This window comes from Ahaetulla prasina, chromosome 1 (genome assembly GCF_028640845.1).
Source record: "Ahaetulla prasina isolate Xishuangbanna chromosome 1, ASM2864084v1, whole genome shotgun sequence".
Taxonomy (NCBI): domain Eukaryota; kingdom Metazoa; phylum Chordata; class Lepidosauria; order Squamata; family Colubridae; genus Ahaetulla; species Ahaetulla prasina.
Window position 1 is genome coordinate 296,264,423 of NC_080539.1, and position 288,358 is coordinate 296,552,780.

Consider the following 288,358-nt stretch of genomic DNA (forward strand, 5'->3'; position numbering starts at 1 on the left):
TATTCCCCACTCCTGGCCTTTCCATATTCTGTATAGTCCCGGTACAATGAAACCTGCTTTTTTTTAAACATGCAAGCAAAGAACCATGAATTAGGTAATGTTCAGTCAAAGCGTGCTAGCACAAGGGAAATTGATCCTTGCTTGTTTTACAAGTGAGATTAGAAGAGTTGGTGCCATTCCTTCAGTTTCCTGCTATGCTGACACTGTTTTGGGTAAAATGGAAGAGAAGGGCAAAGGATTTTGAAGAAGCAGGTAAAGTATACAATCAGAACGTGCAACGGAAAGCACCTTTATCTATGAAAAAGGATTCACATGCAATTTAGTACATATAGCTGGGATGAAAACACTATTGATCTCTGGTGAAACTTTTTCTTTTAACTAAATTCCTATACTCAGAACCACACATCCCTCTTTATGTCAGAAGAATGGCTTAATATTTCACAATTTTTTAATCAAATGAAATGGCCTCAATATTACTATATTTACTGCTACAAAGCTGCATGCCTGACTGCAATTTGCTTTTCTCATTCCTCAAGTGTAAAGAAGTTTTAATGGCTACAAAGATTGGAACCAACTAAAAATAAATATAGTTAAGATCTAGTTTCCCCCTTCTGCATGTAGGAGAATAGATATGTATGTTTTCTGAGGTTTTCACGGGTGTTTGTATGTAGGTCTTTGGTTATTCGGGTTTTCTCCCGCGTAAAATTGGAAGTGTCTTGGCGACGTTTCAACAAAGTCTCATTCGTCATCTTCAGGCTTCAGCTTCGTGCTTCTGGGAGCAGAATTTGCTCCCAGAAGCACAAAGCTGAAGCCTGAAGATGACGAATGAGACTTCATCGAAACGTCGCCAAGACACTTCCAATTTTACGCTGGAGAAAACCCGAATAACCAAAGACCTACATAGATATGTATATGTATACAAATACAATATAGCTAGCTAGCATAACTTGTTTCTTATTGTCCAATGGAAAAAGTTTTTCCCCAAACTATATAGACAAAGCAGATAATATGGCTATAAATGAGGTATTTTCTCAAGTCAAATAACATATCAGTGAAAAAGTTTTCAGAAGAGGAAAAAAATCAACTGGAAATCATGAAAATCATCGAAAAATGAAGCTACTGCAACTCCCCAAATTTACTGCCAGCTTTGGATATGCAGGCTGGAATTTCTGGGAACTGCAGTGTCAACATCTTTGGAGGACATCAGATTAAAAAAAGCTGAATTAGACATAATAATGGCTTTCACTTTCATTATTTCTCTTGTAATATTAATGTATTTGCTAAGTAGAGATTTTACAGAAAATCAGTTCCTGTGGGCTTAAAATTATTCTCACTGCTTCCACATTTCAATCCATAACCAAGATCCAAAAAGTAAGACAAATGTGGACAAGAGAATCCTTGCAGAGGAGTATGAAAATACATGGCTTAAACACCTTGCCAACTTGTCTTTTGAAAGTGCAGCATCTATTTTTTCATCAGTTTATCTGACAATGGGGATATAACATGAACCTCCTAATTTTCATCTATATTTTTAAATGTGTATCTGCAAATAGCAAAGGAATAGATATACTTCCTCAGGGTTTTACAGATGCATTTGATGCTAGGAAAGTATGAGAGTTGAAATTCAGTATGTCTGAATTATTATTATTTTTTGTAAGAAAACTCTGCAAAGATTTAATTTAAGCAACCACAATTGAGACCACTAACTGAAATGATCACTATGTGAAAAATCACACAGTTGTGACTGTGCTTAGGATTTTATTTCAGCTTTACTTTGCTTTAGAAAAATATGACTCCTGCGAGTCCCTTGGACAGCAAGGCGAACAAACAAATCAGTCCTAGAGGAGATCAACCCTGACTGCTCTTTAGAAGGCCAGATCCTGAAGATGAAACTGAAATACTCTGGCCACCTAATGAGAAGGAAGGACTCACTGGAGAAGAGCCTAATGCTGGGAACGATTGAGGGCAAAAGAAGAAGGGGACGGCAGAGAATGAGGTGGCTGGATGGAGTCACTGAAGCAGTAGGCATGAGTTTAAATGGACTCCAGAGGATGGTAGAGGACAGGAAGGCCTGGAGGAATGTTGCCCATGGGGTCAAGATGGGTCGGACACAACAAAGTATCTGCCTCACTGGTTTGATCTGGCATGATTGGTGTGCTCTGGGTCCCATCAATTAAACAATGACATCTATTGGTGCCTTGGAAGTGTGACCTCCACAGCAGCGCCTGGCTTCTGGAATAAAGTTCCCCCTGAGATTTAAACAGCTGCCACCTTGTGGTGTTTCGAAGAGCCTTAAAGACTTGCCTATTTATATTAGACTTTGGAGAGGATGACTGATGACCATTTTAAAATTTCTGTTCCTTTCTTGGTTTATTCTCTTCGCCATTGAATTACTTCTGTTGTGCTAATTTTGTATAGACGGTCCCCCCACTTCTGCGTTTTTAAATGTACAGTTGTAAGCCACCCAGAATCATTAGGAGTCAGGCAGCATATAAATTTAATAAATTATTTATTATCCAAATGGGTGAGGCCAAACTTGAGGTGGTTTCCGGAACTTGATTCACAAGGAAGTTGGGAAATAGGGCAACTTTTGTATCCCTTTCTTCCCATTCCTCTGTCCTTTGGAATGCTCACCCCAAAGCTGAAATAATTAGCAAGAAGAATGGATTATTATATTTCCATTCATTGAAAAAGGAGAGATTACTAGAGAGTAGGCAGGCACACACTGGGGAACACACATTGAAAGCAATGCACTAACTAGTTGTTTGCCTTGCTTCTCCTGTCTATGGAGATTCTCAATCATCCAGGTCATGGCTGTCTCAGAGCTACTTTTTTCAAGAGGCAATTGGACTAGAGATGCAGAAGTTTCTTGGATGAGAAGCAAAATGTCTTCAAAGAAAAACAAGAAAGTCCAGTTGCCTCTTGGGGAAAAAAAAGCACCTTTGGGACTTCCTTCTTCTGAGAGCCAGAATCCTCTTAGAGCCCAACAAAAGGCTTTAGCGAGAAATTAAGATCTTGTCATTTTCAAGCAGCAGCTACCAGCTGGCTGGAAGATTCTAATCAACTAATTAAAGTCACAGTGCTGAGCTTGTTAAGTTGTGGTTAGTACTATTTAGAGACTTGGGACAAAAGCAGCTCAGGAAGAGCTAAGAAGCTATATCTCTGCTCTATGAGGGCGCAAAAGGAAAAAAATGGATCAGGCAAACAACAATATGCTACCATGCTGAACAACGGTAATGGCAAATGTGACAGAGTGGGAGAGGAGATGCTGCAAATACAGGCATTGGTCACAAATTTTCATCACATAACTGAATAGTCGCTCTTCGAAGCAGTCCTAAATGATTTCTACCGATATATGGCAGATTGCAAAAGTCTGGATTCCCTTTTAATTAGTACTTTCCAACATCTTTATAAAAGATATTGGAATGGTCTTCCCAGGGGTGTTACATGCAGGCCACACCCACCATAGCTCCATGAATGGGAAAAACATCTCAAAATGTCACGTGACAGCAACGTGACGCGGCGAGTCTGACACCCGTGATCTTCACAATCCCCAGTCTTTAATACAATTGAAAATCTGTTGGAAGATTTCAAATGTACAGTATATGTAAGATAATTCAAGAACATTTCTGTGCTAAGATTTCTGCAAGAAAGGGGAAAATTTGAAAACTGAAAATAGACTCTTAGCTGGCTATCAGAAATATGTGAAACTATTATTTCTGTCACAGAATTACATTATTAGATACAAAGTTTGAGACTAATATTAACCACAGGTCAATTAAATGAGATCAAATTTAGCTCTTTCTGACCTATCCACTCTTCTTTAGATTGTATTTTTTGTGTATCACTAGAATGCCAGTTGGCCTAGAAAAAGTTTCATAACTTGATTTACTTTATGAAATTAGAAAATAACCATGATACATTTTGTTTTCAAAAAAAGAACTGCAGAAGGAAGGTGTACTTATTATATTCCAATGTATACCTATTATACCACCAAACAGACTTTCAAATCTAGATTGAACTGATGTATAGCAGATACAGGTAGTCTTTGCTTAATAACCACAATTGGGAGTAGCAATTCTATTGCTAAGCCATGCGGTCATTAAGGGAACAGACTTATCCCGATAGGAGGACATTACCACCAATTGAAATTTGTGACTTTATGTCTTCATTGACTGCTTATTGGAAGCTGATTGTGAAGCATGCAAATAGTGATCATGTGACCATGGGATGGTGTGATGGCTGTAAATGCCTGGTTGTGAAGTGCTCAAATGGTGATCACAATAGATGCTGAAACAGTTGTAAGCATAAGAATTGATCATAAAGTTATGTTTTTCTAAAATCTGACTTTGCCATTGTAACTTCAAACAGTTGCCAAACCGGGCAGTAATTAAGCAAGGTCTACCTCTAGAGTGATAAATCTGGAAAGTATAGTTCAATACATTGAGACCTTTGATGAGATTACATAAATCAGTCAACTTTCTTTTTCAGAAAGATTGTAATACAAAAATAGAAGCAATGTTAACTGTTCTACACAATAATCCATATTTAAGTGCTAGTAGCCTCTTAATCCCGCAGTCTAGAGTTCAGGTGCTTATAAAAATTAAGTAAATGTTTGCTTATCTGACTTTTAGTAAGATCTCTTTCTGAAGAGAATAGTCTTAGATACTTATGGAAAATAATGTTTTAGGTTGGGCTATGTTTCCCCTTCTACTCCCTATGAAGTTCAGAATTCAAAGAGATGAAGGTACAGAGAATATGGCACTTATTAAGTATCAGCATAGGAAGAGTCAGTTATGGAAATATAGCATAAAATAGACAATGCATGTCCATCTATGGAACTCCATCTTTAGAGTTTAAACACTAATTTATCATACACTAAAGCAATGGTCAATAAACATTCAAATCTGAACAGATAAGAGCCTGAAACTGAAAAGACAGTTCAATTAAACAACTTTCCCCAATTTCATGCCGCCCAGAAATATTGGACTTCATAAACTCACATCTGATCTTGCTGCTTAGAACTGGAAAATAAAATGGAAGGAATATACTACTTAAAACAGCTGAATGCATACACAACAGCAACCATCCTTGCAGCCATTATACAGCTGCTATGACCAAGCTCTGTATTGAAAGGATCCCTTTGAACATGATCAGGGAAACATTTTTCTGCATGTAGTATTATTCTAGATGATTTATCCAATGCTCGAGTGTGCAGATTGTTAAGTCAACTTGCTGATAACAGTATATGTTTGGAAAAGAACAGAAAGCTATATTTCTTTCAGTGGAAGAAATGATGTAATAAAGTTACAACATGCTGATTTTGAACAGAGGTAAAAAATAAACTTGCAGTGGTCCATGAATCCATTTGAATTTTTCCTGCCTTCCTGCTTGAACAATACACAGACCAAGAAAGCAGATGGATGACTAGTTTGGGCACAGGAAATTTGTGCTCTTCATCAAGACTAATGTCACAGGGACACAACCATTGTCCACGCATCTTTCACTGACCATGGGGGAGCAGCTGCAGAACTAGAATGAGACAATCACATTTTCCCAGAGAATACCTCATATGGTTAATAGTTCTAGATAGGACTTCCGTAGAACTTCTGTGTTGTCAAATAAAGTTTGGACAATGTGCAAAACAGTATTCTTTGCTGTGTAAGTCATCACCCACAGTGCATATTGTGAAATGGCAGTTTCTCAGCTTTTGAGTTTTTGTTATAGCATAGAATGAGTAATAGCATCATTTTTGATGTAGTTAAAAAGGATTTTTTTATATAAGCAAATTATTTGTAGTGTGCCATCTGTCACCTTAACTGCATTATTCCCTGTCCACATACATTATTTTTCAATTGCACGCACCCACTTTTTGACACCACATTTTGTCTGCTCAACTAATACAGCAAATATGAGAAAAAAGGTGCAGTTAAATTATTCCTTCCAGGATTTCTAAAGAGAAAAGACTGGCAAAAAATAAGTTAGAAGAAGACCCCTATTTTTCAACAGAAAATTGGAACTGGATTTTTGCTACACCCAATTTGTTCCAGATACTTAAACCTAATACACTGCTTTTGTGTTCCACACATATTTCAGCAGCACAGTTTTTCAGCAGTTGGCCCTGTGAACCAGGTAATAAGAATGATTAAATAATGTTGCACCAGAACTTCCCTTGCAGGTCAAAATTAAATGGAAGCCCAGTGAAAATGGGGAAAAAAACAGTTTATCCGGGAAACAGATTTGTAAGTTCTATCTATATTTTAAAAATGGTATTATGATGGATATCACAGGACCAATGACTGTTGCCAGCAACAGACTAAGACTTTACCTTCTTAAATTCCTCACATCCTATATTAGATGCAGCATTGGTTCCCCAGTTTGTAAAAACGGTGGTGATATTTTATTGTCCCTTGCAATTAAGTTTCAGATGTATTTGCTCTCCCTGTACAGAACCTGTGAAAGTGACCTGTTGTTGTATTCCCTTGCTCATTTCAGGCAGTTCAATTGGCTCTAACCCTTTCCTCTTAAAACAGAAGGAGTACAGTGCAAAATCCAGTTAGTGCCAATACCCTCTGAGAAAAAGTGACAGGTATCAATTATGGCTAAGTTCATAAAACTGGCCACTGAAGATTTGGTATCTTTGACCAGCTTATGCACAAACCCAGATGAAATCTGTGTCAGATTCAATTGAAAAAGAAACTGCTACTAGATTCAACATCACAGCTTCTAGGATGAAAGGACGTATAAATAAACATGATCTAGCAGTGAGTGAAAAGGGTCCCTTAGCTGTGTTCCATCTGCCTCAAAGGCACAGTCCAGCTCAAATGCTTCTGCAAAGGAAGTCTCTGGACTCCAAACTTTTTCGTTGAATAGAAGGCAGGATCCTATTTCATCAATGTGAAGGATGACAGTAGGAGGGACAAGTCTCTGCATATTCTTTAGACTTCACTTTCTGTTGAGGGTTTGCGCTGGTGCTTCCAGCCTGTGTCTGGAAGGGAGCCATGACATTCAGGAGTAGTGGCTGCAGTGATGCTGCTACATTCTGACTGCTCCTCTTTCAACAATTGCTCAGTTTCAGTGTCACCGAGTGAGCCAGAGCTGGCTTGGATAGAGACTGTGTCAGTCTTCATGCATACATGGTCGCGGAGAATACATCCCCGAGAGCTTCTTATCTGTTTAAGATCATCCCATTCAGATTCATCATTGGATAGGAGGCATATTCCTTCAACAATCTTGATCTTGTCCTTGGTGTAACTATGATCAGGACCAGTCTGCAAACAAATAATACCAAGACAGATGTACAGTCAAATATAAAAAGCAGAGTACTTTTAAAAGACCAATTCTTGTCACATGATTAAAGAAACAATGAACTATAACCTCCAACTCATGGGGCAGATATTCTTCCCAACAAATCATCATAGTCCCATCTAAACCAGACATTCCCATCTTGGTGCCCTTCAAGTATGAAGACTAGTGGAGTCAAGAAATATAGTTCCAAATATTGAAGACCGATTTGAATTAATTCAGATTTAACAATGTACTACAAACAAAACAACATATAGGGGAAAGTTGGTCTAAAGATGGGATTCTAAACAATGGTAGTAGGTTTCCAGGTGCAATTCAAAGTAATAGTCACCACCTATAAAGCCCACCATAACATAGGACCAGGCTATTTGCAGGATTGCCTTTCTCCCATTGTTTCTGCTCACCCCACCACAACTAGTAGAGAAAACGTGTTCTGGACCCCTTCCATTAAACAATGTAAACTTGTTGGACCAAATTGTACCTTTTCAGTAGCAGCACATGTCCTATGGAACAGAATCCCCACCTCCCAGAAACTTGGAAAGTGTTAGCTTTCTGCAAGACTTGACTGTTCCCACAGACATCTGGGATAGACTGGACGTGCTTTGTTGGTGGTGATGAGTGGAATCAAAGTTCCTTGGGTAGATTATGTGTGTGTGTGAGGGGGGGGGGAATGAATTTTAATCCTGTAAGCCATACCTAGAATCACTTAGGTGAGATAAGCATGTCCAGCCTGTAGCCTATGGGCCACACATGCACCCTTGGACGGTTAATAATGCAGCCCCACAAGATATAATAACAGTTATTTTAAAATAGAGGAAGCTTGTTATTTATATATAAATATATATATATATATATATATATATTTAATTGTATTATATATTTTATATGCTACCCAAGACAACTGCTGTTCAGCTAAATATAGCCCAGGCAAGTCAAAAGCTTGGATACACCTGGATTAAATGCAAACAAACAGTCTCTTAATCAGATTAACTAGTGATAGAAAAACTTTCCTTTGACTCTTAAAATGTAAATGATGAAGAAGCAAAGAATGAAACAAACTTACAAAAGCAAAATGTTACTAAGTTATGCAAAATATTCTTAATTTACAAATCTGAAAAAAGGAAGCACACATCTGAGAATGATTTATGGAAGGCAAACAAGTTTTACAGCATTTTAGAACACTATCAAATAGTAATGCATTGTTGTGAATTTCTCTAATATGTCACATTATGCAAGTATGAAATACTATCTAGCCTACCAACTTCTGAGAAATGCCTTTGCAAATTCAGTTTACTTAAGTGTTAGTAAAAGAAGCAATAAATATATGAAGGACAATAGTAAAAAGTACAAGCAAAAATCTTGTAACTGAAAAATTAGAAGAAATGACAAATGAGGACCTACTAGAAACAATGATAATAGCAAAATCCTATTAATATAAGTAATTATTAAACTAGGAATCAATACCAAAATAACAAGTGCAGATGTTTCCCATTACATACATCTTATGGAGACCCCTCCCTGTCCACAGTTCTGAGATTTGCGTCTAATCTCCAGTAGGGGAAGTATAGTAAAAATTAGAAATATTGGCAATATCTGATTTATGCAATACTAAAAATGTCCAAGGGAAAATCTTTATTGAAAATGAGAAGTACAATCCATAATTAATTTTAATATAAAAACAAATGGCACAAGGTATTATGTCTCCAAATCGAGCAAGATGCATAGGAAAGGAGAGAACTATTCAAGGTAAAGTAATTTTTCTCTAAATCATGCTTCACCTCTTTCAAAAGGCCTCTTTTTGGCTGATCACTTTTTGATTATGTGCTAGATGCAAATGTAAAAATAAAATTCAGGCAGTATAAAATGACATAACTAGGGCAATTATAAAAGAATTTCCTGTACTTCTTTCTAAGAACAGAAACAACAACAGTAGTTCAACAGCACAAAGCAGAAAGTTAGCCAAGCAGAAGAGAGCATTAGGCCACTTAACATAACAGAAACAAGGGAGGTGGAAGTTGCACAAACACAGAGCTATGATACCTGATATGAGGCTGTGGATGGTCAAAAGAGGAATGGTGAAAGGCTATCAGAGGGGTGAGAAAGATGCTGAGGAAGAAACAGAGGAGACTTCAGGAGATTTCGAAAGAAATCATGGCTAAACTCTTAAAACTATTATTGGTTTCCTTCAACCATAATATTAATGGGTAGCAAAGCACCAATAGACACAGATCAGCTGGACCAACTCAAAGTGGAAGATACACATTATAAAGTCCTATGATTAAAGCAGCAAAGACTGTAATTAATATAACTAAAACAAGACTTTCCAATTTTCTGACTGCCTAAGGCAGCTAAGGATTCCAATAATGCAAATAAATTACCCTACTGCAATTTTGTTTTTAATGCCACAGCAGATTAATATCAAGTTCTGAAAAGAGCTCTTTACCTCCTTCTTAAAGCAGAGCTGATTATATATGGCTGGCTTGGGAATTGTTTCAATCTTCACTTCTTGGGTAGATGTCCGATAAGAGGGATTACTGTAGGTCAGATTACTTAGATTAGGATCTGTGAATTTGGATTTCTTATGCCTGCAGGAACAATATGATGAAGAGAAAACATTTGTCTATTTATTAGATTCTGATCTACACATTTACTACTACCATGGAGATCTCCCTTCCTTTCATTTCCATATCAACAACACAGTAGACAGTTCAGAGTGAGAAGGTGTGACTAGTCCAAGGCCACTCTGCATCTCAATGCATTTCCTTAAAAACATTAGCTTTTGCAAATTCCTACAGACAACCCCTCATCCCTACACCAAAAACCCCTAGTGAAATTCATGGCAAAATAATGTACACTTCATCAGAGCTCTTCAGTTAATTGTATAGTCATTGTTACATCTGTTTAAAGGGACAAAGTGTATTTTGTTTCATCCTGGCAAAGCAATAAACAATACCATTCACAAACAAGGTAAATATCCATTCAAAAATGAAAGATTTAAACCAAAGCATGTTTACTATTCCATTATAACATAACATAACATAACATAACATCAGAGTTGGAAGGGACCTTGGAGGCCTTCTAGTCCAACCCCCTGCCCAGGCAGGAAACCCTATACCATCTCAGTCAGATGGTTATCCAACATTTTCTTAAAAATTTCCAGTGTTGGAGCATTCACAACTTCTGAAGGCAAGTCGTTCCACTTATTAATTGTTCTAACTGTCAGGAAATTTCTCCTTATAGACCTACTTAAAATTATCAGGCAGCATACATAGATACTAGAAATCCAGTCTGTTGAATGTGAATTCTGTTACCACTTATCCTTTACAGAAATATATGAAAAGGAAGGTTTTCTTACAAATTAAATTATGTAAATAAACAAGCAGCTGACCTTTATTGTCTAGCATTATCTTGCTTCTAAACTCCAGTTATCCTGTAAGAATACTGCACTGTCGCATCTAATTAGTTTTGCAGGGTAAAATGATACATTTTCTTATAATTTAAAGTACTGAATTCAAAGAAATCCTGGCATGTGCTTAAAGTATTCTGATACATTAATTCAGAAAGACTGAAGGAAGATATAGAATTACCTGTATATAATCACAGCACCAATCAGCAGCAGAATACTCAGTATACTGAGAAGACCTCCAGTGATGTAACTGACATGTAGCCCTTCTCCTGAAAGAAGATTAACAGTCAGATTAAGGGTGATGTTGTCATTCTACGACTATATATTTGAGGTAGTAAAAACCTGTGTGCCCTAGATCACGGGTGTCAAATTCGATCGTGTCACATGATGTATCGCGAGAAATCATGAGGATTTTTTTCCTTTGCAGAGCCAGGGTGAGCGTGGGCTGCATGTGACATATCCAGCCCATGGGCTGCCAATTTGTCACCCTTGCCCCACATGATTAAGCATTTATTTACATTTTATTACCTATTAGATTATGATGAACAGAACCAGATTAATATATGTGTCTGAAATTACTAGGTGATCTGCAGTCGTTTCATTCACTATTAGCATCTTAGTGCCCACTAAGATTTATTGAGCAAAAGAAAAAAAGAAAAGTTGCAAAATTAAACAGCTGATGTGCAAGATAGTGAACAAAATGTTAGTCTTTTGTCAACCTACATAATTTCATTCAATGGCTCCAACTTAACAGTTGATCATTTCTATTGTTCTTGAATCCCTGAAATGATGTGAAGACGAACATGAAAAACTCACCTGCAGTTGCCAATATTGCTTCATTTGCTCGGTTGCACAAACCTTGACCAACTTTCTTGTCAGAGCAGCTATATAACAACAAGAAAAAGTAGATGCTGAACTTCAAATGAAGCCATCTTCCTATTAGAAACTGTGTTAAATTGAACCAAGATAAAGCATAAAACTAGGTAAAAAGAATAACCTTTATAGTTATTCTAACTCTAAGTTATTGCTGCTGTTATTATGAGAAAAACCTTTTTTTAATATAGCACAATGAACTGTCACTATAAGAATGCAGTGCTATATCTGAATGGTTAGAATTATCAGATTAGCTATGATTCCTTATCATCTGATAGAGATATACAACATTATGATGTCCAAAATCTGGCAGTTTAAAAAGAAAGATAGATAGAGGACCCTATTTAAAAAAGAGATTGCAGCCCACATTTTCCCCTCAATCACTTTCAATAAACAGAACCACTCACTTTCTTTCTATTGTTTCCACAGAAATATGGGGCTTGGTTGTTGGAGTTTTAAATCTGTCAGTAGAAGTCTGGCTCCTTTTGCTTACATGAGTTGTCTCAGGATTTGGAGGCCCCATGGTAGGAACTAGACAGAAGAGAAAGGAAAATAACCTGAGATAAAGGAGACGATGAAGCCTGACCTTTTTATTTATGGAAATATAAACTTTTTCATTATTTATAGCAGAAGCGTATAAGATTCTTCTCATAATGCAATCTGTAGTGTTGTACTATGAGAACAAAAATGAGAAATAAGCACTTGTAGTTTGCCAGGCATCTAGAAGTGCAATGGAAAGCATATATAAGAAGGGTCTTATTTTATCTACCAAAGAATGTTCCTAAATTACATCTAATATTATGTGTAGGAAAATGTTTGAAGTCACTACACACAAATTACTAGCAAAATATAACAAACTCTTCTGAATGATACCATATTCTAAGATTAAAGAACTGAAGAAGGTATACATGGAATATCTGAAAGATAGAAGAATCCTCTCAAGGAAAAAATACAACATTTTAAAATAAAACTGAAAAAAAGACAAATAGTACTCTCTTGTCCCTAGGCCAGGGGTCTGCAAACTTGGCTCTTTTAAGACTTGTGGACTTCAATTCCCAGAGCTTTTTTGGTTGAGGAACTCTGGGAGTTGAAGTCCACAAGTCTAAAAAGAGCCAAGTTTGCAGACCCCTACCCTAGGCATTTGAATGCTTTACCAAAGAGGTTCTTTATAGCTGTAGCTTAATTTAAGAGAATGAAGCCATTTTTCTAAAGCAGCTTTTAGTAAGAGAAAACATGGGCTATGATTCATGCTGGGAGGTGTAGTATACAAACAACTTACTATTAAAACAAGGCCGTCCATCTGGTTCATCGGGACATGCACAAACAAAGTCAGAAGCCCTGGCAAAGCAGAGATGGGTACAGCCTCCATTATTCACTCCACAAATGTTTGTGCCTAGAAGATACAGACCAGATGTTTCACAAAATATATAGTTTTTTCCTCCCCAGCATAAAACTTCCAGTATTTTGATTATTACAGCCCCCAAATTCTCCAGCCACCTCTCATGGCCATGTCAGATCAGTTGATGAGAGTTCTAATCCAACCATCTGGATTGCAGAAGACTGGTTTAGAGAATACATCACTTATTAATCCGATACAATGAATTAATGAAGAAACCCAGATGACTGCATATACCTGTTTGCCTTTGAGGAGAAACCACAATAATATCCATAAGACCTTCTACATTGGCTAACACAGTCTCCTTATTACGACCAGAGTATTTGTCCACACGCTGAATAGATTTTGTTTGCCAGTCTGTCCAATACAGCCACCTATCCTGCTGCTCAGAAAACAGAAAAACACATGATTAAAATACTATGTAATAAGCAGAGAGGAATTAAATGGGATTGTGAAAATTTAAAACTTGTTCTTTTCTATATTTTTTTCAACATATTATATTTTTCAAGTAATACCTGGGAACTACATTAATATAAATTATTTTATTTACTCTCATTTTTTGTCACTGTGTTAAAGTCTCTTCTGAAATTATTTTTGATTAATTAAATTAAAAGAAAAAGCTTTAATTAATTTTTAACATTGTCTCTTTTTAAGTTTTATGTACAGTTTTTATGTTGATAATATTTTATTGTACACCGTCCAGAGTCTTTCTGTAAGGGAGATGGGCAGTTTTAAAAAATTATAAATATTAAAGAAGATGAATAAATTATCATTGGGAAGCATTGAAATAAAAAGTTACACCTTGCAAGAATTTACCTCTTTACTGCTGCAATTCACCCTACAATACTGAAATGTTTTAAAGCCCAATTTTTCATTTTCTTACTTAATTTATTCCATTTTGGTATACAGTGTTTGTAAATATTGTGTTAATATTTTAATAATAGGCATACCTAAATATTATAAACTGTTATATACTACTGAATTCTCTAAAACTATGGAAATTTCCTTTTGAAGTTTTGGAAGAATATGAAAAATCAGATGTGATTTACAAAAATTAATTGATAATCCTGAAAGCTGTTCAGATTTGTCAAAATTGTAACGTCTGCAAATATCTCCCATTTTCATCCCACAAATCTGATTATTGCTTCTGAGTGCTATTGCCAATGCTTCTAGGGCTAGTTTAAATAATAAACTTGATAAAGGATGACCCTGCTTAGTATCTCTGAAAATCATAATACAATCTGAATAATAGCTGTTTAGTCTTATCTGAACTTTAGTTGATCCATCAATATGTTCAATCACCTTACAAAAACTGGTACCAAATTTAAATTTCATTAATATTTGTTTTAAAAATTGGATTTTCAGAGAATCAAAAGCCTTAAGTACATCTAAGGAATCAATATTATTCCTTGACTCTTCTGTCATGAAGACACTTGTTTCCAACCATCCGCACATTAGTTGAACTACACTGCATTACCTCTCTTTAAATAATTATAGCATCGCTTAACAGGCTGATATTCAGGAGAAAGAAAAAAGATCCCTGTACAAACTTTGTCCACTGTGCCCAAAGTAAACAAACTATTTGCTTAGAAGTTAAGTTTCATTTCAGCATTCATACACACACCCCACCTTCCTTTGTACCTGTGTCAAGGCAAAGGGATGTGATACTTGACTGATCAACACTTGGCGCAATTTCCCATTAAGATCAGCACTTTCTATGCGGTCTAGATGAGCATCTACCCAATAAATCCTAGAAGGAGAGAAAGAATGGAAGTTAAACTAATATCTACTCCTGAAATGTTCTTTCTCTCAGTTACAATTTCTGATTCGAGAGCAGCCTGGGGACCTGTCTTAAAAAAAAGGGGAAGTTTTTTTTAAAACCACAACAGTCCTGCAGTCAATAGTTTTGAAATGCAAGGTTGTACTGACCTTCTGATGTCATAATCCAAAGTCAGTCCATTGGGCCAGCCTAAATCAGTATTGATCAATATCTTTCGTTCAGAACCATCTAGGTTTGCCCGTTCAATTTTAGCAATATGTCCCCAGTCAGTCCAGAAGAGGTATCTGGAAGAAAATAAACCAAATGGAAAATGTTACATGTCAGTCAGCTCTAAAAGATGGCCTGTCCACCAAAGAAATCCATTTGCCTGATGTCTGAAGGCAGACTTCTACTTTAGCCAATCCTCTTCCTTTTTCTTTCCTACTCATTCTATCCCTTCCTCAACCTGGCATCCTCCAAGTGTAACAGCTCCCTCCTCATAACATAACATAACTAGTGATAACATAACAGCTCCTTCCTGATAACATAACTAGTGAGAACAGTCCAAAATACCTTGAAGGTACCAGGTTGGGAAAGTTACTTACCTTTTTGGCTGATGCACCAACAGAAGAGAATATTTGTACCTAATGCAATAAATTATTTAAATAAATATTTTTGCTAATGCTGACTTTTCAGTCACTTACCCTTTTCTAGGAAAAACAGCAATTGCCCGTGGTTCATCCAGACTGTTATTTATCAGCACTTTCCTGCAGCTTCCATCCAGTCTTGCAACTTCAATTGTGTTGCGGCCAGTGTCTGTCCAATATAGATTTCGAGCTACCCAGTCCACAGACAAACCATCTGTTCTTTTTAGTCCTTGGCCAATAATAGTTTCCATATTACTGCCATCTAAATCTGCTCGCCTGGAAGAAGATATCATAGAGAATAAGAAGAACATTCTACCTAAATATTTTTCCATAAGGCAGATCCCTTTGACAAAGAACAGTTTGGGGAAAAAAAGATATGATTATGTAGCTAATTAACATACAATGAGGAATTTAGAAGATACCTACCTGATGACATCTAATATGACATCTGTGTAGTAAACCTTGCCATCTACACTGTCATAATCCAAGGAGATAACATTGTTCAGCTCTGGGACAGGGACATAAACATCAATGTGATCACTAGTATCTAGTGAGATTCTCCTGATGGAGCCCCGGCTAGAGAAGAGCAGGTAGGTTTCAGGAGAAGGATCGCAAGATCTTTCATCAATCTTCAGTTGAATTCCAGTAGGGCAGGCACATGAGAAGCCTTCAGGGTTTGGAAGACAGAGATCGGAGCAACCTCCATTTTTCATGCCACATTTGTTAGTACCTTAGGAGAAATGGATCATATCTGAGATTACCATCAAAAAGGCTAATATTAATTAAGTATAGCTTTCCTCAGGCTGATGCCCTCCAGATATAATTGAGCTTTTGATTTCATAACTCCCAGGCAAACAAGGCCTATGGAATTATGCTTGAACAGTAGGAATAAATAATGGAGTAAAATCTACACAAAATGTCTGGAGGCCAGATAAACATGCTGGTTGCTTTTTTTAAAAAAAAATACATGAATGATTTTTCAAGAATTAAAGCATGCCCATAAAAATTCATGAAGTCTGGCTTAAAAAAAATACTAAAACTTACCAAGTGGTCTCCCTCTGTCAATGCCCTGGATGTCCATTAATCCTGGAAGATTTGTTCTCACCAAGATGACATTAGCACCAGTGTTCTTATCAGCTCGGTGAATGCTTCTTGTTTGCCAATCAGTCCAATAGATGTAAGAATCTAATAAAGTTAGGCCATAAGGGTGCTGCACTGGGGAGAGCAGGGTGTGGCGGTTTGCACCATTCAGATCTGAAGCCTCAATACGCTGAAAAGGACAGAATGTTGGAATGTCAAGGAACTTCTGATTACGGGTTCAGAGGCCTCCAATAGATAGCAACTCTTCCTAAGATCCATGAAGCCAAGAATAGTATATGTAATCTAGATGCTTATTTCTAGCATTCTGCTAAAGTGTATTTCAATCTCACCCATAAAACAAAAGAGAAAAGAGAGGCCTAACCCAGAAGAAATGAAGTCAGCAAAGCATATCTTGACTCCCCAACTATGCTATGCAGTGAATCAACAACCATTGATTGGCTGGATTTCCACAACACTCTGGACCAGGCTAAAATAGGAGTCTACCCAGTTGTTAGCATGTTGTGTTGATCAGTCCATCTTATGTGTTTGGATCAGCAGGTTAAGAGAACATACTTTGCTATTCTGGGATTAGGATTTAATTTACTGTGTGAATCTAGCGATCAATAATGCTGTCATTTGGGTGCCTCATCAGGGCATATGTTTAAGAAAACAGTGAATTTTAGGGCTCCATTTCAACTTTGAAAAGAAAACATCCATGCCTTGTGAGACAGATATGTGAGTGAACTCATCATCCTAAATTTTTTTTCCTCAGAGACAATGTACATATATAAAAGATTGAACCAAGTCACAGAAAGATTCTAAGCTACCATATCTAGATTCTAAAATCTGACTCTCTTTGCTTCTTATCTGTAACTCATCAGACAGCAATACAGGTAGTTCTCAATTTGCGATCATTAATTTAATGATTATCCGGAATTATGATAGTCTCAGAAAGGATGCTTTACACCCCATAAACTGATACCCTCACAATCTGGTTGCTTGGTAACCTGTTCACACATGACTGATTTCTAAGCACACTGCAGGCATGTGATTGCCATTTGCAATCTTTTCTACAGCTTCCCCAGAAAGTCAATAGGGAAGCTGGCAGAAAATATTGCAACCTGCTGCTGTCTGCCAAGAGGACTCCCTCGTGTCTCTGGAAGCTGACTGAAAGAAGCTGCATCCCAAAGAGAGGTGAAATTCTTCAGCAGGGTGCAGAAACAGCTGGAATCCTGAAGATGTTGGCTCTGTTCTTTGGCTCTGCCAAAGGTGTTCCCAGAGGATTTTGGCTCTGTTTCTAAACCCCAATGAAGGAGTTCCTTCCATGTGCAGAGGGGAGCTGAACTCCTTCGGCAGGCAGCTTTTATAATCAGCCCCAGAGACAAGGGAGCCAAAGTCCAACCAGAGATTAAATAGCCAGTGTGGTAAGATAAAGAGCAGGTGGTGGGAATGCCCTGGGAGACATAGCACAGATCATGCACAAGTGTCTCTTCACTCAGAGCTGAAAATCCTGCTTAGATTTTGACAGGGGCCATTTTTAGCTCTTGAAGGGAGCCTCCTGGGTCTCCCCTATCACCTGAAGCATCCCCCTTACCTAGGACTCCATCTGCCTAACTACCTGCCCAATCATTTAACAATCACAATTGGATTGTGGTCATTGAGCAAAGCGGATGTCACATGACATCTCATTAAACTACTACTTCGCTCAACAACCAAGGTTCTGATCCCAACTGTGGTCATAAGTCAAGGACTACCTGTATACCAATATATTCAAGTGAAACAGAAGTTGAGACAATGTCAACCAATATGATGTTTAACCAATGAAGTTTGATTGGTTATGGGTGTCTTAGACATGCAAGTCATCGAATGATGTTAGAATCCCAGAGTGATGAACACGCATATATGTACAAATTTACTCTTAATCCCTAAGATCTCATACTCATCTTTACATTCCATTGCTTCACTCTGAGGCAACTTTCTACACCAAACATTTAAAATTGTCATGTCATTCTAACCTCAGTATGTGCATCAGCCCAAAATAGTTGTGATCCAGCTTTATCCACAGCCAGACCATTAGGCCATCCCAGGTTGTTGCTAATAAGCACCATGCGGTTAGAGCCATCCATCCCTGCTCGCTCCAGTTTAGCATTTTCACCCCAGTCTGTCCAATACATATACCTAAAGGAAAAGAAGGGGCAAATAAACTATCCATTGAAAAGTCAATATATTACTTATTGTCATGTTCTATTGTCCTCTGCAGACTTTCCTTTGAAAACAAGATAATCCATTGTTAGCACTCACCCCATTTCATGATATAATGCAATTGCCCGTGGGCTGTCCAGATTTTCCCATATCAAAACTTTTCTCATTGTCCCATCCAGGTTAGCTACTTCAATTCTGTTTGTTCCCGTATCAGTCCAATACACTTTGCGGCCAATAGCATCCACAGCTAATCCATCTGTGGTTTGCAATCCTACATCAAAAGAAATATTGTTATAGTGTCAGTAACATACACTACATTGTACAGTATACTATATATATTGTATATACTATTCTGTCTCCTCAAAATATCACTGGATGTTTGAGGCAACCTTTATATTAGAGCTTTAGGAATTGCATCAGGTGAAGATAATGCCCCCCCAAAAAAGTTCACTTCATTGTAAAGAATCCATATCATTGAAAGAACCTGGAGCAGATGTCTAATATTTACCAAACCAACTATTTATTACCTGTAGTAATAATATCTTCATACTGAGACCCATCCAGTGAAGCTCTGCTGATCTTCCTCAGTGTGCTGTCTGACCAATAAACCTTTCCTGTTGAGAAAACATAACAACATTAGTTTCATTTATTGAAATTAAATTCCCTTGTTAGTCCATAAATACGTAGGATTATTTTGGTGAAAAACAACATTGTAAAGTGTGTCTTCAGGTGCTTTTATGTCTTCAGTCTGTTATTTGTACTATTATTGCTAGAAAAAGAATTTCCAAAGATGGAGGAAAGTAAAGGAGAAAGTACATATCTCTATATTCCTCTATCAAGAAAAGCAAAAACAGCAGCAAATTTACTCTGCCCTGAACAATTCCACAACTAAAATGGTTAAATTACATATTGCCAACCTTCTTCAGGATCGACTCCAATGGCGATGGTGTTTTTCATAGTGACGTTGACTGAGACAACTACATCAGCAAAATATGGAATATCAAGTGAAACCAGACGAATATCCGATCTTCTTGCAAAGATTAGGAAGGTAATCATTCCTGCAAAGTTGAAGATGGAGTTCAATGCATAATTACATGTTTAAATTAATGTTATTAAAATTAGTAAAACAAAATATCGCATAATATTGAAAAGCAGCAAGGATTCAAGAAATACAACTACTCCACTTTACCAAGATATCTGTTAATGCATTTATGTCTGATACTACAAAGCATAGTGCTTCCTCCAAATTCTATCTAGTAATTCTGTCTAGTAAGTGATCAGACCTAATTTTATATAGGAACATATTTTATGTAGACATTTCATCATCATCTAAGCTATTCCTACCTTTGGGTGAAAAGTAGTAATAGCTACTGCAACACACATAAAATTCTATCGAAGTAGAACAGGTATTTATGTAAGTAAAATACTCCTTGTAATTTGAGTATATAATTTTTCTAGGGTCGGAATGTGGAGTTTAGGAGACCTTACTCTTTTCCAGGGACTAATAGAACCAGAGGAGATAAGAGACCCACCAGATAAACATGTTCTGCCATCTGCTTGTAGGTTGATGCCAGTAGGGCAAGAACAGCTGTAGCCTTTAGGAAGTGGAGCCAAGAGACAAAGGTGACTGCATCCACCATTATTAATGTGGCACGGTGTATGCACTGAAAGAAACAATAGCGAAACCATGTATTAAAAAAGTGATTAGGAATAACTGTGGTTTACAAAATTCTATAGGCATAGAATATATATATTTGAATTGGGTAAGGGAATACTTTCCATAAAAAGAAACTGATGCACAAACTTATGCTTCAGGATTCCAAATCTTTCACCAAAATTCCCAGCTCATCAAAAGACTATACCAATTTATAGTTTTTAATCTAATAGAGTGATAATACTTAGAAATATGTGTCTTAGAATAACAGAGTTGGAAGGGACCTTGGAGGTCTTCTAATCCAACCTCCTGCTTAGGCAGGAAACCCTATACTGTTTCAGACAAATGGTTATCCAATCTCTTCCATTAAGTGAATTAAATTAATGTAATTACTGCTCTAATCTAGCTTAATGTGTAAACGAAATAAAATCTAGTATGGTTCCAGCTGCTTTTACATGTGGTCCTGTCTAATTTTTTAAAAAATAACATTTTTTTTTTGTTTACATTTATACCCTGCCCTTCTCCGAAGACTCAGGGCGGCTTACAGTGTATAAGGCAATAGTCTCATTCTATTTGTATATTTGCAAAGTCAACTTATTGCCCCCCCAACAATCTGGGTCCTCATTTTACCTACCTTATAAAGGATGGAAGGCTGAGTCAACCTTGGGCCGGGCTTGAACCTGCAGTAATTGCAGGCTTTGTGTTCTTAATAACAGGCCTTACCAGCCTGAGCTATCCGGCCCTTATGAACATTACAGGTAGTCCTTGATTTATGACCACTCATTTACCAAACATTCGAAGTTATGATTACATTGAAAAAGAGTAATTTACAACCAGTCCTTGCATTTATGGCATCCTCATAGTCATGTGATTTGGGCACTTGGCATCCTTCGAGCATTGACAGCAATTGCCGTGTCCTGCAGTCACATAACTGCCATTTGCAACCTTTCCAACCAGCTTCTGACAAGTAAAATCAATGGAGAAGCTGGCGGAGTCGCAGTCAAGTGATGTCTCACTTAATGTGGTGATTTCCTTAAAGACCACAGCAAAAAAAGATTGTAAAATTGGCGGTAGTCACATAATGCCTCACTTATGACCACACCATTGAAATAACTAATTTTCCAGTCCCTGTTGTGGTCATAACTTAAGAGCTGCCTGTAGAATCAAAAAAAAAAGGGGACTTCGTGGGTATCAATGGGTACCAGCTAGTGGTACCATAAACGTTATGCACCGGTATATCAGAGTATAATAAAAAACTTGAAACTCTTTCTATCTATAGCCCAAAGACGTGTAACTTCTTATCTTGATGCAGAAGACCTCCATACCTGCAGGTCTCTGCCGATGAAAGACATGGATGTCCATAAGGTTTTCTAGGTTGTCCTGTAGACTCTCACGATCCAACCCTGTCCTTTTGTCAGCACTCTGGATGCTTTTCGTCTGCCAGTCTGTCCAGTAAATCCGAGCGCCGTAAAGAGTGAGTCCAAATGGGTGAGGCAAATTGCTCCCGATCAATATCTGTCAATCCCAAAAGCAAATCAACCAACTGCCAGGAAAAGAGCAGTTTTTTTAAAAAAAAACTGCAATGCACAGCTGCCTTAGAAGCAGCGTTAGACTGTACAATCTATAGAATCCAGTCTGGGTCGGTCATCAGGACCAGAGGTTTAGTCTTCTGAGCTTTCGGGCTCATGCTGGAGCCCATCCTCAGGAAACATCAGAAGACTAAACCTCTGGTCTTGGTGACTGACCCAGATTGGATCCTGCAACATTATCCAATGTTGCAGGATCCAACATGCAACATGAAGGCAGATATATGGGACGCATATATCTGCCTTCATGTTTGACAAACCGTAGAGCAAGTTTCCCCAACCTGATCCCTTTCAAATGTGCTTGACCTTTAGGGACCTGACTGAGAATTACTATGGGCACCAGGCAGGGGTGCTATTTAGCAAGTATTGACAGGTTCTGGAGAACTGGTAGCGGAAATTTTGAGCAGCTTGGAGAACTGGCAAATACCACCTCTGGCTGGCCGCAGAGTGGGGTGGGAATGGAGATTTTGCAATATCCTTCCCCCAGGAATGGGGAGGGAATGGGGATTTTGCAGTATCCTTCCCCTGGAGTGGGGTGGGAGTGGAGAGTTTGCAGTATCCTTCCCCCAGGAGTGGGGAGGGAATGGGGATTTTGCAGTATCCTTCCCCTGGAGTGGGGTGGGAATGGAGAGTTTGCAGTATCCTTCCCCTGCCACATCTACCAAGCCACTCCCACAGAACCGGTAGTAAAAAACATTGAATTCCACCACTGGCACCAGGGGAAGTCTAAGCCTGTCTCAACAATCCAGCACAGTTTTCCATACATTTCATTGTCTTAGTCTTCACTCAAAAGTTATTCATTTTGTCCCGTTAGAGAGCAGCTGAACTCCTCTGAAGATCAGAATGGGGAATGTTGGATCAAAGAGAATACATGTATGTTTTTTTGTAAACAAACATTGTGTATCTCCTATTTACCCTTTCCCAGAAGTCAATTCAACTTGGCTATTTTACCTTCCTATCACTGCCATCCAGGCCAGCATACTCAATTGTCTTCATGCCAGCATCTGCCCAGTAGAGGCGCTGAGACTCATAGTCAATAGCCAGTCCATTGGGCCAGGTCAGGTTGGAAGAGATGATCACCAACCGATCAGAGGCATCCATTCCCGCCCGCTCAATCTTTGGGTTAGCTCCCCAGTCAGTCCAGTACATGAACCTGCATACAAATACCCAAAATGGTGTGTAACTGCTACACCTTATTAATCTGACAATTTTTATTTAACTGCGCTAGGAAAGAAAGAGAACAGAACAGAAAAGAAAACCCTAAACAAGGAAGGCTTTCCACTTTTGCCGTGGCTATTTAGGTATTTGCTTACATTTGCCAAATATGCCAGCATCTTTTCATATGGTATTGAATTATAAATTACAATAGCTCCAGCCAAGTTAGCCCAAAGGAAGGATTGCAGAGAGTTGTAATTTACAATATCTTACACATTAGTCAAAACGGCTACATTATTCATCCCTTTTCTGCAGATAACTTTAATATGGTCATCCTCCTTATTCTTTATGACATATTAATGTTTGTTTGTAAGAGTTAACTCATAAGCAGGCAGATCCGTACCCTGCAAAAGATTTTCATTCACCCCTATTAGCTGGAGCGATCATGATCAATGACCAGGTTTGGTGCAAAATTCAACACTGGATTGTCTATGGTTTATTCTCAACATTAGAGAATACTACATTGTCTATCCCTGAATTAATCTTTTAAGGGTATTGGTCATACAGGATATTAGGGCTGGGTCTTTGTTTTATGAAGACCATAAGTATCAGCACAGAAGAATGAACACTACAGACTTTTAAAAAATTATATATAAAATTATAACAGGAAACTTTCAGGGATATCACTGTCATGAGGAATCAAAATGTAATGACATACAGGAATTGCATCAATGCAGTCTTAAGAGAAAAGTTTTCACCTTCCAACAGGGTCCACCACAATATCTCTTGGTCTGTCTAGGTTTTCCCATATTAAAACAGTCCTCATGGTTCCATCTATGTTAGATGCCTCTATCCGGTCTGTTCCTGCATTTGATAGAAAAGGGAAAGGAAAAAACAACCAGCCCTCAGAACCAGGAAAAAAAAATCATAAAAGAAAATAATCCATACCAAAATTACATTCGCACACCATGGCAAAGAAAACCAACAGGTTATATCAGCAAAATGATTTCCTCAGCAGGCCTACAAAGTATCCTTAGTCTAGAACAGTGGTAGTCAACCTGGTCCCTACCGCCCACTAGTGGGCGTTCCAGCTTTCATGGTGGGTGGTAGGGGTTTTGTCCGATACTGAAGCACTTTCCTTTTTTTTAAATTTAATTGACTTTTAAAAAAAATTTCATAGCATTATTTAAAAACATTTTTATTAGGTTTTCATAAAATTCCCCGTGACAATTTAAATTTCTGAAAATATACTATTTGTATCGCCTGCGCATACGTTTAATTCACATTATGTAAGTGAAACTAAATGGCGCCATATTGTGACCGCAAACAAAAGACCCTCTGTGGAACCGGTGGGTAGTTAGAAAATTTTACTACTAACAGATATACAAAAGTGGGCAATAGGTATAAAAAGGTTGACTACCCCTGGTCTAGAATAATAACTCCTGACCTCTATAAACTTTTTTTCAATTAATTTGATCCTCATATCTAGCCATCCTGGACATAAACTGTTTCAACTCCTACCCTCAAAACGACGCTATAGAGCACTGCACACCAGAACAACTAGACACAAGAACAGTTTTTTCCCGAAGGCCATCACTCTGATAAACAAATAATTCCATCAACACTGTCAAACTATTTACTGAATCTGCACTACTATTAATCTTCTCATAGTTCCCATCACTAATCTCTTTCCATTTATGACTGTATGACTATAACTTGTTGCTGGCAATCCTTATGATTTATATTGATATATTGACCATCAATTGTGTTGTAAATGTTGTACCTTGATGAACGTATCTTTTCTTTTATGTACACTGAGAGCATATGCACCAAGACAAATTCCTTGTGTGTCCAATCACACTTGGCCAATAAAAATTCTATTCTATTCTATTCTATCGTTACTCAGAAACTATTGGTTCTATTAAAGCAAGTAAAACACAGGATAATTTTACCAAAAACTTTTCTTAATTATAGGTTTAAATACTGTTCCATGTTCTTTTTATCCATAAGAAAAACAAATTGATTCAGATTGGCTGAAAATTCTGTCTACTGGAATATTTCAATTTGGAATTTCATAAACACCATTTGAATTATTCCGTAATTTCAGTGTTACAATACAAAGCAAACTTCCACATTTGCATCTCCTGATAATATTGAAAAACCAAGTACATCAGTGTAAGATTAAAATGTGTAACTCAAACATTTCAAATAAAGTGCCATGCAGAGACATTTCTGCAGGAATAAATTGATATGCTATAGATTTTCCTATTTCAGAACACTCTTTTTAAAAATTACATAAAATTAGTTCTTACTCCCAGAATTTCTTTGCAACCTGTCCACTGTTTACAGGAAGGTACAATGTTATTAAAGTCATCATGATCATAGAGTTTGAAAGAGTCTCATTCATACAGTACATCTCAGTTGATGCATTGGGAATAATCCTGCTAAGAATTTGGAAGGCAATTTTTCGGTCAGTGGTTATGTTTCAGAGTAGCAAATGAACTCTTTTGCCAATATGGCAGTGGCTTTCAGTACCTGCATCTGTCCAGTACAACTTGTTTGTGACCCAATCAACAGCAAGACCAGCTGGGCTTTCAAGACTGCTCTCCACCACAATCTAGCAACAAAACAAACACAATGAAACTCTGAGGGCAATATTGCTGTAACCAGAAGCACGGACCTTTCTTGGACTATGAATGTTCAGTTGTTTAAACAGAGATCTGGAATCAGTCCAGTTTAAGATATATGCATGGAATATATACCTCAAAAAATATAATTTAAAGATTAGATAGTTATAATGAGCCAAAATGGGTGTAACAAAACAAACACCAAGAAGACAAGCAACTTATATGCTTCCACTGAGCTCCTGTAGGATATTACCTCCTGGCCTGTTCCATTCCATTTTGCCCGACTAATGGAATCAGTGCTAACATCTGTCCAGTAGACATAGTCACCCTGTGCATCCCAGTCCAGAGCCACAGCACTGCGCACATCTGCCAAGGGGATGACAACATCAGACAGGTCTTCTGTGTCGAAGCTGATACGACGGATGTCCATCCTTCGGGCAAAAAGCAGGAACTTGTCAAGACCTGATCAAAGGTCGAAAGGTCTTCTTTTAATATCTCTAACAGAAAATTATGGTAACAAACACAAAAAAGTGATCTTGGCACAACGAAGTTCTATTATATCCATGCTTTCTATATGGATATAAAAGTCCAATCTATAATGTAGGCCAGACATGAACTAGCACTAGCCCTTAGACTTATATACGACTTCATGGTGTTTTACAGCACTCACTAGGTAGCTTACAGAGTTAGCATATTGCCCCCAACAATCTAGGTCCTCACTTTACCGACCTTGGAAGGACGGAAGGCTGAGTCAACCTTGAGCCAGTTAGGATAGAAAGAATCGATACTAACTGGCTGGCAGTGAGACCAAAGCTAGCCTGCAAAAGGGCATTCTTACCACTGTGCCACCATGGCTCTTAACTAAGTAGCAAATAAGTACAGAGCAAATGGAAGTGAGTATATACTGTTGAAAGAGGGATTTTAGGATTAGAAGAAAAAAGAACATGTTCTTTTTTCTTCTTAAATAAAATGTCCCTGTATGTAAGGATATGACAGGGTGCATTAATTGGCGGTTCCATTATTCTAAATATTAGGAAGAAGAATATGAACTTGTTCGCTCAGGATCCATCAGTGCCACTGCTAGCATTAGCTAGTCAGGTGCCTTTAGAAAGCCCAGAAAGAAAAAACAACTCAAAAACCGCCCTTCATTAGCAAGTCTAGCAATTTACTTTCTACTGCCTCTGAGCCCATAGGTTCAATGTAATTTTTATAGCATTAAGAACTGACAAACCAATTTTCCATTAATAAACTAACTTTAAAAATTGGTCAAGCCACAGGCTGTCATTGCATCTAGAAGCAAACTATTCTACAAACTATGCATTGTGTGGAAGAGCAATTGGTTGTGAACTGACAAATTATTTCATTGAGTGAGTTGCAGTTCCTAATATTACCTCTGTTCAACTTCTCTCTACCATTACAGTCTCAGCATTTTATAAACTTCCATAGTCTTCCTACCCCAGCAGTCTTTTTAGTTGTTTGAGATATTTATACTATATTTTCCAATTAAGTGAAAAACGGTATCAAGTTAAGAAATATAAGTTATTATTTCCCAAGGCAAGAATTCCACCTTTCCTTGCAGATACCCCACATCTTTCATCATGCCACCAATGCTTTTCTGCAGCTGAACTTTTGATTTGTTCATTTTGTTTATAAAATTGGAAAAAAAATATTCTATATTTTATATGGAAAGTTGGAAAAACAGCAACCAAAAAATCCAAATGTCATCCTGCCATCAATTTCATAAACACGTTGTAATATTGACATTAAATTGTGAATGCTTTCTCCATGACCCCTTCACATGAAATTTACTGTATCATTTAAATGTAATTTTGTTAAAATTCTTTAATTTGTCTCATGTGTGTGCACACAGACATGTTATGAAGGTACATAAACTCCTTATCACACTTACTCTGGGCACAAGTATGGCCGCTAGTCTTCCGAAAACCTGTGGGACATGCGCAGGTATAGCCCTTGTTATTTGGCAAACAGAGATGAGTACAGCCACCATTGTTGGTTCCACAGCGATTTCTCCCTGCTCGAATAGCCAAACAGAGATATTTTATATATACACAGGTATACACACACACACACATACATAAACGCAAATACCATAATCTATACAGGGAAAAGAACCAGAGATACAATGAAGCCGGTTCTATTTTGGAACGGCTTAATTTATTGTGCATTTGTATCTGTCTAGTGTAATTCTAAAATAGAAATATTCACCCCTGATTTATAAAGGATATAGCCATATACTTTTCATACTTCAAAATTATTTTCGTGATACAACAAGGAAACATACTGATAAGCCACTAGTAATATTAGTCCAATGGTAATTTTTATTAAATTGTGGACTTTTATACTACAAGGAAAGTAAAGCATGAATAAAATTAATGAAGATATTTATTGCAATTCAACGGTTTTTTCCCAATAGTAGAGACAGCTTAATTAGGAAATCTTTTTCCAGGTACAGAGAAATATGCCAACAGCAATAGTAATATAACAACAACAATAATGAAAGATTATCATATTATACCATCATTTATGAATTTATGTGGAGAACTGTTTGGCCACTGCTTCTAAGAAAATGTTATAGCTGTTCACTTTTACCTGGGATTATGTCTTTGGAAATTCATGTTTTCTGAATGTACAGCACTGATCGAACAATTCAATTTGAATCACTAAGACAATTTTTATATTCTACAAAGAGTGTTAGATTGAGGAAGCATTTGCCTGTCAGTATTTGTTTGTGATAGAACACTTGTCTTTTAACGATAATATCTTGCCTTTTCTCTCTGCAGTTACCTGCTGGTTGGCGTTGAGGATGCAATGTATGGATATCCATGGGGAAATGAAGCTTGTTACGGATGATCTCTTGATTTTTTCCAGTAAATTTGTTGGCACTGTTTATACTCTTGGTATGCCAATCTGTCCAGTACAGGCTATCTTCAAATACAGTGATAGCAAATGGATGTGGAAGGCCTGCAGCAAGAATCCAATAAAAGCAGATGAAAAGGTTATGGTCACTCTTTACTCAAGGTTGCTTCCATCTCTGAGACAAAAAAGGTCTCTTTCTTTTAATAATACCTCCAAAACTAAGCAAACCTTCTGCTGGTTTCTGCTGCCTTAGTACTCTATATTTCCAGTTCTGGAGGTAAAGGCTAACATCACAGTGCAATTTGCTACTCATATTGTATGTCCCAGTCATTGAGATTTTATAACTTGTTTGTGAATTGGTAGATACCAACCATCAGCAGTTGAAAGGACTGCTGGCATTAGCGTGGTGAAAAATCAGATATGGGATGAAAGCAAATGACTGATGATCTCAAACTCCTGGGATCAATGATCTGATTTGCCACACAGTATTATCTGAGTTACTCAGGGCATCACTTAGTTGCTTATCTAGTAGATAACAATCCCAATTTCCTTATCTCACCTTGACTAATAACAGCCTTCCTGTTCTTTCCATCCAAATCAGCCCTCTCAATAACATGATGCTTGGCATCTACCCAGTACATCCGATGCCCTGCATAGTCGATAGTTAGCCCATTTGGCCAAAAGAGATGAGTGTCAGCAATAATGCGCCGATTGGAGCCATCCATGTTAGAGTATTCAATGCGAGGAGTGTTTCCCCAATCTGTCCAGTAGATGGTACTATTGGAAAAGAGAAAAAAAATGTGAACAGTGGAAATTCCTTGAAAGGACAACAGACATTGCTAACCAAAACAGCCACTAGTTTAGCAATCTAAAGCTAAAGACATAATACTACAACTGATTGTATTGAGCTGATGAAAGCAAATAAGGATAACAGATTAAGGCTATGAACCTTTGCCAATAAACTATTAACCAGAATCTTTTGGCTTCACAAATTAGCACCTACAGTGGCTTTCTTCAAACTGAGTACACTCCAGATGGACAAAGTTAACTTTCCAGAATTTTAGCATGGTAATTGCTCAGAATTCTAGCAGTTACTTCACACAACTGGAGGGTAATACATTTGAAGAAGAGTGATCTATCCTAACATAGCTTACATTACAGAACACAGGAGAACGTGTTCTTTTAATAAGGCTATCAAAAGAGTACATTAAGTTCCAGTAAATAGAATTATGTTACAGGATATTCCAAGTTGAAAATGTAGAGAAGGTGATTTTTACAGATTCCTTCTTCTATCTACAGATCTTCTAAAATATGGGGGATGAGGTGTTATCAGACGCAACAAGTAAAACATAATAAAAGTAATAACACATTTGTAAAAAAATCACCAACTCCGTTTTCTTCCTCTAGGGGAAGTTGTCATTAGTTTTCATGGCATTTTAGAATAGAATAGAATAGAATAGAATAGAATAGAATAGAATAGAATAGAATAGAATAGAATAGAATAGAATTCTTTATTGGCCAAGTGTGATTGGACAGACAAGGAATTTGTCTTGGTGCATACGCTCTCGGAGTACATAAAAGAAAAGATACATTTGTCAAGAATCATAAGGTACAACACTTAATGACAGTCATAGGGAACAAATAAGCAATCAAATCATATTACGAAACAGTCAATATAAATCTTAAGGATACCAGCAACGAGGTTACAGTCATACAGTCATGTCATATGGAAGGTCTTAATTCATTTGTAGACTGGCAAATCTAGATTTCGCTCCAGGCAGCTAAAGTGGAGTCTTCATTCAGCAAATTTCATCTGATAAATTAAGATGGCAAACAGTGAGTCTCTCATACTTACCCTTCCATAGGGTGAAGAGCAATTGCACGAGGTTTTTCTAGATTCTTCCAAAGAAGCACTTTCCGATGCATTCCATCCAAATTTGCCACTTCAATGCGAGATGTCCCAGAGTCTGTCCAGTACAACTTGTCATGGATCCAGTCAATGGCTAGCCCACCTAGGACCCAGAGGAAGGAAGAGTGTGATAAGTAATGGTTGTTCAAGAATAGTCCCATTGAGCCATGGCTAAGGCTGTCCTGATATATAAAAGGAAAATGGAAACAAGGGTCTTTTTCCTCTTGTCTTATAAATCACTAAAACATTTAGGTAACTATTTGAAATGTCCATTATGACCAAGATATAAATATAGATGTAGATATAAATTGAAATGTAGATATAGAGATAGCTACACACACACACACACACACAGAGAGAGAGAGAGAGAGAGAGAGAGAGAGAGAGAGAGAGAGAGAGAGACATAAGCCACACTTGATTTTTAATCGCATGGTGGTGCGCTCCAAAATCCAAGTGGAGATTGGAGAAAGTAACATAGGCCTGATTTACATTTAAATTTAATTATAAAGCAAGTTAAATACAATTCATTTTATTTTATCCTATCCTTCTAATAATGTCCCTCTTCTTCCCCAGTAAAACATATGATTGATGGTTACTATGAGGGAGCTCTGAGAGCTGCAGCAAGGTTTTAAGGGTTATATTCTATTCTGGAGACTCAGGTTATGCAATTTTAGAGTTGCTTCCATGAAGACAGGCAACATACAGTAGTGGCCAAAATTGTGGAAACCTTTTGGGAAAAGTATATTTTCTAAAACTAGCCAATAACACCATTTTTTTGGAGTAGTACCATAAAATTATATATCAATGTACAGATAATTTAATCAAGAAAGTAATGCAATAACTTTTATAAAGGATTTGCTATTAGCAGTTCTAAAGAAGAAAAGTGAAACATATAGAAAAAATGAGATATACAAAAATTGTCACCATAGAAAAAACAAGCTATTCAAAAATTATCACCATGTCAGTTAATACTTAGTTGGGTAGCCTTTAGCATGAATTACACCCTTACAACGTCTTCCCATGGAGTGAACCAAGTCTTTTAGTTCTGCAGCTGTTATAATGTGAAACCAAGATTGAATGATTGATTCTATTAACTGGGTTTTATTGCTGGGTCGCTTCTGACTAACAAGTTTCTTTAGTCGGCTCCATAGATTTTCAATTGGGTTACGGTCTGGGCTATTCCCAGGCCATTCCAGCCATGGAATATGATTATCTTGAAACTCCCCCCAAAAGTGGTGTTATTAGCCATCAAACCTCAAAAATACACTTTTCCCAAAAGGTTTCCACAATTTTGGCCACTACTGTAAAAGTTTGATAGATAAATATAAATAAATTTTGCTACATACAGAGCTGCCATTTTTACTTCTGAAACCACTAAAGGACTGGCCTAATAGTTTTTAATGGGGTTTAATAGTTTAATAGTTTTTAATGGGGTTTTTAATGGGGTTTTTATTAGTTTTTAGAATTTTCAGCCAATTTTGAATCAGTCTTTTAAATTTGTTTTTTTAATTTTTTTATCTGTGGTTTTATCAGGCTGTAAACCGCCCTGAGTCCTTTGGGAGAAGGGCGGTATAGAAATGCAAATAAAAATAAAAAATAAAGGTGTTGGACTATAACTCACATCAAATCTAGTAAACACATCCCAAAATGTATTGTCAAGGAATAATGGAAGCTATATTCCAGCCTGACTAGAGTCATCAGGCTGTGGAAAAATAGACTAGCCTCCTTACACAAGCAACAATTGAAAATTAAATACCGTGGAGAAACTGAAGCCGTGAACTAAGCCAGCAGTCATCCATCAGACACACGGATGGATTCTAAGCACTGAATGATCCCCAGTGCCTGGAGCCGAAGACTCTTTCTTACCCAGGGCTTTACAGCTGCGCTTGTCTGGGCGAAGTTCATAGCCTTGTTCACACCAGCACTGGAAACCACCCTCACTGTTGGTGCACCCCTGACTGCAATAACCTTCCTCTGCACATTCATTCACATCTGGAATAAGAAAACGATAAGGGGTATGAAGCTAAAGAGAAAAGAGTAAATAGTTTGCTTTTGGATTCCATACTTTGATGCTTATTTATTTATTTTAAATATTTATTGTAAGCTTAAGCTCTCTAGACCAGTTAAAGGAAATTAGCAAGAGTTAAGAATAGAAGGAAATCAAGGTAGGCTGACTTAGAATTCTTGTGGGTGTGAAGGGACTTGTGATTGATGATGCATTTGGTCCCTTTCTCAGGCTCAGCCTGGTCATCTCCTACAGAACCTTTATTCTCACATTTTCTATTTTCCAAAAGTGGCATCTAGCTGGGGATAGACCCTCCGCCCCCCAAAAAACACTAGTCCATCTTTTTCCAATCTAATATTGTCTAAATGCAAATAAAAAAAAACATATCTAGAGAGAACCTGTCAACACCCGGAAAATTAGGAAATCCAGGCAGTTTCAATGTGTATAAAGATTTATTGTAAGCTTAAGCTCTCTAGACCAGTTAAAGGAAATTAGCAAGAGTTAAGAATAGAAGGAAATCAAGGTAGGCTGACTTAGAATTCTTGTGGGTGTGAAGGGACTTGTGATTGATGATGCATTTGGTCCCTTTCTCAGGCTCAGCCTGGTCATCTCCTACAGAACCTTTATTCTCACATTTTTCTATTTTCCAAAAGTGGCATCTAGCTGGGGATAGACCCTCCGCCCCCCAAAAAACACTAGTCCATCTTTTTCCAACCTAATATTGTCTAAATGCAAATAAAAAAATAAAAAAATAAAGGTGTTGGACTATAACTCACATCAAATCTAGTAAACACATCCCAAAATGTATTGTCAAGGAATAATGGAAGCTATATTCCAGCCTGACTAGAGTCATCAGGCTGTGGAAAAATAGACTAGCCTCCTTACACAAGCAACAATTGAAAATTAAATACCGTGGAGAAACTGAAGCCGTGAACTAAGCCAGCAGTCATCCATCAGACACACGGATGGATTCTAAGCACTGAATGATCCCCAGTGCCTGGAGCCGAAGACTCTTTCTTACCCAGGGCTTTACAGCTGCGCTTGTCTGGGCGAAGTTCATAGCCTTGTTCACACCAGCACTGGAAACCACCCTCACTGTTGGTGCACCCCTGACTGCAATAACCTTCCTCTGCACATTCATTCACATCTGGAATAAGAAAACGATAAGGGGTATGAAGCTAAAGAGAAAAGAGTAAATAGTTTGGTTTTGGATTCCATACTTTGATGCTTATTTATTTATTTATTTTAAAGATTTATTGTAAGCTTAAGCTCTCTAGACCAGTTAAAGGAAATTAGCAAGAGTTAAGAATAGAAGGAAATCAAGGTAGGCTGACTTAGAATTCTTGTGGGTGTGAAGGACTTGTGATTGATGATGCATTTGGTCCCTTTCTCAGGCTCAGCCTGGTCATCTCCTACAGAACCTTTATTCTCACATTTTCTATTTTCCAAAAGTGGCATCTAGCTGGGGATAGACCCTCCGCCCCCCAAAAAACACTAGTCCATCTTTTTCCAATCTAATATTGTCTAAATGCAAATAAAAAATAAAGGTGTTGGACTATAATTCACATGAAATCTAGTAAACAATCCCAAAATGTTATTGTCAAGGAATAATGGAAGCTATATTCCAGCCTGACTAGAGTCATCAGGCTGTGGAAAAATAGACTAGCCTCCTTACAAGCAACAATTGAAAATTAAATACCGTGGAGAAACTGAAGCCGTGAACTAAGCCAGCAGTCATCCATCAGACACACGGATAGATTCTAAGCACTGAATGATCCCCAGTGCCTGGAGCGAAGACTCTTTCTTACCCAGGGCTTTACAGCTGCGCTTGTCTGGGCGAAGCTCATAGCCTTGTTCACACCAGCACTGGAAACCACCCTCACTGTTGGTGCACCCCTGACTGCAATAACCTTCCTCTGCACATTCATTCACATCTGGAATAAGAAAAGGATAAGGGGTATGAAGCTAAAGAGAAAAGAGTAAATAGTTTGCTTTTGGATTCCATACTTTGATGCTTATTTATTTATTTTAAAGATTTATTGTAAGCTTAAGCTCTCTAGACCAGTTAAAGGAAATTAGCAAGAGTTAAGAATAGAAGGAAATCAAGGTAGGCTGACTTAGAATTCTTGTGGGTGTGAAGGGACTTGTGATTGATGATGCATTTGGTCCCTTTCTCAGGCTCAGCCTGGTCATCTCCTACAGAACCTTTATTCTCACATTTTCTATTTTCCAAAAGTGGCATCTAGCTGGGGATAGACCCTCCGCCCCCCAAAAAACACTAGTCCATCTTTTTCCAATCTAATATTGTCTAAATGCAAATAAAAAATAAAAAAATAAAGGTGTTGGACTATAATTCACATGAAATCTAGTAAACAATCCCAAAATGTTATTGTCAAGGAATAATGGAAGCTATATTCCAGCCTGACTAGAGTCATCAGGCTGTGGAAAAATAGACTAGCCTCCTTACAAGCAACAATTGAAAATTAAATACCGTGGAGAAACTGAAGCCGTGAACTAAGCCAGCAGTCATCCATCAGACACACGGATAGATTCTAAGCACTGAATGATCCCCAGTGCCTGGAGACGAAGACTCTTTCTTACCCAGGGCTTTACAGCTGCGCTTGTCTGGGCGAAGCTCATAGCCTTGTTCACACCAGCACTGGAAACCACCCTCACTGTTGGTGCACCCCTGACTGCAATAACCTTCCTCTGCACATTCGTTCACATCTGGAATAAGAAAAGGATAAGGGGTATGAAGCTAAAGAGAAAAGAGTAAATAGTTTGGTTTTGGATTCCATACTTTGATGCTTATTTATTTATTTTAAAGATTTATATTGCTATTTTTTTTTTGTCTTTTAATGACCCCTTGCATCGGGGTGGAGTCGGGGCAAATGAATGGAGCTGAGTGTTTACTGGCTGGATTCCCTTCCTGTGCGCCAATGCAGAGTTCGCAGCAGATATTTTCTCATTGTGCCTAGAACGGGTGTCAGCAATCTGTGTCTCTGGAGCCGCATGCGGCTCTTTGGGCCCTCTGCTGTGGCTTCCTGTCAGGTGATCCCACCATTGGCTGGCCCCGCCCTCCCCTCCCAGTCACTCCTTGCCTGGCCTGAGAAGGTAAAGGCGACAGCGGTGGATGGAGAAGCGGCCAGGGCAGAGACAGAGGGGAGGGGAGAGAGAGAGAGAGAGAGAGAGAGAGAGACATAGAGAGATACAAAGAGAGGAGGGAGAGGAGAGAGAGAGAGATGTCAAAAGGGTTTTGTGGTTCCCGGTGTTTTTTAACAACCGGTTCTTTGGCCTAATGATCAGCTGGGTAGGTGTGGCTAGGGGGGGTCATGTGACTGGTGGAAGTGAGTGATATGGAGCTGGCTATGCTCCATATCACTCACCAGGTTTTGTGGCTCCCAGTGTTTTCTTTTCTGTGGGAAACAGGTCCAAATGGCTCTTTGAGTGTTTAAAGTTGCAGACCCCTGGCCTAGAGAAATATCTGCTGCTATTTAGGATTGAACTCACAGCCTCCTGATTGTGAGGTGAGAGCTCCATCTCTAGGCCACTGCACCACTCTAAGATTTATATTGCTATCTGTCTTATAAAACACAACTCTAGGCGACTCACAGCGATAATAAAAACAAAACAGTAAAAGATAATCCAGAATATCAAGCACTTAACTGATCATCTCCAGCCCATCAATGTACATAATTTGTAATCTATTCACATTACGAATGTAATAAAAAACTCTCCCTTTTTATGGCCCTGGACTTCTTTTTTTCTTTTCTTTGTCCTATTACCTTCATACTATGTACTAGGTAATAGAATAAAGAAAGAAAAAAGTCAGACTAGCAGATTTTCTACTTTAGGCACTTCGAAACAAGGCCATTATATGCAGCTATTGGTTTAAATCACATTTCTTTCTGAAATTCAGAAAATTCTCTTTCCATTGCAATCTTCCCCATTTTTCTATTGATTCTACTTTGCTTTGCTTTTTTTTAAATGACTATTAACTGAGGATTGATAAAATGTCTTTGATTGGTAGTGTTAGGATCAGTGGTTTGAAAGCACCAGTACAAATCAGAAAGGTCCATATAATTATCCAGTTGAAACTCGGTTAATGCCAGTGCCCGTCAGTGCTATGACTTTAGCAAGGACAATTTCATTCCTATTGATACCTACAGATGCACTTAAGTGTTCAGGCTGCTTACCCTGACACGATCTACCATCCTCCAGAAGCCTGTAACCTGTATGGCAGGTACACTGCACTATTCCACGAATCATCTGGCATTTCTGGGCACAGTCCCCATTGTTGACATTACAATTTTCCTCTCCAGTTCGAGGACCTGTGAAAAGATCAGAGGCAGAAAGTTATTGTAATGCAACCATTCTTTTAGAATTTTCCTCTTATCTAGGACAAATTATGAAAAATGCCTAAAGTAGTAGTCAGGAGAGAAAAGAAGAGTTTGCGTTCTTTTTTGTTGTTGTTTACATTTATACCCCGCCCTTCTCCGAAGACTCAGGGCGGCTTACAATGTATAAGGCAATAGTCTCATTCTATTTGTATATTTTTTACAAAGTCAACTTATTGCCCCCCCAACAATCTGGGTCCTCATTTTACCTACCTTATAAAGGGTGGAAGGCTGAGTCAACCTTGGGCCGGGCTCGAACCTGCAGTAATTGCAGGCTTTGTGTTCTAATAACAGGCTTCTCTATTGCCTGAGCTATCCCGGCCCTCTTTGGAAAAGAGACCCTATATTTCACACAAACAATTGCTCCTAAATTGTCAAGAAAGGAATGATTCCTATATCTTGCTGAGCTTAGCTTGGCTCTTCAGTATATACCTGGAATGCTATATTCTTCCACAAATAGCCCTGCATCCATAAAATCAACCAGAAAAGACAGACTAGGGTTTGATAAGATAATATAGTGAAAATGCCAGATTAGGTCATCACCCCAACATTCAGAATTACAGGTGGTCTACCAATTTACAACTGTTCACTTAACGGATCATTCAAATTATTCAAATTAATGATGGCCTTAGAAAGGGTGTTTTATGGCCTATAAAACACTCCTGGCCATTGCAAAATGTCAACACTCACACACTGCATTGGTGATGCAGTCACTATCTAGGTGCTTGGCAACCTGTTTGCAAAGTGCCCATGATCATGAGACTGCCATTTGCAAACTTCTCTGCCAGTTTCTCCAAAAAGCCAATGGGGAAATGAGCAAGGAAGGTTCCAAGTTGATGCTATCTGCTGAGAGGACTCCCTCTTATCTCTGGGGCTGGCTGAAACAGCTTCCAGCTGAAGAATTTCAGCTTCATGCTAACATGCACGGAGCGGAAGTCCATTGACAAATAGTTCCTTCAGCCAGTCCCCAGAAATGAAAGGAAGCCAAAATCCAAGCAAGATTTTCAGCCCCTGAACAGGCAGTGTGGGAAGCAGTAGTGGGTTGCTACTGGTTCGCCCCTGATCGGGTGAACCGGTAGCAGTGGCAACAGGAGGCTCAGCCCACCTGCCCGGACATCTCTGCGCATGTGTGTGTCGCGCGTGTAAGCACGAGTGCACCCATGAGCGAACCGGTAGTGATTGAAACTGAAACCCACTACTGATGGGAAGGTAAGGAGTGCAGAGTGCCTCAAGGTGTTGAGGGAGGTGTTGGGTGACCCAGTGTAGGCTGTGCACAATTGCTCACTCAGGGGCTGAAAATCCTTCTTGGATTTTGGCAGGGAGGATTGTCAGCTCCTGAGCAGAGAGACTCTCACATGTTGCCTGCTCTGCATCTCCCTGGTCTTCCTCATCCCCTTGAGGCACCTGTATGTCTTACCTGGCACTCCGTACCTAGAACTCCCTCTGCTTAACAACCCACAAGATCACTTAACAACCGCAAATCTTCGGAGTGATGAGACTGCCGATGTTGAGCGAAACAGTCACGTGACTTAATTAAGCTCAATGACTAAGATTCTAGTTGCAATTACGGTTGTAAGTCAAGGCCTATCAACTTACGGCAGTTTTGGGCAGGGTTCTCATCACTGCCATCTCCACAATCATTGGCACCATTACATAGCTTCCGTTGGCCAATGCAGCGCCCATTTCCACACAGAAATTGGTCAGGGGAACACTGTGGGATTCCTGAATGAAGAATTTTTGAAATTATAAAACTGACAGCTGAACTCAGCACAGATTCTAGCTCAAAAAAAGGCAGCCAATTGTCCGTGTTTACCCGAGTCCTCACAGTCTTCCTCATCACTGTAATCAGAGCAGTCTCCCTCCCCATCACAGCGCCAAGACAGCCGAACGCAGCGGCCAGATTTACATCGGAACTGGTCAGCTGTGCACATAGAGGTAGCTGAAGAAATAAACATGAGCAAGAATTTCAAAACGGTTTCATGACACGCTTTTTCTATGATCTTACTCGCTGCCCCTAGGCTGCATTTACAAGTCCCAGGATACTCACTGCAGTTTTTCTCATCCGACTGGTCATCGCAATCAAAATCACCATCACACCTCCAGCCAGCATTAATGCACAAGCCACTGTTGCACATGAATTCTCCCGAGCGGCAAGGCTGGTGAGAAGCTACGGAGATAAACAGTTTATGGTAATTCACACTCTAATTCAAGCCAAATTAAGCCCGAGAGATTCAGTTTGCTATCTGGAGGGAAAGCGGAAAAGCTTCTGTTTTGAATATTGGAATGACAGATGCCCCCTCACAAATTTTCTCTGTTATTCCTACCATGAAGCACATCTGAAAACAACACAGCAATGCCATTTGATCTGAGTCTGCAGGCCCTTGCTGCAAGTAACTTACAGCAGTCAGATTCATCGGACCAGTCCCCACAATCATCATCTCCATCACAGTGGTAAATGTCCAGGATACAACGCCCATAGGCACACTGGAATTCCTCCAGGTTACATGTTGCTGCTGGCACATCTGATGCTAAAAGGGGAATGAAAAAAAAAAGGAAAGAAAGAAAGAAAGAAAGGTTAACAAGAGATTCCTTAAACTGTTTTGTGATTCTGGTGATGCGCAAAATAGAAAGCAATAGCAATAGCAATTAGACTTATAAACTGCTCCGTAGTGCTTCACAGCACCCTCTGAGCAGTTTACAGAGTCAGCATATTGCCCCCAACCATCTGGGTCCTCCTGTTATTGACCTCAGAAGGATGAAAGGCGGAGTCAACCTTAAGCCAGTCAGAATCGAAATCCTGGCAGTGGGCAAAGTCGGCCTGCAATACTGCATTCTAACCATGCACCACCATGGCTCCTAGCAGATAGAGTAGCAAGTATCATGCAGAAGCTGTCATTACACTGAAAGTTATCCAACACTAGCGGTAATTGGCCTCCTGTCCCCCAAAATGCCTGTTTTGAACAGAGCGTTCGTTGCTTCATAAAAATCAACAAAAAGATCCACAGTAAGATCTTCCACCATTCTTTAAGATTATTTCATGTCACAGCCTAGAAAATATAAATTAGGAAACCCTTACATAGTTAAGCTGCTTATATTGAATAGCATAGATCTCATATCATATCATATCCTATCAAGATGTCATCATGCATAGAATTAGCACATTGAAAGTTGATGGAGACATACACAAGGTTCTCTCTACAAACTGAAGTGCAATAGGGATTGTGGCAACTGAAAAGCGGCATTTATGAATATGAAGCACACTTTATGAAGGTAGACAATAACAAAATCCACTAAGCAAATCCACATAGACTTTCCATCCACTTTCATAATAAACATAGAAATAGCATGTCAGTAGATTTACTACATATTCAATTCCACCACTGATTTTATCATACGTTGATTGCCATGATTATGTATGCACTCTAATGTGAAGACTCATTTGTGACTGACCACAAGCATTCCAATGGCTTTCCTTGTGTTCAAGAGAATGAGGGCATGGTGTTCTCCAAAAGCCTAAACAGCAAGTTAACCTCCAAGATAGCTTCCAGGCAATACAAAGCTATAATTTTCTGTATCTCTAGAGATGACTATGCAAAGGTTTGCAATTAGCCCAGCTGTATGATTGAACAGAGGAACTGTTCATTTGAGGATTTTGTTCAACCAATGCTCTTAAGCAGAAGTCACCATGAATTGCTGTGGCAAGCCTTTGAAGAGTACCATTTATCTCAAAATGATGCCAGGACAAACATCTCCATTTCTGTTTCGTAGAAGAATTCTTCTAGGCACATATAACATTGGGCCAGAACTCAGTTTAATTTAAGACAAAAGATGTACGATGCCGCCCCTTTCCCCAACGCAATTAAGCCCAGAGAACAGAATTCTTGGTGTTAGATAGACAAACATCAGCGGCCTGTAAAATTCAAGGTTTTGAAAAATCATTATTGCAACAGAAAGGAGGCTTTTGGAAGGATGTTCAAGCAGAATGACCCCAGCAAAAGCATTCAGGACTCTTAACAGCATCTGGGTCACACTGTCTGGCACAGCACCTGTTTTCAATTACAAATCGTAAGAAGCAGGGGACAGAAAGAAGCACAAGAGGTGGTAAATATATAATTGAAATTCGAGGCCCAGGAGTTCTTAGCTATCTTGAGTGCCCTCTGGTTAGAAATATGGAAATATACATCAAATTGACAATAATTATAATAATGGTTCAGCATAGGTTAGAGGGCACCATGTTGGGAAAGACTGGCTTAAATTGAGGGGAAATTTCTAGTTTGCTTCTGTGGGTTGTTGTTTTTTTAAATAAAGTATTAGACTTTTTAGTAATATACAGGAGAGTTTGTTAATATCACTAAACCCATACCTCTAACACAGTTAGGTTTCTGAAGAAAATACATATTTTAATAAGTAGCAGGAAAAGTACAGCCAATGGCAAGGAGGGAGAGTGAACTTGGCTTCCTCTTCAAGACTTTCCTAGCTCTGAAATCTTTACGGCCCTGGCTTTTTGCCAGCTCTCATTATCTCTGAAGATAAAAGACAAATCCCACCCCACAGCAGCACCACCCCCAGGATTCCCCACCCTTGCCCTTCAGGAGCTGGCTGGACGCTTTTATTGTCTTCTCCCTCCAAACCTTTTGAAGTTTCCTCCTATCTAGAACATATTATGAAAAATGGCCTTGAGGCAGCAGTGGGGGAGGAGACTCAGCCTCTCTGCTGAGAATCCAGTTAACTTCTGAGATATGGGAGGAAGGGCAGGAAGAGAAAACTGAATGAAAATGTGAGCTAATCTGGAAAGGGAGCAATTCACAAAGGCTGAAGCTGGTTTCCCGGATATTAATAAAAAGTAGGTAAAGGGACGTTTGAAATAGATGATCCAAGTCCACCTAGACTGGGAGAAAGGCAACAAAGAGTGCTGGAAATCATTCATCAAAATATTGGTTACTGTGCACCTGTTCACCTCCTCCCTTCATTGGTTGTTCATTACATCCTAAGGCCCACCAATTAAAAGTGACACTGTACTGATGGATTGTTAGGGCAAAACATTGCAAACTTCTTTCATCCTTGCCTCCTTGATTAGTTTTCACACATCTGGACTCTCCTATCAGTAACAAAGTTATAACATCCTCCAACTCCTCATTTTCTGTTTTGGATCCCACTCTATTCCTCCACTTAATAATTCTACATATAATTAAGCTGTAATTCTCACCTTAGTATCAAAAGTCTTATGTATACAGATAGTCCTTGACTTTCAATTATTCATTTAGTGACCATTCAAAGTTACGACAGGGCGGAAAAAAGCAATTTGCATTTGGTCCTATGACTGTTGCCACATCCCCATGGTCACATGACAAAAATTTGGGTACTTGGCAATCAGCATGTATTTAAGACAGTTGGAGTGTCCTGGAATCATATGACCTCCATTTGCACCTTCCCAAATGGCTTCTGACAAGCAAAGTCAGTGGGAGAAAATGGATTCACTTAATGACCATACAATTCACCTAATAACTACAGCAAAAAAGATTGTAAAATCTGGCATTACTCACAACAACTGCCTCACTTAACGCTGGGAGTTCCATTCCCAATTGTGGCTGAAAACCAAGGATTACTCATAGGCAAAATTTAGAAACAAAATAGTCTGTAATATACCATCAAAGCAAAATTAAATAATGTATCTCTCAGTTGATATACTTGTGTGTGTGTGTGTATTCTCATTGATATCCAGTAAAATTAAACAAATCATGCTAAAGCTCAAAGTTACTGGAGTCTTGTGTTAAAATACAATTTTATTTGCTTACCATTTCAAAATACTGCATCATAATCGAGTTTCATGAGAAAAGCATTGATTCCTCAACAATTATACAACATTAAATGTATTTAAATTCTAATGTAAATTGGAGTACATGATATATAATTTCTTTAAATAAAGAGGCAAGAAAAATCACAACTGAAAATGAGGTCAGTTTCTTTTAAAAATGGAATTTAAAATTCTTGAACTTTTTAGAGGGAAATCTTCAATTAAAAAATATGGCTTTTTCCATTTATCAGAATCAATTTTAAAAAGCATTATTGTGGGAGAAGATGTTATTCTTTCAAGACAGAAATAAAAGAGCAGCATTAACAGCTGTAGTAACTGATACCCATGATCATTTCAAAGCTTAGAAGCAGATGCTTTTATCAAATGAAGGAAGGGTGATGTCATTTCAAGTAGCTCTTTTGATGGCAAAATGCCTGCAGAGATTTGCACTACTAGTTTATATATTTTCAAACCTAAAAAGCAAGGCTAAGGCCAATAGGTGCTAAAATCGTGAAAGAAAAAACTGGCACCATATACCCAGAAGCAGAATGTGGGGCTTAAATGCCAGAAGCGAGAAGAAAGAGGGCACTTACGGCAGTTCTCTTCATCTGACCCATCCTTGCAGTCAGTATCACCATCACAGAACCAGTGCTCAGCTATGCAGCTACCATCAGTGCAGCGAAACTCTTTGTCTGAACACTTTCTCATATCTGCAGCAGAAAGAATAGCTTAGGGGAAAATAGCAATAGTACTTAGACTTACCGTATATACTCGAGTATAAGCCGAGTTTTTCAGCACATTTTTTGTGCTGAAAAACGTCCCCTCGGCTTATACTCGGGTCTATACGGCTTATACTCAAGTTTTTTTTTTAAGCCCCTCGGCTTATACTCGAGTATATACGGCTTATACTCAAGTTTTTTTTTTTCTTTTTTTCACATTTTACCGGACTGAAGCCCTGCCGGTGCAGTGAGAGGGCGGGGCGGGGGAGCCGCCAGCCTTCTCAGCTGAGGGAGGGAGGGTTTCCCCAACCGGTAGGTGCCTCATTTCCCACCCTCGGCTTATACTCGAGTCCCCAGTTTACCCCAGTTTTTGGGGTAAAATTGGGGACCTCGGCTTATACTCGGATCGGCTTATATTCGAGTATATACGGTATATACCGCTTCATAGTGCTTTACAACCCTCTCTAAGTGGTTTACAGGTTCAATGTCAGCATATTGCCCCCAACAATCAGGCTGTCCTCATTTTATCGATCTCGGAAAGATGGAAGGCTGAGTCAACCTTGAACCGGTCAAAATCGAACCTCTGACAGTGGGCAGAGTTAACTTGCAGTACTGCATTCTAACCACTGTGCTACCACCGCAGCTCTTCCCCTTCCCATTCCCTTCCCTTCCCTCACAGCTGCCAGTGAAAGTTTTTTTTTAAAAAAATCACATCCTCAAACCTTCCAATATTACAATTGCACAGAATAATGACTGCTTGCTGAGTGTAGATTTTTACAGAGATAAACTGAAGTTGTACTACAATACAGTTTGGTGTGGCATGGAAGAGACATAGCACAAACCCCAAACACCCCAATTTCTCAACCCGCCAAACAAACTATCTTAACTTTTTCCAAGGAGCCTGAGGTCTAGATGTATCCTAAACCCATTTTGCCCTCCACAGTCCTCAAAGCCTCAGAAGATGTAATGCCAAAGTGCAGTTGCAAATGGTCAAGAAATGGGGAAAATGGGCTTTCTTTAGGCGTATTAAAACAAATCTCTCCTCCTCAAATCTTGGCTACTACAGTGACATTATCATCTTGTTGCTTCAGCTGCAAATTGGGTTTTCATTTGGGAATGGCCATTTGCCATATGCACTGAAAACATCAAAGTCTTCATAAAGAACAAAATAGATGATCTTCAGCCCACCAATGTTAGGACTGAAACCTATGCAAAAACTCTGTTCCAATCATCTGTGCTACAATTATTATTTTTCTCTCTCATGTCATTTGGCACTCAAAAATGCTAGATTTTGGTCCTATCACAATCAGGTTACTAACCACACTGCTCATCACTGTTGTCTCCACAGTCGTTGTCGCCATCGCAGTGCCATAGGCTACGTATGCAGTATCCATTCTGACAGGAGAATTCATCTTCCTCACATTCCCGGGGAGCTGCAGGAACACAACCCACAAAAAAAGACACAGCACTGTGGTTTACTCAGCCAGCCGAAGCCCATACACACACACACACCAGACATTTTAGGAACATCTATTAATGTGATTCTTTATTATATATTTATTCTGTTCATTCAATTTCTCTGAACATATTATAAGACTATTTTAAAATAAAATGAAACAATAAAATACAACAATAGCCCATGTCATTGAGAATACAACTGTTGGTAAGCCTACTAAATAAATAGTCCAGGAAACATGTAATATTTATAAAAGCTTGATCTCAGTGTAATGCAAATTTCAAAGCAAAATTTGATAAGCAATACACATCTCTGGTTGGAATTCACCAACTAGGATTGAGGGAGCATAAGAAGACAACTTTCCAATGTTTGCACAAATGTGTCCACCTGCCAAAAGTCAAGTTTTGTGGTATATTAAGGAACACCACAAACCTAAATTACTGAGGTTAGAGCAAACCCATTGCACCTGCATGCCTACCGTCCCTGTCCTAATATTCCTTTTTACTTACTCTTCTCATGTATCCAAATTATGTTTATACTTTTACCTGTTATCTTATGTATGATTGACAAAAATAAATAAATAAATAAAATACACCATTTATTCTAACAGCTACTCTACTGCTTAACCATCTCCAAAAGCCGACTGCAGGTCCAACAGTGACATTCTGTTTGTTCTCACAAAGGGATTGTGTGTTTAACGTACGGCAGTCCTGCTCATCAGAATCATCCTCACAATCATTGTCCCCATCACAGACCCATGATCGACGGATACATTTGCCATTGTCACAGTGAAAATCCAGGGATGAGCAAGTAGGCAGCACTGAAAAGTAAGAAGGAGAAAAAGAAACAATGAAGAACATTCAGTAAGTTGTACTCTATTTACTTCTTAAATCATACCCGCGTGCCAAGGACATAACAGTACTACAGTAGTAATACTACTTCTAGTAGTACTAATTATATTTAGTACTAAGTAAAATATTCTAATAATTATAATTGTAATGAGAACCAGTTTGGTGTAATGGTTAAGGCACCAGGCTAGAAACCAGGAGACTTTGAGTTCTATTCCTGTCTTAGGCACAAAGCCAGCTGATCTTGGACTAGTCATTTTCTTTTAGACCCTTACGAAGGAGGCATTGGCAAACCCTTCCCAAAAATGTTGCCAAGAAAACTGCAAGGGACTTGTCTAGGCAGCCTCTAAGAATTGGACACAACTGAATGGAAGAAAATAATTATAATGTATAATTTAGTAATAATTATAATTAGTACATTATAATAATAGTAGTATTACTAATAAAAAGCACGAAGGGATGGGAAATGCTGCCATATTAACAGCTCCCCAAATTTAATATGCAGTTGAATTCTTTTTAAGATCGGTTTGTACTCTGAATAACAAGTAACAACTTGGTGATATCCCTAAAAGTGAGCTAAAATTCTGCTAAAAGAACAGCCAAGTTCCCTTTTCTGTGCCAGAGAATACTGTTGCAGAGGTTACGGAAAGTTATGCCAACTTTCAGCTGTACTGTAGTCAGATCAATTTTAGCTTATTAAATGGGGGAAGAAACAGTCAGTGTGTTCTCAATATGGTACTTATTTGAAATTGTAGTGAATTAAAAGAGACATGAATTTTCAAAGTACGAACATAAGCCCTGGCCAACATTCTACACTTACGTTTTATTTCGAACACTCATCCAGAGATACAAAAGAACAATTTCTCTGTATCTGTTAATTACTTCAGTCCTGAAAATCTGCCCTCTCTCTCATTCTGCCTTGAACACTAGTCCCCTTCTTCCAAAAAACTGAAAATACATTCATTTCTCCCTATCATGTTAGATTAAAACAACTTCTAAGTTCTTCACTGCCCGCCAAAGAGCACAAAGCAGAATTGTCAGATTTTCCATTGTACACTTCCAAACAATAGTGCTGCAGTATATTTGGGAACAGATAAATCCAGTTTCCAGTGATCTGCGCTCCCATACCCAGAATGAAAAAGGCCTTATATCTGAATTCTTAGAGTCTCCCCCCCCCACTCAAAGAGGATGAAAAATGTCAGCATAAAAATGTTGCCCCTTCCCATGCGATTCCATCCAATGACTTCCTCCATCAGTTAATACAGGTAGTCCTCAACATACAACAGTTCATTTAGTGACTGTTCAAAGTCACAATGGCACAGAAAAAAAATGACCTATGAACGTTTTTTCATAGTTACAACCTTTCCAGCATGCCCATGATCATGTGATCAAAATTCAGATGCTTGGCAAGTGGTTCATATTTATGACCATTGCTGTGTCCCAGGGTCATGTGATCCTCTTTTGTGACCTCCTGGCAAGCAAAGTCAATGGGGGAAGCCAGGTTTTATTAACAATCGGGTTACTAATTTATCAGCCGCAGTGGTACACTTAACAACTGAAGCAAGAAAGGTTGTAGACTAGGGCAAAATTCACTTAACAAATATCTCACTTAACATGTTGGACTCAATTGTGGTCGGGTGTCAAGGACAACCTGTAGCATTTGATGGTCACTGGATGTCTACAAGCCACACTGAGCTGTTTTGGAGGTTCCTCCCCCTTCCTTTTTTTAAAAAAAATGGAAATATATTTTATTCTTGCAGATCCTTTGAAAGTTCCCACTTTGCATGTGCAGTAGCACTCCCTTTTTCTCTGAAGACAATATGCAAAAGGAAAAACATACATAACCTTGACACATGGAAGTGACAAACAAAACAATAGCAATAGCACTTGGACTTATAAACCGCTTCGCAGTGTTTTGCAACTCTCTCTAAGCGGATTACAGAGTCAGCATATTGCCTCCAGCAATCTGGGTCCTTATTTTACCCACTTTGGAAGGATGGAAGGTTGAGTCAACCTTGAGCCTGGTGAAATCCAAACTGCCAAATTGCAGGCAGGTGGCAGTCAGCAGAAGTAGCCTGCAGTACCTGCATTTTAACCATTGCGCCACCACGGCTCAATGACACATTTATCAGGTGACATTCTCAAACCTCTTAATAATTTCAAATGCCTTTGACAAGACAAAAAAAAAACACTTTTCTGCTATCTTTCTGTTTATCCTAAATTTTGTTTGATAGCCAGTATCTTCTCCACCATTGCAAACCCCAAACATCCACACTGTGGCTTTTAATTCCCTACTATTTCCCAACTCTTACAGCCTATGCCAAACGAGGAGGCATCTCTTCTAAATGTTCATACAAGGCACCAAAGTTGGCTTCAGATTTTCTTTTTACGCCTTCTTCACAGCTGTTATTATTCCCATTCAATCAGGTAGTCCTTAACTTACAACCTGTTGCTTAGCAACTGGTCAAAGTTACGACAGAGCCCCCAAAAGTACTCATGACTCAGTTCCAAAGTTCTGATAGCCACACATCCCTAATCCCATGACAGCGTTTTGAGCACTTGGCAACCAGTCTGCATTTATGGCCATTTGAAGCATTCTATGGTCACATGACTGCACTTTTGCTTAAAGCTGGCCTTTACTTTAGTTTTTTAGCAAAAACACTCCAGAGCAAACAATGGGCTTGTTTTACACACCCGCACATGATATCCTACTTTACAACCATCATGACTTGTGATCATAATGGACAGTTTCTGATATAGCAATAAATTGAGGACTACTTGTATTAAACAAATCAAGATAATCAGTTCCTTACTGAAGACATGCTAGAATGATTTTTACATGACATCTCTCTCTCCTGCTCACTCATTCACTCTCAAAACTAGAAATGAATATCTTTCCGGTTGCTGCTGAACATTCCTTTTCAGCATTGTGGGAGAAAATACTGGAAGAAAAAGAAACATGCTGAATATACGGCTCAGCTACTTGAACATACAGGTCCTAATCCAGAAGTCTCTTCAGTGGAGTAGAGGATTTCATCTCATTTAATTTCTTCCTCTTCTTTAATAGCTATGTTTGGGCTCCCTGTGGAGCCGAGAAGGTAAAATAGGTCTAGGGAAAATCTACACAGTATATTTTATACAATTAATAGATAATCATTTTTCCTTTTGATTAAGCAAGAGAAGATGTATGCATATTACACAAGTATTGAGCAACATTTGTTGCTCTGTAAACTATTCATCTGAGAAGGCCTTCAATGTACCAGTAAATTTCTACAATGAGTATTGGAATTAGATTAGCCTCTCTCTCTCTCTCTCTCTCTCTCTCCCTCCCTCCCTCCCTCTCTCAGAATGCCATTCATAAAGGCTTCCTCTTTGGGTTGCAATTAATTCCTAACCTATGAGGACTGTGTTTTCAAGGCTGCCAACTATTCCTAGAAGAAAAAGAAAGGATTTTATACCTGGTAGCTGTGTTTTCCAAAGGAACAGGGTTTCCTTCAACTAAACAAGCAAGCACCAAAAAGAAACCCTTTCATCTCTGCCCAGTCTGCTGATGTTATCTTACAGCTGTCATCATCTGCAGCAGTAGCCCAATAAACAGGAAGAAAGGTAGTCTCTTTGCAAATAAATAGCCATTTGGATAGTTAATGTTTCTAGTTTTCCCCTGTCCTTACCCTGAAATTGCAGCCAGGAACTATCTTTGCAAATCAACTGGGATTTGTTTTAATTATGAAAAGCAGGTTTTAAAAGTTATAAATGAACACACTAACCATGGTTAACCTCACAGCCACATTTTAATCATACTGGTTGAAATTGTACAATACTTTGAGACACAAACTAGATAAGTACTAATCGACCAAATGCTTAGTATTTGTGGCAACTTATCTAGGAACTGTCAGCAGTAGTTCTCCCCAATACAGTGCCATCCAGGCTTATCTACAGTCTCTGCCATCTTCAGTCAACATGACCATTAGTGAGAATGGTTTAACCTTTAATTACCTATACAGATGCTCTCTTTTCCTTACATTTTTAGATTAAAACGTGTGAGACATCACAATTGGCCTTGACAGTAATCACAGATCTCCAGATACTTAATCCTTAATTCATCCTTTGGTTAAACTTGGCAGAAGACTCTCAGTTTGGCTAGTTTTGAATTTTTGTCGCAGACAGTGAGGAAGTCTTGAAGACAACAGATGATTTCACACTGCAGAGCAAAGAATTCAAGAGTGCATGTGCCCATATAATTATTGAATTAGATTACCTTCCCCCCCCCACCAGCCCCTCTCTATTGCAGAGCTTAACATTTTGGTTTCTTCCTCCTGCCTTTCTAAGTGAACAGATATTTGGTGATTCCCTTAGTGGCCTTGGATGGTTTATTATGTAACAGCTTTCTCTAGTCTGAGAACTACTGGTTCTTGCCTCACTATCATCGGCCCTCAAAGGAAAAAAAGGAACAAACACACCTCACTGGACCCAGCTAAATGGTAGAATATATACTGATAATGCAGTGTGGTTCTCAACTTGACAGATTCAAAAGGAATTGAACAGAACCAAGAAGAATAAGACGTGCAAAGGATAAGCTCAGAAATATAACCAGAACAACAGAAACAGCAGAGAAGCAGCAGTTTCTCTTAATTATATATAGCTTGCAGATTTCCAACAACACTAGGTTGTTTACTCTGAAAATCAGTTCAACGGACAGCATAGGCTATTTATCCAATCCAGCAGAATTAACAACAGCAACAAAATCCATCTTGTTCCATATGTTCCAAAGAGACTTCCACATAAATATGGAATTTTTGTGCACATAAATACGGAATAAAGTATTATTTTAAAATAAGGACTGCCAAATATTTCCATCTTTTTATATTGGATCTGGATATTTAACACCCATGTTCCTTAGAGGAGGAAGGCAATTTTTTTAGAACTCAATTTCAGTTATTGGAATTTTGTTTAGCACAAGGGCCATGAATTGCTAGAGTCCATATCATCGCTAACTTGTCAGCAATGCATATCCTTGCCTATAAATCCTACGGCAAAACCAAGTAGTACCAATATCAACTATTCTTTTTTTAAATGGATTGAAAAGCTAAGATATGGCATATATACAGGGGTAAAATCCAGCAGGTTCTGACAGGTTCTGGAGAACCGGTAGTGGAAATTTTTTTTTTTTTTTTTTTTTTTTATTCAAAAAGTTTTTATTAGTCAAAAAAGGTTTATACAAATACATATCAGGTATGGTAAATTTTCATTTTTCTTATCTAAAATAAAATTTTACTCAAATTTTTAACACATACAACAGCCATAAGGCAAGCAGGTGACACAGTAGCTAAGTTTGCAAATTTTAAATACGTAATAAAGAAGAGTCAAGAATAAACAGAATATCGTACAAAGAGAATAAGGAAAACCAACACAATCCCAAATATCTTTATCACTTCCTAGTTTTGGATCTCAGAACTCTGGGTTCAGCCTGACCCAACTCCAGGGCCGCAACAGCGGCAGCCGCTCAGCCCCATGATCTATAACCTCCCTTCTTCAATTCCTGGGTCATCTGATTCCAGGAGGGCTTTGTGTTCCTCCACATAGGCCGTAGCCTCCGCAATTGTACTGATTTTTTCGTAATGCCCTCCCGGAAAATCATCAATCCCTCTGGCATCAGCCATCTGAAGCCCACTCCCTTCTGGTACAATTTGCTTGACAAAAAATAATATTTCTTTCTTTTTTCACGTACCTGTCTGGGAATCTGCCTCAGAATGGCTATCTCCCTGCCCCTGTAAATCAGTGCCCCACTCCTATGTTTTCTAAGAATTTCATCTCGTCTCTCTTCTCACAAATTTGACATGAACCTCTCTGGGAACTGCATGCGTGCGTGCATATTGCGAATTAACTCTATAAACTCGATCCACATCCCAATTCATGAAATCAACACCTCTCCCAAGAAATTCTCCCAACAATTTAGTCACAACATCTCTCAAGTCTTCTTGGTCCACTTCTTCCAAATTTTGAAACCTAAGGAAATAAGACATTTTATCCATCTGTGGTCAAGCACAGCATTGCCTGTCGTCTCCTCTCTTTTCTGCACTGCCGCATCTCACCCTCCAAACCTTCCACTTTCTGCTTGTTTTCTGCTGAAACTTGTTGAGTATCCTTTAAATCCTTTTGGATAGTCACAATTTCTGCTCTTATTTCATCAATTTCTTGTCCATATTAGATAACTTTTCCAAAATTCTCTCCATCTCTCCAGCAGTTGGTCTCTGACCTTTTGCCATTAAGGAAAAAAATACAAAATCCTCAGGCAGGCACAGTATCCTTGTAATTTCCTCCGGATCCACCAGGGGCACTCACAGGAGCAACGAGTCCAGAGTACAGTTAGTCAACCAGGAAGCCGAAGGAAGTGATGTCATCAAAATTCTCATAGTGAAGGCGGAAGCTGGGCGCCACCACTGTTCCCCAGAAGGAGGGGCCTCAAACCTTCCCTCCTAAATTTCTCCATCACCTCTTCTCTCCAGAGCTCCACAAAACCGGTAATCTTCTTATTTTAAGTTCTCCTCTCTCCAGAATAACTCGTGCTCCTTCCAACCGCGGGGAGAAAAACCCCCGCACTCCGGGCAGTCCACTCACGTTTACCGATATTCCTTCCTTCTCCTCCTCAATTCTTCTCCGTGCCCTGTTCACCACCAGGCTGCTGCAGTTATAAATCAATGCCCGGTGTCACGGGCACAGCGGCAAGCGGCGACCAAAATAATGGCGCGGCCTGTGGCCTCGAACCCCGCCGAGCCTAGGGCCGCGCCAGCATCGGTCCCCACAGTCCTGTATGTCGGCTGGGAGACCCCTGGCGAGCCGTCCGTGCGGCAGGTGTCCTTTTCGGAACACCTGGCCCCTGAGGGCCCCGGCGGCGGCCGGATTCGGGCGCTGGAGGCAGGAGAAGCCTTCCAGACGTCCGTTGCCGCTGGATACCGGAAGTCGTCTCCCGGTAGTGGAAATTTTGAGTAGTTTGGAGAACCGGCAAATACCACCTCTGGCTGGCCCCAGAGTGGGGTGAGAATGGAGATTTTGCAATATCCTTCCCCTGCCATGCCCACCAAGCCACCACGCCCACCAAGCCACGCCCACAGAACCGGTAGTAAAAAAAATTGGATTTCACCACTGCATATAAACCTAAACACAATACCCATTCTAGTTAAAATAATTAAAAAAATTAAATGCAGTAAACCTTATTTCCAGAATGCACTTTTATTTTGACAGCCTTCTTCGTTTTGTCTTATATTATAAATCCTTCCTTTTATATGAATTGTTACCATATTTATATTCTCCCCTTCCACCTGGAGCTTTATAAAACATAGCACTCCTTCCTCTAATTTCCCCTCGCAAATCTGTGGGTGGGATGAGTAAAATAAAATAAAAAAAATTACGTCATTCCATCTCTTAACTTCTTGTTAAGAGATGGAATGTTGGTATGTTGATACCAACATAGTCTGAATTTGATGATTATTGCAAAGCTATCACCATGTAACCTAGTCTTCCTCAATCAGGATTGGGTAAGATATTTTCACCATATTCCCTGGTAGCTAACCATGCTGGTTTGGATTAATGGAAAATGTAGTCCAACACTCCAAAGAGATTCTAGGTGTGGGAAGGTAGATGCAGTTCAAGATCAACGTTTGCCCAATTGGATAATTTGGATCACAAGTTTTTTGAATATTATGTTCCCCAGTAAGAAATCTTAAATGTTTTTATACTCTTTCCTTTGCTGTCCCTCCATAGGGAGAAATGAATGGTCAACCCTGGGGTAATGCAGTAATGAATGCCTGCCCTTTGCTGCTGCCAGAAATTAAATTTACATCTGCAATTTAGGCAATATAATCATTATATGATGAAGATTCCACAAACCTAAGACTGACTTCCAAACTCTCATTGGAAAAGAAATTGCATTCATTCGTACCAACCACCTTGACAACTTGAGCCTTGGAAAAAAATGTAGATATAATTCATTTGTGTCTATTTTCCCCCCCAGCTCGGAGACAGCCAGGCAACCAAATCTGAAGCATTTTGAAAAGCTCAATAAAGACATGCACATATATCAACTGTTACTTTCTTGAGTCACAAAAAAGCCAAATTCAAATTCAACACATTTCTTCTTTAGGAAGGAAGTATGGTAAGCTATTTTAGCAGCCCAGCTAATACATCAACTTTCATTATTAATCATGCAAAACACAATGCCTTTAATTAGGGTACTAGTCCTTTAATTAGGAAAGTCTGAATAGATTATTTTTTCCTTAATAATAATCTGTTCTGGTTATTTAAAAAAAATGAAGGGAGGAAAATATGTCAGAAAAAAATGACACACGGACACGCACGCAAAGGTCTAGAAGTAAAAGCAAATTTCACACCAATTTCCTTCACCCCCTAGCCTGTCATCAAAATCACACTTATCTTTTGCAAATACCTTAGACAAAGGAATCTTGAAACAAAGATAATGGGTGTGAAAACATTGCTCTTACTCCCCGACCTCTGTTGATAAGCCCAAATGTGTTAGATTATATTTCCCATCCATTCCCATCCATTAACACATTTGGAAAGTGCATGCCAGCAAGAGTGGTCTAAACCAGGGTTCTCCAACCTTGGCAACTTTTAAGCCTGGTGGACTTCAACTTCCAGAATCCCTGGGAGTTCTGGGAGTAGAAGTCCACCAGGCTTAAAGTTGCCAAGGTTGGAGACCCCTGGTCTAAACAAAACTATCCATATTTTATATCAAGATCTTTATACAGAATTATCTTCCTGATAAACTGAGTTTGAGAATACACACTGGGAACGACACAATTTAGTCAACAGACAAGTACCGTAAATATTTGTTCCATGTGTTTGCTGACCACATAGTGATCTTCCTAGTTAATGGAGAGCATGTCTCAACTCAGCTATGTTCAGAAATTTTATCATAGTGCTAGGAAACTTGGCCATGTGCCTAAATAGCCATTATTCGGGAAAAACAGGCTTCCAAGACTTCTTCACTAAGATCAAGAGTCTCTTACAGCCTTTGCAAATGTTTTGGAACACCCATCTTTCTCCTCATATTTCTGGTCCCTTAAAAAAGCTTCACCAAATTTATAAACCTGCTGACCAACACTGAAAATTAAACACTGCACCCATGTACACTGTTAGATCCGGGCAATAATGAGGCAGGAGACCAGGATAGTGACAACAGCTCTTTACTATATGGTGAACCCAGCAGCAAACAACGGTAAAACCCCTCCTTATATACAGTTCAGCTGGAGGCTTCAGCCAATTAACGCAATGCTATTTCCGCTCTTATTTTCCCTCCAAAACCCTTAAAGATACATTACACTCCTCCCTCCCAGAAAACATTTTACCCTATTTACATAAAATTAACATTTACTTTTCTCGTAATCACGTAAATGGCGTCTCCTGACTCTTTCGGACCTCGCAGTTCATTATCTGGGAGTGAGTCGAGCTGGCGGAGGGACTGTTCGTTCCTCTCAGCTCCTCCTCCAGGCCATCCGGCCTTGGATTACTGCAGACTCGTTCCTGCTTTCCTCAGTGCTGCCATGTATACACTGATGGACTCGCCTTCTCGCTGCATGCGCTGCCTTAATTCGAACCGTTGCACAAACTTGGAAGGCGTTGGTGCATAATGGGCTTTCAACGCAGTCTGCAGAGTTTGCCACGGTACCGACTGTACCGGCGTTGGCTCCGACAGCGATTCTGCGGTGTCGAAGACCTCGGGACCGCAGTGACTCAGGAAATATGCCCGTTTCCTGTTGTCCGAGACTCCTTGGAGCTTGTTGGCTTCGAGGAAGCACTCGAAGCGAGCCATGTATGATCCCCATTTTTCCTTCGCTGGGTCGAATGGTGCTGGCGGTGTATAGCTAGACATCGCTATTCGTCGCCTCTTACTTGCTGGGTTCGTAAACTCCTGGCACCCTTCTTGCCTCAGATCCCACCTTCGTCGCCAGTGTTAGATCCGGGCAATAATGAGGCAGGAGACCAGGATAGTGACAACAGCTCTTTACTATATGGTGAACCCAGCAGCAAACAACGGTAAAACCCCTCCTTATATACAGTTCAGCTGGAGGCTTCAGCCAATTAGCAACGTGCTATTTCCCGCTCTTATTTTCCCTCCAAAACCCTTAAAGATACATTACATACACAATATGCACATGATCCTGGGAAGATTCAACTGTTATATGGCCCTATAGGATTCTACTGGATGAAAGTCATTTCCTCTGCACCGCCTCCCTGCTGATGTGAAGGACTACATATGGATCTCTCAATATGTAAAATCTTTTCCAATCTAACCAAATTACATCCCTATGTTGATAGCAATAGCACTTAGACTTACGTACCGCTTCATAGTGCTTTACAGACCTAAGCAGTTTACAGAGTCAGCATATTTCCCCAAACAAACTGGGTCCTCATTTTACCCACCTCGGAAGGATGGAAGGCTGAATCGACCTTGAGCCGGTGAGAATCGAACTGCTGAACTACAGGCAGCCGGCAGTCAGCAGAAGTAGCCTGAAGTACTGCATTTTAATCACTGCGCCACCACAGCTCTGATTAAAGCACTCATTTAATCAGAAATCTCCTGGGAGGGGGAGAGGGTTAGGGAAGAGATGAAGTTGGCATAATTTACCTGGCTTGCAAGAAATTGGATGACCCCTTGATAGGCTCAAAAAGTTTAAGTTATTTCTGTCTCTGTGCAGTCATCTAGTGCAGGGGTCTCCAACCAGGGCCTCTGGTGGCTCAACAGACTAATGCAGTCTGTTATTAACAGCAGCTGCTTGCAATTACTGCAGGTTCAAGTCCCACTAGGCCCAAGGTTGACTCAGCCTTCCATCCTTTATAAGGTAGGTAAAATGAGGACCCAGATTGTTGGGGGCAATAAGTTGACTTCGTATATAATATACAAATGGATGAAGACTATTGCTTGACATAGTGTCTGAGTCTTCGGAGAAGGGCGGGATATAAATGCAAATTAAAAAAAAAAAACAACCTTGGCAACTTTAAGCCTGGAGGACTGGAGTTGAAGTCCACCAGGCTTAAAGTTGCCAAGGTTGGGGACCTCTGATCTAGTGGCCATCCATATTTCAGCAGCCTTGATACGGCATTCCTAGATGAGACAAGGCTTTAACTGGGAATTCTAAAAAAAAGTGCTGTATACATTACCACTCTTGTCAGAATAGAAAATACAAATGAAATGCAAAAAACATAGGCATATGAAGTCTAGTACCACATCAGTGGGACATGAGTAGTGATTCTTTTGAATTATTAATGATGAGAAAAAAGGAGATTTAGGAGAAATATGAAAAATAAGGAGGCTTTTTTCTTGAAAGCAGAAGACAATTCAATTGAAGACAAGTCTCAAAGAGAGACTTAGGAGACAGACAAGCAACTGAGGTGCAGGCTGGTTCGGGTGTGAGATTGCCAAAACCTATCTGCACTGATAGGTCTCAGAAAGACTGTTAGAAATGCAATAATTGTGTTTGTAAAGTAATCAAAGCAGTTCACTGGGAAGTCAACCACAGAGAGCAAAGGCTACATTTGCTATCTACTGAAATATCCACTGTGAACAAATGAACCTATATTCTCACTTCAGTGATAAATATAACCCTCCTTCAAGGTATGAGGTGAAAGCAAGGAAATCCGATACTCTGAAGCAAAGAAGTTAAAGAAATGAGAACAAGACTTCAAGGAATTAAGTCTGTCAGAGAAAGATGCCAGGAGAAAATAAATGCTAAATTCAAAGACAAAGGACAAGGAAACCAGGGAACTGATCAGGACATTCAACAATCAAAAGCAACATCTAATAAACAAAATAAATACAAATCTTATACTTAAAATTCCTATTCAATGGGACTTGTTCTCAGATAATCTTTACATACTGTTAGTTGTTCATTCCAACATTTTTATTCTCTAACTTGAAAGCATTGCCATCCTGGACACTGAATTTCCATTTATATTGGGGCATGAATATAACGAATGCCTTCAATCAGCAAGAATCTGTTTTTAATAAACTATCTAGTGCTAATTCAAGTTTCTGGAAGATCTTGTCTTTCTAGTAGGCAAGGTTTCCTCATAATTTAGGCAACATCGATGCTTGAAATTCCATCAAAGACTTACTTGCAATTCCCATCATGCAAGACTGAGCTTGTTACATGTTTACTATGGTTCTTGCCTTCTTCTTTTGGGGAAACCCCAAAATAGTATTTACAAAATCTGCACTTATTAAAAGGAGTTTGAAGCAGTGGTGAAATCCGAACCAGTTTGCTACTGGTTCGCTGGCCATGCATGTGCAAACGCGCGCTGCGCATGCATGCACAGTGCATGCCAAACATGCACTGCATGTGTATGCGCACATGCGCAATACACATCAAAAGGAGGCTTGGGAAGGTAAGTAGAAGCGAGGGGGGATCAGCTGTGCTGCGTGATTTAGCTTCACTAAAAAGCAGGATTTATTGCTTTCTAGCAAAGCTAAACTTTGCTAGAAAGCACAGCTAATTCCCCCCCTTGATATTCTACTAACCTTCTCAAGCCTCCTTTTGGTGCATACTGCGCATGCACATGCATGCATCACACACCAAAAGGAAGCCTCGGAAGGTAAGTAGAACAGCGGGGGGGGGGATCAGCTGTGCTGCGCAGTTTAGCTTTGCTAGAAAGCAGGAAATCCTTGCTTTCTAGCAAAGCTAAACCCTGCAGCACAGCTGATCGTCAGAAATACTGGTTCGGAGGAACTGGTAGCTTTTTTAAACTACAGGTTCACCCGAACCGGTAGCTTTTTTTTACTACGGGTTCACCCGAACTGATAATTTTTATCACTACCGGTTCACCTGAACCAGACCAAACCGGTAGCATTTCACCCCTGGTTTCAAGCTAGTTCACTGACACTCCAGATATTTCGAGGATTGGTTGCTGAAAGGCTGCCAAGTATACCCATATTTCCTACCTCCTACTCTTGTACACCATATTTTTCAGAGTATAAGATGCTCTGGACTATAAGATGTACCTACCTTTTTCGGGGAGGAAAACAAGAAAAAAAATCTGCCTCTGGCTGCCAGCATTCATCTGGCCTGTTTGCCGCAGCCCATTTGCCTTGGCCTGTTTGCTGCCACCCATTCGCCACCACTGAGGTCTGTTGCTGCCGCCGCAGCCCGTTCACCAGTGGTGCAGCCCATTCGCCACAGCCCGTTTGCTGCAGCCCATTCAACACAGCAGATTCACCGCCGCTGTGGCCCATTCAGCACGGCCTGTTTGCAGCAGCCTGCTCACCGCTGCTGTGGCCCATTCGCCACCACCTCCGCAGCCCATTCTAGAACAGCTAATTGGCGCCACACCAACGCCCCTGCCGCAACATTCATTGTATAAGACACACCAAAATTTTCACTCACTTTTGGGGGAAGGGGGAAGTATGTCTTATATTCCAAAAAATACGGTACATACCTCTTGTTTCCTGGTTCACCTATGAATGCATCTAATTAATTGTTCTTTGTCATGCTATAATTTACACCTTTGAAGAGGTTATGCAAGGAGCTGTCACTACCATTAATCTATTATATAGCAATGATGAATCTTAATTTCTAAACCAAGAGTGGATGTCACCTCAATCAAAGACTCTACTTCCCACTACCTGCAGAAAAGCAGAAAGACCAAAACAGAGCAGTTTCCCTCTAATGCAGGGCTGTCAAACTCGTGGCTTGCAAGCCAGATGCATCACGCGCTGGCCACGCCCACACCCAGTTTAGCAATACATCACATGACGCCATCGTGATGATATAAGTTTGACACCCCTGCTCTAGTGGGAAATGCCATTTCTTAAGGAGACTGGCAAGAGGATCTAACCACAATCAAGCATAAATAAGGTGCTTGATTGTGGCTGAGATCAGTAAATAGCTACATATGGTTTTTTTTTAAAAATCACCAAAAGAAACAGAATGCAAGGTTCATTAAAGAAAGCACAGCTAGGTGGATCTTAAATAGCAACACTTAAAAAGACTCTACTACAACCACAGCAGGCAACTGGCTGGGAGCTGCCAAAGTCGAAAAATTAAGAGATCCCATCAAATCTATCACTCATATCCAGTAATATACTTCATTTCTTCATGCTGGGAACCTACTCACTCATTTACTTCTACATGGTCCTTCCATCAAGTTAGCTGTTGGAATACATAATCATGCATATTCCTTCCAATGAAATTCTTTACTGTCTTTTTGCTCCTCTAAGTTCAAAACGCTGTTTTCTCCTAACATCTTTAACATAGAAGAGTGGGCTTGTTTCTTTACTGACCCTCACTCACCCATCCCCTGTCTTAAAAAGCAGTCAGTAATTTGATCTATAACCTGAATCAGACCTGCAGAAGAAAACATCTCAAGAGAAAATCAAGCTGATACAGGAGTGGGAAGTATTGGCAAAACACAGAGGTATATTGTGAAGAAGACACAAGGAACCTGCTTAACTTTAATTTCTTCTTTCGGTTTCTTTCTTTCTTTTTCTTTTTTGCTTTGTATTCCTTCTGGGAAAAAGAATTCTGTTTTGCCCATGTACAATTGCTGTAATCTGATCTGCGCACAAGATTTCCCCTCAAGCTGTTTCTGTATCCTTTTCTATTATTTCATGCATAGTCTGCTCTGCAAAGCTTGTCTGCTTGTCTCCTCCGTTTGCATGGAGCGTCGCTGGAGCTCTGAAAACTGCCAGTCTAAATTTCCCAATTTTAAGCAATGGGTGCTTACGGAGGGGCATCCCAGGCAGACGCTGAAGGCACGGTGCTTTTGTTTTATTGTGTTACTGTTTTATGATTGTTTCCTGATTGCTTATTTGTACCCTATGACTATCATTAAGTGTTTACCTTATGATTCTTGATGAACGTATCTTTTCTTTTATGTATGCTGAGAGCATATGCACCAAGATAAATTCCTTCTGTATTCAATCACACTTGGCCAATAAAAAAAAATTCTATCCTATCCTATCCTATCCTATCCTATCCTATCCTATCCTATCCTATCCTATCCTATCCTATCCCATCCCATCCCATCCCATCCCATCCCATCCCATCCCATCCCATCCCATCCCATCCCATCCTATCCTATCCTATCCTATCCTATCCTATAGTTACTGGTTTTTATTATTGCTGTGAGCCACCCAGAGTTGTATAAGATAAGCAATCATATAAATCTTTAAAATAAATAAGTATATTAGCCTAATGGGAAAAGCTAGATTTTTTTTTGGAGGGGGTACATTCAGGGCTTTAAAGGAACCAAAACAGAAACCCTTTAAAGCTTAAACCCATTTTTCTCCCTTAATCCCTGCACCCCCAAAAATCCCTGGAAAAATCAGCTTAAATTTATGTGTGTCCACGTACAGGAGTGAAATAAATATCCCAGTGCTCTGAAAGTACCGCTAGCGACCATTCTGACGTCCCTCCTCCAATGCACTTTTAAAAAGCTAAAACGTTCAGCTAAGGCTAAGCCCATTCTGTAGGGCTTCCTTTGGAAGTTACATATGGGAGGCTGGAGAGCAGGGGTGAAATGTTCCTGGTTCGGACCGGATCACCTGATCTGGTAGCGATGGCAGCGGGTGGTTTGGAGAACTGGTAGCAAAAATCCCTGCCTGCCCCTCCCATGCCTAGCTGAGCCATGCAATCATCAGTTTTTTTTAACTTTTAAAAGCATTTTTCTTCAGCCGAAAAAATGCTTTTAAAAGTTAAAAAAAAGCCTCCGATGATCGCTCAGCTCAGTTGGGATCGTCAGAGCCTTTTAAAAGCATTTTTTCTACAACCTCTTTGGTCGAAGAGGTCGTAAAAATGCTTTTAAAAGGCTCTGACAATCCCAGCTGAGTTGCCTGATTGTCAGAAGCTTTTTTTTCTTTTAAAGGCAAAAAGAGGTTGTAGAAAAAATGCTTTTAAAAGTAAAAAAAAAAAGTTGACCATGCCCACCCAGTCACATTACCCTCACCACCACCAAGCCAGAACTGGTAGTAAAAAATTTTTACATTTCACCATTGCTGGAGAGCATGTAGAATTCACAATCTACCAATTTCTAGCTTGTGTGAACCTAGCCAATTGTGTCTAGTAAACAAAAGAGAGGCAAACAAGTCATAGCATAAAGCAATATAGATGAATAAAATCACCGAAACAGGTGGCGTTACAGCCCTCCTGCTTCAACTGTCCTTATTTCTTATCTAAGACCAAGACATGTTCAATTCTCCCAAACATTATATACAATTATTTCAATTTTTTTTAAAAAAGATCACAAAAACTGTCTATGGAGATTCTCAGTCATCCAGGTCATAGTTGTCCCAAAGGTGCTTTTTTTTCAAGAGGCAGCTGGACTTTCTGATTTTTCTTTGAAGACGTTTGGCTTCTCATCTAAGAAGCTTCTTGGATGAGAAGCGAAACGTCTTCAAGGAAAAACCAGAAAGTCCAGTTGCCTCTTGAAAAAAAAGCACTTTTGGGACATTAAACATTGTTTCAAAATGTAAATTATCCTCTTTTAGTTATCGGGGCCCTGCAATGGTTCGTATTTGATTCTAGGATGCAGCTTCCGAAAACATGTGGGTACAAACACTGCATTATTCTTCTGTCTCTAACAGCTGCCCTTGACATTCCTTTGAAATCAAATACGAAGCACTGCACACACAGACCCCCTCCGTCATTAAAAATAATTAGGCCAAAGAAAAAGATCACTGAAGAACGTGCAAAATACCTGAGGTTTACAGCTCTCTTCATTTACATCAGGTTTACAAACTACTGATAAGGAAAGGGATGGGAAGGGAAGGATACTCAACAGCGGTACAGGTAGACTTCGACTTACAACAGTTCACTTAGTGCCTGTTCAAAGTTTCAACAGCCCTGAAAAAAAGCGACTTATGGCCATTTTTCATACTTATGACCTATGGTCATGTGATCAAAATTCAGGCGCTTGGCAACTGACTCGTATTTGGCAACTGACTCGTGTTTATGAAGGTTGCAGTGATCCTTTTTTGCGACCTTCTTATAAACAAAGTCAATGGGGAAACCAGCTTCACTTAACAACTGTGTTATTAACTCAACAACTGCTGTGATCCGCTTAACAACTATGGCAAGAAAGGCCATGAAACGGGGCAAATTCACTTAACAAATGTTTTGCTCAGCATCAGTAATGTTGGGCTCAATTATGGTCCTAAGTCGGGGACTACCTGTATTTCACAAAGGGATGTTGCATAATTAAGAGAAGTAAAGAAACGGATCTCTGACATAATTTTAAAAAAATTATTAAGTTTTGCAAATCAGATATTTCAGTGACATAAACGTATGAGATCCACTTTCACTTCGGATTTCTATCCCTACAGTATATACTGCTATTGTACTAAAACCTATATGCAAACCGGATATCTCATTTTTCTCTGCATTCTTTGTAATGAAGATTCTTTTAATTTATTTGTAAGATGTCAGATCCGGAAGCTCTAATTACTCCGAAAGAATCTCTCTAAGGGAAGCACTTATTTATGTGCTTTCCTAAAATCCACTTAGAAACCTGGAAATCTCAAGGCTGTGATTTGGACTCAGGTTTTTTTTTTTTTTTAATCCTAACAAAGAGCAATAGCAAATAGTTTTTGCTAAGAAAGCAACCTAGGTAGCTATAGGGAACTGAGCAGTGCTGGGTTTCAATTGTTTTTACTACTGGTTCTGTGGGTGTGGCTTGGTAGGCGTGGCTTGGTGGGCGTAGCAGGGAAAGGATACTGTAAAATCTCCATTCCCACCCCACTCCAGGGGAAGGTTACTGCAAAATCTCCATTTCCACCCAATCAGCTGGGACTTGGGAGGCAGAGAATAGATGGGGGCGGGGCCAGTCAGAATTTTTACTACCGGTTCTCCGAACTACTCAAAATTTCCGCTACCGGTTTTCCAGAACTGATCAGAACCTGCTGAAACCCACCTCTGGAACTGAGCCTAACCTAAGAGTAACTTTGATTGAAATTCAAACTTTCTATTGTACAGCTAAGGATTTATATTGTACAGCATTATTGTACATAATGCTCCTCCCCCTACTTTAATAAGTTCTGTCTTTAAAGAACACACATTTGCATTTGCAAAGTATATATAAAATAAAAGAGTATTTGATTATTTTTAATATTAGCCACCTAGCTGTAATTTTTTAAATTTATTTATTTATTTATTTATTATTTTTATTAATTTAAAATTGGTAATGTAACTCCCATTTCAGCAATGACATTTAGTCAGTGCATTTGGGTTATGTGCAGTGGTGGGATTCAAATAATTTAACAACCGGTTCTCTGCCCTAATGACCATCTGGATAGGCGTGACTTGGTGGTCATGTGACCATGTGGGCGTGGCCAATTCAACGTCACTCACGTCGATGGGCGCTTCGCCTTAGCTGTTACAATGTAATAAGGGTTAAGCAGAGAGGCACTTTCTGTAAGCAGGGCAGTAAAGATTAGGCTAGAAACACCACCAGAATGTTTCCTTCCTGCCTTCCTTACAGGATTAGCCCTGTAAAGTGGGGGGAAAAAATAAGATTTCTTCCAACAACTGGTTCTCCGAATTGCTTAGAAAGTTAACAACCGGTTCTCCCGAATAGGTGCAAACTGGCTGAATCCCACCACTGGTTATGTGTCATTTTGTTTTGCAAAATAAAAATACATCTTTGGAGAAAGCATGGAAAAGGGGGTCCTTCTCAGTTTAATATGGTACAAGTTCTACCTTCACAGGTATATATAGTAGCTGACTCCCGTTTCAGTTTTTGAAGGAATTAAATTCATTCTCCCTCTCTCTCTCTTTCTCTTTCTCCCTCTCTCCTTCCCTCCCTCCCTCTGATAATCCTACAAAAATGACTTTAAAAACAGTTGCATAAATGGCCAAAAAAAAAATTAGCATCCAAGATCACTACTGGCTTCTGTCATAAGGCATCACAGTAGAAGAAGTACTGAATACTATATCCTTCCTGACTGTCCTGTGGCCATGTTTCTCTCTGCATCCGTCTTTTGTCCCCTGTCCACTTTCTCCCTGCAACTGCCAATCAGTGAGTGGTGATCTCAAATGCGTAAGAGTCCAGAGTTCAAATCACTATTTACACTTCTTTTATAATGATGTGATAGTGGAAGTTGAGCCTCTCTTAGGTCATAAAATAAACACAAAATGCAAAACGCAATTTTGCTATATCTGAGGAGCACAAAAGATAATGCAACAAAACCCTGCCTCCACTAGTTTCCCAGAAGGTCAAAGACAGTGGCTGGAGACTGATCAGGTTTCAGCATTTCATAGTTTACCAACATGCATTTGGTCTTCCGGACTCTAATAATAGAATCTTAAAGTGACCCTTTAGGAAAAATAAGCCATATGCCTATTTAAAAGAACCAAATACAAAAGCATAAAAGCACATGGAAGTCTTCTTCACCCTCAATCCCTCCCTCCTAATTTATGGATTATTTTCTTACTACAACCATCTTCATCACTATGGTCCCCACAGTCGTTGTCGCCATCACATTGCCATTGAGCAGGGATGCAAGTGCATTCACCAAAGGCACTAACCGCACAGGTGAAATGGTTGCGGCCACAGGAACATTCAGAGCTGCTGCTAGCTGCACCTGCGGGAAAGAAATAATCAGCATTATCTTAGAGAAGAGTCTAGAAAGATAAGGATACAAAAAAGCATTCATATAAGGTCACCTTGCAAAGTATTTTCCAATTTACGTCACACAATCTATTATTCTACAGCTAACTGGATACCACTACTAAAAGCAGCCAAACTGAGTCTATAACATGTGTTTGCATATTATCAGGAAATGCATCCACTGTACTGAATAAATAGCGTAATAATTTTCTACTTTCAGACGGATGAATGAATTAAAAATGAGTTAACCTATGAAAAGTATATTTTCTGACTATTTGTGGTGTTAATTCTCTGACAAGAATTACAAAGTGTGGAAAAAATATGTATATTCTTCAAAGTAAGCAAAAAGGCCTTTTTCAGAAAATACGCTGCAGAGATGGGAATAGTTGGCAAAATTATGTCCATAGATAGATATGGATGTTAAATAGAAATGTGTGTGCATTGGCACAGCAAACTTTTCTTCCAAAACAGTCTCAAAAGATGGAGACCAGAGATGAATTGTAGTTAAAATTGGGCAAATGAGAAATATACAAAAATCATAATGGATCCAAATGCTAATTTTAATTTATGAGGAATTTCAATACGATACCCTATATCATTTGGTTAACTTTACCATGTCAACGTGCACAAGAAAAAAATCCATCTTTAATTACGGTATGTTGCATAGCAATGTATGCAATATATGGTAATAATATGTGTTCTAACAAGACATTTTAAAAATATGTTTTAGATTATCCTTACAGCTTTGGGGCAGAAACAAAAATGCCAGTTAAATGAAGTTATTAATAACAATAGCTAAACCGAAAGAATGCGCAACAGTGAGACAGATGACAATGCCCCATTTTCAAATTCATTGTGTAATGTCACTTTAGTTCTATTTCATAAACAAATAGTGCTCGGTGTGTGTCATTTCCTTACATTTCTGGGTTGTTGTTTTTTTATAATCTCAAAGTGCTCACAAAAATATAATAATATTCTCTCTGTAGTAGTAGATAGCATGAAATAGCATTTCATGGTGATATTAGCCATAATATGGGAGAAAACAAGGGAGAAAGAAGATAGCAGATTTGAGGAAAGCCAAATTCTTTTCAAGTGAACCCTCCCTCTAAAAATGGGACATATGTTTTTGCACCATTCAAAGGGTTTCAGAAATCCAGAAGAGGAGTCATGTCTATGAATATGACTATCTCCACCTTGCATTCCAACCCCAGTCAGTCAAGAGATCCGGAAATGCTTTGGAAGTCAGGGCACCTGACTACTGGGCAAGCAAAGCAGTTACTTAGAGAATAAAATATACTCTTCTCGTTGTATCAGAAGGGTCCTGGTGCTATGAAGGATGCTTCAGGTTCTAAATCGGAAATAGCCACGGAATCTCTTCTTTTGCTGAGAAACTTGCAAATTGGTAAAAGGCAGGACAATAAGGAATGGCTATGAATCATTTCCCTTTCTAAGAGTAGCGGCTGGCACAAAACTTCAGGCTTTCAAGATGCACTTAGATGCCTTGCTAGCATGCATGAGAGAGAAAGAGCGAATCCCAAATTCTTCCAACCCCTTAGCAGGCTGCAAAACTAGCAGGTCAAATTGGTGGGACAAATGTTAAAGCATTAAAAATAAGGCGCTGCAAAAAAACAACACACACACACACACACACACACACACACACACACACACGCTCAGCCCAGAAATGTGTGATTTACCCCCAAAACCAATCTCACAAATCCTTTCACACACAAATACTGTATGTTCTTGGTTTTTCCCACAAGTATTCTTTTTCAGCAAAGCTGCTGAGTTGGTTCTACAATGAGATAATTAGGAAGCAAAAACACCTACAATATAATGCAAATACCGAGAAATCTGCTCTGACCAATCTTCTACTCACTCCTACTTTATTCCAAGCATTGTTTTATAGGAAGACCAAGGGCGGTTTTTTGGTTGTTTTTTTTTTTTTAACTTTCTCCCTCCCCTTGCCAGAGTCTCCAATTGCATGATTAATCAATTGCCCCTACAGTGAAGAAACATTGATTACAAAGCAGTGTAATCTTGCTTTGGAGAACTGCCAAATAGCAACTATTTCTCCACTTCTCTCTTAAGAAACTGATTCGATCCTCAAGTGGCAATTCTTCAGTGAAAGAAAGTACAGTTAATCCTGTTTTAATGGAGGGATTTGTTGACCCGTTGTTTAAATAGAGAATTCTTCAGGCAGAAACTGAGAAAGTCACTTTGCATTCATACATACTATTGTGGAAGAAACAACGCTCACTTACAGAGCCCATCCAGCAGAAGTGGCAGAATTCATTTCAGATTGAGTCCTTTGGCTGCAAGCAGAGTGAAAATTTTGCAGAGCAGCACAACACATACCGGTAGCTGGAACACAACACCTATATTGTGTTTCATAATAATAGCTCTGGGAAATTTCCTACAGAGGAAAGAGGGCTAAATATTTTAACTCACACTTTCTGAGATATTCCTTGACAAAATGAATATCAATCAATCAGAATAGAGCTGGAAGGGACCTTGGAGATCTTCTAGTCTAGTCCCCTGCTCAAGCAGGAGATCCATTTTCAGACAAGTGGGCTTGGAAAACTTGGAACTCCATCACCTTCGACAAGACCTAAGTTTAACTCATAGAATCATCTATTGTAATGTCCTTCCTGTCAAACACTACTTCAGCTTTAATTGCAATAATACAAGAGCAACCAATAGATTTAAACTTAATGTCAACCGTTTTAATCTAGATTGCAGAAAATATGACTTCTGTAACAGAATCATCAGTGCTTGGAATACTTTACCTGACTCTGTGGTCTCTTCTCATAATCCTAAAAGCTTTAACCAAAAACTTTCTACTATTGACCTCACCCCCATTCCTAAGAGGACCATAAGGGGCGTGTATAAGCGCACAAACGTGCCTACCGTTCCTGTCCTATTGTTTTTCTTTTCTTCTTCCCATATATATATATATATATATATGAGAAGAAGAAAAGAAAATATATATATATATGGGAAGAAGAAAAGAAAAACAATAGGACAATCTGAAAATATTGAGGCTTACACGGAAAATTCTGACATTGAAAAGTCTCCTTTTCATTCTCAAGAAGCCGTGAACAATGCAACAGACAAATACAGAAATGTGCCTTGAAAGCAAATATTGCAAATACTGAAATCATTTTTTTCCTGATTCTCCATTGAAAAATTCTGAAAGTTTTCAACAATGTGTCTTATTTGTTGTTATGTAGACAAGCAACTAAGAACCAAAACCATTGCTATTTATACTTCAAATTTTCAGAAGTGATCTATTTCCTGCCTACTTTTATTTTAGAAGCAAGAGAAAAGACCTTGCCTTTGATGACCTATTCTAGAGTGAAGTATTAAGTATTAAATTTATTTTGTTAAGGGAAACACTGCAGAGAATTCATACTGAAAATAATAGGTTTCACGCCTTATATATAAATAAACAAAGGACTATGAAACTGCAAAATAAGCAAAGTACTTAAGGTAAAGTTACAAGATTACTTCAAGAAAAACTGAGCTGCAGGATCCTGTATTAACTGATTTGCAGATACTTCTCCCAGAATAACTGCTAGTATCTCAAACTGACAACCGGCTGTTTACCTTCTCTATCAGATAGCAGATATTGTTCTTCTGTCTTCCAGAAATCCTAGTATTGTCGTTTTCTAGTTTTTAAATACCCATCCAAGCATCATTCTTTCCTATAAAGGTAAAGGTACAGGTTTCCCCTGTCCAGTCATGTCTAACATTTCTTGGTCGAGGCACCAGCATTGTCTGAAGACATTTCTGTGGTTGTGTGGCCAGCATGACTATACACCACAAGTGCATGGAATGCTGTTACTTTTCCGCCAAAGTGGTACCTATTTATCAATTTGCATTTGCACGCTTTTGAAACTGCTCGGTGGGTAGGAACTGGGATAAGTACCGTAGCTTGAGCTCACCTCGTTGCATGGTGCTGGGTCTCGAACCTGGGTTGTCAGCTTTTCAGTTTTTAACTGCTGAGCCATGGCACCTTCCTATTCTTTCCTATATTTATTGGTAAAACACTTCTTGATATTCTACTCATAATGTATTTGCAGCCCAGAACACAACAGTTCTGGGATGCATGAATAGAGGGATAGAATCAAGATCACATGAAGTGTTAATACCACTTTATAATGCCTTGGTTAGGCCACACTTGGAATATTGCATTCAGTTTTGGTCGCCACAATGTAAAAAAGATGTTGAGACTCTAGAAAGAGTGCAGAGAAGAGCAACAAAGATGATTAGGGGACTGGAGGCTAAAACATATGAAGAACGGTTGCAGGAACTCGGTATGTCTAGTTTAATGAACTAGGAGAGACATGATAGCAGTGTTCCAACATCTCAGGGGTTGCCACAAAGAAGAGGGAGTCAAACTATTCTCCAAAGCACCTGAGGGTAGAACAAGAAGCAATAGGTGGAAACTAATCAAGGAGAGAAGCAACTTAGAACTAAAAAAAAATTTCCTGACAGTTAGAACAATTAATAAGAGGAATAACTTGCCTGCAGAAGTTGTGAATGCTCGAACACTGGAAATTTTTAAGAAGATGTTGGATAACCATTTGTCTGAAGTGGTGGAGGATTGGACTAGAACAGGAATCTCCAACCTTGGCAACTTTAAGACTTGTGGATTTCAACTCCCAGAATCCCTCAGCCAGCAAATTTGGCTAAGGAATTCTGGGAGTTGAAGTCCACAAGTCTTAAAGTTGCCAAGATTGGAGACTCCTGGACTAGAAGACCTCCAAGGTCCCGTCCAACTCTGTTGTTGTTATTATTATTATTATTTAACCACTCCTATGTAGCATAATTGTACATATCTAGATCATGTTCCTGGATAAAAGGTTAATCTGTAATAGTGCCATGCTTTTAAACTATATTCACAATCAGGACATCTAAAGATAATTTAGGGAAAAATCCTAGTTTTGAGACCTAAATTACACATAGCCAACTGGTTTGTTGGATTATTCAGTATCAGAGTTTTGGCAGATTGTTGTGGCTTCAAGTAAGGAGAGACTGAATACCATCAAGTATTCAGTCTCTCCTTACTTTGGGAATGCACAAGATGCTCAGTAGCTGTTAATTGAAATTGACATGAAGGTGTTGCCTGTTCGGTCTTAAAATACAACATATGATCTCTTCTTCCCATATCCCTATCCGTTATCTATAAATATATTCATAAAGCATTGACATTTCAGTCCTGATGTCAGCCAAAGTGTTACCAGAGATAATAATATATCTATTTAAGCCAGGGTCAAATAAACCAACTTTATGTTCTTTTCTTTTACTTCTTACAATCTTAATCTTTAGTCCATTCAAAAAATATATTAGAATTTGATTTCTTTTCATTTTCTTTGTCCCTTTATATGAGATTCTCAATAAGCCTCTTTTGTTAATCTATTAAATCAATATTAAAAAGTTATCCACATCACTCTCTTAGTTCATAGTTTGTGTATCTCTTTTAAGAATTAAGACATCACTCAGGGAATATGGGTGAAAGCTTTTCTCCCTTTTTCAAAATATTCAGGATCATTGAAATAAAACAAATAGCAGGACACTAAGAACAGGAAAAAAAGTATTTGACTTGCACAGTCAATAATTGATCACTGAAATTTATTATTGGCTCAAGGTGACTTGGCTTTTAAATGTATTAGGCAAATACAAATATAGGGAAGTAGATGTCAACGAACTATAATAACTTGATATTGATTTTTATTTCATAGAATGTATGTTTCTGAGTGGCACTTGATGAGGAACATGCAGAATACATGGTGATATTTTATGTAAATATATATTTTAGCCTCTTGCTAAAAATTCCAGGAAACATGCAATGGTCTTTCCTTAAATTAACCAGAAATTATTGAAAAAGTACCCTTTTGCCTCCAACTGAATGAATGGACATGGTCCACATCACTGGCACTAGAATTAAGTCTGGGCCCCTTTATATAGAAGTTCTGCGGCTTAAAAACTGGAAACAAATTGAGCCAAAGATGTCCCTAGAACTGGGGCAAATGTCAAAAGCAGTGCTGTACCATAAGCTCCACCCCTTTTGTATATGCACCATGACATGCATAAATGTATGGGGCAGAGCTGCAGGCAAGGCAGCAACAATCCACCCAAGAGGAGACAGTTGATCAGAAATCAGCTATTTAAAGGAAAACCATTCACCCACTTTCATTTTTCCTGACCTGCATGAAATTGATGTTATGAACATTATGGGGTTTGTACAGAATTTTCAAAATCGGGGCCATTCAAAAACCCTCCAAAAGGCCAAGATTTGAAAACCGCCATCATCTCTCTGGGAATCTGCTCTAAACCAAGCAATTCACGACTGATCTCACTCACTCCTGTGCAGAGGTGGACGGCACATGAATTAACAACTGGTTCGCTAAGCATCAAAAATGCGAGTGTGCACCTTCTGCGCATGTGTGCGGCCTTCCATGCATGTGCTTTGCTCGTGAGTGTGGCTTGCATGCACGCACGTGGTTTAAAAAATGTGGCTAAGTAGGATGGTATAGCGCCGGGGCAGACCCACCCGCAGGTCACAACTACTGGTTTGCCCGAACTGGTCTGAACCAGCAACAGCAGCACCACTGCTCCTGTGCTTAGTAACATTCTATAAATTTTAGCCGTCTGTCTCTCATCATTAGTAACCAATTTCCTTAACACCCGATTAGCTCTGTCTAGAACTAATTAATGCTAAAGGATCTGGTCCCTGTTATATATCCAGAGGCCAATGAGTTTGCAGTATTAGCAATTTAGCAGAGTGGAATGCCCAACATTTCTTTCTCTCTCCACTTATGCTCGTAAACTACCATCCCACAATATGTTAAATATGTATTTATATCAACCCCTTTTCTGTGTTACTACGCTAAGAATTCAATTCACTAATAGGGATATAATTTTCCAGCCCTAGAGCATGGGAAGGAAATAAGAGCTTGTTTCTATATCAGATTTTTGAGGGCTGTAATCCGACTCTTTTCAGGACTGTGATTTGCAGAATTTCAACCACAACTCTTCTGTTAAAGCAGATTTCCCCAAAGTGACACATTCCAGATGTTGTGGACCACAACCCCATCATCTTCAGCTTCCTCAGCTAATGACTTGGGAGGGGAAGCAGTTGCAGCCCAAGGTATTATAATGGCACCAATATGAGAAACATTTTGTGAAAGGGTCAGCAGATGAGTTATTTTGGTATAATCTTTTCCTTGTTAATAGTGGAGCATCTATGCAACACAGCTTCCTTGTCATTATTTGATGTTCCACCAGAGGCTGGGAAATCAAGCCACAGCAGCTTAGTTTTTGCAAAAAAAGGTCTCTGGAGAAAAAGATGATGGTAAATGTGGCTTTGTGGCAAGAATGAGGTAGAAACCTCTATTCTGCAATGCCCAAACAGAGAAACTTCAAAAGCAGAACCACAAGATAAATGCAGCTATCTTGGGAGAAAGATGGTTTTTTTAAAAACATGTAACAAAAACACATATAGTATTAGGTTTCTCTCAAAGAATGAGCAAAATAGGAAAACTTACTAACTGCCAGACTGAACTGACTATGTCAGAACCAGCCCAAGCTCATCAAGTAAGGAGTACCACACAACCACAATGTCATCACGGATCCCCCACTGCTTACCAGAAAATTGAAAGAAATTCAGACTTGAAAGTAAAAGGAGCCTTGGTCATTATTTTACGGGATGAGGGGAAACCATTTGATAAATACTTTTTATGGGTTCATATGGGGCTAGACATTTCCAGTAGTGTTGCCAGAAGCAGAACAAGACATTCAGTGGCGAAGTTACAACAGCACAGCAATCCAAGCAGGAAAGTTTGACCCTACACAGCCCACCCGCATATTGCGTACTTCCAGAGAGGTTCGTGAACTTAAGTTTTAGCTCTTGCTATTCTTGTGCTTCAAGCCTTCTCTACTGAAAAGGAATTTCCTCAGTTTTTGAAGAACAAAAAACATCCCTAATTCTTCCCAAGATCTGGTTTTTGGATCTATTAATTCCCCTGCTTCAATGGTGGGTTGCCCCTGGTTCAGACCGGTTCTATATAACCGGCAGTAAAACCGGCGGAAGGCTCCACCCACTGACCCAAACATCATCAAAAGTGATCTGCGCATGCGGGCACGATGCGAACCGGTAGTAAAGGTAAGTAGAACCCACCCCAGCCCTGCTTGTAATCAATTCTGATATTTAATACTAAGATTTTATCTTTAAGTAGGAGTTAACAAGACAATGATCTTAACTGAAAGCCAAAATAAGAGACCAGGGAGAAAACAAATTACTTCGGCAACTCTCTACCAGAAATAATCCAGGTTTGTTTTGTGCTTTATTACTTCTGAGGCAATAAATCACCAATTGGCAGATACACATTAGTGAGTATTAGATATTCATTGCTTAACTTCAATGCATACACTTCACTTGTTGATGTGACTCCAGAACAGAGCTAGATACTAAAACAAGACATTTGTTCAGTTGGTTCCAAATGTGGCAATGTATTTTTTCTGTGTCTTTCTCCTTAAATCCATTCTCATCTGTCACTTGTCCAGCTTTGGCCAACAAACTGCTGACTGAATGTGTGGAAATTACAATTCCCAGAATTTCCAACCAGCATGGCCACTGACCAAGCTGACCGAGATGTGACAACTGAAATCTGTATCCTAAACACAATGCAGAGCAAACACAAGTTGGGGAAGGCTGCATTAGACACACCATTAAACAAACTCTACGGAAACCAATTTAGTGTTACGCTTATGTGCCAAGATTTCCGTTCTTCAACTCAGGAAGTAAAAACAAAGCCTTCTTCTCCACTTCAGAAATCAAAGAGCAGCCCTTCTCTCTCACTCCCCTGTCCACTTCTGCCCTGAGTGAAGGGCAATTGGTATTCCATATTATTGGAAAACCAAACTCGCTCAGACTCTTGGGACATTGATGTAGGTATTGTACTACTTTTAGATTCTCCAAAAATCTAATCTTAAGTAGGAAGAGCCAACTCCAAAGCAACTATTGACACAGGAATGAGATTGCCAGTCTCCTGGCAGAATCCCAAAACTTAAATGCTACTGTTATTCAGAGTTCTGAATTAGCTTTGGATGTGGGGAGTTTGTGTTGATCAACAGCCAAAAGTAACAAGAAGGCTGGAGAGAAATTTGTCAAATGTTGATAAAGCCATAGGAGGAAAAATTCAGGGATGCTACCAAGAAATACAAAGACATTTCAAATATGCACACTAGAAAAGAGAGAACTTTAGAAAAAACTTTGTTCTTTTATAGAGACAGCTTTGGGAGACCCACTCAGGACAATTTTCTCCAATCTGATCTTACGTCTACTCATACTGAACCATGTTGGCTTACAAGCTGCAAACTAACCTGCCTGCGAGGTTCAATTTGGGAAGGGTTGGCTGGGACAACTGAACCTCATTCAAATATGCACATTAGTGTCATCAGAGAACCTGGGAAACAATGGCTTTTGAGTAATTAAAAAAAAGTATCCGATACATCTCAGAATTCTGTATTGACCTCATTGCAACAATCAGCACTAGAATATGGTTCTCTGTGCAGAATACATCATTTTAAAAAATATTTGAGGGTGGGAGCAGGGAAATATGCAGAAAATTATACAATGCTGATTTTAGACCAGGGGTGTTAAATTGGATTTCTTTGAGGGGTGGATCAGTATTGTAGTTCTCCTCTGCGGGCCAGCTGCTGGGGGAGACGGGATGGCAAGTCTCCACCCACGCCCCATTTTGGCTTCCAGAGGCACCGCGGGCCAATCCTTTGTTATTTCCAAGCCGGCCCCGTGGGCCAGATTTAAGCACCCTTGAGTTTGAGACCCTGTTCTAGATGAACAGAATATGTAGAAGGAAAAGAATTCAAGATTTTGTGATCGGATTTCGAAACACTACCTTACATAATAATGTTTGTGAATTCAAAGACAGATTATACTCAGTACTGATATTTTTTTATTAGATGGATTGACCCAGACTTCAAAGAACCCCCTTATCCTTGAACTAATTTAATGAATGCACCAAGATGCAAAGAATTAGTGGCCATTATGTACGCACACTAACGTATGTAGGCCAAATTGCCACATCTCTGGGCACCTACGATTGTACAACATTCAGCTGATCTTTCAATACTGCTCACCTGCAGCTACATACGTTGCTTAGTTGGGGAAAACAATGAACAGAAAGAAACATCCTCCCAGGAGATCTTGAAATACATAGAGATGTTCTGTACTTCATTGTTCCCGGTGTCCTGCAGCAATCTAATTTTGCAACTGGTGAAATTTAGGAACAAAAAGCTACAGTGGCAACTGGGTAACAAGAATAATGAGAGACAGTAGGACGGCATGATGGTTGGATGATAGCACTTTCAAAGCTGTAATGCCAGGTGGTGAGCAAATAATTCATGATTCAGCCTACTGCAGTTTAACGACAGGGTCCTCTTTTTTGTACGTGTTCAGCACAAGCTGTTCGGCTTTCACGGGCAAAATTGGAGCAAAAAGATTCATTCCAGTAAAAATCAGCCTCAGTCAATCTGGGAAATCTTTAGATGTATGGACAGAATTCTCAGCAACAATCATGTTAATTGGGAACTCTTGGTATTGTTGAAGAAAGATGGAATAAACTATATTCTAGGAAACACAGATGAATAGCAACTATCGGATCCCACTGTTAAAAGATAGTTAAAACCTAAATATCACTAGCAATGCATGTTAATGTTTCCGAGATGTACATTATCATTATTTATTGAATTCTTCCAAAATTGCTCAAGGCCCTTTACATATCTTAATCTTCTCAAAAATTCATGAAGGCAGACTATTACTGCCATAAAATGATGGCAAAGACTAAAGACATGGAGGACTTTTAGTGGCTATCACATGTTCTTAACTTGCCTGCTAGAACCCTCCTATAGCTTTAATCAAATAGCATTATTTAGAGGACTTATTTGTTTAGTAGATTTATATGGCCTCTGATATAAATATACATGGCTCTGGGTGGCTAATAGTATTAAAATGATAAAAACATACGCAGAACTAAATAAAACCCATAGCATTTAGGAAAAAAATTAAAAAGTCACAACCGAACACTCAACCAAGCAAGAGGCTCTGTCTCACACCCAGAGCTCCAGACTTGTGCAGAAATTCACATCTGCAGAGCCAAACAGAAGGCCAACAGAGACAGGGTCATGTGATCTCTGAAGCAGGGTCTCAACCTTGGCAACTTTAAGACTTGTGGACTCCAACTCCCAGAATTCTGGGAGTTGAAGTCCACAAGTCTTCAAGTTTATTTATTTATTTATTTATTTATTTAGATTTTATACCGCCCTTCTCCCGAAGGACTCAGGCGTGTACAGCCAAATTATAAAACAATACAATATACAATTAAAACAAGACATTTGTTCAGTTGGTTCCAAATGTGGCAATGTATTTTTTCTGTGTCTTTCTCCTTAAATCCATTCTCATCTGTCACTTGTCCAGCTTTGGCCAACAAACTGCTGACTGAATGTGTGGAAATTACAATTCCCAGAATTTCCAACCAGCATGGCCACTGACCAAGCTGACCGAGATGTGACAACTGAAATCTGTATCCTAAACACAATGCAGAGCAAACACAAGTTGGGGAAGGCTGCATTAGACACACCATTAAACAAACTCTACGGAAACCAATTTAGTGTTACGCTTATGTGCCAAGATTTCCGTTCTTCAACTCAGGAAGTAAAAACAAAGCCTTCTTCTCCACTTCAGAAATCAAAGAGCAGCCCTTCTCTCTCACTCCCCTGTCCACTTCTGCCCTGAGTGAAGGGCAATTGGTATTCCATATTATTGGAAAACCAAACTCGCTCAGACTCTTGGGACATTGATGTAGGTATTGTACTACTTTTAGATTCTCCAAAAATCTAATCTTAAGTAGGAAGAGCCAACTCCAAAGCAACTATTGACACAGGAATGAGATTGCCAGTCTCCTGGCAGAATCCCAAAACTTAAATGCTACTGTTATTCAGAGTTCTGAATTAGCTTTGGATGTGGGGAGTTTGTGTTGATCAACAGCCAAAAGTAACAAGAAGGCTGGAGAGAAATTTGTCAAATGTTGATAAAGCCATAGGAGGAAAAATTCAGGGATGCTACCAAGAAATACAAAGACATTTCAAATATGCACACTAGAAAAGAGAGAACTTTAGAAAAAACTTTGTTCTTTTATAGAGACAGCTTTGGGAGACCCACTCAGGACAATTTTCTCCAATCTGATCTTACGTCTACTCATACTGAACCATGTTGGCTTACAAGCTGCAAACTAACCTGCCTGCGAGGTTCAATTTGGGAAGGGTTGGCTGGGACAACTGAACCTCATTCAAATATGCACATTAGTGTCATCAGAGAACCTGGGAAACAATGGCTTTTGAGTAATTAAAAAAAAGTATCCGATACATCTCAGAATTCTGTATTGACCTCATTGCAACAATCAGCACTAGAATATGGTTCTCTGTGCAGAATACATCATTTTAAAAAATATTTGAGGGTGGGAGCAGGGAAATATGCAGAAAATTATACAATGCTGATTTTAGACCAGGGGTGTTAAATTGGATTTCTTTGAGGGGTGGATCAGTATTGTAGTTCTCCTCTGCGGGCCAGCTGCTGGGGGAGACGGGATGGCAAGTCTCCACCCACGCCCATTTTGGCTTCCAGAGGCACCATGAGCCAATCCTTTGTTATTTCCAAGCCGGCCCCGTGGGCCAGATTTAAGCACCCTTGAGTTTGAGACCCTGTTCTAGATGAACAGAATATGTAGAAGGAAAAGAATTCAAGATTTTGTGATCGGATTTCGAAACACTACCTTACATAATAATGTTTGTGAATTCAAAGACAGATTATACTCAGTACTGATATTTTTTTATTAGATGGATTGACCCAGACTTCAAAGAACCCCCTTATCCTTGAACTAATTTAATGAATGCACCAAGATGCAAAGAATTAGTGGCCATTATGTACGCACACTAACGTATGTAGGCCAAATTGCCACATCTCTGGGCACCTACGATTGTACAACATTCAGCTGATCTTTCAATACTGCTCACCTCCCGCTACATACGTTGCTTAGTTGGGAAACAATGAACAGAAAGAAACATCCTCCCAGGAGATCTTGAAATACATAGAGATGTTCTGTACTTCATTGTTCCCGGTGTCCTGCAGCAATCTAATTTTGCAACTGGTGAAATTTAGGAACAAAAGGCTACAGTGGCAACTGGGTAACAAGAATAATGAGAGACAGTAGGACGGCATGATGGTTGGATGATAGCACTTTCAAAGCTGTAATGCCAGGTGGTGAGCAAATAATTCATGATTCAGCCTACTGCAGTTTAACGACAGGGTCCTCTTTTTTGTACGTGTTCAGCACAAGCTGTTCGGCTTTCACGGGCAAAATTGAGCAAAAAGATTCATTCCAGTAAAAATCAGCCTCAGTCAATCTGGGAAATCTTTAGATGTATGGACAGAATTCTCAGCAACAATCATGTTAATTGGGAACTCTTGGTATTGTTGAAGAAAGATGGAATAAACTATATTCTAGGAAACACAGATGAATAGCAACTATCGGATCCCACTGTTAAAAGATAGTTAAAACCTAAATATCACTAGCAATGCATGTTAATGTTTCCGAGATGTACATTATCATTATTTATTGAATTCTTCCAAAATTGCTCAAGGCCCTTTACATATCTTAATCTTCTCAAAAATTCATGAAGGCAGACTATTACTGCCATAAAATGATGGCAAAGACTAAAGACATGGAGGACTTTTAGTGGCTATCACATGTTCTTAACTTGCCTGCTAGAACCCTCCTATAGCTTTAATCAAATAGCATTATTTAGAGGACTTATTTGTTTAGTAGATTTATATGGCCTCTGATATAAATATACATGGCTCTGGGTGGCTAATAGTATTAAAATGATAAAAACATACGCAGAACTAAATAAAACCCATAGCATTTAGGAAAAAAATTAAAAAGTCACAACCGAACACTCAACCAAGCAAGAGGCTCTGTCTCACACCCAGAGCTCCAGACTTGTGCAGAAATTCACATCTGCAGAGCCAAACAGAAGGCCAACAGAGACAGGGTCATGTGATCTCTGAAGCAGGGGTCTCCAACCTTGGCAACTTGAAGACTTGTGGACTCCAACTCCCAGAATTCTGGGAGTTGAAGTCCACAAGTCTTCAAGTTTATTTATTTATTTATTTATTTATTTAGATTTTTATACCGCCCTTCTCCCGAAGGACTCAGGGCGGTGTACAGCCAAATTATAAAACAATACAATATACAATTAAAACAAAGACTTAAAACAAGCATATTCCATAAATGGCCGAAATTTAAAACAATCAAATTTAAAACCCTAAAAATTCATAAATAATAACCCCAATTAAAATTATTTAAGATTAGAAATTTAAGCCAGTCCCGCTTGAATAAACAAATGCGTTTTCAGCTCACGGCGAAAGGTCCGAAGGTCAGGTAATTGGCGTTAACCAGGGGGAAGTTCGTTCCAAAGGGTAGGAGCTCCGACAGAGAAGGCCCTTCCCCTGGGGGCCGCCAGCCGACATTGCTTGGCGGACGGCACCCTGAGAAGACCCTCTCTGTGTGAGCGTACGGGTCGGTGGGAGGCATGAGGTAACAGCAGGCGGTCCCGTAAGTACCCGGGCCCTAAGCCATGGAGCGCTTTAAAGGTGGTAACCAGGATCTTGAAGCGCACCCGAAAGACCACAGGAAGCCAGTGCAGACTGCGCAGGAGCGGTGTTACGTGGGAGCAGCATGTGGCTCCCTCAATCACCCGCGCAGCTGCATTCTGAACTAACTGAAGCCTCCGGGTGCACTTCAAGGGGAGCCCCATGTAGAGAGCATTGCAATAATCCAAACGAGAAGTGAAAAGAGCGTGAGTGACCGTGCATAAGGCATCCCGGTCAAGGAAGGGGTGCAACTGGCAGACCAAGCGCACCTGGTAAAAAGCTCTCCTGGAGACAGCCGCCAAATGATCTTCAAACGACAGCCGTCCATCCAGGAGAACACCCAAGTTGCGCACCCTTTCCATTGGGGCCAATGACTCGTCCCCAACAGTCAGCTGCAGTTGCAGCTGACTGTACCGGGGTGCCGGCATCCACAGCCACTCCGTCTTGGAGGGATTGAGCTTGGGTCTGTTTCTCCCCATCCAGACCCGTACGGCTTCCAGGCACCGGGACAGCACTTTGACAGCTTCGTTGGGGTGGCCCGGGGTGGAAAAGTACAGCTGCGTGTCATCAGCGTACAGATGGTAACTCACCCCGAAGCCACTGATGACCTCGCCCAGCGGCTTCATATAGATGTTGAACAGGAGAGGCGAGAGAATCGACCCCCGAGGCACCCCACAAGTAAGGCTCCTCGCGGTCAATCTCTGCCTCCTTGTCAACACCGTCTGCATCCGGTCAGAGAGATAGGAGGATAACCACCGATAAACGGTGCCTCTCACTCCCAAACTCTCCAACCGGTGCAGCAAGATACCATGGTCGACGGTATCAAAAGCCGCTGAGAGGTCTAACAGGACCAGGGCAGAGGAACAACCCCTATGCCTGGCCCTCCAGAGGTCATCCACTAACGCGACCAAAGCTGTCTCCGTACTATGTCCGGATCGGAAACCAGACTGGAACGGGTCTAGATAGACAGCTTCATCCAGGTACCGGGGAAGCTGCCATGCCACCACACTCTCTACAACCTTCGCCACAAAGCGAATGTTGGAGACTGGACGATAATTTCCTAAAATAGCCGGGTCCAGGAAAGGCTTGCCAAGGTTGGAGACCCAACCTTCCAGAAAGCAGAAACCAAAAAAGGTTGACCCAGGCTTCACCAGCTACCACTCCTTAGCAGACAGGACCTGCAGCATGCCTCTCCTCCTAGACCAGGTGGGATGGGTGGAAACAACAAGAGATCCCATAAGTAACTCAAGCCATGAAGTACTTTAAAGGCAATTATCATGATTCTGAATGGCATCTAGAATTATGACAGATAATAGTCTTGGGTTTTTTTCCCACATGGTGAAAAGGCTTTCCCATTTTAGGAGGAACAATTTTTACCTAAACCGGAGGTAGAAATTTCTATTCTTAAAAATTAATATTCAGAGTTCATGGACCGTTAGTCCACTTGCTATGTTACTCCTTATTTGAAATTCCATGTTAAATAGCCTCCAGTTCACGATGAAAACATCCGTTAAACATTCACGTTAAACATTCACTCTTTAAAACAAGCGTCATTAAGGGACTTTATTTATATGACCTCAAGGAAGAGCAATCAGCAGCCCACTTCTTCCTACCAGAAATATGCAACATCTCCCATCTGAAAAGCATGTGGTCTGTACCTATAATTTCCCACCCTTCTCAAATGTGCATTGGCCAATGTGCAAACCCGGTAAGAATATTCCTGAAGGTGTATAAAGGACCTTTGTTCTCCTTCCAATTGTGTCTTACAGAAATATTTCCAAGCCAGTGGTCACTCACATATGTGAAGGGGTTCCTTGCAAGGCCTAAGGAAATGTCAAAGGGTGAGAAACATTTCCACCCATTAAAAATATGCTCATCTCCATCTGTATTTTCATTTTGAAAACTGGAAATTCCCAAGTAGAGGAGGGAGAAAGACAAGCATGGCTTCTCCCCAAACCTTTTTCACAGCACACACACCCTCCCCCCTTTTCACAATGCTCTCTAGTGGCTTTAACATATTAAACAAGTGACAGAGCAGAGGGCAGATCAGATCAGGCAGCCTTCAGACATAGTGGCAGTTCTCTAACAAACTGCTCAGACATAACAGAAAGACAAATAAAACGAACAACGGGGGAGAGACATGGACAAGCAAGCTTCTCATTCCTATTCTAGCTGTCACTTTTCTCATTCAGGTGAAGACTGAAACAGTGTGGACTTCTCAAGCATAACTACCCTGGCCCAAAAATTTGTAAATGCCTCAATTTTTTTTACTTACAGTACAGAGAAACATCTTAGGAGCTCAGCACTTTTTTTGAGGATTGGCAAATAAATGTGCAAACAACCCTTTGGGTGAAAAGCTAGACCAAGTACAGTAGATTAATTTACACTTTAGTGTTTCCTATAAGCAGAGACATGGATAGAGGAATTTTAAGGCATATTGCGGGAAAGGCGGTGGGTAGGCTATGCTCTGTTGTGAGGAATTGGTTGAAAGAATTGAAAGTGTGTGTACATGTTTGTCCAGTTTGTTTTGTGAAAGAGTTGAATGTGTCAACAGAAACATAAAGATTGAACACAGTTGGTTTGGGGTACTTAAAGTAAGAACTGTGTGGTAAAAGAAGAAAGAGAATGGAGAATGCAGGGGTGCCAAATGAATCCATTTAAATTCAGCTCAATTACTCCAAATAAATGAATACACTTCTTTGGCTTACTGCATCTTACTCCTTTTCCGAACACATTGTTTATCCTGAAAGGGAATAGGACAATGGGTATATATTACTGTTTACATGCATGTATACAAGCTGGCCTTTTTAGATGCTTTCATGACAAGAGCAAACATTTGTTGGAGAGGTTGTCTCAGGGCTTTCCAGTTAAGATGTTTATACAGGAATAGTTGCATAAGTATACTTCCTTATTAAATGAAATTAAAACATTTTAAGGCAAAAACATGTGCGGCCTAAAGATACACTCCACTTCTCAGAAGCTGTTCATTGTTACCTCTTGCACCGTTTCAGTTCAAAGTTCTGCCAAACCTTTTCTAGGCTACCTTAACAAATTACTCCCTCCCCCATTTCTGCATTTAACTCTTCCTATTTTTCCCTATGCTGAGGGAAATAATAATGGAATTTTTCAGGAACACACCAAGATACTACAACCCTGCAGTTTATATTATCTATACTAATCGCAAAACCCAAGGCATTTCTCTCAGATTTTCAAAACGATGCCTTCCTAGAGGAGGTCAAGGTTTAACTGATCCACCCGTCCTATTCCAAACAGTGATCAATCAGGTATCTTCCCAAGTGCTTACAGCAGGGCATGATCATTAATTGCCTCTCCAGAACATTGCTTTTAACATTTCATGCACAGATGTATATTCCTCCTGTGTATATAGTTTCCATTCAGCTGCCAAGACCAACAGCTGTTGATGTAAACCAGCCATTGCTCTCCCTGGACCCTCCAGATATACTGGGAGTACAATTCTTAAAATCCTCACCCTGCACCACTTTCTGATGTCCAGTTGCCTCTTGAAAAAGCACTTTTGGGACAACCATGACCTGGATGACTGAGAATCTTCATAGACATGTCCACTGTTGCCCTCTTAGATACCTCAATAGAAGGAAGAAGCTGATAGAAAAGCCTCCACGAAGCTTCACACTGGAAAGATGGGCACAAGTGAAAATATTACATTATTACAGTGGTTCTCAACCTTTTCTTCACCATGGACCCCTCTCCATATATCTTTTGTGACCACGGACCATGCCACGGCCCCCCCAAGACTTAAGATTTAAATGGTAACATTTTTTCAAGCCTTCGTGGATCCCCTTGTGATGACATCGCATTGCCCTCCCCGGGGGTCTGCAGACCACAGTTTGAGAATTACTACACTATTACACTACTATATTTTTAGATCATCTGGTAGAGGCTACATATTCCACAAATGTAAATTCTGTTAGCTGACCACTGGGTCTTCTATTCTAAATATATATTTGCTCCTGGCTATCTTAAATCTGCTTGGACACTCTCACATAATGTGCTGGTGTGACAGCATATAGACAGTACAGTAACAACTCCTACAGTTGTTGGCCAGCCGGTCCAGAATGCAGAGGCATGTGCAGTATTGGATGACCACAGTATGCTCATGTAACATTGCTGGTTTGGGAACAACATTGACTCTCAGCAGGCTTCCAGGTACAATTGAAGGTGCTGGCTGTCACTCATGTGGTATGGAGCCAGGTTACTTGTAGGACCACCAACACAATGGCCTCCATTTGTCCCATTCGATCTGGCAGAATGGGCATGCTCTGCAACCTCTTGGGGAAGCAGCAGCATGAGTCCTAGAAAAGGTGCCTTCTCTGTCAGGGTGCCCGCCCACCTATGGGTAGTCCTCGGGTTATGACCACAATTGAACCCTAATTGAACGTAGCAACATTTTTGTTGCAAAGTGAGACATTTATCAAATGAGTTTTTTCCAATTGTACAACCTTTCTTGCTATAGTTGTTCAGTGAATCACTGTAGTTGTTAAGTTAGCAACTCAGTTGTTAAGTGAATCTGGCTTCCCCATTGACTTTGCATGTCAGAAGATCGTAAAAGGTGATCGCGTGACTCTGGGACACTGCAACTGTCATAAATATGACTCAGTTGCCAAGCATTTGAATTTCAATCACGTGACCGTGGGGTTGCTGCAATGGTCATAGGTGTGAAAAATGGCTAAAAGTCCCATTTTTCAGTGCCATTGCAATTTCCAACAGTCACTAAACGAACTGTTATAAGTCAAGGCCCACCTGTATTTCTACTCACCACTCAGACTTTCATTGGCCAGTCACATTTGATTTGTAAATATATAAATAATAAATGCAACTCCTTACAAAGGGTTAAGACTTTGTTGCCATATCCCAGTAGCATGCCCGTAACTCTCCCAGTTTTGTGTCTGCAATAATCTATGGGAGTTTCAGATTGTTCCTTTGATCGAGTGAAGTCGCAATTAATCAATGGGCTACTATAAAATAATACCCTACATGAACTAAACAGAGAGAAACCTATTCAGCTCAGCTCAATCTGGCTAGCCAAATCTCATGACCAGCTGGGATGCCCCTTTCCTTGCTTGCTCAGCAGGATGCCCCAAAATGGCGTGTGAACAGTCCCCTGCAGCATTAAAGTGAACAATTGTCTCTGCCAGTGTCATTCATCTCCTTCTGTTGCCAAGCTGTTTTGTTATTTCTGGTCCCCTTTCACCTTACAGGGAGGGGCTTTAGGAGCCCAACTGCTTGGCTGCCATACAAGAAGTACATATTTTTAAGGAAAGTGTATTATCATTTGTTTTTATTATCATTAGCAGGGAGGCAAGATTAGGAGATGAGCACCGCACGGCAGACAGAAGACAGAACCTTGTTAAAGTTCTCAGGCCCCAGTTGACCTGTTCCATTCCACCACTGGTCTGCCTCTTCAAGGGAGTGCAGAGTTTGCAGGAGAATGAGGGTCATGGGAGAACAAAATTCTTTTCTTCTTCAGGAAGTGGGGGGCTATAATTACTAAGAGGCAGTTTCCTGGTGGAAATCAACATGGGGACTAGCGCCTGCTTGTTTTGCGTGCAAGCGAGTGGCCTTTCATCCTCTCCTTCTCATTCATTTTAGATCATTGAGAGGGAAGCAGGACATAAGGACCGTGCCATCCACAGTTCAATGGCACTCCACCCCTACCAAGTGGCTCAAATAAAAAGGCAGTTGCTACAACACAAAACTAAACAGGAGTGGCAGTCCAAAAGGACCCACAGAGGAAAAACATTCAAACTTGACCCTCTGCAAATAGCCATAAGAATGGGAGGCATCAGATGTTGTTACTCTTCAGCCAGAACTGCATTTTCCTAGCTCAGGGACACTGACATTTTTCAGGTCAAAAACTATTTCCCTTCTTAGGCTTCTCTAATCATCCCTTTCCATTCTTTCCCCTAGCAAAGTCAACTTAACTCCAAGGATGAGTAGCAGTAACAAAAACAAGCCTTTTAGGTTGGTTAAGATTTTATTTATTTATTTTTATTTCTTTCTTTCATTTATTTATTTTGTCAAGCATGTATTTTATGACAGATACAAGTGTAAACATAATTATAAATACATAAAAAGAATACGAATAAAAGAAAACATTAGGACAGGGACGGTAGGCACGCTGGTGCGCTTATGCACGCCCTTACAGACCTCTTAGGAATGGGGTGAGGGCCACAGTAGACAGTCTAAGGTTAAAGTTTTGGGGATCTGGGGAAGAAACTTTGAAAAAATTTGAAAAAAAATTGACAGATCATGCCAAATCACTTTTTGTTTAACTATGGTTTACTGACTAGATCCCCATGGGTTGTATTCCTATTAGGCTGTAAACCACGATAGCTGTTCCATACATTCTACTGAATCAAAAACAACACCAACATCACCTTACAGTTCAGCATGATGCATAGATTTACCCATTAGGGAACTGTGCTAGCTGTCTCAAAAAAGAGATGAAGAGTTGAATACCTCTTTCTAGAACAGGGGTCTCCAACCTTGGCAACTTTAAAACTTGTGGACTTCAACTCCCAGAATTCCTCAGCCAGCAAAGCTGAGGAATTCTGGGAGTTGAAGTCCACAAGTCTTAAAGTTGCCAAGGTTGGAGACCCCTGTTCTAGAAGGTGAATGCTACATGTGAATTTGTACAAATGTAATGGTTCTTTCACTCTGAAGGTGTCAGTATGTAGCCAAACTTAGCTGGATTTCGTTAGCATTTGGAGGAGAGGGAAGATACTGAGTACTATCAAATATGGAATAGATGGTATTCCTGGCAGGAGAGTAAGCATAAAACTTAAAAGAGATTTTTGTCTTGAGACTGAATTCTGAATAGAGGTTAAAATAATTTAAATAAGAATGTTGGTTTATAGAGATACTTAGAAGTAGAATCTGTATATAGAGGTTAAATAGGATAAGAGATACCGATGTAGGAAAAGCTGTTATGAGTAATGTAATTTTGACGCGTTTGTCTTTGTGTGTTTTATATATATTTTTGTTTTTGTGTATTGTGTTTTTTTTTGTATTGTGTATTTTAACTTTTGGAAATTCAATAAATATTATTTTTATAAGGAGGATGAATGCTAGTCTGGTAAGCCAAATTAGCACCCCAGAAGAAGATAATGGCAATCACTTTCATGCTGTTGCCAAGAAAGCAGAATGTATTTCCTTTTAAGTAGAGAAGCAAAGGAATATATATGTCTAACTGTGCTCCATTCACTTCTGCTTGACTGTTTAAAATGCTTACAGTTATATCTTTTGATTTCACTGTAGAGCCGGGATGTCCAATCTTGGCAACTTTAAGACTTGTGGATTTCAACTCTCCCAGCCAGAAGTTGTGGAAGTTAAGGTCCACATTTATTAAAGTTGTCAAGGTTGGATACCCCTGCTGTAGAACATACTGGGATCAGTAGAAAAGTGCAACCTCGATTAGATGAAATATTAAAATAGTTCTACTATTTTTAAATTGAGTCTTTTTCACACGCTAATAGGATTTCTCCCTCCCCCTTTTCTCTAGCATGTATGAATTCATTCAGGTGTGTACAAATTTTAAATTAGGCATCTGCTGTTTCTGAGTGGCAGATGACAAGAACTACAAGGACAATATAGGACGTTTGTATAGAGAAGATTAACCTGATGTTGAAAATCAAGTTTTCCCAGTAGGGCACCCATAAAAAACACTCCATATATTTTATACATCATACCGACATGCGAACTAGTACTTATGACTTAGTTGCAGGAATTTGTCGGGGTTATTACTTCTTGTGATATCTACTTGTTCAAGAAAGAGGAAAGAAAAGTCCTTTCTAGTCATTTCTTAACACTTTCCCTTGACCCCTGAGCGGCAATTCTCTCTCCCCAGGTCTGTTTCCATTATAATCTTAGCCCCACGCATACTCTATTTTTGCCTAAACGTTAATTTAAAGCTGCCCTTGCCCTATATCAGGGGTCTTCAACCTTAGCAACTTTAAGACCTGTGGACTTCAACTCCCAGAATTCCTCAGCCAGCTTTGCTTAAAGTTGCCAAGGTTGGAGACCCCTGCCCTATATAACATAAAAAAGTGAAGGACCCCAAACGTCCAACGGTTGCCTTGTAACTAAAGAATCAACATTTCTCAGCATCCCATAAACAGTGACCCAGTTTGTGTTTAAGAGCTCCAGGTGATTATCTCCAGGATACTTGCACTCCTTCTACATATATAGCACTATTCTATTATTTTCTTTATTTATTCCATATTATTTATTTCTCAGATTTTTCTGACTGCATCAGGTTCATTATTACTGCTTTTAATTTAGGGGCAGGGCATCATGGCAACCTTGACTTCATAAAAATTAAAATATAAAATAAAAGCAGGTCCAGCCAATCACCTAAAGAGCGGAGAGGAGAACTGAGGAACCTACCCCAAGGGCTTCATTACTTTGGCAGCACAGTTCGGTTAGGGCTCTAGTAGTACAGCTGGAACTGGCAATTCCATCTCTAAGCACCGACATTATGAAATGACAAATCACGTGACCTCACTAGACTTAGCAATCGCTTGCACTTCCATTGTTAAATGAATCAGTGATACCATTAACCGAGACATCACTGGACCATAGCTTAAGATTTCACATTTGCCTTCTCCATTACTTTACTTATTGGAGACGTGTTGTGAAGCTTGCAAATGACAATCACATAACCATGGGATCTTAAGATGGTCATAAATGCACACAAGTTGCAAAGTGCCTGAATGGCAACCATATGGCCCCTGAATGCTGCAAGGGCCATAAATGTGAGGATTGATTACAAAGCTGTTTTTTTCCCCAGACTTTCTCTAAACAAGGCAGGTGGTAAATAGGGCTACTTGTATACCACAAAGCTGGCCAAAGACCTTCAGAAGGAGGTGATTGTATGAAACAAGGCCTCCAGAAAAGAGTATAACAAGTGAATTGGCTTACATCAGAAAAACAAATCCAAACATCCTATAGGTAAACAATTTAGGGTTTTAAAAGTCAGCTCCATTACTTGCAAGTAAAGTCAGAATCCTACAGAACCAATATAATTGTTTTACAATTGATGTAATATATTCCAAAGTAGCCAGTGCTTGTTAGCCAACTGGCAGTGACCTTCTGTACCATCTGCAATTTTCAAATACTTCTGCAGTTCTATGTTGATTGATTACAAATGGTTCTGTGCCACTTCAGTAATATAATTGTAAGTGGCTATGTTTGCCTATGAACTCCAATTTCCATCATCCCCGGTCAGCATGGCAAATAGTCAAGAATGACAGAAGTTGTATGCCAGTGTTTGAGTTCCTTGATCTATTTTGACTGTCAACAATTTCCCAGAGCTCCAGGCAAAGAAGTTTTGAATCATTCACCACCCCTAATGCTTTAAATGGAAGTTCTGAAAATCAAATTTGGGCTAATCTCTGGCTTTTAGCATTCTGGACAGTGGTAGGTTGCTCCTGGTTTGGCCCGGTTCTTGCGAACCGGTAGTAAAACCGGTGGGAGGCTCCGCCCACTAACCCGGATGTCGTCATGGTCTGCATGCGCAGAAGCGTGCGAGAGAGAGAGCAAAGCGAGCGCACCCGAGCACTCCCATTGCGAACCGGTAGTAAAGGTAAGTAGAATCCACCCCTGATTCTGGACCTCTATAATATTGAATATATATATATATACAGTCAGTTATGGTTAATAGTAACAGATTAACTCTCATTACATATGGGCTACTTTTGTCCATTGCAGGCATTTCTCATGATAATCAATAGATTGGGGAATATCAAAAAGCAGCAGAAATTGGAAAAAAAATCAGAAGAGTGATAGCAAGACCTATTTATATAATTGCCACCAATTCCTTATTTTCTTCAAACTATTGATCATCTGGCTCAGACAGCACAAGTTCAGGAGGCTGCAAAACCAGGAAGTACTTTTTTTTTGTGTGTGCAAATTATCAGTATAAATGTAATGCTACATTAAAAAGCAGAAGGTATAGGTAAAGGTACACTCTTAAACTTTGTTCAGATATAACTGTTAATCCTAACCATGGTGATTTACTATTACGGGAATGAAAATGCGACAGATTCCCCTAAGGCAGTGATGGTGAACCTTTTAGACACCGAGTGCCCAAACTGCGCATGCACGCATGCCCAAGCTGAAAGCTGCGCACGAATGTGCACATGTACGGACACGCGTATATGCACAGCAGAGACCCAAAGACCAGCTGGCCGGCAGGAGGCGGGGCATCCCAACACTGGCAGCGCAGCAAGAGTTAAGATCTTTTTCTTTCGTGAGCTTCTTTTTCGTCATTTGCAGGGAAACAGAAGCTCACAAAAGAAACGCCACAAAGATCTGACCTGGGACGACGGCGCGCGTGCCAGCAGAGTGCTGCGTGCCACATCTGGCACGTGTGCCATAGGTTCGCCATCACGGCCCTAAGGTGATCAGGAATTAGCAGTAACACTTAGGGATTTGGGATGAGGACTGCTACGGACTAAATTTTTATTGCAACTCAGAATTGGAAGCCATTATAACCAGTTCACAACCTCTGAGATGGTACAGAAATTGTACCCAGCCCCCTATTTCAGTTCCTTTGCCCTGATTTCTGTTCTTCCCTTTGTGTAGGGATACTTTAGCCTTTCTTCACTCATGCTCCTTCAGATTGTTAATTGTATGTTCACATTCTCTGCATTCCTCCTCTGAGAATCTCTTACTGCTAGCAAAAAACACTGTCACCCAAGACTCATGAATTCTCTCTTCCTGCAAATGAGGCCACAAGGATATCAAAATCTTCTTTTAATTTTCTTTTTAAATGAACCATGGTTTGTCACTATAATGCAAGATAAAATGCTTTTTTGGCTTAAAGTACTGAAATAAGCTTCAGATCCAAGCTTCTTCACTAAGGACATGAATCCCAAAGAGTTATCTGGGTTCACTCTGATAATGTTAATTATGGTTAATGTAATCACAGATAGATAATAGGAAAAAAAGAAACAGCCAAATATGTTGCAGAAAACTATTAAAGGTCTTTTGAAAATGGAAAAATTCTTCCACTTTTTTAAAAATCTAGAGATTATTTCATTATACAAATATTTCTTCAGAGGGAATATTAAGGGCTGGGTCAACGCATCTAAGAAAGTCTTGGACTCCTTCAGTCATATTACATTTCTTAAGAGATGAAGGGGAACATAGGAGACAATACAAAAGCAAGTAAAGTGTGGGATTAATTTAACAGTAAATAAAATAATTATCTATAGTCAGGCTTATAGAGGATTCTGGATATGTTTTGGACTGGATATAATTTTTAAACATTTTTTCTAAGGCAACCTGATGTCTTGACAATGCTCCCAAGTTATTATAATGTGTAGCCTGGTATCAAAATCCTAATTGCAAAAAGGATGAGCAATCACTTCTCACATTCATGGTCAGTACCTCAACCATGACTAGAATGAGTTTCAGTTCACTTGCTCTCATTCATTCTATCATACCTTTTAGACAATGTGTTAGGGAATCCACTGCCTTAATGGTACTGAAAGGACAAAAAAGAGCAAATTAGAATAGAATAGAATAGAATAGAATAGAATAGAATAGAATAGAATAGAATTCTTTATTGGCCAAGTGTGATTGGACACATAAGGAATTTATCTTGGTGCATACGCTCTCAGTGTACGTAAAAGAAAAGATGCATTTGTCAAGAATCATAAGGTACAACACTTAATGACAGTCATAGGGAAACAGTCAATATAAATCTTAAGGATACCAGCAACAAGGTTACAGTCATACAGTCATAAATGGGAGGAGATGGGTGATAGGAACGATGAGAAGATTAAAAGTAATGCAGACTTAGTAACTAGTTTGACAGTGTTGAGGGAATTATTTGTTTAGCAGAGTAATGGCGTTCGGGAAAAAACTGTTCTTGTGACTAGTTGTTCTGGTGTGCAGTGCTCTATAGCGTCGTTTTGAGAGTAGGAGTTGAAACAGTTTATGTCCAGGATGTGAGGGGTCTGTAAATATTTTCACAGCCCTCTTTTTGACTCGTGCAGTATGCAGGTCCTCAATGGAAGGCAGGTTGGTAGTAACTGTTTTTTCTGCAGTTCTAATTATCCTCTGAAGTCAGATAGTTATAGAGATGCAGATGACAGACTCAAAGAAACAAATAGAGAGCATTTCACGAAGGCAGCCTTTGGTGGTGCCATCTTGGATTACATTTTCTTTTAGAGGTAGTTTTGGGTTACATCCTGGATTATATTTTTTGTTCAAATTTCTTAAAATGGAAATTTTGGTTTTGCATAGTACAGAACAGAATAACAGAGTTGGAAGGGGCCTTGGAGGTCTTCTAGTCCAATCCCCTGCTCAAGCGGGGATTGGACTAGATTGGACCCCTGTACCATTCCTGGCAAGTGGCTATCCAGCCTCTTCTTAAAAGCCTCCAGTGATGAAGGTTGGAATTGAAGGGCATGCTCACAATTTTAGTACAACAATATATTAAAAGTAAGTCAATGTGAGACCTTGTTCTCTCTTCTTAAGATTAGGATCTAGCAAACAAAGTTTAAAAAGCTCTAAAGATAGCATGAGCCTGACACAGTGGGGCTTCTGAAAGCATTTTTTTTCATGATTTTTACCACAAAGCAGACTTTGGTCAAACTCATTCTGGTTCTTTTATTGCCCTCGCTTCTCACTGAACAGACTAGAAATGACTATAATAAAAAAAAAAAGAAAAGCATGTAGGCCCTATATTGCTGCAGTGCAAAATCTATTGGTGGATTGAATCCAAGTCTCTGCTTTCCCGCCCCACTGCCTGAATCTGAAAGATCCAAGACCAAAATGTGTGCATGGGCATGGGCGTAAACACACATATTTCTGAAGAAACTTATTGACCTTTGAGGCAGACCAGACTAGGTCCAATGCCACTTTTATTATAAGGCGACAGTAACAGAAGCTTGCAATAGAAGCTTGCAATCTGAATGTACTTCTCCCCCCACCTTTATCTTCAAGGGAATTAGGAAGGGTCAGACCTGAAACGTGTACTGAAATTACATTTCTGTTTGGACTTAAATTTCTTTCATCTGACTGCTGTCTCTGGCTGCAGCTCTTCCTTCTCTTTCTCTTCCTTCTGACCATTACAAAACACTTGTCAGAGGAGAGCCAGAATGAAAGCAAAGAAAATAATCAATTAAACCAAGATCAGACGTACGACCAACACTAACATCTTTGGGCAGAAAGAAGTTCTGCTCCGGGTTCAAATAGCGGCAATCAGTAATCAATCCAAAAGAAAAGGATGGAAGTGCAGTCGAAAGAAGGCCAAGGTTCAAAACACATGGTGATATTTATATTTATACAATAGATTTCTATCCTGCCTTTCCTCAGTACCAAAAGGTAGGTTAAAAAAACCTCTCAATTTTTTCCTCACAATATTCACATGGGATAGGGTGAGCTGAGATAGGGGTGAAATCCAGCAGGTTCTGACAGGTTCTGGAGAACCAGTAGCAGAAATTTTGATCAGTTCGGAGAACTGGTAGCAGAAATTTTGAGTAGTTCGGAGAATCAGCAAATACTACCTCTGGCTGGCCCCAGAGTGGGGTGGGAATGGAGATTTTGCAGTATCCTTCCCCTGGAGTGGGGAGGGAATGGAGGTTTTGCAGTATCTTTCCCCTGCCACGCCCACCAAGCCACGCACACCAAGCCATGCCATGCCTACCAAGCCGTGCCCACAGAACCAGTAGTAAAAAAAAAATTGGACCACTGGGCTGAGAGAGTGACTGACCCAAACCCACTTAATATTGTCATGACTTAGACTGGTTTTGAACAGACAGAAAGGCTTGGCACTGCACAAAATATGGTTCCCCCCCCATCAGCTATTAAAATTGCCAGGTGACTTTGAACTGGCTTCCATCTGTCTCCTCTAATCCACTTTTAAAAATAAAATGTTATCAAAATAACATGGAGTGGAGAAACTTCACATAGTGCTTTGAGCTCCTGGAGAAAATTTTTGATGAAATATTACCAAGGCAGATTCAGAATTAGTTCTGCTTAGATGAATATCAATGAACATAATTAACTAAGTTCAATTAATACCAAAAGGTTTATTCTAAGTAGAAAGTTGGATCAGCAAATTACAGGTAGTCTTTGACCAAAATGTCTGTTGCTAAGCAAGATAGTTGTTAAGTGAATTTTGCTCCATTTTACGACCTTTCTTGTCACTGTTGTTAAATGAATCATTGCAGTTGTTAATTTAGTAACGTGGCTGTTAAGTGAATCTGGTTTCCCCATTAGCTTTGCTTGTCATAAAGTCGCAAAAGGTGATTACATGACCCTGGGACACTGTGACCGCCATAAATATAAGTCAGTCACCAAGGATCTGAATTTTGATCACATGACCATGGGGATGTTGCAATGGTCATAAGAGTGAAAAATGGTCAAAACAAATATTTCCCTCAACACTGTCACACTATTTACTAAATCTGTACTACTATTAATCTTCTCATCGTTCCCATCACCATCTCCTTCCACTTATGATTATATGACTGTAACTTTGTTGCTTGTATCCTTACGATTTATATTGATATTGTTTCCTGATTGCTTATTTGTACCCTATGACTATCATTAAGTGTTGTACCTTTTTTTTTTATTATTTGAATTTATATCCCGCCCTTCTCCGAAGACTCAGGGCGGCTTACACTATGTTAAGCAATAGTATTCATCCATTTGTATATTATATACAAAGTCAACTTTTATTGACCCCCAACAATCTGGATCCTCATTTTACCTACCTTATAAAGGATGGAAGGCTGAGTCAACCTTGGGCCTAGTGGGACTTGAACTTGCAGTAATTGCAAGCAGCTGTGTTAATAACAGACAGACTTAGTCTGCTGAGCCACCAGAGGCCCTACGATTCTTGATGAAGGTATCTTTTCTTTTATGTACACTGAGAGCATATATACCAAAGACAAATTCCTTGTGTGTCCAATCACACTTGGCCAATAAAAAAATTCTATTCTATTCTATTCTATTCTATTCATTTCAGGTTGAATTGAGCAAGTCAACCAGCTGGGTTTTGGAGTTTATGCAATGTATTAACTCTCTTCTAGATGATTCAGTTCAATGGTTCATGGAGAGGACCATTCTTTATCTCATTTTGTACTTGGTTAAATAGCTATGACTTTCAGAAATCTGCAGCTTTACATAGCCTGGCAGAAAGAAATGAAGACTTGAGTTCCCTGCCTCCACTGGTGTCAACCTTTTGCATCCAGGGATACCTGCACGGATACTACCAGTATGCAGTTCAGAAAGCTGTTAAGGATGCTAAAGAAGCATCCCTCTAGGCTCGCGTGAAATCTCTTTTCTCTTCCTTCTGAATCTATTAAGTTATAAATTCTGAAATTAGACTTCTTCCCACATAGAAGTAAAGTACGGCAGAGATGAAACAGCGCCCAAACCCAAATTAAGTAGCAAGGGAAGTGACAGGCTCTTTTTTTTAAACTCACATCTATTCCCTTCTTTACACACTCTCTCTCTCTCTCACACACACACACACACACACACTTCTTTTCCAATTACCATCACTATCCTGCTCCCCACAAAGAGCTATTAGGAAAAAGCTGTAGAAATATTTGCCCAAAGCAGAGATTGTTGCTACGTCTCGGGGCATTGTAGATGGGAATATACACAGCAAACATGCTCTGTGAGGAACCCTGCGGGATTCCAGCTCCTTCAGGAAAGCTTTGTGAACCGAGCTCTGCATGCATTGGCCAGACCATTGTGAAAAGGAAACAGAAAATCCATTACAGACCTAGTCCCCCCTGCACACACAATTCCCATTCTCCCTCTTTAATGCCTTCTTCCTCCCCACCCCTCAAAAAAACAACAACAACCCACTACTCTCCTCATGACAAAGTGAACTAGGAGGGAGGGTTGCTTTTAAAAAGAGTGAAAAGGGCTCCTCTATTAGATTTAAGGCAACAAGTCAGAGCGGCAAGGGGCCTTTTATGCACCAGGGAAGCCTCCCACTGCTCCCAGACTGGGCTGAGCTGGAATCCTGGGGCCCAGCTTTCTGAAGCCTGCCATTGATTTGTCAGTGGTGATAAGTGAGGCCAGAACAGTTCCCACAATCCCCTGCAGAGGGGAAGGTTCTCCCACAGTGCTCAAGGAGAGAAGTGTTTTTTTTGAGAGAGAAAGAAAGAAAGAAAGAAAGAGAAGAAGACAGAATTGGGAGGTCAAAAAAAAAGAAAGAATCTGGAATGTTTCTTCTCCCTGACAAAGAAGGAAATGCTTATTCTGCAGATCAGGCAGAGAGGAGACGGTGGTGTATAAAAAAAAAAAGACAACACTGCAGCTAATGTGGCTTCTTCTGTGTCCCTGTCAGAAAGAAAGCACCATGCTGGATTTCTTTAATATGCTTGCACTTAGAGAGCTTTTGTGCACCAGATGAATAGAATAATATTCCTCCACCAATTTGCCATTGTGTGGGTGCCAACCCAGAGTTTTTAAAATCTCCCTTATTAACACGAGCATCTTCACTCTACAAGTAGATGTTGATAGGGGCTCATTTTTGTTTTTCTCATAAAGTAAACAAAAGTTTCTTTTTTTTCTCTCTCTCTCTCTAAATCAGCGGTTCTCAACCTGTGGGTCGGGACCCCTTTGGGGGTCGAATGACGATTTGCCAGGGGTCGCCTAAGACCATCGGAAATATGGGAAGTATACTTGCGAGTTGAAGAATCGCACTCCAATGGTTGACTCCACAAGCCAGCTGCAGGCTCTTCACATCGCTAGCTGAATTCGGCTTCAGGCACGATCAATTAAAAAAGAGAGAAATCTTTGCTTTGATGTCTCCCTCTCAAGCCAGCTGCAATCACTCTCAATCGCTAGCCTAATCTGGCTTCAGGTGCGATAAACTTAATAGGGGAGGAGTCTCTGCTTTAATTCCTCTGTCCTCAAGGCAATCGCAAGCAGTTTAGATCGCTAGCCAGTATGACTTCAGGCACGATAAATTCAAAACAAAAATAATTTTACGGTTGGGGGTCGCCACATCGTGGGGAATTGTATTAAAGGGATCGCCACATCATGGGGAATTGTATTAAAGGGGTTGCAACATTATAAAGGTTGAGAACCACTGCTCTAAATCAAAGCTTAGAAGATTCATTATAGGGAGTGTGGAGGACAGGAAAAGCCCAGAAATAAAAGAATACTTATAAATTGAGAGAACCTTAAAGCAGATACAAAAGCAGAAAGCATTTTAAATGAGATATTCCTCTCCACAGAGGAAAAACAAAACAAAACACCTTACGGCCATTCTAATTGATCTCTGCGGGGTAGACCATTAAAAGGCAACCGATATTCAAGAATGGATAGGATTAGGAAAAAACTGAGAACTGAGGAAAAAAACTAAGAACCGAGTAACTATATTTGGAAGGGATGAAGCTGAATGAAGGTAGGATGCACCAATTCCCAGGCTAGAGGAAATGTTTATGTCAACACAGAACAAATGTCTCTCAGGGACAAGAGATCAGCCAAGGTACGTTGATTCAGAAAGGCAGGATTAAGGAATCAAGGAGCATCGGCGTTAAATTACTGTGTACTGCAATCACCAGGTCTTCTGGGTGCACATAGCTTCACTTTTGTCTGCGGTAAGGAAACTAATACATGTGTGTGTGTGTGTGTGTGTGTGTTCTTTCTGCTGAATAGGCCAGTTCCTGAATTAGCATCTTGAGAGTCAAGAGGTTCAGCCAAGGTAGTGTGAAGTTTGGCAATATTCTCACTTCTTCCTTCCTTCCCAGAAAGATGATCTTGCAGTATCAGGGTTCTGAATCATGTGAAACCCGATATAGTTTACCTCGTGCAGACCTTCACACCAAACTTGAAAATTGTTTACTTACAAATATATATATATTACAATTTTAAAAAGGTTAAATTTTTTAAAAAAGGTTACAATTGTAATCAGGGCCCATACTGAAATCCATTATGGCTGTCCAAAAGCCACCAACCAGATGTGGTATTCAACCAAAAAAGATTTTCAGTGTCTTCCTGAATGCCAAGATTGAATGAACCAAGTGCACACCTGTGGGCAGCATATTCTATAACGTAGGAGGAACACCTTTTGGCCCACATTCCTCTAATCTCTTAAGGAAGCATAGCCTTAAAAAGCAGACCTTTAAAACCAAATGCCAAGAAAGAACTCAACGTCACAAGACTAACACCACTGAAGTTGTAAATATTCCAGATTTATAAACTCTGTAAATTTAGCTTTCTTTTTCTTTCTTTCTTTTTCTTTCTTCCTCCTTCCTTCCTTTCTCTCTCTCTCTCTCTTTCTTTCTTTATTCTTTGTTTAGGGAAAGACAAATTAATCTTGCCAGAAATATAAAATAGAATGCTTGCAAGGATTTTGAAATTAAACTGATGGCTGCATGAAATTAAGCCAAGAAACCAAGAACTGCAAGTAGCCCAACCTGGCTTAGAAAGGAAAGATACTGAACCAAATGTTTTGGATAGTTTCATCTGCTACAGCTATCTCAGGAATCTTTCCTTTAAATACACAATGACATGGAAATTGCTAACCCCATATAACTGCACCCATATCTTTTCAATTTGATCAACAAGCAGGGAGTGATGAAAGTGACACAGAATAGCCTATAAATGTTATAATATACAAACATAAAGGAGATTTTATCCCAATATATAGGAGGATCAATGGCTATTAGCCTGGAAGGTGACTAATGGGCTTCCTTGGACAGTTAGTTGGCCACTGTGAAAAAAGACAATGGAATTCAGAGGGAAGTTCTCTGCAGCTCACAAGAGACATAAACATTCTTGAACAAAGATAAGTTTTCCAGAAGCACTACAGATGTAACCGATCAAAGCACACCATAGACTTAAGTGTCTCAGTCCTGTTGGTGATAACCTCACAAAATAGCAGATCACAATTTCATTACAATCAGAAATAAATATTTTTTTAATAAGATGAAACACATAATCTAAACTTTGGATACCGTATATACTCGAGTATAAGCCGAGTTTTTCAGCACGTTTTTTGTGCTGAAAAGCGCCCCCTCGGCTTATACTCGAGTCTACGTCTTCGGGAACCCCGCACAGGAGGGGGTACCGAACGGACTCCCATGGGAGGGACGGGGAGCGGGCCTGCCGAGGTCTCGCGGGATTTGTCGCCCCCAGGCCGGCCCCCATTCCCGTGTCTGGTGGGCGGACGGCGCAAACTTGGCGGGCTGTGCATTGGCGCGGGGAAGCCCTGGTGGTGCAGTGAGAGGGCTGGGCAGGGGAGCCGCCAGCCTTCTCAGCTGAGGAGGAGGTTTCCCGACGCGCGAGCCGCCGCGAGAGCCACCCAAAGGCCAGAAGAAAAGGTCATTCCATCGAGTAATGGGCGAAGGCTCCTTCCTCTCCGCCTTCCCCATGCTGTGCGAGCCGGCCTGGGCAGCACCACCGCCGCCGCCGCTCCTTCCTCAGCCTCCCGGGCCTCGCGCTCTAGCAGCCGCCAAGCTCAGGCCGGACTCGGCAGCTCCCCATCAGCACTCGCACGGCACGATTCGGGCAGGAGGAGTCGGGCTCGCTCTGTGGCGGTGGCGCCTCCGCTGCCGCCGCCGCCACCGCCACGGAGCGAGCCCGGCTCCTCCTGCCCGAATCGCGCCGTGCGGTGCTGATGGGAGCTGCCGAGTCCGCCTGAGCTTGGCGGCTGCTAGAGCGCGAGGCCCGGAGGCTGAGGAAGGAGCGGCGGCGGCGGTGTTGCAGCCCAGCCGGGCTCGCACAGCATGGGTAAGGCGGAGAGGAAGGAGCCTTCACTCCATTACTCGATGGAATGACCTTTTCTTCTGGCCTTTGGGTGGCTCTCGCGGCGGCGAAGTTCGCGGGTCGGGAAACCTCCTCCTCAGCCGAGAAGGACTGCACCGCCAGGGCTTCCCCGCCAATGCATAGCCTGGCGGGAGTTACTGCGGCTCACCGGCTCCCGCCCCAACTGGTGGTGTCGGGGCAGCCGCTGCCGCTTTCTAGCAAAAGGTCGCCGCCCAAAACTCCTCGCCTTTTCCTGGGAAGGGCTGGATGGCTAGCCGGAAGGGTTGAATAAGCCAACCTCCTCCCTCCCTCCTCTCCCCCGCAAGCGAAAGAGCGTTTTCCCGTTGGAAGAGAGAGAGAGAGAGAGAAAGGAGGGGCCGTTCCTCCCCTTCTTTCATTCTTTCTTCTCCCTCCGTGCTTCAGAAGCTGGGCGTGTGTGTGCGCGCCTGTGTGCCCAGTCCCCTTCTCTTCCGCGGCGCTGGAAGAGAGAGAGAGAAAGGAGGGGCCGTTCCTCCCCTTCTTTCATTCTTTCTTCTCCCTCCGTGCTTCACCGTGCTGGGCGACCTGGAGCAGCTGCTCTTCAGCCAGATGCTCGGTGAGTCAGCCCGTCCCCTTCCTTCCCGTGGGGGTCTGCCTTGCTGGTGAAGGTTATTGGGGCTTTTGAGCAAGGGAGGAGGAACGCGAGCACCGCCTTTCGCGCTGGCATTCCGGGATTTCCCTTTGTTTAGAGCTGGGAATCCTCCTTCCCCCTTTTGCACTCCCTCCCTCCCTCCCTCTCTCTCTCTCTCTCTCTCTCTCACACACACACACACACACACACACACACACACACAGACTTCTAAAGTCGATTGGCACAATGCTAAGCAAACACAGCAGTGGGTCAAGGGTGAAGGGCTAGGAACCTGGCAGGTGAAAGGTTGAGCGACATGAAAGGCAAAGACCACAATTGTTTTAAGAAAGAAGCTTTAGCAGGGAGGGGGGGATGGGAGGGTGTTTTAAGTTTTGGCAAACAGCCAGGCCAACTGTATTGGAGAAGGTCACACAACTGGCCTTAACATTTTAGCTGCTGTCTTTTTCCTCACACTTGGGTTTAATGATATTAGAGATCCTTATTGCCCTGCCAAAAAAAAAAAAGAGCCACCCCAACGCCTATGAAAATTAACCTTCTGCCAAGAGACACTGTGCAGGGTATTTTCACTATTGGTGTGCATACAGGCTTAGATTTGTGCTGGGTTCTTAGTGCTTAGAGCACTGACCTTCAGAGGCACCCTGGTCCCTTGGAAGCTAAAGGAGGACTCATTTTCATGCTTGCAGTTGTATTGTCAATTTCTGTGAGACAATGTTGTTGAAGTAACTCACTCACTCATTCATTCATTCATTCATTCCTTGTGTGTCCAATCACACTTAGCCAATAAAAATTCTATTCTATTCTATTCTATTCATTCATTCATTCATTTTATTTTGTCAAATACATATTAAATAATTATATAAATATAAGCATGAATTGAATACATAAAAGGAATACAACTAAAGGGAACATTAGGACAGGGACGGTAGGCACGCTGGTGCTCTTATGCACGCCTTACAGACCTCTTAGGAATGGGGTGAGGTCAATACTAGATAGTCTTTGGTTAAGGCTTTGGGGATTTTGGGAAGAGACCAGAGTCAGGTAGCACATTCCAGGCATTAACAACTCTGTTACTGAAGTCACATTTTCTGCAATCTAGATTGGAGAGGTTCACTTTTAAGTTTGAATCTATTGTGTTCTCGTGTATTGTTGTGGTTGAAGCTGAAGTAGTCATTGATAGGAAGTACATTGTAGCAGATAATTTTATGAGCTATGCTCAGGTCATACCAAAGGCGGCGTAGTTCTAAATTTTCTAAAGCTGGGAATCCTCCTTCCCCCTTTTGCACTTTTATTGTTTTTCGTTCAAATAAATATTCATGTTATTTTACTTGGCTCTATCTTTATTTTTTACATTGACCAGTAGCTGCCTCATTTCCCACCCTCGGCTTATACTCGAGTCAATAGTTTTTCCCAGTTTTTTGTGGTAAAATTAGGTGCCTCGGCTTATATTCGGATCGGCTTATACTCGAGTATATACGGTAATTAACAAAAGGGAAACTATCCTAAAATTGGAACAGCAAAATTATAGCCACATCTGACCCATCATTTACAGTATTTTGATAAACTACCAGGATGCTCTTAACTTAGATTCTTTGTTAATAATCTATGGATATTTTTTCCAAAGGTATTAAACAGATTGAATCTTAACAGATGTGGCTTGGCTCACTTTAAACTGAATTTGCCCGCATGACAAATGACCAAGATATCAGCAAAATTACGTTAAGGAAGCCTGCTTCCTCTACCCCCAGTTGTGTGTATAATATATTTTATGAAGGAAAGACTTTCCTTTCTAGAAAACTATCATGCTCTTTCCAAAATATTTGAGCAAAACTACTCACTGCTAGAGATAAAACCAGTGATAAGTGCACCCTAAATATGTGATGTGACATTAGTGAAGAATAGTGGATAGGAAGAAAAAAAACCTGCAAGCTTCTGTCTAACCCTACCCCCATTTCTCTCCCACAATGTAGTAACTTGCCAATATGAAAAGAAATCTGCAAGTATTTAGTATAAATGCCTGCTCTGTTGCAATATATAGGTTATGAAGATAGCAAGAATTGGAGAAAGGTAATTAAAACATCAAAACAATATTAAGGGAATGAGAGCCCAGATGAAAATTATAATTTTTCTCATTCTTTTCCTGATTTATATGACTTCGATAATTAAAAGCTAAAACTATCCTATCTTCATAAACCCACAAGGAAAGATGAGGATCTAGTTCAGAAGAACAAATTGTCTAAAAGAATGAATGTAAACCTGTTGCAGGGATCAGGCACAGAATCAGCAATGCATTCCTTCACAGTTCCTTTTTGCACAGCTTTGTTTTATGTCCAATGGTCCTGAAGACAGAAAACCCTGGTTCTGTTTCTCAGGATATGAAACCTGGTCTTGTGAGGACTTCCACGTCTTTCTGGTTGACTCTAGGTACTGTTTCACTGTTCTTGGTTTTAGCAGGTTTGCAATCACCAACTCTTTCAGTAGAATTTGTTTCAATTCAATTTTCAATTTTTCTCTTTCAATCTTTCTAATAAGATTGCTGCCATTTTCCCCTCTAAGAGCTTTCTTGAATTTGAGACCCTATTGACTGGTCTTAATCAGATCATTTATTCATTCATTGAGTTCATGCTCTGTCTTTCTATTCCAGAGAGAATTCTCTATCAAATACAATCCCACCTCCCCTTCCCACAAAAAAAGTATTCACTAGTTCCCTGAGAAGTCAAATTCCTTTGAGAGTTTCCTTCTTTACCTAGAAACTACCTCACAGCTATTGCCCATTGCCAACAAACACCCAATCAATACAAAAAGAGAGGGCACCAATCTCAAAGGCAGCAAGAATTAAGGGATGGGAAAAGTGTGCTTCTTGTAGTGCTTTTGTCCATTCAGTCAGTCAGATCAACGGGCTGAGTGTCAGCCAGTGGTCGTTGAAATCTACTTCAACTTCTGAATAATCTATCCAGTGAATGCTTCTAAACAGTCTTTAAAAGTTCTAGACATCCAGGAGTTGGCTTGAAATAAACATCCCCATTACCTGCTGAGTTAGTCCTATTTGTCAGACTTTCCATCTATCTAAGGAGCTTATTTACATGATTAATGTGCTGTAATGTAACAAGCCCAGTTGGTCTAACTCACTGTAATCTGTTTACATGATCAAACCACAACTGAACTGTCTGAAGATAAGGAAGCATGCAATAGGTTTTGTCTAGTAGTAAGAGATGATGAGAAATTCTGGTGTGGCAGTTTCCACAGGTAAGATGTGGGTGGAGTTGAATGTTTCATTTCAAGTACGCAAAGTAATTAAATAATCATCCAAGATACTACATTCCCTGCAATAGTCTAAGTGCACAGTTAAGACAAACCATTCGGAAATACCTCTGGGTCAATGGCTTGCTAATTATGTCAAATGTATTCTTGGAAATTCCAGAACTGCCCTTTTGGGGTAGCTGAGCATGCTTTGAAAATGATTCACAAAAAGAGTTTTAGTATGCAGAGGAGGGTAAGTTGCAAAGTGCATGCCATTTCATCTACAGCTTTAGACTAATTTCGTTAATTCAGAGAAATACTCAGGCAATGCAAACTTATAATTCTAATCCTTATACCTTTCATCCAATCCATTGTACGGCAGAAAGAAAATCAGATAGCCCAATAGCTTTTAAAAATTTATATGGGCATACCAGAGCAAAGTACAAAGAGGATGTGTATAGAATAGAATAGAATAGAATAGAATAGAATAGAATAGAATAGAATAGAATAGAATTTTATTGGCCAAGTGTGATTGGACACACAAGGAATTTGTCTTGGTGCATATGCTCTCAGTGTACATAAAAGAAAAGATACGTTCATCAAGGTACAACATTTACAACACAATTGATGATCAATATATCAATATAAATCATAAGGATTGCCAGCAACAAGTTATAGTCATACAGTCATAAGTGGAAAGAGATTGGTGATGGGAACTATGAAACGATTAATAGTAGTGCAGATTCAGTAAATAGTCTGACAGTGTTGAGGGAATTATTTGTTTAGCAGAGTGATGGCCTTCGGGAAAAAACTGTTCTTGTGTCTAGTTGTTCTGGTGTGCAGTGCTCTATAGCGTCGTTTTGAGGGTAGGAGTTGAAACAGTTTATGTCCAGGATGCGAGGGATCTGCAAATATTTTCACGGCTCTCTTCTTGATTCGTGCAATATACAGGTCCTCAATGGAAGGCAAGTTGGTAGCAATTATTTTTTCTGCAGTTCTAATTATCCTCTGAAGTCTGTGAAGTATATGTATGTATACCTGTTTACATATGTCATATTTTATTTATTACTTTCTTTCCTAATGTGCCTATTAATATCTAGGAAAAGGGAAAAACAGGATGGGAAAAAGATTTGAGCATTTCTCCCAGTTGAATTTCCTCCATCTACAGCTACTTATATATATAACAAATGAACAAATCAGGGATGTGCTAGAATTACCACTCCAAAAACCAAAGTTATCAGGAATATTTCATTCCCTCTCAGACAATGCCATTACAGGGTTATTTAAATAGTTTCCCAAACTAAATTCTCCAAGATCAACTAATTTTGCACCTTTCTAGAAGAATGCATTCCCACGGAGACAGCTTTGGTTGTGTTGGTGGATGACCTCTGGAGGGCCAGGGATAGGGGTTCTGCACTGGCTACCTGTGGTCTTTCGGGTGCGCTTCAAGGTTTTGGTTACCACCTTTAAAGCGCTCCATGGCTTAGGGCCCGGGTACTTATGGGACCACCTGCTGTTACCGTATGCCTCCCATCGACCTGTACGCTCTCACAGAGAGGGTCTCCTCAGGGTGCCGTCCACCAAGCAATGCCGGCTGGCGGCCCCCAGGGGTAGGGCCTTCTCTGTTGGAGCACCTACTCTCTGGAACGACCTTCCCCCCGGTTTGCGTTTAATATCTGACCTTCGGACCTTCCGCCGGGAATTAAAAACTCATTTATTTATTCAAGCGGGATTGGACTGATTTTTAAATTTTTAAATTTTAAATTTTAAATTTTTTAATCTTTTGTAATTTTATATGGGGTATTTTAGGTTGGTCAATCTGACGGTTTTAATTCGGCCACTATTGAATAGGTATTTTAAATTGATATTTTTAACTTTGTATATTTACTGTTTTTTATCCTGGCTGTACACCGCCCTGAGTCCTTCAGGAGAAGGGCAGTATAAAAATTTAAATAAATAAATAAATAAAATAAATACATTATTTGGATAATTTTTAGATTGACACTACAAAGCTGGTATTGAGATTAGATTGCATACATTTTATATCCAGCTCCATGAGTAGACATCTCAGTATAATGAGACATGGATCAAGATACTTGTCAAACATTCTATTCTTATGAATGTGAAAATATTATATATTCATATATGATAATTGTCCTTTCACTGAAGTGACTTCTCTTTATTCCTTAGTAGAAGACTCACAAAAATAATACCATTCTAGCACAAAGCTCAAAATTAATTCAAATATACGGGTATAAGTGTGTGACATACTGTATTGTTCTTGAATTAATATATATGAGTTCTGCATTCTTTAGAAATTATTGAAAGGGGGGATTTACTTCACGAGGAAGCATGAGTTCAGTCTCTTTTTGAAATAGTCATGTCAGTTATGAGGCTAATGTCTGAGCCTGAAAAGACAGGATTTCTTTAACGAACCCCTTTAATTAGTCTACTCATTAAATCAGCTATGTCTTTCTTCAGGCTCAGCTAAAAACCAGAAAAAAATAAAGAACACAGCAAGCATGCTTCCAGATCATTTTCAAAGCATATACATCCTTAATGCATACCATCTAGTATTTTGTAGGAAATAATTTAGATATGCAGTAGGGATAAAATGAATTCATGCACAATGTACATTTTTTCATATCTGACAACTCAGTAACTGCTCCAATCCTTTACATTTTGCTTTGTAATTTTTTTTGCTATGAGTTTATTTTCCTCCATTTTGAGCAATGGTATTTTTCTCCCACTCCATATTTATTTTTCTCTGAGGCTAAATACAATTACCTACAGGCAGAAAACTGGTGGAAAAAGAATAATACTTAAATGTGGTTTTAGATTTTTGCAAACAAATGGAAAATGTAGGTGAGCATGTATCCAAAATTAAATACATAATCTATTTGAAACAGTAATTCTCCTGCCCTGCCTCACTAATTAAAATAGGCAGGTGTGACATTTTATGTTACTAACAATTTTAAATACCTGGAAAACATAATGCAAAGATTAGATATGTAGGGAGGTTCAACCCAGCTAGTGCAGCAATTCTTTTCTTGCACACTGAATATGCCAATTCCTTTCTCTCTTCAGGTACCCTGCAAGGCTGCAATCCATTGTAATTTCTCTTTTTTCCTGTTTCCCCAGCTTTCTATAGGACAACAACCTGTACTGTCAGTATTAAGAAATCCTTATACAGAATGCCCTGTTACCCAGTTACAAAGTTAACAAAATAGCAGAGCTGAAAAGGACTTTGGAGATCTTCTAGTCCTACCCCCTGCTCAAGCAGGAAACTTTGCTTGATAATATAATAATATATTATCATTAACATACCAGTATTAATATACAAATAATATACATAATACAGTTTATTTGTTGACACAATGTTTCCAGATTTCATTCCCCCCAATTAAAATTCCATCACAAGAACTAAAATATCTCCATCTTTCTCCTCAATGTCTGCTTTATGTCCCACATCAACACTTCAGTATGCCTATCTTGCATATGTCATTCAAACCAAAGATTTTCATCTTCTTCCTGAGGCTTCGCACTACTATCCTTCCTAGCCTGGTTTTTGGTCCTGTCCTCTTCCTCCTCCTCCCATCCATACAAACACACCTTCTTTTTAGGACTTGTTTGTCTTTGAACTTTTCTCCTACATGAATTCTCAAACATGTTACTTTTATGCCAAGACAGAAGCAGCTGAATATGTAAGACTTGCAAAGTGCTAGAATGCCTGCCCTCTGCAAGTAATTTTAAACATTTTGTGCACATCACCCATAAAAAAATATCCCGCTACGCAGATTTATCTACACCAACAAGAACAAAGTTCCCATGACCTCAAACACTCACTAAGTAGACAGGAACTGGCCAAGACCAATTTAACTTTGAAGAGGAGAACTCAGAAAGAGGCAAAGATTTAAAAGAAACGGAACAATTTGGCAGACCAATGGGCAAAAGTAGATTTCCTGCCAAAGGCATTTTGCCCTTTCAAGTGGAGTAGAAGCGAGCACAGGCATAAGAAGAAGTGTGGATGATAGATGGGTCTTTCAGCAATGATGGGTTTATTCTCGCCCTACAACCCCAACCCTAAATCCCCTCCCTCCCATCACACACACACACTTTTACTCCCTATCTGATTCATTGCATGAAAAGAGCAAAAAGTTGAAGAAAATATTATTTAGGTGGTTCCTGGAAAAAGCATGTAGAAATTTACTTCAGGTGCTAAACCAAGAGCACTTTGCCTCATGGTTGGAGAGGAAATATTTCAGTGTTTTTCTGCAGCCAGTTTTGGATCTGCTTAATTCACACCTATCCCAGAGAATAAAGCTAAAGGGTTAAAATCAGAACATTTATGAACCCAACCAACCTATAATCTTTTTGCACTGACCTCTCTTCCAACTCACAAGTGTCCACAAGTCTGAAAAGGTCGTATCAAACATTTAACTGGAATGGTTGATTGTTGATATTTTGACACAGGGGTCCCCAACCTTAAGAAACTTTAAGACTCGTGGACTTCAACTCCCAGAATTATGGTACTTGAAGTCCAGAAGTCTTAAAGTTGCTAAAGTTGGAGACCCCTGTTTTGACATGTGGTATTTTGATGGCTACTATGAGAATTTAGAGAGTTCTCTTTAAACAGGAGAAAACAACAGAGTTTGTTCTAATGGTTAACAGCACAGATTTAACAGGGTGAAGCAGAGGTAACAGAGGTCATAAAAGAATGGCAATTTAAAAAAAGAAGAAAAAGATTGGTTGCAAATCCCTGCTTCACCGATGCCTCAAACATTAATGGGACTTGTAGTTTAAAAAAAAAAACACTGCCAAAATGCAGCAATAGCATAAATAGGAAGAAACTGTCAATAAACATGAGAAAAGAGATTAAAAACGTAACCTTGCTTGATAAAAGGCAGTGTGTTAATAATTAATACAGTAGGAAGATTTTGATTGCAGTCTCATTCCTGATCTCTAGGGATGTTGGAAAACTTCCCTTGGGTTGAAGGGTATTATGAACCAATCTGATTCTCAGTTCTTATAAAAGCGTGTACACCAAAATGTAATTTTTGGATACACGGTGCTTCCTGGATTAAAATATGCAAATAAATTGTCATGAATGTTATCAAAATTTACACAGGATAAATTAGAACAGCTAAATGGTACCACCCAGCTGGGCATAATCATATTAGATATTACATTTCTAATTACATTTCAAGTTTTCCATGCTTGGAGACAACTAAACTCTTGCTGAAGCCATCTTACAGGTAGTCCTCAATGTACGACCATTTCTTTAGTGACTGTTGAAAGTTACGATGGTGCTGGGAACAAAGTGATTTTGATCAAGTGACACCTGGTGTCACTTTTTTTTTTAAATTTACATTTATATCCCGCCCTTCTCCGAAGACTCAGGGCGGCTTACAGTGTGTAAGGCAATAGTCTCATTCTATTTGTGTATTTACAAAGTCAACTTATTGCCCCCCAACAATCTGGGTCCTCATTTTACCTACCTTATAAAGGATGGAAGGCTGAGTCAACCTTGGACCTGGTGGGACTAGAACCTGCAGTAATTGCAGGCAGCTGTGTTTTAATAACAGGCTATTTTACAGCCTGAGCCACCACGTCCCTGATCAAAATTTGATCAAAATTCAGTTTTTTGGAAACCACCATGAATCTACGACAGTTGCAGTGTCCTGGAGTTGCATGATAGCCATTTGTGACTTTCCCAGCCAGCTCTGATAAAGAAAGTCAATGGAGAAAGCTGGAATTGCTTAATGATTGCATGAGTCACTTAACAACCACTTCAAAAAAGGTTGTAAAATTAGATGAGATTGTTTAGCAATCCAAGTTCCGGTGCCAATTGTGCTTCTAAATCAAAGACTACCTATGTAATCTCCATCACCCCACTATTTTTTCCCCACAGAGCTGCACAGAGCTTTGGATATGACTGTTCTACATCTTCAACTTTGCTCTGTGTGTGGAAGTGCTTCTCTGGTCAATTTTATTAACCACAGTTCCCTCCAATGTCATACCAAACCAGCAGGGCGGATCATCCTTGCAAATTTAATTACCTTTTGCCTTCCCAATAAGTGCTTCAAGGTGAGATTTTTCAATCCTCCTGCCTTATTGTGATTACTATTGGGTTCTGATAACATTTTCCTTTTATAAACTCCCAGGTTTCCTTACTACTTTTTGTAACTTTTTTTAATACCTGGAAAAATATGTATGGAGGAAAAGTCAGAGTAACTTCACAATACCTTTCGATTTCAAGTGTTAATGGCTGTTTCCGGAAAAATGCACATTTTCTTTCCAAATAAATATACTGTATCTTGTGCTTTAAGGTTAAAATATTAATTTCCGAAAAATCTAACACTTTAGCTCGGCCACATGAATTTCAGCTGCACGTGCAATAAAGAGATGAATGAATAGAAGAACAGATCACTGCCAACTGCAATGAGTTGGCATCAAGTAGAAGTCAGACTATTAGCACAGTATGAATTAGCATCCAGGATCAGCAAGCTAAGAAAGAACATGGCGAGACACATAAACAAGAAAACCATAACTTCAGAATGCAAAAACAAACATGCATGAAAGATCATTAAGCTCACTAAAATTTTATGCTTCACTAGGCTGAAATGAAGCTGCAAAAGAATTGCCAATCGTTTTTTAAAAAAATAATACTGATATCTGGCATTGTTCAATACAACTTTCAAGCAATGGCTATTTGTGTAAATTATTTTATAATGGGGCACTCAATTTCAAGTCAGGTAACAAAACTTTGTTGTCATAACATCATTCACAGAACAATAGGTTTTATGTATTTACTTAATGACAAAAATTCCTATAGTCCCTAACTGCTCATGACTCAGGATGGTTTACAAAGAAAATAAACCACAAATAAACATAAATCCTATGCAAGCAACTTGGTGTACTCAAAGCCAGTCAAAATAGAATGGTTTCCATAGCTTTGCAAAATGCCAACCTACTCTTTTAGTCAGCGGTTGAGTCATTGTATTTTAGACTCGCTGAAGATTTTGAACTGGCTTCAGGGGCCACCCCCCCCATGTAAATTATACTGCAGAATCTTATTTCCAGGTGATGAAGATATGAGTCACTGTTGCAAGGACATTCTGATTCAAAATGCCCACAATTGACACAAATGCCAAAGTTGGGCGAAGGCCCTCAACGGCCAAGGTTTCTACCTGTTGCTTGAACAGTAGTTGCAAGTCCAGAAGGACTCTCAAGTCACTGATATACTCATTAAGGAAAGTGCAGGTCTACCAGAGTCAACATAGGGATCAAGATCAAATGATATTGTTTGCCTATACACAGCAGCTCCATCTTTAAGGATTTTATCTGAGTTTGTTTGTTTGACCCAACCAGCTACTTGCGGCCTCAGGACACTGGAGAATTCCTAGCCCTTCCTGCGGTGGTGGTGATATATAGTTATGTGTCATCAGTCTCCTGACAATATCTAATTCCAAAACCAACAAATAATCTCTTCCAGCAGTTTCATGGAGATATAAAGAGAATGTGAGAGCCCTGAGGTACCCCACATTGATGGAGCCAAGCCAACTGTTCTTCCCTCCACCCTCTGACTAATATTGCAGAATTGTGCCTCTTACTCGTTCAACCCCCACAATCAATTCATCAGCATAGCATGTTTGATAATATCAGATGCTTCTGAAAGGTCCAACAAAACCAAATACAGTACATTCTAATAGGATTCTCTGTAGTTGGAGACTCATTGCCTATTTCAAAGTCTTCCTCCAAATGAAAGATTGGAGATTAAACAGAAGTTATCCAATATGACTGGATCAATATGACATCTCCTTAAACTGTACCATCTAAAAATATGTGAGGTGAATTGAATCAAGTCCATCACAAACTAGAAAACTAAAACACTTACCCTTTTTATATTGGTTGAATTCACAAATATTACTGTCCAATAGAACAAAACCCATTCATTTCAAAACAATTGGCTGGCACTAGAATTGCTGCATTTGTCACATGCAATTCAGTGATCAAGGAATGATACACAATCCACCACAGTCTGAAGCCGCAATTACAAAACAGACTGTTACCATAATATGGCAAATGCCGTGCAAAAGCACTGGAAAAAATGCGAAACTTACATTCAAACAAACAGGCGAACAGAAAATACCACATTGCTTTTTATATTACTAAACGTTAGTCTACAGCAGTGCTTCTCAATTATTTTCCGTCATGCCCCCCTAGGAAGAAGAAAACATTTTTCGCGCCCCCCGCGCGACTGTAAATAGTATCATTATTAAAAACACGGGGCTTAGCTTGTTATGACAGTGTTTGCCGAGGTCAAACGCACCCCCCTTTACGGAGCCTCGCACCCCCCCTGGGGGGCGCACCCCACTATTTGAGAAGCACTGGTCTAAAGGAAGATTTGGGGATGATTACTACCCATTTGGTCTTTGGGAAATATAGTGAATGAAAACCCTTTGAAGGTCAAAACCCAACACTGTGTCAATGAGTCAAAGATACCACAAACCCAGTGCTAAAAACTGAACCTTTTTAGTCGTGTTAACTTCATGGGCAACAGCTACTATTAGTGTTATCTGTCAAGATATATATAAAATGCAGACAGATGGATATTACAGTATACCAATTAATGCAATGTGAACATACTCAAGACAAAAGAATACCGGTCTAAAGAGACCTTAAAGGAGAGTATCTTCTTTTTAAAAAAGAATCATATTCCAGAAATGAATATTTTTCTTTAAAAAAAAATCAAGCTTTGTTCGGATAATATTTCTTTGAAGCTACAGAAGCTTCTTCCTCACCTGGAGCATTGTAATTACCTGCTTTACCACTGTCAACTATCTGTGTAGCTATAATACAAACAGTAAAAAGACAGAAGGGTTTCTTAACTACAGTTTCTGGTAGCCAGTGCAATTCTATTTAACATTGTAAGCAAGTTAATTTCTCTCCTAGAAGAAATTCCTAAATAACTAAGGAACATAAGGATGGATTTACCTCTATCTTTTCTTCACTAAATCAAAACAAAACATTAATCAGCCTTTTAAAACAGCTCCACCATGTCTGAGCCCATGATGCTGGAAATGCTGTTTATTATGAACACTAACTATATGTTGGGTGCTTTGACAAGCCTAATAAAACATACATATTGCAAATCTGCTTCTCAAACTTCTAGTGCGTGTTTGGACTTGAAGCAATGTGAAAATTATACTTTATAAATGACCGGGCAGAGAAAACAAACAGTCAATCCAAAATACCACTTCTAAACCTCAAAAAAGGCATCAACCAGTCAAGCTTCTTTGAATAAAACATTTGCACAGGCAGCACAAAAAAGAATTTAAAAACTGCCACGATAATGAATGTAACACAATGATATAGGGTCTCAGAGAAGTATATATTAGTAAAATCTACTTTAACTCACTTTGAAAACATAGCAATGTGTCAGATTACAATACCACAATTTTAGCTCTGCTATATAATTTCCATTAAGTTCGTTTTCCTAAAGTTTGTATTTCGGAAAAAGAAAAAAGAGTTTACCAGATTATATCTCAGATCTGTGTCAATTAAGGACTATCTTTCCCAGTTCAGTACCCATAAAGTATTAAAACAAATGTACTTATCTGCTCAAATGATCCTTGCCTCTCTGTAATATAATTTTCCCAACCTACTGCTCTTAATATATAATGCACATCAAGAACAACAAAACAGAGAGTGGAATGAGGATAATAAGACTCTGCCACATCCGGAGAACAAGTTGACCAAGATTGCCCTAACCAGTTACAGATGGGATTTTATTTTCTCATAAATAAAATATCCCAAATTAATTACACTGTATGACTAAAACACTGGTAAGCCTTTCAATGTATATATGTAGAAGTTCAAAGTTTGTAAACTACAGGTAGTCCTCAACTTAGGACCACAACTGAGCCCAAAATTTCTGTTAAGTGAGACTTTTTAAAGCGAGTTTTGCCCCATTTTACAACTTTTCTTGCCACAGTTGTTAAGCGCATCATCGGAGTTCTTAAGATAGTAACACCGTTGTTAAGTGAATCTGGTTGATCCATTGACTTTGCTCGTCAGAAGCTGGCAAAAGGTGATCACATGACCCTGGGATATTGCAATGCTCATAAAGATGACTCCGTTTCCAAAGCATCTGAATTTTGATCACATGATCATGGGGATGCTACAAAGGTTGTAACTATGAAAAGCGGTTCATTAGTCACAATTTTTCAGTGCCGTTGTAACTTTGGACGGTCACTAAACGAACTGTTGTAAGTCGAAGACTTCCTGTATTACTGTATCATCTTTTCCACATCTATCACTAGCGGTACATTAAAAATAACCTTTCATTGTTTTATTTATTTTCTTCCTATTATTTTCCCACAAGTGCACAATCTGGTGGTGGTGTTTTTTTTGGGGGGGAGGGGGAGGAATCAACCAAATGTTAATCCATTAGTTACTGACAGGAGTTGACTGCAGTGGTGGGTTTCAAAAAATTTTACTACCAGTTCTGTGGCTTGGTGGGTGTGGCTTGGTGGGCATGGCAGGGGAAGGATACTGCAAAATCTCCACTCCCTCCCTAATCCAGGGGAAAATTACTGCAAAATCTCCATTTCCTCCCGATCAGCTGGGACTTGGGAGGCAGAGAATAGATGGGGGCGGGGCCAGTCAGAATTTTTACTACCGGTTCTCCGAACTACTTAAAATTTCCACTACCGGTTCTTCAGGACTGGTCAGAGCCTGCTGAAACTAACCTCTGGTTGACTGACCACCTTGCCACTCAAGTCTGCCATTGTGGGCTGAGAGCGACTGGCCAAATCACCCATCCTGCTTTCATGACACAGGTGGGAGAAGAACTCACAGTTTCCTGGTTTCTAGCCTGGTGACTGAACCACTAGAACAAATTGGCTCTCTCTTTTTAAAATAAATAAATAAATAAATCTTTCAAACAATCTGCATAATTTAGAATTTCAATCCCACTATTCCTGGCACAGTAGCAACCACAGGATCTTGCACTTTTGGACAGAATGACACCAGCAGCAAATTGCAAGTTCTGCCCCTTTGGGTGTACATGCGATGCTTGTAAGAACAACAGCAGAGAATGCATTACAGGCTGCTGCCCCCAAGGCTTTTAGCTCAGGGGTCTCCAACCTTGGCAACTTTAAGCCTGGCGGACTTCAACTCCCAAAATTTCTGGGAGCTGAAGTCCGCCAGGCTTAAAGTTGCCAAGGTTGGAGACCCCTGTTTTAGCTGAATAGTGTGATGATCCTGGGAGTTTAGTAATTTAGCATGTTTGAAAGGTTCCAAATTATGCAATTTTGGTTTCTGTATCATTTCTGCCCCCCCCCCTTTTTTTTTACATCTGCAAAGCAAAGCAGCACAAACTAAAGAAGTTCCTGAGGGGTTAAATCGCACTATTATGGAAGAATGCAACTTACCGAGGAAAGAAAACATATATAATTAACCTGCAGTTTTAATGTGTTGAAGCTAATTAAATCTATTATTTAAAGGTGCATTGCTTTTAAAGACGCTATCTTTACTAACTCGATTGTTGGTTCTCCCCGGATATCGAACAATCTTCCAATACAAAGAAACATCTGAAATGTTTATAAATGTTCTGTATTGATTGTAAGTATTACAGCTGTCCGTGGTGCTTACTGGCCATAAAAATAGGATATTTAAACCCTTTAAAATTCATGGTACAGGAAAAATATGACTTGGAATTTGCTAAATTTTAAAGCTGTAACTGAAATCATGCTGACCTAAAGCCATCCTTGTAGACCGAGACTAAAAGTGCTTTAAAGATTTTGAGGGTTTACTTATCCAAAGCACTCCTTTACACAGGACTAATATAGTTCCTAGACACAGTAAATTTTCTATTACTTATAGAAGCACTTTCTAAATATTTTCAGAATATCCATCCCAAACCAACAAACTAGTGAACAATTTCAATGTCTGAAGTAGCGTGAGTAAAAATAATCCTGTAAGAAAATAAATGGGAAATTTGAGCCTCAGATTAAAAAAAAAAGCCTTTCATAGACTACGCAATTGGCAACACAACAGCTGTGTTCATAAAGCATGGTAAGGTGTAATTTGCATTAAGTTTCAGTAGCGAAACATCATTAGTGCTAGTGCATATGAAAACAGCCTCCAAGCATGTGCAGAATAAATTTTCGTAAGTAGCCAAAATATCTTAACTGAGTACATCATATTAATTGGCTCTGGAAAGTCCCATAATCACTGCCTGTCATTAAAATAATTTAGATAATATGACTTGGAAAATTCATTCCGGGGTAATTGGCAAAAGAATAAATTTGTAGATTAACCCAACTCAATACGTTTTTAGGATTCATTAGAAAAGGGGTGCCATGTAGATTTAATTCTTTTATGTTTTGTATTTCAATAAATCTGAGTTCGCTTGGAAACACAGGGACGTCTCTCCTGTTATATAGTGATCCCATTTTGACCTCAACCTTATTGGCAGCCATTATCCAAGTTGAAGATTAATGAGAATGTTATACAATAGAACAGTGTTTTTCAAACTGAGCAATGTTAAGATGTGTGGACTTCAACTCCCAGAATTCTAAGAATTAAAGTCCCCACATCTTAAAAGTTGTTCGGTTTGAAAAAAACTACAATTGATCAAAATATCCACATGAAACTGAAACCCACACTAACCCTAACTCTAGCCCTATTCATTGTCAGAGCCTGATTTCAGGAAAGGAAGCAGATCTAAAACCCAATGATGGATGCAGGGACATATGCACAATGAGAGCAAGACTGTGAGAGCAGTATTATGTACCAATATCTGCTCCTTCTCTCTCTCCCTCCCCTCCCTCTCTCTGAGAGAGAAAGCGAAAGAGAGGGAGAGGGAGGGAGAGAGAGAGAGAGAGATTAATGCTTGTGCCAAGGAAGTAAGATTTGATTATAATATGCCTGGCAATTTGGAGATTTTGAATCCTCCAGGAAGAGCCATGTTAGACAGATATTTCCAAAATCATCTCTCTGCTTTCTTGCACCTTAACTGAACTGCTAATTCCTATGAGAAGTAAAATGCTGTAGAAGCATTGTTCAACGTCAAGTGAGACTAGAAATGTTATAGTAGACAAATTAAATTCCTAAATGATTGTTATGTTAATCCATATTGTGTGTTTGTATGTCTAATTTTGGCTGAATATGTTGTGCGAAACTAGCCAATCATTGCTTTTTCAACAAACCACTTTTAAGCAAAAACGTGGCTTAGTGTGATGCTTAAAGCAGAAACTTAAGAGTACAAAGGCTTAAAATTCAACTCTTCTATCTAGACACCTAGTTCATGAAATCATAGTCTAGCTTTCCATTTGTAAGTAAGTGTAACAGCCCCAAGCAAGCATGCTCAGTATCCCACAGGGCAGGCTCAGTAAAAAAAAAAAAAATCAAGGTGGCAGATTGATTTTTTTTACCCCACCCTCTCCATAGATGGTTGTGGAATCACAATGTAATATAGAGTTGCTTTCACAGTTGTGTTCACAGAGAGGCATCGATTCTTTCCTATCATGGCCTCTGCAGAGGACTCATCCTCAGAGAATGAGGAGAAACTGCATGGATTTAAGATTGAAAGAGGCCAAGAGGTAGAGCCCAGCATGATAAACACATGAGATAGAACTCAAGACTGCAATGTAGCACTGGAAGGTTATAATTTGGTTTGGTTTTGTTTTTTAACAAATAGAAAGGAGACACCTCTGTAAAATTAATGACATCAAGGATTGAAACTCTGTCGAAAGCATCTAAATGGATATTAAGGAGAAAACAATGAAGAGGTTGTTGTGCATGTACTGCAGGCTACCCAACAAGCCAATGATATAGATGAAATCTTCACAAATCAAATGACTGAAATGTCGAGGAAACACACCACTGAAATTACCAATGGGAGATTTTAACTATTCCAATATCAACTGCGAATCAAATCTTATGACAAGTGGGAAATCCAACAGGTCCTTGCTCTGGCTTGAGACAAGTTCATTGTCTAAACCAGTGGTTCTCAACCTTTATAGTGCTGCGACCCCTTTAATACAATTCCCCACAATGTGGTGACCCCTTTAATACAATTCCCCACGATGTGGTGACCCCAACCATAAAATTATTTTCGTTTTGAATTTATCGCGCCTGAAGCCATATTGGCTAGTGATCTGAACTGCTTGCGATTGCCTTGAGGACGGAGGCATTAAAGCGGAGACTCTTCCCCTATTAAGTTTATCGTGCCTGAAGCCAGATTAGGCTAGTGATTGGGAGTGATTGCAGCTGGCTTGAGAGGGAGACATCAGAACAAAGATTTCTCTTTTTTAATTCATCGTGCCTGAAGCCGAATTCGGCTAGCGATTTGAAGAGCCTGCAGCTGGCTTGTGTAGTCAACCATTGGAGCGCGATTCTTCGACTTGCAAGTATACTTCCCATATTTCCGATGGTCTTAGGCGACCCCTGGCAAATCGTCATTCGACCCCCAACGGGGTCCCGATCCACAGGTTGAGAACCGCTGGTCTAAACGATGAATTAGAACTTAGAGTAACTTTATTGTCACTTTGATTGTACACTAATCAGCATACATTAAAATGAAATTTTGTTGCATACAGCTCTCAAAGGGTCTCCACTTCTAATATACACTACATAAACATGACAAAATAAATAAGCAAGCAAGCAAGCAGATAGATAGATAGATAGATAGATAGATAGATAGATAGATAGATAGATAGATAGATAGATAGATAGATGGATGATGAATAAAGGAAACAGGAGATCAGTTATATGGTACTTCATAGTTACTAATGGGGAAGAGACATATTAACAGATTGAAAAACTGGAAGTATAAATTTTGGGAGAGAGCGATTCTGCAATCCTCGAATTCCCCATACTGCAGACAGAGAGAACGAATGGTAGCCAGATTAATGTTCTGCATTTCAAAAGAGCTGACCTCAGTAAGCTAAGGGAAAAAAGTAGGAAGTACTGCATGGATAGAAATTCTGAAGGGGGGAAAAACATTCGGAAGAGTTGCATAACTGTAAACAGCGAGATAAATAAGGCCCAAAAACAAACAACGTAGAACAGAAAGAAAACTGGGAAGCAGCTGATGATGCAATTGTGCTTGCAAAGAACTCTGATAAATTAAGAAATAAAAAAGGACAAATCTAAAATAAAATAAATGTAAAGAAGGGCACATAACAAAAGCAGCTAGGATCGCATATGCACAATGTTGGAAAAACCCAGAAACTCCTGCAGACAATATTATAATCAAAAAAATTGTGGAATGTGCAGAGATGGATAGGTTAACCCTACAAATTAAAGGAAAAGACGATTCGGACTATTTCATAACATGGGAACTATTCTATAAATGTGGTTAAATGACAGATATTGAAGTTAGAGAAGTGGAATTAAGTGAAATATGGTTTATAGGAGAAAGAAAAACGGATGAGTAAATATTTGTGATAGTTATATAATTGATGCTATAATGGAAGATAATATATGTTATAAATATAAATATAAATATAAATATGCATATATAAATATATGCATATTTGTTTATATATTACCGCATATTTGTTTATATATATATATATATGATCATAATGACAATGATGATGTTTGCATGCATGTATGTTAACACCTTGGACATCTAGAGAGGACACTGCTCAACACAGAAAGGAAATGTATGATATAAAACAATAAAAAATATTTCAAAAAAGAAAGAAAAGAAATACCCCAAATCTATAAGGATGGGATCAGGAACACTAAAGTTCAGAATGAGCTGAGGCTTTCAATGAGTGTCAAAAAAATAACCAAAAAATGGCTTGTCTTGTACAGTATGAGCAAAACAAAAGAGAAACCATCAAGGAAATGGTCAGTCTGCTGGTTGGAGAAAATGGCAAGATAGTGATGGATAACAAGGTGAAGGCTGAACCACTAAATTCTTATTTTGCAGCTGTCTTTTCACAAAAGGAAAATGTGGTCCAACCTGTGTACTGGAGAAGGGGGGTGGGTGGGGCAAAAGAGCAATATAGGTCAGAATAGACAAGGGCTATGAAAGAACACTTAGCTTCTTGGAATAAATGCAAGTCTCTGAGACCAGATGGATAACACCCCAGGGTGCCAACCGGTTCTTGGGAGAATTCCTGAAGTACAGGGGAAGTGCCAGACTATTGCAAAAAAATAAAAAGGGGACCCACGCAATGACAGATCGATCAGCTTGAAGTCACTACTTGGGAAAATGTTAATCAAGCAGTGCATTTGCAAGCATTAGAAAGAAATAAGATCATTATGTGGGTTTTTTTTTTTTTTACGGAATGGCTAGATTAATTGGACAGAAATGCTTCACATATAGTGTACCTAGACCTCAGTAAATTTGGGCATAGAATCTTTCTTGATAAAATGGAACATGTGGGATAATGGTAGTACCACTGCTAGATAGATTTTCAGGTGGTCCTTAATGAAACTGTGTCTACAAGGGGGGACCTCTGCAGTTGGGGACCTTGGGGTTTTGTCCTAGGCCAGTCTTGTTCAAAATATACATAAATACTTAAAGGAAAGGATAGAAGGTATGCCCAGCACATTGCAGACAACATAAAGTTGGGGAAGGGGTTTGTAGTACCTCTAGGCACAGGGATCAAAAAGAATCTAATAGATTCAAACATTGGGCCCTATGCAACAAAATGCACTTTCATTGTGAAAAATACTAGGGTTCTGCATGTAAGTGGGGGGGAAAAATCAAATACAAACTACAAGATTGAAGATACCTGGCTCAAAAATTGTACCTGTGTGAAGGATCGGGATATCCTGGCAGACCATCCTATACCTGCCAAAAGAGCCAAACTTGGGCTGCATCAACAACAGAGATAGAATATCAAGAAAATAGGAACGGAGTTATGTTAAATCAAACAGCACCTGGAACTGTATTTAGTTTTTGGTTGCCAAAATACAAGAAGGATGCTGAGGAATGAAAAGAATGCAAATAACCATGGTGAAGGGCTTAGAGGCTAAATCCTATGGAGGACGATTGAAAGAGCTGGAATAAAGAAGAGAAAGCTAAAAGGAAGACATAATAGTAGTCCTCTAATACTTGAAGTGCTGTCACGAAGAATAGGACAGGAATCAACAGATGGAAGCTTTGCAAAGATGGAAATCGAAAAAGGAGGTAATTGCTTGACTGTGAGAGCTATAAGGCAGTTGAAAACCCTGACTCCTGAAATTATGGGTGCTCCATTACTGGAGATTTTCAAACCATGGATGGATAGACTGGGTGAGATATTCTGAAAATCCTTGTCCTGGCAAGACATGGAATTAGAAGATCCCTTTCCACCAATATGATTATACTGTAGCAATTGTTTCCTGCTACCATATTATATAAATTCCAATCGGCACTACCCTTCCTACTTGCATGAGTCATCAGGCCAGAGATCATAAAGCTGCAGGAGAAAAGGCTCCTTGAGATAGATGATGGGTCATTGCTTAAGACTACAAGGACCCAGACTTTATATAAAGTCAACTTTTGTTTTTCCTTTCTAATTTACTTATACACAGGACTTCTTCTGGTCCCTTAGTCAATGATTTGACTGTTGATAGACTGTGTGACTTCTTCACTCCGTGGCTGGCAGTTGCTTGGTTAGGAAAAGTGAGCAAATTGCTTGCAAAACATGGTGACTTCTCTAGGGTAGAAGTGAGAGTGTATATGCGGTATACATACAGTCTGACTATAGTCCAAACTTAAGCCTCAATCTCAGTATTTCCTAGCAGGGGGAGATTCAGAAAAATAATGCTAGAATAGGTCTTGTGACACAAAGGTTACTTGTCTTAAGTCACCCTGGCATAGAGTGTTCTGGCAGGCATCAACATACTGCCACTTACAAGCAAGCATGACAAATGACCTGTACTTTACAGCAAGCATCTCTAGATGGGTCATTAACTGCCAGGACACATTAAATAGAAGCACCTGGGGTGAGAGCCAAGATAAAATCCTATCCAAGCTCTTAGCTTGAGAAAGATCAGGGCCTTTAAATTTTTCACCCAGATTCAGATTCATTAATAGTGAAACTCCTTTTTTTTTTTAAAAAAAGTCATAGGTTAGAGTTGGGCTTTTGAATCAATATTTCCCAACTATTAATCTTCCTCGGTTTCTGATAAGAAAAGAACGGTTCAGTTTAAAGTCATTTTTTTCTGATGATTGCCCAGGGAAGGGCAATCCACCAGAATGATGGGAGCCCAACTTTTGAAAGTAGAAACTTCCTGTAACTATAAATCAGCATCTGGAATGACAGGTGGATGAAATTACACAGAAGTCAAAGGCAACCTTAGAAGAGTCCATTGTACCATTCTTCAGAGAACCCTTTGTAGAAAATTGTCAGCCTATTCTTAATTAGTACATGTTGCTTCCCACTAGTATTAATTAATCCTCTCTATTAGCACCAAGCACAAGCAACATGTTCAGTAATAATGTATAAACTACTGTTTCTCTCCCGCACCTATCTAATTGTTCAATACAGCTCTGCAAAAAAAAAAAAAAAATTAGAGAAGCTGAGTAAACATCTAGGCATTTTCGACAGCAAATTCTCTTTTAGAAAACATGCTCCAAAATCATTTTTCAAAAAAGGAGAGGGAGCCAAAATCAGCCAAATTAGAGCTGTACCTTTAAGGAGTTCATCTAGCAGAGAAAGCAGCTGCATTCCTTTTGAGAAGGGGCTGCTGTCCTAACATGCAACAGAGGCTAGAAATAACCTGCAGGCACACAACCTTCCAAGCATCTAATCCAACAATACAACCGTCTCTCTCTCTCACTCATCCGCAAACAGAAAGACGTAAAGGAAGAAAGGAAAGAAAGAAGGAAGGAAGGAAGGAAGGAAGGAAGGAAGGAGGAAGGAAGGAAGAGAGAGAGAGAGAGAGACAGGAAGGGACTAAATTTATTAGATCAGAACAAGAGGCGGGTGCCAAGGCATCAAAGGATCAAGCTGCCTTTTAGGGGAGGAAAAGTCGCTTCAAGGCGCATGAAGGGAGGTTGGCTTTGTCGGAATCCGGCTTGGCTGTAGAAAAGGGAGCTTTGAAGGCTGCGATAGGGAAAATGGATCAACGGCCCGAGCAGATCCGGCATGCGTGCCTTATGAGCCAAACGCAGCGCACCCCCATCAGGAACGAGGCGCACGTATAGCGGGTGGGACAAAGACAATGCCAAGTAGGGAAGAAAAGCGGCAGCGGCAGCAGGTAGTTAGTTAGTGCGGCGAGATGCCCTGCGCGCTGGCGCCACAAACATTCAACCACCGCTTGCAAATTAGCAACGCCGACGCCGCTCCACCCTCTCGCACGTGAGAAGGCTTAATTTTTTTTTTAAAAAAAACCAAAGTTTATCAAAGCTTTGCCCTCTGCGCCTTTCCCCCCCACACACTATTTGTACAAAAGAAGAACCAAGTTTTGGAAATGGGGCGGGTGGCAGAGATAACCAATTCAGTCTTAAAACCGAACTAGACTTTGCCGAACTAGAAACGAGGACCTTGAGCACATGCAAAAGTGCTGAAACTTCAACTCCTTTGGACCGAGGCGCAATTCTCCTCAAACGGAGCACTTCACCTCTCCGGTGGCTTTACGTATAGATTCCGAGACACAGGTAGAAACGGAAAAGGGATCGACCGGACGATCCCCGGGAGAGGGAGGAGGAGGGGGGTACCAAGTAGGGCGGCTACTTCTCCGCGAGATCGCTCAGAACGAAACCTTAATGGAAAGGGGGTAAACGCGCACAGGATTGCAGCCCAGAATGGGTGCCCAGCTTAAAATTAAGGTGCAGGTCGGGGTTTTCTCAAGCCACGCACTGAGCCAACAGGGCACAACACATTTCGCTCTCTGGAACGAATTTATCCGGGAGTCGGAGCAGCTGAGCTCGGATCAAGGCAGCTGCAGACGTCCCAAGCCTTGTGGGGGGGGGGGGGAGAAATGGCAGACACCGCGCGTTGCGGGTGACTGATCAGACTCGAGATTTCACCCGAAAACTGGCCGGCGAATCCGAAACGAGAACAGAGGGTGCCCTCCCTCCCTCCCCCCCGCCGAACATCCCTTTTCCGCTAGCCCCGATCCAACTCCGGCAGGCAGCGCAACAGTACGATGCCCAACATAGAAGCTGGACTCAACTCCCGGAATCTTCTCCTCGCCTGCGCGCACCGAGAAGAGGAGTGGGGTGGCAGAGGAGATTGTCCCAGGCGATGCCCCCACTCCCTCCATCCCGATCCCCAAGACACAGGCGCGCCCCAATCTTTCCAGCCCCCCCCCCCCGCGGTTGGGAGCGCGGGAAAGGGGTGTCCCCTCGGCGTCGCCTACCTCGCACGTAGAGAGGGGCTTCCCACCGCAGAAGCAGCGGCAGCAGCAACAACGGCGGCCACCGCAGACAGACGGCCCCGAGCCGCCTCATGGTGGCGAGCGACCCCTGCCGCAGCTCTCGCCTTTGCCCTGGCGAGCCTTTTTCCCTCCTTCGCAGCGGCAAGGGGAAAAAAAAAAAAAGTTGAGCGCTGCGGGGTTGGGGTTGGCGGCTGCCTTTCGCTCTTCCTCCCGGGGCTGCCGTCTCAAGCCTCGGCGGCGGCTCGTCAGGGTTGCTCTCGGGACCAGCCGCGACGGCCGCTGCTTTGCTCCGACTCCCCGCGCTGCAGAAGCGACGGCGAGATCGGGGCTCGCTCCAGCTGCCCGCCCCCGGCCCTGCCCTCGGAGGAGGAGTCCCGCCGGGGCAACCTCCGCCCTCGCTTCTCGCCCACAGCGGCAGTCGCTGCTCCCGAGCTTGGCGCGCTTCCCAACCTTTCCCAGGAGAAAACGTGGTAGGCACCCGAGCGCCTCCGCCTCGCCTTTCTGCCCTCGGCCCGATTCTTCTTCCCTGGCTATCCTACCTCATCCGGCCGGATGATCCCACCTGCCCGCTTACAAACCCAGAGCCGTTGTTAGAAGGGCTGCTGGCTTTCAGCATCGCCGCTCTTCAAGGCAAGTTACTTCCGGCGCACTACCACATACTCAAATTGCACAGTCCTAAGAAACGATTAGCTGAAATTAAACTCCTTCATTCCGCCGGTCCATTTGCTTTTGCCTCTGTCTTGAGAACAAGGACCTGTAACAGAATTGGCCAGATTCATTCATTCATTCATTCATCATACTCCAAATCGATCATATCATCAGCTGAATAAAGTAAGCAATATAACAAGACTAAAATTTCCCAGGTAGAGCTGAAAATGAACTGTAACAATAAAATATTGCCAAGGAAAACAAAAATAGTTCAGCATGTTCTTAAACTGCCAACTAGGAAATTTTGGCTTTGTGCCTCCTGCTTAATTGTGGCTTTTATTCACTGTAACCTAGGTAATGATTGACCAAGATCCTTTCCCACTTGACCTATCCACAGCTCTAGCCATTTCTTTTTCGATACGATGCTGTCTTCATCTTATCCCCAGTTTATTCCTGAGGCAGCATATTGTTGGCTATACCAGTGTTTTCCACTTTAAGCAGGCAGTGTGCCAGTAGTACATTCTGAAGCGCTTCTCAAACTATTTGGTGACCTCTAGAGGGTGGGATCAGCCCAGCACCTATTGACTGCCTGAAGGCGTTGTATCTCACTCCTTCCAGAGCAATTACAGGTAGCTCATAGGTTACAACCACTCTTTCGGTGACAGTTCAACGCTGTGACAGCACTTAACAAGGGGGACTTATGACTGGTCTTTGAAGTTGTGGCCATCGCAGCACTCTGCAGTCACATGACCACAATTTGGATGCTTGGCAACTAGCTCACAATTATAACAGTTGCATCATCCCATGGTCATGGGATTGCCATTTATGAGTTTCCCTGCCTGTTTCCCAAAAGCAAATTCAGTGGGGATGCCTGCAGGACATTGCAAATCACTCCTGCTCCTGCTTTTAGAATAGAATAGAATAGAATAGAATAGAATAGAATAGAATAGAATAGAATAGAATAGAATAGAATAGAATAGAATTGAATTTTGTATTGGCCAAGTGTGATTGGACACACAAGGAATTTTTCTTGGTGCATATGTTCTCAGTGTACATAAAAGAAAAGATACCTTCATCAAGGTACAACACTTACAACACTTAATGATAAGTGTTTTTTTTTCTCCCAAAGAGCTGATGCACTGTACCACCCATCCATCCATACTCCACAGTGCCCACCTGCAGCACCTGCCTGACCACCCACTGGCCTGCTTTCCTGGGATACAGTTTCAGTGCCCCTTCTACTATCATGGTCACATGATATTGTTAAGGACCTTCACAGTCCTCATTTAATAACAGCAGCAGAAGCTGCCTGGATTGCCAGTGCTAAGCAAAGCGGTCATGTAACATCATGTTTTTTGACCAAATCAGAATGTTGATCCTAGTTGCTGTCCTAAGCCAAGGATTACCTGCATGTTTGGTAGGGAGAAGGACTGGATTTTTTAGAAAGGTTCTCCTTCTGTGTACCCACCAGATCTCAAAGCTGATGCTCAGTTTTAAGATCTATGTCAGCCTGAAGAGCTGCACTTCAGAGACGACAATGAGGAGGGAAAGCTACAATGGACTATAGGAGTAATTCTGTGTGCTAGTTCACAGCGCCACTATTTCTGCACCTGAAATAGGTGCACACAGAGCAGAGAAAATGAAAGCCATCACGCTGAGCCATCTTATCAAAGCTTTTTTTCTTCCTTTCCTAGCCCAGCTCCATCCCATGTTAAGAAGAGTGGCTGGTGAATATTTTCCTGCTAACTGGAGATGTTGGATAGGTAGGGAAAGCAACAAAGCTGCGAAATTTATTTTCCTATCCTTAATGTGTCTTGCACATTGTATATGAAGACAGGTCCATTTGCTGGCATTGTGTCTCTGCAGGATATGGATAACTGATGGGGGCAGCACATTTTCTACTGCAATCATTTTCTGCCAGCTCCAGGACTGTTGGGTAGCAGTAATGACAATTTTGTTTAGCTTGGTATTACACGAAGCACTTCTGTTAGGGAAAAGGAGACATCCTTATCTCAGTTACCATCACTTTAACCTACTTTGTGCTTTCTGAATTCTGTTCTGGAGGCTTGGGAAGAATGGCAAATTGCAAGAGAGAGGAATGAACAACACAGAGAAGCTCCATTTTACACAGAGGGCTACATTAAGAGTTTGTAGGGCATTCTTCCTTGTCTGATCTATTGACCCATTCTATCTAGGAGCTGCAAAGCTAGAATACAGGTAGTCCTCAACTTACAACCACAACTGAGCCCAAAATTTCTGTTGCTAAATTGCTAAGTGAGTTTTGCTCCATTTTACGACTTTACTTGCCACAGTCGTTAAGTGAATTACTGAAATTAAATTAGTAAGATGGTCGTTAAAGTGAATCTGGCTTCTCCATTGACTTTGCTTGTAAGAAGATCACAAAAAATGTGATCACATGACCCAGGGACACTGCAACCATCCTAAATATGAGTCAGTTGCCAGGCATCTGAATTTTGATCATATGACCGTGGGGATGCTGCAATGGTCGTAAGTGTGAAAAACAGTCATAAGTCACTTTTTTCAGTGCCGTTGTAACTTCAAACGGCTACTAAATGAACTGTTGTAAATTGAGGATTGACAACAGTTCTTCTACAACTTTCCTTATAGGGACTCCTTGGGTATCTCTTTTAGGTGATGATACCATTACCATCACCATATATTGTCAAGCCATTCTTATATTAAGATGTTTCTTGAATATTTAGTTGAAATCTGCTTTCCCACAATTTTCACCAATCTGCTCACTGGAGCCACAACAGAATAATCCCACCCCCCTTTCATCTGACAGCCATTCAGATATTTAGATATCCTATTCTCCTACATTGGGGACATGGTGGCTCAGTGGATAAGACGGTGAGCTTGTCAGTTGAAAGGTTGGCAGTTCAGTGGTTCGAATCCCGTATGCCGCGTAACAGGGTGAGCTCCCGTTACTTGTCCCAGCTTCTGCCAACCTAGCAGTTTGAAAGCACGTAAAAAATGCAAGTAGGAAAATAGGGACCACCTTTGGTGGGAAGGTAACAGCGTTCCGTGCGCCTTTGGCGTTTAGTCATGCCGGCCACATGACCAAGGAGACGTCTTCGAACAGCGCTGGCTCTTCTGCTTTGAAACTGAGATGAACACCGCCCCCTAGAGTCGGGAACGACTAACACATACGTGCGAGGGGAACCTTTACCTTTACCTATTCTTCTATATACTGATGTTTTTCATCTCTTCCCCATACAATACTTTTTCTGTGGTCCAGTCATCCTCCTGGTTATCAGGTTCAGGATATATACCTGCCTGGCAACATTCTTTTAAAAGAACCTAGTGCCTTATTTTAGATACAGTTCAATAATGTGGCAGAACGGCTGCTTTTCACAATGGGGATGCAATGTTTCTATTTAAAGCGCACAAAGACTACTTGTGCTGTTTTTAGCAGCCACATCATTGCACTGGCTTCTTTTTCATTGTGTGCGAGCAAGAACTGTTTTTAAAGCATGAAACATTACTGCATGTAACTCAGCAGCCCAATTATTTTCTTTTTCTAAAAGGGGAGAAGGAAAGAGAGATAGTAAATAATGCTATATCTCCCTGCCCTTAATAGACCATGTATCAAAGTCAGACATCAAAGCAGTATTCTCAGAGTAATGGAACACATGTGACATAGTTCAAACTATCTGCTGGCTGGCAAAGTCGAGCTATGATATCAGGAGAAAACCGAAAGGAGTTTTCCTTTCCTTTCCTTTCTGTTTGTCATTTTCTATGCCAGCTAATTCTTGGGAACTTTTTCAACAAACCAGGGACTCTCTTTGATTGCCTATGTCTTTTGCTGAGTTATTTCACCTTAAAATAGCCATTAATGATTTGACACTTAAATAAAGAAACAGCTGGATTTGTACGATAGAGATCAGCATTGGTGGAGTAACAGGGCTAACTTGCCTTAGAAACACAACTGCAGCTGCATAATCGGAGCTGGCCAGTGGTGGGATTCAAGTAATTTAACAACCGGTTCTCTGCACTAATGATTTCTTCCAACAACCAGTTTGCCAAACTGCTCGGAAAGTTAACAACCGGTTCTCCCGAAGTGGTGCAAACTGGCTGAATCCCATCACTGGAGCTGGCTATATATAGATACCAAATGCAGGAAAATCTGTCAAGAGCATCTAGAAACATATAGTTAAAAGGGTGAAAGATAACAAATGCTTATTATTCTGCATCTCTATATACATTTATCTGAGTGTTTAATACACATACACAGACAATGCTACTTAAATTACTATCCAGTCATAAGGATTGGTAGAAGGAGAGCTGGGTTACTCCATGTTGGTAACATAATAGAGTCTGGCACCATCTTTTTTGTCTAATACATTTTATTTAAAGGCATAAGCTTTTTTGAATTGCAGCTCCTTTGCAATTTCTAATTTTTGCCATAAGGATATGCTGACTTTCAAACTGCAGGTTTGAAAGTAAACTACAGCCACCTATCTCCACAACCCCCATCTCAGACACACCAGCAACAGCCAAGCATCCTACATGACCCCATTTCATTGGGTTCACAACCCCTAGTGATCACAGAAAAGGAAGTGCAGGACCTATTTCACAGACAAAAGCCAAGAAAAGCTCCAGGCCCAGACAAGATAACTCCTTCTTGCTTAAAAGTCTGTGCTGACCAATTGGCCCCCATCTTCACCCATATTTTCAATAAATCACTAGAGATGTGCTATGTTCCTTCTTGCTTCAAATGCTCTACCATCATCCCAGTGCCGAAGAAGCCCACCATCAAGGAACTGAATGACTACAGACCAGTTGCTTTAACATCTGTAGTCATGAAAACCTTTGAAAGGCTAGTGCTTTCCTACTTGAAAACCATCACGGATCCGCTGTTAGACCCCTTGCAATTTGCATACCGAGTAAATAGATCAACAGATGATGCTGTTAATATGGCTCTGCACTACATCCTACAACATCTTGAGTCTCCAAAGACCTATGCAAGGGTCCTCTTTGTAGACTTTAGTTCAGCATTCAATACCATCATTCCAGACACTCTTCTAACTAAGCTAAACCAGCTACAGGTACCGGAACAGACTTGTAAGTGGATCACAAGCTTCCTAACAAACAGGAAGCAGCAGGTAAAGCTAAGCAAGATCACATCAAATACCTGTCCAATTAGCACAGCCCCCCCCCAAGGCTGTGTGCTCTCCCCACTTCTCTTCTCTCTGTATACCAATGACTGCATCTCCAACGATCCATCTGTCAAGCTACTGAAGTTCGCAGATGACACAACAGTGATTGGTCTCATTCGAGACAATGACGAATCCGCATATAGACGAGAGGTTGAACGACTAGCCTTGTGGTGCAACCAAAACAATCTGGAACTGAACACGTTCAAAACCGTAGAAATAGTGGTAGACTTTAGGAGAAACCCTTCCATACTTCCACCTCTCACAATACTAGACAACACAGTATCAACAGTAGAAACCTTTAAATTTCTAGGTTCTATCATATCGCAAGATCTAAAATGGACAGCTAACATCAAAAACATCATCAAAAAAGCACAACAAAGAATGTTCTTTCTGCACCAACTCAGAAAGCTCAAGCTGCCCAAGGAGCTGCTGATTCAGTTCTACAGAGGAATTATTGAGTCTTTCATTTGCACCTCTATAACTGTCTGGTTCGGTTCTGCAACCCAACAAGAAAGACACAGACTTCAGAGGATAATTAGAACTGCAGAAAAAATAATTGCTACCAACCTGCCTTCCATTGAGGACCTGTATACTGCACGAATCAAGAAGAGGGCCGTGAAAATATTTACAGATCCCTCACATCCAGGACATAAACTGTTTCAACTCCTACCCTCAAAACGACGCTATAGAGCACTGCACACCAGAACAACAAGACACAAGAACAGTTTTTTCCCGAAGGCCATCACTCTGCTAAACAAATAATTCCCTCAACACTGTCAACTATTTACTAAATCTGCACTACTATTAATCTTCTCATCGTTCCCATCACCAATCTCTTTCCACTTATGACTGTATGACTGTAACTTTGTTGCTGGCAATCTTTATGATTTATATTGATATATTGACCATCATTTGTGTTGTAAATGTTGTACCTTGATGAAGGTATCTTTTCTTTTATGTACACTGAGAGCATATGCACCAAGACAAATTCATTGTGTGTCCAATCACACTTGGCCAATAAAAATTCTATTCTATTCTATTCTATTCTATTCTATTCTATTCTATTCTATTCTATTCTATTCTATTCTATTCTATTCTATTCTTTAAATACTTTGTACACTGCACTGTTATTTGTAATGCTAAGGATGAAAACGAATAATATAGGTGCCTTAACTTAAAATTATAAATCCAAAAATGCTCTTCCCCCAAAAGTCCCAGACATCGCATTTAGCTAATATATATACATGCCAAAATAGCAGAGTGACTAGACAGTCTGTCATATACAAACAATCTTCGTATATAATGAATCTGCAACATACATTATAGTCTCCAACAATCCAAAAGAACAGAATTACTTTCTATTTTAGATATTGTAGTTCTGAATCTAAAGATGATTTAGTGAGCCTTCGGAGAAGGGCGGTATAAAAATGTGAATAAATAAATAATAATAATAATAATAATGATCTTTAAAACTTAAGGATTTACTTTTTAAATCTGCTAGCTATATTTTACAATAAATATTAGAATAAACAGTGTAAAATACAGTTAAAAAAACTGAATTATTTACAAACCAGTTAGAGGAATGCCATATATAATGCCATGTAATATAATGAATATAAAGAAAAGTCCATAAACCAACCAACATCATTTTGCAAAACATGATATATGGAAACTTCCCAATGTATTCAGTATGGCAGAGATCACAGAATTCAGTTACTGGTAGTTTAGCCTTTACTTAAGATTTCATCCACTTGCATTTGTGTGGTTTTTGGATAGCTTAGCATGGAACGTATGATTTATGGCTTTTCTCCCAGAATATTTTTGTTGTGTGTAAAGGCACATTAGTTATAGTTTATTTAGCAATAAAATCACTCAGTCTGATGGTTTGGAAGTGTGACAATTATTTTTTAATCCTGGCTAATGAGAATGATGAATCCAAAAGAATTCCCTGAGAGTGGATTTTTATGTGGTTTTATAACAATTTTTCTTTGCTTTTTAGTATTGACACTAGCTTTTATTTACAATATATGAACATTATAGACAAGGCACCATTTGTTTATGAAATTCTACACCAAATTCATCCAGTCCAGGAGATTTTACTAAACAAAATGTACCAGAACTAAACAAATGAGATCAGAAGAGTTAAAAAGATACGTTTACTTGAATATTAAATGGTATCTGATCCACAGATTTTTAGAAAAGAGTGTCTGAAGCCTGCTGTGAGGTCCTAAATTACGAATTACCATGTTATTGAGGGTTGAAGTTGGCTAAAGGTTAAGAGGAATAATTTGCCCAACTTGCAAAATGTCTGATTCAGACAAGATGTATTTGAGGTGCTTATTCAAGCATGAAATTTTCAAAATCCAAACTGTCTAGTTGTTATTACAGAAAATAGTTCCTTAGTATTTCATTTTCAATTCCAATTCATCAGTTCCTGCTGCTTCTTATTGCTTGCTTTGCCTGCATGCCTGTCTGTCATTCATCTGTCTGTCTATCTGTCTGTCTGTCTAGATATCTATCTATCTAAATATCTAGATACTTAGATATCATGCCTGTTTATTTATTACATCATTTATATAGAATAGAATAGAATAGAATTTTATTGGCCAAGTGTGATTGGACACACAAGGAATTTGTCTTGGTGCATATGCTCTCAGTGTACATAAAAGAAAAGATACGTTCATCAAGGTACAACATTTACAACTTCCTCATTACTAAAATTAGAAAGAGTGTGTAATAAAACAAAGAAATAAGAAAGATACTACCTCATTACCAATTTCATAAAAACTCAAAATATCATTATGCCAGCCAGAAAATCCAACGCTGATAAAATCTTAGAAACAAGATTAATAACTATTGAACAAAACTTAGATAAAAGATTACTAGCTATTGAACAAAACCTAGAAAAAAGAATACAAGATATTGAACAAAACTTAGAAAAAAAAATTCTAACAGTTATTGAACAAAGTTTCACAAACTTGATAAAACAAATTTCAACACTAAAAAATGAAAACTCAAATGATCCAAATCTCCTCCCAACTCATCTATCACTACAGAATACACAACCTACAACTCAACCTAGACAACAAATAAATACAACACAACCTAAGCAACAAATATCTACTAACCAACTAATCAGAGATGCCATGGAGAGAGGACAAAAAATAAATAATGCAATATTATTTGGACTAGAAAACAACAACGAACCTGATATCAATAAGATTCACAACATCATTGGAAATTATATCTCATCAACCATATCCCCAAATGAAATAATTTCTGTCTCCAGAGATGGACCAGAATATAAAAACAGTGATGGATCAACAGCACCAAGATTTTGTAGAGTCACATGTATAAATGAGGACAGCAAACGTAAATTCATTTATACTGTAAACTCAATTGCTAAAACCAACCCTGCCTACAGTAAACTTAGATCACGTCCCGATCTATCTTTTCTACAACGGATACATTCTCGTGAACTTCGCACAGAACTTAAACAAAGACAAGACAACGGTGAATCCAACCTATACATTGACTATCGGGCTGATTGCATAAAAAATAAGACCTACAATCAAAAAATCACCTCCAAACCCCCCCTCACCCATAACAATCAACCAGTCATCCAAACATTCAATCAAGTACCCATCACCCTACCATCCATCCAACCACCCACCCAACCAGCCATTCAAACAGCCATTCAGCCAGCCATCCAATCAGCCATCCAAATAGCCATCCAAACAACCATCCATCCAACCATCCAAATAGCCACCCAACAATTCACCCAAACAGCCATCCAAACAGCCATCCAACCAACCACTCAACCAAACATCTCAATAAACAATCAAGTACCCAACATCCAAACACTCACCTCCCAAAACATCCATCCACCCATCCAACCATCTATACAACCACCTGTTGTACACAACCCCCAACCTACCAACATCCAAAACTAGGTATGCACGCCCCTTACCTCTTCAACACCAATTACTACAGATCTCAAATGCAAATTGATAAATGTGAGAAGCATTGTTAACAAATTACCTGAATTTATCCTCTTGTTAAACAGTGGTACATTCGATATCATTTTTGTTTGTGAAACATGGCTGAACTCATCCCTTCCTGACTCCATTATCTCAAACAAAGAATATCAAGTTCATCGATCAGATCGTGAAATCCGAAGAGGTGGTGAAGTGGCTATCTTTTACAAAAAGTCACTGAATCTAAAAAATATTCAAGTTTCACACAAACTTTCTCTCCCTGAAACTATTGTATGCGACCTATCCCTTAACACCACTCTTCGATTCTTACTATGCTACAGAGCCCCTGACTATGACATTACCCATGCAAATATGCTAACCTCACTGCTAACATGGGCTACCTCTTGCCCATACCCTCTCATCTTCCTGGGCGACCTAAATCTACCTCTCATTAACTGGATAACTAATGAATGTACAACTGATCCAATCCATACTACACTATACAACGCTGTTACAAACCTAGGTCTTGAACAACTTGTAACTAACAATACAAGACTCAACAACTGCCTTGATCTCATCTTCTGCAACAACCCAAACTCAATTTATGGACTACAAATTAAAGAACCTTTTTCCAACAGTGACCACTGCATGATTGATTTTTGTCTCAATATACGTCCATACTCAAATCGTCATAACAATAGTATCCCCATCTACAACTTCAAAAAAGCCAACTACGACCTTATAAACAACGATCTTTCATTTCTGGACTGGCAAAATCTGTTTGCAAACTGCATAACTGCTGAAGACCACTATAGAGTTTTCCTACTTGAAATCAATAGAATCATTAAACTATATGTACCACAAATGACAACCATGATCAGGAAAAGCAAACTACCCATATCAATAAAAAAGCTTCAATCAAAAAAAAATCCCTCTGGAAAAGAAACAAAAAAGGCTTTGTAGCAAATTTCAAAAACCGCTACAGAAATATATGCAACCAAATAAAAACTGAATGCACAAATTACCACACCAAACAAGAAGAGGACCTTCTGCACACAAATTCCAATCGTGCCTTTTATAATTTTGTTAACAATAACCTTAAAGACACAAGATCCATCCCACCACTAAAAGATTCTAACAACTAAGAATGCAATGACAAAACAGTTAAAGCCAACCTCTTCAACATATTCTTTGGCTCAGTTTTTGTTAACAGCAATGACACATATCCGACATTCCACAAACGTACCAGCAATGAACATGATGACTTAACTCATATAGACTTCACAGAAGAAAATGTTGGAAAAGCTCTTCATAACATAAAACCATCGCTATCTATTGGACCCGATGGACTATGTGCCTACTTCTTAAAAAAACTTTCCACTAATATAGCAGAACCCCTAAGCATAATCTTTGATAAAGCTTTCACTACCAGTTCCCTTCCCAAACTTTGGTCACTGGCCACAGTCATCCCTATCTTCAAAAAAGGAGACCCCAGCTTAGTCGAAAATTACAGACCAATCTCTCTATGCTGCGTCACCTGCAAAGTCATGGAATCAATCATCAACCAATCCATTACCTCACACTTAGAAGCAAACAACCTACTCTCCAATAAACAATTTGGTTTCAGGAAAAAATTATCATGCAACTTACAACTTCTCTACTGTAAAAACATATGGACTACAAATCTTGATCAAGGCAAAACAATAGATGCAATCTACATAGACTTCTGCAAAGCTTTTGACTCAGTAGTACACAATAAACTTCTCCTAAAACTAAAATCCTACGGCATTTCAGGACCCCTTCACAAATGGATATCTGCTTTTCTGTCTAACAGACAACAAGTGGTCAAAATTGGCAATGCTCTATCAAATCCTGTTCCTGTCAAGAGTGGCGTTCCTCAAGGCAGCGTCCTTGGACCAACACTCTTCATACTATACATTAATGATCTTTGTGACCATATCTAAAGTAATTGTGTTCTCTTTGCTGACGATGTCAAACTATTTAATACCACTGATAATACATCTATCATTCAAAAAGTCCTTGATCATCTAACTGCTTGGTCTAAAACTTGGCAACTCCAAATCTCAACCAGCAAATGCTCAGTCTTACATATAGGAAAAAAGAACCCAAACACTAAGTACTTGCTAAGTACACTACTAACCAGAGCATATAAAACATTTGCTAGACCAATTCTAGAATACAGCTCACCTGTTTGGAACCCTCACCATATCTCTGACATCAATACAATTGAATGTGTCCAGAAATATTTTACAAGAAGAGTTCTCCATTCCTCTGTAAACAACAAAATACCTTATCCCACTAGACTTGAAATCCTGGGCTTGGAAAACTTGGAACTCCGTCGCCTTCGACGAGACCTAAGTTTAACTCATAGAATCATCTATTGTAATGTCCTTCCTGTCAAAGACTACTTCAGCTTTAATTGCAATAATACAAGAGCAACCAATAGATTTAAACTTAATGTCAACTGCTTTAATCTAGATTGCAGAAAATATGACTTCTGTAACAGAATCATCAGTGCTTGGAATACTTTACCTGACTCTGTGGTCTCTTCTCATAATCCTAAAAGCTTTAACCAAAAACTTTCTACTATTGACCTCACCCCATTCCTAAGAGGACCATAAGGGGCGTGCATAAGTGCACAAACGTGCCTACCGTTCCTGTCCTATTGTTTTTCTTTTCTTCTATACCTTTATATACTATATAACCTTTCTGTATGATAGTTACATGTATTGTTGTGACAAAATAAATAAATAAAAATAAATAAATAAACAACACAATTGATGGTCAATATGTCAATATAAATCATAAGGATTGCCAGCAACAAGTTATAGTCATACAGTCATAAGTGGAAAGAGATTGGTGATGGGAACTATGAGACGATTAATAGTAGTGCAGATTCAGTAAATAGTTTGACAGTGTTGATGGAATTATTTGTTTAGCAGAATGATGGCCTTCGGGAAAAAACTGTTCTTATGTCTAGTTGTTCTGGTGTGCAGTGCTCTATAGCGTCGTTTTGAGGGTAGGAGTTGAAACAGTTTATGTCCAGGATGCGAGGGATCTGCAAATATTTTCAAGGCCCTCTTCTTGATTCGTGCAGTATACAGGTCCTCAATGGAAGGCAGGTTGGTAGCAATTATTTTTTCTGCAGTTCTAATTATCCTCTGAAGTCTGTGTATTTCTTGTTGGGTTGCAGAACCGAACCAGACAGTTATAGAGGTGCAAATGACAGACTCAATAATTCCTCTGTAGAACTGAATCAGCAGCTCCTTGGGCAGCTTGAGCTTACTGAGTTGGCGCAGAAAGAACATTCTTTGTCCTTTTTTAATGATGTTTTTAATGTTAGCTGTCCATTTTAGATCTTGTGATATGATAGAACCTAGAAATTTGAAGGTTTCTACTGTTGATACTGTGTTGTCTAGTATTGTGAGAGGTGGAAGTATGGAATATATTCAAGAAAGTATGGTATATATTCAAGTATGGTATATATAATGGTATATATGGTATATATAAGTATGGTATATATTCAGGAAAACTCCCGCCTATGTACCTTATTGGAATCCTGAAGCAGTTTAATAATTTTCTTTAAATGTTTCATTCATTGTTATTACTGTGTTCAATAATTGCAGTGTTATTGCTATAAACTTTGCCTCTGTTGCAGGAGAAAGCAGGTAGATAGAGATATTTGAAAATGTAAAGATATTGTCCACAGCAGAAGTTCACTAAGAGAGCCAGTTTGGTGTTGTGGTCAATACACCAGGCTAGAAACAAGGAGACGGTGAGTTCTAAACCTACCTTAGGCAACATGAAAGCCACCTGGGTGACTTTGGGCAGCTCTTTCTCTCAGCCCATGATATCAGGCTTGGGCAACAAGTTGATCAGTCAATGCCTGTTGCAAACACAAAAATGCAGACTCTGCACTTGCAGGAAAATTGTAGGGGGAAAAAGAAGGTCATTACAAGTCAGCATGCAAAGAATATCCCAGGAGTTTGAGATTTTTCGTATAAATCATCCAAACAGTAGAACTTAATTCTGTCTCACTCTGTAGTCTGTAAGAAACCCAGCAGACACAGTACTCCTCATATTAGCTCCCTGTTGTTTAGTGGATTGTCTTCATAGTAAAAGTTAATGGATGACTGTGGGCCAGTCAGTGTGACCTTCCTTAAAATTGCTATGTGTAATGGGAAGAGAGATTCTGATCTGCTATGAGTACATTGGTGGAAGAGTGGATAAATTCCGCATTGAGAATACCAAGTTTCTTTTTTCACGCATAATTTTTGAATTATTATTTGCTACATCAGGCTCCTTCTCTATGTTTCTATATGTCACACGTGCTCAAAAATCAATAAATTATCTATCTATTGAAAATACTTAATAGGAATTAACACAGGTCCCTCTTGAAGGATAAAATAGTGGATAGAATAATGTTAACAGCATTTTTATTTATCAAGTCATGGGAAAATCTTAATTTATAAGAATGTTGAACTGAATTATAAAATTAGAAATATTGAAGTAAACAGATGATGGGTTTTTTTTACAAATAATTGTTCCAAGATACTGATACAAATTCATATAATAAACAATTCTCTCTTTTTTTTCTTTTACAAATTTCCCCAGAAACTTTAGTAATTAAATGTGTATTGAACTTTTTCCAGATAAATGAGTAGCTTGATCCTTAACCAGTTGCAATTCACAAATATAGGCAAAGATTCCTAATTATTATCAATTAGACCCAAAATATCATCTGCATGTAATAAGAATTTATGGTCCAGCAGCCTTTAAATCCCAAATGTTATTTGACTACCTAAGAAAACAGTCAGTGGTTCCAAAGCCAAGTTATGGCTTTTATGTACACTGAGAGCATATGCACCAAGACAAATTCCTTGTGTGTCCAATCACACTTGGCCAATAAAGAATTCTATTTTAATCTATTAAACACAGCAGGAGATAAAGGATATTCTTGATGAGTTCCATGATACCTTCATGGGTGAAGAATATCTCTAACTGAGGCATTAAGGTTCCACATTGTCATCCAATTAACAAAGGGGGAAAGGAATCCATTTTTTAAAAAAAACATGTTCCAAAAATTTAACATGCACTGACTCAGCATAAGTCACCTCAGCCATTCAAGTTTCTCTCATTTTAGTTCACAAATATCTATTAGCAATGTAATATATCTGAAGCTTTTTCCTTTTTATAACTCCAGATTGTACAGACTGATTTATAACCCTGCTATCAAAAAGTTAGCAATTATATTTAGGAAATAAGATAGGCAATAGTTAAAAGTGCCTTTTAACTAGTTCAGTCTTGCTTTAATATAAACCTCATAAAATAAAGATGGAGAATTACTAAGAAAGTTAAAAAAGAATATATATGATTAAAAATGGAGAAATTAGAATTTGAGGGCAGAAGAAGATGTTGTTTATATAAATAAGCATAGAAATATTAAGATATGATTAAAAAATGTGGAAAAAGAACATTTTGGCAGAAATTGTAACTAAGTAAAATGTATTTGGATATGACAAGTTGTATAAGATATGATATGGCCAATACTCTGTTCATAAAATATGTGGGTTTGTGTGAAAGAAAAAAAATCAATAAAACTTGATTTAAAAAAATAAATAAAGATGGAGAGATGCCATGAGCAAAAGCATCATTATACATCCTTAGCAATAAAGAGGCAAAAAACCTGTATATGTCTTACTATATGTCTTTCTGTGGGAAAGTCATCTAGAATAAGAGTTTTCTCTTTTTTTTCAGGTATCTAATTCAATTTGTTCTACTCAATAATCAAATTTCTCTCTCCCTCTCCCTCCCTCTCTCTCTCTCTCTCTCTCTCCCTCTCTCTCTCCTCCTCCTCCTCCTCCTCCTCCTCCTCCTCCTCCTCCTCCTCCTCCTCCTCCTGTTATGAATGTTACACCACTTTAAAGATTTCCAGGTTTATCCCAGTTATGGAATAGATCTAAAATAATCAAATACTCTCAATTGTCAAATTTATCTAGATAAATATATCTGGAATGCTATAAATATATCTGGAATGCTATAGGAAAGTGTCAGGGCAGGAAGTCTCTTCCAACCCTATTATTCTATATTCTATGGAAGATTAAAAAAACATGCAGTCAACTCTGTGTTGATACCATTTTATAATGCCATCCAAGTTTCAGTTGCTTTAATTAAGGAGTTCACTTTGCTTTTGTAAAATACAGGGATTTGAAGGTCAGCAGCAGAATCTGCAGAGAGATTTAAATGTTCTCTAATGTTTTTTTTGGCATAGTTTATCATCTTTATCTTACTTTATCCTTTGGCGCAGAGGTTCCTCCCTGTAACTCCTCTTCTCAGTACAGTAAGAGTAAAAGGTAATGATGATGATGCACAAACTCTCTACTGCTTTACTCTTCTTGCAAATTCTGACTGCTTCTTTAAGCCATTTGCAAATGTGTTCAGAAACAAAAAAAACAAGTTTTGCAGTGTGTGGGTATAAAGAACAGTATTTCCAGTTATATAACCTGTTTTAATACTACCGCAAAATAATGGGCCATATAATAAGCTCACCTGAGAATAAATCTCACTGAGTTTATTTCTGAATAAGTATGCCTGGGCTACATTGTAAAAGTTATTTTGAAATCAGTGGGACCGTTTCTATTCGGTTTTTTATATGCTACCATCATCCAATGTTTAAAATGCTGCCCTTGAATCTCCTCCCTAGCAAGAGGAAAGTGTCTAAAGATGTATGGCTCCCTTAGTTAAAAAGAAGGAGAACTGGTGTGCATCCTTCACAAGTGTACAATAGGAAACAGTAGGTTGCTACCAGCAGTTTCTTCTTCTTACTGCCACCACATGAAACTGGACAAAGGAATATGTTGTGTTGCTGATTCAGAAGGAATACAGCCTTTAGTCCTTTGGAGGAAACCAACCGTGTCAGCATGCGAACAAGACAGTATGCCAAGCGTCTGCTTTTTCCTATCAGCTAACTGAATCACTTCACACCGCTCACATTCTTCAACATTAGCTCCTGGTTTGTTTTGCAAAGTGGATTGCTTCTTATCTACAACTCCATGAAACTTGGGGAAAACAACATTAAGAACTCCCTTCTGCTTTCCAAAAGGCTTTTGACATACAAGCCAAGCATGACTTTTGAAAATAGCGATGTAATGATTAATTTTAGCCAGAAGTAAACCTGGGCTGATTTTCGCACCCTGTGCTAATTCAGAATGTGATTTGTTTGCTTCCGGTTTAGAGTGTTGTGTAGAACAACCAGTTAATTTGTTTATAAACAGTCTGGAGTCTGGGTGAGCGGTGAGGTGGCCAATTTTGCTGATCATACCAATCATCCCATGTTTGGCGAAATCAAAAAGAGGTGGCAAAGCGCTCTGAAAGGCTCTTCTCCATACTTGCTAAAAGGCCTTCAAAATGGTAAATAAATGCCGTTCAAAACGAGCAGGTGCAGAATTAAGCACATTGGCAGAGAAGAAATTATATGTTAAATTTGCACTAATGAATTAGAGATGGCAATAATGGATGGAAAGAGAACTTGGATTCACAGTCTGCAGGCTCACTTAAAATATTCACCCACCGTGTACAAAAGTTCAAAACTGTACAAAAGCCAGTTCCATTCTTAGGGCTGTTCCTCGCAGTTCTGTTAACATGTATTCTTCCCATCCTTGAGCTTGCAGAAAAATATCTTGTTGTCAATCAGGCTGAATTCTTTCCCCTTGAGCCAGCTGGTGACTGGTGTTGTCCTTAAAATTTTGAAGTAATGGAGATAATTAGAGTGATTTATGGATTCCCTGGCTGCATTTCCCCCCCTTCCCCTTCCCCAAAATGATCTGCTGATGGAGAGAAGAAACCAATTGTCCTTAAAGTGGACTGGGACAGGTTTGGATAAATGTAGGCAATTACCTGGGCTAGAGGCTTTTTCTGAGTGACAGGTTGTTGGCACGGCAAGCTGGTAACCTATCGCTATTTCTGATTATGGATTGTGCATTTTTCAAGGAGACTACTAGAGTGATTTGTTGAAATTTGTATCTGGTACTCTTATGGAAGAACACTAAATCTGCATCTGGCTGAGATATTTCATCTACCCCTCTGCCCTACATGTGACCTGGTAATCAGGAGCTGGATAAAGGAGAGGGACTAATCAAACATGACCCCTCCCCCAGCCACACCTGCCCAGGTTTTGTGGCTCCCCGTGTTTTCTGGGACTGGGTGGGCGTGGGCAACTTAATTGGTCTCACCTTAGGAAATTTCTCCTTAGTCCAACTCACAATAAAATAGCACTGTTCCAATAGTTAGATTAGAATAGAATAACAGAGTTGGAAGGGACCTTGGAGGTCTTCTAGTCCAACCTCCTGCTTAGGCAGGAAACCCTACACCACTTCAGACAAATGATTATCCAATCTCTTCTTTAAAACTTCCAGTGTTGGAGCATTTACAACTTCTGGAGGCAAATTGTTCCACTGATTAATTGTTCTGTCAGGAAATTTGAGGGGTTCCTACAAAAATGAGAGAGTTGATCTAGTTTCCAAACCACCAAAAGGCACAAGAAGAAAAAATGGATGGAAACTAACCAAAGAGAGAAGCAACCTAGGACCAAGGAGAAATTTCCTAAGGGTGAGACCAATCAACCAATGGAATAGCTTGCCTTCAGAAGTTGTGGGTGCTCCATCACTAGAGGCTTTCAAAAAGAGTGAGGGAAGTACACCCCAAAAGGACAGTGCCAGGAACCACTAAAACAATGCAGAAAACTTTCCCCTTTTAAAAAACACTCAACCCCCAAAGCAAACACAGCAGCTGAGGGAAACTAAGAGCAGCTGTTCAGGCTAATTGAAAGCATGGGTGTGCTGCCAAAAGCCATTAATCCTTCCAACTGTATTATTGTATGTTCTCTGTGTTCTAAATTGGGTGCTTCACAGCAGAAGCAATACAGCTGGCTGGACCACACATGCATTAAATTCACAGCCTGTATGATCAAGCTGCATCATTGTCCCCTCCTGTATCTTTTCCCCCAGGAAGAAACAATAAGTAGCCAACACTGCAGCAGCTATAAAAGGTCTTGGGGAAACTCCAGGGAGTATCAGCTGATCACAGAAGTGTTACTTAATACTCTTTATAATGAAAATGTAATCTTGTCCTTCTTCCTGAAGGGAAGAGGTTAATCCCATCCCAAGATGGGTGATTGATGGGTCTCCCTGCCCTAATCCTGTCAGTTTCTGTTGTTTGTTGACTTGATTCAGCGTGTATTAGCTGCATTCCAGCTGCAACTGTTAAGTGGAGCTACTAATGGAAGGGGGAAGGGAGAGAGAGAGAGGGAGAGGGAGAGAAAGAGAGAGAGAGAGAGAGAGAAACCTCTCTTGTACTTTATTTTTAACCGGTTCTCTGAACTGCCTAAGCAATTTACTAATGGTTCAGGCAAACTGGTGAGAATTGACTGAATTTCACCTGTAGTTTACAAAGACGCAATGAAGATCAGGTAGTTGAATCTTTATGCAGAATATTTCTTCCTCTTTTCTACACTTAGAAGAAGGGACTCAAACAAAGTCCCTTCCAAATTACTCCCGGTGCTGTGCCCAAAGTAGTCAGTGATGAATGAGGATTACAGTGGGACCTTTCCTCTATGCACCGCTGCCTGCTTAGCAGCAAACATCTTCTTGCAATGCCTGATAGCAGCTTTCATGCTCTGTTTCTTCTGAAGCCACCATGCTGTGACAAAGATTCTGACTCACCTCAGAGGATATAGGTAGCTGAGTAAAAAAGAAGGGGACGGAGGCAGCAGCAGGTCAGAGACACAAAGTTGCATAAGGAAAATTAGCGGGCACATGATTGTGCCCAAGCGACCTGAGGGGCCTTGGATCAGGGCATTAACTGAATTTGAACCTTTAGTCCAAACCCAATTTCACAGCCTTTGACCCTTTGTATCTCAAAGACCATATTACTTCTCCACAAGCTGCAAGCTGGGTGGATAAAAACAAGTATATAAACAGAACCAAAGATCTTGTCTTCCTCCCTACCTTTCCTGCCTTCCTCCTTCCCCCAAAACCACTCCACCTCTATGCTAGCCTTTTGGTGTCTGGAAAGGGCAGGAGAGGGAATAGTAGCCTGTAAGATGATGCCCTGCAAGTATCTTACTGTACCATGAATACCTCCTGCTTCTTCTTTTGTTCGTTTTTGCCCCTGCAGTATAAAGGCACTAAAAAATTATATGTGCAGTTCACCTCTTTCTAAGCAACTATGTTAAACTCTTAATACGGCACCAAAGTTAGATAGCTGAGCACAGTCATGAAGTACTTTGTCATTAGAGAAGGGATTCTACAGTTTTGCTTTTGTAACAGATGTAATTGATCATCTGAATGCACTGAACTTGAAACTTCAGGGTAGAAAACAGGTGATAATAGAACCGTGTTAAATCATTGAAAACGAAGTTTCCTTTGTGGGTGAAGCAGGTAATTGGATTCCTCAAGTAACATTAAACCCAAATCTTTGAAACCTTTTAAGACCCTTGAATCAAATTTCAGATCTTTTTCTGCACTGTTTGTCGTGCAAACTGACAAAGCTGGTGAGGAGATGGTAGAGTTTCAGTGTTACATTATTTTGAGGAAATTGGTGGAATTTGAGATTTCTACAAGTGCCTGTCCTGAGAAAGATACCCAAGTTACACATTGCTTCCACAAGGATATTCACAATATTGAAAATACACTTATATGCAAAAATTTTCTTCATTTATGATGGTTAATAAAGCTGTATCATTTACAAGCAACGTTGAGACTGGTTTTATCTTTGCTATAAGAACAAATATTGGTGTTCTGGAACTGGTTTATTCAAAGAATAAAAAGAATGCATAACAAATGATCTTAGAATAAGGGCTGTGTAACACAATTATCTGGAATTGTGGTTGATGTTCTTCCTACTAGTGCTCTGGATTTTACCAACATACATGGGTTTCACTTCTATATAAAGATTAAAAATTTATTTATGAAATAATGGGCCAAATTCTATGTCAAAAAATTGGAGTTTAGTTGATCTAGATTTGATACAGGCTGAGTTTGGTGAAAAACTGCAAAATTCTAAATGAATATTATTTGGGGTAAAGTTATTCTGTTAAGCAACAGTGAGAATAAGATGGATGAGAACAAGAGAGAACATTCAGAAAAAAGTGATTAGATCATTCAATGGTCAAAAATGAATAAAAAAGATAATTGTTTTTTGAGAGCTATTGGTATGGTTCGGCTATAAGTCATGTGGTAAATGAAGGAATATAAATATAAAAGCATGATTAATATGATTGATTGTAATGAAAGCTTGAGATAGAGCCAGTTTCGTCTAATGGTTAAGGTACCAGGTTAAAAACCAGGCGACTGGGAGTTCTAGTTCTGCCGTAGTTATGAAAGCAAGCTGGGTGACTTTAGAACAGTCACTCTCTCTCAACTCAACCCACTACACAGAGTTGTTGTTGTGAGGAAAACAGGAGGAGAAAGGTGTATTGGATATGTTCACTGCCTCAGTTATTTGTAAAAGTAATAAAGTCGGCATATAAATAAATAAATAAAAATAATAAAGGACACAAAGCTATGAGTGTTTCTAAATACGAGACAAAGCATTTTTGGCAGGTTTGGATGGATCTTGGGAAAAATGGACATGGAAGAAAATAATTTTTAAAAATTAAAGTAAAATGACTGCAAGATGCTAAAGAATGAATCCTGTATGGAAAACACCTTAGTATACTTTAACCCTTCGTTGAAGGTATACTAATTTTCCACCCAAAAAAGTAGAAAGTAGACACAAAGAATGAGAAGGTGAAGTTATTTAGAACAATGTGAACAGAATTATGTTATAGAATAGCCCAGAAGTATGAGAAGTTATACTAATGGGAACACTTAAAAAGGATGCTTGATAGAAAAATGAAGCAAAAGAAGCTTTGGTTGAAGGGAAAAGAAGGAAATGATTGTGAAGAAGAATTTAGTTCTGGATGGAAATGGGGCACATGAAATGATTGGTTAACCTCAGAAAGCAGGACGTGTGAGAAAACGATTCAAACCAGCTTTGCCTTGACCTTATCTTTAAAAGGGGGCCATGAATGTTTTTGACAGGTTTTCAAGATTCTATTACTATACCCTTTAAAAATTAAGTAGCAAACCTGGAATCTCTGCAGGTTCTGTTTCTTGACCTGTCCAGACACAAAGACCTGGACAGATTGCTTCAGAAAATGAGAATGAGAAAATTATATGAGAGAGAGAGATGCAAAGAATGTAGTAAGGTTAACATTTAAAAAGGGAAAGAAAATGCAGAGCAGTTTTGAGAGAAATAAAAACATGTTTTGGAAATGAGTGAAAAGGACTAAACAAGACGTATTTATCAGAACGTATGAAACTAAAAATAAAAGTGATGGAATGATTGGTGATGAAACGTAATGAGGAAATGCTTGAAAGAAGATTAATATACGGTATGTACTAGAATAATAGTGATAGATTGTAGGGTAGGGGAAGAAACCCCATTCCCAAAAATCTCAGACCCAAACGAGTTAAGGGAAAATTTGAGCCTGTCTGTCAGTGTAGAGATAGAGGCCACCAGGTCCCAGAAAAATCAAACTTTGAAGAACTGATCAGGAGCAGGAAATTTGCCTTCTCAATAGGTTTAAAAAGAGGACCAGGAAAGTCTCTTTTGATTCTGCTCTTAGACCTTTATTCCAAGAGGAGATGGGCTTTTATCTATGTTGCTCCTGATAAGTGGGAAAAAGAAGCTCATCTATGTAAGGAAATGTGAAGCTAGGTACAGTTAGAATTTCTTTGATTTAATGTATAAGTTGATCTGAGCTGCTTCTTTGTATCGTATCCTATTTTATTTCACTTGCATTTGTATGCCAGGGTTTCTGCAGAGTTAAAACTTCCAGGATTCATTACATTTACCTTTCCTCTATCTCCATTGTCTTCAAGTCTCAGGTCTATCTTTAATCTACCTTATATACACTTTTTGCATTTACTGGTACTGAATCTAGCCTACTCACATCCTAGCTATACAATTAGCTGCAGGAATGGATGAATTTAGAAGGTGAAAATGGCTGTTCTGTTCTAAGAACAGACTTCATTATACAGAAGTGAGAAGTGTATAGTCAGGTGAAAAATCAGCGTTGAATACAGTGGGAATTATTATTCAAGTAATAGTTCACTGCGCTTTGTATGACATTGTTTGCCCTGAAAGGGAATAGTATCATGAATATGTATGTGTGTTTGCATATGTATGTATGATGTGCCACTGACTTCCATTAATTAATTATGCATCGTGGGAAAACACACTTCAGTTTTTATTTTTCTAGAAGAGTGAGAGCTGGTATACTACTTTTTCCATCCACAGATTTATAGCAACAGTTCAGAAACAATTTTGGATCTTTGTATTCCCATGATTTGTCTGTTTTGGAGTAAGTCATTTCCCCCCGCAGTTGTATGCAGGTTATCTGAAAATGCAGCACAGATACTATTGCCTGATCTCGCTTCACTTGCTTGTTCTAGAGGTGATTGAAGAGGAAGATGGTTTGGTGACTGTGCAATTCCATATACAAGCAACCACTCAGATATGTTTATTTATTATGACTAAACAGATGCACACGGTATAAACTAGGAGCATAACAGGGGAAGAATTACTATACATTTATTTTTCTGTGGAATGCTCTGCGAGAAATTTGGCTCTTTCGGGATCACTGGGTAGTTCAGAGGTGGTTGACTGAATGAAGTTTTTGCGCATTCCCCCTCGGCTTTTTGAGGTCAATGGAAATGAAAAGGTTGAGAGGTTGGGGAATGGAAATGATGGTGGTGTGAAAGTGCCTTTTGTTGACTGGTTTCCAGATCATTAAATATACTGCGGAGAGCAGATTCTTTAGGTCACATTATTTTTCACCTCTTTCCATTATAAAAATGACTGTTTATATTTCAACATCTTGTTTAACCATCTCCCGCTTAGTAAAAATAATTTCTTGTTTATGTCATGGCAGCATAATTTTTCAAGAACCTTTGAGAAGGTATCATTCAAAATGACTTCAGTGCTATATGTATGGAAGTTCTTCTAGCTTAGGATATTTGTTTAACATGATCTCATTTTACAGAGTCCATATTGGCTATTTTAACTCGGTATTTATCTTGAGTTTTGCCGATTTGATTTTGAATTCAAGTGCTACTTATGTGGCTGGGCACCAAAAGTTATTTCCTATCTGTGGAGAGCTTTAAAATACTGGAATCTTTAGGGAACACATGGTGAATATCATCAAATGGAGACTTATAATAGCGTTTCAGTATTAAACTGCTCTGCATACTTTCTAGTAATCATTTCAAAACAAATTGACATTTGTATCAAGGGGGAAAAAAGTGTCTTATCATAATTTAAGAACTAACCAGCTAGTTGTGACATAAGTTGTACAGACCAGAGTACACTTAATCAGTTGCACAAAATTATATTCTCAGGATAATATTTTATGCTCTTGAAGTGGATTTACGTTCATTAAAGTAGCTGCCATAATTGGTTCATTTTAAGTGGCTCAAGAATTTTGTTCTTTAGGAAATTCCTTATGTTAATCACATTAGGGAGTTAGTTCAAGCATGGCTACTTCTTTGATATATTTAAGGTAAAGTTTATCAGATGAACCAAAAGAGGAAAAAGAGGGGGTGATGCAAAACAGCTGTGAACTATATTAAGTTTAATAATTGCAAAAAGCCAAATTTGGGGAGCCCTTTACCATGCTTCTGCTTTTCAAACTTTATAGTTTCTGGGTCAAACATCTTGGTTAATTTTGAGGGAAAGGAAGATAAAACAAAATAGAAAAAGAAAGAATGTTGGGTATTTTTATTAGCCTATGATGGACATTAGATTGTGTGGGACTAAAACAGCATATTATCAAGTCAGAGACTTCAATAGTTGATAAATCTCTAGAACAACATATACTGCACTTTTAAATATGCAGATTATCTGAATTTTAAAAAAAAGCTTGTATAATTTTTGCTTTATTTTATAAGGAGCATTTAATCAGCTACCAAACAATAAGTATGATCTCACGTTACGTTATAGAATTTTTGGAATACTTGATTTCACTTTCCAAAACCGAGGGCTCATAATTAATTAACAATACTTTTATAGCTTTGGTTAATATTTGGGTATTTGTGAGGTTTTAATTTTTGTATGAGGTTTTGGGGAGCTTTTTTCTTCTTAATTTTATGTGCATGACTCAATGTTAGTAACAACAATTGAGCTCGTGAGCTTAATGCAGCTTATCCAAGCTTCATAGTTTTGTTAACTGCAGAAATGGGAAGAGCTGTAATATGACAAAACTGGTGAGCACCAGGTTTCAGAAAAATCATTAAATCCTTAAATAATTTTGAAGTACATTTATATACATGCAATTTGTGTATTCGGTATATTGAAATATAAGCTTCAAATATTATACAAACTAAAGGATTGATCAGCGAAGGAGGGAATGTTGACTGTTGTATATAATCTTTCTGGAATACTCAATTCAATTTAGTCCTAATCTTCTTGAATTTGTTTCTTTCTTCTCCTAGGAAACTCATTTTCATTCTGAATTTTTCACCTCCATTACTCACCTTGTTTTTCCTACTTTCAGATAATGGTCCAAATTGTGTGTGTGTGTGAGAGAGGGTGTTTGTCCAGACAATGTTAAAAACTTTTTTTAAGGTACCCCCAACTGCGCTTCAATCTATTTAGAAAATCGGGAGGGGTAAATTCATTTATTTTTACATTATTCATGGGAGGACAGAGTGGTGGAAATGATTTGGATATTTTTTTATTGACAAAAACGGGTGATATTTTAAAATTATAGTACATTGATCTATTATTAGCATGATCAAAATGTTTTTCGCAGCCTTCCTCCACAACACAATTCATTCTATTGCTTCTCCAAATGTTCCTATTTCCCCTGCCTTTATTTTTATTTGGTGTTTTCTTTTGACACTATCACAGCAACTCAGCACAACTGAGGACATAATTCTTCTTCTTCTTTTTTTTACTCCCCACGTGTAGCATTTTGAAAACCGTGCTTCTGTTTGAAAATTTGTCTCTCAGGAATACAGCCCAAGAGGATGCAGCAGCTCTTGCATTCATGCTGTTTCTTGTTTGCATCCTAGAAAGGAAACATTCCATACCCACACATCTGGATTAGAAGCAATTACAAGGCTATTCTGCAGACTGAAATGGGGGATAAGACGTAAGCATCTTCCTGGGTTGCCCCCCAGGATGAGCTAAGTCTTGGCTGTCAGATTGCCTTCTTCTGCCAGGTTTCCAAGCTATATTTATTTTGAGCAGGCATTTTGAACCTTTTTGTCTGGCAATGAAACAAGTCTGCCAGAAATGGCTGTTTTTCTTCTCTGCATCATTAGTGAGGCAACCTTCCAACAGTGAAGGGTCACTCACTTGGTACTTAAGTACTTTTAAAGATGTTTCCTTTTCCTAACTGGAGAGATAATTTGAACAGAAATTCTCCGAAGACTTTCTTTTAGCCTTTCCTCCCCCCCAAAAAAATAAATTAAAAAAATCGGCTTTACTTTGTCACTGCTTTGAACTCAGCATTGCTCCACTGTGACCTCCTTTGAGGCTAATGCAATCAGCAGTCACCTCAGAATCGTTCTGAAAACACAATTCTGCATGAATTACATAGGCTCAGAAAAGTAGATGGTTCGATGAGTTGGTCTGGGGGACCGGAATATTATTTGCTTTTACTATGCTTATTTAAAAAAATACAGTGGCAAGAACGTTCTGTTTTTGAGATAGCTTACAAGGTTAAGCTATTCCTGAGTGTGCTCAGAATTAACTTGCGTCTAAGTTCATTAATTCCTGAGGCTAAATGATGCTTATTCATCAGAGTCCTTCAGGTTCCAAGTTTTATTTCCAATTATCCTATTGTAAGGGGGGTGGGAAATTCAGACATGAATTAGTTTAATCAGGGAATAACAAAAGAAAGAACCTTTCTCATTTGTTGAAAAGTGTTGAAAAGACTCCAGTGGAGCTTTAGGCAGTGATTCCAAAATCAAGGTTAGCAAGTATTCCTTATCCTTTTAATGTTTTTCAGCATTCTTGACACTATGTTGAAAAGTCTGTCGCCTATAATCTTGGAAAGAAATCAGTAACACCCAAGGGCTACTTCTACTTTGCTCAGTGGTTCTAATGATTAAGAGGTTTCTCCAACTGTTTCACAAAGATCTCGCTATCGTAGAGTCTCTTAAATCCTTCATTTCATTCATAATTTCAAATGTATTCAGATAGTTTCAGATGCAAAGACAGTAAAAAAGATATAACATGGAATGGAATATAGTACATGCTGAGAAAAATAAGATAATATGACAAATCATCTTTTTAGTTTTACTTTCAAATAATTAGAAAGGAATAGAATTTATTGGCCAAGTGTGATTGGACACACAAGGAATTTGTTTTGGTGCATATGCTCTCAGTATACATAAAAGAAAAAGAAAAAGAAAGGAAAAAAAATACCTTCATCAAAGGTACAACATTTACAACACAAATGATTTACAAACAACATTTACAAAATGTTTGTAAACATTTACATTAAAATATTAAATTAAAACATTAAAAAATGTTTGTAAACATTTACAAACAGCACATACTAATCCACACAGAAGATAATTTTTAACAATAATTCTGCAGACAATTACTATTAATACATTGTTGAAGAGAATAGCTGTAGGATAGCTATAGTTTAAAATGAGTGGAAGTACCTAAAGATTAAGATATTAAAAGCAGTTTTGAACTGCTCTTATGAGAAAAAGAAATGAAAGACTGTAGAAAAGTTATTGACCCTACAGAAAACTCAAAGAAGATCTGAAAATAAAAAAAGGCCTATGTGACACCTTACAATATTACGACTATTAGATCATCTTTCCAACGTGTTGTATGTAGTGTTTGGCATGGCTGTCTTTTTTCTATCTGATGCAAAGACAGGAAACTAGATTTTTCTAAAGAAATTTTTTTATATCTAGTCTCTGGTTATTTCCCATGGTTTCTTTTATAAAGCTTACATTATACTATACTTTAAACTCCTTTTACCTTTCAATATTTCCATCAGAAATATTGAGATGAAATATTGAGATGGAGTGGGAATAGCGATTGAGGGAATGTTATCTCACAACTGTGTATCATATTTAGTTTAATATGAACAGAGATAAGTCAAAATAACATCCAAGCGATAGTTAAATATTTGTTAAATTCTAGCTGAGTTGCTATACTGTATAATTCCATTTTCATGTGAATATTTTATTTACTTGATTTTTTTTTTCAAAAGCAAAACAATTCTGGAACCATTGAGTTTATTTATTAATTCTGCTATGAACAATATATAACTACTAAAATTAACAGTATAACTGATGATCTATTTTAGTAAACTGTAGGCCTAGTTTGAGGAACTTCTAACTTTATTTTGTCCCAGGATCTTGATTGGACCCATACATTAAGTCACCTAATCCAAATTGTAAAATATAGTAAAGTCAATTTTAGAGCCTTGCAATGTTATTGGTCTTGGGCAAATTAAAAATCCTCTGTTTTACAGTTGTTTGCATTTGACTGAAAATCAGTGAAACATAAAATTCAAAATAGACTATTACCATTCCTGAAAGGGATAGAGGGATTGAAGTCATATGTAGTATTAGTATCACTTTATAAAATCTTAGTAAGATTACACTTAGAATACTGCATCCAATTTTGGTCACTATATTAGAAAAAAGATATAGAGACTCTGGAAAGAATGCAGAGAAAAGCAGCAAAGATGATGAAGGGGCTGGAGGCTAAAGCACATGAAGAACGGTTGCAGGAATTGGGTTTGTCTAGCCTAGTGAAAGCTGAGTCTAGCCTAGCTGAGGTGACATGATAGCAGTGTTCCATATTTCAGGGGCTGCCACAAAGCAAAGGGGGTCAATCTATTTTCCAATGGACCTGAAGGCAAGATAAGAAACAATGGATGGGAGGAAACTAATCAAGGAGAGAAGCAACCTAGAATTAAGGAGAAATTTCCTAATAGTGAGAACAATTAATCAGTGGAATGGCTTCCCTTCAGAGCTTGTGGGTGCTTCATCAGTGGAGGCTTTTAAGAGGAGACTGGATAGCCATTTGTCTGAAATGGTATAGGATCTCCTACAGTAGGCTGGACAAAAAGACCTCTAAGGCCCCTTCCAACTCTGTTATTCTCTGGATATTCCATAATTTCCCGGATCTACTGTTATCTGTACAGCAGTTGGGAGCTCTCATTACCAAGATTTGGAGGATGGAATTCTGGCGTACATTTGGATCACTTATGCAATATCCAAGACAACCCACATTCTTCTGACAGGATTCAGTGCCTCCTTCCACTCCCCAAATAAAGTTATAAGTGCTGATTTGGTGCTACTGAGTCATATACATTCCAGTAATAGAACTATTATAACTCTGATCAATCAAAGTGGGCTAAAGCTGTATAATTTGTTTTTCAGCATTTCCTCCCACACCCTGAAACATGTACATATATACTATACTTTGATTCTGACTAGGGAGAAAGGAAATCAAGTGGACAATCCATGGCTATCCCCATCAGCCATTTTCACTGCATACCAGAGGTGAGTTTCAGCAAGTTCTGACCAGTTCTGGAGAACCGGTAGCAAAAATTTTGAGTAGTTCGGAGAACCGGTAGTAAAAATTTTGACTGGCCCCACCCCCAACTATTCTCTGCCTCTCAAGTCCCAGCTGATTGGGAAGAAATGGGGATTTTGCAGTAACCTTTCCCTGGATTGGGGAAGGAATGGAGATTTTACAGTATCCTTCCCCTGCCATGTCCACCTATCCATATCCACCAAGCCATGCCGTGCCAACCAAACCACGCCCACAGAACCGGTAGTAAAAAATTTTGAAACCCACTATTGCTGCATACCTATAAATAGCTCTACCATGTTTATTTTAAATGCCCATTTGTGTATAATTGAGGATGCCCACCACTAATAACTACAACTACTACAACAACAACAAAAGAATAAAATCTTAAATGGTAGCCTAAGTAGAAAATAACTATAATCAGGCTAATTTATACAATGGTATTCACTGTACCTCTCCAGGCTAACATGGCTTTCATTATGTGTACTTGATCTCAGAATCGTTGAATCTGTTCAAATCAGATGGAAGGGAAGGCAGATCCAATGGCTAGAAATCCTGGGTGTAAAAGGATGAAAAATCCTACCAAAGATGATACTGCAAACAAGATCTAAAATGGACAGCCAACATCAAAAACATCATTAAAAAAGGACAACAAAGAATGTTCTTTCTGCGCCAACTCAGTAAGCTCAAACTGCCCAAGGAGCTGCTGATTCAGTTCTACAGAGGAATTATTGAGTCTGTCATTTGCACCTCTATAACTGTCTGGTTCGGTTCTGCAACCCAACAAGAAAAACACAGACTTCAGAGGATAATTAGAACTGCAGAAAAAATAATTGCTACCAACCTGCCTTCCATTGAGGACCTGTATACTGCACGAATCAAGAAGAGGGCCGTGAAAATATTTACAGATCCCTCACATCCTGGACATAAACTGTTTCAACTCCTACCCTCAAAACGATGCTATAGAGCACTGCACACCAGAACAACTAGACACAAGAACAGTTTTTTCCCGAAGGCCATCACTCTGCTAAACAAATAATTCCATCAACACTGTCAAACTATTTACTGAATCTGCACTACTATTAATCGTCTCATAGTTCCCACCACCAATCTCTTTCCACTTATGACTGTATGACTATAACTTGTTGCTGGCAATCCTTATGATTTATATTGACATATTGACCATCAATTGTGTTGTAAATGTTGTACCTTGATGAACGTATCTTTTCTTTTATGTACACTGAGAGCATATGCACCAAGACAAATTCCTTGTGTGTCCAATCACACTTGGCCAATAAAATTCTATTCTATTCTATTCTATTCTATTCTATTCTATTCTATTCTATTCTATTCTATTCTATTCTATTCTATTCTATCCTACCCTATCCTATCCTACCCTACCCTACCCTACCCTACCCTACCCTATCCTATCCTATCCTATCCTATCCTATCCTATCCTATCCTATCCTATTCTATTCTATTCTATTCTATTCTATTCTATTCTATTCTATTCTATTCTTATTAGAATGAAAAATGGGAGATGTCAACAAAAAACTGCAGATAAAACATACATCCTATTAAATTTATGAAAGAAGGAGACATTTAAAGAGACTTTAAAGGACTTACAACCAAATAAGAACACAAGGCAATCACCAGTAACTGTGGATATTGTAGATGATTTTGATGAATTCAAGTCTCCTGGGCCAAATGACTCACATCCTAGGATACGGAAAGAACTACAACAGGGGAGCAGAGTTTGCAAAGATGCACATTCTAGTTTTTGAGAATGTCTGTTGAGTTGGTAAGATGATAGAAAACTGAAAAGAGCAAATGTTGCCCTTGTTTTTCCTATCAAAAAGAAGGTGGAGGAATTGGGAAATTATAGACTTATCAGCTTAACATCTACTGTATATGAACAAGAAGATCCTGGAGCAGAGTATTCAAAAGTACGTTTGTGAACATTTGGATAGGAATGCAATAATTAACAAGAACCAACATGAGTTTTTTCACAACAAATTATACCAGATTAAGCTGATCTCCCCTTTCAACATAATTACTAGCTAAATAAATTGGGAAAATGCATTAGACACTATACCCTTACCTCAACAAAACATTCAGTGAATTCTCTTACAATGTTCTCATGAATGAAGTGAGTTAGAGGGTACAACTATTAATGAATGACCACACCCAAAGAGTACTCATAAACAGCTCCATTTCAGATTGGAAAGCAGTATTGAATAGCATATCATGGGCCCTCTATTAGGCCTTGGGCTGTTGAACATGGATGAAAGGGTTGAAATTTTTTTTGAGTTTTCTCTGGAAGGCTTGATCAAAATGTACAGGCAAATATGCAACGATCTGCACCTGAGGAAAGTTTGAGGGCAAAAGTATATATGTATAAAGGACTGTGGTAGTAGATTGCAAACATTAGCCAAAAGTGTAATGCTAAGAAGGCAAATGCTGTTTTGGAATATCCAGATCATAGGAACTCCAGATCATAGGTGGTTATTGTCTCATTCTATTCTGTTTTGGCCAGAGCCACTTGGAATACCATATCCATTGCTGGGCACCACAGTCCAAGAATGACATCAAGAGACTGAAGTGATTTCAGAGGAAGCCTGTCAAAATGGTGAGGAGACTGGAAAGAAAGCCATATCAGGAATAGTAAAAGAAAATGGGTATGTTTAGCTTGCAGAGGAGAAGACTGAGAGGAGATGTGCTAACAATTTCATACATCTAAAGAGTTGCCATGTACAAGTGAGAGTGAAGCAGATTTAGGTTAGATAGTAGAAGAACTGTCTTGACAGTATGAGATGTCAACCACTGAAATAAATTGCCTCATTAATTGAGTTCTTCAAACAGATGCTGGAGAGATTTAGTACAATTACTTTTCCACCTTTATTGCATCTACAGGTAGCCAACTAGCTGTTCTGTTTCAGGTAACCAGGTCCCTCCTGGATAAGGAGGATGGGAGCCTTAGTGTCGTGTCCCACTCCTCTGCTGACGGCCGGGTCAGGGAAATCCGAATCAGGCTTGCCTCTGCAGCTCTGCCCAAAGTCCTAGCAAAGTCCTCAGAGCAGGCAGGAGACCAGTAAGTGACTTCAGCAAGATAAGTTCGACTTTTGCCTGACTCAGAGACTGCCAGAAAGCAGATCCTTTATATAGGCCATGGGGTGTGGCTCCATGACTCAGCACTCATTAAGGCCTGCCCCTCCCTTCCTTCTGTTGCCTCCACCTATCCAGCCTTCTGATGCGAGGGTCACACCAATCAGCAGCTGTTGGGAATAAACCCTCCTCAGGCTCACATGCTGTGGAGGAGGGGGAGGGGTCTAGCTGCTCCGTTTGCCTGGGCATGGAGTCAGGGCTGGGGCCGGGAGATGCTCCTTCTTCTGCAGTTTGTGTGGGCATGGAGCCAGGACTTGGGCCGGGAGGCATACATTCCTCAGTGTTCGGGAGCAGGTAAGAAGGCCCCGGCTGCTCTGAGGGCGGGCAAGACACAACACTTAGTAGATTCTCTGTGAGGAATTGTAAGGAAGATTGTCAGCATCTGTCAGGTAGAATCACTCAACTTCACTTGGAGTTGGAATCTGTGTCGACTGTCCAGTTGGCAAATTAAAAAAAAAAAAGAACCCCTGGGACATTATTTTACCAAGAGTATAAAACTTTAGTGAATAAACCACATTGGCACAGAAGAAGCGAAACCAGCTCTGAGTTTCCCGTGCAAAAGCAAGTGTAGTTAATTCCCACTTTTCCCATAGTCCAAAACATCCACCAATCAGTTCAGTTCATTTTGTTATGGGAAACAGTCAGTCACGCTGGGAGTCGGGACCTCAGTGTGTCCTTGAGATGCCAGCAATGTCTCATGGTGCTAACAGATGCTTGAATAACATTCTCCCACCCTTGCATTCCATCTATCCCCCCTCCCTGTTATTGTCAAGCTGTGAGCGAAGGAAAAATGTATGAAAGTGCAAATCAGTCTTGACATGCCAACCCCCTGTAAGAAGGGTAGACCTGAAAGAATAATAAACATATATACACATTATTACTTACAAACCAACTACTTCTGCATTCCCTGTTGGGGCCACTGAGAGTACTTAATGTGAAACTTCTTAACTAACCTTGCAGCCCTAATATCTGGAGCAACCACCCACTCAGCATCTGCTAAAGGTTAGCCCTTCAGCAGTACTAGATATTGTAACTTTCCCTTGTGATATCTAGAATAAAGAATCTTTTTGACCCGATAGTGCTCCTCCCCCTTAACTAGGATGGATGGAGGAGGTAGTTCTCTGGTCTCAACCCAGAGTCCCAAAAGGGTTTTAAAAGACTGCAATGAAATACCGGATAAACGTACCTGAGACTATTTGGCAACTTCAGCTCCACTGTCACTGGATTTATGATCCAGATGATTTGGAAAGACCCTATGTATTTGGGACCTAACTTTTTATAAGGTTGCCTCAGATTTAAATATTTTGTGGACAAATACACATTATCCCCCACTCTAAACTCTCTCTGGGGGGATCTTCTCTGATCTGCTTGTCTTTTTGACTTTCCCTAGTCTTATTCAGCGCCTTATACACGGTGCATCATGTGGCTTTCAAAGTATCCATCCACAGCTAATGACACTGAGGATGGGGCTTCCTGTGGGAGCTCTGGCATGTGCACAAACTAATTTCTTGTGGCCACCTTGAAAGTGTTGCTGTGCACCAAGTTGCTATGTGCCACCTCTGCAAAATGCAGGAATTTGACCCAATTAGTTTGCTGGTAATTTACATAACAGTACAGGTTTTGCTATACCAGTGAATTAGCACATTCAGAAGTTCCATTGGTACTATGATGATCGTACCAATATATTCAGTTCCTTACTGGATGGATGGATGGATGGATGGATGGATGGATGGATGGATGAAAGGTGACAGACAAGTCTGAGCCATGTTATATGAGAGGAGCTTGAATCGGTTGCTCTTAAAGAAGTGGTCAGGATTCCTGGGGCCAAGCTAATGATATCCAATTGTATATCTCTACCCATAGCCAGATGATGTTGTAGCAGTGCTGGCTGAGTGCCCAGAGATTGTAAGGATCTGGATGAGGAGGAACTGGCTTCAACAATCCTGGCAAGAAGGAATGGGGTATAGGTGTTTGCTATGATATTTCATCTTTGACTATGGATGCGATAAAAACTCCCTGGACTATGCTGGTGTACAACTTGGGGGTTCTCCTGGACACAAATCCTGCTTAAAGAGAGGTGGAAACCATGGCTGGAGGCATGGCCTTTGCACAGATTTCTCTACTGCATCATTTGTGCCCCTTCCTGGACTTTGGGGCCTTGCTCATGGTCATTCGTGATTTGGTTACCCCCTGTTTTGATTACCTCAATGCATTCTACATGGGAAATCCCTCAAAGACCACCCAGATGTTCTATTGTTGGTCCAGAACATGACAGTGTACACTGTGACGGATGCCCCTGGTATATTCAGTTCCTTACTGGATGGATGGATAGAATGATGCTTGAATGCATGCATGGAAGATACAGAAGAAGAAGCTTCTGTGTGAGCCTGAGAAAAATGAGTTATTGTTTTAAGAGTTGTGCTAACTTTAATGAGAAAATTCTTTAAAGTATTTATTAGTCCTGGTGTCAACAAGCATGGGTAAGATAGTGTGACCTAGAGACTGGAAAGTTTGGTGTTTATACCAAACCTGAGCAGGTTACAAATGTGCAGCGTACCAAACCATTAATTCTTCACAAAAACAAAGTTTTGCTGAATGAACAGAGCCAAACATGTGGAGAAAATGAGTGGGCTTGTTTAAAAAACAGCAATGGACACAAGATCAGAAAACTAATATAAACCAGATAATAGAGAGCAAGAGAACATAAAAAGTTTCCCTTTTCTTCATTGACTGCAACAAGCCCTTTGATTTTGTTGATCATCTCAGAATGTGGAATGTATTAAGGTTAATGAATGGGTGTGCCAGAACACCTGATTATTCTTCTGTGGAATCTTTATGATAAACAAGAAGTTAAGAATTAAAATCAGAGATCAGAATATGAAAGGGAATGAAACAAAGATGTATATTTTTCTGGGACTTGAAATCCTCCAGGCTTAACGTTGCCAAGGTTGGAGACCCCTGACCTAAAGGGACCCTGTTCTCAAATCTTCTCAGTAATGGCCCCCTATCTCTGAAACCACCAACCCCCACAAATGTGCCCTACTCCCATGCTATTAGAAAACATGACTCTTCACAGACGCATATGGAATGTCTTAGGCCTCATTATTGTTTATGTCCTTGGATTTTTTAATATGTTACTGATTGTTTGTATTTCTTACTTTTTTGTACCATAATTTTATGGGACTACTTAGAAGCCACTCAAACCCATAAACAAAAGAAAGATAGATATAAATAAATTTAGTAGTTGAAAGTATTATTGCACAGTTGATTCTGGGCATTTCTTTTATGCAGAAAAAGGATGAATTAAAGTTAACCTCAGCAGGGTGGTTAGACTGAACATTCAGTATAATATATTCAAACATGTTTTCAAAATCATTAATATTTAATAATTTTTAATCACCCTCCAGCTGAATCCTTAGAAGAATTCTACATATAGAGGTGTTTTTCCCCAGAACTGGTCCTGAATCCTGTAATTTTTCAAACCCAACTAGATGATTGCCTAAAAGCATAAGCTAAGGTAGCCCTTCTGTTTGCTTTTGAAGGAAAAAGAATGAATTAGTCTTCATTCAGATCATTATGGCAAGATCTGACCAGAACATGTATCTTCAATGAGTTTTCTAGTCAATTATTTCTTGGGTTTACACAATGCACTAGGAAAATATGACTTAGGATTCATACAGACATGTCTCAACCAAGGATGCCTCTGTAATATAGGGAAGCCTTTCCCTATATAGAGATTAAATTCAAGGTTTGAATCAGAGACTTCTTAAGGTAAATGTGCTTAATAAATGAATTACAGTTGTTATAACAGAATGTTGTCAAGGCTACCTGTTTTAGCTGCTGTCACTAGAAAATAAATCAAGATTCTATCATCTTTGAAGACAGTAATTTTCAAACATCATCAGACTTAGATAGAATATAGATTAATGTGCGAGCATAGTCCAGTAGTTCATTTTTTTTCCTTTTCCCCATCAAAACTTTTTCTAAGTTTAGAAATCATTCAAAGACTGGGACCTTAAAGTTGTCTGCACACATATTTAGAAAGGATTCTAGATTTAATTTCTCTCCCTCAAATCAAGACACACTTTTTTTTAGGACTTCCGGTTGGCGCCACCTTTCTTGCTGGGTGCTAATTTATGGCACTCCGCACTGGATATGGTAAAAGCCAGTGAAAACAGCGACGAACAGCTGTTCCCGGCTTCGATTTCCCTCTCTGGTTGAAAGAGAGAGAATAGAGCAGGCGGGGGGGGAGTGGTAGATTCCCCTAGGGGCTTTGTTTTTGTTATGCAAAGTCCCGAAGGGTTGAGTCCCATTTAATCCTGCTTTAATCTCCAGTATTCAGCGCGCTCCTGCAAAACCAGGAAAAGAGGAAGGTGTCCACCTCTGCTCAATTGATTTCTTTTTGTGGATTTCTATATGCAGACGGAAGAAGCACAAGTGAACAATTATTGGATTGCAAGTATTTTTGATTTCCTGACTTCCACCTTTTAAAAAGAGAATTTTTTTCCCCCTTGCTTTAACTGACTGTTTAAAATGGCGTTTGAGAGCAACTGAAAGTAAAGTGGAAAGGAGCCTTGCTGAGAAACTGAAAGTGAATGGAGATTTTATCTTATTGTGTTGGACTGTGGACTGTTGGATTATATTAGTTTGTTTAAGTATTTCATAAGGGGATTCTCAGCAAGAACTTTGCCATGAAGGTTCTTTCAGAAGAATGGATTTGTGACTTTATACAGGATTATACAGAAAGAATGTATTTAATTATTCAAAAATACGAATTGATAAAAAATGGGGACGTTTTGGATGAGAGCTTGGAGGAAATTAACCAGTGTAATCGGTACTTGGAATATGGAATGGAAGTGCAAACAAAAACGGATAAAAATGAAGATATGATCATGAATAAACAAAATGATGTAAAGAGTCTTTTTCTAAAAAGTTTAGATGAAATGCCTGAATCTGTGTTACAAGAGGCTGCCTCCTGAACCGGAAAAATTCACAGGATTAATGCTTTCCAAGAGTTCTCTTTCCAGACTGATAGAATATATGGCAGTAACTTGTGGATTGTTGGACATAAAGAACTATTAGGAAATATTGTGATTGACTTTTTAAAAGGAGTAATGAAGGAAAGACAGAGACTAATGTCTCAAAAAAATGGCAAGAGATAAAAGTATTATCCTGGAAAGAAGTTTTGTTTGAAATATTAACAGATAAAAATATTAGCGTTCATGAAAGACTTTATGTGAGAAAGATCTGGAAGAAATGGGTTGATTATATGTTTCACGTCTATCATAAAAGACTAGGACTAAAGTTGAATAGATACTGTAATTTCTTGTATTCAAATTATATAATGTGTTGTACTGAATTGCAAATAGAATATTCTCAAAAGATCTTACGTAAGAAAGATTTTGGGGGGAAACTATATGGTTATAGAAACTATAAGGGAGATATTCTTTGAATTGGATTGGATTTTTATGCACTAGCTGGTTTTAAATACTTTAGGATTAATTTCTTTTATTGATTTACATATTTTATTACTGTTAATTGTTAACTTTTCTTTTTTGAAGGATTTTGGTTATGTAAGGAGGAAGTCAGAGCTAGAGAGGGAAAATTGGTATAATAGTTTTGGGGGGGAAATTTTTTTTAGCATATGTTTGTTTTATTTTTAACTATACCTTGTGTTTGTTCCGGGGAGGGTGGAGGGCGGTTTGTGAAGGGAGAGGGGAGGGGGGCTGGGGGAAAGGGGGGTGGGGTAAAATTTTTTGTAAAACTTTTTGAATAAAAAAAAAAAGACACACTTTTTAAATATATAAAACATTTCCGTGTGCCATTAGAGGCTTGTTAGGCTATGCCAACACACATTTCATTTATTTAATATGCTTCCAAGTTATTTTACTGTATTTAAACACTGGTGGATATTAATGACACTGTAACCTTGATTATAATCATAGGTGTGTCTATGTTTTGCAAGTCTATAGTTTGCAGCAGCTGCCTCCAAGCTGACCAGTAGCTAAGGGTTGGTCTCTAATCCTAGTATGTATCCAGAAAAGTAAAAATAACTTGCTGGTCCCCTTCTACAAGCCATGTATCTACACTACATTTGTCTAACGCTTTGGAATTCAAATTCCTTTTATGGCTGCCTTATGAGAGATGGCAGTGAAGGAAGGAAGATCAGTTGTAAAAAATGCAAGAGCTCCATGGCAATGTAGTAGCAAATCTGTGGGTGAAAGATTTAATGATTGGCGGCAGTTATGATATCATGGCATACACAGTGGTGGGATTCAGCCAGTTCGCACCACTTCGGGAGAACCAATTGTTAACTTTCTGAGCAGTTTGGTGAACTGGTTTTCTTTTTTTTTTCTTTTTTTATGAAAAAGTTTTGTTTTTACATTCATATCCAATAACATATTTAATGTACAGTCATATATAATTAGTTGGGCTTGCCCAGTCACCACCCCCTCCTTTTAACTCTCTTCCCTCTTCTACCTTCTTCTACTTTCCACACCTTCCTCCCCTTCTCTTATCTACATCCTCTCCTCCCTCCCCCCTACACCTTCCTTCTCCCTCTTCTATCCCTCTTTCTTCCTCTTCTCCTCTTTCCTACCTCCTACTCTCTTCTCCTTTCTCCCTCCCCACCATTCTGAAATGGTAGCTGGGAAGACCCGACCGTACATTAATTATATTTATGCATCTTCAATAATCCTTGTACATTAACCATCATTCCATTTTCTACCCTCATCCCCCCCTTAATTCCCCTCCCCCTTACCCCCCACCCCCCCAAGACTTCCCAGAACAAAATGCGGGGTGTCAAAACTAACAATCATAATCCAAAATAAATCTTAAATTATAATCTCTAGTCACTCCACACATCAACACACTCTCAATTCCTCTCTCCTTTAAAAATATATCTAATATAGAACAATTCCTAAATTTACTCATATGCTATTTGATATTTTTTTATCTGATACTTATTTTGAATATAATCAATCCACATTTTCCATTCTAAAATATATTTTTCTTGTGTATAGTCTTTCAAATAAGCAGAAATTTTTGCCATTTCTGCCAGATTTGATACTTCAATTGTAGGTAGTTCTTCTTTTTCCAGTATTGAGCAATCAAAAGTCTTGCGGCTGTTATTAAGTTCAAAATCAGTTTAGTCTTTATAGCTGTACAATCCATAATTATTCCTAGTAAAAAAAAACTGCAGAGTAAACTTAATCTTCTTTTTCAAAATATTCTGCATAATCCACCATACTTTAATCCAAAATGCTTTAACTTTTTTACAAGTCCACCTTATATGGTAATAAGTGGCATCTTCACAATCACATCTCCAACATTTAACCTGTACATTAGGATACATACATGACAACTTTTTGGGGTCTAAGTGCCATCTATAAAACATCTTATAAAAATTTTCTCTCAAATTTTGCGCTTGTGTAAATTTAACATTCCTCACCCAAATTCTTTCCCAAGTTTCCAACATTATTGGTTGTTGAAAATTTTGTGCCCACTTAACCATACAGTCCTTAACCAATGGTGAACTGGTTGTTGGAAGAAATCATTAAGGCAGCGAACCGGTTGTTAAATTATTTGAATCCCACCACTGGGCATACATTAACTATTTGTATATCTAGAATCTTTCTGAGGACTGATAAAGTTAGCATTGCCCTGTTAAGCTCTTCTAAGTTGTGGAGATGAAGTGAATAATAATAAACATTGAGAAATGTTTAATAATAAACATTGAGAACATCATAATGTTTCCATTAAAAAAAAACACATTTTACACTATAGAAGTCCTCCTTTTTTCTCATCTTATTTGATCTTCTTTTTCATATTATCCCTCATCTATTTTGTCACAGGGTATTCAACTTGTTAAATATATTTGCAATATTATTTCATTTCCCTGTTTTGAGTCACTAAGGCTGCAATGCGCACTAACCAAAATTTCCTTAAGGAATCACAAAAGTTAAAAAAAAACTAAAAAAAAAAAACCAGGCCCAATTTAGATCGCTGTGGTTAGCATGGGTACAACAAACATTAATTGTTGGGTATACCAAGGCTCAATTGGCTGAAGAGACCAGAACCTTAATTATGGTTCTTCTGGAATATTATTTCACTCTTAGAGAGCATGACAGAGCAGGGTCAAAAGGGTAAAATATCCAAATTCCAGCAACTGTCAGCCTAGGTGGCATGCATGTAGAAACCTTCATATTGTTTCATTTTGTTGCAAACGTACTGCAGATTTGAAAGCTGCAAATGGTGATTTGGTCTGTCCAGATGTTTTGGAGCTATATATCCCAGATTTTTCAGCCGAAAGCCTTAGGGGGAATCTGGCATTTTATTATAAATCCAAGATGATGGAAGTCAAGATAGACTGTTGACATTAATTGCGAATTTCTATTTTTTATCTTTTCACTTACTATTCTTATCTAACCGTTCTTTATGATACATTTTGTAGTGATCAAATTTTTTGGCCAGCATTGCTGCAAATTGATTCTGAATATTGCTAAGTTTGTTTGTAATATTTTGATACATTCACTCATTTTTTTCTGCATCTTACCTCACTAGAGTTTCTGGTTTACAGACCAGGAGAAAAGACAATGAAATAAGGTGTTATAACACAGAAAACAAAGTCATAGTTCTTATGTAGAAGTCTGATCATATATGACATAGATAATATGATTCAAAATATATACATTACCTTAACTAAATCAAAAGTGAGAGAATTTTATTAGTTTGCATCAGTGGCAGAATCAAAATATGAAGTTCATAATAAATAATAAACTATCATAAGCATAGATAGGCAGTGAGACATCTGTACAGATTCTTATGGTCCGAGGGCAGCCTACAGAGCTGATAGCAGAGTCGGACAGTGAGGAGGTTGGGGAGGAACATGGGCCAGTCCTGGAGTTTGGGGAAGGCTCAGCCGAGGGCTCTGTGTTGGATGCAGTAATGGGGCCATGGGCATCTGGGAGTTATGTGCTGACTCCGGAGCCTCCAGATTCTGACGTCAGCGAGGCAGAGGTACAGGGAGAGCCTGTTCCCAGTGCACACATGCACAGAGCTGCTAGAAGGCAAGAACAGTTAAGACGAAAGGGGCGACTCAGGAGTAAGGCTTGGAGATGATTGGCCCTTCCCATAAGACATAAAGGAGGAGCAAAGGCATGTGAGCCTTTGCAGGAAGCAACTTTGTTCATGCTGGTCAGTTTCAATTCTGAAGCTCTGTTTTGACTCTGTGCTCTGTGTGGCCTTGCAAAGCTAATTGCCAGTTAGGTTTTTGGCAGCATGTCAAGGGAGATAAAGGTGGGTGCTTATCAGCCTTATCCTGAAGGACTGCGGCAGACTTCTGTCAGACACTTTACAAATTATTTGTGACTCATCACGGGCTGTGAATGAACAGAATTCACAGCCGTTGAAATAAAAAGAGGGTTTTTGGAACTAATTGTGTGCTTTTTATTGTCTCATGAAGCCTAGGTCAGAACACAGACTAGGCTCATGTATATTTTAAAGTTTCCTATTATATGATGAGCTTGCAGTAATACAAACAATGCATTCAAGCTTTGCAAACCACTTATTCTAAGATTAAGGAAGAAATTGTTGCTGCATTTAAAGCAAAGGATAGCAATGTCTCAGACTAGATCTGCTTTAATAATTCAATATCATTCAATAGTTTCATTCAAGAGGCTTCTGTTTCTATCCGCCTTTGTGTCATTCTGTACAATCTTTCTAATTTAGATAAGGCCAATTATGTAAATTGCAATATAAGAGAATGTCTGTAATTTGGGGGGAACAGTGAGTTCTTGATGCTGTCTGAGCTTAGTTATGTTCTTCCTGATGTTTCATTACCCAGCTAGGTAACATTATCAGTTTGCACATTACTACTCCTTTTTTATATTTTTTGTTATTTTTGTTGTCCCTTACTTTTTTTCCCTTTCACTCTTCCTTCTAGCAGAGTCCAAGACACAGAACTGTTTCTGAATACATGACCCAAATATTCCAGTTTTATTGTTTCTCCTTTACATCTCAGGGGCTTCAAAATTTTATCTTTTGCAACTCCAAGGATTCTCAAAGTTACCTTAAAAAGTCATATTTCAAAGACTGTCAGTCTATTCTCAGCTTCCTTTTTGTCCATGTTTCAGTTTTACATTTATATATTTATTACTTTCCTGCTTCACTAAATTCTCTTTATATTGGCTGTCATTCATTTTGAGCTTCAAATTTAGGCAACATGGAAAATTACAAGAGACTGTGAAAGGCGTAGCCCTAATATGTGGAGAATATTATGTTCTCAATCCTTGAAATGTAGGATTTGATATTTCCCTACTCCTTCCATCTTATCTTATTCTTAGCATTTTGCCGGTATGTCAACAAATCTATCTAGTAGAAGAGATATGTTAATATGGCATTGTGCCAACAGATTTAGGAAAGTTACATTGATGTATGCCTGAAAGTAGAGTTATCACTAGTATATATCACAAGGTATAAAATTGTGCTCTAGGATTTTAATGCTATGCAAACTTTCAATTTAATAAGCATTATTAAATTCTATAGCCCTTGTTTTCCAATAAACTTATATCAAATATGAAATTGGTTATGAGTGGATGTCAGGACATCCTTCTCCACTCACAACTTTTGATATTTGAAGTAATACATGCAAGTCATCATTTCATATATCAAAAATGGTGTTCTGATCTATTTTTTACAATTTTGAAGGCTTTACTGGTGTTTTGAAAAAATATTTAGCATTTATGCATGAGATTTGTGACTTGTTTCCTATAACATGCTTTCATGGCTACTATACAGTAATTTTTGCTAAAGAATTGGGCAGATCAGATGCTTTAATCCTCTGGAAAGAGCTGTGAGGCAGATGAGGTGTTCAAATAACATTTCCCTTGGAGTACTTGCGTGATGTTAAATTGTCCCAAAGATGCTTTTTCAGGAGGCAACTGGACTTTCTTGTTTTTTCTTTTGAAGACGTTTCTCTTCTCGTCCAAGAAGCTTCTTTAATTCTGACAGGATAGTGGGGAATGAAATGTCAGAGCTGAAGAAGCTTCTTGAATGAGAAGCAAAACATCTTCAAAAGAAAAAACAAGAAAGTCCAGTTGCCTCCTGAAAAAGCCTTTGGGATAACCATGACCTGGATGACTGAGAATCTCTACAAATGTTAAATTGTATTTATTATTCTGCGAGTGTAACACTTGTTGCTATTACAGCATGGATAAAAAGCTGTTGGCTAATGGAGTTCGGTGAAGAAAAAGAGAATAATTTTTAAAACTTACTTTTGATTGTGCTAAGTAGTAGGGAAAAACAAAAGAATATCCTTAGAGCTATGATTACATTCATACTGCCCAAACAAGCAGCAAAATACAAAATCCATAAGGGTGGAGATTATAAAATCCAAGTATCTACCCTTTCTGGTATGTAATGCTGTTTGAAAATATCTTGCTGTTACCCCTATACATATTCATCTGCATGTTGTCATCAAACTCTGACTCTCGTATTCAAAAGATACTTTCCTTACACTCAATAGGAGGACGACTGTAGTCAAATGACAGGTGAAATACTGGAGTTACCCAGGAGTTCCAGGTAACAAACACATAAAGCTTGAGTTCCCACATTCCACTAAGCCACATGTGGCTTTTTAAATTTTTAATGTAGTGGGCACTTAGAAATATTAATTTATAGGTTAGCATGTTATACAAACAAAGATAATTGCTACTTATTCTATAAAACCAGAATAAATAGAATAGAATAGAATAGAATAGAATAGAATAGAATAGAATAGAATAGAATAGAATAAACAGAGTTCATTCTATTCTATTTAAACAGGAGATCTTCTACTCCAACCCCCTGCTCAGGAAGGAAACCCTATACCATTTCAGACAAATGGTTGTTCAATCTCTTCTTAAAAACTTCCAGAGTTGGAGCATTCACAACTTCTGGATGCAAGTTGTTCCACTGATTAATTGTTCTAACGGTCAGGAAATTTCTCCCTATTCTAAGTTGCTTCTCTCCTTGATTAGTTTCCACACATTGCTTCTTGTTCTACTCTCAGGTGATTTGGAGAATAGCTTGACTCCCTCTTCTTTGTGGCAACCCCTGAGATAATGGAACACTGCCATCATGTCACCCCCTAGTTCTTCTTTTTATTAAAGTAGACATACCCAAATCCAGCAACCATTAATATTAATATAAGCAATGGCTTAATAGAATATGGATATTGTGTTATTGTGGATCTTGCTTCATTATACTTAGAGGGGCCTTCCTGCTATTGCAGAAAAAAGAGGCCACAGGAGTAGCAGCAATGGAGGAGAGAGAGAGAATTATTTTTTCTTATTATTATTTTATTTTGTCACAACAATATACACAAGCATCAACATAAAATAACTACATATCATATAAGCATATATATGAGCAAAAGTATGCAATAACTATATTAATTTGATATAATGAAAGGAAATAATAGGACAGGAACGGTAGGCACTTTTGTGCTCTTATGCCCGCCCCTTATAGTTCTTTTAGGAATGGGGTGAGGTCAATAGTAGACAGTTTTTGGTTAAAGCTTTTGGGAATTATGGGAATCCACATAATTACAATTATGTGGAACACTTGCAGACTGAGCTCTCCTTATCTGTATTGCCTCATCACAGTTCCTGTACCGTAGTAGCCATTTGGAATTTCTGAGCATATTGATTATGTGCCTTTGGCTATGTTTTCCAATGCGATTGCCTCACTGATTCTGTTCCATATATAGGGTATCACACTGACGCCATCTTAGAGTGGAAAAGCCCTCATCTTCTTTGTGACAGCAGCTGCGTATTATTGACTGGCTGTGGGCAGAAAGCCAACGAATAAGGGATTTCATGAGTTTACTCTGATCTGAAAAGGTGCTTCAGAATATGGGAGATGTAAAGCATCTTTTTGGAATCAGATCTAAAGCATCAGACAGCTGTCATCATTGCTTGGATTTGCTTCATTATATAAAATGGCAATGTAGGTAATTCCACTCTTTCCCTGATATGTCAGGACATATGCCCACAGAAGCAAAGCAAATATTATTTGGGTTATCTATCTGGCTTTCTCTATATCTGAGAGTCATCGCTCTAAAACTAACAACCAAATGAAAATTAAATAAATTCTGATAACATCTCAGTTGAAGAAGAACAGGTGATATCTGCAGTGGATTTTGTAAGGATGTCCAGCTCTGTCAGACCACTGGGGCAGTGACAATAAGCAGAGAAAAGTGTATGAAGGACTCCAGAAGCAACATCTTGTTTTTATTCAGTTCTCTTTTGAGTCATTAGCAGTCAGGCGCCAGTAGTTCTGAAACTTATCATTATTACAGCCACAAATGGGCTTTGATTCCTAAAGGAAGACTTTATCCTTTAGCTGGCCTTAGAAGAGTGGAAGAGGGGGGAAAAACTGCCATAAAAGCAAAAAAATAAACTTGGAGGGGGGAATCCAGAGTGAAATATAAAATGAAATTATTAAACCTTGATCTAACATAGCAAGCATAACTAAGTAGTCCATTTCATGGCAAAAGAAAACAGCCAGATAACGGTATCCAGCAACTCTAATTATATTTAAGGACCAGAACAAGAAATGTTAGGCACCGTTTCTCCATTTTTCCAGCTTCTAGGACCCTTCCCTAAAATGTTTCCTGGATCAAAAGTTAGACTGGACAGTGTTTGAGGCAAAATCATTTCTTGTATCATGTATCATATTTTCTGGGGTGAAAAATACACATTGTTCTATATTTCACTGAATTATAGCTTCATGCAGACCTACTTAATTAATATTAAGATATTAATATTCCAGCAATATCTGGAAGGAAGTCACCTAACTGGGAGTTGTTCTTTAAAGTTGTTCTTTAATTAAGTCATCTTAATGGACCTGATGCCTTTCAGAAGAAAAAACCCTAGTCAACCTCTGAACAACTTTTTCTCCTCAGGGACAGAATGGAAGAAAGGTTTCCTACTCTTTTGGTTCAAATAGGAAAAGGAACTGCTTTTTCATGTGCAGCAGGGAGGTAAATTGCTTCCCATCTCTACCTGCTCTAGCACTGAGAGACAAAATCTTGCTGTGCTGTCTTAACAACAGGGAGGACAATCTGGAGCAGAAAAGTCTGAGAGACCTCTCAGCGTTGGGGGAAGATTAAATGGTGGGTTAATGAAATAGAGTTTGGACCTGGGAATAGAGGCATATACAGGGAAGGTTAAAAAAAAGTCAAGAAGGGAAACACATCTTGCATTATAGAAACCCAGCCCCTTTTTATGTGTATGGGGTGGGGGGAAGCTCTGGGCATCCATAAGCTTTGCTCTACAATCTGGAAATGTCTCCATACTTGATCTATATTTCTGCACTTTCTTGTATCTGGCAGAGGAACTAACTCTTCTAGCAGTTATTGGTCCTGTGGTGCTACCCGTATGGAAAATATGCAGAACACACAGCCTGTGACTCATTTGATGATAGTTTACTAAATTAATTCAATTGCTTCATACAGTTCATTAAACTATAAACAGGACAACCACATTCTAGCTTACATAAAAGTATACTATAAAGTAGGTAAGTAACAAGGCTCAAAAACTTCACAAGTTGGTCTATATCTGGTGCTCTTCAGTCAGAACACATTGATATTAGGGATGTCCCAAAAATGATGTCCAATAATTTTGCAGGAGAAGCTAGAATTGGAGGAATCCAAAGCATTTTTATTTTCTCAGACATTTCCTTGAAATAAAAAAAAAAAGGTTAAGGCACCCACAGCTATGGAACTCGGATTATCTAGCTTCCAATAAAAGCAACAAGATGGAAGAGATAAAATCGAAAGAAAAACCATTAAAATGGTTTTCTATTTTATATTCTGCTTGTGCAAATTGACGAAACATCCAATAGATCAGATTAATTTTTTTCTGTTTTGATTCTTTAACTGCTCAACAATTCATTCTGGACTACTAACAGGTTTTAAAAAATACATAAAGAATGATTACAAGAAAACCACCAACATATTACAATATTGGGGACAAAAACTCACTGTCAGCCTCCGCATGCTGCTTTTATTGTTTTATTGCTCAGCTAATTAACATAACATAACATAACATCAGAGTTGGAAGGGACCTTGGAGGCCTTCTAGTCCAACCCCCTGCCCAGGCAGGAAACCCTACACCATCTCAGTCAGATGGTTATCCAACATTTTCTTAAAAATTTCCAGTGTTGGAGCATTCACAACTTCTGAAGGCAAGTCGTTCCACTTATTAATTGTTCTAACTGTCAGGAAATTTCTCCTTAGTTCTAAGTTGCTTCTTTCTTTGATCAGTTTCCACCCATTGCTTCTTGTTCTACCCTCAGGTGCTTTGGAGAACAGCCCGACTCCCTCTTCTTTGTGGCAGCCCCTGAGATATTGGAACACAGCTATCATGTCTCCCCTAGTCCTTCTTTTTGTTAAACTAGACATACCCAGTTCCTGCAACCGTTCTTCATATGTTTTATCCTCCAGTCCCTTAATCATCTTTGTTGCTCTTCTCTGCACTCTTTCTAGAGTCTCAACATCTTTTTTACATCGTGGCGACCAAAACTGGATGCAATATTCCAAGTGTGGCCTTACCAAGGCATTATAAAGTGGTACTAACACTTCACGTGATCTTGATTCTATCCCTCTGTTTATGCAGCCCAGAACTGTGTTGGCTTTTTTAACAGCTGCTGCACACTGCTGGCTCATATCTAAATGGTTATCCACTAGGACTCCAAGATCCCTCTCACAGGTACTACTATTGAGCAAGGTACCACATATACGGTACTGGTGCATTTTGTTTTTTTGGCCTAAATGTAGAACCTTATTTTTTTCACTGTTGAATTTCATTTTGTTAGATAGCGCCCAATGTTCAAGTCTGTCAAGATCTTTCTGTAACTTGAGCCTATCTTCTGGAGTGTTGGCTATTCCTGCCAGCTTGGTGTCATCTGCAAATTTGATGAGTTCCCCATCTATCCCCTCGTCCAAGTCATTGATGAAGATGTTGAAGAGTACTGGGCCTAAAACAGAGCCTTGGGGTACTCCACTGCATACTTCCCTCCATGTGGATGTAGTTCTGTTGAGGACTACACGTTGAGTGCGGTTGGTCAGCCAGTTACGAATCCATCTGGTGGTGGTGCTGTCTAACCCACATTTTTCTACTTTATCTAGTAGTAGGTTATGGTCTACTTTATCAAATGCTTTACTGAAGTCCAAGTAAATTATATCGACAGCATTCCTCTGGTCTACTAATTTTGTCATTTTGTCAAAGAATGCGATAAGATTAGTCTGGCATGATCTGTTTTTGGCTTTTGGTTATTACTTTGTTTGCTTCTAGGTGTTCGGTGATTCGTTGCTTGATTATCTTTTCCAGAATCTTCCCCGGTATTGAGGTCAGACTGATAGGTCTGTAGTTTCCTGGATCTGTTTTTTTTCCTTTTTTGAAGATGGGAACTACACCAGCTCTTTTCCAGTCCTCTGGCAGGAGGATAAATAATTGTTTTATTGCTGTCTTTAGTGCTAGACATGGGAAAGGGGTAATGTATCTTTAATTATGGGCCAGCTGCTTCGGCTGCCATAGATGGGGGGAGTGGGTTAATGAATTCAAAATCTAAGAAGCCCCCTTTGCAGCCAATGGTTTGTGCATAGCAGAGAAATGAAACCATCTGAAGATGACCTCCACGTGACACCTAAGGGAGAAGTGGATTGGACACAACTGTCTGACCTTTGGAGGGAGGAGCGATTTATGTGGGAACCAGGGGTAAAATGCTCCCAGTTCACACCGGCTCTCCCGATTAGGTAGCGATGGCAGCTGCTGGTTCGGAAGACCGGTAGCAAAAATCCCTGGCCCCGCCCCCCTGCCTCTGCTGAGCCGCACCATCAGCAGAGGTTCTTTTTTTTACTTTTAAAAGTTTTTCTTCAGCCGAAAACATACCTTTAAAAGTAAAAAAAAAAAAAAACCTCTGATGATTGCGGGGCTGAGCAGAGATCATCAGAACACTTTAAAAGTTTTTTTTAAAAAAACCTCTTCAGCCGAAGGGGGAAAAAAGGAAAAGGGGGGGGGCTTTAAAAGGCTCCTCTGGCCATCCCAGCTGAGTTCCTCATCACCAGAACCTTAAAAAACATGTTTTCTACATGTTAAAACAATTATTTTAAGAGGTTCTGGGCTGCTATGAGGGAACTTCAGCTGAGATCATCAGAGGAGCTGACTTTAAAACTTTTTTTCCTCTGGCGATCCCAGAGGAGTTTCCTGATCCTAGCAGGCTTTTAAACTCACTTTTTAACAGCCCTCACTTACAAGAGCCCCCATCCATGCCCACCCAATGCCCCCTCGTCACTTAACTATAATTACTGCTCCTTCGGGCTGGCAACGCTATGCTTTCTTCAGGTACTGAAGACAAAAAAACACCTTGCTTTGATTTCCTGCTTTGCTGGCTGAGGAACTCTGGGATTTGAAGTCCACAATAAAATAAAATAAAATAAAATAAAATAAAATAAAATAAAATAAAATAAAATAAAATAATAAAATAAAATAAAATAAAATAATAAAATAAAATAAAATAAAATAATAAAATAAAATAAAATAAAATAATAAAATAAATAAAATAAAATAAAATAAAATATTTGTGCAGCTTTCTGAGATTTGGTGTGTTCCTGTAGTGTTTCACTCTAACTACACAAACACACAAAATCTCACAAAGCTGTATGTGGCATTTTATGTGTGTATGAGTCAATTGTGTTGTGTTGTGTGTGTGTAAAATGTGAAAGTGTGAAGTTCCTGCTTGTTGCAGGGGCCATTTTGGGTGAAGTGCAGCTGCTTTTACATTGTGTGTGAGTCAGTTGTGTTGTGTTGTGTTGTGTTGTGTTGTGTGTGTGTGAAGTGTGAATGTTGGTTTTTGGTACCTCTTATTGTTTTGTATATTTCGTTAATTATTTTTATTATTTATTGTTATTGGCCACGCCCACCAGTCATCTGACCACCAAGCCACGCCCACCAAATAAGGGCCGCGGTGTGGCTCAGGCTGTAAGAAGCCTGTTATTAAAACACAGCTGCCTGCAATTACTGCAGGTTCTAGTCCCACCAGGTCCAAGGTTGACTCAGCCTTCCATCCTTTATAAGGTAGGTAAAATGAGGACCCAGATTGTTGGGGGGGCAATAAGTTGACTTTTTAAATATACAAATAGAATGAGACTATTGCCTTACACACTGTAAGCTGCCCTGAGTCTTCGGAGAAGGGCGGGATATAAATGTAAATAAATATTAAAAAAAAGAGTCAGCAGAGGGGAAGAATATGTCAGTTTTCTGGTATTTATTTTGCATTTTACTAGAATCCAGAGGTCCAGCAATTAGAACCAGGTGCCAAATACTATGTTTGGGCTTTTCCTCAGTGGTTTAACATGCCATAGCTCTTCTCTGGCAATAAAAATAATTGATATAAGATGGGTTTTCTAGACTATGGCCTCCATTCTACATTTACAGGATCTTGCCTACCCAAAATATGACCCTTATAAGGTATCTATAGTTTTCAGACAAAGGCATCACTGATATAAAATCAGTATATTTTGCTGACCATCAACTTAAGCTGTTGCTAATCTTAATTATCTTTCCATACCTGATTTCATACTCTATAGACAGTTAACTTGATTCCATTCTTTGTTAAAGGATGGTTAAATATTTATTTTTTACTATATTGTTTATATCATGGATTAGCAACAAGATGTGGTCAATGTGTCAAAGGGGGAATATTGGTATTGTCATGGCATTCTTGTTTCAGTATTAGCTGGAAATGAAATATTACTGTCTATGAGATACAGGTAGTCATTGACTTATGACTGTTTAATGATGGTTCAAAGTTGCGATGGCCTTGGAAAAAGTGATTTATAACTGTTCTTGCACTTACAACCATCCCGCTATCCCCATGTTCACGCGATTGCAATTTGGGTACTTGGCAGTTGGCTTGCATTTATGGCCAGTTGCTGCATCCTGCAGTCATGTGTTCACATTTAGTGAGTTTTTCCTGATTTCTAGCAAAAAATATCCATTAGGGAAATTGGATTAGCTTAATAACTACATGATTCTTAACAACCACTGTAAAATTGTCATAAAACCAGATCCAACTTGACATGACTGCAATGACTTACAAAGGAAATTTCAGTCCCAATTTGGATGTAAATTGAGGATTGCCTGTACTTTTGATATTAAAAAATATGGGTATCTCTGAGCAATAGAACTGAATTCATAGTCCTGTATGGGAAATCTATTCCTGGTTCTATGTTTTACAAGTTTTCTTCCATTTCTATGCCTAGTTAACAGTAGAAGAAAAATATTATTTTTGTGTTCATTGCTGATAAACATTTTGGAATCCCCCAAAACTGGAGGCTAAAGGTTAGAAGATTCCAGCCTATTTTTTGCCCAACTGATAAAATAAGGGCAGTGCCATTGTGCCAACAATATAGCTGAACAGGTAGTGCATTTGTGACCGCTTGCTTCAAGATGTGGAAGACTAAAGGCTAAAGATCCAAAATGTTAGTAATTCTTACAAACTTTGTGCATAATCTCTAACACTGTCTAGATGAAAGTTGGTGGTGTGCAGTACAGAGATGTTAGATAGAGAAAAAGAGATTTTTTTACTAGGCTTGGGTGGAATCCTTTCAGAAACACAATTGGGTACAAATAAGAAAAACAGATTAGCTTGTTTGGGCATCTCAGAGAATAAAACAACGGCTGAATTTATATGCCCTACTTAATTATGTTTAATTTTCAGCACTTCTCAGGACACACATTAAACCACGAACTAGCTACATGGGTTTGAGTCCACAAAACATAAAGTAAAATGAAGTTGGCTAGATTGTGGTTCAAGGGCATCTTGTGCCTGCCGTGTTTATACTCAGAGCACCAACAATTTCAGCTGTCAAATGCAGTAACTTAAAAAAAAAACATTGCAGAACTGTGATTTTTAAGGAGAGCACATCCTCCTCTTTCGAATAAAACTACTCAGCCGGCGAATTATTGTCCTTTCAAAACAAACGTTCATCGAGGAAAGCGCTGAACTACGCCTTCCACTATACTGAAGCCCCTTCGGCTTGTGAAAACGAAGCCTATGCAAAAAGTTGGAGCAAATCTCAACAACAACAACAAAAAAAGATTATTTTACGAAGCAGCCGGCTACCCGACCCAAGGGAAACCGAGGAAGAGTCTGGAAGAAGAAGAAGAAGAAGAAGAAGAAGAAGAAGAAGAAGAAGAAGAAGAAGAAGAAGAAGAAGAAGAAGAAGAAGAAGAAGAAGAAGAAGAAGAATAGAATAGAATAGAATAGAATAGAATAGAATAGAATAGAATAGAATAGAATAGAATTTTATTGGCCAAGTGTGATTGGACACACAAGGAATTTGTCTTGGTGCATATGCTCTCAGTGTACATAAAAGAAAAGATATGTTCATCAAGGTACAACATTTACAACACGAAGAAGAACATTTACAAGAAGAAGAAGAAGAAGAAGAAGAAGAAGAAGAAGAAGAAGAAGAAGAAGAAGAAGAAGAAGAAGAAGAAGAAGAAGAGTCTGGGAGAAGAAGAAGAGGACAGAATTCCTGGTGCAACCAAGATCCTCTTCCTCCGAGATTCCGACGGCCGGGTCTTGTTTCTGGCCGGAAGTCAATTTCCTCGCGGCAGCGTCTGGTGTCCTAGAAACGGCCCGGCGGCCGAGAGCGGGAGACGGTTGACAGGATGCTGAACGCGGATCGCCTCTCTCAGCCGGGGCTCGATTATCTGGGTGAGGCTCCAGCGGGCGCGGTGGGAAGAGGAGGAGGGAGGAGGCGATGGAGATGGAGCTTCTCTCTTCTCGCCGTGGGGCGAAGGTTACCTTCCCGGGAGGGAGGAGAGAAGAATTGATTCTGGGCTCCCGCGGTCCTTTCTTGCCTGGGATGATGTGCCTACGGCGGAGCCTGCTTCCCCGGCGGCGCAGAGTACAATGACCTCGCCGTTTGCTGCCGCCTTGCCGTCCTTCGGGCCACTTGCCCCGCTCGGTATTTTCCTCCCCTCGTCGGAGGTGGAGAAACGACCCTTTTAGGGCAGGGGTCTCCAACCTTGGTCCCTTTAAGACTTGTGGACTTCAACTCCCAGAGTTCCTCAGCCAGCTTTGCTGGCTGAGGGACTCTGGGAGTTGAAGTCCACAAGTCTTAAAGGGACCAAGGTTGGAGACCCCTGTTTTAGGGGACCGGGAAAAGCAAGCGTATCAAGTGGAAGTGCTCGCTCGCTCTTGGGGCTAAATTGTGCTGTGAAGGGGGAACTGGAAATGATGGTTACCAATGTAACCATTTCGGATATAACCATTTGAAGCAATTTACTTATATTGTAATAATATCACTCTCGAGGTGGCTATAGGAGTGAAGAAGAACCCCACCTGTCTCCGTGTATGTTGTGCTCCCTTCTCCCCCCCCCCTTTAATGATAAATTGTCATTATTTATTGCTTTATCCTTTTAATGATTATTGGTTTTAATGTTGGTAAGCTGCCCAGAGTCGCCTCCAGATCAGTGGTGAAATCCAATTTTTTTTACTACCGGTTCTGTGGGCGTGGCTTGGTGGGCGGGGCAGGGGAAGGGTACTGCAAAATCTCCATTCCCTCACCACTCCTGGGGGAAGAATACTGCAAAATCCCCATTCCCTCGCCACTCCGGGGGAAGGATATTGCAAAATCTCCATTCCCACCCCACTCTGGGGCCTGCAGGAGGTGGTATTTACTGGTTCTCCGAACTACTCAAAATTTCCACTACCAGTTATCCAGAACCTGTCAGAACTTGCTGGATTTCACCCCTGCTCTACATGAGACAGTTAGCATACAAAAGAGAGAGAGAGAGAGAGAAAAGAAAGAGAGAGAGAGAGAGAGAGAGAGAGAAGAAAATAAAAGGAAGGAAGGAGGAAAGAAAGAAAGAAAGAAAGAAAGAAAGAAAGAAAGAAAGAAAGAAAGAAAGAAAGAAAGAAATGCTATGTTACATAACAGCCCAAACAAGTGATTGTTCATCATCTGGTTCTCTGGGCAGTGGTGCTTCTGAGGAAAATGGCGTGATTCACATATTGATAAGCCATAGTTTGTTGAACCATGGGACAGTTGTAAGATCTACCAGACACCTGTTTCCTGGGTTCACAAAACCCTAAATTAAACAAACTGCAATACAATATGTTTTGGTGAATTGTGAGAGCCCAGCAATTGTGGTTTAATTAGTAAATCATAGATCACAAAATTATGGCTTAACACAATGTGGGAATCTAATCACTACAAAGGAAATTTCATTTACTACTGTAAAATATCTATAAAAATGCTTAATATCTAAATGTTTTATAATTTTCATCCACCCCCTATTGTCTACTCTGTGTAACTGCACTTATTTAATTGGGTTATTGTGTTGTGTGAACCCTAATTATTTTGTCTCAGAAATATACAGAATTTTCAAAATTATTGTAGTAGTTATGTATTCTACTTGAATTAGGATGTAGCAGTCAGGTTGTATCATACAAACAAGCTTAAGGTGCTCTTCTGGCCTTTGGACATGGAGATGTGAGCCTAAAGAGGACCTATTAAAATAGGAAATGCTAGGCACCATCATCATTATTATTCCGTTTCCTTCTCTTCTTGAGTGTTGGGGAGTGAATTAGAAACAAAACTGGGGTGAAGATGGCTAATTTTTTTCTACACCACAGCCATCTAGCTGTCAGTTGAATAGATGGTTGGTATACTGGACCATTAGTCACCCTAATGCCTTTTATTAGGTTTTTTTTTGCCTATAGAACCGTAGGTTAACAGTCACCTAGAAGTGCTAGTGGGTTTTTGAGTGGATCAAAATCATTTTGAGTTCTCTGTCTTAACAAAAAGATAAGGCCAAATAAAAAATTGACATATCATCTTGGTCTTCACAGCAGCGGTAAAATCCACTTACCTTCGCTACCGGTTTGGGAATGGGAGTGCACAGGAGTGCATGCGAGCTATGCACACACGTGCTTCTTTTGGATATGTGCAGAGGATAAAAAACGGGACATAATGATGTCCCGGCAGGTGGGTGGAGCCTCCCGCCCCTGGCATTACCAGTTTGTGCAATCCAGATAGTTTTGGCCGGATTTCACCGCAGCTTCACAGGTAAAACAATTAGAAAACCATAAAATAAAGATTACCTTAATAATAAATGTATTCTGCAAACCACTTCAACTATAAAACTTTAGATAGAATAGAATAGAATAGAATAGAATAGAATAGAATAGAATAGAATAGAATAGAATAGAATAGAATAGATTTTTTATTGGCCAAGTGTGATTGGACACACAAGGAATTTGTCTTGGTGCATATGCTCTCAGTCTACATAAAAGAAAAGATACCTTCATCAAGGTACAACACTTACAACACTTAATGATGGTCATAGGGTACAAATCTAACACTTAATGATACAACACTTAATGATAATCATAGGGTACAAATAAGCAATCAGGAAGCAATCAATATCTAAACAATCTAAATCATAAGGATTACCAGCAACAAAGTTACAGTCATACAGTCATAAGTGGAAGGAGATGGGTGATGGGAACGATGAGAAAATTAATAGTGCAGATTTAGTAAATAGTTTGACAGTGTTGAGGGAATTATTTGTTTAGCAGAGTGATGGCGTTCGGGGAAAAACTGTTCTTGCGTCTAGTTGTTCTGTGTGCAGTGCTCTATAGCGTCGTTTTGAGGGTAGGAGTTGAAACAGTTTATGTCCTGGATGTGAGGGATCTGTAACTATTTTCACGGCCCTCTTCTTGATTCGTGCAGTATATATATACTTACATAGTTGACTAAGTTTAGTTTTAATCTTACATTTCTGCTGTATGGGGAATTTAAAATCTAATACTTCAAAACTGAGTCTCTGTTGAGAAAGGAAAATCTTAGTCATTAAATTGCCCCTATGCCATTTAGAGTGCCTTGTAATGTTATCATTGCACTTTATATCTTGGGGGCTGGAGGGGAGAATACATTTTTTTTTTAAAAAGTTGCTGAATAATTATTTGTTTAATAGCTAGTGAAATATCTAGTGAAAGTAAGCAAGGTTTGGAAAAACACATTTGAATCTTTTTTGGGATTGACTTACAGTTGTTCAACAGAATTCTTTGAAGAGAATAGCAACCCTCCTCCAGGTGCTTTATTGTATTTCTCAAGGTCTTGCTAATAGTATTATTTGGCTGTGAGACTATAGGTAATTGTGACAAGAGAAACCAAATCAAGTTAATCTTATTCAGACTGTTTGTTCCCCAGGGCTGTCATATCAGGTGTTCTTTGAAGAATTAACTCAGATTCCTTTTGGGGATGAGTAAACTATCTTATAAACACTTTTTGTCATATGCACACAAAAGTCATACAAGTTAAATGGGTGCTTCCAAAATCCCTTCTGCTATGTTGTAGTAAATATTCCATATTCACAATATTTTCTATATGGCATTTAATTACAACAAAACATATTTATGTGCATATTTTTTCTTTACTCATCACAACATTTATGTTCAATATACTTGTAGAAGTTATGTTTCAAAAATTACTTTTCATTGGTACTCAGAAATTGCAATGTCAGTTGCTTTGTTTAATGAGGAATAATATAACAACTTTTCTTCCCAGCTGCTGTTTCCACAAACAGTACTGCTTGCCCCATCAACTCATCAACTTCCTTGCAGAAGGAAAATCAGGTTTATTTGAAATGAAAATAGTTAATTTGCAATTTTTTAAACAGGAGGTATTGATATGTAGCCCAACAAGGGAGTCAAAACTAATTGCTGAAGTTAAGGATGTTACCAATATGGAAACTAGGTGGTGAAATAAGTTCTAAAATGTTGCTCAGTTTTTGATAAATATGCTTAAGGTAAAGGTAAAGGTTCCCCTCGCACATATGTGCTAGTCGTTCCCGACTCTAGGGGGCGGTGCTCATCTCCGTTTCAAAGCCGAAGAGCCAGCACTGTCAGAAGACGTCTCCGTAGTCATGTGGCCGGCATAATACAATGCCAAAGGCACACGGAACGATGTTACCTCCCCACCAAAGGTGGTCCCTATTTTTCTACTTGCATTTTTTACGTGCTTTCGAACTGCTAGGTTGGCAGAAGCTGGGACAAGTAACGGGAGCTCACCCAGTTACGCGCCACTAGGGATTCGAACCGCTGAACTGCTGACCTTTCGATCAACGAGTTCAGCGTCTTACCCAGTAAGCCACCGCGTTCCTATTAAATATGTTTAGTTTTTGTAAAATACAATTCAAGTACAAGTGCAGTTGTAAAATACAATTTAAGTATAAGTGCATCCATCTGATGTACATCCATTCTTTTAGTGAATGTTCAAAGTTATAAAAACGCAAAAATATAACTTATAATTTGTCCTCACACTTCTAAACATTGCAGCATTTCCACAGTCACATGATCAAAATTTGGGCACTTGGCAACCAGCATGTATTTACAACAGTTGCAGTGTCCCGGAGACATATGAACACCATTTGCAACCTTTCCAGCTGGCTTCTGATGGGGGAGGTTGGATTCACTTAATGAGCATGTGATTCACTTAACTACACTTTGGTAAGTGATTTCCTTACCAAATCTGGCAAAACTCATAAAATTGGGCATGAGTCAATTAACGAGCAACTTACTTAGCAATGGAAATTCTGATCTCAATTGTGGTTATAAGTCAAGGACTACCTGTATTACTTACAACAGCACTGTAAATTAGGCCAACATAATTATCACATTTTCTGGAGTCCTTGGTGCTCTGAGCTTGGTTGTTTGCTTGCAAACATTTCATTACTGGATTAGATAACATAATCAGGTAACCACCAAACTCAGAGAGCACCAAAGACTCCAGAAAATGTGATAATTATTCAATCCTGCGCTAACATATTATCTTCTATTGTAATTACATTTTACATGCCAGAGTTCAGACATGATGATTTTCCTGTGGCCTGTTTTTGAATTTTTTTGGCTATTCATCCGGGAACTTTGACTCAAAGTTCACATTCTTAGCTACACCATGTTTGATTCTGTTTCTCAGCCTTGAATTCTTGGTTCCTTTGATGAAACTTGGCCTTTTCAGTGAAGCGGTTTATATATTCCATCTCTAATTGAGGGCTTACTCTTCATAGAGCAATTTTGAAACTTTTAATTATTTTCTCTCTTGAGTTAAGTTCCTTTCCTTCCTCTCTACTAGAATCCTTTTTCCTTCATCTTGTGCCAGCTGTGGACATGTGAGAACATGAATCCCTGCCAAAGAAGTTCTGCATTTTAGAGAGCTTGGATCTAGTCAATGCCAGAGATGTTGTGCTCTTACAAAAAAGAAATGCTGAGGAATTGGTGTTTTTCTGTCATTACCAGCCGGAGTGTTTTTGACTTTTAATATAGTACCTGAAAACCAGTTCCTGAAGCACTGTGTTGATTGCACTGCATGTTGATTTCTGGTCATGTTTTTCTTCCTTTCTAGCTTGCCACCTATCTTTATATAATTAAGTAATTAACATAAACATGTTATTTAGCTCAGTTAAATAAAACCAGTAATATGCTAATTTAGTTATATCTGCCGTCTGGGTTCCTGCAGCACACTAAACCCATTTGGGTTTTTTATATTTAATGTATCTTGGGAATGCCACTAGTATGATTTTTAAACCATTGTTTATGGCATAGTAGCCATGAAACCAGACAGTTGTTGTGTAGTGTGGTTGACTCAGCCTTCTATCCTTCTGAGGTGGTAAAATGAGGACCCGGATTGTTGGGGGCAATATGCTAACTCTATAAACCACTTAGAGAGGGCTGTAAAAGCACTGTGAAGTGGTATATAAGTCTAAGTGTATTGCTATTGCTATCAAATGGTTAGCAAAAATTACACAATTGGTTTCATAAAGCCAAAGACTGGGTTAGATCCAAACTAAATCAGTCACTAAGTACTTTTAATTTTTCCCCTTATTTTCAAATGGGGTATATATTTAGCTACCATACTTTTTGGAGTATAAGACGCACTCTCCCCCACCCAAAAGAGGTTGGAAATGTTGGTGCATCTTATACACCGAATGCAGCCATTTTTGGCCTCCTGAAGCCCCGCCCCTCATGTCTCGTTTTTGCAAAAAACAGGTTCGTTTTTCACATAAACAGAATGCACGGAGACTTTGGGAGGCCTGCAGAGTGCTCCTGTGGGCTGGGGAGGGCAAAAACGCCCCCGTTTTTGTGAAAAACGCGCCCATTTTTTGCATAAACAGAGCACGCAGCGGGTTTGGAAGGCCTGCAGAGTGCTCCTGGTGGCTGGGGAGGGCAAAAACTTTTTTTTTTCTTGCTTACCTCTTCAAAATCTTGGTGTGTCTTATAGTCCGAATCTTGGTGCATCTTATAGTCCGAAAAATATGGTAAATAATTTGCTTAGCTCTTTTGTAGTCCAAAAGAAAATATTTTCAAAATATTTAAGATGGAAAATATACAAAAAACCTATTGTCTGTCATCATGCAATACAGTGAAGAATGCCATTCTGTTACCATATCAAAAAATAATTCAACTGCCATTCCGTTCAGCTCTTGTATATGCAATGGGACATGGCATTATCTGCCGTTCCACCTCAAACAGTAAATATCTTGAATAAAAACCTGAAATAATGGAAGCAAAATGATAGCACTGTGTGAAAAGCACTAATATGTAATATATAAATCCTTCCATCTTCCAACATTCAGTCAGAACTGAAGAAGCTTCTTGGATGGGAAGCAAAACATCTTCAAAGAAAAACAAAGTCCAATTGTTTTTTGAAAAAACACCTTTGGGACAACCATGACCTAGATGACTGAGAATGTTATAGACACTAATATTTCTTATTAATATGTAAGAAAAAGAACTCAGAATTTTAGTAACTGATTTAAGTCTGATTTAGGCAAATGCAGCTCTTAGCTCACATCATGAAGAAATCAGGAATCACAACAGGAAGAAATGGAGGTAGTGACAGATTTTATTTTCCTGGGCTCCAAGATCACCGCAGATGGGGATTGCAGCCAAGAAATTAAAAGACGCTTGCTCCTGGGGAGGAAAGCTATGGCAAATCTAGACAGCGTACTAAAAAGCAGAGACATCACCCTGCCAACGAAAGTGCATATAGTCAAGGCTATGGTTTTCCCAGTTGCAACGTATGGCTGTGAAATTTGGACCATAAGAAAGGCTTAGCGCCAAAGAATTGAGGCCTGTGAACTCTGGTGCTGGAGAAGACTCCTGCGAGTCCCTTGGACTGCAAGGTGAACAAACTAGTCAGTCCTAGAGGAGATCAACCCTGACTGCTTTTAGAAGGCCAGATCCTGAAGATGAAACTGAAATACTTTGGCCATCTAATGAGAAGGAAGGACTCACTGGAGAAGACCCTAATGCTGGGAAAGATTGAGGGCAAAAGAAGAACAGGACGACAGAGAATAAGGTAGCTGGATGGAGTCACTGAAGCAATAGGCGTGAGCTTAAATGGACTCCAGAGGATGGTAGAGGATAGGAAGGCGTGGAGGAACTTAGTCCATGGGGTCGCAATGGGTCAGACATGACTTCGCAACTAACAACAACAAAGCTCTTAGCTGTATCAACAAAAGTATAATGTCCTGATCATGAGTAATAATATTGTAATTTTATTTCACTTTGATCAAGCCTCACTTGGAGTAGTCTGCACAACTGAGCAATGCTTTTTGGCAATTAGGAACATGTTCAGAGAAAATTGACAGATTGGGTTTGGCAAGCAAATTCTATGCAGCAGCGTTAAAAGAAATGGATGTAGTTCCATGGAGAAGACATTTAAAAGCCAACTGATACCATCAAAAGAATTTCAGTGAAATATTAGAAAGAACTTTCTGATTGTATTTTTTGTACCATAGAAAAGAGCGGATTGTATGTTACTAGGTTTTTAAGCAGATTCTGGTGATTAAAGATATTTAGAATCCAAATATCAGGGATACTATAGCAGCAGATCTTCATGTTGAAAGGAATTGGACTAGGTGATCTTTAAGAACCCAACCTTTGGCTGAACTATTCATCATACCAATACAGGATATTTGAAACTATAATTTGTTGAACACACCAGCCAGATTCATAATCAGACTGAATTTTAAAAAGATGACACAATATTCAAAGTAAAAGTCAACATCATAGCTTACTACTGTGAATCCAATCAGTAATTAGAATAGAAAAGGGGAATAATACTTCCATTGCAATATTACATTTACTTATCAGTAATATGCCAACTATTAACTTATGCTTGATACTGCTGACTGACTACCATGAATGAAAACAATCTGTGTTTGATACAAAAATAAATGAGAGAATGACTATAAACAAGGTTGCTTGGTAGCTTCAGGAAGCAGTATGTTGTCTTTGCTATGCTAGCTAAAAACTCAAAAGTGTTTGTTTTCAATTGAGCTCAAGACTGAGAAATGCTTTTGTTCTTAATTTAGATTCTGTTTCACCATGTTGTTCTTAGTGGTAAAATACTCCCAGATTTACAGACTCAGAACACATGTCCTAGATCAGCAACATATACCATGCATTGTAACTTTATCTATGGAATGACATACCAAAGGAACTCATTTTGCCAGGCAATGGAAAGGACCCCCTCCTCTTCTGAATAGTTCTGATGGGATAATGGTGAGTCGCACAAAATCCTACAAAGCAGAGAATGGTATTGGCACAAATTGTTATTTCTCTTTTTGGATTGTTTGTCTTATCCCAGTTGCTATATTATGATGTCAAATATGAATATAAAAAGGCTAAAAGCAGTGGTGGGATTCAGATAATTTAACAACAGTTTCTCTGCCATAATGATTTCTTCCAACAACTAGTTCACCAAACTGCTCAGAAAGTTAACAACCGGTTCTCCTAAAGTGGTGCGAACTGGCTGAATCCCATCACTGGCTAAAAGTATTGGTTCAATTGAAAATACATAAGCATTCTTTCTGTTAATCTGATGTCTGAGAGTTATTAAGGAGATAGAGTTAGAATTTCCCATTTTTTTATTCCAGCTCTGGTCTGTGGTCTATTCAGCATTCTTGAATAGAATAAGCATTTAAAAAAAACCCTAAAACAAGTTATTCTGAAATACTGATTTTTGTGTGACATGTGCAGTATGTATGTGTATAGGGACACCTTCAGGTTAGTCTTAACTCCTGATGACTTTGTAGACAAGTCCATGCAGCTTTCTTGGCAACATTTTTTGGAAGTGGTTTGCCATTACCTTCTTCCTAGGGCTGAGAGAGAATGACTGGCCCAAAGTTACTCAGCTGGTTTCGTGCCTAAGGCAGGACTAGGACCAAACTGCTTGTTGCTTAACATACTGTATTGAGCTAAGTTGTGATTAGAGAATGTATTGCTCAGGATATTTTGTGACTCCAACTAGTGCGTTTAATTTATTATTCAGTTTGTATAGAGAATGCAGACAGTTGGATTCTTGGAGAGAAACATGGTTCGGTTAGCCATGAATTAGCATTGACAGTAAACATGTAGTATGAACATAAACAATCGCTGTTCTGAAACTAGTTTTTTTGAAGATTATATATAGTATCTTAAAGTTGCCATTCTAAGCATGCTTATTGTAGATATGAGCATCTGGAACAAAATATGAGCAGCTGGAACAAGAGAAGCAAATGATAAATTGCATTGCACTGTTTTGATTTCTACATGTATTATGACAAACTGTGTTATAAGGAATGGAGCTGCTTCAACTGATTCCTGTGGTTGTGGAAATAATAAGATGCATTTAAATGCAAGCAATCTGAAGTACAAAAAAATATACTCTTTGAACCATTGCATTTTAAATGCATGCTTTTCTTCTTTTTAGGTTTTTTTTTTTTAAATTAGACATTGCTATTCTGGGTTTAGCTTCCAAAACTTTAAACAGACAGTACAGAAATCCCAATGGCTGAAAATGGTAGCCATGATGACCTTTTATTATACCAAACAATTGGATTTTTAGTTTTCTGTAGTGTGCTTGCATACAATTTTTTCCCCAGATTCTCATAGGCTGCCTGAACAAGTCCCTGCAGTTTTCTTGGCAAGATTTTTCAGATGGGGTTTGCCATTGCCCCCTTCCTAGGACTGAGAGAAAGTGATTGGCCTAAGGTCAATCAGCTGGCTTTGTGCCTAAAGTGGGACAGGAATTCATGTTTTCCTTCTTTCTAGTCTGATGCCTTAACCACTACACCATACTAGTTTTCTTGCGTACAAATTAAACCCACTAAATTCAGAGAAGCTAGATTGTAACTTCTTTGTAACTTCTAGACAGCCTGTAGAATATAGGATAAAGCAGTAATAAAATTATAAATCCATACATTGAACCAATAGATAATAAATAAACGCTTAATGCTATAAATAAACTCATGACGGATATCCAAACAAGTCTGAATGTTCTCTTAAATGTACTGTTTTCATCTTCTGAAACATCAGGTTATATTACCTGATTATTACTTTGATTTTGCCAGTAGCATATTAGCTGCCAAGACAAAACTTCTCTACTGGCTCATATTCTGATTAATTCAGTGCCTTCTAGTTGTTATGGTGGGACATATTTTTGGAACATTAGTCATATATTCTGTCTATGGCCATTTGGAGTCAAACTTTGATATTGTCACAGATGAAAAGGAGAGGGCAAATATGCACAAAGCAAAAGTAATAAAATACTGTGATAATACGTTCCCAATAAGCTATAATCCTGTTCTTTATTCTCTAAAGGTCATAGTGACACAACCAACAACTGCTCAAAATTAAGAGTGTAGAAAAATATTTGTGCAGTATGATAATAATAAGAATATTAAGCATATTCTTAATATTAATTAATATTCTTAAGTACTGTTACTAAGATCTAGAAATATGATATGGTTAGAATGAAAATCAAGGCATTTTTGGCGTATACTGTTTCAGCATCATTCAGCATCATTCAGGCATTGCTTTATCGAATCCTGTTCCTGTCAAGAGTGCAGCGTCCTTGGACCAACACTCTTTATACTATACATTAATGATCTCTGTGACCACATCTCAAGTAATTGTGTCCTCTTTGCTGACGATGTCAAACTATTTAACACCACTGATAATACATCTATCATTCAAAACGACCTTGATCATCTATCCGCTTGGTCTAAAAATTGGCAGCTCCATATTTCAACCAGCAAATGCTCAGTCTTACATATAGGAAAAAAGAACCCAAAAACTAAATACAAACTAGATGGACATTACCTTACAGACGACCCCCATCCCGTCAAAGACCTTGGAGTTTTCATGTCAAATGATCTAAGTGCCAAAGCCCACTGCAACTACATAGCAAAAAAAGCTCTAAGAGTTGTAAACCTAATTTTGCGTAGCTTCTTTTCCAAAAACACCACACTACTAACCAGAGCATATAAAACATTTGCTAGACCAATTCTAGAATACAGCTCGCCAGTTTGGAACCCTCATCACATCTCTGACATCAATACAATTGAACGTGTCCAGAAATATTTTACAAGAAGAGTTCTCCATTCCTCTGAAAACAGTAAAATACCCTATCCCACCAGACTTGAAATCCTAGGCTTAGAAAACTTGGAACTCCGTCACCTTCGACAAGACCTAAGCTTAACTCACAGAATCATCTATTGTAATGTCCTTCCTGTTAAAGACTACTTCAGCTTTAATTGCAATAATACTAGAGCAACTAATAGATTTAAACTTAATGTCAACCGCTTTAATCTAGATTGCAGAAAATATGACTTCTGTAACAGCATCATCAGTGCTTGGAATACTTTACCTGACTCTGTTGTCTCTTCCCATAATCCTAAAAGTTTTATCAAAAAACTTTCTACTATTGACCTCACCCCATTCCTAAGAGGACCATAAGGGGCGTGCATAAGCGCACAAACGTGCCTACCGTTCCTGTCCTATTGTTTTTCTTTTCTTCTTCCTATATATATGCTTATACCTCCTTATATTTACCCATATATGTGTTTATTTACTATATAATCTTTTTGTATGATACCTACATATATTGTTGTGACAAAATAAAAATAAATAAAATAAATCATTATTTGGTTCTCATCAAAATAAAGTTAACAGTAACATAAAAGGCAAATAGAGGAGAAAGGGGGCAGTTTATGATCTGCTATCGTTGAGCAGAGCTTTTCAAACTGTCTTCCTGGATTCCATGGGAACTTGATGGCTTCCATGAGTGACTAAAGACAAATAAAGACAGACATGAACAAAGACAGTTTTCTTTCACTAAACAATTTACCCTTCATCAGAAGCCCCAGAAACCTTTTTTTAAACTAAGAGTGTCCCACAGAATGGAAAGATGTGAAAACTCCTGTTCTAGACTAATCCAAGGTACTGATGTTAGACTGACTTGGATTATATTGCTTAGATCCGTTTTCACTTTTTTGACGAATAGAACATTCAGTCTTCTGCAATCATTCAGCAATGTTTCTTAAAAATACATAAATGTTTGGCATAGGATATATCTGGTCTCATTCAGAATAAATATATTTGGCCTGATTATGTTTCCAGAAATCTCAAACTGCATTCCTGCCCCTTCAACCTTTTCCCCATAATTATGTAACCTTATCCTTAGTTGAGATAAACTAAGGGTTGTTTTACCATTTCTGTGTTGACTTCTTAGTATTTTATTTATTTATTTTATTTATTTATTTTTCAAATTTATATACCGCCCTATCTCCCTAAGGACTCAGGGCGGTTCACAGGCAGTTAAAATACATATAAATACAGATTAAAAAACAATTAAAAAACTTATTCTATTGCCCCAAATTTAAAATAATATAAATAATAAAAACCCCTTAAAACCCATAACTTTAAAATCTAATCCAGTCCCGCGCAGATAAATAAGTGTGTTTTAAGCTCGCGACGAAAGGTTCGGAGGTCCGGAAGTTGGCGAAGTCCTGGAGGGAGTTCGTTCCAGAGGGTGGGAGCCCCCACAGAGAAGGCCCTTCCCCTGGGTGTCGCCAGACAGCACTGCCTAGCTGACGGCACCCTGAGGAGTCTCTCTCTGTGAGAGCGCACGGGTCGGTGAGAGGTATTTGGTAGCAGTAGGCGGTCCCGTAAATAGCCCGGCCCTATGCCATGGAGCGCTTTAAAGATTGTCACCAGCACCTTGAAGCGCACCCGGAAGGCCACAGGTAGCCAGTGCAGTCTGCGCAGGATAGGTGTAACACGGCAGCCACGAGGGGCTCCCTCTATCACCCGCGCAGCTGCATTCTGAACTAACTGGAGCCTCCGGATGCCCCTCAAGGGGAGCCCCATGTAGAGAGCATTGCAATAATCCAGGCGAGACGTCACGAGGGCGTGAGTGACCGTGCATAAGGCATCCCGGTCTAGAAAGGGGCGCAACTGGCGCACCAGGCGAACCTGGTGGAAAGCTCTCCTGGAGACGGCCGTCAAATGATCTTCAAAAGACAGCCGTTCATCCAGGAGAACGCCCAGATTGCGCACCCTCTCCATCGGGGCCAGTGACTCGCCCCCAACAGTCAGCCAAGGACTCAGCTGACTGTACCGGGATGCTGGCATCCACAGCCACTCTGTCTTGGAAGGATTGAGCTTGAGCCTGTTTCTCCCCATCCAGATCCGTACGGCTTCCAAACACCGGGACAGCACTTCGATAGCTTCATTGGGGTGGCCCGGTGTGGAAAGTACAGCTGGGTGTCACCAGCGTACAGCTGGTACCTCACACCGAAGCCACTGATGATCTCACCCAGCGGCTTCATATAGATGTTGAACAGAAGGGGCGAGAGAATCGACCCCTGCGGCACCCCACAAGTGAGGCGCCTCGGGGCCGACCTCTGCCCCCCTGTCAACACCGTCTGCGACCGGTCGGAGAGATAGGAGGAGAACCACCGATAAACGGTGCCTCCCACTCCCAATCCCTCCAACCGGCGCAGCAAGATACCATGGTCGATGGTATCGAAAGCCGCTGAGAGGTCTAATAGGACCAGGACAGAGGAACAACCCCTATCCCTGGCCCTCCAGAGATCATCCACCAACGCGACCAAAGCCGTCTCCGTGCTGTAGCCGGGCCGGAAACCGGACTGGAACAGGTCTAGATAGACAGTTTCATCCAGGTGCAGGGGAAACTGATATGCCACCATACTCACTACAACCTTCGCCGGGCGGGTTGGAGACCGACGATAATTACCTAAGACAGCGGGTCCAGGAGGGCTTCTTGAGGAGGGCCTCACCACCGCCTCTTTCAAGGCGGCCGGAAAGACTCCTCCAACAAGGAGGCACTCAGAATCGCCTGGAGCCAGCCTCGTGTCACCTCCTGAGTGGCCAGCACCAGCCAGGAGGGCACGGGTCCAGTAAACACGCAGGCATTCAGCCTACCCAACAACCTGTCCATGTCCTCGGGAGCCACAGGGTCAAACTCATCCCAGAAAATGTCACCAAGACCACCCTCAGACGCCTCATCTGAATCGTCGCAATTTTGGTCTAGACCGTCTCGAAGCTGAACGATTTTATCGTATAGATAACCGTTAAACTCCTCAGCACGTCCCTGCAACGGGTCATCCCGCTCCCCCTGGTGAAGGAGGGAACGGGTCACCCGAAACAGGGCGGCTGGGCGGTTATCTGCCGACGCAATGAGGGAGGAGGTGTAGCAACGCCTCGCTTCCCTCAGTGCCACCAGGTAGGTCCTAGTATAGGACCTAACTAGTGTCCAATCAGCCTCTAAACGGCTAGACCTCCAGGAGCTCTCTAGGCGTCTTCTCCGGCGTTTCATCCCCCTCAGCTCCTCGGAGAACCAAGGAGCCGGTTGGGATCTGCGCTGGGTCAGAGGCCGCAGAGGCACGACACGGTCTAAAGCCCCAGCCGCAGCCCGTTGCCAGGCTGCGGCTAGTTCCTCTGCCGTGCCGTGAGCCAGACCCTCAGGAAGTGGCCCAAGCTCCGTCCGGAACCTCTCCGGGTCCACCAGGCGCCTGGGACGGAACCAACGTTGTGGCTCCGTCTCCCTGCGGTGTTGAGTGGCGGTCAGAAAGTCCAGGCGAAGGAGAGAGTGATCTGACCATGACAAAGGTTCTATGACTACATCTCTCAAATCCAGATCCTTCAACCACTGACCAGAGATAAAAATAAGATCCAGAGTGCCACCCCCGATGTGAGTGGGGCCATCCACTACTTGAGTCAGGTCCAAGGCCGTCATGGAAGCCATGAACTCCCGAGCCACTGTCGATGACGAGCCGGCCGATGGCAAGTTAAAGTCCCCCATGACTAAAAGTCTGGGGGTCTCCACTGCCACCCCGGCAAGCACCTCCAGGAGCTCGGGCAGGGCAGCTGTCACGCAGCAAGGAGCCAGGTACGTGACCAGCAAGCCCATCTGACACCTATGACCCCATCTCACAAAGAGGATTCACACCCGCATCTGAGGTACAGTGGTCTCCCTCGGCTCTAGACTCTCTTTAATAGCAACCGCCACCCCCCCACCCCTACCCTGGGCCCTCGGCTGATGGAATGCACGGAAACCCGGTGGGCACATTTCGACCAGGGGCACGCCCCCTTCAGTGCCCAATCAGGTCTCCGTAACGCCTATAAGATCCGCAGCGCCACCCTGGATAAGATCATGTATTAGGGGGGCCTTATTGGCCACGGACCGTGCGTTGCATAACATAAGACGAAGGTCCAGGCTCTGAGGGTCTTGACCATCCGGGGAACGGGAAAAGTCAGAGGGATCGGGGCACGCGATCGCTTGCAGACATCGAACGCGTGACCCCCTAGACCGATACGATCCCCCCCTTCCGCCATATCTGCCCCTCCCACTTACCATGCAAATGGAACCACCCTCACGGAAAGGCCATCATACTGTAGCAGATACATTGATCCCTTTTTCATATTTTTATTTTGTTTGTATGCAGATCTTTTGTTTTTGTTTTTTAACATCCTTACCAACCTTAGTTCACTCTGAGGCTTCATTTTTCTGACATTACTTCTATTAGGTATACCCTTGCTCTGAGTAATATTCCTTAATAATTCTATGATTCATTAACTTGTTCCCTATCTTCTCTGGCTGCACTTACACAGCGGTAAGTATTCTTATCTGATAGGCAGATATGAATAGCTAAAGCTGCTCAGCTGTTCCATAGAGATTATTGTCACCATTCCCAAAAGTTTGTTTTCTACAAAACTTTCAACTTAAGAGGCAATTTGCTCTAGTGGCTAAGGCACCAAACTGAAAAGCAGGAGATCACGAGTTCAAGTCCCATCTTAGCCATGAAAGCTAATTGGCTGAACTTAGGCCAGTTACTTTCAGCCCAACTCACAGGGGGTTTTTTTGGGGGGGGGGGAATAGGAAGAAGGAGTATCAGTTATGCTAGCTGCCTTGAGGTATTTGTAAAAATAATAAAAATGGTATACAAGCAAACAAATTGTCTTTCTTTGTATTCATGTAGAATCAGGCATGAGCACGTAAATTTGTTCATATAAAAGTCCTTCCATTTAAGTATGGTTTGAGAAGCTTAATATAATTAAATGGATGTGTGAATTATCTAGAAAGATTCAGCTATCATAAATTTATTGAGATTTAAAATGGAAAAAGAAAAAGAAATTAAACCTAACCTCAACACTCAACACTCTTGCAAGGAAGTAACAATTTGGGAAACTGATACCAATTTCTGCTGGCTGAGAACCATCAGCCATAAACTTTAAACTTGTGTATCTGAGAAATACTTGAAGTGGAACAATTACCATGAAATATATGTATAAACTATATACACCAAATATATACCAAGTCACATACATCATTATCTCAGACTTTTATCTAGAGCTAATACTGTTGGAAAACCAAGGAGCTTTTGGAAAAACATAGCTCTTATTTGTGCCAGTGGAATATTGTATTAATTACCATATGCAAAATTGTAAAACTACCCTTTCAAACATTTGAAACAAACCATTGTATGTTTTTATTTTTAGTATACAAATTTAGCACACTAAAATATCTCATAGTTGCAGATCTCTCAGTGAGTGTGCTAAGATAAATTCATAGGTTCTCTAATAAAGTTGTTAGGTATTTGAAGTATCCTGCCCCATTACTTATAACAAGGAATGTCTTAATTAAGTTTGATATGATAGTGTTCATTGTGTTTTAAATGGCGATTATATTGCAACTTTCCTCCAAATAATTCATTGTATTGTATGTTGTTCTTTCTCATTCTCAAATTTATTGCAACTTTGTGATGTAATTTAGGTCCTTCAAAGATTAGCCAGTATGTTCCATGGCTGAATAACATTTGAGCATAATATTATCTAATCCTACTCTTCTGTATATCTAGAAAAAGAGTTGATCTGCCAAGAATGTATAATATTGAAAGAAAATTAATGTTTGGCTTCATACAGCATGTTAGCCCTTAAAATTAGCATAACTAATTAGCTTAGCATATCTTTAACTCAGCCAGTTGTGGTTTATTTAGTAAACTAAGGTTAAGAAATTCATACAGCAAGGCTGTATGAATCTTATCAGTGTGTCTCAGTAGTTTTATAAGGTTAACCTGCAAGTAAGTGTTAATTTTAGTTTCATCGGGCTTTTAACCATAATGTTTAACTCTTCTGTCATAAAGTCATATGTATAAGTATGTTTTTTCTGTTTTGAATGTTTTTTTTTTCAAAAAAGGGAAAAAGATATAAAGTAAACATTTCTTTTTATATAAAAGAATGACTGGGTTCATCAACCATACTTAATTGTAAAGGGTTACATTCAAGTTTTGTTTAAACTGTTACACGAACAAAACCAACTGTAGCTTATTCAATAAATAATGTTTAAAAAACTTGTGATATAAGGCCTAGAAAATAAGGTATAGAAAATACTGTTTTGCATTCTTAGTGTTGTAGGAATTTAGCATCCACCCCCCTCCTACAAGAATGAAATATTTTAGAAAATACTTAAAAGGCAGAATATATTTCCCTGGATGAGAAATGGAGAAACATGTTTTAAAGACAAAGCAGCTCCCTGCAACTTCTTGCCACCCCCCACCTTTGCTAATGGGCCATCATCTGCATCATAATAGAACCCATCTAGAACTGAAACTCACCACATGGCACCTGGGAAGATTACATCAGCTAGCAAGGCTAGCTAAGACTCCCACCCCCTGGGAGTCTGACAACCAATCAGGATACTCTTCCTGTGCCCCAGAAAGTTCAAAGCTCAGAAAAAGCATAAAACCAGGGAGCACACAGGATCTCAGCCCTTTTCTGTTCAGGAACTCAAGCCATGTGATCCTGACCACCATTAAACCATCTTTCCAAGCAGCCTCCATGTTTCCAGTGTCTTTGTCCCCACTTGGAACTGAACCCAGATGGATATTTCTTCCAACAATTGGCACCCCAGATGGGACTCCAAGCTAACCTAACCAATGGACCTGGCCCAGGTAAGCCTCCCTTGCTAGCAGCAGACCCATTGAGTCTGTGGGTAAGTTTTCCTGGACCTTGGCCATTTGGAACTAGGTTTTAAAGGGGTTTTGAGTGTTGAGCTCAAAGGCTGCTTGGAAAGAAGGTGAGTACCTCTAAATTTTAATTTTAAGCATGGAAAAGCATGGGAAATATGTGTATGCCTGCATGTGTGTGAATGAGAGAGCCCTTCTCCCAATCACAGCTGGATCTTGCTTCCTCTGTGCATTTCCTAACCGCAGAAAGACCAAAAGTCTGGAGAGCATGGGGGTTTTGCCAGAGCACAGGACCTTCTGTTAGGGAAGGAGGAAGTGTGTGTGTGGGATTCCACCTAAGGAAACAGTCTGATTCCACCTCTTTGAGCAACCTCTAGCCGCACCTCTGCCTATTGCTAGCTCCACCGAGCCGTGACCGGTAGGATAGAGAAAGCAAGGGGGGGAAGCCAAACGTGGAACTTTGTGTTTATTGGGAACGGAAGCCGAGCGAGAGGAAAGTAAGTGTGAATGAAGCAATTAAGAGAGTAAAGAGCAAAGCAGGAGACCTGCTTGGGGCCCTGGATGTCTGCAGGCTGCCAGTTTTGCCTGGTATGCGAAAAAGCAAAGCAGGAAGCAGTGTTGAGGAGGTGCTCGTACCTGCTGGAGGGGCAGTAGGTCCTCTGGGATCACCTTTTTGATCCAAAATGGAGCTCCCTTAACAGGAAGGGGCCCATACTTCGACAGAAGGGAGTCGAAGTCCTTCCCAGAACTTTTTTTTCTGAAAACTGTAGGAGGGTCCACCCGGCTAAGCCAAAGTGAAAAATAAAACCTCACATCGGAGAGGGAAACATGGGAAGCAGTAGCTCGAGGGTGGCGGGAAATCCCCTAGGAGACCTGCTTGGGGCCCTGGATGCCCGCAGGCTGCCAGTTTTGCCTGGTATGCGAAAAAAGTAGTTGAGGAAACTATGTGAAAAATGGGCTTTGCTAAGAGATGAGAATAGGAAACAAATTTGGCTAAATAAAGGTACTTAAAAGAAAAGGGAAATATATAAATAGGAATGTTTGGGTTTTTGTTTTGTTTACTTGTTTGTCTCTTTCTCTGTCTTCTATGGAACCACGTGGTATGTCTGTTAAGATTTGTGCCTTCCGTAATTTAACTGAGATTTATGGGAATGATCAGTGTGTGTGTAAATCTCAGTTTTGTTTTCCTCTCTTTGTCCTCCTTGTTTTTTATGTGTGTATGTCTGTCTTTGTGGGCCCTTGAGGTAATTGTAACTGTAAAATGTATTTGATCTCTAGAGACAAGAATTTTAAATTGTTAGGGAAAAACAAAAACAAAAGGTTGAAACAATGAAAATAGGGAAAAGAGAGAGAGAGAAAAAAGAAAGAAAGAGCCTTTACCCTGTTTTCGTGTGGCCACCGGAAACTGGGTACAAAGAACTTTTCATTTCTGCTTTTGTCTCCTTCTCTCTCTTTATCTTAAAGTAACAACTCAAGTTTATAAGGAAATGTTTTAAGTTCACTTACAAGACAAGTTTATGAGGAAACATTTTAAGTTCACTTACAAGAGAGAGAAAAAAATCAGTCTTGCATTTACTGTGTGTTTAAATGATTTTATCTGTTCATTCCTGAAGCATGCGAATCCAGTTTTTTCTTTCTCATCAGTTGTTGAAACTGCATTTTGTTGAAACTGCATTATCTTTTAGTAACTGCAATATTGATGTGTTGTTTCTTTTCAAACTCTGCCTGCAAGATATCTACCCCCCCTTTTTTAAATCCTGTTACAATGCCTTTCCTGAGAAGATTACCCACCAAAAGTGGGGAGGAGATCCTGTTCTAATGTCTTTCAGCCCTGAAAAGATGACTCTGCAACTGTGGAAGCAGAGCACATGGTTCCAGATGCTGCCCCCAGAGGAGACCTTCCATTTGTTGGAGCCAAGAATTGAGTTTGAATCCAGCCCCCACTGAAAGTCATCACAGCAACCAGAGTGGAGCAGACCTTCCAAGCCTGACTAACCAGCCTTATCACCAAGCATGCTATCCAGCAGACATGAAAGAAAGGACCCTGAATTGTACAAGTAAAGACTAAAAGACTCTTTTCAATTCCCAGAAGACAGCTGGAAAGACTATGGCGGGAGGGTGGAAATTCATTGTAAGGTTTTCTGTCTTGTCTCCTTTATATTGTAATCAGTCTAAAGTATTCATGTAAGGATTGTATTTGAAAGTGGCTGCCACAGTTAGTTCTGAACACCCGAGATTTCTGTCTAATGGTAGGGAAATTTGTCCAGCATGTTTGTATTGTTTGTATTGCCTGAATTGTAAAAGTAGCTGCATACACAGGCACACACAGAGAGACACACCATTCAGAATTAGACTGAAACTATTCCCTTCACTTACCTCCACACAAAGCTTCTCCTAGGTTGATTTTTGCTCTGTAGCACTAAAAGCCCAAGAAGTCAGATCTCCCTGCTAATTCCATGGGGGAGGGGCATCCCCCTCAGGCAATTCCTCTCTTGAAGAGATAGCAGAAAAAGTGATATCCAAAACCCAAGCCCTGACTGACTCACAAATGATGCTGCCCAGTTGCCCAGTAAAGCAAGATATGTTGCACTGGTGGTCTCATGAGTAGAAGTCCCAGGGCTCATTGTGCGTAATTTAAAAAAAAAAAAAAGAAAGGAAAAAGCCTGGATTGCACACTGATTAACCTCAATTTGGACTAAAAAAAATCTGGATGCACTAAAGTAAGAGCTCGGGCAGGTTTAGTAACCAACCCTTGGAAATGGGCAGCCTGTAATTTAAAGGAAAACCATGGCTGTGAAAATTTTGGGATGTGTGCTTGCTTGAAACCTGACTGGAAGCTCTCAGAAAGTGATATCTAACAGCTGAAATTAATTGGCATAGAAAATTGGATACTGTAAAATTCTTACCAGAATTTTTCCCCTGGCTGCTAGACCTTCATGGTTGAAAGCTTTTGGGAGCCACTGAAGGAATCTTTTTTCTGTTGTCTCTATCAATGGCTTCCTTTGCATCAGGAAAATTAAAAGCACCCATTGATTTGATCAATTTTAATTTTTTGCCAAGAGCATGTTTCAAAACTCACATGTTTTGAAAAAAAAAAAGTAGGGATTGTAGGAATTTAGCACCCACCCCCCTCCTACAAGAATGAAATATTTTAGAAAATACTTAAAAGGCAGAATATACTTCCCTGGATGAGAAATGGAGAAACATGTTTTAAAGACAAAGCAGCTCCCTGCAACTTCCTGCCATCCCCCACCTTTGCTAATGGGCCATCATCTGCATCATAATAGAACCCATCTAGAACTGAAACTCACCACATGGCACCTGGGAAGATTACATCAGCTAGCAAGGCTAGCTAAGACTCCCACCCCCTGGGAGTCTGACAACCAATCAGGATACTCTTCCTGTGCCCCAGAAAGTTCAAAGCTCAGAAAAAGCATAAAACCAGGGAGCACATAGGATCTCAGCCCTTTTTTTCTGTTCAGGAACTCAAGCCATGTGATCCTGGTCACCATTAAACCATCTTTCCAAGCAGCCTCCATGTTTCCAGTGTCTTTGTCCCCACTTGGAACTGAACCCAGATGGATATTTCTTCCAACAATGTATACAAGGTTACCATTAGCCAATCTAAATAAAGTTAACTGAGTCACAACCTCTAAGCAGAAATGTGGAAGTTTCTCCTGTATTTTTGTTTTTGTTATACGTAGTATTTTTTATTTCTATTATATGTGCTTGAATAGAAAGAACATGTTTAAAGCATAGTTTGTTTGACTCTGATTAACATTCAGAATGTTATATTGCTTTTGTTACCAATAGGCATCATATCAGAATATATATATCAAAATCATGAAAGATAAAATCAAGCTCAATTTCTGGTAATTTGATATCCATTTAGATATTTGGAAAGGGTATGATAGTGGCATGCCATTACTTCTTTCAGTCAGAATTTTTGGACTGAGTTATTAGTTTGAAGAGATGACATCTTCTGGAAAATATAATATAAAAATGGAGAAATTGTGTTATACATTTTTCATGCAAGAAATGTGTTCTTTTAAATAAGGAAAAATTAAACGAGGGATTTCATACTTCAAAGTTTTTAAAAATACAAATTTAATGGATTTTTATAAGCCAGGATATATATCATCCATCCATCCATCCATCCATCCATCCTGCTGTATCATGCTATAATTTAAAACTTGTAGTATTTTATTTATTTATTTATAAAAAATGAATATTTTTAACCTTTTAATTTGAAATTGGTGCTTATGAATTACTCCTGTTATTAGTGCTCATTTACCTGGGTGTTGACAGTTTTAGGTCAGCTCCATTTGTGTGAGCGGCACACACACATGCACCCTTCTCTCATGCAAATGGAGCTTTGTGTTTGAGCGGAGGGTGCTTGCACTCACATGCGAAGCTCCTGTTGCACGAGTGGCAGACACTTGTGCTAGTGTATGAAGCTCCACTTGCATGAGCAGAGACAGCTCATGTGGAGGGCACTTGCACTCGCGTGTGAAGCTCCATTCACACAAATGGAACATCACATGCGAATGCTTGCCTATTTCTCTCATGACCCAGTTTCAAACAGGCCCCGGCCCAGTAATGGGCTCCCGCCCGGGGGGGTTGAAGACCCCTGCTTTAGTTTAAACTACTCTTTATTTTCTTTTTATTTTTCTATATCTGTGAGCCTAATTTGGGAAATTTGGAAATCTTTTTTATTGTTGCTATTTTTAAACTACAGGAAGTCAAAGTTCCTTATAAATACATTGTTTATCACTTAGATATCTACTATTAACTCCATCTTCTACCCACATAACAATAGGTGACATGCTTTGTGGCTCAATTTCTGTTATCCCATGTTTGACTGACCATTGGGCTTGACAGTTCATACACTGTTTTTTTTTAAAAGGAAGAAAGCAAACAAGCAGCTCTCAACAAAAGACTCTTAATATCATAGATAATTATAGTTTGGTATTCGTCTAGTGAATTAGAACAGCTGTTTATTATACTTGTTTTATTATTACTGATGGTTTAACCATATTGAACACAAATGGAATACATGATTTTTAATTTATCTTAGAGTAGTGAACCCTTATGTTTATTTCAATTATTGATGTATTTAATTAAGTTCTGTCAGCTTTCCATATCTCTACAAACTGCTTCCAATTTTTCTTAGTGTAATCAAGCAAAGCATAACATGCTTGATAGAACTGAGTTACAGCAGAACACAGATTTTCTTCAGTAATCTGTTTCCTATTTGAGAGAGATTTATATATATATATATATATATATATATATATATATATATATATATATATATATATATATATATATATATATATATATATATATATATATATATATATATATATATATATATATATGAAATAATGTTGACTTGACTAAAAGAGGCCATATGGAGCAATCTCCTTCCAATTTTCATTGACCTTCATTCCTGCCAGCCATTAAGAAGGCACTGAAGCCCTAGTTCTCCCCAAAGGTGAATCAGGAAATCAAATGACCTTGCTTTAAAACACAACTCATGTATCTTGATCTCATTGAAGAATATTTTACTGTATTACTTTTAATTATTTTACAATTTTCTATTCTTTGATATTTTTAACCCTTCTTAACTTCCCAGAGTTGCTTGGTGAGTGAGCAGTATAACAATTGATTAAATAAATAAAAAAGAAAGAATACAGATTAGGAGAAATAATTCTTTTAAATCTGTCCCTAAGTGATATCAAAGACTAATACACTTATGTTTTTGTTAGTGAATGGACATTGCAATAACACTCTTCATCTGTACTCTTTTCTCATTTGCTATGGTGCACTGTAGATATCTTTGGTATCCATCAGAGGGAGGGTAATTTCAGTCTGTTGCAGTACTTTGATGACACACATATATATATGTGTGTGTGTGTGTGTGTGTGTGTGTGTGTGTGTGTGTGTGTGTGCTTAGTTCTCCATCATCTTTGTTTCATAAGAATAGGCCTAGAATACGTTGATATGTGCAAAACTTGTATCTGTTATTTTTTTAAAAAAAATATCTTTAACACAGTTCTCTCCATTTATTTGGTAACTTTAAAATGATAATTCTCATAATCTTAATGAAAATCCATTTAATTATATTACAAGACTACAATATAGAAAGAGAAAAACATAGAAAATTGATGGCAGAAAAAAACCTGGTGGTCCATTGAGGCTGCCCTTTGAGGATTTTTTGTTGTTTGCTTAGAGAGGGCTGTAAAGCATTATGAAGCAGTATATGAGTCTAAATGATATTGCTATTCCACAAGCAGGAGCTCCCTTTAAAAATACTGATTAGAACCTACCTGGAGGAAGAAAAACTAGCACAAAACTCTGCTCCATCTACCTAACCTGAAGCCAGTCCAGAAGGATACTATGATCTGTGGTATTGAAACCTTCTGAGAAGTCAAAAAGAGCAAGGACGGGTACACTACTTCTATTTTGCTCTTGCCAGAGGTCATCCACAGGTGTGATCAGTGCCATTTTTGTACCATGAGTGGGCCTGAAACTTGAGTGAAGGGTCCAGAGGTCCAGATAATCCATTTCCGCCAAGATTTATGTAGCAGAACTGTGACAACTTTCTCAACAATCTTCCATAAAATAAGAAATGTAGAGACAGGACAAAAATTGTCTAGGAAGTGGGGGTCTAGTGATAGCTTTTTCTGGAGGGGTCAGACCACTACTTCTATAAATGTTGACAGGATCACCCCTTTCTCAACGATATGTTTACCAGCACTTCCTTCCCTGTAAACTAAGTCTCTGGTCCTGTTAGTGCCTCTCAAGTTAGCATTTATCTTTTCAGCAGCTGCTTCATGCTGCTGGCTCATATTTAACTTGTGAAAAAAAGCTAGGTGTCCTTGTGAATTACAAGTATTTTTGCCAAGCCAAATCTCTTCCATCCTATACTTGTACCTTTTTCCCCAGCCAGATGCAATTTTTTTACACTTGTTTCTACTAAATTCCATCCTATTCATATCAGCCTTAGATCTTTCTAAATTTTCTGTGTTTCATTTAAAGTATTACCCACCCCTCCCAACTTTTTGTCATTTGCAAACCCAGTAAATGTTCCCTCATCTTCCTCATCCAAGTACTTACTGGTAATTAAAACATTGAAAATCACAGGGCCCAAGACAGAGTCCTATGTGTGAAGTAGAGCCATTAATGAGCAAAATTTGTGTGCCTTTGCTGAAGCAACTATGAGTGCATCCAACAACATCTGGTTTATATTTTATCATTTATAAAAGAGGCTATCATGAGGCACTCTGGTTTTATTGAGAAGCCAAGTGCAATCTATCTATCTATCTATCTATCTATCTATCTATCTATCTATCTATCTATCTATCTATCTATCTATCTATCTATCTATCTATCTATCTATCTTACACAGGAAAAGACCCGAACTTACCAAACCTGGATACATACATACATACATACATACATACATATATATTAGGTCTTGGCATTTTTGGGTCTTTTCCCATGTAAGGTTGAGAGTATCTTGGCGACATTTCGACGAGGTTTCATTCATCATCTTCAGGCTGGTGTCTTCAGCTTTGTGCTTCTCAAGCAAAGAGTGGTCGGAGCTGCCGTCTCTCTATAAATACTGGTGGGGAGGTGGGGAGTGTTGCCGTGAGCGGGTTGGTTGGCTGTGTGGTTGCATCTTGATTGGTAGATGGAGTGGCTGTTTGCAGATTGGTCGAGGTAGGAAGTGTTGCTGTGAGCGGGTTGGTTGGCTCTGTGGTTGCATCCTGATTGGTAGATGGAGTAGGTGTTTGCAGATTGGTCAGCTGCAAACACTCACTCCATCTACCAATCAAGATGCAATCACACAGCCAACCAACCCGCTCACAGCGACACTCCGTCTGCCAAAGAATGTTGGTTGGCAGGGACCAGAAGACAAGCTTTTTTCCACAGTGGCCCCTGCTCTATGAAACATTTTCCCTTTGGAGGTCAGAATGTCCCCAAGCCTGTTGGCTTTTTTAAGGTCCTAAAAACATGGGTATGTTCCCCAGCCTGGGATGGTGAATGTGTCAAGGGACCTGTTTCCTGGCTATATTGCTAACTGGCCAAGGAGCTTGTTCTCCCAATTGTTCCCTAATATTCAGAACTCAGAACTTAGGCAAAGAGCTAGGCCAAAAGAATCCTCCCTCTCCACCCCCACCCCCCAGCTAAAGTGTGTGTGTGTGTGTGTGTGTGTGTGTGTGTGTGTATATCTTCTCATTGTGAGGAGAAAAAAAATCCTAATAGATATCATAAATGTGGACAGTTATTGCCAGTTTGTATTTTAATTTGCTAAACACTGTCTCTAGCTAGAGCAATTTTTGGAATTACTGAGCATAGAATTTGGACATGGGAGAAAAGGGTGGGAGGGACAAGGCAAGGATGCAAATAACCTGGTTGCTGTTAACTTTGGAGTGTGACTGACTGAATTGCATTAGTTGTTCTTCCCTGAGGCGATACAGGTGCGCAGAGTTATTTTTCTTTAATCACTCACATAAATTAACATTTATTCTTTTGCATTAAAATAATTAAATAAAACTACACCCTATATCTTTTATTACCAGATAATATCTTTGAACCTCTGGCTGACAACCTTGCTGTTGGCCGCAAGGTATTTTCCAGGGTGTGTTTTACCCACTTTTGTATTAAATAATGTTCTCGGTTGAAAACAAACAAACAAAATAAAAACCTGATAGCAATCAGAATCTATGCAAAGTTTTAATAATAATAATGCCCAGTAGCAAGTCATGTTTTCTAGACACTTCTCCTGGGTTTGTCCTCCCTTCCCATCTTATCACTTTCATCAGGATGAACAAAATAGGTACTGTATGTGGGTGAACTGTTAGACCATTTGGTCTAGTAATTAAGGGCACCAGGCCAGAAACCAGGAGACTGTGAGTTCAAGTCCTACCTTAGCTGACTGGGTGACTTTGGATAAATCACTGACTTTTAGCTCATAACATCAGACTTGAGTGACAAGCTGATTGGTCAATTCCTGTTGCAATCACTGGATCAGCATTTGATTGATTTGATAAAGTGGACCGTGTACAAGTCAGGAAGACTGAAACAGAGAGATGGAGAGGCAGTTCTTTATATTATAGAAAGGAAGAAATATAGTAGTAGTTTCCTTGTGCTATTTTCTTTTGAAAGTTTATCCTCAATGGCACTCATTACATTTAAAGTAATGTAAAATGGAGAGATATTCCTTTGCTTCTGGAATGCATTTTCCAATAACTTGAAATAATAAGGCTGATGCTTTTTCAAGACACTGTTTATGGAGCATAGTCCTATATGTTGCTATTCTACTTCATTACAAGGAAACATCACTGCAAATAGTTTGTAAAATTTGGGTACTTTCTGATGAAGCTGTATTAATCTGTCTCTTTATGGAATTCTGGAGTGGTATATCCAGATATTTCACAATTTCTCATTAGTAACCCACTTTTATTTCATCTATCCAAAGAAACAAAACAACAAAAAAGAAAATCACCAAGAAAATAAAAGCAGCTGCATAGTGGTTTTTTGATGAATAATCCTAGTAACTGTCATGCTTTTGACTTTTCTGCGGTGACTGAGCCAGCTACATTATGTTGCGATTAAATAGAATTACTTGTAAAATGTGAATGTCATTGTTGTGACCAAGGCCCAAGTAGTGATTACTAAACACAATTCAGTCCTCAACAAACTTATTTTATTAAAACAGCTGAGAATTCATTCATTCTCAGTTTCGTCCAAAACAAAATTCTTAATAACCAGTCCATCGGCCTTATCACCAACCTTTGATGTCTTTGGCAACCTGCCAAAGGCTTTTCTTGGCAAACCCCCCACAAAGTTCAAGAGACGCTGATAAGAAGCACGGAAATCAATGTTGCTTTCCTACAAAGAACCCAATGGCTCGTTGCTGCTCTTTTAAGCCTTATGGGAGTGGCCAGTCATCTTCTGGCCTTACTCCCGAGTTGTCCTTTTTTCTTCAGCTGCTCTTGCCTTCTGGCAGCTCTTGGCATGTGTGCACTAGAAACAGGCTCCTCCTGTTCCTCTGCCTCTCTGCTTTCCACCTCTGGAGGCTCCGGAGTCTGTGTATTGCTCCCAGATGGCCCTGGCCCCATCTCTGCCTCAGATGCAGAGCCCTCATCCAGGCCTTCCCTTGATTCCAGGACTGGCCCATTGTCCTCTCCAGCCTCCTCACTGTCTGACTCCACTGCCAGGTCTGCAGGCTGCTGACAGACCACAACAGTCATTCCCCAAAGATATGACATTTCCAAATGTGGAAAGTGAAATTCTGTGTGGCAGTACAATTTAGTATCCAATGTAAATCTAGATATGTGTATGTATGTGCGTGTATGTATGTATAAATATGTGTGTGTGTGTGTGTGTGTGTGTGTGTGTGTGTGTGTGTGTGTGTGTGTGTGTATATATATATATATATATATATATATAATTTAAATACATATAATGACAACTAAGATAAAAAAATCTACTGAAAATCAAACAATCACTTTATCAGATCTTGAACTATCTGACTGCATACCTGTTGTTTGACCATGTCTTGATACTATTCAAAATATGCAAATAAAAACTTACCTCCCTAGAGCCCTAAAGCAGGGCTGTCAAACTCCTGGCCTGCGGGCCAGATGCGTCAGCTCTGGCCACACCCACACCCGGTTTACCAAAGGGGGAAAAAGTCTTGTATGTCATGTGATGCTGCCGTGACAATATGAGTTTGACACCCCTGCTGTAGAGTATTTTGGAGGGGAATTTTACTGTGTGTGGCTAATGTAATGTTAGTAGAAAGCTGTGGGGGAAAAGTTTTCAATCAGCAATTGACATCAAAGTGGCTAAATGGCAGATTTTTTTCATGCGAATATTACTCTGTTTATGTGGTCATTTCTTTTTGTTAAAGCAGTAAAATTGCTAAAGCATTTCATCAACTTATGAAACTTATGAATGAACTGTGTCCTTTGTCCAGTTGCAATGACTCTTATTCCAGCACACTTGAAAATGTACAGCTTTGTTTATGAACTATTTGATTCTAATGTCTCAACTTCTTTACATGTCATTTTGATGTATGTTGGAGTCCATGAGAAAAAACATGTTTTGGAGGTATTTTAAGAGGATATGTCTGCTATTCTGAAATATATGTACTAAAACTCTGTGTCTAGTTCTTTCAAAACAGCTGGTGAAGCTTAACAAAAAGAGATCCAAGCTAGAATTAAGGAGAAATGTCCTGTCAGTGAGAATGATTAACCAGTGAAATAGCTTGCCTCAAGAAGTTGTGGGTGTTCCATCATTGAAAGTTTTTAAGAAGAAATTGGACAGTTATTTGCCCAGACTGGCATTGGGTCTCCTACTTGAGCAAGGGGTTGGGCTAGAAGATCTCCAAGGTCCCTTCCAGCTCTGTTATTCTGTTAATCTTAATAAAGGAATTCATTTAGTCTATTTAAAATGGATGCCCAACTTATGTTGGCTCAAGAATTGCAACAGGCTTTGTGTGACATATTGAGGGTCACACTACTAAAATGGAAGGTTCAGAATGTAAGTGGGTCCAGTTTTGATTATGAAATAGTAAGTTTGAAGTTCTGTAAGAATTGACCTCATTCTCTGGAAGGTTCTAGTAGGCTATTTTGTTGCATAACTGAACAGCAATATATTAAGAGTCTGCTTAGCCCAATACATAATTGTATCTAAAATTTTATTTTTATTTCATTTGTTTTTCCCATAGTAGCTGACATATAAAATACAATAAATTATTTCACTCATGTAATTTTTACTATCATTATATAACACACAAACGTGTGTTATAAGAATTGTTTTAATGATGTGGAGAAAATGTGATCAAATCTCAGAATTTCAGATATAGGATGTACACTTTTCAGGGACACATTTCATTAAGATGATAGCATAAGATTGTATAACTGTGGTTGTGTTCACACAGAGTTTGCCTATTTGTTTATTTACTTGATTTATATGCTGCCCAACTTGTCTGGAGGCAACTTTAGGGGGCTTATATGGTTTATTTAATAATTCAGTCAAATAATTTGTTATAACATCAGGCATGGGTTATAATATTCTGAATTATAGTGCCTGAATTAATATAATATGAATTAATATAATATAATATAATATGATATGTATGATATGCACGAATCAAGAAGAGGACCGTGAAAATATTTGCAGATCACTCCATCCTGGACATAAACTGTTTCAACTCCTACCCTCAAAACGACGCTACAGAGCACTGCACACCAGAACAACTAGACACAAGAACAGTTTTTTCCCAAAGGCCATCACTCTGCTAAACAAATAATTCCATCAACACTGTCAGATTATTTACTGAATCTGCACTACTATTAATCATTTCATAGTTCCCATCACCAATCTCTTTCCACTTATGACTGTATGACTATAACTTGTTGCTGGTAATCCTTATGATTTATATTGATATATTGACCATCAATTGTGTTGTAAATGTTGTACCTTGATTAACGTATCTTTTCTTTTATGTACACTGAGAGCATATGCACCAAGACAAATTCCTTGTGTGTCCAATCACACTTGGCCAATAAAAATTCTATTCTATTCTATTCTATTCTAAACCCAAACCAGAGAAACTAATTTAAGGAATACTGAAATGTGTGAACAAGGTCAGTGCATATGCACTTCAGTTCCAGGATATAAGAAGCATAACAAAAGGTTTAAGTCTTTAAATTTTTAATTGTTCTAATTGGATTAACAGAAAGACACATGTGATAAGACATTTACAGGATAACAAATTCTACTCTTAATTCCAGCCCAAAGGCACGTCATTACTTATATGGAAGATGCCGTGAGTCAGCTACTAGAAAGCAAGGAAGATATTGGTCAATATGGCATTGCCAGATTCTTCACTGAATAGTAAGTATATTGCAATCTACCAATTTCCTTGTTTATGGAAAGGAGGGCGATCAATCTGATTTTCCCTCTGATTTTATACTAATGCACTCATATAATATGTATCAGACCTGGAGGCCATTTTTTTCCTTTGATCTTTAGGGCTGCCACACTTAATGGATGGGCATACTGTGGGAACTGGGAGAGGAGTTGAATGGCTACAGGGTGAGATGTATAGTCATAACAACAACAATGTTCTTTTACTGGGAGTCAAGGACATTCAACCTGCATCTGGAGAGGTGTGGCTGGGAAGTTACTCCAGTTAGGATGGTGGCCTGATTGGACCATGTGATAGACATGTGGGTACAAGGGAAGGGACTTGGATTTCCTTTGGGGTGGGGAAAACCAGGGAGACTTCAGATTCAGTTTCCCCCAATGTACCAATATGACATCTCTAATAAAACGGAACTTTGAGGAAATGCCTGCCTCGGAGTCTTACTTAGTTGGGGGTATTACTTGGAACCCTGACAATATATGCTACAACATAACATTTCCATGGTAAAATACATAGAACAGAATAATGCAAAGATGAAAACAAATCAACCAACCTAAAGCTAAAGTGGAGCAATGTATGTATAAATATACAATATGCAAAATTTCAATGTTGCTATCCAACCAATTAAAAAAAAGGTTGTTCAGAATGTTTTTTTCTGATTAGACAATGCTTACAAAGTTGAGGTAAATCTAATTTTATGGAGGCTTTTCCATGATAAGGAAATGTTCTCTTGAGGGATTATAAGCAATTTATCCTAAGATTTTTGTATTGGACAGCTTTATTCTAGCTTAAGAAGATGGTCCTAAATGAATCCTGATTTCATTTAGTAGTATATTCAATTTAAGAAAAGCTTAGCCTAAAGAAACCATTCAACCGATTTTTAATTCCCTAGTATGAGTCTTCCCCAGTCATGTCACTTGCTAATATCTACTAGAACTGGATATAGATTTCAGAAAAACTAAGCACAAAACAGCTAGATGGCGTAACCAGACATTAGTTAGATTAAATTCAGTAGAATATATATCAAACATTATTTTATAATAACACATTAACCAGACCAAAATTCTGGATGTGAGAAAGACATTATATTAATGAATTTGATGACTGATCTCATTTTACTGATATTTCTCTGATCTTCACCAATTTGCCATGTGATAGACTTGACTGTTATTTTTCCTGTTTTTGAGAACTTCTATATGTATAGAACAGGGGTAGTCAACCTTTTTATACCTACCGCCTACTTTTGTATATCTGTTAGTAATAAAATTTTCTAACCGCCCACCGGTTCCACAGTAATGTGCCATGTATTGTCATCTGTGCATGCCTCTCGTACATTGTGGATTGGGTTGCGGGGCGGGGGCTCCGGCTACCAGCTCTGCTTGTCTGTTACAGCTGGGAGGATGTGGGGGGAGATGTGCGAGCTATTCTGGGATGAGGCTCTTTTGTTTGGGTTGCATTATAGCGCCATTTAGTTTCACTTACATAACGTGAACTAAACTTATGCACAGGCGATACGAATAGTATATTTAAATTGTCATGGGGAATTTTATGAAAACCTAATGAAAATGTTTTTAAATAATGCTATGAAATTTTTTTAAAAAGTCAATTAAATTAAAAAAAAAGGAAAGTGCTTCAGTGTCGGACAAAACCCCTACCGCCCACCATGAAAGCTGGAACGCCCACTAGTGGGCAGTAGGGACCAGGTTGACTACCACTGGTATAGAATATCTTTAAGACATCTTCTCCTCCTCTTTTTTCTAAAATAGCAGATTATATACCATTAAGTTGGTGTCCACTTTTAGCAAAATTGGATTTTCTCCATGAAGAATAGCTCATAGAAATATAAAATCTATTTTAATATAGGTAATATGCTGTCAGCTCTACAAGGTAGACCAATCAAGAGGCAGATGGGGAGTAAGCCTAAAAGTAGTTTTAGTAGGATAGCTACAGGAGCAAAATCTTGCAAGTCTGAATGTGCTTCCCTCATCCCTCTTCATGTGAATTGGGGGGAGGCACCTGTCTTCTTGAATCTCTATCTGACTTAAGCCATGTTTACCTGTTTGATGGTTTGATAATGGGTCTTCTCTCTTTCTCTTGTTTTATTTTTATTGAAGAATTTTTTACAGAATAAAAATATAAAAAAGAAAATAAAGGAAAGTAAAAAAAAAGTGGTGAGAAAAGAATAAAGAAATGAAAGAAAAAGAGAGAGAAAATAGAAAAACTAAATGTCTTCCTATCTTCCTTACGGCAGTTACAATGCATTTAAGTTTTATAATCTCTCTCTCCCTCCCTCCCTCTCTCTCTTTCCTTCTATCTCTCTCTGTCTCTTGTTACATCATAACTCCTTTTTCCCATAAGCTACATTTTCTACTCATCCAATTCATAAATCACAATTTTTTTCTATTTTCAGCAAAAAGTCCATCAAGGGTTTCCAGTCATTGACAAACATACTGTAGTTATTTTCTTTTCTCTAATTAAATAGGTCAATTGTGCCCTGTTTTTAAATTGGCTTTTCCACCTATCATTTTTCCATTTTAGGCATTTCAGACTCTTTCCATCTTTATGTCGTTACTGTGTAACAAAAATAATTGTCCATAAGTCTTTTCTACAGTAGTTGTTTGTCCATTAGATCCAGCAAGAAAAGCAGATCTTCCTTCTGTGTATCAAGATGATCATTTATACCAGGCCTGCACAACACATGGTATGTGGGTTTCATACAGCATGCCAAGCAGTCTTATGTGGCTCACCAATGTTTTTTAAAAAGTAAGCCGCTGCTGCCATTGTGCCAGAAGTTATGCTGCCAAGAACCTCCAAGTTTCACTGCCATCCACCAGCTCCAGCTAGTTGTGGAACAGCTGAATGGCACTTCAGGTATTTCTTTGCAGCCCACAAGTAGTTTTAATGTGTCACTGTGGCGTTTTCCCCTCAACAAATTGTGCAAATCCAATCTATATTCTACATATATGTGACATACATACAGTCACTTTCTGAGGATATATTGCTTTAATTTTGAAAAAAAAAGTAGTCTCGATGAAATAATTAATAACAAGAAACCTGTTATCCAAAAAGGCTAGGATGTTTGTCTTCATGAAGAAAAGATGCAATGAAAAACATGGTGAATACAAATAAGAAGACGTAAACCAGGCCAATTTCATCTTAGAAGTGGAATAATGGGGAATTGAGGAGGTAAGGCATTTCTCTTTTAAGTCAGGTGGTATGGGAGAGAGATCAGTTTCTGAGAAGGACAAAGTGGGAAATGCCGCTGTGTGTGTGGCACAGATTCTTGTATGGTGAACATTTCTGGAATTCCTAACATTCCTTGTGGTTCCCAGCAAAATATTCTGCCTAGGCAAAGACAAGAAGTAGCGTGATTTCTAAAAGATTTTTGTAGAAGTCAAATCAAACTATACATTATGTGATATTGTCTTCTGCATTTTTAAAAAAGAGTTAAGTAGCTGAAGGCTGGTTACAGCTGAAGACTGACTTACTAGCAATATTCTGTATTTGTTTTCCGTCTCAGAATTGTTATCTGCAAGATATGCATTTTATTTTTGAAAAAAGAAACAGAAGCCTACACAATTCCTGTATCTTGATCTATATAGATTAGAATGCAATTTGGATAAAGTGATCTTAAGCTGGAAAAGGTTAAGCAGCTTTTTTCCTTCCATTTTTCTTCTTTTCCAACTGTAGTCTGCCTTGGTTACTTTGCATAAACAAAGAAAGAAAAGCCAAGGAACCGGAGAACTATGTGCAGTTGGAGCCAGAATGCTTCTGTCATTTATTTATTTACTGTATTTGTATATCTCCCATTATACATCTCCCAGAGGCTCTGTTGGCTAACATCAATATCGATGACAAAAACCCCCCCCACAACCAATGCACAATATGAATAAAAACAAACAAAAAAAATTATCAAAATAATAAACATGAAAAATACAAAATAATGTACCCACCAGATTCCAGACTTCATTTACAACAAGCACTTCTCCTGTGCTGGATGGAACAACCAGGTCTTAAGTACTGTCCTGAAGTCCAAAAGGAAATAACTATACCAGATCTCTGACAGGAGGGAATTCATTGTTCTGTAATTCTGTTACATGTATGGATGTAGTGATAAAAATGTTCAGAACTTCATTCAGAGTCAAAGATGACATTTCTTCAGAATGGTTAGGTCCAAAAACCCAAAACTACTCTGCCTTGCAGGAATTTAGTTAAAGTCTATCCCTCCCTCCCCTCCATGTTGAAAGTCTTCAGATACATCTGTGATGAATCACAGATCACTTCCAAAAGTAAAGCCCCAGTCATCTTCATTAGCACTGTCCAGCTAGAATCCAACTCTGAATCTAACTGATTTTATTTGCCAAATGTTGTGAAAATTCTTTACAGTGATCCTTCAGATATTCTTGAATATTGTCTTTCTCTAAAAGGGAAATGACTTTATTTTTATTTTATTATTTTTAAAATGACAGGGAAACAGAAATGAAGCAGAAGAATGAATGATTTTGGAGTTATAGGAGACTTTTGAGAATTTCCATGAAATTCCATGGAATCATGACGTGAAAACAAACAAATGGATCATAGGACTAATTAATTTGTTCTTACTTGAAGTACAAATTACTGTGCTCAAATTATTGTACTTTGTCACTTCTCTTTTGAGAAATTTACAATTCTGGGAAAAGTGGAAAAAAGAGGATGTCTGGCAGCAAGGTGAATATAATGGTAATAAGAACATCACTGAAGGATCAAGTTGAGGACAGATCTTCATGAAGAAAATACATCTATGTGGTTGCTAATCAGCTCAATGTCACCTAATCATCAAAAGGGAACAAGTCATCTTACAAAAAACCACTGAGCAAGATTCAGGAGACACAATAAAATGACAAAACACCTCCTTTTTTCCCCTTGAATCACTACTATGAATCACGACCACCACTAAGATTTGAACTATTATCTAATAGGTAAGATATGAGGTGGGACTTTCTCTAGCGAAGCCCTAGGCTGTTCCCCTTTCTTCATTTCCCTAAATTCTTCAGGAAACTGAGCAGCTGTAGGGGATCTGTGAGTAGGGAGAGGCTACTCTGGTGTAATTGGTTTAATCCCTTAGCTGCCCCCTTATTCCTGTGGTCAATCATGATTTTGAACAAACTGCCCACAGATCTTCAGGAAACTCCCCAAGTACCTTCTGTAAACCACTGGATTCAATAGGTATATGAGGAACACTAATCTAAAAGGTTCTTTTTCATTGTAAAACAAAGAGAGATAATGGTCTGTTCATGACAAGGGACTAAGCTCGGTTTTCCACACCTTTCAGATCATGTTGCAAAAATAGTTAATGTGTAACTCTGATCTCTGTTTGGCTCTATATACTGTAAATGGGGACAGGTCAATGATTATCATGGCAGCCATGTATTCCTATGCTGTTCCAGAGCCTTCACCCTGGGAAGGCACATTGAAATCTCCCAACCACACTAGTTGTTGGAGAACACTTCCATGCTAGCAATTACATTGAATAACCCTGGCTGAGCAACCAATAGAATCGTATATAATCACCCAACCCAACTATGCTTTTTGCCCCAGCTGCAGAAATAAGGCCTCACATCCAGTTATCTATAGAGTAATGCATCTTGATGCCAGTAGAGTCTCATAAATGACAATAATTATAACTTTCCATATATGCACTGTTACTGATAAAGCTCATATAGGCAGATCTTTGAGAGATTAACTCCCCCTCCTTTACCCCCAGATTTTAGTATGAATGCCAGGTCTCCCTTTAATCCATAATTAAATCATGGGTGGAGATATTCCCCCCCCCCTCCCAGCAGATCTAGCATTCAATAACTTGAGCCAAACCTTTGGGGCTTCAAGGAATCTGGTACCCTGGCTCTTGGAATGAAGAATAAAAGGATCAGTCAGAAATATCAATCCCCATTTCCCTGAGTGCAGCCCATTCACTGCCTTTCACATGTCTCCTATTGCCATCACCATGATTCAGTTGTGCCACCACTATGACCAGAATAGTGGTATCTTGTGCCAAATCACAGTGAGCTCAGGTAACTTTTGAGCTTTTGAATCTCTCTGCCACTTACTTTACTTACTTAATCTTATTCTTACTAGAAATCGAATGTAAACAATATTAGGACCCTGGTGCCTAACTCTCTCACCCAAGATACTGTATGATTATTCAGGCCTCTAGCTAAACTTCATTCTTCTTAATGTTATAAAGTGAGGAACAAATATAAAGAAGCTATACTGATGGAATCTTGTCATCCCAAATTGAACTGTCACCCATCTATCCTACTTTAAACAGTCCATGCAACAAGCTGTTCCCAAACAATTTCCAGAACAACTTTGATGACATCAAAATTAAAGCTACAGGCATGTTTTGACTGCACTGATTGGAATATTTTTAAAGATACCTCTGCAGACCTGGATGAACTCACAGATACTGTAACATCGTATGTCAGCTTCTGTGAAGACCTATGTGTACCTACAAGGAACTTGCAAATATACAGTAACAACAAACCTTGGTTCACACCTAAACTTAAGCAGCTACGACATTCCAAAGAGGAAGCCCACAGGAAAGGTGATAAAATGCTGTACAATCAGGCCAGAAATGCACTAAAAAGGGAGATCAGAGCAGCAAAAAGAAGCTACTCTGAAAAGCTAAAAAATCAGTTTTCAGCAAATGAACCAGCAAACATGTGGAAAACTCTTAAAAATATCACCGGCTATGGCAAACCTCCTTCCCAGGCTGAAAGGTAATCAACAACTGGCAGATGACCTGAATGAGTTTTACTGCAGGTTTGAAAGGAAACTACAGCCACCTATCTCCATAACCTCCATCTCAGACACACCTACAGCCAAGCCTCCTACAACTGACCCCATTTCATTGGGTTCACAACCCCTAGTGATCACAGAAAAGGAAGTGCAGGACCTATTTCACAGACAAAAGCCAAGAAAAGCTCCAGGCCCAGACAAGATAACTCCTTCTTGCTTAAAAGTCTGTGCTGACCAATTGGCCCCCATCTTCACCCATATTTTCATTAAATCACTAGAGATATGCTATGTTCCTTCTTGCTTCAAACGCTCTACCATCATCCCAGTGCCGAAAAAGCCCACCATCAAGGAACTGAATAACTACAGACCAGTTGCTTTAATATCTGTAGTCATGAAAACCTTTGAAAGGCTAGTGCTTTCCTACTTGAAAACCATCACGGATCCGCTGTTAGACCCCTTGCAATTTGCATACCGAGCAAATAGATCAACAGATGATGCTGTTAATATGGCTCTGCACTACATCCTACAACATCTTGAGTCTCCAAAGACCTATGCAAGGGTCCTTTTTAGTTCAGCATTCAATACCATCATTCCAGACATTCTTCTAACTAAGCTAAACCAGCTACAGGTACCGGAACAGACTTGTAAGTGGATCACAAGCTTCCTAACAAACAGGAAGCAGCAGGTGAAGCTAAGCAAGATCACATCAAATACCTGTACAATTAGCACAGGGGCCCCCCAAGGCTGTGTGCTCTCCCCACTTCTCTTCTCTCTGTATACCAATGACTGCATCTCCAACGATCCATCTGTTAAGCTACTGAAGTTTGCAGATGACACAACAGTGATTGGTCTCATTCGAGACAATGATGAATCCGCATATAGACGAGAGGTCGAACGACTAGCCTTGTGGTGCAACTAAAACAATCTGGAACTGAACACACTCAAAACCGTAGAAATGGTGGTAGACTTTAGGAGAAACCCTTCCATACTTCCACCTCTCACAATACTTGACAACACGGTATCAACAGTAGAAACCTTCAAATTTCTAGGTTCTATCATATCATGAGATCTAAAATGGACAGTCAACATCAAAAACATCATCAAAAAAGGACAACAAAGACTGTTCTTTCTGCGCCAACTCAGAAAGCTCAAACTGCCCAAGGAACTACTGATCCAGTTCTACAGAGGAATTATGGAGTCTGTCATTTGCACCTCTATAACTGTCTGGTTCGGTTCTGCAACCCAACAAGAAAGACACAGACTTCAGAGGATAATTAGAACTGCAGAAAAAATAATTGCTACCAACCTGCCTTCCATTGAGGACCTGTATACTGCACAAATCAAGAAGAGGGCTGTGAAAATATTTACAGATCCCTCGCATCCTGGAGATAAACTGTTTCAACTCCTACCATCAAAATGACGCTATAGAGCATTGCATACCAGAACAACTAGCCATAAGAACAGTTTTTTGCCGAAGACCATCACTCTGCTAAACAAATAATTTCCTCAACAATGTCAAACTATTTACTGAATCTACACTACTATTAATCTTCTCATCATTTTCATCACCAATCTCTTTCCACTTATGACTGTATGACTATAACTTTTTGTTGCTATCACTAAGGGTTAAATTGCAACCTATGACCATCATTTGTGTTGTAAATGTTGTACCTTTGATGAAGGTATTTTTTTTTCTTTTTCTTTTCTTTTATGTACACTGAGAGCATATGCACCAAAACAAATTCCTTGTGTGTCTAATCACACTTGGCCAATAAATTCTATTTTATTCTATATTAAAAGAATCTTGTCTCTGCATCTTGTAAACGAAAATTGTTCTTAACACATCAACAATTCCTCAACAATTTCTATGTAGTATAACTTCCACAATGAGATTAGTAGAATAGATTTCCCAATCTAAACCATCTCTTTCTTAAGAAGAAGTGTGAATTTTTTAGACACATTTATTTTGAGATTCTTTAATTTCCTATGCAGAAAGTCGACTTGAAGTTTGGTGGGGGGGCTGAGGAGGAAGACTAAACAGTAATTGTGCCAGCAGCATTATCTTTTCATCTGTGAGTGAAAAAATAAGCCACTGGAGCTTGTTTTTTTGTCATTATTAAATCCATTCAATAAGCTTTGGAAAATTTGGTTCAAATTTTCATGAAGCTAAATGACCTAATATATGGTTTCAACTTAGTATTTGTGTTATGACTTCCACATTCAGGCTGTGTATTTCTATCTCTTTCTTTTAATATTTTATATCTGAAGTTCATTTCTTTTCTCTAGTGACTTAGAATAAAGGAATTATAAGGTTAGAAGCAGCCTTGAAAATCTTTTAATCCCCACATCCAAGCCAGAAGTCCTCGTACCATCTTGGACAAATGGTTGTCCAATCTTTTCTTGAAAATCTCCAGTAATGGAGCATCCACAATTGTTGGAGGCTAAGTTTTCCACTGCTTAATAGCTCTCACTGTCAGGAAATCTCTCCTTATTACTAGGTTAGATGTCTGACGAGCTTCCACTCGTTACTTCTAATATATCACAGATGCTATGGAGAATAAATCTATGCCTTTTATGGTGGCAGCCCTTCAAGTACTGGAAAACTCTTATCAAGTCTCACCCAAGTCTTCTCTTTGTTAGGCTAAACATATCAAACTCGTTTAGCTTCATAAGATTTAGCTTCGAGACCCCTTTGTTGCTCTTCTCTGCACTCTTTCTAGGGCCTCAGCATATTTTTTGTATTGTGATGAATAAAATGGACTCATTATTCCAAATACAGCCTCACCAGTGCAGTATTATCACTTCTCTTGATCTCGATGCCATCCTTCTGTTGATGCAGCACAGGACCACATCACCTTTTTTGGCAGCTGCAGCACACTGCTGACTCATAGGTAAGCAGTAGTCCACCGGGCCACTAGATCCTTTCATAGGCACTTCTTTTGAGCCAGATATCTACCTATGTTAAGTCTGTCTTCTGAAGTGTTAACAATTTTCTCCCAGTTTGTGTCATCCACAAATTTGATGACTACTCCTTCAATCCTTTCATCTAGAACATTTATAGAGATGCTGAAGAGCATTTGGTCAAGACAAAACTTTGAGGAACTGCACTGCCCTTCACATAGATATAGTTCCATTAAGGACCACATTCTGAGTGACTGTCCGTAATAGAATTACTGTAATGACTTTAACATTTCCTTTACTGAAATTAAAGATGACAGCATTGACTACAACACTAGCTGACTACAACAAACTTAACAATAAATGCATGGCTGCTGCAATCCTCAACCTGGCTGTGAGGTGATATTTTCAACTGGCAACTTCCCCTGGGATTCTTTGTGGCTGATTACTGACAAGTCTTCCATGTTGCTAAAATTCCCTGCTCTTAGAAATACTAAAAAGGAGGAGACCCTGGCATATAGTTTTATCTCAGTGATCTAGAGAATGAAACAACATTCTGAGATTTATACTCAAGAAATTGTTATTGCATTGATCTAAGTTAGAGAATCTAGAAGGTCTTCTAGTTTATTCAAAACTTGCACACTTTGAGCAGGGATTGAATTAGAGAAGCCATAGGCAGACTACTTGATCTGCCAACTGGTTAGCATTTTTGTTTTGGGTTTTTTTTTGAAATGTTTTCTTTTTATTGTTTTGCTGAACAATTTGAAATCCAGCTTCAGAAATATATTGGAATTAGTTTGGATATTACATCAAATGAGAATTAAAGCCACTGATTTCACAGTTTAAATATGTTATTCTGATAGAATATCAATGTCTTCAGCATCTGCAAGTCAATGCTCGCAAGTCAATGGTAAAAAAATATCCACTGAATGTGTAGTTGCTTTCTTAGTAATTGGTAGCCAGTAACAGTGAACTGTAATTATATTCTATTCCTTTCACCACTTGGGCTTTCCTTTCTGCTGATGAAGTGTGACAAAGATTCCTCTTCAGTATAGAATAAAGGTCTGCATGTTGACATTTTCTCAACAGCATGCTCTCTGGAGCCACTTATTTTTGCTCAGTGAGCCAAAGCTGGTTTTCTATGCCCTGAGAATGAATAGGAAAAAAAGGCATATAAGGAAGAATAATTAAATATTCAGTAAGATGTATTGCTTGAACATTTAATCTGTTTATAATTTTCCTTACTCAATACATGTAATTTTCCTTACAATTTACAAAGAAAATGAGATTTATTGACCTAAAACTTTAATTTTCTTATAAGGAATTAACTTGCTGCTTCCCCAGATTTTTCTAAGGAAGATTCCATCAGGCTGCAGCAAAGGACTGAAAACCAGCAGATTCAGCTGTTATTCACCTTGAACTGTTTTCATTTTAGCTATTTATTCTTTCCAACTACAAATCGGTTTCTCAGTTTACTTTTTTCATCCTTCTCCAATTCAGTTTTTTAAAAGTTCTTTTACGTCATATGGCTAGGAGTGGAAACTGTTTTAGAATCTTAACTATTGAATTATGTAATCAGTTCTTGGCGACTTTCCAGCTGAAAAGCAGTGTTAAATGCTTTAAATATGAGTTTCTGATAACTTAATGAAGATAAATTCAGATCAGCTATTTTTGTTGGGGGGAAAATGAAATAGAAAATACATTTTAGGCAATTTTGCATAACTTTTATTATTAGCAACTTGAGTGGAAGAAGTATAAAACTCTTTCTCAAAATGTAACCTATTGCTAAGAGCTAGATGATAATCATTGATAAATGAAAAACAGTTGTGATATTTACAGTATCATTTCATCTGCACAAATTCTAGACTTGTGGGGAAGGATCCTGTTTGGATTTTTAGCAGCTTTTAGAGAATTGAAAATTTTGTTAGCTTTAATAGAGTTGTCTGTTTTTTAATATATTAACCCTTAACACTTTTTAAAAAAATAAGTGAGATAGATTTCTATGGAAAGAATTTAACATTTGATCTCGGTATCTCTGTGTATAGAAATTACCCTACTTGCTTGTATTTAACAGGAATAAATCAACAAAATGATTTTTTGTTCTTGCAATATATTCCCCCCCACCCCAAAACTATGATTCTATTTTTCTGAACCTGGCAAAATTCAAATCAATACTGTATTGTTTTTGGAACGCTCTATGATTTTACTGCATTGATGATCTAGTTGTACCTCATTATAGTCTCGTATTTAGAAATTATTTTGTGTATATTTGTTGAATTTTAATTGTTGATTGCCATAATATAAAGTTGTCACTAGCGAACGTATTGTTCTCACCAGAAACATTGGATTGATTTTTTTGGAAGGCAGATCTCCAAATGTCTTCTGATATATTCTCTAGCAAGGAATTCTCATGGATAAACATATTGTAAAATAGATCTTCTGAAAATTAAGTATGCACTTTACTGGAATTTTACATAATTCATTAAAATAAATGGGCATAGAAACTGAAAGTATTAGAAAAGAACTATAAAAAACTATAGGTTCTAAAGTAGTTTTAATTTTTTGCTTCTCTGCTTTTTAGAATAAAAAACATTTTAAAAAATGTGATTCAATGTTCAAAGCATTTAAATCATATCTGATTTCAGAACAAACAAATAAAACATGCACAGTTTTATTCCCACTTGCAGAAGAGTATGATGACATTGGAAACTGTGGTTACCCCCAAGCTTTTCAAAGTTTGCTAAAATTTGAAATGGGGACTTCCTGGTTCACTGTTTTCAGCCATTAAGGCATAACGTTATGGCAATACATTATAGCATAATATAATCCCTCTGGAGATTAGATTGGCCCCAATTCTGCTATTTTTCATAAAGCCTTAAAGACATAATAGTTGTGTCACTGAGATTTGGCATCTTGGACGTCTTGCCACAATTGATTATAGTTTTACTGATTTGTTGTTGTTGTTGTTTTATTGTGGCTCCTATGTATTTTTTTTATATTTCATGATATATTTAACTGTATTTAGCAGCTAGGAGTCATCAATTTGAGATGAGAGGCTATATAAATTAAATTTAAATATAGTATTCTTTATTTAAATATAAATTAAAATAAACAAATATTTTAAAAAATATGTGAAAGGATTATTTCCCAATTTATTTCCAGATAAGACTAACACATAAAACAAATCTATAAATATTCTAAAGAATTGGAAGGTTTCTGCTAGCTGGCCATGATGAGCCAGAATTGAAACAAGGACAGATAAAAACAGTTCCAAGATGAAAGAGACTAAATACAGTAATTTCAAACACTTATCAGAGCAAAGTCCTGACAGAACAAAAATTGACAGCTTCAAAGGTTGTAGACATATTTTCAACTGGAACAGTGCTCTACAGCCTAGACCTTAGAATAGAAATATCAGACATGTGGCCTGTGGACTGCCTGCAGCCCACAATACTGCTGAGTGTAACTCTAACTTGATTAAAATGCAATTGGGTAATATTTAAGAAAATAAGATAAAGGTGCCACAAAACATAGATCTTACTACATTTTAAAATTAATTAATTTGATGTTGCTGAACAAGTGATTGCAATTACTAACTAATATGGTCATGTGATATTGCACTTTAGGCCCACATTGCTTAGTGATGGAAATTTTAATTCTGATTACCATCATAACTCAAGGCCTATCTGGGTAAATATCTCTATATATAAATATTTACAAGAAATAATCAGATTTGTAATCTTTCTTTTAATGCATTGCTTATATCCAGTTCATACATACATACATACATACATACATACATAATATGTGGTTTTCTAAGAGCATGTGTTTTCTAAGAGCATGAACGGGAAATAATCAGATTTGTAATGTTTCTTTTAATGCATTATTTATATCCAGTTCATATCATAAATAAAATGTAGTTTTCTAAGTCAATATGTGGCCCATAGGGATCCTTAGTTATGGTTTAGTGGCTCCCCGATTCTATTTCAGTTTGATACCATTGCCCTAGAGTAGATCTGTTTATGCTTCCCAAATTAATAGAATATTTTAAAAGTGCATATATAATGTACACAATAGCTTTACAGTCCTAAGATTTTTGAAGAATACACATAAAACATGTTAAGACGTGCAGAAAACTTAACAAGCTTTCCCTATGGTTGTCAAGAGTTATTGTGTACAAAGACTTTTCTGTTGCAATACCCATAGTCCTTGACTTACAACTGGCCATTTAGTGATCATTTGAAGTTCTGACAGCTTCCTCATGGTCATATGACTATATTTTGGGCACTCGGCAATTGGCCTATTGTCTAGATGCTTAACAGTGTGCATATATGCTGGATAAAATTTAAAGACGTTTCAGGGTTATGTTACTTATCAGTTGTTTTTGGAAGGCTCCATTCTCTAATATTATCACAGAATTCATCAAATTATAGTGATTTTTTTTAAAAAAAAATCTTCTTCATGATAAATGAAGAAGAACATGAGGTCCCAATACAGCAGTGAGTGAAAATTTATAAATTTTGTTTTAAAAACAATTGCTTATTTTCTAATTCTGGTCAATTTTCTGTGCAAAAGTAAGTGGTAGTGTACTGAAAACTCATTACAACCTTATATTTTTCCTTGGGGAGAAATAAATAAATGTGATAACTGTCACAATGGAATGCAGAATGCACATGGGCTTTGCCTAAAGAATTCATAATTACCAGTATTCCTATTTACTCTTCCATATACCTATTTTTCCCCATAAGGATTTTGCATTGCAGCATAACATAGTTATTGTCTCTCTCGCTGTAGAAGAAAAATGTTCTAGCAGAATCTAGCCTTGGGGAAATCTATCCATTTGTATTGCATTACAACATAGTGTTGGTGATCATAACAGATTGCAGCTGATCGTATGGTTAATGTTTCATCTATAAAATGATACAATACTACATTTTTCTTTGGGTCACTTATTGGAAAGAAAACTAAGGCATTTTACTATGTCCCTGTTAATAGCCACCCCCCCCAACCTTTGAGAGAAATTCAGACAAGGATTTGCCTCACAATCCAAGTCTGTGAGTTAATGCTATCTTCATTCTCTACTAGGGAGTTGGCGGCGGGGGTGGGAGGGGGTGGGAGGGTAGAGGAAGAGAGGAAATTGAAGCATGAAGCTTCAGAGGCTCAGTTTACCTTTAGAGTGAATAATAGTGTGGGGGGGTTGATGTTCTCACTTAGTAGTCAGTGAAGCTTTGGCCACAGTAACATTAAAAAGCAAGTTGATACTCTTGGGAATGTAATGTAATGTAATTTGGGCTCTGATCATAAGATTATCTTCCATAGTTTTCCTACAGTGAAGTTTCAGTTGTGAGAGTAATGTGGAGGCTGGATGTCTATGTTAGTTATACAGTACTGCAGTGATAAGATATATATGGAACACCATGCAACACTCAAACGCTAATTCTTAACTTTGCTGTGAACTCCTTTTTCCTTTCCTTGAGCTATCTCCAAGCATTTCTCCATGGCTACTTAGCTCTTTATGTGATAGGCCCGCAGTCTTCCAGCATACTGAATTTCCCAACTCATAACTCTAAAATGCTTTATTTCAGAGTAGAAAGAGTGCACTATATGTGGCCTATTATATCCATATCAGTTTGCTTATCCTTTTCAAACAGCCATTGTTTTTTAATAGGGCTTTGCCTGGCAGGGGTAGTTCTTAAATCCTGCCATGTAAGAATGGCCAGCTTGAGTTACAGCTGGCTGTACTATGCTGTTCTGATCAAAGGATTCCTGCTTTTAAAAACTTTCTTTTCCCTTTGTTTCTTTCCCCCTTTGTTTTCATATATAGTGGTCCATAATTCAACACAGCAAAATTGTGCAACCTTTGATTTGAAAGATCAAGGTATTAAGTAACTGACCTAGTTTCCTGTTATTTCTTTGACCTATTAGAAAGACGGTAAGAAAAAACTAAAAGAAGTTTTTGAGAGATAGTCTACACCAGCCTCCTTCTGTCTAGTGCTTTTCAGTTATTTTAAGATTAGAGCTCCCAAGATTTCTAGCTAGCAGTCAATGTAAAAGATTATAATATTTTTGTTTAAATTTTGAAAAATGGCTTGTCTCTGCTGAAACTTAAAATAGTGTTTATCAAACTAGAAGATATGAAAACATCAGTAGTCAGGCCCATGTTGGTTACTGTTGGTAAACCCCATGTCTTCATCGTGACTCATTAGACTTAGAATAGGGAGACACAGCATGTGGTACTTCAGATGTTGCTGAATTATAATTCCCAGTGACCCTATGAAACATGGCCAGAGGTGAGGAATTGTGAAAAGCTACTTATCCATTCACAGTACTGTCAACTAAAAAGAGGAATGAGATCAAATATCCTTGCCACTGAGGTCGACAAATGGGAGTAGTGTCCACTTTGGTAAGCATTGTCTTTTAACCTGTTGACTGCATCCAGAGTTATATTGTACTTTAGAAGCAGTGGCACTTGTGTTTCCAAAGAAGTTTTTGCTCTTTTCTTAAACTTCCCAAGGCCGTTGAAGTTTTTTTTTTGTTTTTTTTTTTTGCATTTATATTCCGCCCTTCTCCGAAGACTCAGGGTGGCTTACACTATGTCAAGCAATAGTCTTCATCCATTCGTATACTATATACAAAGTCAACTTATTGCCCCCCAACAATCTGGGTCCTCATTTTACCTACCTTATAAAGGATGGAAGGCTGAATCAACCTTGGGCCTGGTGGGACTTGAACCTGCAATATTGCAAGCAGTTGCTGTTAATAATAGGCTGCATTAGCCTGTTGCGCCACCAGAGGCCCTTTGTTGTTGGAAGCTTAATAAAACACTGGGAATTAAACTTCATTTCGTTCCCAAAATGTGAGCAGGCAGATCTGGCAGCAACAATGGGTTCCTAAAGCTACCAAATATGAGGGCATACCATCCTGACAATATGAAACTGTGTTCCACACTTGAACACTAAATAGTATAGGCATATTAGGAAGGTCTGAGATAAAACTGTACAAACTTGGCAGTGAGCCTAAGGGCTTCATTCTGTGTATATAAGTGAACATGAGAGTGGTTTTTTTAGGATACAGCAAATCTTTCAGTTAGAGTCAGTAAGATAGGTGTGGACAATTTGATGATTAGAAACAGTGCATGGGCATATGGTATTATGCTTGCTTATGTTTTGCTTTCTCCTCCTTCTCCAATATTGAGTGGCATGAAACAGTATTGTAAGTAAGTAGTTGTATGTTTTTTCCCCCCAATATTTCCATTAAAGATGCTAGAACCATCTCAGATAGATTCCCCCCAATTTACTGGAGAAAAAGAAGTGGGGAGAGGTATAGTAGAGTTATATTTGCAGGATTCTGTGGTGGAGAAAATAAGAGGAGGAAGGTTATATGGATATATTTGCTGCCTTGAGTTATTTGCAAAAATGATAAAGACATACATACATAAATATTCTGTTATTATAGTCAGTCACAATGGTATGGTATAACTGATATGCTGACACCAATGCTGCTTTCCTTGAACACAATATTAATTAGTATTAAGAACAGTATAGATAGTTCTTGACTTGGAACTATTTATTTAATGGCCTTTTGAAGTTATGACACTGATAAAAGTGACTAAAAACTGGTCCTTCCCCATACAACCATCAATATCCTCACAGTTTGGGCACTTACCAACTGGCAAGAATTTACAATAGTTGCAGTATAAAAAAGGAGATATAGTCCTAGTTATCCATGTCAGGAAATAAGTACTGTAATATGAAGGGACTTGTTTTATAAAGAAAAAACATTCAAATCACACACCTATTTCATCTGATTAGATTAAATATCCTGCAGTGCTTCCATTGAGAGCCAGACATGGCACCTACTCACAGAATGAGTCTATTTGAAAGCATTTACTGCCCTTTCCTGGAACAGAAGGTTCCTTTATTTCAATAAAGGAGAATAATTGTAGATCAGGGTTAAAATGAGGGATCCTTGGTGCTCTCTGAGTTTGCTTGTTTTCTTGTAGATGTTTCATTACCCAAACTAGGTTATCTTATTTACGCATATTTTTTCAATACCTATTTTTCAGGAAGTATAGTTGATCCAATGTTGTGGTTGGTTTCTGTTAAAAATTAGCATGACACCCTATGATTTTTTTCCCTTTGTTTGAAAAAGCCCAAAGGTTTTCTAAGGGTTCTTTAAAAGATTTTTGTATTTTTGGCACACTGCCTAAATATAATTATACTGGAGACAATGCTCAATTGAGTCTGTGCTCAGAGCAGTAGCACCTGAGTTCTAATAGTCCCAGCATATCCCTTTGGAAAAATTGGGCTTTATAATTGCTGAATCCTGCTCCATCTATTCTTTGTGTGTGTGTGTGTGTGTGTGTGTGTGTGTGTGTGTGTGTGTGTGTGCACATGCCTGTCTTGCTAACATAGAATGAGTGTGCTGCAAGGCACGTCTTTCCCATTCCTGGCACACTAAGAAGATTCCTGTCTGGTTTGGCTTCTGTGGAGCATGTAAAGGCAAGGTTTCTAAGTACAAACATTTTTTTGCTGATGCCCGCAGTCCTCTAAACTCCTTTTAAAATTTCTGAAGTTACCCTGGATTCGGTCTCCTATCCCCACACACACACACACTCACCTTAACAGAGTGTCCTACTTCTGTAATGTGAAAGGTGACTATTACTATTAAAGAGACCACCCATAAGCCCAACAAAACCTTTGAGTGAAACACTAGTGCTTGAAGTATGTTAGGGTACTAATGAGGACTTTAGTTTTGTTAGTGCAAGTAGACAAGTCAGGAATTGTGTCCATGGTAACTCCAATTGATATGTTAATTTGCCTATCCCTCCTTCATGGTTTGAAGAGAGCCAGTCTTTAGCAATATTTGATGTAGTGATTGTCATTCTTTATTTTTAAGGGGACATACCTGTAGGCAATTATGCCTAATACCCATTAATGATAGGCATAATGGAAAGCAGATAAATATGACACACTGAACCACATAGTAATAAATCTCATTTCTGCCTAGTTCTGTGCAAATCTATTTCATGTGGTAAGTTTGTGATTCAGCATGTCATATAAAGACAGAACATTGCATTAATTGGACAAAGCATGGTTCAGTTCATGTTTTTATTTAAATATTTTTATTTATTTATTTATTTATTTGTGACCTGACTTTGTTATTTTTACAAATAACTCAAGGCAGAGAACATATCCAACGTATCTTTCTCCTCGTATTTTCCTCACAATAGCAACACTATGAGGTGGGTTGGGCTGAGAGACTGACTGGCCCAAAGCTGGCTTTCAGGGCTACACATGACTTGAACTCGCTTTCTAGCCTGGTGACTTAACCACTAAAGCAAACTGGCTCTATATAACTCACCATTTTTGATAGATAGTTAATAGGCAGTAGGAATGTTTTAGGTGTTAAAAAAAGCAATGTTAGAAATAACTTGTTTCTGTAGAAAATAACATATAGCTTTATTTTACTTTCTTTATTTGAAATGCTTTCAATCTGAATATTTTCAAATATTTTAAGAACTTTTTGTGGGGTGATGTCTTTGAATCAATATTGGCTCCTAGTGACTGCTTGGACAGGTCACTGCAGTTTTCTTGTCAAAATTTCAGAAGTGGTTTGCCATTGCCTCCTTCCTAGGATTGAAATAGTTTGACTGATCCAAAGCCACCCAGCTGACTTTGTGCCTAAAGTGGGATTAGAACTCACAGTCATCCAGTTTCTAGTCTGGTGTCTTTAACCAACACACCAAATTGACTTTTCATATTAAGTTTAATAATGTGATGACTAATCTAATGATATTAATTTAAAGCTGAAGTTGAACCAGGAAAACTCTGCTATGGTGCAGGATATATGAATTCATATTATCCTAAATTGGTGTCCTTCAGATATGCAGAGCTTCAACTTCAAGCTCCCAAGGAATTATGAGTAGGGATGTCTAACACACTTAGCTATAGAAAGATTTCATTAAATCCACATGCACGCTCACAGTTCCGAACTAGTAGAGAAGGTAAGTGGAACCCACTACTGATTAGATCCCCTACTGAGGTTCTTCAGACTGTTTCTTGATTTCCTCTCATAGACACCTCCTAGCATGAAGCAGCCAAATGTTCGGGTTCACTTCAGAAACATCCTAGTACTGTGTTATTTTTCTTCAATCAGGTAGACTTAGACTTAGACTTAGAATAATTTTATTGTCACTTTGAATGTACACTAATTGGCATACATTAAAATGAAATTTCATTGCATACAGCTCTCAAAGGGTCACCACTTCCAATATACACTACATAAACATAATAAAATAAATAAATACAAAATTATGCATATTCTCATATAGATTACTGTATTTTTCGGAGTATAAGACGCACCTTTTTCCCCAAAAAAAGAGGGTGAAAATCTGGGTGCATCTTATACTCTGAATGTAGCTCCGCCCAGCCTCTCAAATGGAGGTTTCAGAGGCTGAAAAAAACTTCAGAAATGAAGCTTTAGGAAAAAAACCTCCAAACAGAGCTTCAGAAAAAAACCTTCAAAACAGAGTATCCTTCCCCTGCCTCCCCCACCAAGCCACCCCCACCAAGCCACACCATGCCCATCAAGCCACGCCCACAGAACCGGTAGTAAAAAAAAATGGATTTGACCACTGACTGAGAAAAAAAGCCTCAGAAACAGAGCTTCAGAAAAAAAGCCTTGGAAAAGAAATTTCGGAGCCTTTTTTTTCTGAAGCTCTGTTTCGGAAGCTTTCAGAAGCAGAAAAAAAAGCTTTTTCCGAAACAGTTTCAGAAGTTTCAGAGGCAGAAAAAAAAGCTCTGTTTCAGAGGCTGGAAAAAAAGCAAGACACAGAGCTCACAACCAACAAACCTGTTGCTAAAATTCACCTCTGGGAACAGCTGATTGGGGGTATTCCGGGAGGCTGATCCATCCACCAATCAGCTTATTTCTTATTTTCCTCCCGAACAACTAAGATGTGTCTTATACTCCCAAAAATACGGCATAAGACACAAAGAAACAACACAGTCTATTTCAGATGTACATGGTGAGAAAAACGAATCTTGCAACTTTACCAGACGGATGGCATAGGGAACAAAGCTGTTACATAATCTGGTAGTCCTTCTAGAAATACTTCGAAACCTTCTGCCAGAGGGGAGCAACAGAAACAGTAAAGTGGGTATGTGGGGTCTTTAACAATACTTTGAGCTCTAAGCACATAGTGCTTATAGGCAGTATCTTGAATAACAGGAAGCGAGCTTCCTGTAATCTCCTTAACCACTCTCTGTATGGACTTTCTGTCTGAAGCACTGCTGCCACCAAACCAAACAGTGATGCAGTTTGTTAAAACGCTCTCAATTCTGCCTCTATAAAAAGTGGCCAGGACAGAAGGGGAAAGATGTATTCTTCATAGTGTATCAATGGGAGGTGCCAGGATGGGTTATTCTAGGCTCATTGCTCTATGGACTGAGTTGAATTTTCTGAGGTTCCGCCTCCCTGGTGATGTTCCTCAGTTTTTTCAACTCAGTCTCAGCTTATGGACACTTTTTTGCTTAGCTCCATTAAGCTTATAAGCTAAGCCTTAAATTCCCTGGACTTCTTGTCTTTTTCCTTTTTATTTCTTTTTACTATTTCTCCTGATTGTTTTGTTTACAGCAGGGGAAGGCTCTCCATGGCTACGGATCTGAGCTGAGGGGTGGCCCACATTGGCACCTCCCCACTCATCGGCCACTGACATGTTTGACTTTGGGAAGGCTGTGTAGAGGGCTACAGCCCCAACTTGCAGTTGTTCTTCACTGTGGCGGATTGAGCGAGGGGCCTCTTGGGACTGTGCCAGCCTCGTGGAGCCTTGGTGCAGCTTCCCAGCTCCAAATCTGCTGCTTTGGGCACGTTCTATCATTTTCGGAGCTTTTGGCTTTTCGCGCCCCTGCGCCGGTCAGCTGGGCAGTGGCCGAGTTCCAGGGGTGAAATGCTCCTGGTTCAGACCGGATCACGTGATCTGGTAGCAATGGGGGTGGGTAGTTCAGAGAACCAGTAGCAAAAATCCCTGCCCAACCCCCCTGCCCATGCCCACCCAATCACCTGGTCCCCACTTGCCTACTTGCTGCTTCTTTCGGGCTCGCTCCTGCCTTGCTTTGCTTCGGCTGCTACAATCAATTGCATCAGCTAGCAACTGAATTTGCCTGCCTGCAATCCATCTCATCGGTGAGTAACTCAATTTGCCTGCCTTGTCGGTTGAATTGGGTAAGTAACTGCAAGGGAGGGGAGCTTTAAAAAATAGTTAATTGGGTTTTTTTTAAGAGTTTTATTTTTTTTAGGCATAGCAATTAACTTTAAATTGCTACATCTAAATTTAAAAGGAAGTTTTAAATTTAACTGCTTTTTATCTAAAAATATAAATAAAATAAAATAATAAAATATTTGTGCAGTTTTCTGAGATTTGGTGTGTTTCTATAGTGTTTCACTCTAACTACACAAACATACAAAATCTCACAAAGCTGTATGTGGCATTTTGTGTGTGTGTGTGAGTCAGTTATGTTGTGTTGTGTGTGTATAAAGTGTGAAAGTTGGTTTTTGAGCTTTTTGTGGCTGTGTGAGGTTCCTGCTTGTTGCAGGTGCCATTTTGGGAGAAGTGCAGCTGCTTTTACATTGTGTGTGAGTCAGTTGTGCTGTGTTGTGTGTGTGTAAAGTGTGAAAGTTGGTTTTTGGTACCTCTTATTGTTTTGTATACTTTGTTTATTATTATTATTTATTATTATTGGCCACGCCTACCCAGTCATCTGACTACCAAGCCACGCCCACCAATTAAGCCACGCCCATAGAACCGGTAGGGAAAATTTTTAGATTTCACCCCTGCTGATTTCCCTTGCTGCTGAATGCAGCTGGAGCCATTCTGCCATGGCAGCCTGGGCGTGGGTCAGATCTTGATGGTGAACTGCATGTGTGGAGCGCAGACACAGGGCACAGGCCGTTGGGACTGCACCAGCCTCACTCAGCCTGGCGCGGACTCCCAATCTTTCCAGCAAGGTTGGAGGAGCTGCCAATGGGCTTCAGTCTGGGCGGCTTTGCTCCCCCGGCTACCCTGAAGGCCTGGCCTTCGATCTCCTCCAACAAGAAGACCTGTTGCTGAGGCCCAATCCAGGCCTGCACCTCGCTTGCCACAGTGACGGTCAGCCATTTTGTGTGACAGTCGGCCATTTTAGACACATTTCTTCAGCGTTGGATCGGTTTCAGGCCAGTATTTCCCAGTCAGGCCCTGTCATTAATTACTGTGGTCTGGGGCCCCATTTGATCTGTGGCCTTAGGCAGAAGCAGGCCTTCAACAATGTGCATCTACAATGCAACCTGGTCGACCTTTACAGATTGATGTGCCAAGGGGCATTTGGACCCTACTTCGGTTTCTGTGGTAGAGGTGTTGGAGTTCTTGCAAGAGGGCCTGGAAAGGGGCTTATCCCCTAACACTTTGCATAGGCAGGTCGCTGCCTTGGCCTCTGTCTTGAATTTTGGGGACTGAGGCTCTCTCACTCACAACCCGAGGGTGCCGGATTTTCTGTGAGGGGCTTCTAATTTGTGACCTCCAACGGTACACCGTTATCCCACCTGGGACTTGACCAGGATATTACAGGTCCTTACCAATGCACCATTCGAACCTTTGAGGGAGGCCAGTCTTCACCTCCTCTTGTGTAAGGTTGCTTTCCTTGTGGCCATCACGTCTGCCAGACAGATATCGGAGTGGGCGGCATTATTGGTGAGGAAGGACCTTTGTATTTTTCACCCAAACAGGGTGGTCCTGCAGCTGGACCCTGCCTTTCTTCCAAAGGTCAACTCCTTGTTTCACCGAGCACAGGAGTTGGTCTTGCCTGATTTCTGTCCAAAGCCCCGCCACGCCTTGGAACAGACCTGGCATACGCTGGACATTAGGAGGGCTCTCCATATTTACATCTCGAGGACCGCTTCCATCAGGAAGACTGAATCCCTGTTTGTCTCCTTTCAACCGTCAACTGTAAGCCACAGGGTGACCCCTTCCATGGTAGCGCATTGGCTTAGGGCATGTATAGCCTATGTTTATGAGCTTTATGAGCTCCTGGTGCCTCAGGGGATAACAACACACTCCAACAACACGTAGTGCGGCCACGACAGCAGCCTGGACTATCCAGGCTTCAGTAGAAGAGATTTGTAGGGCGGCGACATGGACATCTCCGTCGCCATTTGTCCATCATTACAGACTCGACTCTTACGCTTCTGCTGAAGTGGCATTTGGCCGGCAAGTGCTGCAGCGCCCAAAAGGGTGTTGGTCCTACCTGATACACCCTTTCTCATTGTGTTTGATGGGAGGGGCCAGCTCCACCCATTTGGCCTGTCTAGTCTGACTCCATAGGGCTGGGAAGCTTTTTTTGTTTCTTTCAGATGGTAATGGAGTTACCATTCGTTGTCAAACTGAGGAATGTCACCAGGGAGGCGGAATCTCAGAAAATTCAACTCAGTCCATAGAGCAATGAGCCCAGAATAACCCATCCTGGGCCCTCCTGTTGAACACAACGAGAAAGGGCGTATCAGGTAGGACCAATGCCCCTTCTCCTCATCCGACGCAGGAAATGCAGAAAAGGCTGAACGGATGATTCCATAAAATCATTTACAGTTTTACAGTTTTTTGTTATAGGATAAAAAAAGTATGAACTTCCCAATAATAAATAATTGGGAGGGCCTTGGCCAGATTTTTATTTAATATTACTATTTATTATCACTATCTTTTTTATGTAAATATACTGAAGATATTTAGAAATCTGTGTCCTGTACTTTTTATCAGAATGTATACTAGTATACTAGACTTATAGTAATAAACTATAGCTGCTTTTCAAAAAACCAAATACTAGCCACTAAATTTAAATCAGTGTATTAAAAAAATTCTAAGCTTTTATTTACCTCTGTGAACTAGTATTGTATGCAATTCTATCACTGTGCTTAAAGAACACAAAACCTGTATCGTAGATATTTGGGGAAAACATAAATAGGAAGCAACCATTTTCAGGAAAGAGTTTAAATTAGAACTCTTTATTCTGGCATCTAATTTGCTTTTTTGAAAAATATGAAGAGAATTTACATATAGCCAATATCCTGTCAAGGGAGCCTATAGTTTTGTCTGAAGTTGTACAAACCAAGAAAACTCTTCACCATTTTATCTACCCAGATTAAAAGTACTGTTTTGTGGGAAGAAGTGTCAACATAGAGGTAAACTGCAAAAAATGGGCTCAGTTTCCTACAACTTTGTCTTAAAAACAATCCTCCCAGCTTTATAAATGATTGAAACCAAGTAGGGAGAAGTTTATCTAATCAAGTCTGTCCTGGTTAATTGAAAATGGAAATGAAACCTTCTTGCAACCACACCAAAGGAAAAGGGAGTGGGAAAGCTTCACACCCAAAACTCATTTGTATCAAAGTGAATCATAATTTAGTGTTACTTTCATGCTAATGTAATATGTTGAATAAAAGGTCAAGATATACTGGATATGAAAATGTCTAGTTTTTAAGAAATATATAAGTGATGAAAACCTGAATTTGAGAAGCTGGATTGTAATTTAAGAAATGGACTTATGAAATCTGAAGAAATATACAAGTGGGCGGAAAAAAAAAATTTGAACTTTAGAAGATGGACTAATTTTTAAAATGGACTATAAGACTATAAGAAGAATGGACATTAAATGTTATGGCAATTGAAGAAATATATAAGTGATAAAAATTTGAGTTCGAGAAGATGGACTGTAATTTGAGAAATGGATTTACGAAATTTGAAGGAATATACAAGTGGGAAAAGAAAAAAATTGAATTTGAGAAGATGGATTAATTTTAAAAAATGGACTGTAAGAAGAAGCAATATGTGAAGTTGGTATTGTTTCTTTTTTATTATTATTATTCTTTCCTATCTTTTTTATTTTTATTGTGAGGGGATCTATAGTTTTAAATTTTTTTAAGGTGGGAGGTTATGTATATTTTGTATACTTTAGCTTGTGATTGTTGGTTATAATACCCGGTATTTGCACTGGGAAGTCTGGGGAGGGGGAAGGGGGAGGAGGGGGGGAAGGGGGGGGAAATGAATCAACAAGTGACACACGGACTGATTATTAATGTACAGTAATTTTTGAAGATATGAAATTAAAAAATTTAAAATGATATTGGGGATGCTCGACTGCCATTTCGGGAAGAAAAGGAGAGAGGAGTAGAGGGAAGAAAGTAGATAGGAAAGTGTAGAGAAGGAGAAGGGGAATAAGAGGGTTAGATAGGGTGGAAGAAGGGAGGAGTGGAGAAGGAGGAGAGGAAGTAGTAAAGTGAAGGGGATGAAGGATAAGGGAAAGTAGTAGAGGGTAGAGAGGGAGGTTGTGTAGAAAGGAAGTGGCAGTCGGGCAGGCCTGAATTAGTAATAAATAAAAATTAATGATTAATGATGGATAATAGTTTGTACATAAATATGATGTTGAAAAATGGAAATAAAAAATTATTTATTACGAAAATGTCTAGTTTTTGATATGTAAAAAAAGCAGACCAAGATAAATCATTTCAGAATTTTCCCCACCTTTAATATAACATATAAACTGTACAAGTCAATTGGAAAAACCCTGAAATGTTTTAGGGGGAAAATAATAATAAAAAACATACAATAACATGATAGTATAAGTGTTCATACCCTCTTATAAATGGGGATATGGCTGTGAATGTAAGCAATCACATTCCAACTGATGGTAAATGGTAATCAGTACACACCTGCTATCAATTAAAGTGACTCTGATCAAGCCCATATAAAATTCAGCTGTTCTAATAGGATTTTTCTGACATTTATTCAGTTACTCTTACAGCAGAAGCCATGGTCTGCAAAGAGCTTACAAAGTATTAAATGACTCTCATTGTTGAAAGGTATGAGTCAGGAAAAGGGTAGAAAACACTTCTAAGGCATTGGATATACCATGGAACACAGTGAAAACAGTCATCCACTAGTGGAGAAAATATGGCACAACAGTGACATTATCAAGAATTGATGTCCCTTCAAACTTGATGAAAAAGCAAAAGCAACAACAATAACTGATCCAAGAAGCTTTTAAAGGAACTGCAGGAATTTCTGGTTGTGTACTATATGTGACAGCAACCTCCCATATTCTCCATATGTCTGGGCTTTGGGGTAGGGTAGGAAGAAGGATTGCAGAAACCTACATCAGGTCAGACAAAAGCATGTGGAAAATTATGTTACGGTCTGATGAGACTAAGGTTGAATCTTTTGGCCCTAATTCCCAAAAACAACACTGCTTCACCAAAAGTATACTATATCCACAGTGAAGTATGGTGAGGCAGTATTATGGGGCTGCTTTGGGGCTTTAGTCAAGGTGGAGGGAATTTTGAACAGTTCCAAATATCAGGCAATTTTGGGACAAAACCATCAGGCCTCTGCTAAAATGCTAAGGATGAAGAGGAATTTCACTTTTCAACATGACAACAACCCAAAGCATGCCTCCAAATCAACAAAAATGACTTCACCAGGAGATGATCAAAAGTTTTGGAATGGCCCAACCAGGGACCAGACCTAAGTCTAGTTGAAATTCTGTGGAGTGACCCAAACAGTGGCTATGCACAGGAGTTGTCCTCACAATCTGACAGATTTGGAGTGGTTTTGCAAGGAAAAGTGGACTAAGTGGACTCCATTCCTAAGGTAAGGTGTGCCATGCTGATAGGCTCTTCATAAAATCAAAAGGTGCTTCAATGAAGTATTAGTGTAAAGGTGATGCATCTTTATGCAACCATGTTATTGTAAATTTTTTATTGTTATTTCCCCCCTAAAAGATTCCAATTTGTTTTTCAATGAATTGTACAGCTGAGATGTTATATTACAGGTGGCAAAAAATTCTGAATTGATTTATTTTGGTCTGCTTTTTTACATCTCAAAAACCTGGCATTTTAGAATAGACTAGAATATAATTTTTTATTGGCCAAGTGTGATTGGACACACAAGGAATTTGTCTTGGTATTTTTTATATCCATTGGACTTTTAAGATTCTTGTACCTAGTTTAATACATTCCAAAAGACATCCTGCCTTCTTCTTACTTTTCCTGGAAACAAAGAGTACTGTGCTATAGAGCAGGGGTCTCCAACCTTGGTCCCTTTAAGACTTGTGGACTTCAACTCCCAGAGTTTTTCAGCCAGCTTTGCTGGCTGAGGGACTCTGGGAGTTGAAGTCCACAAGTCTTAAAGGGACCAAGGTTGGAGACCCCTGCTATAGAGCCATTCTTCCTTGTAGGATAAAATATTGCAGTTCTATCACAATAGCCAGCTAATTGGGCATTATGGAATATTTCAAAGTACCTATCTTCTCCTTTGTAAATTTTGATGGCTTCATATTAGAGAAGGCCTGGATGCCTTTCTGCCAGTAGTTGATCTTTTTTGCTGGTGGCTTGTTTCACTCTCTAATATGGGTTATCCTGACTTTGCCTCTGAGATGACTAATCTATTCATTCAACACGTTTTCTGAAAACACAGCTTTCTCAGTCAGCTAAGGTCCAAGACACAGAAATCAGGGCACATTTTTGGGAAATCCTATTCCAGCTACTAGAAATGAAAACTCCATGAAAATATACCTTTTTCAACTGTTCATTATATATATTCTAGATCAAATTAATTTTTAATATTCCAATCCCTAGTTGGGTAAATAATTGGGTCCAGTACTATAGCTCCTCTTGTATCTCCTCCAGAGATATTGATGCTTTTTTGGGAAGAAATTATATAAGATAATACTCCAATATGTCACTAGTAAGAGATTCACAGTTGTATAACAAATATATATATTTGAATCTCTCAAAGATTCAAAAAGTTTGAGGACTGTTTGGGATATTTTAAAGCTTTATATAGGGCAGGCATAGATATGCTACATAGCAATACATTTTCAAAGCATTGCTCAAGCTTAATTTAATTTTTAACTTTACATAAAATATTATATTTAATTCATAATGTATAAATCAGGAAGGCCCCTGGTTTGGATGAGTTTCTAGTAGAATAGTATAAAAAAAATGTAGAAAACCCTGGATACATATATTGTTAGACGTATGTAATGAGTCCTTTATAAAATTATTCTTTAAATTGTTATGGGACTGATGTAATAGCCACATTGAAACTAAAATTGGTCAAATTGTTTGATAACTTTGTTAAATGTAGATGTAAAAATTCTGACTGCAAATCCTGCCCATAGCTCGCAGAATTTGTTCCTTTGCTGGTGCTGTAAAATAAGAAATATTTACATATATTTCACTGGAGAGAGGAATTTCCCTAAATTTAATTGAACTGAAAAGGGTCTATTGCTGGATTAGGCACCCACTGCAATTCAACTTGGAACGACACCTGAAGTAGCCATTTTTATATATCTTAGGTTATAAAAACAGATGAAATGCATTCCTAAAGATTCTGTGGTCTCAAGCCATGAAGGGTTTTTATAAGTTAAGACCAACACTTTGATTTGGGACCAGAAAACACAGGAATGTAGTGAAAATTATAAAGAACTGGTATAATGGATTCATACCCCATTACCCAGTTCCAGTTAGTACTCTTACCATTGCATTTTGTGCTAAGTGATGTTTGTGGAACATCTACAAGTTCAATTCCCTATTTAACGCATTATGCTACTCTAAATGAGATGTTTCTGGGGCATCTTATTATCTTTGCAGAGCTATCTGTATCTAAACTGGAGCACCAGTAGAAACTAGTATAGGTGCTTCATACCACTGAGGCCACTTATGCCCACAATGTTAAAGGTGGATTTAGAATCACACCCAGAATCACGTGAATCTGATCCATTGCAGTCCTATCTAAAGCAGATTCAATTTCTGTCCTTGGTGCAGATAAACAGTGCATGCTTGTCTTGTCTGGATTGAAATTCATTTTGCTGGCACTCATCCAGTTCATTACAACAGCCAGACTCTGATTCAGCAGTTTTACCATCTCACCTGAATTTGATGAAAAACAGAGATAGACCTAAGTGTCATCAGTATGCTGATCACATTTTAGTCTAAACTTTAGGATGATCTCATTCATCAGTTTCTAGTAGATGTTAAACAGGGAGTATAAAATAAAATATTTCATTATATACCACAGAGTAAATGCTATGTGTTTGAGCAGAAATTTCCAGGTATCACCTTTCGATGACTTTTACCCAGATTTGAACAGAACCACTTTAAAGATGTTCCACTCATACCTTGCTGAGACTTTCCAAAAGGCTATAATCATAAATGACATCTAAACCACTACAATGGTTATTTCCTTAGAGATTTTCAAACAAAGGCTTAGTGGTCATCTGTCAGAGATTATGTACTGGAAATTTGTGTTTGGAGGTTAGGATGGATGAACTCTAAAGTTCCTCTAACTCTTATGATTTTTATGAACTCAAAGTTAATTGATATCCTCCACCCTCAAAAGAAGGAAGTTGTCAGCAACTTCCTGGAACAACAGTGTTTTCCAGAGTACCTATAGTTTGGTTTTGAAAATAATCATCTACAAAGAACAATAAAGATGGTAAGGATTTGGGGGCTAAATCCTATGAAGAGGAATTAAAGAGAACTTGGTATGTTTGTCCTAAAGAAAAGAAGGCTAAGGGGAAACACACAAGTTGTCTTTCAATACATGAAGAGTAGAGGGTGTGGATTTTTTCTCAATGGAACCCAAGAGTAAAACAAGAACTATTGCTTAGTAGCTGTATTTCCAAATTTGGAATAAGAAGAAATTTCCTGACTCTGAGAATTATTAAAAAGTTGAATGGCCTGCCTCCTTAAAACCATGGGAGCTCTACCTCAAGAGGTTTTCCAAAGAGGTTGGCAGCTATTTATCCAGAATGGTATGAGCATTCCTGCACTTGGCAGGAGATTAAACTAGAAGACTTCCAAGATCTCTTTCCTCTATGATTCTTCTTGGCAGGATTGGTAGTGATCAACAAGAATAATGATTTTATGAATTCTTTCACTTATTTTAACCTATGTGGGCCTGGCTGAGCATACAAAGGCTTGCTGGCTTGCTGGCTAGAGTGGTCTGTGGAGCCACATGGTGCTGGGGAGAGGCAAATGAATACTTGCTGGCGCTTCCTGAAGCAAGCTGGGTGGCTGAGGCTTTCCATGGTGTGGCAAATAGTCCCAGAGCTACGTGGTTCTGGGCCTGCTTGCCAACGCACAGGGCATCATGCAGGGTGGCCAAAAGGGTATCGATGGACAGGGAGATGTCAATTCATCTTGAATCCCGGCTATCAAGGTCCCACGTACAGTAGAACCTCTAGTCACGTATGCTTCTGACCACGACCAAATCCGGTTCCTACCAAAAAAAGCACAATTCTTTTTCTGCGGTCGATTTCCCCTTCTGTGCCATTTTTTTTGTAAGCGCCAAATTTCCAGATGTAATTTTTTTGTTCCAGAGCTGACACTGTGACTGCCTTACTTTCTCTACAACCTTCTTAGACTGATGCAGGCAGCAAGCATGGCAATTACAACTCTAATAGCTTTTACTGATGCGTGGTAAAACCTTGAAGCAGAGCTAGAGGGTGGTTATTCAGTCAGAGAGCAAAGAATTTAAGAGAAATTTCTCTGCCTTGTAATTATGCCTAATGGTACAAGCTTCTAGCCAATAAAGTTCAGAAACAGGAATACCAAAAATAGTTTAAGACAGTCAAACACCAGAGACTTCCACAAAAGCCACTCTAGCGTAGGGTCTGATTGCAGGCGATGGGCAGGAAGTATCTGGAACACATTCTTTATAGCCAGAATTCCTGGCTATGCTTAATTAGAGAAGTTAATGCCCCTTCCTTTTGAACTGTACTGACCTTTACTGCTTTGCTCTCTTTAGCTGGCGGCATGAATTAGGACTTAACACTCTCCTGAGGTCAGCTCTGACTCCTTGCTATTGGAATCGGTGGTCATCTGGGCTGAGTTATTCACCAGCGTCTGACAGCCTCTTGATCTGTAGGATGGGAGTCTGTGAGGTTTTCTTCTGTCTCCAAATCTGTGGAATCAAAGGAGTACAGAACAGTTTCTCTAAGGCAGGCCCCTTGAGGATCAACCAACAGGATCAGGCTAGCATCTCTCTCAAGAAAACTGGAACATTTCCCTTTCGCAATGGGGTATTCACTGCAGCCCAATAAAGAACTCCTAGTTCCCTCCCATGACACTTTAGCTAGATAAATGGCTGGGTCATGTTCACAAATTGTCGTGTTTACCCCCTAGAAGACTCTTGTCTACTTCTTCACAATCCATAGACTCAAGAACCTTCCAAGTAGCATTCCAAGTTATTTGTATCATTTCATTGGATCTCACTCATCCAACTTCCAACTCAGAGTGGATTTTATTATTTTATTTACAAAATCGTTTAGCAAATTTGCACACCTGGAACTTGGTGATTCAAGTCCAGAAGTGATATTTTCTTTATTTGTTTAATATGAATTCAAATCAAGAAAATGTTGGAAAACTGCTGAGAGAAATTAACTTGTATGTCAAGGTTCCAGAAATACCTCTTCTGCGTAAAAGAAACTCAGAGACATTTGTTTTCCAGAGTTCTTTACTAGCATGAGGAGACTGGCACACGATGAGTGCAATTCCAAAACTGAAGTTCCGGATTCTTTTCCCCAGTTATACAAACCCCAAGAGTCCCACCCCCCTGACCCCTTTGATGGTCACATGGTCCCACGTTCTCCCAGTCCATTCGAATATCTTCTTGCCACTCTTCCTGCAGATGTGAACCCCATCCGACCTTGACCGTCTGAAGAATGTTACCATACCCCTCAGCCCCCCTTCTTCCCCTCAGGGGAAAAATGTGGCAGCGTCTGGAAACCTAAAGTCTAATATGGTTTCCAGGCCTGACAGGCGTCCCCTCTTGGAAAAGAAGCTATATCCTAGGAAAGAAAACAAAGAGTCGATAAAGAAGAGTGTCAGTGGTCCACACTTCCCTTCTACCCCCTCCCTCTCCAAGAGGTTTTCTTAGGTTTGTCAGGAAAGTGTCGTGAAATTGTTTAATCAAATTGTCCGCATTTACTTTCCAACTTTTGACCCAAGTAGATTCAGATAATGGATATCCCTTCCAGTGGACTAAATATTGTAATTGACCTCTATATAGTCTAGAGTCAAGGATTTTCTTGATTTCATAGTGGGTTTCACCTTGGATTATCAAGGGTGGTGGGGGAGCGGCAGGTTGAGGTCTCAGACCAGACTGTCTAGCAGGTTTTAATAAGCTGGTATGGAATACCGGGTGTATTTTCCCTAACATTCGAGGGAGCTTGAGTTGGACGGTAACGGGATTAATAATTTTTACAATGGGGAAAGGACCCAAAAATTTTGGACCGAATTTTCTGCTGGGTATCCTTAATCTTAGATACTTAGTAGACAAAAAGACTTTATCTCCAATGCGAAAAGGGGGTTGAAGGGAACGGTGTTTGTCAGCTTGGGCTTTGTAATTTCGAGCTGTCACAGCTAAGGCCTTTTTTGTGTTTTCCCAACCTTTCTTCAACGAATTCATCCAGTCCGTTAGGGAAACCGAAGTGGGGGGTTGCACGGGGAGTTCAGGCATTGGAACGAAGTCCATGCCGCTGGTTACTTGAAAAGGGGTTAACCCCGTGCTGCTGTGTACGGCATTATTATATCCCCCAACCCCTCCCCCTTTCAAACCAACCTTTGATGGGAATCCACACCACCTGGCTTACTTTCTCAGCAGAATTAAGGCTTACGTTGAACAATATAGACATCAATACCCATCAGAAAGACCCAATACCCCCCCCATTAATTAAACAAGTTCGATGGGCTCAGTTTTTCAAGCGCTTCCATTTCACCCTCAAATACATCCCAGGCGACCAAAACCTACTGGCTGACGCCCTATCTAGGAAACCACAATTTGTAATTGACCTCTATATAGTCTAGAGTCAAGGATTTTGTTGATTTCATAGCAACATAATACTACCCTGGGCAAAGTTGCGTGGGCAACTTTGGACCTATCACACTCTCTCAGCCCACAATGTCAGGCTTGGGCAACATTGTTATTTTTCACCCCTAAAAGTTTTCAGTTTCTTTTTCAATTGAATTGTATATGTTATATATACATGGTATATATACAAGCTTATATGTTATATAAATGGTGGAAATGGTGAAGTGATTTATCTTGGTCTGATTTTTTTTACATCTCAGAAACCTGGCATTTTATCAAGAATTTTTATATATCCACTGTAGATCCAGAAGGCTCAAATATTCAGAGCCGCTTGGTCTTGCCAGAGTTCAGCTAAGACTGTTATTCCCCATCTAGACCTGCACAGCTTCCAAAAACTGGGTCAGGGCGTCAATAGTATTGTTTAGTTTCCTAGGGGCAGAAAAGTATAGCTGAGTTTCATCAGCAGTTTACCCCATGGTGATGAATGATCTCACCCAGTGGCTTCCATGGTGTTAAATAGGAAGGGAGAGAGCATTTATCCCCGCAGAACCCCACATAGTAGGAATTGAGGGCAAGACTTTCAGTCTCAGTTAGTACTGACTGGTATTGCAGAAAAAAAGCGAACCAGCATGATATTGCATTGCCTACCCTCAACTCGTGGAGCCAAGCCAGAAAGTTACCATGATCAATGGTAATAAAAGCCGCCAAGAGGTCAAGAAATGTAAGGTCAGATGTGCTACCACTGTCCTGCTGCCACCACAGATAATCCAAAAGCATGAGCAATGTTATCTCTGTCCCATGCCCTGTCTGGATCTTGACTGAAAATGGTTCCAGTTGACCTGCTTCATCAAGGTCTGACTGAAGCTACTGCATAGCAGCTTTGTTCGTAACTTTCCCTAAAAAAGGGAGATTAGACACCAGACAAAAATTGTCCAGCATGGTCAGATCCAGTGATGGCCTCTTGAGGAGGGATGAACTATTACCTCTTAAGAAGTGGTGGAACAACCCTCTCTCATCACTAGGATCCAACTACATGACGTTCCTCCCCTGACCCAGGCAGCCTTTAAGAGGCAGGAGGTGCATGGATTTAAGTAACAGGTGACTGAGCTGACAGTTATTAGGACTGTGTCCACTTCAACAAGTCCAACAAGATCAAACCATTCCTGGATAACAGGACAAGTCTGTCCCCTGGAACACCTCCACTGAATCTGAATCAAAGCTGGAGTCCAGCTTAGAATGAATCTAATAGATTTTGTCCAACAGATGCTGTGCAAATTCTTCTGCACGGCCTTCCAGGTGAATCTCTAAATTCTTATCCAGTAGGGCTTGTGTCACTTTAAACAATGCTGCTGAATGGCTATCTGGAGATGCAGTAAGTGCAGAGAATTGATACTTTGTTGCCACAAGCTAGGCCTTAATAGTGGATCTCACCCATGTTTGATTAAGTTTGTCCTGTGTTGATCTCTAACACCTCTCTAAACGTTTCTTCTTTGGATTTTTTCTAAGCTCTTCCGTAAATTATGGAGGGTGATGGGATCCATGAGAAAAAAAATCACGTAGTTTCAATCTGATCCAAAGCCTTGGCCATCCTCTCATTCAAAAAAAATAGCAAAGGACTCAGCTGGATCATGAGGCAGACCAATAGGGACAACTCCTATCTCCCTGAGTCCATTAGTAACTGAAATGGATTGATCTGATAGATCTATAAAATATTGCAAGTGGTGTTTTTTTTTTTTTTTAGGAAAAAGCATTTGCCATTTATATAAAAGAAATTTTCACTTCAGACGTCATTTGTGTATTGTTTGGGGTTCAGTGGGGAGATGGGTAGCCTTTTGATAGTCATAGTTCAGGTAGATCAAGAAGAGACGTCAGAGCTCATATCATAACAAGCAACTGATGTGTATAATTAGGTATAAACCTAAGATGTAAGCTGTTCCAAGCAAAGCTAGCTTTTGCAATTGACGGATGATAATTTTATTAATTCCAATAGTGTTCAAGTGATGATCTAGTTTTGGGATTGCACCCAAGGCACTTATTACTATTGGTACAACCTTGTTTTACCACAGTCATCTACTACTGCTTACAGGTCTTTGTACTTTGCAACCTTCTCCAGTTCTTCTATGCTGCTGAACCTCAGGTCTTGCCACAACTACTATCCAGGCTATTTTACCTTTCTTATGAATAGTTGTTAAGTTTGAGGCATTATGTGGCAGGTGCCTGTCTGTTTGAATTCTAAAGTCTCAGCGCATTTTAACTTCTTCATTTTTCATTACTTTGTCTATTTTATGGACTCACTGATTCTTGCTTGCAGGCAAATGGTATTTCTTGCAGATATTCCAATGCAGCATTGCCACTACTTTGTCATGCCATTGCTTGTATTGTTGTTGTTGTAGTAGTAGTAAGAAGAAAGGTATATTGGGAAATAGAATTTATCTTCTTTTGGATGGGCTTCAATATGCTTGAAGATTCAGAATGTGGTTTGTCTGTATGTCTTTGCTGGGCTTTGAATCAAAATGACCAGATTTTGATAATGGCAAGAATTCATTTTTATAGTTTCCTAACTTTGGGGGTTAGGTAGTTTAGATTATATTCTCCACCATGAAATGGAATGGGTTTTAAGATCCTTAACAGGGCTATTGAGCAAATGATTGCTGAACTCAGAGATAAAAAAAATATTCAAAAAGCTCAAAAGCTTTCAACCAGCATAATAGGGATTTTAACACAATATGCTTGTTAATTAATAAGGTAGTTCTAATATGCCTCACATTATCCTGTATTTGCATAACCGACCAGTTTTTCATTCCCTCCCTCCACCATGGCTCATTCACTTTTAATCCTACATCATGCTAGCCATTCTATTTATCTGAAGAACAGCTTACAACAGTTAACAGCTTACAAAAGTAAGCAAAAGTACAAAAATATTTTGCTGATCAATTTGTTTGGTGTATTACTTGTGTATTTCTATTTTGTTTTTAGACTGGTTTTTCCTAATGCAATAAGTGGAAAGGCAATATTCATATTTATATGCCTGTGAACCGCCCTGAGTCCTTTGGGAGATAGGGCGGTATATAAATTCGAATAATAAATAAATAAATAAATAAATATTTGTTCAGAAATATATATTTGATGTTTATTTTGGCATTTGAAAACTAACTCTGGGTGCCTTGCTACCTTTTCTTATCTCAGAAACTTTCTCGTGTGATAAAAGACTTTTCAATTTACATCTCATTATCTTAATAGTAAATATGCCAAGATTAAGCCAAACATGCAACATTTCTGTTGAGCAAAATGATAAGTGTATACTCAACATTTCTTGGAATCTACAACTTGTATTTTATGTAAGTTAATCACCCTGTAACTAGAAATAGTAGTTTCAGAAATGGCTGTTCCTTATCCAGTCTGTCTTGTAAAAGGATAATATTTCCTAATTAATTCTTTGTTTCTTGACTATCTGTAATCTCTATGACAACTTTATCTGAATCTGGAAGATCTCCAGTTTGTTAATATATAAGCAGTTGAATATTAACAGCAATTTAGTATTGAGATTTATTTATTTTTATAAGCATATATCTGTAGATATTATATGTGTTTTCCAGAGTGTATTATATCCTACTGTCTTTCCTAGTGCCTGACTCTAATTTAATTTTCTTTCTTTATAGCTTTAATAGTGTGCGTCAAGGAACTCATATTTTGTTCCGAGAGTTCAACTTTGTCCAAGCTACACCCCATAATAGAACATCCTTTCTAAGGACCTTTTGGCGATGCTTCAGGACAGTGGGGAAAAATGGAGGTGAGTTTTTAAAAAATTATCATGATAAAGGCCATCCAGCTGCCCAGCTAAAGCAAGCAAGCATCTATATTAGGAAGCTGTGATATAAAAATTGCTGGAGCTAGATCATATCAGTGATAATGGCAAAAGCATCATTCCATACTGCATAGGAGAAGGCAATGGTAAGCCCCTCTTTTTTTTTAATGAGTGTCTTACAAGAAAATCACATGTACAGAAAATATAAAATGGTTAATAGCACAGTGCCAAATGAGGGGCCTCTCAGGTTGGATAGCACTCAACATTTTACTGAGAATAAATGAAAATATTTTGATGTTTATGATGTTGCTAGATTAAAGCCCTCAGGATATCTAGGTGGTGGTGTTGTATTGCAGGAAAAAGAAAATCCAAAGCTGCACAGACAGAATTAGAGAAGGAACCTGTAGCATAAGATGCATTAACATGGAAAAGCCCATCACAGTAAAAATGAAACCAATCAACAATACTGACTTATTAGGCATCAATGAATTGAGATGGACTGAGTTCAGTTTAGTCAGAAGATCACAAAGTTTACTACTCAGGACATGAAAAACAAGGAAGTGGATTGTTTCCAATTTGGCAGGCTAGAGCAAGAAGTATAATTGATTATAGTACAGTCAATGAATGAATAATATTAATTAAACTTTAAAACTTTGAATATGACAATCAAGTTTATGCCCTACCCATTCATGCAGAAGAAGAGGTGGTTGGTGGTTTTTATGGTTAAGTTCAATTTGAATTTGATGCAAGAAAAATGTCATTGTCATAATTGGAAATATGGAGGAAAATGTAGTTGGACTGTATGATCTAGGAAACCAAAATGAAGCAAAAGACTGACTTATCAGTTTCTGTTCCCCCAATGATATCTTCACCCTAATAGAGTCTTTGAATAATTTAAAACAACACATATATGTGGACATTACTAAATTAAATTGATTATATTATTGGTAGAAGAAGGTTCAGTTATAAAGACATGGAACAGATCACAAATTGCTCGTGTGCAAGTTTCCAGTTGAGTTAAAGCAGAAGAAGAAAGCCAGCTAATTTTCACATTCCTTGATCTTGTGACTGTACACACCATTTTCACAGGGAACATTAGAGAATGTGTAGAAGTGAGAATCACACAGGTGTTTCTTTGTGATTGTGCAAAGATTCCCTGCCTGGAAACATTTATAATACTGGGAAAAGTGGAAGAGAAAAGGGAAATCAGGACAACCAGTAAAGTAAGGTCAATGGATTCAATTACTGTGGTGAAGTGTGTATAATTGGAAACCTTAAAGGGATAGATCATCCCTTTAAGGATGATCTTAAAGAGAAAATCAATGTGCTTTCTAAGAATCAAAACCAGTTTGGTAACACATAATCACACTATCATATCTTGAATATCATGATTATAACAATTTTGCTTGAAAGTCTAAAAAATGTGATAATAAAATTTCAACAGTATATAAACAGTTTCATTCTCTGTATAGAATATTTTCCATGTTAGGAACTGATACAGTTGTGTGTGCTTTTTCTATTAGAAAAGTTGCCAGAGGCTTTAATTAATAAAATATTCATCAAATCAGTGACAGCTTTTGTAATGAGGATACACTATTTTTCTGAAGGAAGGATAACTCTGAATTTAAGTTGGTCTCTCCAAAACAGAAAAGGAAGGAACGAACATGCAGTCACACAAATAAGCATGCACATGTACACACAGACATACACCGATGGACAAGTGAGGGACAGAGAGATCTGGTGAATTCCTTTCTTCCCTACTTTGGATGTCAATTTGATTAACTCAGTCCTGAAATTTTCATTCCCTTTCAAAATATTTGGCATGCTTCTATATACAGTATATATTTGTGTATATATCTGTCAGAAGCCATACCACCCAAAAGAAAAAAGGGCAGGATCAGAACTATATGTATGTCAGCTAGTAAGTAATATGAATTGCCTGTAATTTAGGATAGCCTTTAATAAAATTGATTCCTTATCTGCAAATAGCAAACACTCTCTCTCATGCTTTCATGCTAAAACTTGTAACTGGACACACATTTTTCTTCTTCCTTCCAGCAGAAACCACAAAAAGGAAGTGGGAAAGAGGATGGAGATGGAGATGGAGATGAGAGAAAGAAAGGGATAACTGGAAAGTAAAGAAAGATAGAGAAACCCCGTTTAGTCATTGTAGCAGCTCCCAAACAATAGCTCCATTTTTAAAGGCAGCCATTATTTTAGCAGCAATATCTGCAGTGTTTGTACTCTCACCCATTTGCTTTTTTTAAAAAAGCAGTTTCTATTATCAACAAATGAAACATCCCCCTCCAGCCCAGGAAATTGCCCAGATGGGGAAAGAAGTTCATTTTTCTGTTAAGAAAATGTGGTGCTAAATTAAAAACACCAAGCTAGCACATTGTGTACATATTTGAAAATACCAGTATTTTGATTTTCACAGGAATATGTGGAACATTAATGTTTCCCTCATGGACATGCAGTGATAGAGTTTAGTTACTTGAAAAGAAACATTAATGGAATAGGTGAAATGTTTAAACCAAAATATCTTAGAATTATACAACATCCACCTCAAGTTCTTGTTTCCAAGTATTGGGTAATACTTGGAAACACTGCTGTGCCAAAGTTCCAAGACAGTTTCAAGACTGATAAGATAGAACAAAATGAAAATAATTCAGATAATTATGTGATTTAAAGGAAAATCAAATAGTCTTTTAGAATTTGCACGAACAACTATAGCTGTGATTACACACTTCCTGAAGGATGAAAAGCACATTTTAGGAGTTTCCTGGATTCAACCTTGACTGTAGGAGTGCATTTAACAGAGTGATTTTTAACCATTTTACCAGTTGGCAGCAGTATCAGAGAAATCGTATTAAATCTCAGTGATTTACTCACTCCCTGGTTCCATTTAGCATGGATTATTACAGTGTACTTTATGTCCAGTTGCTTTTAAAGAAAGTTCAGAAACTTTAACTAGTGCGGAATTTTAGCATATTCATGATTCATATTTATCTCTAAACAGCTGCCTGGCCATAATGTTTTTAGGTCTGATTTAAAAAGTTGGTTTAAAGTACAATCAGGTCTTAAAAGAATTTGGAATAGCACCCCCACACTTGAAAATAATGTCCAAGGCCCTCTTTTTTTTTTTATCTTGATCAGTAAGCTCACAAGTAGAGTTTTTTCATTGATTACACAATGTTTAATGACTCTCATTTCCAGCTGGGATACATCAGGCCTCTTCTTTGCAATTTTTCCAAAACATCCTAAAAGATCTACTTACTCACTTAAGATTTTTATAAGAGTGCTTGATGGACAAATTTTTAGTATGTGATTATTCTATATAGTTGTTTTATGAGTTAGTTAAGTGCCTTAAAAGAGATCCCAAGCATCTACATACCGGTAGATGAAAACTTAGAATGGAACACCCATAAATGAAGAAATTGCCTAAAATCACCAAAGTAGGCATTTTCAAGACCTTCTCTGTTAACTGCTTCTACTTGATAAATGGCTCTTCATATACCATATGTGCAGAAAAAGTCAGGTCTAAAGACCCTGTTCTTCAGGCTGTTAGTGAAATAAATTAGCCTAGCATACAGTGATGAGAATTTTTTGTAGTCACCATCTGACTTGCAGAACAACCAGTATGTTTTATGAAAAGCCTTATACCAATTCATGGATAAAGTGTTTTTATGATTTCTAGGCATCAGAAAGCAAATTCAGTATTTTTGGAGAAACCATTGGGTAATGTACAGGGGGTATCTAAAGCAAGCTAGGGATTTTATAAAAATGATAAAATGTGGATTGTAACATTACTCCTTATGTGCTTCCAAGCTTTATTGCAACATTAGTACATAAGGTACAGAGTTTGTTTTTGGACATTCAATTCATCATTTGCTGTCCTTGCTGAAGTTCATAGTAGTGACATAAAAGAGAATGTATTACATATGTCCAATCTGCTAAGAATTTACATCTGACAGGACCCAAGAGTCTAGTGTTTTTTGCTATGGCATTCGCCCACTTCTCTTTGCCGACTTTCTGGAACTCCCTTAAAACTTAGGTATATCAACAGGCCTGGGAGTTGAGTAAAGCAATTTGCCTCCTTGCAGCAAACAGCAAACAGTGGAGGCCGAAAATGGGGCGCAAGAGGCGGCACTAGGCAATGGTAATCCCTGAAGCCTGAAACAGCTGATAGTCAGGAAGCCAATCCAACCAACAATCAGCTGCTTGTGCTAATCAGGCTGTGCTGAAGCTGAAACTGGCTATTTGCTGCAAGGAGGCAAATTGCTGGGAGCAGAGGCCAAAAGGTGGGGACCGGTGGATGGGCAGGGCTACATTCGGTATATAAGACACACCCAAATTTTCACCCTTTTTTAGGGGGAGGAAAAAGAGTATCTTATACTCCAAAAAATATGGTAATTCCCTCAACACTGTCAAACTAGTTACTAAGTCTGCATTACTATTAATCTTCTCATCGTTCCCATCACCCATCTCCTCCCACTTATGACTGTATGCCTGTAACTTTGTTGCTTGTATCCTTACGATTTATATTAATTGTTTCCTAGTATGATTTGATTGCTTATTTGTACCCTATGACTATAATTAAGTGTTGTACCTTGTGATTCTTGACGAATGTATCTCTTCTTTTTATGTACGCTAAGAGCATATGCACCAAAGACAAATTCCTTGTGTGTCCAATCACACTTGGCCAATAAAGAATTCTCTTCTCTTCTATTTAATTATGTCACGTTTTCATCTTCGGTAGAAATGGCAGTAAAAGAAAATGGCCTTGAGCTAAGTTTCAGATTTCATGCAGGACTTTATGTTTTTTTAATGGTGTTTTATGGCAGCACCAAGTCTTATACAGGAAATGGGGGATTCCATTCCAGTGGAAGGATTGAATCAGCACTTTAGCCAACATGCCAGATGCTTTTTTTTATACAGAACACACTATTTGTTGTTTGATCTCGAGATAAACATGCTGTGACCCGGAAAATATACATTCTTTGCTGAAACCTTTCCTGGCTAAACACAACATACATATAAACGTTGAAAGTTACAGACAAATGCATGAATAAACAGATTCTTCCTGTTGTCTGAGAATGATTTTAAATATGATTTAACTGAATATTTGTTAGCTTTGATGATTTGTTTGTAAAGAGGAAATGTAAAGCTTCTGCTTTCATTACCCCTTTTTAGTTTCTTCTTCTTAACTTCCTGTTGGTTCAGCGATACATCTGTGCAGCCTGCTCCAACAGCTGTTTTTACTTTGCATCATAAAAATCATCTTTTAATACTACATTTTGTGTTGGCTTGGCAACTTCTAGCTTGTAACTTGCCTTAGTAAGTTGGTTTAGAGTCAAAAAGATAATCATTAGGTCTTAAAAAAAACAGTGCATGTGTAGAATGAACTGAGATTTACTTTTTTAATGGTATGCTAATGTTACAAAACTTAAAAACTGTTTCAGAAATTCTAAGAGAATTGGGTAGATCTGCATTATGGACAAGGCAAAGCCATTATTTAAGCATCAGTAAAAAAGAACTGAATTTCCTCCAAACATTAATTAAATGCATATATTTTATGTAAATAGACCTGCCAATTGAGAAAGAGTTGCTGAAATTCAAATAGAAACATACAGCACTTCAATGTGTTGGGAAAGACTATGACCAGATGGTCTGTGTGACACTCAGTTTGCTCTTCAAATGCTAATTACTGTGGGGCAGCTTCATAGACCCTCTCTTTGCTTTAGTTTTTATCTTTTAATTGAACTTATGTGGAGAGCCCTTTGAACAGTTAGACTGCATTGCAAAAAGCAGATATTGATCCTCCCCTTTTAAACTTAACTGTTCGTATTTTTAATCCCCTGATTAAAAAACTTTACACGAGAATCCCTCCCTCTCAAAATTGAAATATAATGATTAAACATTTTAGTCTCCTTATGCTTTCCTTTCAGTTGACCTTTGGAATCTAGTTGACCTGCTCTTTGGAATGTATTGTCTGTTCCCCAGAACAGTTTAATTAAATTGTGTTTCCTAACTATAAACAGCCCTTCAAGGATCTCCTGTGGAGTTTTGTGAGTTAAGCACGTGCTTCTCCTAACTCCTGTGGTTTGCAAGACATGGTGACTCTCTGGTTTTAATTACTGTATTTTTCTTTGAGTGATGTTCAGCCAGTCCAATTAAATACATTTTGATTGAGTACTCTTTTCCTCACAAAAGAGGAGATAGTCTCAAAAAGACAAATACATACTGATGCTTGGAATGACTCTTTGCTTCTGAGTCCTCCAAAGTCACAACCTATTCAGAATTAATTACTGTTATGTGACACTGATTTTATTAGGGTTGAGATACGTATATTCTTAAATCTTCTTTGAAATAATAGAGATTAACATGTTTTGGTTGAACTGAGACCTCATTTTAATTCAAGGCAGGAGTTGTGATTTTAATTTCATGAATCTCTACGTTGCATTTAACACAATTTATGTTACTTCCCCAGCAGCACCAGAGACAGCTGAGGTGGAATTAAAGACTTCCCTCTAGTAACAGGCCTTGAGCTTTTTGTTAGATTAAAAAAGAAAAAGACAATAATAGTTTTATATTTAGAGAAAGTATATAGAGTAATTGGACAGGTCTTGGAAAGCCCAGGTTGTGAACCTTTGTCTGCTATAAAGCTCTGGATATTTAACATAGCAACTATAGTTGAGCAGCTTTTGAAGATACTGCTGTCTCTGAAGTAGACTACAATAGGTGTACTATTGTGAAAATGACGTATTATGCAAATACTCTTCTTGTCATTCTAGCCAGTCTAGCATTACCACCAACTCTCTTATACTTCCAAACTAGCTCTGTTGAAGCTGTATGAATGAATTCAGCTTAATCAAGTTTGCAGAGTTAATCTGTTTCTAAAACGTTTTTGTGAACTCCTGGAAAGCTGGATACAAATGTAATATACAATAATTGTGGTGGATGGAGTTAGTTACAGTAATGATCGGTGTACTGTTGGAAGACCTAAAGGCCATGTTAGAGACAGATTGTCATCTGTGTGACTGCTAATAGTTGACATCAACTTGAAGGACATAATCATAATCAAATCATATTCCATATTCTACCTTTTCAGGTGTATGATTCAGTAATGAAAGGTATTGTTTCATTTACTGGAATGATAAAAGTAAAATCTCAATATTTTAGTAAGCATTCAATAATTTCAGTTGCTTCTAAAATGATTGCAAAGGTCATTTATGTATAAGTATGAAGAGTGTTGGTCCTAGAATGCTGCCTTGGGGGACGCCGCTATTTACAGGTGCAGATTTTGATAGGGTGCTCCCTATTTTGACTACTTGTAGTCTGTTTGACAGGAACACAGCTATCCAATTATGTAGGGTTCCAGATATGCCATAGGATTTTAGTTTTAGAAGTAATTTGTCATGTACCACTGAATCAAAGGCTTTGCAGAAGTCTATGTAAAGCATCTATGTAAAACATCTGCAGCAACAATAAATTTTTTAGCACATATAAATCAGTTAGATTGTGTTCTAGACTTCTAATAGTACTATAGGTGTGGTTTATATCACTTCAATTTCTGGAGCTCCTTAGTAAACCAAATAGCTAATTAAGACCAATCAGTAGGGAGAAGCCAGTTCAAAAATTCAGGTAGCCCCCTATTGCCAGCAGCTGACCAGGCATGTGAAATGGAAGTTGAGATTGCTTGGAGACTTGTCAAGCTCTGGCAAGCTGGAAATAAGAAAGCAAGGAAGCAAGAATAAATTGTTTACGAGGGATAAATATAGAATCTTGGAAACCAAAAGAGGAATTTCCCAACCTCATTTATTGTAATTAAGTAGAAACTCTTTGAACGATTTAAAATACTTCTTCCCAGATTTCTCACCCACATGTGAGAAATCAATTTATATTTATTAAATAAGCTGTCAATTGACTCACCTATTGTATTTTGATTTTTTTTATGTTTGCTTTCTCTTTTGTTCATTTCCCAGCTTCCTCATAGTCTCTCACAGAAATTCGCAAAGTGCCTGCCAAAATCTGGAGAATGCCAGAATAAAGCATCTGGGCACACCATTCTAATTGGTCTATGTGTCCTGTGCAGATCCCAGTGGAAGCCAATCTTATCCAGACTAGGAAGTGATCTGATCATGTAAAGATTTAGGTGTAATCTCCTTCATAGCCATAGACTGTGAACCAACCAATCTGAACAAATACCAAATGTAGTGTATAAACGCCTATATATGTAGCTAGATGCCACGGGATAAATCTTCATATGGGATTTTAAGGCATAGGTAATTCATTACATGATCGTCACAAACATTTTTTAAAAAATCAAGTGTATCAACAAAACATCATTACTAAGGTAAAAGAAAAAAGGGCGTTTATAGTAAGTACATCATTGTACAAATAGAAACATTTGTCTGTTATTTTTTTCTCTTTGATTGAGTTCCTGCTTATTGTGTACTTATTGTGTAAATCAGTGCATTATACTTTCATTGTTAATATGCTCTGATTGCATATAGAGATTAATTTTGTAGCAGATGAGTTGTGGCATTTTTTTTTTTGCTTGCTTCTGATTAACAGTTAATTCAGTCTATACAAGTAAGGCAAAAATGCCCAGGTAATGTTGTATATTACAGATGTCATGAGTTTTTATTTCCTAAGAAAGATATCAGAAGTTTTTCTTGCTTAGGCTATGAATTGGTAATATAAGGTGTGGCAATAAATATATGAGTAGGAGTTGGGAGTATCTGAATTTAATCCTGATAACTTTCTCAGCCTTGAACAAATAATTTAAAGATGCTGTTCCTACCATTACATGTGTAATCTAGTGTGTATAGAAGAATCTTAAATCCATTATTTTCAGTTTGATGGTTCAGATTTTGACATCTGTAAATTTTCTTGGTATAAAGATGATTGGAACTTCCAAAAAATTGTATCTTTTGTAAATGTAAAAATTGTATCTGATTAATATCTGTCAAAGAATTTTAAAATTTTATTAACTTTTATTTTATTGGTCAGAGGTAGAACTAAAGATTTGTGATTTTAAATTACAAATTATTACAAATATTTGGGTAGAAAACTTTATTAGACGTAAATCATTTTGTGAAGACAAAGTTTAGAAACATGTAAGTGACTTTTTAAATAGCTGGTCTTTAATAGACAAAATTGATACAAGGTGCTACAATTTAGAAATATTTTGGCTAAAAGTGAATTTTGACTAGAAAATTTGTGACATGAAGACTAGAAATACTGTCTTTTGAAAAAAAAATTCCTTATATTCTTTAGTGCACCAAATATTTTTTTATTTTATTTTTTTGTTTTTTCTTCTTTATGGCAATCTAACTAAAAATAGCTTTTCAGAAATATCCAGTGTTTTAAATAGATAATTACTACAGAGAAAAATAATTGCTACACTAACAATAAAAATTGATAATACGGTAAATTATTATTTCAACGGGATTAGCCAGGCGTTTGTTAATATTTTGTGATGTCATATATATTCATGGCTGTATTCAGGATATTTTTGAGGAAAAGAACAACATTCTGGTAATTTTCAGTTATGAATAATAGAATGGATAGCCATGGTGGATGAAGCTTGTTGCTTTGGATTGTAATCTTTGATATTTTCCATAGTGGTGGAGACAGCATCCAGGAATAGATGGGTTGTCCTGGTCTGTTCAGTTGAAGGACTGAGTCAGTCAAAGTTGTTAAGCCACACCCTTGTTGCTAGGGCTTCCCAGCTTTTGACTCAGTCCTTCAGCTGGGATGGACGTGCCAAACAATCTCATCTAAAAATCCTTTTCTGGATGCCTCTCCATTGCACATTGGAATATTTCCTTTAATTACTGCTAATCGAGAGTTGACCAGCAGACTCCCAGCCTTGCTACAGTCTCTGGTTATTCCCAACTGCAGCAAACCTTGGCTCAAGCCATTGGAAGGGCTTCCCTGCTGTTCGGCTGGTGACAGACAGTAACCTGTCATTCTACCAGTACCCTGTCTGTTGAGCTGAAGGCACTCCAGACAGGTAGTGGAGTCTAACACTGCCCATTACAGCAGGGAGAGCCAGACATTGGAGCTTTGTGCTCCCAGTCATCTTTGGGAACAGTGCTTGACAGGAGCATCACGCTCTTACTTCAGGTGAGTCGGGCAATCATTTTAACACCACAGGAACTGCCATGCCATCTGACATTTGTCAAAAACATCCTGGTGGAGCTTTGCGTTCCCAAACTGCCAGCCTGCACTTCTGGTGTCACCCTGCACTTCCCCTTGCTGGCTGTGGCAGTAGGCAAGGCTTTCCAACTTGATAGTGTTATTATGGCTCCAGACTGGAGCCATAACTGGCAGAGCTATTGCTCATAAGTCCAAAACTCAAAGCAAGGATTTATTTTATTTATTTATTTATTGTTTGAATTTATATACCGCCCTATCTCCCAAAGGACTCAGGGCGGTTCACAGGCATATAAAAACATCAATATACAAATTAAAACAATCATTAAAAAACTTATTCTACTGCCCAATTAATTAAAAGTAAAAAATATAGATATTAAAATCAATTTAAAAACCCCTCTAAATTTAAAATCTAAAAAACTAAGCCAGTCCTGCACAGATGAATAAATGAGTCTTGAGCTCGCGACGGAAGGTTCGAAGGTCCGGAAGTTGACGGAGTCCTGGGGGGAGTTCGTTCCAGAGGGCGGGAGCCCCCACAGAGAAGGCCCTTCCCCTGGGCGTCGCCAGACGACACTGCCTAGCTGACGGCACCCTGAGGAGTCCCTCTCTGTGAGAGCGCACGGGTCGGTGAGAGGTATCTGGTCGCAGTAGGCGGTCCCGTAAATAACCCGGCCCTATGCCATGGAGCGCTTTAAAGGTGGTCACCAAAACCTTGAAGCGCACCCGGAAAGCCACAGGTAGCCAGTGCAGACCGCGCAGGATAGGTGTTATACGGGAGCCACGAGGGGCTCCATCTATCACCCGCGCAGCCGCATTCTGGACTAACTGTAGCCTCCGGATGCCCTTCAAGGGGAGCCCCATGTAGAGAGCGTTACAGTAATCCAGGCGAGACGTCACGAGGGCGTGAGTGACCGTGCATAGGATGCTAGTCAGATCTCCAAAGCATCCCAGAGGGATGAGAGGCGCAGAGATCAGGCCCTTCAAAAGATCTGTGTCAGGCCAATAAAGAACAGATCTCTGCCTCTGACAGACACAGTGAGCCTTGTGCCTCTAGCTGGCAGAAATCCCAAGAACTGTCACCAGAGGGAGCTTCAGATCAGATTTCTATTAGAAGCTTTCTCTTGACTGTTTCCCATGCTTAGCTCTGGGGCCTGGCACGAGATGGACATAGCTCAGCAAAAGGAGCTGAGCCTTCTAGTAAAAGTTCCCGCCCAGATCCCCCGGCCTTATTTACTCCGACGGCCACAGGCCTGTGCCAAGAGTACAACAGGGAACCTTCCTTACCTGAGAATATCCAGGTCATTATTGCTGAAGCCATCAAAAAAGGCGTTGCTGAGAGCTGGGAGCAGCCCAAGCGGGCATATTCTGAGGTCTCTGCATTTTCTACAACTTGCATAGACCCGGACAGGGAGGAACTTCCTCTGCTTAGAGACCCAGGTTCCCCTGCTCATTCTCAGGAAAGTATTCCATCAATTTATGAGGAAGCAGAGCAGAGAGAGTTAGACCTTTCGGATGATGAGGGCTTGCAACCTGAGCAACCCGCATTTACAAGTCCATTTTCTCCGATATTTAAATCTCTCCTTTTCAAGGTAACCAATGTGGCCAGTCTGGGACCTCCAGCTAGTGGACCAGATTCTTTCACTAATCAACAAGACGCTGATCCACTCTTTGCGGAGCCAGGCAAGTTGATAGATACTATCCCTTTGCCTCACCTATTTGTGAACGTCCAGCGGGAGTTGACTTCTCCACGTACGGCCCCGCTTCCTTTGTCTTCCTACAAGCTCCTTTTTAATGTTGGCCTTGAATTGGTTAAGGTGCTCCAAACTCCATCTGTAGATGCACCGGTGGCCGCCTTGATGTCTTCCTCCAATATACCGGGGAAACTGGAGGAAGGCCTCAGGCCAGAGGACAGGCGGGTGGAGCAGTCTCTGCAGAGGGCTCACCAGGGCACTGCCTAGGCAATCCGCTCGGCCACTTCGGCATCCTTTTTCAACAGAGCCACTCTCCTCTGGCTCTGTCAGCTTCAGAAGAAGATACCGGTGTCAGATATTCAGATGCAATAGGATGTCAACAAAATAGTGGCAGTGGTGCAATTTTCTGCTGACACAACGCTCAACTCGGCCCATTTGCAGCTAAGGCCATGGCCTCCTCTGTGGCTGCTCGTCACCTTCTCTGGTTGCGGCATTGGCAGGCTGATGCTTGCCACAAATGGCGCCTCGCCTCTGCCCCCTCTACTGAGGAGAGGTTGTTTGGGGAGGCACTGGATCCCTTACTGATAGAAACGAAGGATAAATGCAGGATTCTTCCATCGGCTCAGTGCCAGGGTGACTTTTGCTCCTTGCCTTTCCCATGCTGACCTACCTTTCAGGGATCCAATCCGGGGCATGGGTCCCTCCCATTCGCAGGGGTTTTTCAACCCAATGTAAAGAGGCCCTCAGGACAGACCTACGAAAGGTAGACCCTTTCAGGCCAAATGGCCCTTTTGAGGGGAAGTCGCTCATTCAACCGCTGCAAGTAACTGCGCGTCCATCCCTCCCATCAGCGGCCCTCTGGCCATCTTTGCCATCTGATGGGAGGAGATTACAGAGAGACTGTGATATCTGGTCTCTCGCTGGAATTCCTCTCCACCCCCCCAAGGTTCTTTATACGCTGCCCAGTGTCAAGAGACACAACTAAACGGGCCCTCATGGATTCGGCCATCAAACATCTACTTGCCATTAGGGCTATCCAGTGGGTACCTGAAGACCAACTGGGGCAGGGGTTCTACTCAATTCTTTGTGTTGTTCCCAAGGCCTCGGTGGGTGGAGACCTATTCTAGACCTTAAAAATCTGAATCGCTACCTTATATATAAGTGATTCAAAATGCAGTCGCTTCAGTCAATTCTTGTTGGTGTGTGGAAAGGCGACTTCCTCACTTCGACTGACTTAATGGAGGCCTACCTCCATATTCCGATTTTACCATCACATAGGAAATACCTCAGATTTTGCTATGCCGGGACCCACTATCAATATAGGGCATTGCCTTTCGGCATTTTGTCAGCGCCTCGGGCATTCATCAAAGTTGATGCTTTGGGCATTCATCATCACCTTAGGGCCATCTCCGTACATGTCTAATGTTACCTGGATGACATTTTAATCCAGTCCTTTTCCCTCCATCAATCTAGGGAGGACCTCCGGTTAACTATCGACATGCTTAACCACCATGGGTTTTCCATTAATATGGAAAAGAGTCACTTGACTCTGGCCACCTGCCTGCTCTATCTTGGGGCGGTTATAGATTCCGTTGAAGGTAGGGTGTATTTGTCCCACGAGCGACAGGACAGTATTAGGGACCTAGCACATAGGGTCCACAGAGAGCGCAAAGTACCCTTAGTACTGCTCTTGCATCTCCTGGGCAAGATTGTGTCCAGTATTGCCATCACACCATAGGCCCACTTACATTCTAGAGACCTTCAATGGTTTCTTTTACTGGCGACCTGTAAAAGCAGCTCACCAGTCAAAGTCCAGGTTCCCAGGGAGATCCTTCATTCCCTTAATTTGTGGGGATCACTGGCATCTCCAGAGGATGCCTCTTCCATGAGCCACAGCCCCTGGTGGTGTCAACAGATGCCAGCCTCTTCAGCTGGGTGGGTGCATTTTCAGTCGCAAGTGACTTAAGGCAGATAGAGCCATCTGGATCTAAACCAGAATATAAACTGGCTAGAACTACAAGCCGTACATCTGGCCCTCCTTCAATTTTGTCAGTTGGTCTTGCACAAGCACATTTTGGTGCTAGCCAACAATGTAGCCATGAAGGCACACATAAACCGTAAGGGGGGCACCAGGTCCAAATCCCTGATGTTGGAGGCCAAGAGGCTGGGCCTTTGGGCAGAGTGGCATCTACAGTCCTTGATGACGAACACATCTCTGGGGTGACCAATGTGCAGGTGGACTGGCTCAGCTGGACAGTCATTGACCACGCAGAGTGGTGCCTGCACCTGTCTCTTTTCTGGGACCTTGTGGACCATTTTGGCACCCTGGAGGTAGACTTGTTTGCCACCCCAGAGAATTCACAGCTCCTGAGATTTTATTCTCAGTTCCCAACTCACGGGGTTGAAGGGGTTGATGTCCTTTGTAGCCCGTGGCCGCCAGGCCTCCTTTATGTCTTCCCTCCTCTTCCCCTCCTTCCATGGGTGGTATGGAAGATGCTGGAGGAGAGGGCAGAAGTCCTGCTTCCTGCCCCACATTGGCCCAGAAGGTCTTGGTTCACCTCATCTCACTGTCGGTGGCTCCACCCTGGAGGTTCCCTCAGGGCATGGTGTCACTCAGCCAGGGGGTGGTGGTTCACCCAGACCTGCAATGGGTCCAACTGATAGCCTGGTGCTTGAGTGGCGCACTCTGAGGGGGGACAATTTTTCCTCCAGGGTCATCAGGACTATTCAGGCCTCCTGTTGACCTTCCACTGAACATATCTACTTTGCCACTTGGAGGACCTTTTGTAGCTGTTGTGGCAAATCAGGGGCATTGCCACTTGCGGTGTTGATAGCCCAAATCCTGGATTGACTAGATAATGGACTAGATAATGATGGACTAGATAATGGGCTATCGCCCAACACCATCCAACGGCAGGTGGTGGCCCTGTCCTCCATACTAACTTGTGGGTCCCTGGACTCACTTTTTTAACATCCCACTATCTGACATTTGATCAGGGGAGCAACTAATCTATGCCCCCCTGTAATACACAGGTACCCTGTCTAAAGTGTTGAAATTCCTCACTGGGGCCCCTTATGAACCATTACAGTCCACCAGCCTCTGCCTATTATCCTGTAAGGTGGCTTTCTTGGTGGCTATAACATCCGCCAGGTGGATCTCTGAGCTTGCTGCTCTGTCAGTACGGAGTGACCTGTGTGTGTTTCACACAGATTGGATAGTTCTGCGGTTGGACCCCTCATTTATACCTAAGGTTAACACTGTGTATCACAGGGCGCAGGAATTGATATTACCCAACGTCTGACCTAACCCAGTCCACCCCTTAGAAAAACTCTGGCACACCTTGGATTTGCAAAGACCCCATGCATCTACCTTAAGTGAACTGCTGTTCTAAGAAAGACAGAGTCGTTGTTTATCTCCTTTCAACCAGCTTCTTTAGGTTGCAGAGTCACACCTTCCACTAGTGGCCGGTGGCTTTGCCTGACCATTGCCAAGGCGTATGAACTGCAGTCCCTGCCGAGACCCACACAAAACCCAAAGTGTGGCTACAACGGTGTCATGGGCCATGCTGGCCTCTTTGGCGGAGATCTGCAGGGCGGCAACCTAGACATCTCCCTCTCCATTTATCAAACATTATAAGTTACATATGTATGCCTTGGGGGAGGCGGCCTTCGGCCTTCGGGTCCTTCAATGGGTCCATATGGATGGAGATGTTTCTGAGCAGACTGTGACCCACCCATAATGCAAGGGATAGCCAGCTTTGGTATGCCCCATTCCTGGATACTGTTTCCACCACTATGAAGAAGAGGCAATGGTCTTACCTGATATGCTCCTTCTCGTTGGGTGGAGACAACATCCAGCCCCACCCTGTTTTTTTCTGGTCATCAATCATCATGAGGACCTTGTGGTGTTGGCATGTCAAGTCTGTCACTTCGTATTCGTCAAAAGCTGGGAAGCCCTAGCAACAAGGGTGTGGCTTAACAACTTTGACAGACTCAGTCCTTCAACTGAACAGACAAGGACAACCCATTCCTATTCATGGATGTTGTCTCCACCCAACGAGAAGGAGTGTATCAGGTAAGCCCAACACCCCTTTCTCTTGTTTTTAATAAAATGACAATTACTGATCTGAAAAGAACCACCTAAAAATAAAACTGTATCTTATTAAAAATATAGCAGTCGAAATATATTTTTAATATTACTTTAGGACTGCATTTTGGTTTTATTTTTATATCTAGGTTTCCTATATCTGACAATAAAGTATACTCATATCTCATCAGTTAAGGGGATAGATCAGTTAAGAATGTGCCTCCTTTAGGAATCCAGGTATTGACTAGCCAAGGATTGGACTGTCATTTCAAAGCTTTTAGAGAGGTTAATTCTACCCATAATACACTTTTTTTTTGTCTAAATATGTGTGCATTTTTAAGGGGGGTGTTCTTTGGCTTAGGACACACATACAAGAGTGAGATCTTTATTGGCCAGGATAAAGTGCTGTCCAATAGGGGTTGTTTCCTTTTTTGCACTTTTTATTGAGATTTTGATAACAACATTAATAAAAGCAAACACAAACTAAACTCACAGAGATAAAGAAAGATAAAAGGAGAGAATAAAAAGTGAAAGGAAAGAAGAAAAGAGAAAGGAGAAAATAAGATAAAGGTAAAGAAACGAAATATATAAAGAAGTAACTTCTGTTCTTTATCACAAGCATATATAAATTTAATAACTCTTAACCCCTATAAGTTTACAAAAAATATTCCTACATCTCATAACCTGACCAATATCTATATGCAAATCCGTAAATCATAAATTTTTTGGTCCTATTATCAGCAAAAGTCTGTAAATGATTACCAGTGCTTTATAAAAACGTATCTTATTTTAATCTTGGTAGAACAAATCAACTTTATATACCTTCCTTTTACTTCTAACCATCTTGATCTTTAATTCATTCAGATGCTGTTGTAGGGTTTGATCTCTCTTCCATTTTTCCTTTTCCATTCTAAAGGCTTCTTCAGAGCGTTAGCAGATCTCTTTTGTACATCAAATAAAAAATAATTGTCCAGGTCATTCTCTGAGTTTATGATTTGCATGGGGCATGGCGGGGGTGGGTGGGGTGCGTGCGGGGCCCCCATATGTGCATGTGTGGGGGCTGGGTGCATGCGCGGGGCCTGCATGTGCATTGCATTTTGGGAGTTTTGGCATGAATGCGCATTTGCGCACGCACACACACTTTGGGCACTCGGTCCAGAAAAGGTTAGCTATCACTGACCTAGATTTTTTGGAAAGCATGTTGACTCCTTGTAATAATGTTTAATAATGAGAAAATGTTTAGCAATCTGAATTGCAAGTTCAAGTTCAAGCTTTTGTGAAACAGATTGCTACCATATGTATCCTGAACTACTTTGTACAACACTATTTTCTATAGACCAGTGATGGCTAACCTTTTTGCTGTCGCATGCCAAAAGTGGGTAGGTCGCGGGGGATCACGCACACATGTGCCCACACCCATAATTCAATGTGCCCTGCCCCCCCATGCTGCGTGCCCCCATTCTCCCCCCACTTTTGGCATGTGATGGCACGGTGGGCCCATTTTTTGCCCTCCCCAGACTCCAGAGGCTTTCTTGGAGCCTGGGGAGAGCGAAAATGGTCTTTCCCACTTCCGGAGGCTGGAAATGGTCTGTTTCCAGACTTCCAGTGGGCCCTGAAGGCCCAAAAATCAGCTGGTTGGCACGCACATGTGCACCAGAGCTAATCTAGGGCAACGCTCGCGTGCCCACCGATATGGCTCCGCGTGACACCTGTGGCACACGTGCCACAGGTTCGCCATCCCGGCTATAGACCAAACCTCTCACTTTCTAACAAAGCTTGTTTATTAATCTTTGGCTTTGACATTTAGATTAGAATATCCCAGGTTAGTGTTGTATCTTATGGAAATAATGACCGAATCAGCCATTAGACTGTCTCTGTATCAGGCAGCCTGTACAACAAATAGATGATGATGATTCTGAACATGACAGATGTTATTATTTAATGCTGTATTATATATAGAATATATCTCTAGACTATTGATCTTAGAACCTAATACTGTGACTTAATCCTTTAAACTGAGGTAACTTTAAATCCATTGAAATGGAATTGCATAGCTAGCTTCTCCCAAATAATTGCTGCAGTTCTAGGAACCCTGACAATAATGTTTGTGTGAGTGAGAGATCCTGGTAGGATCACTCTTGTTTGTAAAGTTGAAAAGGAAGAATCAACAAAGGGATGAGAGCCGATGGGGCAGTGCATAAATGAGGGGCGGAAATGCCAAAATCAAATCCAGAAGAAGGCAGTGGTAAACCATTTGTGTATTGTAGCCAAGAAAACCACCCAAAATTATATGAGATTGGTGATATATAAATATGGTAAAGTAAGTAGAGAAATACAACAGCATAGATGAGTGGTATGAGTTTGGGTACTATATGATGAAATGGGATTACACGGGAATAACATAGAACTTCTGAAAGTAGATCTGGAAATTATAATGTGGTCAGACCAAATCCAAAAAGGCGTCTGGTCACTGAAACAATTGAAAAATGGGATTTGAGTAGCTGGAGATTGTATTGCTAAGTGGCACAGTCATGGAATGTCATGCTTTATAATCATGTTGCTTAGTGATGGAAATTCCTTTCCCAATTCCTGTTTTAAGTGAGGACTACGTACACCCATTTGCCAAGATAAGTCACTGTTTGTTAAAAAACAACATATAATAACTTACACAGTATTGTAAAACAGTAATCTGATCATGCCTATACTGAAATTGTTAGCTATGATTTTAAGAATTGTGATTGCTGGAAATTATAAGCAAAAAAAAAAAAAAAAGGACTTGAAGCCTTTTGTAAAAAATAAAATGTATGTTTCAAAACTTGAATACCAAAATGAAACAAGTATTTGCACAATTTCTAGTCATGAAAACACTGAATGGCAAACATTAGGATGATGATTATGAAGAAAAAGAAAATAGAATGACTTGCAAAAGAAAGCAAAGGTAGCACCAGCAACAATTGCCTTGGATGCAATTCCAAAATATCTAGATGCACCATTTGAACAACATCAGCACTGACAGACTGAGGTATGGCAAGTATGATGAATTGTCTCACTCTCTGTCACAGAAGGTCTTAAATTAAATAAAGAAATTAAATTAAAACATTTAAGACTTTTAAAGGCTGAACAGTTAAATCTAAATATTCTTTTAGCCTATAGGTAATAAAGAACCTTGTAAAAGGTAGTTGTCAGTTAATGATCATTTGTAACGACCAAAGTTATAGCATCACTGATTGAATGGCACTTTATTTTCAGTCGCCAAAATTATGTCTGCTGCAACATCCCATAGTCATGTCATCAAAACTTGAGCACTTGGCAATGCGCCCCTACTTATGAACACAGGGGCATTTCAGTTCCCCACAGCTTCCTATCTTCCTCCCATCCCTAGTCTTTTGGGCACCCTGCAGAGTGGTATTCCTCAGCAGCAGTGGTGGCTTCTATGGTGCTGGAACTGAAGTAGAGGCTGAGGACCTTCACCAGTTCAGCCAGCAGCCACCATCCCTGGGCCTCTACTTCAGCACAGGTGCTGATCAGATGTGCCTGGCCTGGCCCTTCGTAAGTCAGCTGCTGGCTGCTCCAGGCTTTCTTTTCAAGGCTGCATGCCATCTTTTCAAATCGGATGCTGCCTTCTCTCAAAGCTTGGGAAGGCTTCCTCTCCAAATTGGGCAAAGGTCTGCTGGGAGTGGTAGGCTTTGTGGAGTGCAGGGTGGCAGGGACTTTACATGGAGGCAAATATTGATTTCATTAGAAATTGTGACACAGATTGGCTGTCATATAGAAAAAAACATGCTAATATCTATAGTCAAAAAAGGAAGCAACAGAATACCCTTTTAATAACTTGCTAAGTATGAATCCAATTAATTGTGTAGGCATTCTGCCCTTCCCTCATAGTCTCTTTTAATAATCACATATTCAACTGATTAATTCAAATTTGCAAAATTCCTCTTACCTATTCATCTGAGGTAAATAATTTTGGTTGGGTGTGTAAACTATGTCAGTATATGCTTTATCATCAGTGTTATAACTAAATATTGGGCACTAAATTATGCTCATGATAGATACAGAAATTACATTCCTAAAAAATATAAATATTTTTTTCAATTCTTTTTGTTAACTTCTTTAATTGTATTATTTTAAGACATAGGTCTTAAAATATTACACTATAGTTCTACATCATTTGATGGAGATGTGTGTGGGTGTGTGTAAGAGTCCAATGTTTTTGATTAGAATTTCTGCTGAAAGTAATTTCACCTGTTAGATTTCAGTAATTTTGGACCATAATTGAGTCCAAAATTTCTGTTGCTGAATGAGAATTTTACCCCATTTTATGATCTTTTTTGTCATAGTTGTTAAGTGAATCATTGCAGTTGCTAAGTTAGTAACATGGTTGTAAAGTCAATTTGGCTTCCCATTGACTTAACTTGTCAACAGTTGCAAAAGATGATCAAATGTACATACGACAACCATCATAAATATGAGTCAGTTGCCAAACATCTGAATTTTTTTGATTACATAACCATGAGGATGCTGCAAAATAAGTGTGAAAATGGTCATGAATCACTTTTTTCAGTGCCATTGTAACTTTGAACATAACTTCTTGTCTCTTGCTCTAGCTATGCATTTAAATTTCTGGTATATAATAAGGGATATTTTGTAGCTAAAGGGCCATTCTCACTTCAAAGTATTTTCTTTGAAGTATTGTAATGGCATGTAAACATGTTTTTATCACACTTCTTTCACTGCAACTTTTGTTGGTTATCTTGAGAAATGTATTAATTACATAACTGAACAATCCAGATACAAATGAAAGCAAAATCCCATTTGAAGACTACTGTCTTGGGTACTGTTATGAACTACTCCAGTAAGAATGTCATGAAAAAATCTGGCTAAACGTGTTTCTTTCTGCAATTGTATTAATCACAGCCAAGGCAAATTAAAATAAGGAATTCCTCTTTTGTGATAAATTAAACTAAGTTTCATATACACTTCTGTTCAGGCATAAATCACTTAAATTCCATGGATTTTAAGCAGATTTGGGATTGTACCCTTACTTACTGCAGTGTAAAGTTTGGTAGGCATACATCTACTTTTTCATTTGTGTGAAACTGAGAAATTAGCAGGTAGGTTCCGATCAGAAAAGTATATCATCCATCCATCCATCATCACTGACAGACCGAAAATTAAAAAGAAAAACAATATAGTACATCAACTATCAATAAATAACCCAACACCGGGACTTCCAGTGGCTCCGCCGCATTGATGACGGACTTTTTTAGACCGCTAGCTCCGTGATCGCGTAGAGCCACTCAGACAATGCAAATCAGCTGTCTGGCGGCTTGGAAACCTTTCCCTCGGGTAAAGAGGGAAAGGTGAGCATTCGGGCTGAAGTAGAGCCCCCCGGAAAGCCCCAGGAAAGTTTCTGGAGGCTTGAGGGTGAACGCTCCTTTCTAAGCTCAGAAAAGCTCCGGATCCGGAGTGCTTCTGCCCTAATGGCAGAACGAAACGATGCGTCCACTTTTGTGATCGATATGGATCTGTGAATGGATTTTTAACGCAGATGGAGCAAAACAGGAGTACTGGCAGTTATTTGTAAGGAAATTCTAACTCCCTAACCAGAGGATACTTTGTTGGAAAGATCAGAGACGAAGAAAGGAAATGGCGCTTTGTTCTTTGAAAGCGAAAGTTAAGGAAGTGCTTGTTAAAGCAGTTGGTGTTGAAGCTACACGAAGTCTATAAGAAGAGATTAAGTAAATGGAATGAACAAGAACTGATTTATTTTTTATTATAGTGTTCAAGAGGAGAAGATTTACTGACTGTGAAATCTTTTTAGTTCAAATACAGAAGTTAAAAGAAGATCTTAAGGAATATTTAAGGGCTTTTTTTAAGGAACTCTGGGAAGCTCAAATTTCTGTAATAGATCAAAAATTTAATGAAATGGAAAAAGAAATACTGGATTTTAAAAATACAGTGGAAATTCAGAATAAGGATTTGGAAAGTGTAGTGGATGCGTTTAATCACTTAGCAGATTATACTATTCAGATGAATGAAAGAATGGAAGAACTTAATCAAGTTAATTTGGATTTGGAAAGGAAAATAGAGGAAGTTCAAATGAATCAAGTTAATTTGAATTTAGAAAATAAAATAGAGGGAATACAGGTTAAGGTGGATAGGGCAGATGAAGAAATGGTTATATTACAATATAGGTTAATGGAGTATGCTGTAAGGGTGAGAGGACTGAAGGAATGTAAGCAGGAGAATTTAAAAAAGATTTTTACACAGGCTTTTGCACAGATAACTGGAGAGAATCCAGAAGATTTTGAAGTTAATATTGAAAAAAATTATCGTGTTAACTCCTGGTTGGCTAGACAGAGGCAATTACCAAGAGATATGGTGGTTTATTTTACAACTAAGAAGATTAGGTATGAAATTTTACAAGCATTTTATAAAAATAAATTTCAAATATTAGGACAAGATATAATAATGATGCAGGAAATTCCTCCTAAAATGTTAAGAAAGAGAAAAGAATTTGCCTTTTAAGTGGATGAACTTAAGAAATATCAGATACAGTTTAGATGGGATGTTCCAGCTGGTTTAACAGTGAATTATAAAGGAAGAAATTATTGCCTTAATACAGTTCTTAAAGCAAGAGATTTTTATATTAACGTATTAAGGGCTGGAAATCCTTTGTTGTTAGACGCTAAGTTGATTGGTGTTGAGATGGCAAAAAATGGGATAAGGATGTAATACAAATACAAGATAAGATGAGGGGAGGAGAAATATTGGAGAAAACGGGAATTAAAAGAACAAGGAGAGATTCATGTAGCTTCTAAATCAAAGGGTGTTTCTGTCTATGGGAAAGGATAAAAAAAAATTTTTTTGAATATAATAACAAGAAAGTTAAAATAATAATTTAAATGTTGGAGATGTGATGAGATGTGATGATGTTATTTGATTATATATGGTTTAATTGTTAATAATTGATTTATTGTGGATATAAGTTGGAGATGTAATTTTAGTAATGTTATTTGATTAATTAAGAGTGAGAGATATAACTGGAATTTTATTGTTAAGAAAAGTAATTGGTTAAGGATTTAGAAAATTAATTTAATTAATTTAAATGTTGGAATTATATACGTTGAGATTATTTAGAAAATGCTTATTAATTTAAATGTTGGAATTATATATGTTGAGATTATTTAGAAAATGCTTATTAATTTAAATGTTGGAATTATATACGTTGAGATTATTTAGAAAATATTTAGAATACAATGTTGGGAATATGGGAATGAACTGGAGTTAAATGTTAGATTTAAACAAATTAAAAGGATGATGTTTATTTGATGGACCTACAAATATGGACTATAAGTATATTTCCTAATTAATTTTTGATTGCCAAATACATTTGTTCATTTCTCTCTAGAGAATGTTTATAACTTTATTCCAATAACTGCATAGTAACTGAGATAACTTGATGCCAAACCAGTTTCCGCTTCCAGGAAGTTTAGGCATTAATGTACCAGGTGAAAACAGTACAAAGTACATCCCTAAATTCACATTGAGTCATCTGATTAAAATCAAGTAAATTTATATCTGGTTTACAGCTTTGCAATAGATCCTACATAACACTAAACCAGATAAAGAGTTCAGTCTGAACAGTACAGTACTTAGAAATGAAAGCTAACTCTAAAGTGAGAGGTAGCTCTATAAGTCCAGCTCTATTCTGATGCCTCAATATCCTTTTATTTGGAGGTTATGCTTATTGATTTTATTTATTTAAAATTTTGTAGGGCATCAATATTAAATGGAAGCCTAGGCAGCTCACAACATGTTTCTCAGTGACAGCATGTGAGGTAGAGAGGCAGAGTACCGGAAGCTTCAGAAATGCACCTGCAGGAATTGTGTAATGTGCCAAGAGACAGAACAGCTTGGAAAGTTTTTATTTATAGTTACTAGGAGTTGGCTACTGGTTGCTGGTACATAACAAATAACACAGTGGTGATCAGGGAGGGGACCTCTATTTTTTTCTCTGTTGAATAAATTATGTAAGTCATTCTTTCAAAGAAAAAAATTATGAATAAATGCTAGTCAGTACAGTATAGTATTCCAAATATTCTTCTTGGCATCTATTTCAGTCTTACCTGCCTTTCCCATTTAGGTTAAATCCCAAGGGGAAACCTGTTGGAAATGTTCCTTTTGGGCTTTTTCAGATGAGTGCTTTTTTAAAGAAGCTGTTGAAGAATTTCTACTTTCTCTGCAGAAATTAAGAAAAAGTATGCACTGATTCTTTCATGTTTGATTAATTTCAACAGCCATTGGTGCCTAGCTCTGGTCTCCAAGCCTTAGAATATATATCTTCAAAACAGTGATGGGATTCAATTTTTTTTACTATCAGTTCTGTGGGCATGGCTTGGTGGCATGGCAGGGGAAGGATACCGTAAAATCTCCATTCCCTCCCCACTCTAGGGGAAGGTTACTGCAAAATCCCCATTTCCTCCCAATTGGCTGGGACTCGGGAGGCAGAGAATAGATAGGGGCAGGGCAATCAGAGGTGGTATTTACCGATTCTCCAAACTACTCAAAAATTTCTGCTACCAGTTCTCCAGAACTGGTCAGAACTTGATGAATACCACCTCTACTACAGAATGTCCTAATGCATCTTACAATTCCTAATGCTAATAAATGTGTTTGTATTTGCTTTTTATCAAATAGTTAAATAATGAACACATCTGCTGAAGCATGCCTTTGTTTATAATATCTTACAGTCATATCAACTGAATCACTTTTTAATAAACAATTTCAAAAGATCTGCAAAGTTGGTTAGTGTAATAAGTCTTATCTTTACAGAAGCCATGTTGTTTCTTTAATCTTACTCTATATTTTGATTATTTTCTGTTTGATAATACTTTCCAAATAAACTGTAAGATATTTAGTGATTAATTTCATATGTCCTCCCCTCAGTTTTAAAATTTAAAACAATTTTATCCTTGGGAATCAGTGCCAATATATAGAGGAAGTTACGTTTTTATTAGACAAGTTATTTCATATTTTAGTTTATTAAGAATTGTAGGTGAGTAACAATTATTGTTATTTTATTAATTTGCTTCAGTTCTTCAGATTTCCCCCCTAAACAGTCTTTAGTCTCTCTATATTTTCAGAAATACAGAATACTGTATTCTCAACCAATAATTCATTGATCTATAAATTTCTTTATTGTCCTTTAACATTATCATATCCAAAGTCTTACCACTTCTTTGACTAATGTCCTCCTTTTAGTATATTGCAAAAATATTTTATTGTCAATGTCCTTTGCAATCCTCACAGATTTTTTGATTGTATCCCATCTTGTTTGCTTACATTTTTATATAGTTGTCCTAAAATTTGTACAAATAGTCCTCAAGTTAGGAATGAAATGGAGCATGGCCATTCCATTCGTAACCCGAGGATTTGTGGGAGTGAATTTTGTATCTTGAACAAGATCACACCCTCCTTTTGCCTACGCATTTGCTAATTGAATGTGAGCCTCATTAAGTGCACATGAGGTATTTCAGGGTGGGGAAGCCCATAGGGGGCCTGCTGATTAAGACCACCCAAGCCCTCCCCAACCCACTGAAATATCTCATGCTCCCCACAATTGCTTCTTCCCAACCTGCCGCACCAGGGACCTTACCTTGTAAAGCCTCTCAGCCATGCAGTTCCTTTCGGGCCTCTATAGGTCTCACCTGGCAGGTTGCCAGCTGAAATGGAGCTTCTGAGGGCTGGCTCTGGTCCCCAGAAGTTCCATTTCAGCTGGCAAAGGGCCAGGGGAGGCCTCTGGATGCCTGAACAGAGCTTCTGAGGGGTAGATCCGCTCCTCAGAAGCTCCATTTCAGCCAGCAACATGCCAGGCGAGGCCTCTGGACGCCTGAATGGAGGTTCTGTGGGGCAGATCCGCCCCTTAGAAGCTCCATTTTGGCCAGCAAAGTGCAGAACAAATGTTGCAGACCCTGTGCAGTTGTTCGTAAGGGCAAACAATTGCTGTGGTACTGCAAAATTCATAGTTTTGGGACTACCTGGTTAGCTACTGCAGGAAGATCACACAGACTGGCTGCAAACAATGGCATGATAAAGTAGCAACAATGGTACACTGGAAGATCTGTAAGAAATACCATTTGCCCAGAAGAACTAGTAGGATCATAAAATAGAGAAAGTAATAGAAAATGAAGAAGCTAAATTGCTCTGAGACTTTAGAATTCAAAGAGACAGACGCCTGCTGCATAACACTACAGACTTAATAAGAGTCGATAAGAAAGAGAAAAGAGTCTGGATAATGGACAGTACAGTACATGGAGACAGCACAACAGAAGAGAAGAACTAGAAATAGAACAATTGTGTCAAAAGAAAGCAAAGATAGTACCAGTCAGAATAGGTTCCTTGGGTACAGTCCCAAAACAACTGGAGTACAACTTGAACACCATTGGAATTGACAAATTCACCATCAGTCAATGGCAAAATGTAGAAAAATACATTAAGAACAGTGTTAAACATTATTGCATTAAACAGTAATACATTAAGAACTGTGTTAAACCCTGTATGAGATTTTCTGCACCAAACGTGTTATATGAAGTCTCATGCAGATTAATAGTTGAATGCGAAATTGCTAAGGAGTCCCATGGAAGCTGTTCTAAGCTTCATGAACATAGAGTAAAACATGTGCAACCTTAAAGTATGCATATTTGCTTAAAAGAGAGCCCAGTAAATTTAGCAAGATGCTTCCACACAGCTGCATTTCTGTTAACAGAATAGCTGGTTCATTGCCTTTGCTAGAATTCTGGCTAGCTGTCTGACTAGTGTTCCCTTCAGGGGAGCACAAATATTGGATTCAGCCAGTGTACCATTCTTCTTTTGCATTGTATTTTTTTCTATTACATTTACTCAGAGGGTGAGCAAAACCACCCCTCTACTCAATATTAAAAGAATCACCACAATGTTCTGGCAATTTACCAGGCACAAGGAGAGGGAGAGCCAAGGAAATGGGAGGCAGGACAAGGTGGGAATATCTACCAGTGAATAACCACTGATTCCAAAGCTTCATTGTGTGATCCCATCTGTGGTGCATCAGAAATCACAAGTTAATTGGTTCTGCTCCCAGTGGGAACCTGAGCATGCAGATGCAGAGCTGAATGGAGAGCAGTACAAATGTCATGTGTGGAAGCCCTTATTGTCAACATAGGGTGCATGCAAATGCATCCTACTGTTCTGTCACTCATAATCTTCTATGATATCTTGTTTTCAATTAAGTTGAAATTGATTTGGGCATACGGATTGTTTGTATTCTTTTCAAGGGCACTTACTTACTAAATCACGGATGGAAACAAGAGTTGGTATGCTGTTGTACCCAAGGACAACAAACTTTGGATATTCCACACTAATAAACAGCACATGTGTTTGGTACAAACATATTTTAGTAGAATTTAATAGTTATCAACCTTCAGCTGGCACTTTAGGGGCACAACAGCAAAAGACCTACTCTCATATTAACAGAATACCAACTGTATACTCATTTGCAGGCCATCTCAAAGTCATCCAAATTAAATAAAACCTTAAGAATGTGAAACGCATAAAACCATAGCTGCTTCCCTCAGTAGCTGGTGACACTGTAATGAGAACTGGCTAAGTTGATTCTCACTCCTTGGGTTGGATAGCATTGCACCTTTCATAATTGGCTTGAGTGTATCCGGTTATATCAAAGTGCTTTCATGTGAAAACACAAAAAAAGCTCTGTTCGGGCTACTTTGCACCCTCTGTTGTAACTGAGCAGCCATCATTAAAGCCATTTCTGTTTTATTTTCCTGTGAGTAATTCTGCAAAAAGGTGGGGGGTGGGGGAGAGAAGCGACTTTGTATTTCAGTACATTTGGTTTAGCCAAGAGGGTTATTCACTGCTGCTTTGTTCTTTGAAGCAAACTAGAAAACTCAGATTAATAGGTTGTTTATTCTTCACCATGTTCCTGGAATCAAAGGAACTGGGTTGTATTATTAAGGAAGTTGTGTGTGGCAGGCCTGGAACTTTCCTCACTGAACTCCGGAGGAAGAAAAAATATTGCTTTTCATCCTTTACTCATTACAGAGACTGAAACAGGAGCACTCTTAGATGCAGTATCATGTAGTGTTGCATTAAGCTTCTCTCTAGTGCAGCTTTAATAGATGCTAATGAGGAACACTAGTTGAGGTCAGGAAATTTTTGGAAGAGAGACTGTGAGGCCAATGTAAAGCATGATAGGATGTCTCAATCTGTTTCTGAATGCTCACTGCTGAATTTGCTTATCCACCTATGTTCTGCACATAGAAACAATCATTTTTCTCTCCAATTATTTTATGTCTCTTTAATAGATTATATTTCCAGATATCCTGGCATTGGAATTCAAATATTAAATGACAGATTGGAGTTGAGAATTACAGTGCTGCATATTGTATGCGGCATTGTAAAGGAAATGGTGCTTTAGTAATGCATTTTTTTATTAATCTCATCCATCCTACAAAATATTTAAATGGGAGCACTACTTAAAAATGTACAGTAGCTTCAAAAATCATGCTAAATTCTCATAAGTAATTTCTTATATGCTTAAGAACTATAATATTCCCAAGCCAGTTTGCATACTCATTTGCAAGCATCTGAATCAGATTGTTGTCTTTCAATTTATTTTGGCTGACAATAGATTTCCAATATTTTGTTCTTAGATGCTAACATTTGGAATTTTTTAAAATAAACATTTTTTTTATTTTGTCTCCTGAGAACCTTTGCATGTCTGTTATGAAATTTCTCTATGTTACACATGCTCATGAATGTCTAATCATCTAGAATACTAAGTAAGTGTATTGAAACTTATTATTAAGTCACTGTACCTCATACATTGCAAGCAAAGATTAATAGTTGTGGTCATGTTATCTTTGCAGCTTAGTTGTTTGCTACTTCTGATATTTTAAAAAATTATTTTTTCCTCAAGGAATTATATCATTTCTTCAAAACTATGACATGATGACATACTGAAAAATCACTACATCAGTTTCATATAACATTTAACTTATAATAACACAGTTTCCATTCCTTGACTTAAAAAAGGTCAAAATAGTGCTATTATTCATTTTCTCTTGTTTTATACTTTGTGATTAAAGTATGAAATATTAGTAAATGTATAATCACAAATGTACAATTTACAGTTAGCTCATAGAGACATTTTCCAAGTACGTGTATGTGGGACTAGGATTCGGAAAATCCAAGTTCAAAAGTTCATCCGTGGATAGTATTGTTGGGCCAGTGACTCTCTTTTAAATGAACTTTGTCCTCATAAATATATGGGGGAAATTGGGAAAATGAAATACTGTACATACCACCTTGAGCTTCTGGAAAATTAATGGAATATAAATATAATAAATAAGTGAGTGGAACTTGTTTTTTTATTTATTCGGTAGCAAAGAGATTGCATAATAGCATTATCAGTGGCATGTAAGTCTAATGTTATTGCACAGTTTTAGAAAAAAGATTACAGAAGAATTTTTAAAAAGGATACTTATTAAAATAATTGGATTTCTCAGTTTATATCTGTATAAACTACAGTAGATATACAGATAGGTATAAATAAACAGGATTCATGTGGACTTTTTTCTCCTATCGGGAACATATCCATTCAGCTCACGAGCTACATGGATACTAGCTTTTGATGAAATTGTGATATATTTTCTGTACCTACCTTTCCGTTATCCCATTCTTCAGGCGAATTTTCTACCTTCTTTTCCCCTTTTTTGTTACTTGAGCTGGTAAAACATTTGTTTGCACTTTTAAAATCTATTGTATTTAAAAAAAAAACACACCTTGAAAAACTGCTGTAGCTGAAATCAAAGCATAAAAAGAGCCCCGGTGCTACAGTGGTTAAGTGCAGTATTGCAGACAAACTCTGTCCACAGCCTGCAGTTTGATCCTAATGTGGCTCAAGGTTGACTCAGCCTTCCATCTTCATGAGGTTGGTAAAATGAGAATCCAAGTTGTTGGGGGCAATATGCAAATAGTGCTTACATTGTAAACCAATCAGAGAGTGCTGTAAAGCGCTATGGGATAGCATATAACCTAAATGCTATTGCTATTTCTATGACATTATGGAAACATAAGAGCCAGTTAGGCATTGATGTTTAGAACCAGCTGGTAGATCCAATTTCTCTTCAATCAACCCCACACAGTTTCCATTTTCTAAACTATTTCAGTTTACGTTTAAAAGGTTTCAGAATATTTCTGAGCAGACCTTACCCTTTTCACATTTGAGCTGAATTTCATGATGTAAAAATAATGAATATTGTTGGTATTTGTACAAATCTGAAGCTTCCTGAGAAAGTCAACCAATCACTTATTCATCATGCCTGTATCCAAGCTGTACAATAGTCTAACATCCTTTGTATCCACATATTGGTTGTTTCCCCAGTATACAACACTATGATTATATAGGCATCCCTTCGTCCATCCTTCTCCCAAATTCTTCTGTTTGTGTACATATATTTGCCGAATTGGAGAAGCAAAAACCTTAATGAGAGGTTGTGCTGAGGAAAATTCTATTGAAAATATGTAAACATATAACATTCATTGTTCCATGATGATTTTACAGTTAATCTTTAATGAACATTAGAACATTGTGTTTGAACCTCCTTTTGGGAACTTTTCTGGTGAATAGGCAAGTAAAAGTAGTCTGATAAAATGTATTCATAAACACCAGAATGGTAATTCCATTATCAAAAGCTTAAATCATATTTGGGGAGGAGAAAGAAAGAAAATGGATGGCAAATAATGCCCTGGTTTCAGATGAAATAAAATGCTGAAGCTGAGGTTAAACATGGGAAGCAAAATGTGTGGTCAGAAAGCCTTCCAAAGGAAACAGAAATTCTTGGTAGCAGAAAAATGTCAATAACTTTTCCATCATCAGAGATTTTAGAAGGACTTTTGCAGATTAGCTGTGGGTTCTTTTGTAATTTTATTTGCTTGTTTTGGTAGGGGATATGAGGAAAGAGTGAAGGAACAAATAGGACAGCTTTGGTGTCATCGTGACCAGTAGATGGAGCATTCTGCTGTCAGATTTATAAAGGTGTTTGAAAGGGTTGTAAAACAGACTTGGAAGGAATGAGTATAGTTGCATATTAGACAATTGTATTGTGCTTTTAAGTCATCCCATGTAAGAAATTGTTTTTACTCATACCTTCTAAAAACAATCTGTTGAATTTCTATTTTTCCTTATCTATTCCCCTAAATCTGTATATTGATTTAAATGTTGTCATGAAAATAATCCAAACATTCTTAATTTGCCCTCATAAATCATCCAAATTAATTATTTTAATTTTATTTTCTACTGATCAAGATCCTCAAAGTCTAGTATATCAGTTTCCTTTCAGTAGATTACCATTATTACCGAAATATGGCAAGCAACAGAGGAAGAATCTTAAAAAAAAATCTATCTAGGCTATGCCAGCAAATTAGGAGAACAACATATATTGGGAAGAGGTAAATGTACATCCCAGTATCAGAGAAAAGAGACTTAATATGTCAAAACTAATATGTCCAATAAGATAGCCTTACTTTCACTTGATAGCAAAATAATCCTGAGGATCACCCAGAACAGTTTAGAGTCCTACATGTAGAATGAAATGTCTGATATTCAGATTGGCTTTAAAAAGGCCAAGGAACAAGAGATATTCTGCTTTATTAAAGAAAGCTAAATATATGTTCAAAAGTTTAAAATATGTACAAAAGAATTCAGTGTTTGCTTCATGAATTATGGGGAAAAAATAATTGTGTTGATCATGTCACATTGTGGATCATACTTAGAGAATTGGAATTCCAGAATATCTCACTGTCCTCATGTAATAGCTACAAGTCAGGTGGTCACATGGCAAAACAGACTTGTTATAGATTGACAAAAGAGTGAGGCAAGGATATATGCTGTATCCTTATTTATTCCTCTTTGTGGAATATATATTGAGGAAGACTGGATTGGAAGAAGATAGTATGGAAATAACATACTGTGCGGATGACACTACTTTTGATACTTGAAAATGAAAAAGATCTTTAGTGTCTACTAAGAAAGGGAAGGAGCACAATGAAAAAAATGGGACTCAAATTAAATATAGAGAAGACTAAACTAATGACAACAAGTACAACAACCATCTTTAGAACTGACAGTTAATATACTGAAGTGGACAATAGTTCTGTTGGTCAGTTCATAGGACCAATTATCAATAGTAAAGAAGACAAGCAAGCCCTTTTGGATAAAAATTTGGTGGATTTTACAAAATGTTTTGAAAAAGAAGATAAAGTTCCTGCCACAATTTTTTCTATTGGGAATTATTATGGACTGTACAGTAATTGAGACTAAATTGATTTTAAATCTAATAACAGCAGCAAGATTATTTATAGGACAGTACTGGAAGAAAAAAGAAGTACCTACAATAGAAGAATGGATATTGAAAGTTGCCAATTTGGCTGAGATGGCGAAAATATCAGCCTTTTTGAAAGACAATACGCAAGAAAGATACTTAAAGGAATGGAAAAAATGGATTGACTATATTCAAAGTAGATATCAGACTAAGAGTTATCAGACTGCCTTTGAATGATTACGATGTATTATTTTTGATTGTTTTCGGGGGAAGTTAGGAATTGATTATTGTAGGGGTATAATTAAGTTGGGACGAAAAAATTTTAGCATTTTTTTTTTAACTATACCTTGTGCTCGTTCCGGGAAGTTGGGGGAGGGTTGTGAAGGGAGGGGAGGGAGGTGGGGGGAAAGGGGGGGGAAATTTTCTGTAAAACTTTTTGAATTAAAAGAAAAAAAGAAGACAAGCAAGTAACAACGATGCCTTGAATTAGCACTTGGTATAATAGCCATGAAGCCTTAGAAAAGATATTCAGATGTTAGGACATATCATACCATCAAAGATCAGAATTGGGCAAGCAATGGTTTCTCCATTCTCTTCCACAGAATCAAAATTTGGTTTTGAAGCAGGATAATAAAAAATATTGATGCTTTTGAATGTTGGTGTTGGAAAAGACTCCTGAGAATACCATGAGCAGTGAAAAAAATAAAACGAATAAATAGAACATAAAAATCTAGAGTTCCATTAAGACACAAATGACCACATTAAAATTATCCTATTTGGACACATTATGTGAAGACCTAGCTCTGTTGAGAAGTCTATAATGCTAGTAAAGATAAAAGGTGGATGGACTCAATTGAAGCAAAAATGAGTGATTGGAAGACAAATTTTCCTTGAGAAAATTTCTGTAGGTGGTTTCTAAAAGTCAGCATTGATTTGATAGCTCATAATCATGTTATTTAGTTGAATTAGACTTATATTATCTTCCTCATAAATCAGTTGTGAATGACTAATATGGAGTATGCAATAAAATTACTGTAACATCTGAAAGTGGTTGCATAATAGTTATTGAGAAAAGGTCAGTAACTGAATAAGTGTCTTATTTGTCTATATTTTTTGTTTTTTAATGTAGTTATGTCAAAACAGAAGATGGCATTTGAGCTAAGCTTATATACCTACCAGCCTCAATAATTAGCAATGATCTTCTCTTTCAGTGACATTGTATGAAAAAGAAAAATAGTTCCCGTTTATAGAATAGAATTTTTATTGGCCAAGTGTGATTGGACACACAAGGAATTTGTCTTGGTGCATATGCTCTCAGTGTACATAAAAGAAAAGATACGTTCATCAAGGTACAACATTTACAACACAATTGATGATCAATATATCAATATAAATCATAAGGATTGCCAGCAACAAGTTATAGTCATACAGTCATAAGTGGAAAGAGATTGGTGATGGGAACTATGAAACGATTAATAGTAGTGCAGATTCAGTAAATAGTCTGACAGTGTTGAGGGAATTATTTGTTTAGCAGAGTGATGGCCTTCGGGAAAAAACTGTTCTTGTGTCTAGTTGTTCTGGTGTGCAGTGCTCTATAGCGTCGTTTTGAGGGTAGGAGTTGAAACAGTTTATGTCCAGGATGCGAGGGATCTGCAAATATTTTCACGGCCCTCTTCTTGATTCGTGCAGTATGCAGGTCCTCAATGGAAGGCAGGTTGGTAGCAATTATTTTTTCTGCAGTTCTAATTATCCTCTGAAGTCTGTGTTTTTCTTGTTGGGTTGCAGAACCGAACCAGACAGTTATAGAGGTGCAAATGACAGACTCAATAATTCCTCTGTAGAATTGGATCAGCAGCTCCTTGGGCAGTTTGAGCTTACTGAGTTGGCGCAGAAAGAACAGTCTTTGTTGTCCTTTTTTAGTGATGTTTTTGATGTTAGCTGTCCATTTGAGATCTTGCGATATGATAGAACCCAGAAATTTGAAGGTTTCTACTGTTGATACTGTGTTGTCAAGTATTCTCTTTTTATTATTATTTTTTTTTTTAAAGTTTTATTTTGACATTCTTATCCAATAACATCTCCAATAACATATTTAATGTACCCTCATATACAATTAATCGGATTTGCCCGGTCACCACCCCCTTCCTTTTCCTTTTACTCTCCTTCTTTACCTTCTTCTACTTTCCATAACCATCCTCCCCCTCTCTTATCTACATCCTCTCCTCTTTCCTCCCTACTCTTTCTTCTCCCTCTTCCCCTCTTCCTTCCTTCCTTTCCTCCTCCTCTTCTCTTTCCTCCTTCTCTCTTCTACTCCTTCTTTCCCTTCATTCTAAAGTAGTAACCAGGCAGGTCCGATCTTACATTAATTATACATCTTCAATCAACTTTGTACATTAACTATCAATCCATTTTCTACCCCTCCCTCCCTTCCTTCCTCCCCACCCCCAGGACTTCCGAGAACCGAGTACAGGGTATAAAACTAACAACAAAATTAAAATCTAGCACAAATCATAATCCATAGTCATTCCTTAAAACCTCCACTCCTTCCAAAGACAAAGAAGATACTTTTCTTCCACTCCATTATATATCAGACCATTCCACTCCTAGAATTCTCAAAGTTTCCAATTGAGTTAGTGTTTATTCTTGAATAAAGTACGTAGTTTTAATATCCAACCTTCATCAATCAATATCAAAACAACGTTCCATCTTCCAATATTCACCAAGGTTTCTTCTAAAATGTCTTTCTTCCTTAGCAGTCTCTCAAAAATAGTTCATATTTCCAACTTAGTTTCTTTAATTTTCTGTCCAACCTTCAGGGTAAGCAATAGTCCATCTTTTCACATCTTTAACATTTATATATACAACAAATAATATTACAAATATCCAAAGTGTCAATTGTAATAATTAAAATCTTCACTTTACCTTACTTATGTCAAATAACATTGTTAAAATTACACCTATAACATCCAAAATATATCTATTATAACAATTACATTCTAATTAACATTACATCCATCTCTTAAATATAATATTTAATCCAAGTTCCTAAATTTTACTATCTATCCTCCAAAATTAAACAATATTCCATCTTCCTATTCCTTTATACCTTTAATATATCATATAGTACCCCTAAAATTACACATTTATATCCACAATAAATCATTTACAAAAATTAACCATAATCATATATAATAAAATTAAACATTCTCCTCCTTCTTCTATCTTACACATTTTCAACCATCTATTCACCATTCAACTTAACATCTGTTAACAAAGAATTCCCAATCTTTAATACATTAGTATAAAAATCTCGTGCTTTACAAATTGTATTGAGAAAATACTTTTCTTCCTTTATAATTCAGTGTTAAACCTGCTGGAACCTCCCATCTAAAATATATCTGATGTTTCTTAAGCTCATCCACCAGAAAGGCAAATTCTTTTCTCTTTCTTAACATTTTAGGAGGAATTTCCTTCATCATTATTATATCTTGTCCTAATATTTGAAATTTATTTTTATAAAATGCTTGCAAAATTCCATACCTAATCCTCTTATTTGTAAAATAAATAACCACATCTCTCGGTAAACACTTCTGCCTTGCCCACCAGGAATTAACACGATAAATTTTTCAATATTAACTTCAAAATCTTCTGGTTCCATTCCTCTATCTGGGCAAAGGCCTGAATAAAAATCTCTTTCAAATTTTCCTCTTTAGATTCTCTTAAACCCTTACCCTTATAGCATATTCCATTAATTTATATTGTAATATAACCCTTTCTTCCTCTGCCTTATCAGCCTTAACCTGAATATCATCTATTTTATTTTCTAAATTCAAATTAATTTGAACTTCATCTATTTTCCTTTGCAAATCTAAATTAATTCGGTTAAATTCATTCAGTCTTTCTTCTGTCTGTGTACTAGATAACAACAATGTAGTAATTGATTCCTTTCATTTTTCATCTCCTTACTCTGCTCTTCCACCAAATCTTTAAAATCCAGTATTTCTTTCTCCATTTCATTAAATTTTCGATCTATTTCTGAAAGATGAGCCTCCATAAGCTCCTGTAAAAAATTCCTTAGACTTTCTTTAATATCCTCTCTCAATTTCCGTACCTGAAGTGAAGATATTTCCAATAATTTAGAAGTGGTTAAATCTCTTTGCTTAAAAGCCATTTTTAAACTAAGTAATATCAAGAAGAAGAAGAAAAAAAAAAAAAGGGGGGGAGGGAATAAAAAGAAAAAAAAACCCAATAAATTTTTCTTCTTAAACACTGTAAAAAAAAGATAATAAAAAAAGAAATAGATGTCAAGTATTGTGAGAGGTGGAAGTATGGAAGGTTTTTCCTAAAGTCTACCACCATTTCTACGGTTTTGAGTGTGTTCAGTTCCAGATTGTTTTGGTTGCACCACAAGGCTAGTCGTTTGACCTCTCGTCTATATGCGGATTCGTCATTGTCTCGAATGAGACCAATCACTGTTGTGTCATCTGCGAACTTCAGTAGCTTAACAGATGGGTCATTGGAGATGCAGTCATTGGTATACAGAGAGAAGAGAAGTGGGGAGAGCACACAGCCTTGGGGGGCCCCTGTGCTAATTGTACAGGTATTTGATGTGATCTTGCTTAGCTTCACCTGCTGCTTCCTGTTTGTTAGGAAGCTTGTGATCCACTTACAAGTCTGTTCCGGTACCTGTAGCTGGTTTAGCTTAGTTAGAAGAATGTCTGGAATGATGGTATTGAATGCTGAACTAAAGTCTACAAAGAGGACCCTTGCATAGGTCTTTGGAGACTCAAGATGTTGTAGGATGTAGTGCAGAGCCATATTAACAGCATCATCTGTTGATCTATTTGCTCGGTATGCAAATTGCAAGGGGTCTAACAGCGGATCCGTGATGGTTTTCAGGTAGGAAAGCACTAGCCTTTCAAAGGTTTTCATGACTACAGATGTTAAAGCAACTGGTCTGTAGTCATTCAGTTCCTTGATGGTGGGCTTCTTCGGCACTGGGATGATGGTAGAGCGTTTGAAGCAAGAAGGAACATAACACATCTCTAGTGATTTATTGAAAATATGGGTGAAGATGGGGGCCAGTTGGTCAGCACAGACTTATAAGCAAGAAGGAGTTATCTTGTCTGGGCCTGGAGCTTTTCCTGGCTTTTGTCTTTGAAATAGGTCCTGCACTTCCTTTTCTGTGATCACTAGGGGTTGTGAACCCAATGAAATGGGGTCAGTTGTAGGAGGCTTGGCTGTTGTTGGTGTGTCTGAGATGGGGGTTGTGGAGATAGGTGGCTGTAGTTTCCTTTCAAACCTGCAGTAAAACTCATTCAGGTCATCTGCCAGTTGTTGATTACCTTCAGCCTGGGAAGGAGGTTTGCCATAGCCGGTGATATTTTTAAGAGTTTTCCACATGTTTGCTGGTTCATTTGCTGAAAACTGATTCTTTAGCTTTTATGGGGGAACCATTTCTTTTTCCATATGGTTATCATTCTACAGGGTATGGAAATGACACCATTTCACTGTCTACACAATAACATATAAAGTTTTGCCTTATGAAGATATAATTTCTCTGATTTGCCTCTTTGGCTTACTTATTTTAAATACAAGGAAGACTGATAGAGGTGGATCTATGTCTTAAACTTTTTTGTGTTGTACCAAATGCATAAACATTGAATGCCTTTACAGGCAGCTGTTGAATTACTGGACATTCTGCCAGAAAAGAAAATGTTTGGTGATACTCTTTGTAAGCTTGTTCCTTATAACATTTCACCATGGATTTTTTTATTGCATTTATATTGATGTATGCGAATCACAATTGCAGTGGAATATAAAACAAATCGGCTGAATCAATTAGTCAGCCTATAATGTCTTAATGTGTTTATGTGCATCTTAATGTGATGCTTTCAGATGAATATAATAAGTCCCAGCATTATTATTTGACTTAAACAAAATAATTAGGGATTTCCATAAAAGAGAGTTAAGTAGTTTTAACTTATTTTTGCTCATATATGAAAATGTATCCCTATTTTCAGAATCTATCTGCCAAATTTTGCTGCAAAGAATTTTATTTCCTCACTTGTGCCTCTGAGCGTTCTTTTTCAGCTGTTTCGGGAACATATCTTTTCTTAGATTCTGAACTGTTAATATCTCGAAAAGGCTGCTTCATTCAATATAAGTTTTGCATGTGCAAAGGAAGTTTGCTTCTTCCTTTTCTTAGTCTAATGTAAACAAATAGGAAATCATGCATAGCAAATCAGTTTGGTAAATAAAGTGTCAGAGGAACTTCAGTTTGTGATGTAGGATAATAACCTTCTGTTTAATGGAAAAAGTTTACACTGGGCACATAAAGCCTTTCAGCATGTTTAAATAGGTCTGTGGATCCTACCTCCCTGTAGAAAGTCATACTTCCCCTCCCCAGAAAGAGGGTGACTGAGTTTGTGATGAAGTCTAGGGGAAGGAGAAGAGGCAAAGGAACAAGCTGCTTCCCTCAGTCTTCATTGGCTGTTACAACATCTTTTGCTTATGTTCAGTTTGTACTCCAGGAGGACTCATATTGTAGATACTTGCCATATACTCTGAGTCACGTCTTCTATTTGTTACTGTTGAACATTACGCTGGTATATCCATTTTTGGGAAATTTTTCTGGAAATCCGTTCATTGGTGCAGGAGTATGAACGGATTTCCAGAAAAATTTCAGACTATAGGAATCATTTGTGCTTCAGTTTGAGATGCATACAACACAGGCTCATCCCCAACAGCCTGCACCTATGTTCAACAGTGAAGGGACACAGGGCATCCTGCAGAAAGCACAGCTCCACAACACAGCCCTTTCAGCAGTTCCAATAAGGCTCTAAACTCATTTGCACTACTCAGGTGAGCATGAGTACACAGACAAACCTCCAAGTGGACTCAATGACTCTCTAAAAAGAATGCAAATGACCAGCTGTCTGCAAGGAGTATAAATCTTTCCATTCCCTACCATCCAGTCAGAGCTGAAGAAGCTTCTTGGATGAGAAGCGAAACGTCTTCAAAGAAAAACAAGAAAGTGCAGTTGCCTCTTGAAAAACCTATCTTTGGGACAACCATGACCTGGATGACTGAGAATCTTCATAGACATATGGCTGAGAATCCCACTCAGTGCTTTCCTCCAGGTTACTTCAGTATCATCTGTGAACAGTTTTTCTGTGGGATGATTCAACTAACTGAAACTAATTACTGGACTGAAGTACATCCTAACCCATTTGTCAACCAATTGTTCTATAGGCAATCGTTGCTTTATGATGGCAATTGGGACGAGAGTTGCTGTTGCTAAGCAACATGAATATAAAACACAACATCACATAACCATACCATTTAGCGATAGCAATTCCAGCAGTACTAGTTGTCATTGTTAAACAAATCCTCACAGATCATTGAGGACATCATATGGTCGCCATTTGCAATCTATCGCTGACTTACCCATTAACTTTGCTGCTGGAAGCCAGCAAAGAAAGTTGCAAATAGTGACCACATGACCGCAAGATGCTGCAATATTATAATTGCAAGCTGGAGGCCAAGTTGCCAGATCTCACTCAGGTGACTGGAGGGACGCTGAGATTGCCAGAATTCTGAGGAAGGGTCATAAGTACTACTCATTCAGCACCATCAGAAATTTGAACTGTCGCCAGACAAGTGGGAGTAAATGGAAGACTTTCTGTACGTGGTCGGCATTAGGTTCAGAATAACTGACCCTTTTTCCTTCTTCTACTTCATGAAAAATGAAATTTGTGTACCAATTTTTCCCCCCCTGGATCATTAGAAATGTCCGTCTGAATAAAAAAGAAGTTTACACTAAACTTCTTGAAAAGAAGAAGAGGGGAAACAGTCAAGGAGAGAATTTCATAAGTGCAGGCCCACTAAGAATACCATTCAGTCTTCAGAACTTCCTCTTCTCTCTAGGATTTCAAACTAAAGCAGCTTATGCTCAGATTTATACAGTAGAACAAATCCTACAAGTTTCCTAGGTATTTCATCTATTGTCAAAATATTCTTATTTGTTAGGAAGTATGTTCCCTAACATCTAAATGGAATCTATCTTGTAATAACAAAGCTGTTATTCCAAATTGCACTCTGGGTTAAGAGAAGACAAACACAAATATTTAACTTCCTTCCCTTTTGCCAATACTATCAGTTCAAAATGTATTCACAGGGCAAGGACAACTTGTCCAAAAGACTGTTGTTTAGTCTTGTAGTCATTCATTTCCAAATTAGTATACCAGGGAAATAAAATATGCAATTATATATGTATCTATTTATAAGACTTATATAACTGCTCATATTATGCATCACTGGCTTAGAAATAACAATAACAGACAAACAAATCATAAATAACCATTACAAAAAATCCCCCCAATCAGGGGTGAAATGCTACTGGTTCAGACCGGATCAGTCGATCTGGTAGCGATGGTGGCGGGTGGTTCAGAGAACCAGTAGCAAAAATCCCTCCCCCCCTCCAATCCATGTCCATCTGAGCCATGCAATCGTCAGAGCCTTTTTTTACTTTTAAAAGCATTTTTTTACAACCTCTTCCAAATAGGTTGTAAAAAATACTTTTAAAAGTAAAAAAAAAGATTGCGCGCCACAGTCGATCACCACCACCACCACCCTGTGCGCTGTTCTACTTACCCCATGTCTCCTTTTGTCGTGCACTGCACATGCGCACCTCACATTTGGTGCATGGTGCACACTGCACATGTGCACACAGCACGCATGCGCAGCCAGTGAACCGGTAGTAAGCCAGTTCAGATTTCAACACTGCCCCCAATCAATATTCAGTTTTACTGAGCTTATTCTACTCCATTGCTTGTGGGAGGAGGCAGCTCTTCAAGGCTGAGCAAAATATTTCTGAGGGAGACTACACAAGTGCATATTAATTTCCACCACTTAGTGAGGAAGCCATCTATTTCAATATTTCTCTGCAAGAATAGTAGAGTTTGCAGATAACCTATGTGCTAATGAATAATGTTCTCGGTTTATGTAGAAATGAGGGTTTTATGACAGTGCTTTCCATAGTGTTTTAGAGGAGTTACATTTGCTGTTCATAGTGCTTTGCTGCTTTCAGTAAAGCCCAGATGTATCACTGATTAATAAGGAAAATAGGTAAATGCATAAAGCTACTGAAGAATCCAGACACAAAAGGTCAGTCATTTTTTTTATATTAAAGAGGTGGACTACTTGTACTATTTTGTGAAGAGAAACTGATCCTAGGACAGAAGTCAAGAACTTTTCCACAGAAAAGTTAATTTCCTTGGATATTTGCTTGATTTCCCCTTCCGGAGCATGCCAGTATTAATGCTGCTGGGCATGCCAGTTAATTTTGCAGTTTATAGCCCTTATAATTGTTGCCTGACCTGCTGGTCTTCCATATTTTTTTTAAAAAAATGGCTTTTCCTTCAGGCATTGGGGCCAGGTAGTTAAGCGAAGCTATTTTTTGGCTGTCTTCTTATAAGAGGGAAGGGATTTATTTGGACCACTGGTGCTTTATATATTGGTTGTTATTATATTTGTTTTTAAGTCTTTGGGGGTTTTGTTTAATTGTTTCAGATCACATTTTGTTTTGCTGCCCAGAGTTCCTGCAACTAAACGAGTAACCATATAAATCACCCCATTCCTAAGAGGTCTGTAAGGGGCATGCATAAGAGCACCAGCGTGCCTACCGCCTCTGTCC

General features: G+C 39.0%; 2 protein-coding genes across 2 annotated transcripts in view; one reads left to right on the forward strand and one right to left on the reverse strand.

The window, feature by feature from the left end:
- Window positions 1-811: 811 nt before the first annotated feature.
- LRP4 (LDL receptor related protein 4) lies at window positions 812-124,350 on the reverse strand. Its single transcript, XM_058161972.1, has 39 exons — window positions 124,007-124,350; window positions 65,134-65,283; window positions 45,551-45,667; window positions 44,711-44,824; window positions 43,266-43,382; window positions 39,278-39,406; window positions 38,926-39,045; window positions 38,692-38,817; window positions 38,475-38,600; window positions 36,678-36,812; window positions 34,290-34,415; window positions 33,503-33,628; window positions 32,343-32,468; window positions 30,423-30,579; window positions 29,127-29,344; window positions 28,496-28,672; window positions 27,600-27,722; window positions 25,944-26,152; window positions 25,599-25,680; window positions 23,822-23,927; window positions 22,860-23,061; window positions 21,648-21,837; window positions 20,201-20,332; window positions 19,586-19,726; window positions 19,196-19,282; window positions 18,768-18,939; window positions 18,482-18,644; window positions 16,431-16,656; window positions 15,813-16,116; window positions 15,444-15,662; window positions 14,910-15,044; window positions 14,622-14,730; window positions 13,218-13,362; window positions 12,864-12,977; window positions 11,992-12,115; window positions 11,528-11,595; window positions 10,893-10,980; window positions 9,749-9,890; window positions 812-7,271 (listed from the first exon to the last, which is right to left on the reverse strand). Exons 1-39 carry the CDS (start codon window positions 124,095-124,097, stop codon window positions 6,939-6,941), a joined length of 5,769 nt encoding a protein of 1,922 aa, XP_058017955.1. The 5' UTR covers window positions 124,098-124,350; the 3' UTR covers window positions 812-6,938.
- Window positions 124,351-177,228: 52,878 nt separating this feature from the next.
- Window positions 177,229-288,358, forward strand: part of CSTPP1 (centriolar satellite-associated tubulin polyglutamylase complex regulator 1) — a 170,031-nt gene continuing 58,901 nt past the window's right edge. Inside the window, exons 1-3 of the mRNA XM_058161984.1 lie at window positions 177,229-177,398; window positions 208,825-208,927; window positions 246,192-246,322. Coding sequence (XP_058017967.1) covers window positions 177,353-177,398; window positions 208,825-208,927; window positions 246,192-246,322 — 280 coding nt within the window. The 5' untranslated portion in view covers window positions 177,229-177,352. The remainder of the gene's footprint in view (window positions 177,399-208,824; window positions 208,928-246,191; window positions 246,323-288,358) is intronic.

Coding starts and splice junctions, on each gene's coding strand:
- LRP4 (XM_058161972.1), bottom strand. CDS start 124,097: ATGAGGCGGCTCGGGGCCGTCTGTCTGCGGTGGCCGCCGTTGTTGCTG. Junction 32,469..33,502: donor GCGCAGCTGTAAAGCCCTGG/GTAAGAAAGAGT, acceptor TTCTTATTCCAG/ATGTGAATGAATGTGCAGAG. Junction 26,153..27,599: donor CGGCCATACTTGTGCCCAGA/GTAAGTGTGATA, acceptor ACCTTTGATCAG/GTCTTGACAAGTTCCTGCTT.